This window comes from Globicephala melas, chromosome 2 (assembly GCF_963455315.2).
Source record: "Globicephala melas chromosome 2, mGloMel1.2, whole genome shotgun sequence".
NCBI classification, from domain to species: Eukaryota; Metazoa; Chordata; class Mammalia; order Artiodactyla; family Delphinidae; genus Globicephala; species Globicephala melas.
The window spans coordinates 92,625,881-92,874,892 of record NC_083315.2 but is presented as its reverse complement, the minus strand read 5'-3'; the positions used below and the strand labels follow the sequence as shown (position 1 = coordinate 92,874,892).

Genomic DNA, 249,012 nt, shown 5'->3' with positions numbered 1-249,012 from the left:
GGTTAAGAATCCACCTGCCGATGCAGGGGACACGGGTTCGAGCCCTGGTCCGGGAGGATGCCACATGCCGTGGAGCAACTAAGCCTGTGTGCCACAACTACTGAGGCTGAGCTCTAGAGCCCGTGCTCCACAACAAGAGAAGCCACTGCAATGAGAAGACCACGCACCGCAACCAAGTGTAGCTCCCTATCGCCGCAACTAGAGGGAGCCCCTACATAGCAACGAAGACCCAACGCAACCAGAAATAAATTTTTAAGAAAACAAAAACAAAAGAACTACTTTGCAGCAACATGGATGGACCTAGAGATTATCATACTAAGTTGACGTAAATCAGAGAAAGACAAGTATCACATGATACCAGTTATATGTGGAATCTAAAAAAATGATACAAATGAACTTACTTACAAAACAGAAACAGACTCACAGGCATAGAAAACAAATATATGGTTACCAAAGGGGAAATGTAGGGGGGAGGGAAAAATTAGGAATTTGGGATTAACATATACACACTACTATGTACTAAATAGATAAACAACAAGGACCTACTATATAGCACAGGGAACTCTACTCAATACATGGGAAAAGAATCTGAGAAAAAAATATGTATAACTGAATCACTTTGTTGTACAACCTGAAACTAACACAACATTGTAAACTGACTATACTTCAATAATAATAATAAAAAAAAACAGATCTACTATCAGCCTAAGGCTTCCTAGTCAGAAACAGTCTCAGATACTCTGAAGTAGAATAAAGAATGTAGACTATTTTTGGGGAATTCCCTGGTGGTCCAGTGATTAGGACTCCGGGGGCACAGGTTCAATCCCTGGTCAGGGAACTAAGATCCCACATGCCGCACAGCCAAAAAAAAAAAAAAAAAAAAAAAAGAATGTAGACTTTTTCAATGAAAAGAAAAAACAAACTAATTACTCTCTTAAGTCAATTAAATCATTTCTTTCGGTCCAAGTCTTCATTTAGTCAACAATTACTACTATAGTTAACTTGTATTGAGCATTATCTAGCTTTAGGCAGGCACAGAGTGACTTACATAGTATCCTATAATACAATGCTACAAGGTAGATTTTTCTCCTTTTACAGATTAGAAACTGAAGCATGAGAAAGCTCATTCATGCAGTTGTTTAATAAACAGTTAGTGAATGCCTTACAGGTGCTGGGTCTCTTGGAGTAAATACCTGCAGGGGCCTCAAGTGCAACCATCCAGACTGAGCTCAAGCATATGACCTCTGCCCCCCCCCAACCCCACCCCCAGCTCCTCCTCCTCCCAAAGTTGTTACTGTACCATCTGCCAGGTGTCTCAAGAGCAGTCCTGCACTGGCCTCCTCCCTGGCCTCCCTCCCCGCAGTGTTTAACTTGACACTGAGCTCAGTGACCCTTCCTCAGAAATGTCTCCTCAGAGCTCATCCTCTCTGATGTGGACTCCACCCAAGCCTCCACCCATCTTTCCAGAACCCACATCAGATGGTTTCATCCCCAGCCAAAACCTTCTGATGGCCATTCAATAGCTTTCACAATGTAGCTCAACCAGTCCCATTTCTCCCACTGCCCTACTCCCAGTGCTCCAGCTCCCCCCACACCCACCTGCAACATCACACTATCTGCAGGTCTCTGCTCTTGGTTTTCTTGAGGCTTGCTTAATGCTTTCCCTTTTTTACCCTTGGACATCATACACGCACTTCAAGTCTTAACTCAAATTCATCAGCTTTCATACACCAGTGTTCTCCCTCCCTGGCCCAGCAGTCAGCCCTTACCTGTCTCATAGCAACTACCACATGGGTTTTGAGGGGTCAGAGCTGGTGGATCTGTATCTCCAGCTGTGAGTTCCCTAAGGCATCTCTGTATTCTGGTGCTCAGGAATGTCTGAGTTATTCCCCTCAGTCAGCTTCTGTTATGTAAAAGCAAAATGCCCATGTTTCATAATTAGGTGCCAGTAGAGATCGATGCAAGGAAAGCCATAGCAGTTATGAGGGAGAAGTTGTGGTCCAGAGAGGCTTCATGGAGATGGTGGACTTGAGAGTCCACTGTCAGATTAAAGCCACATTTAGAGTTTATCGAGCGCATGCTCTACGTTGGATTGTGCTATCGCAAGGAACTTTCACCTAGATCACCTCATTTACTCTTCAACACAGACCTACTAGGTATCATTATATCTATTTCTGTAGATGAGGAGACCAAAGCTAAGAGCATCAAATGCACACAGTGTCACAGCTACTGAGTGACTGGGCAGGAACAAGAAGGCTGGTCTCTGACTCTTACTCCAAAGTCCAGCCTAACATTAAATAATGAGTATGTGGGGGGAAACTGCTGTAATCAACTCAACAGAGAGTATGTACTGAATCTGTAGCAAGCAAGGCCCACTTAGGCACCACCCCATACATTCCAGAGAGCAGTGGAACCAAGAGGGAGACTCTGGGGACAGTGAGGAGGTGGCTGGAAGGATTCTGTGTCCCTGAGACACCCCTCCTATGCTAACCACTCCATGCAGGGGGGACATTCTCTCTGCACAGTCCAGACCTGAGGATCCCGTTGTATACCCCTTCCCTCAGCTTGTACTGGCATCATGGAGAGTGTGGTGGTGAACCCTTCAGCATCTGCTTGGATTTGAATATTGCCTCCTGGCTTCCCCACTTCCTGGCCACATGACCTTGGACAAATTGCTCCACCATGTTGAATTTCAGTTGCCGGTTTCATAATGTGTGGAAAAGGGCAGTGCCTATTTCACAGCATTAGTGTGAAGATGAAATAACAATGAATATTAGGAACTTAGTGTGGTGCTTGGCACATCGTGGGTTACTCAGAAAAGGTATTTCTGGTTATTTGACCTCTGTCTGGACCTATCTGTATTTCCCTAAATGCAGCCGGCAGGTGATCTGGGGTGGAGCCTTACAAACTAGCAGCCCCCAACCTGGGATCACTATTCCCAAGGCGGAAAACTCCCTACCTCCCAGCTCGGGCATCCTCCCTCTTGGGACCTAGCCTGCCGCGCAGCGCCCCTGGCGGTACAGCCGCGTCGTGGCCGCAGGTTTCGGGCAGGAGAAGCCGACCCGGGAGCAGCGAGAAGTTATTTTGGCCCACGAACCAGGCCGGGGCCACTGCAGGCCCAGAGAGCCTTCTCTGAGGGCTGGTGAGGGTCCAGTCCTCTGCGCCTACCAGGAAAGTTCGGCAAGAAAAGCATAACCACACAATGTACGGTGCACACCTGGACGCTTTTGAGAATACAGGAGGCGCGCTTAGTCATTACTCTCAGGCTACCAGTTAAAGCCAGGACACCGGTGACCCGGGCCTAGAGCCTTCACTTTAGCAAGGTAGCAAGGCCCATGGGCCCCAGAAAGGAACAGACGCTGTCTGGGTCGCCTAGGCCGGTGGAAGAGAGAAACCCAACAGCAGTTGCACCCAAACTCTCGCAGTTCCGCCTCTCTGGATTCCCCACCCGCCTCCAACATCTCTTGTCTCTCGTTCCTGCCAGGCTTTTCAGGCATTTCTTACCCGCTCCTGCGTGCTCCCACAGCGCTGTGGCCATGTTCCTGGGTACACGTCACGAGCATGGCTTCCTGCTGGCCAAGCCACCAGCTCTGCCACTTTTTGGACCTGGTGGGCCCCTGGATGTGGGAGAAGAGAGGCCAGTGCCTTGTGAAGGTAGGATTATGATGGCGATTAGATTGAAGAACGGGAGGTTCTCTTGGGGACCTAGGGCAACGGGCTGTTTATTTATTTATTTTAAAAAGTTATTTATTTTATTTTTAAAAAATTTTGGCAGCACTGGGTCTTTGTTGCTGTGCACAGGCTTTCTCTAGTTGCCGCAATTGGGGGCTACTCTTCCTGCAGTGCGCAGGCTTCTTATTGTGGTGGCTTCCCTTGTTGCAGAGCACGGGCTCTAGAGCGCAGGCTCAGTAGTTGTGGCGCATGAGCTTAGTTGCTCTGTGGCATGTGGGATCTTGCCGGACCAGGGCTCGAACCTGTGTCCCCTGCGTTGGCAGGCAGATTCTTAACCACTGCGCAACCAGGGATGTCCCCAACGGGCTGTTTTAAAAGGTGGGAGCGGGAGCTGGACAGAGGCTGAGCAGTCTTCTGAGGGAGGGAAGCCTGGGCCTGAAAGGTGCTGGGGACCCGCTCCTTGTCTGGGGGTAGATTGCGCTGGGCGGGTGGGGGAAGGGGGTTTGAGAAAGCTGGGATTGCCTCCTGGTGTCAAAGCCTGGAACTGCAGCAGGGTCCAGAGGGGCCTGTGTTCAGCGGGGCCCGCCCACCACCCAGCTGGTCTACAGCTCGGACATGTGCAACGCTCCCCCACCCGACTCCCCTCGAGAGCGGGATAGGCCTTGCCCAGCCCCCCCACACCACCACCACCCCAGCCCCGCCCTCCCGCCGCAGTCCTCACCTCATCTCCCAGGGGCCGGGCTCGCGACTTCTCTGCGGGAGCAAACGCGGGCTTCTGAGAACCCGGAAGTGACGTTAAAGGCGCGCGTCCCGGGGGCGGGAGTCAGCTGAGCTGCTCGGGGGAGGTTGGGATCACCTGAGATCGGCTAGGGGGAGCCGGTGGTCTCCTGGGGGCGGGAGTTGGGTGCAGTACTGCGCCAGATTCAAGGGGGAGAGCTCCCCGGTCTTCTCGCTCTATAAGGCGAGAGTGAGAAGATCCTCAGGATTTTAAAGAGGAGGAGTCGGCGGCGGCGGCGGATTGCCAGGATCTGTCAGATCCCTGTCGAGGCTGGGGAGTCGCAGCTTCCAATCCGGGGAGACGGGGATCCCTGGGGGGAGCCCTGTTGTAATCCCTGGGCCCAAGACGGAGGACCCACAGGCCGGGCACCATGGCGTCTATCCTGGATGAATACGAGGACTCCCTCTCCCGCTCGGCCGTCTTGCAGCCCGGCTGCCCCAGCGTCGGCATCCCCCACTCGGGTAAGGGAAGTGAGGGCGCCGCTGCACCTCTTAGCTCTCCTGGCATCTGCAAGAGAGGAGCGGAGGGGTTGGCTCCAGGAGCTCGGGTTCACCTCCTGGACGTGCAGTCTGGGTCTAGGCCCTTGATTCTCCTCAGGCACTTATGGCCCCCAGCTGGTGGATGGTCGAAGATTGAAAGAGCAGCAAGAGCAGCCGCGTGATCTAGGCCCTGCCACTAGGGTCCTTCTAAGAGGGAACTGGAACTCAGATAAGGAAGTGTCTTGCTTACAGGGCCGCAGTTGGGAAAACTGAGAATAGGCTCAGATGAGAATAGGCTCAGATGAGAATAGGCTTCATCTGATTCAGTGTTTTTCCCACCAGGCCCCTTCTGGAGGTGGGAGGAAAAGAGTGGGCAAAGAACTGGTGAAATGGGAATGTTGTAGGGGAAGGAAGAATGGTCCTAGAGGGAACTTTGTCACTGAACAGGGGAAAATGAAGTACTTTAGGCTTTTGCTAGAGCTGTGTGCATCTGGGCGTTGAGGGGAAGTTTTTGCAGCAGTTTGTTAACCAACTGATTGGAAGGATTCCCCAAGGATCCCTCCGCCCTCATTCTTCTGGAGACTCACTGAGAGTATTACTGCATGGGCAAGGAGGAGGGGAGAGAGCGGAACTAGACTACTTTAGTTGAGCTGGGATTGCTTGGCCAAAGATTGATAAGGGAGAACACCCAACCCTTCCCCGCCCACCACATTACCACTGGGAGCAGGTATATCATGGTGTAACAGCATCCCAAGGGTTCAAAGAATCAACCCCTCACTGCTTTCAGAGATGTGGGAAGAGCCCAGAACCCCTAATGTAGCCTAGGACTAATGTAGAGGTGATTAGCAAACTGCTTGATATATTGGTATTCAAGTGCTGGCTAACCAAGGTCCCGGGGTAGCAATATGTTGGGAAGGTGGAGAGGAATATGTTGCCCTTCCTCCCTCTGTTCCATAGCTAACCTTTCCTTGGCTCCTCACCTAGGATATGTGAATGCCCAGCTAGAGAAGGAAGTGCCCATTTTCACGAGGCAGCGCATTGACTTTACCCCTTCTGAGCGTATCACCAGTCTTGTCGTCTCCTGCAATCAGCTCTGCATGAGCCTGGGCAAGGATACACTACTCCGGTAAGTGAGGACCCAAAAGGTTTAGGAGTAGGGAGTGGATTGTTGGTATTTTGGAACTACTGACTGACCGGGCCTTTTTTCCACTCTGGGCAGGTTAAACAGTGGATTTGGAATGTTCAGGAAATATCCTATCCCTTCCTGAAGAGAACCAGTAGCATAGTAGACCCGGACTCTGAGCTCAGCTCTCCCACTTAACAGGGATGGAAAGTCACCCAGTCTTTCTGAACACGTCCCTTCATCTATTAAAGATAGTACCAACCCACAAGTTAGTCATGTAGATAAGCGATACAGTCTAGAGTCCTGAAATAAATCCACTATAAATGGAAATAAAATATCTCAATAAAACTGGAAATAAATAGTATAAGTAAATGGAACTAATATATGACAAAGGTGTCAGCAAAATTGTTTATCTATCCAGAATAACCATCTGGGATGAAACAGAGCTAAACCTCTGTATCATAAAAATGAATTCTAAGTGGAATAATTATTTGAATATAAAAAATAGTGTGAATGTTAAAAGAATATTTAATAAATTTCAATGTTCTTGGGCTGAAGAGAGACCTTCTTACTCAAGCTAGAAAATCCAGAATCCACAAGGGAAAAGGTAGATAGATTTGACCACATAGTGATTGCGTTATGACAGAATAAAAATAAAACATATGAAGCAGGTCAGGACAAAAGATGGTGGGAAAATAATGTTTTTCCACATATGACTGAAGATTTACATTCCTGTTCCTTAAAAAGCCCTTAGAAATTAATAAGAAAAAGACAGTCCAGGGAATTCCCTTGTGGTCCACTGGTTAGGACTTGGCGCTTTCACTGCTGGGGCCCAGGTTCAGTCCCTGGTTGGGGAACTAAGATCCCGCAAGCTGTGAGGTGCAGCCAAAAAAAAAAAAAAAAATGAAAAAAGACGGTTCAGTAGAAAAGGGAGGGTAAACAAGATAAACAAGCAGCTCACAGAAGAGGAACTACAAATTTTCCAGTAAACATCTGAAAATAATTTTCAGCCTGTGGGAAATGCAAATCAAAATCACAGTAAGAGACCATTTTTTTCAACCTATCAGATAAGCAAAAATTTTAAACAGTAATATATGATGCTGGTGAAGATACACAGAGATGGACTCTCATACATTACTGGGAAGAGTATAAATTGCCACCATCTTTTGGAAAAATAATCTGGCAATGTCTGTTAAACACTGAAATATCTATAACTTTGACCTGGCAGTCCCACTTTGGGGAATACATACCACAGAAAGAAAAGTACCAGTTTACAAAGGTATAGATACAAGGATGTTGATTCCAGCAGTATTTGTGGTAGGAAAAACTGGACCCAAGCTGCATATCCATCAATAGGAAAACGATTAAGTTATAGTTCACCCATAAAAGGGAATATTATGCAGTTATTAAAACAATGAGTTAGCTGTATCTGTTGACCCAGTGGGATGTTCATGAAATATCATTAAGTGAGAAAAGCAAATTATAAATTAATATGCATACACACACATATATACAATGTGAAAACATTTTTGTAAAAACTGATAAAATAAGCTTGTTTATATTATGAACATGGAGAAAGATGTTAACATCAGTTTTTTCCATTGGGAGTAATAGGAGTTTGGGAAGAAAATCATTAACTTTTTCTTCATACACTGTTGTATTGATTCTTTAGTTAGAATGAGCATATAATTTGAAAAGAATTTCATAAGGAAATACCTTAAATAGGAAATAATCTTAAGGGAGCACTCCTCAAGGTTATTGTGAAGGTTAATTGAGGTCATACTAGCTCAAGCTCTTGGCATGGTGCTTGGTATATAGAAAGTGCTCAGTAACCATTAGCTACTATTTGTTGTTCCCTTTTTACCCCGGCATTCTGGGATACCCCTGCCTATCTTCCTAGATGCACTGGAGGTATGTTGAGCAGAAGGAAAAGACTTCTGCTTAGTGACTTCTCAGAATGAAGTGGGGGTGTTCTCAGAGCTGAGCGTTCTTAAGGAGGACCCCACATGTGTTTCAGAGTTCCCTTGGGATTGTAGTCAGAATTTTGTGTGTCTATGTAGATTTCAGGGAAGAAAGGCTGTGCCTTTCATCAGATTATAAAGAGGTCTGTGATTCAACAGAAGGATCTGCCCTTCTCTGGAGTGAGGCTGTGACTCTTGTCCCAACAGCATTGACTTAGGCAAAGCAAATGAACCCAACCACATGGAGCTGGGGCGCAAGGATGATGCCAAAGTTCACAAGATGTTCCTGGACCCTACTGGTAAGTGGTGGTAGAGTTCTGAGATGGGGAGTAGGGGGTGGGGGATGTTGAGGGTAGGTCACTGCCTGGGTGGGTGGGATCTGAGGGTGGGAATAGCATCCTCTAGGGTGCCATGCTCTCCCCCACTCCAGGCTCTCACCTGCTGATTGCTCTGAGCAGCACTGAGGTCCTCTACGTGAACCGTAATGGACAGAAAGTTCGGCCCCTGGCACGCTGGAAGGGGCAGCTGGTGGAGAGTGTGGGCTGGAACAAGGCCCTGGGTACTGAGAGCAGCACAGGCCCCATCCTGGTCGGCACTGCCCAAGGTCAGATCTTTGAAGCAGAGCTCTCGGCCAGCGAGGGTGGGCTTTTCGGCCCTGCCCCGGATCTCTACTTCCGTCCGTTGTATGTGCTAAACGAAGAAGGGGGCCCAGCACCTGTGTGCTCCCTCGAGGCGGAGCGGGGCCCTGAAGGGCGTGGGTTTGTCATCGCCACCACTCGGCAGCGCCTCTTCCAGTTCATAGGCCGAGCAGCCGAGGGAGCTGAGGCCCAGGGCTTCTCAGGGCTCTTTGCTGCCTACACTGACCACCCACCCCCATTCCGTGAGTTCCCCAGCAGTCTGGGCTACAGTGAGTTGGCCTTCTACACCCCCAAGTTGCGCTCTGCGCCCCGGGCCTTCGCTTGGATGATGGGGGATGGCGTGTTGTATGGCTCGTTGGACTGCGGGCGTCCCGACTCCCTGCTGAGCGAGGAGCGGGTCTGGGAGTACCCAGAGGGGGTGGGTCCTGGGGCCAGCCCACCCCTGGCCATCGTCCTGACCCAGTTCCACTTCCTGCTGCTGCTGGCGGACCGGGTGGAGGCGGTGTGCACGCTGACGGGGCAGGTGGTGCTGCGGGACCACTTCCTGGAGAAGTTTGGGCCGCTGAAGCACATGGTGAAGGACTCCTCCACAGGCCACCTGTGGGCCCACACCGAGCGGGCCGTCTTCCGCTACCAGGTACAGCGGGAGGCCCGGGATGTCTGGCGCACCTACCTGGACATGAACCGCTTCGACCTGGCCAAAGAGTATTGTCGAGAGCGGCCTGACTGCCTGGACACGGTCCTGGCCCGGGAGGCCGACTTCTGCTTCCGCCAGCATCGTTACCTGGAGAGTGCCCGCTGCTACGCCCTGACTCAGAGCTACTTTGAGGAGATTGCCCTCAAGTTCTTGGAGGCCCACCAGGAGGAGGCGCTGGCCGAGTTCCTGCAGCGAAAACTGGCCAGTTTGAAGCCTGCTGAGCGCACCCAGGCCACGCTGCTTACCGCCTGGCTGACGGAGCTCTACCTGAGCCGACTCGGGGCCCTGCAGGGTGACCCTGAGGCCCTGAACCTCTACCGGGAAACCCGGGAGCGTTTCCGCGCCTTCCTAAGCAGCCCCCGCCACAAGGAGTGGCTCTTCGCCAGCCGGGCCTCCATCCACGAGCTGCTTGCCAGCCACGGGGACACAGAGCACATGGTATACTTCGCTGTGATCATGCAGGACTACGAGCGCGTGGTGGCATACCACTGCCAGCATGAGGCCTACGAGGAGGCCCTGGCTGTGCTGGCCCGCCACCGTGACCCCCAGCTCTTCTACAAGTTCTCACCCATCCTCATCCGTCACATCCCTCGCCAGCTGGTGGACGCCTGGATTGAGCTGGGCAGCCGGCTGGATGCCCGGCAGCTCATCCCTGCCCTGGTGAACTATAGCCAGGGTGGCGAGGCCCAGCAGGTGAGCCAGGCCATCCGCTACATGGAGTTCTGCGTGAATGTACTGGGCGAGACTGAGCAGGCCATTCACAATTACCTGCTGTCGCTCTATGCCCGAGGCCAGCCAGCCTCGCTGCTGGCCTACCTCGAGCAGGCCGGGGCCAGCCCACACCGGGTACATTATGACCTCAAGTACGCGCTGCGGCTCTGTGCTGAGCATGGCCACCACCATGCTTGCGTCCATGTCTACAAGGTCCTGGAGCTGTATGAGGAGGCTGTGGACCTGGCCCTGCAGGTGAGCCAATGAGCCTTGACCCTGTCCAGGAGAGGGGCCTGGAGAGCAGTAGCTTCAGGTGCTGCAGGGTCAGAGGGACACTGTGGCTAGGGGGTGCTGGCTTCTCTCCCAGATAGCAACTGTAGTATAGAGGTTAAGAACACAGACTCAAGTCAGGGTTTGAATTCTGGTTCTGCCTCTTACTAAGCTGTGTGACCTCAGGCTGGTTTCTGAACCTCTCTTTGCGTCAGATTATTCAGACACAAAATGGGGATGATGTTATAGTACTTCCCTCACAGGTAAATTCTGCATACCTGCTAGCCACAATTGCAGAAGGGGAAAGTGCTGAGTTGCATTGCTCAAATCATGAATTGTCACCTGCGTAGGATCGTGTGAAGTGCTATTTAAAATTCGAGGGGGGGCTTCCCTGGTGGCGCAGTGGTTGAGAGTCTGCCTGCCGATGCAGGGGACATGGGTTCATGCCCCGGTCTGGGAAGATCCCACATGCCGCGGAGCGGCTGGGCCCGTGAGCCATGGCCGCTGAGCCTGCGCGTCCGGAGCCTGTGCTCCACAGTGGGAGAGGCCACAACAGTGAGAGGCCCGCGTACCGCAAAAAATAAATAAATAAAATTCGAGGGAATTCCCTGGTGGTCCAGTGGTTAGAACTCTGCACTTTCACTACGAAGGGCGTGGGTTTGATCCCTGGTTGGGGAACTAAGATCCCGCAAGCCACGCAACGAGGCCAAAAAAAAAATAGGAATTCCTGGGTCTGAACCCAGGACTTACTGAATCAAAATGTCTGTGGGGGGGGCCCAGAAATCTGTATTTTGGATGTGCTCCCCAGGTGATTTGTAAATTCACTAAAATTGCAGGCCCACCATCATAAGTAGCGTTTGTGTAGCTCTGACAGAGGCAGGCCCATTACTGAGACAGGTTCCTTCCCAGCCCCGAGGAGCCCCGTCTCACTTGTTGCCTGGAGTGCTGGGCCTCTGTCTTTCCCACAGACCCTGTCCTGAGTGGGACCTGACCCTAACGCTCTCAGCCTCCCCACAGGTGGACGTGGACCTGGCCAAGCAGTGTGCTGACCTGCCCGAGGAAGATGAGGAGCTACGCAAGAAGCTGTGGCTGAAGATTGCTCGGCATGTGGTGCAGGAGGAGGAGGATGTGCAGACGGCCATGGCCTGCCTGGCCAGCTGCCCCCTGCTCAAGATCGAGGACGTGCTGCCTTTCTTCCCTGACTTCGTCACCATCGACCACTTCAAGGAGGCGATCTGCAGCTCGCTGAAGGCTTACAACCACCACATCCAAGAGCTGCAGCGGGAGATGGAAGAGGCCACAGCCAGCGCCCAGCGCATCCGGCGAGACCTGCAGGAGCTGCGGGGCCGCTATGGCACCGTGGAGCCCCAGGACAAATGTGCCACCTGCGACTTCCCCCTGCTCAACCGCCCTTTTTACCTCTTCCTCTGTGGCCACATGTTCCACGCTGACTGCCTGCTGCAGGCCGTGCGGCCTGGCCTGCCGGCCTACAAGCAGGCTCGGCTCGAGGAGCTACAGCGAAAGCTGGGCGCTGCTCCACCCCCTGCCAAGGGCTCTGCCCGGGCTAAGGAGGCCGAGGGGGGCGCTGCCACCGGGGGGCCCAGCCGGGAACAGCTCAAGGCTGACCTGGATGAACTGGTGGCCGCTGAGTGCGTGTACTGTGGGGAGCTGATGATCCGCTCTATTGACCGGCCCTTCATCGACCCTCAGCGCTACGAGGAGGAGCACCTCAGTTGGTTGTAGGAATGTGTCAACCCCGATAGGCGGGCAGGCGGTTGGGGGCTGTCCCTTCTTGGGAAGGCCACAGCATCATCTGTCCTTGGTCTCCTGGAGGCTGCTGGGCTGGGACTGTGGTGGGGGGAGCAGAATCATAGCTGTTGTCCTCGAGGGGTGAGCTACGAGTGCATTCTGCCAGCTGCCCGTGCTGTTCTTCAGGACTGCCTTAGAGCTGCTGTTTTGCTAGGCCGTCAGCCTGCTTCCCAACGGAGGGCCTTAGCCTGGAGAAGTCAGAATTCTGACCCCATTACCATTCCCCCTGCGCCTAACAGCTCTTTCTTCCTTTTCCCTCCTCACACACATCATGTTCTCTTTCTGGAGCACTACCTACCATTATTCCTTTTCACTCTGTGGCTCTTCTCCCTCAGAAGCCCTCTCTTCTGTCGGCTTCTAGGTCCCACAGGTGAAAAGACAACCCCTCCAAGTCCTGGGCATGGGGTGGGGGGAAAGGTGGTGCTGATGGTGGGCATGCTCTTGTGCACACTGTCTGGGGCTCCAGTGTGAGGGGTACCCTGGGGCAGAGGGCCTCACGGAGGACAGTGGGAGTTGGTGATGGGGTGGAGAGCATTAAACTGTCTGCACTGGTGACTGTGGAGTTGATGGCTTTGTGTTGATGCTGGGCAGAGTGGTGTGTGAGTGATCTCCAAGAGGGGCTAGGGTGTCACGGGGAAGCTGCCAGGGCCCTGCATGTTCAAGCCTTGGCCCTTGCTCCTTTTCCTGGAGATGTGACAGGATGATTTTGCCATTTTCTGCTCACTTCTTTGCCTTCCACTGTATCCGTTCTGACTCCAGGCTTCTGTTGGTAATTAGGGCCCACCTAGGAGCAGGGACTGTTCTTCCCTTTGGCCAGCAGGTGGTGTTGCTCCCCACAGAACCCTCCACACTCAGGCAGCAGGGGGCGCTGATTTCTCAAGTCACTTTCTCCACTGGTGCTTCCTAGGTCTATTCCCTCCGTAGTTGTTCCCAAGAGTTTTCTGGTAATCTCCACTGCCTAACCATAAATCTAAGCCCCTCGTTCTTCCTCCCTCCACTGGCCCTTACGCATGCTAGATTTTGCTTGCCCCTCCCTTTGCCAGCCTGCATCCCTGCCTTCTCAACTTCTGCCCAGTTTTGATACTGCCCTACGACTGTCTGGCATTAAACCATGATTTTTTTTTGGCCAAGCTGCGTGGCATGCGGGATCTTAGTTCCTCCACCAGGAATCAAACCTGTGCCCCCTGCATTGGAAGCACATAGTCTTAATCACTGGACCGCCAGGGAAGTCCCTTAACCATAATGTTGAGGTCCAACATGGAGGCGAGACTACCACTGCCACCATCCATGGCATTTGGCAGATATGTTTTCTCCCCATCTATCTCCTTTGACCTGCCCATCCCCCCAGCTTACAGTTCTTTAGTTGTGGCTCGAGGCTAAGCCCTAGGGAGTCCTGAAGCAGGGCCTTCCCGTGATATCAGCTGAGCACCCTTTGCTCCATGGACTGGTGTTCACAGTCCACTGCCCAGGTTTATGGGTGTGGTCTATCAGCCGCCCAGACTGAAACAAAATAAAAAGTGAGTGTTCCTGGAATCAGGCTGGGGTCAGGTCACCTAGCTAGTGACTGCAGGCGTCTCTCTTGCCCCTGCAGCCTAATCCTCTTCCAAGACTTTTATCTCCTGCAGCCCTGGGAGAATCTTGCCCTGCTTATTCTTTTCCAGCCACTAGAACAACGGGGTCTCTTCATGGCCCCTGCCAAGGGATAGGGCCAGAAGCTGCCCATCTTTGATGAGCCTCAGACTCCCCATCTTGCCCCAGAAGCCAGAGTGGAAGCAAATGGGGGGTAGGGTCCCGCTGGGTGAGTAGAGGGCATCCTAATCCTGTTCCATTTCCCCCGTTCCAGGAAGATTTGGAGGGCTCCTGCTCCCCATGTGGCCTAAGGCTCCCCTCACACCTAGACATGCCCAGTAGTGGGCTCAGGGTCGTATTCCTCACTGTCAGTGAGAACTAGGTATAAACCTTGGCCCACCACTGGCATGGTCACTTGCTTACTTGAAACAGCTTGGGGCTTCTGTCTTTGCACATAATGGGTGCCTAATACATGTTAGTTAAACAGACACTGCCCTATTGCTCCCTCCTCCCAGAGGACTTGGCTAAGACAGCTTGGGACACCCCTGCCCCTTCTGTCCTCTCTTAAGCCTGCCCATCTGGTCCTAGGCTGCTTCCTCTTTCCTGGAAAAAGGCCCCAGTCTTCTCTGGCACTGACAGAATGGGGTTCCGTTGAGTCAGGGCAACGGGAAGCCACAGCTCTTAGATCCCTGGAAACCAAGCAAGGCCTGGAGTGGAGGGGAGAGAGACGGCCCTCTGGGCCTTGGCCCTAAGCCTGGGGGAGGGCCAGGAGGGGGTGGGATGGGGGAGCAGCTACGCGGGTAGGGGCCAAGATGAATGAGCTGCTCCTGGAGCGGTCACTGGAAATAGGAGGAGTGGCCACAGGCAGTGACGCTGGGATCAGGGCAGGAGGCCTGTAAACAAGGAAGCCACCTGGGGGAGATGCAGGGCGGCCACTGGTCCTGGAGAGCAGGTGCTTCCTGAGGCCCGCCCTTGAGAGGGCCCTGGGGGGCCGCCTGGCCGCGTCAGCGGTGGGCACTAGGGGGCGCTGTCTACTGGTTTCCTGAACTCACCGTCTCCTTTCCTCCGCTCCAGGGGGGAGTGGCCCCCGGAGGGTGTGCCCGCCCTACGTCTGAGGCCCGAGTGACCCGCTCGCCGCCCTTCTCCTGTCCCCAAGGCAGACTGGCCAAAGGCACCAACCCTGGCAGGGAGGGCGCGGGGCTCAGAGCCTGGCCAGCCCGGGTGTGAGCTCATTCCCCCAGGACCACCAACTCCCGCAGCTCCTGCGCAGCGTCCCCCTGCCCCGAGCTCGGGTCACAGGCCGGGCACCCCAACCCCATTGGTTGGGAGGGGGCCTCCAGGCTCCAGGCTGCCCTTGGCGCTGGCCCCCCTGGCGCCAGGGAAACAAAAGGTTAGGGGGCCGAGAGGGAGTTATCAGGCCCGCCACTACCACCGGGGGAGGGAGAAGGGGAGGGGGCCACGAGGGGCGCACCTCCTCCCCACTGCCCCAGCTCTGCAGATTCTTCGAGACACTTTCACAGGCGGAAATTCCCAGAGGTCAGAGGAGGGAAACGGTTAATTCCTTTTATTCAATGGGTCCCCCCTACACGCCTCCCCCCAACTTCCTCCCTCCACTTCCCGCCCCCCCCTGTGTGAACAGGAAGTGGAGAGGAAAAGGCTCTGAGCAGAGCAGCTGGGAGCAGGAGGCAGGGAGTGGGCGGCAGGCTTGGTGCCAGCCCTGCCCCTCACGGTTACTTGCTGGAGGGCCAGACCCACTGTGGCCTGGGAAAGAACCTGCAGTCCCGCTGGCGGGTGGCAGCAGAGCCGGGAAACAGCCTTGTGTCGGAGCCCCCTTCCCTCAGCCTGCTTCCAGGTCAGAGGCTGCTGCACTGAGGGCGCAAAGCATCCTCTGCCCAAAACCCAGCTGCCCTTGCCACTGCAGCCCCACCCCCACTGAAGGCTGGGCATCCCGAGGCTGGCAGGCATCTCTTCAGGCAGCCGCCAGTCCTGGCAGTGGCTCCAGCCACTCAGCCCCTTGGCCCTGCCAGTTCTTTGAAGCTCATGCAGCACTTCCTGTTTGGGGCAGGCGATGCCAGGGCCCCTCCCCCACCATTGTTCTGTAGAGACCATAGGTCCATCTGTTGCCCCATGGTGGGGCCCCTAGGGAGTGCCACAGGGGAGCAGCCCCACAAAGGACCCTGCTGGCAGCTTTGCTTACGTGGAGCAAGGCTGGGCCCTGCAGCAGGTTGAGGGTGAATGGTGGTCAGAGGCAGGCCCGGGATGGGCAGTAGGACAGAAGGAGGATGCTAGATGGTTCTAGTCCTTGGGCCACCTTCAGCTTTCTCCTCCACCTGGACCATGGAGATGACGATATTCAGGGAGCTATACATGCTGAAGCCACCAGGAGAGGGACACCATTCTTATGCCCAGCTTCCAAAAGGGCAAAGTGAGGCAGAGGGACAAACTTTGGCTAGGGATGGGCCATAAAAGGGGCACAGAGTAGGGTTCTTCTTTCAAGGGGATTAGCCCCTGCTCGCTGAATGCCCCCTATTGGGTGCTTTCCTCTCCCTGAGCAGCTTTGCCTTTTCTCAGCTTTCAACTTGAAGTAGCCCTTGAGCTGAGCAGTAGGAGCCATGAGGTCACGGGAGGTTAGGGTGGCCCTAGGTCGGTGACCAGCAACCGATGTCCACTGAGAACAAGCCCGGGCAGGCCTGGCAGAAAAGGAGAAAGGGGCATTGGTTTGGCCCCCAGGAAGGTGGGTGCTACTTCTGGTTTCCAGGCTGCCGTGGCCAAAGGTCTATTTGTGTTTCCCAGGTGGAGAGGCAGGTGCTGTGTATCTCCAGCTCACCTCCTCTGCCGAGGCGTGGTCTCATGGCTCTGACCTTGACCTGCTTCCTTCCGCAGGGTTAGGACCCCAGACCTGGTCTGCTCCATTTCTCTCACCAGATCCTCTGGCTTCTCTCCCCAGCCCAGGACCTGAAACTGCCTAGATCACAGCTCCCAGAAGGTCAGAGCTGCAGAGACCTCAGATCGAGGCCATAGAGTGCTGTGGGACCTTTATTCAAATAAAAACATCCCTTGTGGATGTCTGATACCTGAAATTGATATGCTGAGCATCCCTGGTGGGAGCTGGGCTGGCAGGGGGCGGGGATCACCTTATTCACTGTCATTTCCTCCTCCATCCCAATTTCTATGAGATGCCAGGATGCCCACGAACCAAGTTTGAAAACCACTGAGCTGCTGATCCTACCTCCTGATTTTACAGATGCTGAAGAGAAATTTGTGGCTGACGTGAGGCTCCATCCAGGATCCGGTCCCTTCTCCATGAGATTCAGCATCGGTCAGCAATGATCCCACGTCCCCTGGGAGCCAGACACGGTCCTAGACCCTTCGTTGTGCTTGCTTTCCATCTCCAGTCAAGTGGGTTGAGCTGAGGGACAGGGAGGTGATCTGGAAAGAGCAGTCTCTGCTCTGTCATTTACCAGCTGTCAGTTTAATCACACCCTCAGAACCTCCATTTCTTCATCTGTAAAATGTGAATAAACACAGCAGACCTTGAGAGGCTCGCATGAAGTCTAGGGAGAGCAGTGCAGCACATCTGTGGTTAGCCCGGGGCCTGGCACCCACACATCCCTGATGGCTTGCTTCTCCTCCACTTTACTCTGTGACTGTTCCTTTAGGGCTGGGACCCTGTGAGCCCTATCATGGTTCTCTCCTCACAAACCCCTCTGATCTCCTCGTGGGAAATCAGAGTGGAATTGAAAGAAAGAGGCTTACTTGAGAAGGTTTTTCTGGTTTCTCAAAAGATGGTCGTTCTGGGGAAGAGAGGTTCAGGATGAGTATGAGAGAGGAAGCACTCAGGCATATAGAATGAGGCCACTGAGGTGGGACAGGGGTGCTACCTTGGGGGACAGGGTCCTGGTTTCCTGGAGGAGAGAGGGCACTACTCCAGCTCCAGGGGACAGTTAGGAGAGGCTGAGGGGACTGGGCCAGGCGTGGCTCCTCTGCCAGCCTGCCCTTATGGTCCAGCCCAGAGCTTGCACAACAGCCTGGCTGGCTGGCACTCCCCTGAGAGCCTCAGGAAGTCCCCCTTGTCCCCCCCTTGACCTTTGACCCTTTGGGCCTGCTGCAGGCCAGAATTCCAGGCAGCTGTCCTCCCTTTTACCTTCTGTTCCTGGCCATTTCCCTTTAAGGCTGGAACTCAGAGACACCCCAGTCCCCCACCTTACAGCTCATCTTTTCACATGCTCTCAGTACAGACCAGCTGGAGCCTCCCCTAGGGCAGCTCCCTCTGTGAGCCCGTGGGGACCCTTGGCCACAAGCCAGCAGGATCCTTGGAGTCCAAAGGGCCCAAGCCTTATAGGAGAGCCCCCCAACAGGTGCTCCTGAACTCCAGACATCCACCCAGGTGCCGTGCCCAACTTTATCCCTGTCCCAAAGTCCAGGGGGTGAAGCCAGCAACAGCAGACAGAGCCCCTCCTCTGCCGCCATCCTCTGAGCAAAGTCAGAAGAGCCCTTGATACTGTTCCCCATTAAACCATGCTGCGCCTCACGGCTCTCGGCTGCGCAATCAAATAATTCCCTTTAGTTTTTCTAGTGGACTTTTTGCTTTTATTTTTTAGTGTTTCTCGGCCTTTTTTTTTTTTTTTTTAAGCAATCAGTCTAAATTTGTCATCGCACATCCCCCATTTCCGCCCCCAATGGCCTCCTTTTCATCCCCTGGAATCTGGAAACCATATGTGTGGGCAGAAAGCCCCCAGCATCCCCCGCAGCACCCTGGCTCGTCCTGACCTCCTCAGGGGCAGCCTGTTAGCTGCGGGAGAGTCTAGGATCCAGGCTGGGGCTGGAAAGGGAGTTTCTCTTTGGACCTTCCCAGCTCAAGCCGTGGAGAAGCCGTGTGGTCTAGTGGTTATGGCTGGAACACACGGGTTCTGTCCCCAGCAATCTCTTTGACTAACGCTAGAAGCCTGGGAAAGTCCCCTTGGTACCCAGGGGACTCAGTTTCCCCACGAGCTGAGCGGCTCAGACCTTCACCTGCTAGCTCATCTCCTATCTGCCTTGGTAAAAGAGTTTTTGATCCAAAAATTTTGCTCTGTCACTTACAAGCTGTGTGACCTTGACAAATGGCTTAATCTTTCTGAACCTCAATTTCCTCATCTATAAATTAGAGATGATTATTCTGCCTATCTCCCGGTTTTAGAGTTAAATAAGAAAACATACTCTCAAGGGCCTAGTGTCAGGCATGCTGTAAACAAAAAGCTCAATAAACAGTAGTTGTTATTGTTAACAATAAGTAGACATACATAATGAGATGGGAATGTGTTCTCAGCAGGCACTGCTCTGAGGCCCAATCTGCCCCTGCCTCTCCTGCTTAGGCTGCCTGTCTGGACCTTCCTCGGGCCTCCTCCAGCTCTAGAAGGGGCAGGGATGTGTTACCAGTAGCTGTGGATCAGGGCCGAGGCCCTGCTGCTCTTCCCTGTCTCCATGGCAACCCCAGCCCCTCCCCTCCTTCCTTCCTCGGGAGCTTTCTGTTTACTGTAAACAGCTGTCCCAGCTCTGCCCTAGCTGATCCCGCCCAGGGCCAGCCGGACCCTCTCTGAACTGGGCACTGGTTTGATGTGTGAAGGTCTGGGCACAGCGTCTGGGCTCCATACAGCCTTCAACAGGCTCCGCTTTGCCACCTTGACTGGAGGGGAGGGAGGGAGGGGAAGAGCCTGTCGCCTCAGACTAGGGCAGCCAGAGCCTCAGAGACGAGGAGCAGATAAAGCGTAATTGAGGAGGACCATGCTGAGAGAGCCTGGTAGAGAGACCTCTGGCTTGGCCTTGGACTGACCTGGGTTCAAATCCTTGCCTGGATTTGCTCACTGTGTGACTTCAGGCTGGTCATTTAACGTCTCTAAATTTCACTCCGTTTATCGATTTGTAAACTGGAGATTATAACACCTTCCTCAGAGGATTGGCTGCTGTGTAGATTGGCGATAATGCATGTACCTTATCATGGCATGTTGCTGCCCTGCACTGATGGTGGCTGGATTTATTATTTCACCTCTCAGATGCTCTCATGCTCAGGGACCTTGCGTGAGTCCGCCGCCTCACACGCCTCAATCACGCTAGCCTGCAAGCATGTGAATGTATGCACACAGCAAACACATACAAACCAGGTAATGAAATGAAACTCACAAGTGTCTGAGGCACAGGAGAATCTTCATGAAAGTGGAGGAAGAGTCTAGCTGTTTCCTAAGCCATTACTTGGGCCTAAGTGAGCCAACACTGGAGTTGGGGCATCTGTGTGTACCACCATCACCAGGTCGCCACAACTGTCTTAATTCTCTCTCCAAACAGCCCCCAGGATCACACCCACCCTCCTTGCCCAGCTGACCACAGTGCAGGAAGACAGGGAATGCTGTTAGGGTATGGCTCCCCTTTCCTGGGGATCAAGCTTTCAGGGCAAGCTGTCCGGGACATGAGGCTCCTGGCTCCCAGCTCCCGAGGGGCTCACATTGGGTCCTTCGACTCTCTAGCACCTCTGGAAGTACCGGCCAGTTAGCGGAGCCTTAGAGGGTGAGATTCAGACCTGCCACTCCCCTTACCACCAGAACCAGGAAAGGCTAGGGTTAGGCAGGGGCATTCATTGATTTGAGTCATTCCCCACAGGCCCATGAGTAAGAGTGGCTCTGGATTTCCAGGCCCTACTCCCCACCAAGATGCCTGTCGGGGTCTTCCAAGACTGGGTCTCTGTTGGTCCCAGGTGCTGTCCTGGGGTTCCGCCTTGGGCTTGGCTCCTTCCGGATCAGGGAGTAGCAGCTGGGGAGGCTTGTGGGCTTAGCTGACTCTGCTACCCTCACACCCCTTTCGCTACAACTGGGCCTAACTCTGGAGTTTCTGTCCTCACCCGGGCATGGGCTGCATGAGAAAGGAGAGGAGCCCCCAGCACTAAGTCAGCCCCGTGGACAGGGCTGGAAATCCCCCACTTCTTACCTTGGCCGGTTGAGGAAACAGCCTCCCGGCAGAGGGCCGCCTCCCGCCAGGGACTTTTCTCCTGGGGGTGACACAGCATACAGGGCAGCTGCAGGGACCCCAGCCGCACTTCAGCCAGCCTGGGGTGAGGGGAGCAGCACACAGGACCACCCTCTCCCTTGTGGGAAGCATGGCAGCCAAAGGTCCTAGAACCCAACTGGGACATAGGCAGGCCCGAGAGGGTGGGCAGGGAGAAGGGAGGCCACAGGGGTAGTGATGGCCCAGAAAGTCCACGCTGCTGGTGACATCTGGGAGTCTGACCGGGCCCAAGTGGTTCTGCATCCAGAGCTCACCAGCCCCTCCTCCATAGCTCCCTTCCCTCGCCCAGCACCCAATCTGAAACAGGCTTCTGATAGGTTATAAAGCCCTCACTGATCTCCCGGGGTGGTGGTCTCCAAACTTTTTTGAATATGAATATTTATGTATAGATTAGACACTATAGTCAAAACACATATCAAATATTATTAAAGTTCAGTTTACCTTTTAGATAAACAATGAATCTAAATTGAAATTCTCCTATTTCCTCCAGCCCCCAGACAGATGGCCTTGCTCACTCCTGCAGGCAGCCCACTGAAGAGCCCACCACACTGAGAGGTGAAGGTAGGAGAGTCCCTCTCAGAGCTCACCATCCACTTTGCAGGAGGGTACAGGGCAGGGGGGCTAGTTTTCTTAATACATTTGCAAACCACAGACAATAGAGTAACTCACAGCCGAAGCCCTTCTATTTGCTGCTGTTGTGAACTTTAAAAGAAACTTGGGGACTTCCCTGGTGGTCCAGTGGCTAAGACCCTGCGCTCCCAGTGCAGGGGGTCTGGGTTCGATCCCTGTTCAGGGAACTAGATCGATCCCACATGCCATAACTAAGAGTTTGCATGCTGCAAGTAGAGATCCTGCCTGCTGCAACTGAAGATCCTTCACGGGGTGACGAAGACCCCGTATGTTGCAACGAAGACCCGGTACAGCCAAATAATAAATAAATAAATAAAAGAAGCAATTGACTGGCTTCAAAAAAATTTAAAAAAAAAAAAAGAAAGAAAGAAAGGAAAGAAAGAAAGAAAGAAAGAAAAGAAACTTGGTCATCTTAGGTAAGACCCTATTGCTGCAGCCGTGGTTATGCTGCAGCTCCCCACCCCAAAGGCCCAGGCAGCCTGTCCCTAGAACCACAGCACCTGATGTAGAAAGTGAGTGTTTATCAAGGAAGAATGCAGAGACCCAGGATGTGTGTGTGTGTGTGTGTTGTGTGTGCATACACGTGCATGTGCGCCTGGGCTGTGCCATTCAGACAGAACCTGCCCCCTTGCAGTTGAGGGGTGGCCTGCCCTTTCTACCCCACTAGAGGGAAGGCAAGCCCAGGACCCTCTCCCTGCCCTTGGATATGTGGCCCAGCCACATATGTGGATCAGCCCTCTTAGCAGGGAGCAGGGGCCCCTCAGGCAGAGGATAGGGGCCTGACTTTTCTGCCAAGGCCAGAGTTGTCACTGGCTCCAACTGGCCTGGGTGGCTCTGGGGCCAGCGCTTCCTCCTTCATTCAAAAGCCCAGCCCTGTAAGGGTGGCAGAGAGGGAGGGTGAAGGGAGGGCTCAACCTCCAGCCCCCTCCCCCCTCACTGACAGCTGTAATCTGCTTGGGAAAATCTCTTTTTTTTCCGCACAGGAAAAAATATTAGTTGTCCCGATAACAAGGAAAACAAAATCCAGCGCAGGGCATCAGAGACTTCCTGAGGCGGGAAACAATGTCCAGGGAGCTCAGTGGAGAAGCCCGAGCTGGGAGGCTGAGGGGGAGCTGAGAGAGGACACTGGTCCAGGCCTATCCGGCCGGCGGGGGAGGGGGATGACAGATCGAGGAACTTGGAAAAAAGATTTCCCCCCCAAAACCTTGAAGTCTGGGCTGTTGAGCTATATCCGGGAAATGATTCAGGACCGCTGCACGTCCCTAAATGGGATCAGGCCCCATCAGCTCAGGTGATCTGAGTCTACCCCTCTTCCCTCCCAGTCCCCAGCCTGTTCTCCTGGGTGCTGTCCCTCCCATCTGGGGGGCTTGGGATGAGGCAGGAGGGTCCCTTCCTGGGCGCCTGGAGAGGCCACGGGCACCCCATGGGTGTGCCTCTCCCAGTATTCTTGCCTTGTCTGCCCATAGCTGCTTCCCTGGGTAACTTTCCATTGGGGGTGGGGGGTTTCAAGAAGGGGAGGACTTCTCCGAAGGCCCCATCCCCAGGCCTAGGGGACTCTGTTGCCCATTTCCCTCTCGGCCCAGGGCACCTGCACCACTTGATCCAGTGGGTGTGGCCTCTGAGCACTATGGGCTCTCGGGAGGGGCGTGCTCCCAGCGAGCAGTAGTTCTGACTCTGACTGCACACTGGGTCACTTAGAGGCTTTTGGAAAATACCAGTGCCTCCTAGGCCTGATCCCAGACCAATTATATCAGAATCTCTAGGGAGCTGCTCAGGTGATTCTCTGTTTTTTTTTTTTTTTTTTAATATTTATTTATTTATTTATTTTGGCTGCGCCGGGTCTTAGTTGCGGCACGTGGGATCTTCGTTGTGGCATGTGGGATCATTTTTTAGTTGCGGCATACGAACCCTTAGTTGTGGCCTGTGGGATCTAGTTCCCTGACCAGGGATCGAACCCGGGCCCCCTGCATTGGGAGCGCGGAGTCTTACCCACTGGATCACCAGGGAAGTCCCTGCTCAAGTGATTCTTGTGTGCTTCATGGAGCGGGGGATTCTTGAGAACCCCCCGCTCCATGAACCTGTGACCCTTTGGTCACTTGCTGGCTGGTCCCCTTCGCCTCTAGCAACAGCACTGGCCTCTCAGTTTCAGATTGGAGCCCCTCAGAATTTACCACCTAGCCAGTGGCGTCCAGAGGTGCCTGCAGAGTTCCCTGACCAGCTGGAGGCCAGCTGCCCAGCCCAATAGCAGGTTCTGGGTTAGCCCACCCCCTCCCTCTGCTCCTTCTTCTTCCCCCTGGGCAATGACGCTTGGGGCCTTTGTTCTCAGCCAATAAGTGTGTGACCAGAAACCTACCCACAGCTTAATTACAGCTCCATTCACTGGCCATAGGCTGGCCACGGTCCACACTCAACCTGCCCAGCTCTCCCGCTCAGCATCCCCCACTCCGCACAGCCTGTAGCCCAGGCAAGCCCAGTGCAGCTCCTCCCCACATCCCAGGGTCATCTCCAGCTTTGTTCTCAGCAGGACCCGAGATTCCTTCCCCCACAATGCCCTTAGCCCTTGCTCTGTACAAAACTTAGGGTCCTCAGGGAGATCTAGGCTCTGAGCCTTTGTGGCTTTCCCCAAAGGCTGGGGGCGCCCCGCCAGAGTGCTGCTGCTGTGCCATGCCACATACTGAGCTTACACAGGCTTACTCTGAAGTCAGACTATTCCTGGTTCTTTTTTTTTTTAATTTTCCTGGTTCATTTTTGATTGTTCATAAGCATGTTCCAGTCTCCTACGTGCTGTGTCTATAGGGGGATACGTACACGCAGGAGCCACAGTCCCTCCCCTCAAAGGCCTTCTCAATACAGAGGGAAGGACTGTAATGAGCTATCACAAGGTAGTGCCATTTGAATTCCTTGAAACTTTCTCAGGAATTCCCCACCAGCACAGTGCACGGAGTATTTTGGACACTCCAGAAATGTCTGTTGAATGAATATTTGTTTCTTAAGTGGAGCACAGTATGTCCCTCCCCTGGCAGTACACATAAAAGGAGATATCTCAGGGGTCAGGGATAAGATGGCATTCCAGTTGCATAAAATGGGGGACAGTGGAGGGTAGAATGAGCTGGGGCCTGTGGCCTGGCTGAAGAGAACTCACTAGGGTTCTTGTTTGTTCCTGGCCAGGTTTTTACCAACTGAGGGGCTCACAGGTCCCCAAGGTCTGTCCAGAGGGCCAGTGGGTTACCAGTCCCTCTGCCCAAGTTGTCTTGCCCACCTGGAGAATCACCAGAGATCCTGAGAGGTAGGACCACAGAGCAGGCTTCTCCCTTCTCCTAAGGGGGCCTTCTTGGCCTGGGATTCCCAGGGGTCTCCCCTTTCCCTCTGGAAGAGACCATCCCAGCTCCCAGCCTTCATCACAGCATTTTCCAAACAGGTGGAGGATGCTGTGGACAAGTGGCCACCTGGCTACGCGAGAGGGGAAGCCCCATTGCTTGTCCCTGGGGCTTCATTCTCCCCAGGGGGAAACGGTTGGCCGAGAAGCCACTGCCTGCTCCCCAGAAGCTAAGGATCTGACCCCTGGCCTGGGCAGTGGGCAGCAGGCTTCAGGAGCTTGGGGTGAGGGGACTTAGAAGGGAGGGGCTCCAGTCCCAGCTGCCTGGCTTTGGGTACTAACAGGCCACGCTGGGGGCAGCCGAGATTGGGGGGGAGCACCACCACCTGCTTTTCCTTGTTTTGTTTTCAGGGCACTAATTACTGTGCTGAGCTCGGAGCTGCCTAATGAGGCCGTTTGGATTTCCTGTTGTTCTGGCTTCCCAAGACCCTTAAAGGGCCAGCATCGCTCTAGGAGCGTGCCGGGTGGGACACCAAGCGCTCTGGTGAGGGCGAGCACAGAGGGGCTATCCCTAGGCTTGGCCTGAATGCCAAGGGCAGTGAGAGGGGCTGGTCCAGTACTTCCCGGCCGCACTCATGCCCTCCAAGAGGACCTGCTCAGAAGTGCCCGCAGCGGAAGCAGGAGCTTCAGAACTGTGTAGCCCCGCCAGAGCATGTGATTGGGGGGAGGGGGAGGCAAGGAGGCCAGGGCTGAGGAAGAAAGGCTGGTGATGTCACCAGTGCCCAGACTGTGAGAACCACTGCAGCACCAGGCAGGAGGGAAACGCCGTGACGTCCTGTTCCCCCCTCACCCTGGAAAATAAACACTTGTTGTCTGAGTGGCCAGCGCCACTTCCGAAGGGGCAGGCTGGCCGGGCTAGAGGCTCAGAAACGGGCCTGAGCCCAGCTTTGAGCAAAGGCCTTTGCCCAAGATGCATGCAGAAAGGCCTGTGGGTCAGGCTGCCCCGAACTCAGCCCCTCTACAGCACACCACCCAAACGGGGCTTACCGGGTGCATTCACCCCCTCTGCACCTTAGGGCTCATCTTTGCACGTGAAGGAGCTGAGAACAGCTAGGGATGCCAGGGAACCCCCTTCCACACTTGCCGGGGGCTGCAGACGGACCAGTGGGGCCGGTGTGGGTGGGGGGCGTCTGCCTCCTGAGTCTCCCTTAGATGTGAGTCACAGCCTAGGCTCTAGGACCTGTCCTAGGTGCCTCTCAGGCTGCCCCGAACTGTGGGTCCCCTGGGCCCCAGGAGGCCGGGCCTGCAGCGCCCTCCCCCACAGACGGGGTGACAACATTGTTGTTCTTATACGGGGCCTTCCGCCTGGAGTTCCGGCTCCGCTAAATGGTGGGAATGAGGGTCCCAGGGACAAAGCCAGCCTGGTTCCCGCAGCCACCTCAGAATGGACGGAATCCCCATTGTGTGCGGGCGCCCTGTGCCCGCCCTCCCCTTGCCCGCGCCGGACATGCCAACAAACAGCTCATTGAGCCCGGGGGAGGGGCGCAGGAGACAACAATGTCCCCCAGCGGGCCAGGGCAGTGAGCTCAGCTGGGGGTGGGGGCTGCCATGGAGGCCGGAGGGCGATGATCTCAGCCTGGGGAGGGCCGGCCTGTGAGACAGGCTGACCCTGGCCTGGCCGCCCCGGTGAGGCTGAGAAGGGATGACGGGGCTGGCCTCGCCCTTGCTGCCCCACCCCCTGGGCTGAGCTGGGAACTGACCGGCGCTTCTCACGCTTAAACTGCCCCCGCCGAGGGCACCCAACAGGCGTAGCAGGGGGGCCCGCAGGACCCAGCAAGCCACCCCAGACTCGAGAGGCTGGTGGACCCTCCCTCTAGCGGTGCCAATTCAGAAGCCCCTCGGCAAGGCCCAAACAGAGCTCTCCCACACCACCAGCCCACACTGGCCACAGCAGGACTTTTGGATCAAGAAGTGAATGCACTTTTCACACCCAGAACCATCTAAAGAGCAGGCAACAGCCAGAAGAGGGAGGGAGGGTCCTATCTCCGGAGGTATTCAAGCCCTTGGCTATAGAATATGGGGTTGGTCTAGGTGCCCTTGAGCGCTCACCTCACCCTGAGTTTCTAGGTGTTAAGACCCCAGCTCATTCCCTTGAGACACCTCTGGATTCCCTTTGTGGGCTTCAGGCCCGAGGTTGGATGAACCTAGGCCTGATGCAATCCTTTATCCTCTTCCAGCCAGGCTGCTAGGCAGGGCCCCAAGACTCTGAGGGAAAGAGTAGGAACGTGGCGGGGCGGGGGGGAGGGGTGTGGAGAGAGGTATGGCCAAAGCAGCCCCCACTCTCAGTATAGGAGCCAGGGAAGCCCTGAGGCTGGTCGTGTTTGCAGGGCTCTATCTGGAAAGCCAGGGGTGGAAGAAGAGAGTGGCTGCTGGCAAGGAAAATGTGGGGCCTGTCCCAGCAGGTCCTCAGGGGTCTGGCATTCTCAGGTGCCCAGCCATCTCAAGGACAGGACCCAGGCTTCGGTGTATACCTGGCCACCAGCCACAGATGCAGAAGGCTCCTAGTTGCCTCTGGCCCTCCCTCTGTACCTCCCTGCTCCAGACCACCCTGCACCCCACTGCCAGATGGCGGCTGAACACCCTCCTCGGCTCAAGAACCCACAGGTTCCCTAAAGCCCATCGATCAAGTCCGAATTCATCTGTGTGATGGGTCTCCATACCCTACCTGTCTAACCTCACGTCCAGCCCTGCACATGCAAAGTCTGCTCCAGCTATACCTACTTCATTTCCACTCTGATCCTTTTCCTCTCTCCATTCTGCCTGGCAGGAATGCCGTCTCTTCTCTTTTTCTAAGTTCTGCTCTTTCCTCCAGGTCCAGTGCCTTCCCCTCGCTCCCCACAAAGCCTCCCGCATCCCTCTCTGAACCCGGGCTCTGCAGATCATCACATTCCTTTTCATGACCCTCGATTTTACCTCCATGTCCCATTAGGAGCTGAATCGGATGTTCCTTTTGGCCTCACTGACCTTAGCCCAGTGCTAGGCACATGGTTGACCTCATTCACAACTGGTTGACTAAGGGACCAAACTCTGGATATGCATGTGGCCACACACACAGGCCCTGACCCAGGAAAACTAACCATGGGGGTGCACAGAGCCATGCCCCAAATGGAATGCATCTTTTGACTGTATTCTCTTCTTCTGATGGCAGTTTGATAGACTCACCCCAGGTCTCCCCAGCTTCCTTCTTACCTGGAGAAGGGTTCTGGTAATGGGGGTAAGGGATCAAACCTCTTAGGAGAGGAGGGGAAGCAAGAGACGGGGGAGTTGGCCACGGCCACAGGGCAACACAGGGATCTCAGTGGCAGAATGACACCAGCAATGGGAATGTTCATGATGCCCGAACAGCACTCATGAGAGTGGGGTGAATGGGCACAAAACCGGGTTGAAGCCTGTCTGTTTCTAAACTTACAGAGACAGCTGGGGCTGTTGCTGAAGCCCCTGGTGTTGGAAACCCTGAGTATTCATTTTTGCTCTGGAAATTCTCTGTGAGCTCCCAGACCTTAAATTAAGCCTGTCCCTTTGCTGCAAAGTTAGCGTTGGCTGGACAGCTCCGCAGGGCTTGTTCTGAGAGCAGTAACCAGAGGGCTGGGGGCAGGAGAGGCAAAGTGATCAGGACTCACAGTGGCCTAACACTGCCCAAAAACCCCTCGGGGCTGAGAGGAGGCCCAGGTCCTGGTGCCTCTCAGGCCTCTCTGGATTTCTTCCTTGGGGACGGTCTAGACCTAAGGAGAATCCTCTGGGTGGGAGGTTCTTTGCTAATCACAGGCAAGGCAAGTTACTCATTAGCAAGCATCAACATGCAATTCTAATCAACTCCAGGGGAGAGTTCAACTTGGATTAACAAATGGAATACATAGTGTAGACACTGTCACAGGAAGTTCTCCCATATGTCTAACCTAAATCCTTCCTGCCACAACTGAAGCCCATTTCCTCTCATTCTGACTGTGGTGGGAGAAGGAGACAGCTGGTCACCATTCTCTGCTTAAGACCCATCACCTACTTGACCATGGCAGTCAGATTCCTCCTCAGCCTTCCTCAGGGAACAGTAACCTGCCTGCTCAGGCAGCTAGCTATTCACAGAACTGGCACGTGTCCCCGGTTTCTTTCTCTGTGCATGAGAGTACTGAAGCACAGCACTTCCTGGTTCTGCCCTGACCCTTCCTCCCAGGGAGGCTGCAGGGGACCATGGCCCATCTGAGTAATCCCCACTCCCAGGTTCTGGGGCCGCAGAGAGGGAGAAGTGTGACCCCATCCGCTATCTCTTACTTGCTTCAAGTCCTGGGTGGCAGCTGGGATCAGAGATCAGAGGTTGTGTGGAGAAATGAGGACAGGTCAGAGTTTCTTCCAGGAGATGGGTTGTTCAGCGGAGGAAGGTGAAGTGCACGCAAGGACCCAGAGACATGGAGGGGCCAGGTGCAGTGCTGGGCCTGGATGCTAAAGGGAGGCCAGAGCCAGAAGAGGGGAGTGAAGGCTGAGCAGGCAGGTGGGGCTGGAGAGAGCTTCCCACCTGTCAGAGTTTACAGAGAAGAGAGGTTTCAGGGACAGGTGAGCTGTATGCTGGGGAGGGGACAAGAACAGAGGACAGTGGAGGCTAGCACAGTCAGGGCAGAGGATGAGTGGATGAGAAGGAAGAAAATCCTTGGGGTAGAGAAACTAGTCCAAGATGGAGGACTGAGGGGGTGCCTGAACCTTTACTTTCAACTCAGGCTCCGCTCCCCCATCCCACCCTGTCCTTCAGTATGGCTGGCAGAAGGTTCTCTTTTGGCCCCATCGCTCTCAGCAATGCCTTTGCCCTGTGCCCTCTGTTCTCTAGCCCTGTAAGCCCTCTCAGAGTCCCCTCTGTCCTGAGAGACCGGGGCAGGAGGCAAGGGCAGGCTGGGCAAGGCCTGCAGCCTGAGGGTCTCCGCACAGAGGCCTCCCTGAGCCTTCTCTCCCTTCCCCTGGGCCTCCCTCCTCACTTGCTAGGGTGGGGACAGGAAGGAGCTAGGGAAGGGGAAGCCAGGGGCTCTGGGAAAGTTGCCGTGGAGGCTGCCCTAAACCCCGGACTCCTCTGTGGCTGGAAATACCCGCTGCGTGGCTCCTGGCCCTAGCTTTCCAGGTTTCCCCTGGGTTTGGCAAATGAAGCTGGGGAGGCTGCCGGGTCGCCACCAATGAAGGCCCTTGCTTCCAGCCAGCAGGTCTCTACCCTGCCCCTCCACTCTCGCCTTCTTTCCTTCTAACCAGCACACAGGAGGCCTATGGAGCACTTCCTTCCTACACAGTTCAAAGAGGCTTCTCAGGTCAGGGGCCCTCAGCTGCTTCTCTCTTGGGCCCATGGTCTCTTCAGGCCAAAGCTGTTCTCATTGAGAAGGAGAGAGCTCAGTCCACAGCAGCTGCCTCAGCCTCAGGCACCATCTGCCCCGGCCTTCTGAGAAGGTAAAGGAGACAGAGTATGGGGCTAGCCCAGGCCCTCAGGCTCCTGGGAGCCTGGCAGAGAGAAGGTGGGAAGCTCTCCTGATCTCATGAGAAGGCAGAGCAGGCACTCTGACTCATGTTTGATGGTCTCATCCACTTGGACATCCTTTCCTTGGGACATTTGGGTCATCAATCATGAGCCATAAGCCAGTGGACAGCCCTGCCCAGTCTGTGTGCCCTCTTGGTGACGTGGGGAAGGCTGAGACCCCTGAGCTGCCAGGAGCCTCAATGACCAGGGCAGTTCAGAAGTTGACTTCTCCTCCTACATGCCTCTGCTCTGAAACATCACCGTGAAGGAGGAAGGGTGCCAGCTTGAGACCTACATTTGGCCCTGGCTGGAGGGTCATCTGGCCATGGGCAACTGGTTCTTCCAAACCATCTCTTATCCAAACCCATTGTCAAAGCTCCAGTCTTCTCCTTCCAGTTGAGAACCGTGTCACAGCCTCTTCCCACAAAAGGCCCTTCACAGGGCCTTTAACAGTGGAGGTTTTCCAGTGTCCATCTCCTTTCCATGCCCCACCTAGCTTTCCTCTCTTTGTTTCCACCCTCTGCTCCTTTGCCTCATTCTTTGTAACTGTTTGCCTTCAGCTCTCCTCTTTCCTTTCTTTCCTCCTGGAACTCATTTGCAAATGCATAATCAGTCACCCTCCCAGGTGGCTATCATTATTATCCCCATTGCACATATGAGAAAACTGAGGTGTAGAGCTATAGTTAAATTACAAGTCCAAGACCCTAGGGTTGGGAAGTGCCAAGAGCCAGGTTTATGTCATGCTTATTCACTCGACTCAAGCAGAGGGTGGGGAGAGGCCCCATTCCATCTCAACCCTCCTGGGCTGCCTCGCGGAGATTCTTCACAACTCAGTGGCTATCAGCGCCAATGCCCCAGGTGCTACCCCTTCCTCCTTCTCACAGGGGCTCTCACATCTTATCATCAGCCACTGCATTCTGTTCCCCCCGTGAAGCCCCCAAATGAGTCTTCAAGGCCACCACCAAGTCATCATCTTCCTCTCTCCTCCACCAGCCTCAGGCCTGTCCTATGGGGAACCCACTCTGTCCCGCGGGAAAGACCCAGAGCAGGCAGTTCCTTGTAAGGCCTCCAGAGAGAGGTGAACGCGGCCCGGCGGGGCGCCGCCTGCCGACCGGGAATCCCGGCCCTAACCGCTGGCGCCCCTCGAGGGGAGGGGCGAGGGCGGAGGTGGTTCTGCGGCGGCATCTGTCCCAGGCGGGCGGGAAGCTGCTGCATTAAATTGTAAAATCGATTTATTGACCGGCAGGTGCGAGCAGCGGCAGATGGAGAGTAGCGCTGCTGGGGCGCATCTGCGGGGAGCGACGGCATCGATCCTGGCCCCCCCTCCGAAACCTGTCGGTCCCTGGTCCTTTCACGTCGGCTCGCTCCCAACTGCAGGGCCAAGGTCCGCGAAGCTGTGGAGCCCGAGCGGCTAGGGTAGCTCGCTGCGCGCCGCCCCCCTCCCCCGCCCGCCCTCGCCTGGCCTCAGGGCCCGGGCTGCGCCCCCACGGCTGCCAGGCCCTGCCAGCCCCACTGCCCCAGTTGGCATGCGGCGGGCCGGGCTGACGCGTGGCAGCGCCCTGCGGCAGATGAGGCACGCGCCGTCCTCATTTCAATGTGAATGGATCGAATGGAGCAGCCATGTGGCAGCAACAGTTTGCAAATCTCCCCGCCTTCTGTGCAGCTCCCCGGCCGCCGCTCCCTGCACGTGGCCCCTTCCCCGCAGCGACCGCAGCGGCGCCCCTCAAGGCTTAAGCGCCCCGCCCTAGCCAGGCTAGCTCCCCCTCCCTTGGCCTGCCCGGCGGGCGCTGTAGCCCGGCCCCTATCGCGCTCCTACCTGGGTGCAGTTCGTCCCGCGGAGAACGCTGTCCCGGGGGTCGGGGTGCAAAATAGCGCTGGAGGCCGGGAAGATGCGACGGCAGCCCTGGGGAGGGCGCGTAGGCTACCAAGTGGGGGAGGGGCCCCGAGGCTCTGCTCGGCCCGAGTCGCACCCTAATCACCAGGGGTCAGCTCGGGTGCCAGGCTGCGAGACCACCTTTGCGCCTCCGGGCCCCAGGTGCGGGTTCTGCCTGCTGGGGGGCTGTATGCAGCGGCCAAACGGAGAGGGCGGTCGGAGCCGAAGGCCCCTGGGGCGGAGGCTGTGGGCCTGCCTGAAGCCAGGCCTCGACCCTGTGGCTCCAGACGCTGGGCAGTGTTGCGGGTGCTCGTGGGGATGAGGATCTGTGGACCATCAGAGGGCCCACAGTCAGTCCGGGGAAGCCCAGGTTGGTGGGACCTTGCAATCATGCCCCCTCTCCAGGGCGTGGCCGAGCGTCTGCGGAGGCGTAGGTTCGTCAGACGTCCACGTGGGTCCAATCCCACCGTGATTTGCGGCCTCTGATAGCCTCACAGCCTCATGTTCCTGGGGGCCCCCAGGACACGTGTTGGGTCTTTCCTTCCACAAGTCACGAGTGGGAGAAAAGTGGAGGAGCCCCAGTTGTGGAGCCTCCGCATTTCTATTCCCTGCCTGCAAAGCGACCCTCTCCTGCTCAGCAAATGTGGGCAAAGCTGGACCCCAGCGGGTTGGAGCGCTAGTGGGTATTCAGGGCCAAGGGCGGTGTCCTAGAGTCCTAGGGGAGTAAATGAACTTCTGGGACAGCACTGCATAGCAAATAGGTGCTTCAGGAATGCCTTTTGATGGTGAAGAGAATTTAACCTTTCCCCCTACAGGTCAGAGGATTTCTATCTCTGGGATCCCTTTCAAGAATTCTTGACTCTGAGGGTAATGATGATACTTTTGTTTGGTCCTTGACTGTTTGCAAAGTGCTTTTGGGCACATCAGTCCGGATGTGTGTGAGGGATAGAGTGTTCCAGATCTACCAATACTGAACGAAATGTCTCCTGTGGGACTGGATGTCTCCCTTGAGGGTCAGGCAAGAGCCAGATCCAGAAAAGGAGCGAGTTTTTTATGAACTCCCAGGCCAGGATTTGGGGGTGGAAGCGGACATAACTAGGTAGGGCTGGATGCCAGCTCAGAGGAAAGCGAGGGGCACTCTTTGGCACCCTACGCAGGACTAAGGGATCCGTAGAGAATGGGCAGAGAACCCACTGGTCAGGATCGCTGGGAGGCAAGTCCTGGGCTCCTCCTCCCTCGGGCCTGGGGACTCCGCCTGTCCATAACCTACATTAACTCTGGAGCGCAGCCTGGGCCCATCTGCCGGCCCCCGCCCCACCTCGGTTCCCCACGCCAACCCGTTCGCGCCAGATGGTGGCTGGGAGGGGTGGCCGTGCGTGGGGGACCCCGGAGCCCGTCTCCTCACCTCACCCCTCCCCCAACCCACGCTCCCAACCTCTTGTTTCTCATGCTTCTCCCTCAATCCTTCACCACCACCAAGTTAAAAAAAAAAAAAAAATCAGACCATGCTCGGCCTAGGCAGCTGTTGGGCTCCGAGCCGTGCCCCCCGCCCCCCGCAAGACTCCCCCGGGCCCGCGCCGCGTCCCTGCTCCCCCCAGCGCCGATCTTATCGCCCGACGACAGCCATCGCTGTGCGGGTGGGCTGACAGCTGAAGCCACAAGGCCCCCGCCGCCCTCAGCGTCGCGGAGAGAGACCGCTCCTCTGCACCCCCCGACACTGAGAGAAGCCGGCCCTCCCCGGTCGAAAGCCTCCGGGGATCACGCCGGTTCCGGGAAAGCAGCTGCACTGCCGCCGCTCGGAGAAGTGGGGCCACCCGGGGGAGCCGAGAAGGCGAGACGGGTGAAGCCGCCTGAAACCCATACGAGTCCGCGCGCTTCCAGTTCCACCCTACATTTTGCCCTATGAGGAGAGGACCCGGGTCTGCCCGGCCTCAGCCCCTGGACTCTCTGGTGGCTCGAGCCAACTCTGCAGTCAGGAGAGTTCCTCCCTGCTCCAACGGAGCGACAGGACGCGGGCCGAGGCTTGAGGCTGTTGGGGGTTAAGGTGGGCTCTGGAGCTGTGGCTAAACCCAGGTGAGGAGAGGCGCTGAAGGCGGGGCCAGACCCTTATTACCATACAGCTGAGGACGCGCCCCCCTTCTTCTACCTCGGGGACCACGCCCTCCTACCCCCAGCACGGGTACCACGCGTCTGGGGACTGGCACGCGCGGAGCCCAGGCGGGAGGCAGAAGGGAGGAGGCACGCGCTGGACACGCCCCCCATAACTGGGGAGGGAGATGCCCACCAGGTGGAGGGGCCGAGCCCCCGAGTCTTAGATGCTTGGTCCCTCGCCTAGCACGGAGTGGCCACAGAGAGGTTAATGCGTCCTCTGGCTTCCCTGCTGCGCGCGGGGGAGGGGGCCGGGGGGGTGGACGCTCACAGGTTGGGGGCCGACGACGCCAGGGCTCCCGAAGTTCCGGGAAGGTGAAGGAGACTGGAGTCCTTTAGCACTGGTTTCGCTTTCTGAGCTTAAGTTCTTTTTACCTTCTCCAGGGCTGCAGGTAACTAACGCCGGCCGTGGTCACACCGCCGACGGGGACTCCCCCGTGTCTCCGCCCCCACGACCATCCGGGAACCACTCGCTCACCTCCCGCCCCATTCCCCCTGGCCCTCCCCCTGTCCTCCCACTGCCGGGGTCTCGGCCTGTATCCACGCGATTGCGGAGAACTGGTCACCTCGGCACGCGCTGAGCTGGGGGACCCAGGGGTTGAGAGCGGCACAGAGGGGCGGGGACCTGTGCCTGACTGGCTGGCTGGGAGGGGGGAAGGCGGGGGCGGAGGCCCCCTCCGGGCGGTGCTGGGGCTGTAGCAGCTAGAGGCCCGAGGGGAGGGGAGAGTGACCACGAGTCTGAGTGACAGGCGGGTGAAGAGAGGAGCCAATATATATAAGGAAAGCTCCCGAGAGCGCAGGTTTCAGTAGCGGCGCTGAGCGCAGGCTGGGAACGCGAGGCCAAGAGCTGCAGCTCAAGCCGCCTCAGTGCAGTGTACCCGGACACTAGCCTGCTTACAGCCCCAGGATTAGTCCGAGGACACGTCCTCAGCGCGGCCGCCACCCAGCCGCCCTCACCTGGATTACCTACCGTGGCAGTTGGAGCGGAGCTAGCGAGAAGGAGAGGCGGGAGGAAAACCCCGAGCGGAGCCTGGCTTTTCAGGGACCTCTCTGGCGGTTGGACGCGCGGGAACGGTTCACAACCGGCGGGTGCAGAGAGCGACGCCCCAGGGAATGGCAGCCGCAACCCGTAGCGCCTCTGGCTGGGCGCTACTGCTGCTGGTGGCACTTTGGCAGGAGGTAACATCCCGCGCCCCCTCCGCCCCCTCCCACCGTGCCCTGGGCCTGAGCCCCTGGCGTCCACCGAGCTGACCGCTCTCCTTCTTCCTTCCCTCGGTCCCTGTGCAATAGCGCGCGGCCGGCTCTGGAGTCTTCCAGCTGCAGCTGCAGGAGTTTGCCAACGAGCGCGGCGTACTCGCCAGCGGGCGGCCGTGCGAACCCGGCTGCCGGACCTTCTTCCGCGTCTGCCTTAAGCACTTCCAGGCGGTCTTCTCACCCGGGCCCTGCACCTTCGGCAGCGTCTCCACGCCTGTGCTGGGCACCAACTCCTTCGCCGTCGGCGACGACAGTAGCGGCGGGGGACGCAACCCTCTCCAACTGCCCTTCAATTTCACCTGGCCGGTGAGCGCAGCCTGGGCGCCCGGGGAGGTCACGAAAGCCGAGAGAAGGGGTTTCCCTGGGACCAAAGCCTTCTCCCTAGATTGCCTCGCTCCCCTCCAATAAAAGGGGGGGGCACTCTCTTCTGATCCTTCTTTCCGACTCTCTCCTGGGACCTCACCCTCCTGTACGCTCTCACCAGTCTCTCTCTTCCCCGTTCTACGCTCCATCTTCTCCCAGCGCTAGGGATACGATTTTCATCACCTACAACCCCGGGGCGTGCTCCATCTCAGAAAGACTCCCGCGTACATTCCCTCATCCCTCAACTCTCCTCCTACCCGGGGTTGTCTCGCCTTCCTAGCTCGCGCTCGATGCTGAGTGCAGACCCGTTACATAGACCCGGGCGCAGTAACTGTATCCTGCAATTAGATTAATTAAACCGGCTGCCGAAAGGCACCCCCACCATCCCCTGTTCATCTCGCTCTCTCTGTCTTTCCCCGCCCCCTCCTTTCCGTTCCCAGGGTACCTTCTCACTCATCATTGAAGCTTGGCACGCGCCAGGAGACGACCTGCGGCCAGGTGAGTAGCTCGCTCTGCGGCCACAGGGGGGCGACACGGCGCAGCGCCGAAAGAGTTAATCTGTAATAGGCGGGGGAAGTGCGGGGTGGGGGCGTGGGGGGCAGGACGCTTAGCTAGGCCGGGAGCTGCGCCCCGCGCTGGACGCTCGGATTCCGCCCGCTGCCTGGACTCTGAGCACAATTGCGTTTCCTGCGGGTTATTTTTGGCGTGGGAACGCGGGGAGCACGGCGGTGAGAAAGGCCGAAGCTGCCAGCGCCGCTGACGGGCCCCTTCCTGTATTTTACACCTTTCTCGAATTCCGCTCCTTTGGAAAGGGAATAATGGCTTTGGGATGTTGTTCTGACACAGAGGAAAAGGATATTTCAGCAGCACAACAATTCTCACTTTGCAAAGGAAAAAGAAAAGCATTACCCATCTCTGAGGGCAGAACCCCTGAATGGGCACCAGAGGACCCCTTGCTCCCAGGGTCCTCAAAGGCCTGGAGAGCTTTTCTTTTTCTTTTTTCTCTCCCCCCCCCCCCCATTTTGACCTCTTTTCCTCTTTCCCCTGCCTATCTGCCTCCAGAACATTGGGATATCTTAACATCCTTCTATTGTCCCCTTTTTGAATGGTATCAGGCCCTCTGCACATGCACACACAGAGCAGCTAAGCAGTGGGACACTTGGGTTCCTCTGGCCTGCATTTGCTGGCAGGTGGGGTCATCTGGACAACTGGTTTGATCCAGCAGTTGCTGGCACTCTTGGGGACTGGCTGCCCTTCCTTGACCTGGCCCTCTGCCCCTTCAGAGGCCTTGCCACCAGACGCGCTCATCAGCAAGATCACCATCCAGGGCTCCCTAGCTGTGGGCCAGAACTGGTTACCGGATGAGCAGACCAGCCCTCTCACAAGGCTGCGCTACTCTTACCGGGTCATCTGCAGTGACAACTACTATGGGGACAGCTGCTCACGGCTATGCAAGAAGCGCAATGACCACTTCGGCCACTACGTGTGCCAGCCAGATGGCAGCCTGTCCTGCCTGCCCGGCTGGACTGGGGAGTACTGCGAACAGCGTAAGCAGCCAAGCTCCCACCTGCCTGGAGGGGGGTCCCCGGAACAAACACAGTGGCATCTTTTCGGCTGCAGCCTGCCTCCCTTGGAGAGCGGGTCTGGGCTGTCCACTAACTGGGCCTCAGTAACAGCTGGGGATGCTTAGGATGGGCTTGGACTCTGCCCTCCCTCTTCTCAGTGCTCCTCCCCATGGTGCTAAAGCCCACAAAGACCCCATAATTGCATTCCATCCAGCCTGGATTCTCCTTCCCTGTGCCATCATTTCTCTTTAAGACATCCATGGCTCCTCTGGGAAGCCAGGAGTGGGAAGTGAGCCCAGGAGAGCTGGGGGGCACCCCCAGGGCCAGGAGAGGGAGAGTGGGACTTCAGAGTCATTGTCATCCCACCCTCACCCAGTGCCGCCTTCTCTCCTCAGCTGTCTGTCTCTCGGGCTGTCATGAACAGAATGGCTACTGCAGCAAGCCAGCAGAGTGCATGTGAGTAGTGGACAGGAAGCGGTGACGGGGGGAGCCGTCCCCTGTCCAGGCCCTCACCTCACCCTCAGCTTCTCTTTTGTTCTACAGCTGCCGCCCAGGCTGGCAGGGCCGCCTGTGCAACGAATGCATCCCCCACAACGGCTGTCGCCATGGCACCTGCAGCACCCCCTGGCAATGCACTTGTGATGAGGGGTGGGGAGGCCTATTCTGTGACCAAGGTGAGTCAGGGCAAAGAGAGGGGACGGAGAGCTGGGCAGGGCATGGGAACAGAGTTGTCACCTGGACCCTTCCTACTCGATGACTGCTGAGTCGGCTTTCCCATTATCCTTCAAGGAGCTTGGGACTGTAAGGATCTTAACAACTGGCTTAGAACGAGATGGTGGGTCCTTCTTCCTTAGGTGCTGGGGAGGAAGGGTGGCTGGAGAAGCCAGGAGGGTGACAAGTTGGCAGCCTGAAGGTTGCACTCATAAATTCCAGCAAGGCCAGAGAGAGGGATGCCGGGCTCAGTTCCTCTTTCTACCTTGTAGTTACCTATTAACCCCCTAAGTGTTTGCTTACCTACCAGAGCTGTTTGAGCAGCTCTCCCCTAAACAGCTGTCTGGTGGGGTGTGCCCACTGGCTGCCCTGAGGCTGTGGGTGAGCTGGGCCTCTGGGCGGAGTGACATCTAACCGCCTTCTCGGTGGGGCAGAACCGGCCTCCCTTGTTTCCCCCAGTAGCACTTGCCAGGCAGCTGCCCAAGCCCACACTGTCTTCCTGGTGTTCAGGGGGCTGGTCACTCTTCTGGCTGCACTGGGGTCTGCCAGCCCCAATGATGGGGGAGGGGGCCTTTTTTCCTTCATCCTCATAGCCAGCTGCAGCACGTGCCTCCCATTTTCAGGGTCAAATGGGGTGGCTGCTGCCATGGAGACACCAGCACAGGCCTGGGTAGGGTGGGCAGGACGCTTGCCAGGATAGAAAGGACTTGCCTGGGCCCTGACTTGCTGGCAACAAGGGGCTTGGAATTCAGCCCCTGTATTCTTCGTATGTGTGTGTGTGTGTCACTTTCTACCCCACTGCAATCCCCCCAAACACACACACACACACCTGGTTCCTGCCCTCTCTCTTTCCTCTCCCCACATTTGCTCCCAGGTGACACAGTCATATACTCATCTTATTCAAACAGAGCCCTTACAGTCCCTGTATTTGCTCTGTCTGGTTTTCCCTCCCTGTCCTTCCCAAATAAGAAAACAAATACTTATATTTCAAAATACCCTCGTAACGCATTTCGCTTTAAAAAACGCCTGGCAACCACTTATCGTGGCTCTCGCCTCCCCTCTACTCTTTCCACCTGTTAAAATTGTAGCCCGTTTCCAGGCTTACCTCAGCTGCCCCTCCTCCATGAGGCCTTTTCTGACTTCCTCCTCAACATGTGGTCTTGCTGTGCCTCCTCTTTTTACCTTTATTCTCCCCTGGCTGCAGTGCTTGTGAGCTTACCTTTGGGCAGTTAACTGTGTCCAACTGTGTTTTTTCAACTTTGATTGATGGTACGCCTCAGATGTGGTTCTAGGTGCTTCAATATACCCGATTTCACTGGGGGAAGAGGAAGGGTATTTGGGCCCAGAAGACTTTGAGTTGAACCCTCTGGGCCAAACATGGACAGTGAACTTGCACCACCAGGAGCCTGGAGGTTGGGACCACTCTTTGGCTCTGCTCAGCCGGTCGGTTCCTGTCTCCGCAGATCTCAACTACTGCACCCATCATTCCCCGTGCAAGAATGGGGCGACGTGCTCCAACAGTGGGCAGCGGAGCTATACCTGCACCTGTCGCCCAGGCTACACTGGCGTGGACTGTGAGCTGGAGCTCAGCGAGTGTGACAGCAACCCCTGTCGCAATGGAGGCAGCTGTAAGGTGAGGTCTAGGCCAATGCAGGAAGGCAGAGTTCTGGCCAGGCGATGCCCAGGCATCCCCTCCCCAGGCGGCCAGTGGATGTGCACCCATGGGCAGGCATTGTGGGCAGGTGGGGCCTAGCCCCCTGCCAGGAATCCCTGCCCCCAAGGGTCTGACTTTGGCCCCTTTCTGCTCTCTTTCCAGGACCAGGAGGACAGCTACCGCTGCCTGTGTCCCCCGGGCTACTATGGCCTGCACTGCGAACACAGCACCTTGAGTTGTGCCGACTCTCCCTGCTTCAATGGGGGCTCCTGTCGGGAGCGCAACCAGGGGACCAGCTATGCCTGTGAATGTCCCCCCAACTTCACTGGCTCCAACTGCGAGAAGAAAGTGGACAGGTGTACCAGCAATCCGTGTGCCAATGGTGCGTCCTGTTGCCTTGCTAACCTGGTGGACTGGCCCTGGGGCCAAGAGAACTTTCTGGTGAGGGAGGGTCAAGAGAGGGGAGAGGCCTTGTCTGTCACTCTGGGCAGGCTGAGACGGATCCCCATCTGCTCCGGATGGTGAAGAGCTTGCTTGATCATCTGGGTGGCTTTGGAAGAGGAGCAGGTTAGCAGTGGGTGCAGGCCTTTGGAGATGGAGCAGCATGCACCCTGCCTGGCTTCCATTCCTATTCCCATGTCCTGACCTGACTGGGGCAGCCTCTGACCCTCCCCAGGAAGTCCTGGGCTAGAGAGAGGGACCTTGGAGGCCTCATGTCCCTCCTTGAAAGAGGCTAGCACGGTGAGGGCCCTGCTCCTGGAGGCCTCACCTCTCCCCACGGCTACAGTGAGCCTGGCACAGCATAAGGCGTCTGGAATGTTCAGCATTTTGGGGGGCACCAAGCATGTTGGTTATCTTTGTCTCCTTGGCCTTCTGGTGACCCTCTGTGAGGCAGGCAGACAGCACCGTGCAGGAGAGAAGCCTTAGGAGCTGCGGAGGGATTGGAAGGGCTGAGATGGAATCTGCTCTCTGGCTAATCACTTAGTTAACTCCCCGGAGCCAGTTTCTTCATCACTGAATGGGAAAATATAGAACCCGTCCTCTGTCTTTCATGTTGTGAAGGTTAAATGAAACAATAATAGATCTATCTGAGCATTTACTGTACACCAGGCATGTGCTCCTGCCTTCACGCATCACCTTACCTAACCTTCAGAGATCTCCTATAGAGGAGACAGCATTCTACTCCAATGTAACAAATGAGGAAATTAGGCTTAGAAATAAAATAAAGCAACGGGTGCCAAATCCCCAGCTAGAGAGAGACAGCTGAGATTCAAACCCAAGCATACCTGTTCGATTCTACTGTAAAGCTCTGTAAGATGCTGGCAGTTCTTATACACGAGCCCACTGAGGCGTAGAGGACCAGGCTCACCCTCAACTGCAGGTCTCCTGACTCTTTGTGCAGAGCTCTTTGTAGTGGGATCTGTGAATGCTGGCCGAGTTCCTGGATGACCTTGGTTCCTGGGATGGGGCACCCTCTGCACCGGGGGGTGGGAGTGGGGTGGGGTCCAAGGAGGTTGCTGACTTGTGGCCCATGTGTACCCACAGGGGGCCAGTGCCTGAACCGAGGTCCAAACCGCATGTGCCGCTGCCGTCCTGGATTCACAGGCGCCCACTGTGAAATCCACATCAGCGACTGTGCTCGCAGCCCTTGTATCCACGGCGGCACTTGCCGCAACCTGGAGAACGGGTTCGCATGCACCTGCCCTGCTGGCTTCTCTGGCCGGCGCTGCGAGGTGCGGATGCCCACTGACGCCTGTGCCTCGGGACCCTGCTTCAACGGGGCCACCTGCTACACCAGCCTCCCCCCCGACAACTTCGTCTGCAACTGCCCCTACGGCTTTGTGGGCAGCCGCTGCGAGTTCCCCATGAGCATGCCCCCCAGCTTCCCCTGGGTGGCCGTCTCCCTGGGCGTGGGACTGGTGGTGCTGCTGGTGCTACTGTGCATGGTGGCAGTGGCGGTGCGGCAGCTGCGGCTCAGGCGGCCTGACGACGGCAGCAGGGAGGCCATGAACAACCTGTCGGACTTCCAGAAGGACAACCTGATCCCCGCCGCCCAGCTCAAGAACACAAACCAGAAGAAGGAGCTGGAAGTGGACTGTGGCCTGGACAAGTCCAACTGTGGCAAACAACAGAACCACACATTGGACTATAATCTGGCCCCAGGACCCCTGGGGCGGGGGATCCTGCCCGGGAAGTATCCCCACAGTGACAAGAGCTTAGGGGAGAAGGCGCCACTGCGGATACACAGGTGAGCGGCACCCAGAGGCCCAGGGCTCACCAGGGACCCCCTCACAGTACTGCCTGGGCTCCCCCAGGACAGGTGGGAGCTTTTAAGCAAACAGGGGCTCTTGCTGCTGACAGGAGGATGCTCCGACAAGATTTCTGCCAGGCTCCCTTTGTCCCTCCTTCCCATTCCCTCATTCATTCATTCACAAATGTCAAGTGTCCACACTGTGTCACTTGTGACCCCCATCTTCCCACGGCATGGCTTGCCTCTGGTGGCAAACTGGCCTTTTCCAGGCCTGAGACCCTCTGGGAAGGTTGGGGTCCTGTGGCTCTCTTAAGGCCTGTAGCTAACTGCCCACCAGGCTAGCACTGGGCATCCCTAGTCCCCGTGTCTTCTCCCAGAGTCACCTCTGCCAGTTCCCTTTGGCTCTCCGGGGTCCAGGTTAGCGCCCCACCTCCCTCCAGCCCTCTCTTCATCTCTCCCTCACCGGCCTGTCTTGTGTTCCCTCAGTGAAAGGCCAGAGTGTCGGATATCAGCGATATGCTCCCCCAGGGACTCCATGTACCAGTCTGTGTGTTTGATATCAGAAGAGAGGAACGAATGTGTCATTGCCACAGAGGTGAGTGCTAGGCTGTCCTTCCCTTCTAGCATGTTCCCTCCTGCCTTTAGGGGGTGAGAAAGTGGTCCAGTTACTCTTGACCTTAGGGGCCGCTCCTGAAGGGTGGGTCGGAACCCCTCCTTGGCAGGCTGGGTTCAGTGGCTCTCGGATCCCTGCTGGCCTCGTTGCCACAGAGGGTGTGAAACAGGAGCCATGGTGGTGAGCCAGCCCCGTCTCTTCCTGCTGTGTTAGTGCTGGGCTGGGCGGCCATGGCACCCGGCCAGCTCCCAGGCGCTGCTTCCCAGCTGCTGGTGGGTGAGGGTGGTTGCCTTGTGCCCCTCCTGCCCCTTGCTCACTGGCTTCCTTCACTGGCCCACCTCATGAGCACTGTCTTCCAGGCATGTGTATGTGTTGGGGCAGAAGACTGGGAGGGCTTTCCCACCTCCTCTTCACCCCACCTGCCTCACTGGCTTCTCTCAGGGAGTCCCAGGGCAGCCATGGAGGGAGTGCTTGTACCCCAGGGTAACCCACTTTCGTGCTCTCCACATGCTCCCCAGGTATAAGGCAGGAGCCTCCCCAGGACATCCCAGCTTCGCCCCAGCAGCTGGACCTTCCTTCTGCATTGTTTACATTGCATCCTGGATGGGACATTTTTTAATATGCAACGTGCTGCTCTCAGGAGGAAGAGGGAATGGCATGAACTGGACAGACTGTGAACTTGCCAAGAGATGCAGTACCCTTCCACATCTTTGGGTGTCTGCCTGGCATCAGATTGGCAGCCACGCCAGCCAGGGGAACAGAGGAGAGGAGAGGTGCCACTTGGACCCGCCCTGCCAGCAGTGGCCTTCAGAGGGCTCCTTTGGGGCTCTGGCCTATTTTCCAGAGAGAGTGGCAGTGGCCCCGTGGGGCCCGGAGCTGCTGTGGCCTCCACTGGTATCTGTGTTTCCAAAAGTGCCTTGGACCAGGCTCCATGGTGACAGCTGGGTCCAAATCAGAGAGGAGAGAGGAGGCCAGTAAGGGCAGGGCCGTCTGTGGGCCAGGAAACCATCTGGTTCAGCTCTTGGCAGGAGTGTCCCTGCAGGTGAGGTGAGCGCCCCGAGAGGAGCGGAAGAAGCATTTTCTGCCCGTGCCTCCAGCCGCTGCACGTGGGCCTCGCTCCTAACACCATCCCTGCCTCTCCCTGGCCCAGGCTCTCTGGGGAAGGATACTGGTAAGCCTTACCTGGCTTCCACAGCCTCTGGCCCTGGGTGCCTTGGGCTCCTGTGAGCAGATAGGTGGAGGGCCTGCCCCTCTTCCCAGCCAGAGGCAACAGGCCTAACTGGGGAGCTCAGGGCAGTGATGATGGAAATTCCAGTGAGGGAGAAATTGGGTGCTGTCGCCACCTAGGACCTTTCCTCCCTCAAGCCCATTCCCAAGGCCTCGAGCCTGGGCTCTGCCCACACCCACTACTGCCCCCAGACTACCCTTGAAGCCGATCTTCAGAAATCAATAATATGAGTTTTTATTTTGTTTTTTTTTTTTTTTTGTAGTTTATTTTGGAGTCTAGTATTTCGATAATTTAAGAATCAGAAGCACTGACCTTTCTACATTTTATAACATTATTTTGTATATAATGTGTATTTATAATATGGAACAGATGTGTACAGGAGTTTAGTATTTCTTGGGTCCTGTCTTTGTGATGGCAGAGTGGGAATCCTTCTGACTCCCCTTCTCATATTGCTGCCGGCTGCCCCCCACACCCCTGGCACCTGGGAGCACTTGGACTTGGCCTACTGTGCTCTAGGCCCTTGTCCTCTTCTAGTTCTTGGGGAATTTGGCCTCACCCATTTAGTCCCCAGCCTGGACCAGCCTCCTCTGTCTTATGGCTTGAGGTTGGCTGCAGCCCCCCTTCCCCCTCATGCTCCCACCATTCCTTGGGGGTTATGCCCCCTTAACCTGAATCTATCCCGCTTTTCTCCCTTCAAGTCTGAAAAAGCTTACGGACACCCTAGTCAGCCTGGGGGATACAGAAATTTGGGGGAAGGAGACAAACCTGCCTGTTTTCCTCTTTTCAAAAGGATTCTCTTGTCAGAGAGCGGGGTCTCTGACCATGATGACATCTGGGCTCTTCCTCCTGCTATTGCAGGGTTTTAGATGGACTGGCACCCTGCTCATTTTTAAGCCCCGGCAGGGCACTGGTCTTTGTGCCAGGGGGATCTGCCTCGGGTCTGTCCTCCTTGCAGCTGGGCAAGAGAGCTGGCTCTGGGCGCCTGGTCTGCCTGGAGCTGCTAGAGTTGATTGAAGACTGTAGAGAGGGGAGGAGGAAGAAGAGGGAGGCTTCCCTGAGCCCGGGTTTCTCTGGCTGAGGCATTACTGAGAGAGTTTCCAGTCTCTACTTCATGGCTAGCTTCCTCTAAGGCGTAAGATGGTCCCTAGGGTGCCACAGTCTTCTCTCTACAGTCACAAAAATACTCCATGGAGAGCAAGTGATGAAAAAATGAGCCATCGACAGAAAGCTGAGCAGATGCTCCCAGCTCTCAGCCCATCCAGTAAAGCAAAACAGACCCAGCAGATGCCCCCAGTGGAGTCCAAGTATATGCAGCGCTACCTGCCTCCCTTTTCCTTTCTCGCTGACACATAGAGCATGCCCGCCCCTAATCTGGGTGCTTATGCCAGAGACAAGGGAGCAAGAGACCTAGGCTCATCCACACTCACCCAAGTGCACACGTTCCACGCCTCACCCATTGCTCCCTGTTCCCCTCACTGCACACACAGGGTATCAAACAGGAAAGCATTCAGGGAACCGTTCCCACAGCCTGAGCCGGCAGCAGGGGGAAGAACAACACGACCTCACTCTTCCTGCCCAAAATGAAACAGGAAAGCAGCTCCCGGGCCCTGGGGGGCGGGGGAAACTGGGCTGGGACACGAAGGCGAGATGACGAGGCTCCCATGTGGGGGACAGGTAGGACACCCGCGGGCCTGCACGTCCACACCACCAGGCTGTGCTGGGCTACACAGGCTGCCAGCTCCTCAGAGAAGAGAGCTCTGGAGGGGAGCTGGCTGGCTAAACCCACTCACCAGCTCTGATACCATGCCAGCTTTCTGGGAAAAGAGGGGATCCCTTCATGGACTTGGTCTGGGCAGCTCCAACCCGTAGCTTGTGCCAGGTTCCACCTCTAGTGACATGCAAAAGCTGCGCCAGGCACTTGGGGTGTGAACAGGCCACAGTGGAAGCCCTTCTCTCTCCAGGATTTCCAGGTCACTCCCTGAGGGTCCAGCCCCTTCTCATAGGTAAGGTACCCAAGACTTTCCTGATGGAGTGTGCAGGTGTACAGGAGAGGTCCTAGGCTTGGCAGAAACAAGGCCAGATGATAGCTCTAGACTCACTGTGAAGTGCTGTCCCTGGCTTAGCAAATACCCATGTTTAATCTGCACTGGTATTTCGTAAGACAATTCAGAGCATAGCAGTTCCTTAGCCTGGAAGCAGTGTCCTGTCTAAAGGACAAGTCTGACCCCACGGTGACCGCCAGGTCTGAGGACAGCTGCATTTCCAGAGCCCACTGGCTGGTAACCACCTGGATATCACTGTGGGGCGTCAGGCAGGGAGAGGCTGTGAAGAATGCCTTTATGCTGCTGGCTCAGCTAGCGGTCCCTCTCCGGCCTCGGGGCCAGACTGGTCAGGGGATAGAAGAAAAAGGACAGTGGTTCCTACCTCCCCCCATCCCGGGCTAGTTAAGGCCACTAGGTCACTAAACTCAGGTCGCGCGGACGCTCCACCTCTCACGGGGACCCACAGGGCTCTCCCCTCCTTGACGCTTTCCCCGCCTCTCCCGCGGGTCCGCAGTTTGGCAACCCAGCCCTCCACCCCACGTGGCCCGCCGCATTCCGGTAAGGGATGGAAGTGATTCACTCAGGGAACTGTGAGTGTCCCTTCCCGGGGAGAGGATGCGCCTGGGAGGTCCCAGCGGCCTCCCTCAGGCGGCCGCGCCCTCCCTCGCGCCCAGGGCGCACGGCACGGCCGGATCCCGGCGGGCCTGGAACCCCCAGCGGCGGCGGAAGAGGCAAGTGCGACGCGCTGGCCCGGGTCAGCCCTCCACCTGCCGTCGCCCCGGAGGTCCCGCGGCTCCCCGCCCCCCCCCCCCCCCCCCCCCCGCCGAGCTCTTTGTTACAGCCCGACTTCCTGTTTGCGGCCTCCCGACCCCGGCTCACTTCCCGGGCCGGGAAGCCGCCGAAGGCCGCGAGTTTCTCGGAGGCTCCGCGCCCGCTCGGCTCCTCCTCCTGCAGCCCCGAATCCCACCCTCGGCCTGGGAGCCCGCGCCGGGCCGCTGTCGCGGGAAGCCGGCGTAGCTGGCGGGACAGCGGGCGGGACCGCCCGGGCCCCGCTGCCCAGCACCAGGGGGCGCTGCGCGGCCGCGGGGCTGCTCCCGGACCGGGACCGCCGTCACCCCGCAAGGCACGGGGTCAGCCCTTCTTGGCCCTGGGGGCCACCGGGACGATTCGGAGAGGGAGCAGCCGGATGCGAGTTCAGTGACAGACTTTGTCGCGCAGAGCTCTCTCCGGCCCCCGGGCCCCTAAGCTGAGGGAGTATACTGGAGAAAGCTCAGAGCGATGCTTTCCCCTAAATATGTTAGAGGGTATCCAGAGAAGCGGCCCATTACCAAATTCTGAGCTGTCGGTGCAGCCAGCGCCCTCCCCACCTCGCGGTCCTCTGCGCCCTCTCATCCCAGCCCTCACCTTGAATGGAAGGGAACCGGGTTTGAGTTGGGAGGCTGAAGCTCCCTTCCAGCACCACCTCTCATTGCTAGGTGACCTGGGACAAGTCCATCCATTTCTTCATTCTTTTCGCACTGATTGAGCACCTTTTATTATGTCAGGCATTGGCGATGAAACATGGTCTCTGCCCAAGGAAGCTGGCCGTCTAGTTAATTATCTTTAACCTCTCAGAGGATCATAATACTTCTTGCATATTACTATGAGGTTGAAATGAGTTAGTGTATGAAAAACAGTTTGTGAGCAACGAGTCCCCCCCCACAGGTTGTTTAATCCTTATATTTATGCCAGCAAACCACTTTCGGGAGCTTTCACAGTCCAGCTCACAAGATAGGGGTGGGCTAGAGAGGAGCTTGGAGTCTGGCCGGATAGTCCCAGCAGTAGCCCTAGGACCAAGAAGGCAGCTGAGATGCCGGCTTGCCTCCACCCTTTCTTCTCTTTGTGTCCCTGTCTTTAAGGAGCACCACTTGTCTAGGTCAACCTCCTCTGATGTGGGGAGTAGTGGAAGGGAGACCCAGGCTGTGGGAAGTGACAGCAGGACCCCAAGTCCTCAAGAGTCCCCATCCCCTTGGAGATCCGCCACAAGTGGCTTTTGGCCCTAGTGGGCTCAGCACGTTCCCTTTATCCCCAAAGACCCTCTCAGGCCATGATGCAGGGTCCAAGAAAAGCCAGCTGCGGCTACAGTCAGACACAGGGTAACTAGCATCTCAGGAGTCTGGATTTAGCAACAGGTCGGCTCTGGGCCCAAGGCTGTCCTGTGTCATGGCACCCCCTGCAGGGCAGAGCCAGAGCCCTGCCAGGCATGGCCAGCTGTCTATCTCCAGTGATCCCTCCTCCTGACTCAGGTTGGAGGCAAAGAAGGCCCTGGGGGTAGGCAGACAGGTGCGTGCCACTGCACCTGTCGGAGGATTGTTTTCCCTTTCCCACAGGGGCAGATGTCTGGGCCAGGCCCGTCCTACTATGCCTGGACTGTTCAGTTTCACCTCCACCAGTGACTCCCTTCACTCAGGGCGTCCTCTTCTAACTCTCTGATAAAAGAGATCCAAAAGGTTCTGGGATCTGCTCATTTGCAGTAGGCCCCCGGGGGTGGTGTCCTAGCTGCTGTCATTTAAGGGGCTTTACCTCTTTGGCTCTCAGAGTCTGCCTCCACAGTCAGGCCCATTTTGTGCAGTCATACTTCTCCACATGGGCTGTTTTTCTAGGTTCTCTTCTAAAGCCAGGTCCTACCACACTCCAGCATTTCTGTGGGGTCTGATGTTCGACTTTGACTTCATGGGTCTCCCCTCTGTGCAGCCCTGTCACTCCACTGAAGCGCCCCCCACTGCAGTTCTCAGCCCGGAGCCAGCCACTTCCTGCCCCCACCGACTACGCCTTTCTTTCTCTCTGGAATTGGGAGAGGGGCCCCACCATCACAATGCTCTGTTGGAGCCCTGGCCCCTCGCCTTCCAGGACCAGGCCTGAGGTCAGGGCGCCCTATCAGCTGTGTCTTCCTCCCTCCTCGGCAACTAGAAATGGGCAAGGAGCCAGATTTTCCCACTATCCCATGCACCCCTCTGCCAGGACGTGAGTGAACCCTTACGGCCCCTGCTTTTGTGGGCAGGGGACCAAGTAGTCTTCCCCCGCTTGGCTCTGGATTCAGTTGGTATAACCAGCAGAGCAGCTGTCTTCTCTTCTCTCCCTCTTCTGAGGTGGACTGTATCAAGGCATTCAGCTACTCCTTCCCATACTTTTGCCAGAGCATTGGTGAGACCTATGTCCCTTTTGCACATGGGCCAAGGACCTGAGGATACATTTATTTCTCAGTGGTTTGTAGGAGATATAGCTCCTCATAGATGGGGATTGTTTTATTTATTTGTTTGTTTATTTTACCAATCCCCCCAAGCATACAAAGAAAATCCCTCTCTTTGCTCAAGCAACTCTTCTATTAATAGTGTGCTCGGATTTCTTTACACTAACAATGAAATATCAGAAAGGGAAAGTTAAAAAAAAGTCCTCTTTAAAATTGTGTCAAAAAAATACCTAGGAATTGAACTTCCCTGGTGGTGCAGTGGTTAAGAATCCACCTGCCAACGCAGGGGATACAGGTTCGAGCCCTGGTCTGGGAAGATCCCACATGCCACAGAACAACTAAGCCCATGCGCCACAACTAGCTGAGCCTGTGATCTATAGCCCGTGTGCCACTACTACTGAAGCCCATGCACCTAGAGCCCGTGCTCCGCAACAAGAGAAGCCATCGCAGTGAGAAGTCCACGCACTGCAACGAAGAGTAGCCCCTGCTCGCCGCAACTAGAGAAAGCCTGCGCGCAACAACGAAGACCCAACACAGCCATAAATAAATAAATATAAGGTACTTAAAAAAAATACCTAGGAATAAACTTAACTAAGGAGGTGAAAGACCTATATGCTGAAAACTATAAAACATTGATAAAGGAAATTGAAGATGATTCAAAGAAATGGAAAGATATCCTGTGCTCTTGGATTGGAAGAATTAATATTATTAAAATGGCCGTACTACCCAAAGCAATCTACAGATTTAATGCGATCCCTATCAAAGTAACATTTTTCACAGAACTAGAACAAGTAATCCTAAAATTTATATGGAATCACAAAAGACCCAGAATTGCCAAAGCAATCCTGAGGAAAAAAGAACAAAGCTGGAGGCATAACCCTCCCAGACTTCAAACAATACTACAAAGCTACAGTAATCAAAACAGCATGGTTTTGGCACAAAAACAGACATGTAGATCAGTGGAACAGAAAAGAGGGCCCAGAAATAAACCCACACACCTACGGTCAATTAATGTATGACAAAGGAGGCAAGCATATACACCGGAGAAAAGACAGTCTCTTCAGTGAGTGGTGTTGGGAAGGCTGGACAACCACATATAAATCAATGAAATTAGGGACTTCCCTGGTGGTCCACTGGTTAAGTATCTGTCTTCCAATGCAGGGGATGCAGGTTCAATCTCTGGTTGGGGAACTAAGATCCCACATGCCATGGAGCAACCAAGCCTGCATGCTCTAGAGCCCATGTGCCACGACTAGAGAGCCCGCATGCCACAACTACCGAGCCCATGTGCTCTGGAGTCTGCATGCCACGACTAGAGAGAAGCCCGTGTGCCGCAATGAAGATCCCACAATTAAGACCTGATGCAGCCAAATAAATAAATTTTTAAAAAATCAATGAAATTAGAATACTGCTTCACACCATATACAAAAATAAACTCAAAATGGTTTAAAGACCTAAACATAAAACATGACATCATAAAACTAGAAGAGAACATAGGCAAAACATTCTCAGACATAAATGATAGCAATATTTTCTTAGATCACGTCTCCAAAGGCAAAAGAAATAAAAGCAAACATAAACAAATGGAACCTAATCAAACTTAAAAGCTTTTGCAGGGACTTCCCTGGTGGCGTAGTGGTTAAGAATCTGCCTGCCAGTGCAGGGGACACGGGTTCGATTCCTGGTCTGGGAATATCCCACATGCCATGGAGCAACTCAGCCCGTGCTCCACAACTACTGAGCCTGCGTTCTAGAGTCCATGAACCACAACTACTGAAGCCTGCATGCCACAACTACTGAAGCCCATGAGCCTAGAGCCCGTGCTCCACAACAAGAGAAGCCACCACAATGAGAAGCCCACGCACTGCAACGAAGAGTAGCCCCTGCTGACCGCAACTAGGGAAAGCCTGCGCACAGCAACGAAGACCCAACACAGCCAAAAAAAAAAAAAAAAAAAAAAAATTTATAAAAAGCTGCTGCACAGCAAGGGAAACCATCAACAAAACAAAAAGACAACCTATGGAAGGGGAGAAAATATTTGCAAATAGTGCAAGTGCCAAAGGGTTAATATCCAAAATATACAAACAGCTCATATAACACAATATCAAGAAACCAAATGACCCAAATAAATGGGCAGAAGACCTAAATAGACATTTTTCCAAAGAAGATATACAGATGGCCAACAAGCACATGAAAAGATGCTCAACGTCACTAATTATTAGAGAAATGCAAATCAAAACCTCAATGAGGTATCACCTCACACTGGTCAGAATGGCCATCATCAAAAAGTCTACAAATAAATGCTGGAGAGGGTGTGGAGCAAAGGAAACCCTCCTACACTGTGGGTGGCAATGTAGATTGGTGCAGCCACTATGGAAAACAGTGTGGAAGTTCCTTAAAAAACTAAAAATAGAGCTACCATATAATCCAGCAATCCCACTCCTGGGCATATATCCGGAAAAAACTAAAACTGTAATTCGAAAGGATACATGCACTCCAATGTACATAGCAGCTCTATTTATAATAGCTAAGACATGGAAACAACCCAAGTGCCCATCAACAGACAACTGGTTTAAGAAGATGTGAGATATATACATATATATAACACAATGGCATAATAGCCATAAAGAGAATGCAATATTGCCATTTGCAGCAACATGGATGGACCTAGACATTATCATACTAAGTAAGTCAGATAGAGAAAGACATATTATATGATATCACTTATATGTGGAATATAAAAAATAATATAAATGAATCTATATACAAAACAGAAACAGACTCACAGACATAGAAAACAAACTTATGGTTACCTAAGGGGAAAGAAGAGAAATTAGGAGTATGGGATTAAAAGATACAAACTACTATACATAAAATAGGTAACCAACAAGGATTTACTGTATAGCACAAGGAACTATATTCAGTATCTTGTAATAACCTATAATGGAAAATAATCTGAGATATATATATATATATATATACACATAAATAAAACTGAATTACTTTGTTGTACGCCTGAAACTAAAACAATATTGCAAATTAACTATACTTCAATTAAAAAAATAGTGTGCTCGGGGCACACTATCACCTATTCTGCCTTTTAAAAACTCTCATTTAACATCCTATTTGCTGGTACAATCTGTGAATTGTATGGTAAGAATGGAGGGTGAGAGAGCTGTAGGTTTCCACCACCGAATCAAAAATACTTACCCTGGGGGACTTCCCTGGTGGTCTAGTGGTTAAGAATCTGCCTGCCAATGCAGGGGACGCGAGTTCGATCCCTGGTCCGGGAACTCAGATTCCACGTGCTGCCGGGCAACTGAGCCCACATGCAGCAACTACTGAGCCAACTACTCAAGCCACAACTAGAGAGAAGCCCGCGTGCTGCAACGAAAGACCCCGCGTGCTGCGACTAAGACCCAATGCAGCCAAAAATAAATAAATAAATATTAAAAAAGAAATTGAATAAAATGTTTAATACTCAAAAAAAAAAATACCCTGGTCACTTTCCTGACCCACTCGGTTCTTCTGAGCTGTGTCAGACTGAGAGGTCAGGCAAAGGAAAACATGCTCTTCTGTGCATCTCCTCTACTCTCAATCCCCTACCAGCACTACGTCATTTCTGATACCAGACCTGGGGGTTTTCCACACAGCAAACAATTCAGCAACATCAGCTCCGTGTCCTACAATTTAACTCAAGCCTGGCACTATCTGCCTGGAGATAGCATCAGATTCCACAGATCAATCCCACAAGACTGCCCCCACTTCAGATGCCGATTGCAAGTCCAGGTGTTTCCTGTCCTTCTAACTGAATGGCTGTAGATCACAGGTTCCTATGACCCTCTCTTTGGGTTAGATTAATTTGCTAGAATGGATCATAGAACTCAGGAACACAATTTACTACTAGATTACTTGCTTATTAAAAATGATATAACAAAACCCAAATATATACTTACTATAAATCACCATATCACCTTAGACCATGGTAATACCCTGGATAAAAAGGAAAGTGAAACATTTGGAGTAAAAATAATATGGAGCAACATGTATTGAGTGCTCACACATGCCAGGTGCTGGCTAAGGTTTTATTTCCTTCAATCCTCATCAGAACCTACAAAGTAGGTACTGTTATTCCCAATTTGACAGTTAAGAAAACTGAGGACCAGAGACAGGGTGCCTGGGGTCACCCAGATGGTATGAGGTGGAACTAGGCTCAAATCTGGACAAGCTGGGCTTAGAGCCCATGTCTGAGAAGGTTTTCATCCCTCTGGAATCAGCAGCTTCATGAAGCAACTTCATCGTTTAGCTTAACAAATTCGCATGATCCCCTGGCTCCTAAAATGCACCCTTCCCTTGTTTCAGACAGTGGTTCCCACTAACACCAGGAGTTGATTACAGTGACTGGAATGAGGAGGAGGAACAGATCATAAGGAAATTAGAAGTGACCACCTGAAGGGACAATAGGAAAGATTAATTTGGGAAAGTTTCACAGAAGGAAGACGCCATGTGTACATCATGTGCAACTCTGCAAGGTGGAAATGATACTCTCATCACCTCTTGTGAGCTGGCACCTCTGTGGGCATGACACCTGCAGCCCCTCCCTGAGGGGATTTTAGGAGGAAAGATGGGATGGTTGCTGCTGATGTTGGAGAGGAACTGGCTGAGGTGGGTGGTTTACTACCTGGGAGTGTCCCACGGGGAGGGAAGGAGATAGATGTTGGCAAAGATAAGCAAGGAATGGGAACAGGTGAGACAAGTTCCTGGGAAGGTGGCCAAGACCTCAGGGCCAACTTTTGTGCAGATTCCTATTTTGAGAGGGTCAAGGTTGAGCCCTTGTCTCGCAGGATTCCTCCTCCTCTGAACCCCAGGGTGCCCTGGCCTTTTCCAAGAGCTTTACTTCTTCTACCTACCTTTGCAGAGAACCTTCCATGAGCCAGGACTGTGTTGGTTCCCCGGGGCCTTCAAAGATGAAGTCTGCTCTCTGGGAGCTCTCAAGTTCGTGGGAGGTAGGACGTCAAATGCTCATCAACAAGGAGGCTCTGGGGTTGGACTGCCTGCCTTGGGCCCCAGGCTATACAACTTGCTGCTGTGTCACTGTGGCAGGTTACCTAAATTTCCTTTGTTCCAGTCTGCTCATCTGTGAAATGATATTTACCTCACAAAGCAGCGGAGAAGTTTATAATTAGAATGGATGTAAAAGCACTTAGCGAACTGCCTAGCTCATGGTAAGCACTCGATAAATGTTTCTGTTATAAGCATGAAGTGGAAGGGACAGAAGTGAGGTAAGGGGTCTGGGAGCACAGAGGAAGGAGTGCCTAACTCTGCCTGGAGCAAGAGCTGGTTACTGATGACCTCACTAAAGGAGTTATTTAAACCAGGGGCTTTGGTCTAGTTGGGAGGAAGTCAGAGAATGGGCATCTTGAAGATGTTGCCCAGGTGATTCTGATATGCTATCTGCCCCTGAGCCACCAAGAACCATTAACTACTCTTTAAAAGTAACTCTTCATTGTTAAAAATTACAATTCATAAGCCTTGCAAAATAGAGAAAAGAATCACCATCCCCCAATCCATCTCTCATTAGTATATGATGCCCCATCTTTTTCCTCATGAATTTTGTTTTTTTAATCTTTTTTTTAAAAAATTATTTATTTATTTTTGGCTGCATTGGGTCTTCATTGCTGCACGAGGGCTTTTCTCTAGTTGTGGCGAGTGGGGGCTACTCTTCGTTGTGGTGTGCGTGCTTCTCATTGCGGTGGTTTCTCTCGTCGCAGAGTACAGGCTCTAGGCGCTTGGGCTTCAGTAGTTGCGGCACGCAGGCTCAGCAGTTGTGGCTCGCGAGGCTCCAGAATGCAGGCTCAGTAGTTGTGGTGCATGGGCTCAGCTACTCCACAGCATGTGGGATCTTCCCGGACCAGGGCTCGAACTCGTGTCCCCTGCATTGGCAGGCGGATTCTTAACTACTGTGCTACCAGGGAAATCCCAATCGTTTTAATTATAGTGCATGTGATAGCTCCTGTTTTGCATTTTTGTCTTACTATGCAATCATAAGCCTGTTCACTACATTGTTTTCCTAATGGATTTTTACTTTAAACTGTTTTTCCTAAATATAAGTGGTTTATGTTCTCTTAAAAAATTCCCAGTCTGAATTGGTATAAAAAAGAAAGTGCAAGTCTCAGTAGTCCTACTACCCAGAGATAATCACTGAGCATTTTTATGTGTTCTTCTAGATTTTTTTTTTTTTGGAAATAAACACATATATACTTTTTAAGTTTAAAAAGTTATTTTAGGTTATTTTATAATTTGTTTTTCACTTAATTATATATGCATCACAGATAGGTTTCCAAGTCAATAAGTAGTCATACATAATTGTTTCTAATGACTGCACAGATTTATGTCTATATCAAATTTATGTAACTACTCATTTATTGCAGGACTTTAAAGTCGTGTATACATGTGTGTGTGTACTTCTCCACCATGTGGATAATTTACTTAAACATTTAGCTATTTTTTGATATTTAAGTAGCATTTCTTCTTTTGTTTTAGCTATAATAAGTAACAATGCATTGAAAAATCTGGAGGAATATGGCTTTTCCCATATTTTGAATAATTTCATGGAGTGGAAGTATTGGGTCAAAGGGCAGGGACATTTTATGATTCTTGATTTGTATCACCAAGCTGCTTTTTCAAAGGGTTGTTTGTGCCAATTCAGATACTTTCAGCAATGTGTTACTACCAGTTTCTCACCTCCCACGCCACTATCAAAGGTGGTAGATGGAGGGGGGATATTTTCCCTAAGCAGCAAAGGAGGTGGACTAAAGGAGACAGGATAGAGAGAGGAGAAGAGGGGAGAGTGAATATGGGGAATGGAGGGAAGGAGAAAGGAATAACCAGAAACAACCATTTGCCTGTAATTTTTTCCAGTGGGAAAAGTAATTCATGCTCCTTGTAAGAAACCCACTTTTCCATAAATATTTACATTTAATATGGAAAGTCCTCCTCTGGTGACAGGCTCTGCTAACAGTTTATGTATATTATTCCATATTATTTCTTTTACTAATATTAATGTATAACTTGTTTTTAAAGATCTAGCTTCATACTATACACAACATAGTGAAACATTCCTGCTGGAGATTATATCTTAGGCACCTTTGGAATGATTACTTTAAGTGTGCAGATAATTTTTAGTTTAAATATCTAATTAGAATCGAATGAGAAGCAATACTGCCCCTTTTCCCTGCCAGAGGGCTCTCCCTATTCCTCATCAACAGTCCCCTGACCTAAGCAGCAGTCCCTCGGAGCCAGTTCTGCGAGGCCTTCTGCTGCCTCTGTTTCCCTTTCCCCTGGCTGCTGCTTAGGGGGTCAACCCCAGGCGACCTGCGGACCCTCTGTGGGTTGGGAAGCCAGTAGCCAAGGGCGAAGGCCGGTAGCTGCTCACAGCCCTCTGGGGGGCCTTAATTGGGCCCTCCTTGCTCTCCACTTCCAGAGCCTCAGTGCCTAAGATTAACCCAACCATTGTTGCAAAACTCTCCTGTCCAGGCAGAACGAAACCCATCGCCTTGGGGCAGGACTGACCTGACTTTCCTGTCTTTATGGCTTCTCTCCGCAGGTCGGGACACCACTGCCAAAGTGACAACGGCAGTTCCAAGCACTCTGACCGGCTTTTCGCGGAGCCTATTTGGGCTCAGGAAGTCCCACACCTGGCCTGGGGCGTAGCCCTCACGTGACCCGCAAGCTCTGACCGATCGGTCTGACTCAGTCTCTCAAATTCCGCAGAACACCTTGTGAGCCCCGTGACTCAGTTTCTCCATTTGCTCACGCGCGCCAACAGCGTGAGGCACCTGTGCGGAAGGCGGAGGTGCCTCGGACGCTTCTCCAGAGTTCGTGCTCCCGGACGAAACCCCAGAGACGGTCATTTACGCCGCCCAGAGCCCTCCTTCTGGACGTGTCCTGCACTGGACCTGGTAAAGAGTCCGTGCTGCCTGGGGTGGCAGTGACTCGGCCAGGTGCACTGGCAGGACTGCCTGAGAGACACCCTCCTGGGGCCGGCCCGCCATGGTTCTTGAAGGGCCCAGGCCGTAAAGGGGCTGATGGGGAGACGACCGGTACCCTCCTCCGTGCCCACTGCCGGCCGCCTGACGCAATCTGGCGCGTCCTTGCTGCACGGCTGAGCTGGGGAAACCTCCCCAGCCGTTGCATCACTCTTGCCAGGTTTGCTACGGAGGTGGAGCCGAACCAATCAGCAGGCGCGCTGGGCCCAGCGCAGGACGCGCAGTTACCCATTCAGGGGGCGGCGCGGTCAACCTGGCAGCAAAATCCTAAGGTGATTGGCCAAAATGGAATTTGCCCCGCCCCAATAACCGCGGCAGCTGGCCGCGGTGGGTGGGGCTTTCCGGCCGGAGGGTTTAAAGGGGACCTCGGACCGGACAGCGCAGCTGGAGCAGCCAAGCGGTGCCAGGCTAGGTGGGTACGTCCGTGGTCCTTCCGTGCCCGCGTCGGAGACCAGCCCCGGAGGCCGCCCAGGCCAGTCCCTGTGTCCGGCACCATGAAGCAGGAGTCTGCAGCTCAGAACACCCCGCCCGCCTCACCGCCCCCCTCGCAGCACCCCCAGGACGACTGCGACCCCCAAGCGTTGTGGATTTTCGGGTACGGCTCCCTGGTGTGGAGGCCCGACTTCGCCTACAGCGACAGCCGTGTGGGCTTCGTGCGCGGCTACAGCCGCCGCTTCTGGCAGGGAGACACCTTCCATCGGGGCAGCGACAAGATGGTGAGCATCTGCCCATGCCCGGGTGAATGACGGGGGTGGGGACAGGATAGTGGGCACCGCGCTGGTGCCCTGGAATGTCAGGGTCTATCTGGGCAGACGGTGACTCCGTCCCGATGGGGGAAATATGTAAACCTTGCTTACATATTTTGGCTTAAATTTGTGTGCCCAGTGGGTCACTGTGTGATGGCTATAGGCTGATCCTGTGGATCACCGTGTTGATGAATATTTCTGAATATCAATCTGGGCCACTGCCCTGTGTCTACTCCTGTTACATCTATGCATCATCCCCCTGGATGAGTGGGGCTCTCTGAGGCCTGGGACAGAAGGGATACTAAGAGTTTTCTCTACCAATGATGGCAGAGCTCATTTCTAATTTGTTGTTTTTCAAAATCTCTCTTCCCTCCTCAGCCTGGTCGTGTGGTGACCCTCCTTGAAGATCGCGAGGTAAGTGCCAGAGTCAAGAAAGAGACACAGCGTGGAGGGGTGCAGACAGACAGAGCTGTGGCTCCTTGGCTGCAGGCTAGATTAGATGCCCCGCTGGCTGAGGGGAAGGGTGGGTCTAGCTAAGTGCTTCTCATAAGAATCACCTGAGGATCTTGTTAAAATACAGATTTTAATAAGATCTAGAGTGGCCTGAAACTCATTCCTAACAAGCTTACAGGCGATGCCATTGTTTCTCAGACCATACTCTGAGTAGGATTTCTGTTCTTTCTGGGGCTAGACCACCTTACCAACTCATGTTAAGGGAGGATGAGGGCTTGATATATTGCTACTAGAGGGCTCACCAGCGCTCTGCCCGCCTCCCTTACAAGCACAGTACTGGGGTGGGACCAGAAGGAGCTGTGTGACTGACCCCAGTGCCCATGTTTTCTCCTAGGGCTGCACTTGGGGTGTGGCGTACCAGGTGCAAGGTGAGCAGGTGAATGAGGCCCTGAAGTACCTGAATGTGCGGGAGGCAGTGCTTGGCAGCTATGATACCAAGGAGGTCACCTTCTACCCTCAAGATACCCCTGACCAACCACTCAAGGCATTGGCCTACGTGGCCACCCCGCAGAACCCTGGTTACCTGGGCCCTGCGCCTGAGGAGGCCATCGCTACGCAGATCCTGGCCTGCCGAGGCTTCTCTGGCCACAACCTTGAGTACTTGCTGCGCCTGGCAGACTTCATGCAGCTCTGTGGGCCCCAGGCACAGGACGAGCACCTAGCAGCCATCGTGGATGCTGTAGGCACCATGCTGCCCTGCTTCTGCCCCACTGAGCAGGCTTTGGCACTGGTCTGAGGGGCTGAGCCCCTACATGGACACAGGGGCCAGGTCCCCACTCCAGTGCACACAGACAGACTTGATATAGCTGGAGCCCACTGAGAAGACTTGGTGGGCCGACAGGGGCCTCTCTTAAGCTCCTGCCTGTCCGCCAGCCCCCAGATCTCCTACCTGACACTGACTTACTACTTGAAACTTTATTTATTGCACCATGTTGGTGTGGTGGGCAGGGTGGGGGACCTGCCCTAGATATAGGGGCCCTGCTGAGCGGTGCCCCACCCCAGGCGCCTGGTGCCTGACCAGATTCCCCCCAGTGCTGCTGCTATCCCCATACTACCCAGGCCTCCACCTCCCCAGGGAGCCTCCAAGAGCCTTGACCCTCTGCCCCTCACTCCAGACCTACCATTCCCTAGCCCCAGAAACAACACCCGCCAAAGGTCCCAGCTTGCTGGTGAGGGTAGGAGGGAGTGAGGAGAGGGGGCCCTACAAGAACTGAGGCCCCTGCCAGCCCTGCTCATCCCCCAGGTCCCCAGGGCAGAGCTGGATCTGGAGGCCAGACACAGCTGCTGAGGCTGGGCCTAGGCCTCTTACCCATTTGGCTTTGTTTCCCTGTCCTTCTGTCTGTCTGTCTGGGCCACTCCTGTCTGTCTGTTGGTCTATTTCTGGGAAGCTCATCGGTATAGGCCGTGGCACCTTCCCAGTCTGTCCCATACTATAATCCATAAACTGATCTCATTATCGGTGCTGTGCTGGAATGTGATTCTTTCTTCAGATGGGGGGTTGGGGTGAGTGAGGTGCTGAAGCCCTGGAAGGCTCATAAGAGGGGAAAGGGCTCCCTCTTCATCCCGATGCCTCTGTCCCAGAGAGGGGGCAGCTGAGCAGGCAGGACTACCAGGTTACATCGCTCCTGTGATCGCGATTCACGTCTTAGTGCACACAAAGAATGCCCCCGCTGAGGCATGCAAATTCAGCCTGGGCAGCTCTACTTGGCAGCCCTGTGAGGAGTCCTTGCCACCGACTTGGTACCCGGTGTCTCCTCCCAGCTGCCTTGAAGGGGCTGCCGGGCTTGCAGTTCAGACCAGGTCTTCCTCCAGTTGCAGGGTCAGCAGCTGCCTCTTCCTGACAGTGAGGCTGGACCTCTGGCTTCCTGCTAAAGGAGCCATGTGGGTTAAAGGAGCTTAAAGGGTAAGGTGATGACAACTTGTAAGACCATGCTGACAGTGCAGGCCTGGAGGACCTGGTGGCCCTTTGAATTCCGAGGTCTAGGTGCTCATTCTTGCCTCCTGTGCCTGTGGTGTGGGCTGTGCCTTCTCCGTTACCCTGACCCACCAGGACTCAAGCCCACGATGGGATGAGTTGCCGGGCACCCTGTGGATTGCTGCTTGTTCCCCATCTGCCTGCCCCTGGCTACTCTTCTGTCACCCTGGCCCTCCAGGTGCAAATCCCAGCCCTCAAGGTCTCAGTCTGGCCCTGGGCTCCTCAACTGGGAGTGGCCCCTCAGTGGATTGAGCCTTTACTCCTGGACCTGCAGAATGGGTGCAGGGCTTTTGCAGCAGTAGAGCCTGACTCCAATCCAGTCCACCCCTCACTTGCCCAGTGACGTCCAGAAAAGTATTCAGCCTCTGAGACTCAGTTTACACTGGGACGCTGTTTGGTATGTGTTGCTGCCCCTCTTGTTGTGGCTGGTGTCCTGGTTTGGTCTGGGTGTCCCCAGCAGGGTCAGCTCCGACCAAGCTGAGTGGCCCTTGTGCCTGGGGAGGGTGCCCATTTGTTGGCAGCCTCATGTCTTGGCCATTGATGGGAAAAGTGTGGAGTCCAGCCAGGTTCTTCTGGGAGCTCGGTCAGGACAACACATCCGGAGGAGGCAGCGGGTGGCAGGGAGCCCTGGACAGCCGCCTCCTATGCCACGGCAGGGCCAGACAACCAGTCTGGGTGCTCAGAGCAGAGCCATGCTCTATATGAATGGCGCTGGGGGTTCGGAAGTTTGCTTGCCAGCTGCACATGGGCTCGCATACTTCAAGCCATTCATTCAGCAGGTATTTACTAAGCTGCTGCTACGTGCCAAGCACTGATCTAGGACCTGGGGATAGAGCAGAGAAGAAATCCTCCTCCTCAAGGAACTTTGAATCGTGACCATTCAGCAGGAAAAGTGTCATGGTGGGAATAGGGCACTCAGCTTAGAAAGGGCTCTTGACCCTGAGAGGTTGAGGGAGGTCAGGGTAGGCTTTCCAGGGGAGAGAATGATGGGGCTGAGAGGGGGTCTCTAGTGATCAGAGGCACGGAACAACTTGTACCAGAGGCGGGTGCAAGGTCAGACCAGCTGGGACAGAGTGGCATGGGGAAGGGGACATGGGGCGGGACAGGTGGCAGGACCTCATCCTGCTGGCTGCTCTGGTGAGCTGTGCTGTGGAGGAGGCATTCCTCCTGCGTCGCTGGGGGCCCCTGTGGATTCTGAGTGGGGAAAAGACTGCTTAAAAAGGAATACTGGCTGCTGTGTCAGATTTGAGGAGGAAGGTCAAAGGCCAGGGAGAGGGGAGGTGGCCTGAGCTGAGGGGTGCAGTGGGAATGGACAGGAGGATGGATCTGAGAGCGATTTAGGGAGTGAGGTCGGCAGGATTGGTTGTGGCTGGTTGATGAGGAGAGTGAGGACGAGGGTAGAGGGCCAGGGTTCCTGGTGCAGAGGCGGAGCTGGAAAGGGTGCAGGTGGAGATCTGTCCTGTGTGAGAGTGTCTGCCCTGCGGGGGCCTGTGGGGCAGTGGCATCCACTGGATGTTCAGGAGCAGCTGGATACGGGGGTCTGGGACTCAGGAGAGTACTATGGGCTGGAGTTAGAGGTGTGGGAGCCACACCCATCAAGACGGTCCTTGAAGACCTGGGAGTGGAGAGAAAAGAGAACGAGGCCCAGTCCAACCCTGAGGCCCCCCAGCCCTGGTGGGGTGAGCGAAGCAAGAAGAGTTGGGAAGGGCTTCCCTGGTGGCGCAGTGGTTGAGAATCTGCCTGCTAATGCAGGGGACATGGGTTCGAGCCCTGGTCTGGGAGGATCCCACATGCCGCGGAGCAACTAGGCCCGTGCGCCACAACTACTGAGCCTGCGCATCTGGAGCCTGTGCTCCACAATAAGAAAGGCCGCGATAGTGAGAGGCCCGTGCACCGCGATGAAGAGTGGCCCCCGCTTGCCACAACTAGAGAAAGCCCTCGCACAGAAACGAAGACCCAACACAGCAAAAATAAATAAATAACTAAACTCCTACCCCCAACATCTTCTTTAAAAAAAAAAAAAAGAGCTGGGAACAAGCAGCTGGAGAGGCAGGAGGAGAAACAGGAAAGCGTGGTTTTCCGCGAGCCAGGGTCACGCTGCTGAGATGCTAAGGAAAACAAGGACACAGGAGTGTCCACTGGATGAAATGCCAGGCAGTCCTCAGTGGTCTCAGTGAGTGCAGTTTCAGGATCAGTGATGGGAAACCACAAGGTAGGGCTGAGAAGCTAGTGGGAGGAAAGTAGATCTCAAGAAAGTTGGCTGCTAAGAGGAGAGAGAAGCAAAGGGGTAACTGAAGGTGTGGGGAGGGAGTAGGAGTCTCAGGACCCCAAGAGCTTTTGTTGATGTGTGATATAGCGATTGACAACATTTAGTGTATTAGGAATTGAGAAGTTTAAAACATTTATCAATTAAATTTAAAACATAAATCCATTATATATTAACATATTTTAAAGAAAAATGATTCTATTTTCCAGAACAAATTTAGTGAAAGGAGTGGCATTGTTTTATTTTTTATTTATTTATTTTTTTGCGGTACGCGGGCCTCTCACTGCTGTGGCCTCTCCCGTTGCGGAGCACAGGCTCCGGATGCGCAGGCTCAGTGGCCATGGCTCTCGGGCCCAGCCACTCCGCAGCATGTGAGATCTTCCCGGACCGGGGCACGAACCCATGTCCCCTGCATCGGCAGGTGGACTCTCAACCACTGCGCCACCAGGGAAGCCCCTGTTTTATATTTTTAATGTCTGACTTTAATAGAAGCAGTTGGATTCTCAGCTGTTTCTGCATTCCTTCTGTGGCAAATTCATATATAGTTCTGGAAAACTCCATTGTACACTTGGAGTCAGTTCTTGGAGGAAGTGTTAGACTTTACCTTGTAGGGAAGTTGAGTTCTGTGGTGATGTTTTAAATTTTTCATGTGTTTTTCCTCCCACAAAAGGGTCTTTGTTTGTTTTTGTTCTTTTTGTTTTGTCTGCTTGTCAAGCAGACAAGTGTTGTGTTCAGGTCTGGGCTTAAGGAGGCTTGTGCTGGTGGCAGGGGAAGGCCGCAAGACGGGCAGGTGCTGGGGAGGCATGAACTAAAAGCAGGAGCAGGGAACGTGGGGGCGTTGCCTGGCAGCCAGTTGAAAACGGGGGACAGGCAGGAGGGAGGAGACTGGGGAACCCCAGGGTTTTGCCGAGAGGGGGCATAAACAGTTCAGGGGCGTGTGGGCAAACACTACTCCGGCCTCTGAGCACCTTTCTAGGGCTGACAGACTCGTAGGGGTTCTCCAGGTTGCCCCCCACTGGGTTCCAGGAAGGACCACGTTCCTCTGAGGGCTGTCGTTCCCCTGAAGACAGTGGTGGCAGAGAACCAAAGGGTGTGGGGAGATGGACCTCAAAAGGGGGAGACCCTGTCTTTCCCCAGGCCTGGCTCTGAGGAGGGTCAGGGTGCTCCAGGGCCAGGTTGGGGGGGCCCTGTCACAAGGAGAGTGTCCCTGAGGGGCAGGCTCAAAGCAGGAGGGTCAGCCTCCTGCCCCACAGCTCGGGTGACCATATATCCCAGTGTGCCCAGGAGGGGCCTAGTTTACTCCTGTTGTCCTGAGGTAATTATTACTTTCACTCTCAAAAGCCTCGAGGTTTGGAGTGTTTAAATGGCATGGTGTCTGTGGAAACTGGAACCGAGCAGGATTGTTTTTTTTTTTTGGCTGCGCCATGCGTCATGCAGGGTCTCAGTTCCCCGACCAGGGATCGAACCCCTGACCCCTGAGGTAGAAGCGTGGAGTCTTTACCACTGGACCACCAGGGAAGAGGGCCAGGGAAGTCCCCAAGCAGGATTGCTTTATCTGGCGCCTGTCAGAAGAGGCTGACTAAAGCCTCTGACCACACCTGCCCTCTGCCCTCCTTGCCCTGTTCCTGGGCCCTCAACCCCTTCCCAGGGGCCCGTGGAGGCCGCTCCCTTCTTCCCTTCCCGGGTGCCTTTGGAGAGTCCCGCCAGGCCTGCCCTTCCCGGTTCAGGCCCGTCCGGGGCATTTCCCTGGGCTGTGAGGGAGAGCGGACACACCCTGAAGGCTCCACCACCACGCCGCTCTCCTGTCACCGGCCCAACCCCTCCAAGAAGGAGAGGGCACCACGCGCGTCCGCGCCCTCCCCCTGCTGTGCCCGCCCCTCCCGCTTCATCTGGGGACCCTGGCCCGCAGGCGCCCCTCCGGCTCGGCGGCTCCCCGGTCCTTCCCGCCCCCCAGGAAGGTAGAGCCCGGGGTGAGCGCTCCCCTCACCAAACCTTAAACGTGGGCCCAGTCTGCTTCCTCAAACCTTCAGGCGTTCCGCTGCCTTACCGGACCTTGGGGCTCCCTGTCCCGTCCTACCTCCCACGCCCTAATGCTCACCCTCTTTCCCTGGACGACAGTCATGCCCTCCAAAGGGATCCGCCTTCCCCAGTTTGGTGCCCTCCCGGATATTTATTTCCTACAAAATGTAAAATGCAACTCGGCCCCCGGCGCCTGCTCTCCCCTCCCGCCTCGGCCTCGCGCTCCCCCCGCCACGCCCCTCCATCCCGCCGCCTGCCTGCTGTCTCCTCCCACCTCGGGCTATTTTTGGTCACCAAGGCTTTGCTCCTACTCTTTTCCCCCTGCTAACCACTTTGCCCAGCCCTCTCACATCTTTCCGAACTCAGCGTCGGCCTTGTGCCTGCATAAGCTGCTGTGGACCTGGGCTGGGGCTGGCTGGTGCCCCCCCCGCCCCCCTCCCGTTTTGAGCCCAGCCCGTCGTATTGACGTGATCTGCTTGCAGATCTGTCCCCACTAGGCTCAGCACGCCCCCCCCCCTTCCCCAGGGCAGGAACTGAATGTCGCCCAGCTCGTTGCCCAGCTCTGGGGCCCCACGGGAACTCAGAGGACCTATGGGGAACCGGGTTTAATGAGACACCCCTTATGAACGCAATGTCACGTTTCCCCTTGGAGGGAAAGGACCCATGGAAACCTGTCACCACCAAGGGAGAGTGCCAAGCCGCGTCCTCGGGCTAATATTCAAAGTGAATGTTTCTGTGCACAGCCCAGGAATGTGGGACTGGGAGCCACCGGGGTGAGGGCAGACCCAGCACGTGCCTGACTGGGGCAGTACTGACCCACCCTGGGCTGCCCCCTCTCAGCCCCTCCGTTGGTCTGAGAGAGGTCAGGCCCTAAACACACACCAGAGGAAGGGCCACCCTTTGGCAGGCATGTCAGGGGCAGGGTCGGTGCCCTTGCTAGTCATCCCTGCTCCGGGTGCTAAGTTGCAGGGCTGTTTGTGCCTGTCTCATGGGGTGGTGCTCCCTATCCCCACGGGAGGGGAGCTGGACCCTCCTGGGAACAACCTGAGGGTGCTGGTGACTGGGGGAAGAAGGGGACAGTAATGTACCCACCTGCGGCTTCCCCCCTGCTGCAGTCAAAGACTCCTGCCAGGCACAGCCCCTCCTGGGGCTGTCATGTCCACGCCAGGTCAGGAGGGTGGCTCTGGCTGGGAGGACGCTGAGTCCATGGCAGTGAAAGCTGCTCACGTGGGGTAACCAAGTCATCCATCCACAGGAGTAGGTCCTCACCCGTGGAGGTTTCCATAGGAAGGGAGACCAAGTTCCTGCTCACAGGCTACTTGTACGGACCTGACAGAAGCCTGCAAAATGCCTGCAACATGCAGGGTGACTTCTTGCTTTGTCTTGCACCCTCCATTCCCCCACCCTGAAAGCCTCTTCCCTGCCAGCTCTGGCCTGGCTAACTCATCACTCAGACTTCAGCACTCAGTTGAGATGTCCCTCCTCCGGGAAGCCTTCTCTGAACCTTCTCTACCCGACCACCAAGGCCTGGCTTTGGGGCCCTGCTACGCATCTCTGACATCTCTGCTTTTTATCTTGCAGATCTGATGGCACTGTGTTCGTTGTTGGCCTCCCAGTGGACTGTGGGCCCTTGAGATGCTTCCCAGAGCCTTCACACAGTAGGTGCTCACATTGTGTTTGTTGAACGAAAGCCCACACACTCAGCAAGAAGCAGGCACTGGCGAGGGGAGGATGGGGACTGCGGAGGGCATTCTGTGCTCTCTCCTCACAAAAGGGACTATGCAGCAGAGGTGGGGGCCTGGGGGGGCGCAGGGGAGGGGAGGAGGCGGACCTACCATGACTACCGCCACCCCAAATCTGCCAGGGCTTCATACCCTGGTCAGGACATTGAACTGCTGTTCAGATGCAAAGAACGAGCACTGGGCTGGGATCCAGAGGTTCCAGTCCTGTTTTAAGTCTGTGTCTCAGACAAGGCACTTTTCTTCTCTCTGGGCCTCCGTCTCCTCAAATGTAAAATGAAGAGCTGCACCAGAAACCTGCTCCCATCCAGTTCCAGTGGCTCCTCTTTTTCAGGAGGGACATGAGCTTGGGGTCGGAGGGACTGAGCTCAAGAAGCAGGGCTCCATGTATCCTGTGAGTCCTTGGCCAGGTTATTTAATATCTGTGAGCTGCAATTTCTTCATCTTTAAAGCAGGAATGATAATCATAACTATCTCTTAGATTCTTGGGATTAGATGTGCTATCAGGTGAAAGACTCATATACTTTATTTATTTTAAAATATTTATTTAGTTAGTTTGGTTGTGCCAGGTCTTAGTTGCAGCATGTGGACTTCTTAGTTGTGGCATGTGGACTCTTAGTTGCGGCATGCATGTGGGATCTAGTTCCCCAACCAGGGATCGAATCCAGGCCCCCTGCATTGGGAGTGCGGAGTATTACCCACTGGACCACCAGGGAAGTCCCTATGTACTTTAAAGCACTATGTGAATGTTGGTTATTGTTTAACACTATTATTTTTCACCAGCACCTAATTAGTTACTGGATTATCTCTAACCTCACTAGAGTGTAATCTCCACAAGGGTCAGAGCCAGCACCTCCCTGTTCATTGCTGTGTCTTTGGTGCCCAGCACTGAGCCTGGCTTATCTCAGGCCCTCAAAAAATATTTGCTGGCCAAATAAATGGATAAATGAAGTTGGCTGAATGACTGTATGAATGAACTCTTTTCACTTAGCAGAGCACTGAGGGCAAATCAGGTTGATGGGTAGAGGGAGAAAGGGAAAAGGGGGTGGAGGCAGAGGAGGAAGGGGGTGCTCCCTGGGCTGCCCCACTCTGCTGTGTTGGGGAGGGTGGAGGAGAAATGACAAAAAAAAACAAACAAACGTGGGGCCATGAGAACAAGGCCACAGAATTCTGCTGGGTGCCTTGCAGGTGGCCTCTCCAGATGAGCCCTCTCCCTGGTCAGTGCCCACCTCCACCTCTCACAGCTCCTGCCCTGCCAGCAAGTGGGGAAAGGGACGAGAAAGGAGGACTGAATGAAAGCCAGGCCATTGTGGTTTGTTTACCAATAGCACAGTCCTCCTGGGTCATGATACAGCCAGCAGCATCTGACCCAGCTAAATATATCTCCTCTGCTGGCCTGGACCACACAGCCAGCTCCTGAAGGCCAGGGACCACCCGCTCTTCCCTCTGGCTTGGGCCCTGGGCTTCCTCCTGACCTTTGAGCTCTGTGTCCCCAGGGAACCAATGGCTAATCAGGTCCCAAACCAAATGCAATTGCTGGCTGAACCCAGGAGGACAGTTTCATTTGGACAGACTCAGGGGACTTAGGGGGGGAAAGTCCAAAATTTCCAGCAATAGGAAACCAAATGACCCATCTCCCTTCCATGGCATATTTGAGTAATTAAGAATGTTTAGGAAGAATATTTATTAATGTTCAGAAAACTTTTTACAGTATTCCTTAACATTAGTGTGTAAGTGAAAAAAAAAAGCATACAAAGTTAGACACATAGTATGAATACAATCATGTATTTAAAAGGCATAGAAATATGTCTGGAAGGAATTACCAGAAACTGTCAACACAGTTTGCCTCCCAGGAGGGGAATTGGGGGCCAGGGGAGGGGATGGAAGAGAGACTTTTTATTCTTATGCCCTTTTGTATGTTTTTGATTTTGAACTGTGCAAATTTATTACTTATTCATAAGTCAGTCAAATATGTAATAAAATGCAGATCTGAAAAAGAAAAGGCCTGGGCACAAAGAGGCTCTGGACATCCCCTCAGAGGTTAAGAGCACTGATTTGGGTGGTGGGCCATGCAGGGTGCTCCCTTTTCTACCCAGAGTTAAAGCTGGCCCCAGGCCCAGGTAAACCGGAACACCAGGCTTGCAAACTGGAGCAGATATTGATGCTCAGAAAAGACATACCTGCCTTAAAATATCTCTCCATAGTGTCTGAAATTCCAGTCCATGCCCTTCCCTGAAGTACAGCTTCTCTAAAGTCCCCTTGAAATTATTAAGGTGTATTGGGGGGATGCTACCATTTTATCATGAGAACTGAATTGAAATCCGAAGACACATTGTAAGAAAGCTTTCGTTGTGGGAAATATCTTACTTTCTTCTTGCTTCTGAGTGTTTTCTAAATTTCCCTTAAAAGCATACTTCTTGGACTTCCCTGGTGGCGCAGTGGTTAAGAATCCGCCTGCCAGTGCAGCGGACACAGGTTCGATCCCTGGTCCAGGAAGATCCCACATGCCACGGAGCAACTAAGCCCGTGAGCCACAGCTACTTAGCCTGCCCTCTACAGCACGCGAGCCACAACTACTGAGCCTGCGTTCTGCAACTACTGAAGCCCACGCGCCTAGAGCCTGTGCTATGCAACAAGAGAAGCCACCTCAGTGGGAAGCCTGCGCACTGCAACGAAGAGTAGCCCCCTCTTGCCCCAACTAGAGAAAGCCCGCGTGAAGCAAGAAGACCCAACTCAGCCAAAAAAAACCCCACGCTTCTGTTCTTTTTTTTTTTTTTTTGTGGTACGCGGGCCTCTCACTGCTGTGGCCTCTCCCGTTGCGGAGCACAGACTCTGGACGCGCAGGCTCAGCGGCCATGGCTCACGGACCTAGCCGCTCCGCGGCATGTGGGATCTTCCCAGACCGGGGCACGAACCCATGTCCCCTGCATCGGCAGGCGGACTCTCAACCACTGCACCACCAGGGAAGCCCCACACTTCTGTTCTTAAAGTGCTTGTTATAATTATATATCAAATAACACATGATCATGGTAGAAAGTTTGGAAAATACAGAATGGTATAAAGAATTAAAATTCATTCATAATTCCTCCATCCAGGAAAGTTTGCATCCTTCTATTCCTCTTTCTTACTACTCTATTAAAAAACCTACATATATACATATGTAGGTAAAAAATAAACTTCAGTTATTTTGTGTCCTACTTTTTCACCTAAGATTAAATTGTGAGCATTTTTTCCTATGTCATCAGATATTCTTAAAGATATGATTTTTAATGGCCACCTAATAGTTCAACATAGTGATGTACAAAATTTATTCAACCCATCCTATATTGTTTCCATTTGGGTTGTTTCCAATATTTTGCTAGGTTGTTATGCTGCCATGAAACCTTTGTTTTAGTTGCGTTTAACAGAAAATCCAGTTCCAGTGGGCTCAAGCCATGGACTTATTGGTGAAACTCAAAAGTTATGAGGGGGCTTCCCTGGTGGCGCAGTGGTTGAGAGTCCGCCTGCCGATGCAGGGAACACGGGTTCGTGCCCCGGTCTGGGAGGATCCCACGTGCCGTGGAGTGGCTGGGCCCGTGAGCCATGGCCGCTGAGCCTGCGCGTCCGGAGCCTGTGCTCCACAACGGGAGAGGCCACAACAGTGAGAGGCCCGCGTACCACAAAAAAAAAAAAGTTATGAGGAACGGAACTTCTGACAAGGCTCAGTCTGGGCTCCTGCTCCATTATCCAAGGTTCAAAGTTGAGAAGCCTTGCCCTACAGCAAACTTGATTATTCCCTGAAAATAGATCCCTGAAACTAGAGTGTCTGGGTCAAAGGCATGGATATTTCTAAAATTCCTGACACAGATTGTCAGATTGTCCCACACAAGGCCCTAATACTTTACATTCCCACCCTGGATCTGGGTGTGTGAGGCCTAAAGCTTATACAATTTGGGAAAGCCCTCTTTAAGAAAAAGAATACAAAATTAAGCACAAAAGTGAATATTTAGAATAGAAAAAGAAAAAGCTTACAAATACCTCAAAAATCATAAAATATCATTATTATTTATCAATAGATTGAAACATATGAAACTGCCATATTTGTAGATTAAAAAGCAATTTTATGTTGTTCAACCTAAAACTTTTCCTGTATATTTTTGGCTGCATCTCCTTTGTTTTCTTAACAACTTCACTGAAATATAATTCATGTACCATACGATTCACCTTTTAAAGTGTACAATTCAATGGCTTTTACTACATATTCACAGAGGTATGCAGCTATCACCACAATCAATTTTATAACATTTTTATTAGTCCACAAAGAAACCTCACACCCTTTACTTCTTATTACCCAATCCCCCAACCCTATGCAACCACTAATTTACTTTCTGTCTCTATAGATTTGCCCATTCTGGACATTTCATAATCATATAATACCTGGTCTTTTGGTGTTTGGGTTCTTTCACTTAACATAATGTTTGCAAGCTTCATCCTATTTGTAGCACAAATCAGTACTTCATTCCTTTTTATTGCTGAATAATATTCCATTGTATGGATATACCACCTTTTATCTGTCCATTCATCAGTTGACGGACATTTGCATTGTTTCCGCCTTTTGACTCTTGTGAATACTGCTATGAAGATTCATGTCTAAGTTTTCTTGTAGACATGTTTTCATTTCTCTTGGGTACACCTGGAAGTGGAATTGCTGGGTCATATTGTTAGGGTTCTCCAGAGATACAAAACCAATAGGAGAGATAGACAGATAGATAGATAGACAGATAGATAGATAGATGATAGATAGGTAGATGATAGCTAGATAGATAGAAATAAATTGGTTCATGTAACTATGGAGGCTGACAGGTCCCAAGGTCTGCAGACCTGCAGGATGAGTCTGCAAGCTGGAGAACTAGGAGAGCCAGTGGTGTAGTTTGGTCCAAAGGCTAGCAGGAAGAGCCGCTGTTTCAATTCCAGCTTGAAGGCAGGAGAAAGGCAATGTTCCAGTTTGAAGGCAGTCAGGCAGGAGGACTTCTCTTACTGGAGGGAGTGTCAGCCATTTTATTCTATTCAGGTCTTCAGTTGATTGGAGGAGGTCCACTAGCATTAGGGAGAGCCATCTGCTTTACTCAGTCTACTGACTTAAGTGTTAATCTGATCCAAAAAACTCACAGAAACACCCAGAATAATGTTTGACCAAATGTCTGGATACTCTGTGGCCCACTTAAGTTGATACATAAAATTGCAGTAATAGTGTATGTTTAACTTTTTCAGGGACTGCCAAACTGTTTTCCCAGGCACCTGCAGCATTTTACGTTACCACCAGCAATGAATGATTGCAATTTCTCCGTATCTTCGTTAACACTTACTATTACCTTTTTAAAAAAAATAAATTTATTTATTTAATTTTTGGCTGCATTGGGTCTTTGCTGCTGCATGCAGGCTTTCTCTAGATGCTGAGAGCAGGGGCTACTTTTTGTTGCGGTGCGCAGGCTTCTCACTGTGGTGGCTTCTCTTGTTGCAGAGCACGGGCTATAGGTGCGTGGGCTTCAGTAGTTGCGGCACACGGTCTTCAGTAGTTGTGGCTCATGGGCTCTAGAGTGCAGGCTCAGTAGTTGTGGCACACGGGCTTCGTTGCTCCATGGCATGTGGGATCTTCCCGGACCAGGGCTCGAACCCATGTCCCCTGCATTGGCAGGCGGATTCTTAACCACTGTGCCACCAGGGAAGCCCTATTACCATTTTTATTGTAGCCATCCTAGTGGGTGTGAAGGGCTTCAAGAAATAATATTGCAATTTCACTTTCTATAGAAAGAATATAAAGAAAATGTAGTATAGTCTTTTTTTTTTTTTTTTTTTTTGCGGTACGCGGGCCTCTCACTGTTGTGGCCTCTCCCATTGCGGAGCACAGGCTCCAGACGCGCAGGCCCAGCGGCCATGGCTCATGGGCCCAGCTGTTCCGTGGCATGTGGGATCTTCCCGGACCGGGGCACGAACCTGCGTCCCTTGCATTGGCAGGTGGACTCTCAACCACTGCACCACCAGGGAAACCCTAGTATAGTCTTTTTAAAATAGCATATTTGATACAGATTTTTCATTACTGATAGTTTTAGAAAGTGCCCTATTGCCATCTCTGTAACTTCCTCAGAGATGCCTGTTCAGGCTAGGCCTTGCTCACTGATCTCAGGAGGCATGGTCTCCCATGTCAGCTGGTCCAGCCAGCCAGATCCTCACTGATCTGGTGATCCCACCATGCCAGTCTTTGGGGGCTTACTAGTGATGAAGCCTGGGCCATAGTGGGACAGTGTCTTGTTTAGATCATTCTCCTTAGGGTCAACAATGGGGTCTGGATGCTGGATGAGGGCCACCAAGGGCAAATTGTCACTGGAGGTAGAGGAACAGCCCCAGGACCACCTCTTCCAAGGCACAGAGGGGGTCCCCCAGACTGGAACAGTGTTCCATGCCATCCGTGCAAAGGAGGCCTACAAAGTGAGGAGTCCGGAAGCTTAAACTACAGTGTTTCATAGTAAATCAGCCTTTGATTCCACCAGGAGTTGGTGCTAAAGCCTGTTTTTGTGTTTCTTCCCCAACTTCGGCAATTGTTTTTTTTTTAATTAATTAATTATTTGGCTGTGACGGGTCTTAGTTGCGGTATGCGGGATCTTTCGTTGTGGCGCATGGGCCTCTCTCTAGTTGTGGTGTGCAGGCTCCAGAGCACACGGGCTCAGTAGTTGCAGCACGCGGGTTGCCCCATGGCATGTGGGATCTTAGTTCCCCCACCAGGGATCGAACTTGCATCCCCTGCATTGGAAGGTGGATTCTTAACAACTGGACCACCAGGGAAGTCCCTGGCAATTGTTATTTAAAAGCAAACCTCAGCCAATCTGATAGGTAAAGCTTGGAATCTCATTGTTTTAGCTCTCATTTCTTTGATTATTAATGAGGGTAAACATTTCCCCATATGATTATTACCCATTTGCGTATTTGTGTGCATTTTCTATGCATGTACAGTGCCCAGCATACAGAAAGTGTTTACAAATAGACCTCAAATAAGTGGTTTTGCCCATTTTCCTTTGGGGCATTGTGTTCAAGACTAAGAGCTGTCCATTCAAAATCCGTTCTCTTCTTCCTTAATTGTATGGCAGCCTCCTTTGCAGTTGGATGGGTCTTTGCATCTAGAGCTCTCTCTGATACAATGTGAGCCAAAGTACTGTGAGCCATTTAAGGGTCTAACTTTTAAGACAGCAGGGGCACCTCCTCTCCAGACTTTCCCCTTCCTATCAGATGTTTCTGCAAACCAGCACTAACCATGCAGATGAGAACAAAGCATGGAGAGGGCAGAGAAACAGGATGAAAATAAACTGGGACCTTAAATGATTGTGTAGAACAAATTCAAATTCTTAAGGGAGACATGTGGATTTACATCTGATTTGAGCAGTTGCATTTTGGAGTCTCTCTTACAGAGTGTATGCTGCCCTAACCAATGTAAGCAGTGACATTATTTGATCAGAGGATTTATCGCTCAACCCATGGAGATCTGTAATTGGACAGTCCCTAGGGATGACCAGCCCGTCCCCATAAAGGGGAAGCACGGGGGAGTGGAGATCAGGAGATCAGGTTCAGTGACACTGGCCTTTGAGATCACACAGTTCGTTTTCCTTGCTCTCACTGAACCCTGATGATGGACTACATTTGCTTACATTGCCTTCAGATTGCCTCCAGCTCTTCCTTGGCAGAACTGTTCCTAGGTATTTAAGTTAATCAACATGTTTTTTGGTTTTTTAAAAAAGAGAGAGTAAAATAAAATCCATAAGCTTTAGTGAACTGGTTCAAACCAGAACACGCCTATCTAGAACACTGGGCTTATCCAGGACTCAGGTACTGGAGCCCAGCAGAGGCCAGAGGCACGCACTGAAGGTCAATCACTTTATTCCTAGGAGACCCCGCAGTTCCTCCTTCGGAGTACTTTTCTCTGGCTCAGAAGTTCTGAATCAGGATAAATGGTTTTCAAGCCCCCAAGAATTTGGAAAAGGTAAGTTAGAAGAGGGAGGTAAGTTAGATATCAGCACAAAAACACTAAGGGGACACAGGTCGTATTCAAAGCAGACTTGAGACGCATACCAGTGCAGCTGCCCGTGTGGTTTAGCATCGGGCACTCGGTAGTCACAGCGCAGGGGCCTGAGCACCAGATGCTCGTGTGACCCAGGTTCTCAGGAAAGGTTAAGATATGTTCAGTAGGGTCTGTTTAAGCTGTGATACTCATAAAATCTCTTAAAAAGAGTCCTAACCAAGATAAATTCTGGTGTTTCAAAGGGTTAAATATCAGCTCTCCGAAAGACTTAAGCTATTCAGAAAGATTCTGCATGATAGAGCTCATGCTGCCCTTTCCAAATCCACGGGGCTGAGGACAAACTGAGAACACTGAAGCCGCATGGCCCTCACAACCCACTGGATTCAACCCCTAACCCCCGACACACCCCACTGCCCTCCTCAGACATTCCCAGGCAAGTGGTTTCAAGGGTGCAAGGCATGAAGCTGCCTGGGGTCTTCCAGGACACCTCACCTGGGAAATGTGAAGGGAGCCCCTTCCCTCTTCCCTGGTGGCAGGAACAGCTGCATTTAGGCCTGATTCAGGGTGGGGCTTGGGGCTGTGTGGTGGTAATGGAGGGCATGAGACGTTCTGAGTGGCCCGGGTGATCTCCCAGAGAGTGGCTCTCAGGACCATCAGCCGGGCTGGGGGAGCTTAGAAAACTCCCCACCGTCTCCTGCAACTGTGACCCTCTGTGCCCCTGCTTCCTTTTCCCTTCAGAGGCTGTGCAGCCTAATCCACAGTCCAGGTCAGACCCAGAGAGGTCACCCCAGCCCTTGGTCCAGGCATTCATTCTTGGGCTTTGGGTCCCAGGACCTCAAAATCCCAAAGGGCAGGAGAGGAGAGAGGCATGGGCCCTGCAGGGGTGCCCACTAGAGCCCATTCCCTGGCCTTTGGGAAGAAACTCTTACCTCTCTAAGAGAGAGCCTCTCTCTCAGGAATCCTTGTTTCTCTTAACCAAGGTGCCAGGAACTGTAGACCAGGGACTCTGAGAACTGTGGAAAAGATCTTGAGCTTTGTAACTCCCTATGTCCAGTTCTGCCTTTACCTGGTGTCTTTGTTTTGATGAGCAAGAAAACCCTTAATATAAAAAAAAAAAGCAAGATGCTCATTTTTGGCAGCAGTTAGGAGAGGACCAGGAGTACATCCCCCAGCAGCTTGCCGTAAACAGGGGAAACTGGAATGAGAGTGGATGGGGGCTGTTTTAAAGAGGAAGGGGAAGCCAGCTGAGTCTCAGGACCTGAAGCAAGGAAGAAGTAGGAGCACAGGAAGAGTTCAGGGGCCTGGTGACAAGGGAAGCGCCCAGCTTCCTCAGGGACCCAGGAAGTGGGCCTCAGGCTTGTCCTCCCTCCTCTTTCCCTTTCCTTCTACCTCCCCCTAGACCCAGCCTGGGGACTGTCACCAGGGATTGGCATCTCTGTAGTCCAGCCATGACACTATTTGCCCCAGACACTTCCAGGATGACAAAAGGGGTTGTTTCCATGAGGCCTGACATAGCTCAAGCTCCTGCCACCCCAGAGTCCTTAGAAGCCTCCATGCAGGGGCCTCCCCTCCAGGCAGATACCTTTCTTAGCAGCACTATTTGCTACCATAGAGCGAGTACCTGGGCACACACAGTTTTAAGACAGCCAGAGGCCCTGCTTTGTCTAGAACAGAGCCTGCCCTCCCTATGCCCTCCACATCCAAGTGGTTTGAAGGCACCATGAAGATGGCTGATTTGGGCAGCCAGCAGTGGCCATGGCTGCCTCCCAAACTGCACGGCTTCCCACACTCTGGCAGTCTCGGAGAAGCATGGGAGACCTGCCAAACTTCACCATGCCCCTGAAAAGGGCTTAGGAGTTAGTTCAGAAAGCTGACTGGCCCTGAGGAGTCTGGTGGTCACAAGAAGGAGACACATGCAGCAGAGAAAATAGTGAGTCCGGGGATCGTAGACCCTCCAGCAATTAAAGAGGCTACAACTTGGTGGAGGCTACACAGGACAGAGGGGCAGCAGCAGATCAGAGATCTTCTCTCATACCTAACATTGCTAACAGAGGTCTACCCAGGGGAAAAAGGCGATGGAGAAAATCATGAATTGATAGGTTTAAAATGAAAGAAGTGAGAAAACATGTATGGGACCTACTTTTCCTGGAAAGGTTAGTTTTTCATTTTCTTTCATCAGGTGGATTGAGTAACCTAAAAAATCAAGTTGTATTTCCTGCACAGAGCTTCCTGGCTGGAGTGGGGGCATACAAGCAGAGATCAGAGTTTATTCTGACTGACATGGCTGGAGGGTGCCCAAAGCGTTGTTATGCCGGGTGTGGTCCAAGGCGAAGCAGCCATCACCTGAGGTGTGTTAGAGATTCAGTTTCAGGTCTCACCCTAGACCGTCTGAAATTCAACCTGCATTTTAAGAAGATCCGAGGTGATTCATATCTATACTAAAGTTTGATAAGCATTACTTAAAGGGATGATTCAGAAGTTTCAAAAAAAATTTAACTTAAACTTAGTTTAACTCCACACAAAATCTTTAGCTAGCAGTAGAAGCAGAGCTGCTCTGTTTAATTTGGGTGGCCCATATCCCTTTTTGTTTATCACTAACAACAGCCCTTGAGGCACATCTGGGGATCTCTAAAACTCTAGGTCCAGGGAATCTCCAGAGACTCCTGAGTGCTTCAACAAAGCCCTAGGCATGGAAACTGTGATAGTAAGCCCAGTGCAGACTCCACATTTCCAGGGCTGCTCATGGGGCAGCCCACAATCTTAAAATCTGCTTACCTAGGGCCCCAGAGCTGGCTCATGTGGCAAGGGAAACCTGTTCGAAAAGATGGCCTCACTGTGATCCAGTGAGATCTGCACTGGAGGACTGGACCTCCAGGCTCCCTGAGGGATGCTCCTTTTAGCAGGCAGGAGCCCTCCCCAGTCTTTTTCTATGTTAAGGGACTGGCTCTTTGGGTTCACAGGTGAGAGCTGTCCATCTCTCACAGTCTGAGAGCCGCAGTCTTCAGAGAGTGGACAGGCTAGCATAAGTCATAACTTGGAGACAGGACTCAAGCTGTTAACGAGTTTGAAGCCTTTGCTTTTAAGATTCAAGCCCCATCTGTGAACCCTCAGGTAAGGGAGGGACAGGTGAGGAGGAACAACATTAAGGCTGCGAGCACCCCTCAAGATGAAATGTTAGCTGTGTTTCTTCAGGGACTGGATTGAAAATGGGTAAAAGGCGGGTATGGCACCATGTCTGGGGACACAGAAGACTGGAGAGCTCTGATCCAAGACTTACATGCTTTTCAAGAGAGGATACTAGCCCATCTGCATCTGGGTGAAGCTACGCGAGGATCTGAGTTGTCAGGTCCCTAGAGAGACGACCACTGCTGACCTTGACAAGGTTCTAGAGTCTTGTCACTGGGTAATGAGAACTGGAAAGGATCCATCCTAGTGGGCTTGTGGACCAGGAGCCACAGTGGTGACGACAATAGGGCATGGCTAATTGGGAAACTGACACTGGCTTGCTCTGTGTGAGGCCTTGGTCAAGTTTACCAGCAAGAAAAGAAAGAGCCAGCATATATGACAGTGCTACTTAAGATCAACAAAATGAACACAAGGCTCATCACCCTTGTGACGGGGTGAGCAGCAGCTTCTCAGGAGCCAGCCACCCCAATCAAGGGTGTGCAGGGTTAGCCAAGGCTTGGGAGGCCACACAGCCAGCACATTCGGAACAGCACGAGCCCTGCTCAAAGGTGACGCAAGAGCATATGTGAGTGTTTTATTTAACTCAATCAGAGAAACACTGCCAGTGCAGGCTGGGAACTCATTCTTTTCCAGCTGATCAGAGAGCTAAGTTTTCAAAGCCTGGATGTCTTTGGAATCCCTAGTAACATATTTCACTGTTTTCCTTCATGATTCTTACAAGTACAGCTAACTCTGATAACACTGAGTTCGTTTCACAGTTCCTTAGTATTTCTGCTGGCTTAACTGATTGACAGTGGGTACTGGAACTGCAAATGGGGTAGGTTTCTGGGGTTTATATGCACACATTTGTACACACATCACAGTTTTAGAAACTGGGACAATAAAGTTTCTATTAGTTGGGGATTTTATATATTATACACTGCCAGGAAAATCTCTCACTTGTGGGTTTTGGGGAAAGAATCCGTCAGTGTTAAGATTACCACTATGTAACTGCCTAATGGTGGACCAGGTCAAGCTGCCTACGCCTAAGTCCTGGAGGCAAGGTCTGGAGTCATAAGGAGCCCACACCCTGAGGGCCCTGGCCCGACAGGCACTTGGTCAAGCCTCCTCTCTGATGGCTGGAGGCGAATTCCTATGCCCAATTAACGCCCACAGGGCACTCCTCGTCACACTGACCACGTGTCCTGACCACAAGAACCATGACGATGTTGGGGCTCTGCTTCCCCTTCATCCTGCCACACTCCCCCAAGAGCCCTACAATGCCCACAAGGAGAGGCGGCTGCAAAGACCACAGACACCTCAATTTACATAAAATTATCTCACTCCATTTTATTTAAGATTTTTTTTCTCCAGTTAGTAAAAGAAAGATGTGTCTCTCTTTATACATATGTACAAGTTCAGTTATAAAAATAGACAGCACATTCAAAGAGAAAAAAGGCTTGGCATTTTTCTGATTCCCTCTAAATAGCATCTGTACACAGGAGTCTGGATTTGGGCAGGGGAATCTTATGATTTAAATTAAATGATTCCCCTACCACTCCTACTCCCAAAAAAAAAGTTTTAAAAATCAATCTATCTAAACTCAATTCCGCGATTTTCAGGTGTGCAAATTAGAGGCTGGCCCGCCCAGAAGCACCTGCTCCACCAGGGACATCAGGCTGGGGGCAAGCAGAAACACCACCCATGCCAACACCATCCCTTTGCCTCTCCTGGAGGGAAGCAAGCTCAGGCTGGTGGGGCCGGGCTGGGAGGGTGGGTGCTGAGCCTGCCCTCTCTCCATCCTCTCCAGCTCACTCCGCCATCCCTTCCTTTCTCAGTGCAATACAGACAGTGCATACAGCCAAGCAGGGGGCTGAAGGGCAAGGGTGGGGAGACTGTGCATTCAGGAAGGGCAAGGGGAGCCTGCAAGAGGGGCAGTGAGGATGTCCTGCTGATTGAGGTGGCTCCTGGTCTGTTTACTGGCTTCTGGGAGTCCCGGAGTGGGAGCTGCTGCTACTGTTGCTGGTGGGACCTGAAGGTTCTCTGATGCGAACCATGCAGGACAGGGGAGGAAATGCTGGGAAAACAACTGCCTCCAGGCATGCTTCCTCTAGCCTTCTGTCATCCTCACAGACCACTACCTTCTTCTGCATTCGCTGCTCTCCTCAACCGTGACACTCTGGCAAATGGGGTTTGGAGACTTGGGGAGTTGCCCACGACTGAGGACGTCACATAAATGATTTCCTCCCTTCCTAGCCCCACAGGAAATCACAGCCCTAAGAGAAGTCTCCACTGTGGAAGGCTCTTCACAGCACTTGCTGAGCCTTTGCAAGGAACATGGCCAGAGCCGAAGAGTGGAATGGGGATGGAGACTGTGTGCCTGAGCATCTAAACAGGGTCTCTGTCAGGCCCTTCCCCAGTATGAGGTTTAAGACTTGCCTATAAATTCCTTTGAGATGCTGTGGGCCTGATCCCTGTCCTTGGGCCTTCTTCCTACAGGCAACCCCAGAGCATTCCTCTTGAGACACAGGTGATCAAAGTGCTCACGCCAACCACCTGCCTGTCTTTCCCTTGCTGCAGCTGGTCATCGCTGCCCTCTGGCTTGGGATGAAAGATGCTGCACTGGGCAAGCCATCCAAAGACCATCTGCAGGCCAGGACTCTAGCCCCCGGTTTGGTTGAAGGAAGCTGGAGGGCCAGGTGGTTACCGTCCTCCAGAGGGGTTGGTGCCTTTGCCCTGTTTCCGGACCAGGGAGTCTGGGGCTAGGCTGCTGGTCAAGTGGAGGCTCTTGGGAGTCCCAGGAACACTATTTCCTTTGCTCAAAGGGGAGCTCAAGGGAGAAGAGGCGCTTGAAGGTCCAAAGTCAGCAAGGCCAGCAGGCCGAACAAGGGACGTCTGCAGAGGACTGCTGGCGGAGATTCCTGTGGGGAGGAAAAGAGAGGCAAGACGAGCATAAGCACCAGTCCTGTCTGAGTGCCTCAGTGCCTGACCTCGGTTGCTGGAGTCTGGTCTGGAGATGAGGTCGTGGGGAAGCCCCTCCCTGCCACTCTTCTTAGCATATTTGCTTGCTCTTCCTGTCAACTGTTTTTTCAGTAAGAGAAAAATGATACCTACCCAGCTCTCTCCACATTACCGCATCAACAGGGAGTAAAGATGTCACCTTGGCACTGAAGGGCAGAGCACACATTATATAACATGGGAAAGCCAAGGCTGCAGGATGAGCCGTAACTTACAGGCACTAATGTATTTTCTTACACATTCGTTCTTCCTTTTCAGGACACCACTTGTGATTAGTTGCTTCCCTCTTTATTTTTTAAAAAAATTATGTATTTATTTTTAAATTTTTGGCTGCATTGGGTCTTCGTTGCTATGTGCCAGCTTTCTCTAGTTGCGGTGAGCGGGGGCTACTCTTCCTTGTGGTGCACGGGCTTCTCACTGCGGTGGCTTCTCTTGTTGCGGAGCACAGGCTCTAGCCGCGAGGGCTTCAGTAGTTGTGGCACGTGGGCTAGGTAGTTGTGGTTCGCAGGCTCTAGAGCACAGGCTCAGTAGCTGTGGCTCACGGGCTTAGTTGCCCCGCGGCATGTGGGATCTTCCTGGACCAGGGCTCGAACCCACGTCCCCTGCATTGGCAGGCGGATTCTTAACCACTGCGCCACCAAGGAAGTCCCAGCTGCTTCCTCCTTAATTTCAGAAGATGCCCACTACTCCCCAGTCTGGCCAGAGGACACAAGGCTGCCCATTCTATCCTGTGTCTACATTCATGCATTCTCCTTGTGTTGGAGGCAGCTACCCCTGCTCTCCAAGCCCTGCCACTTTAAGGACCTGGTTCAAATCTCCCATCTCCAGCGATGGCTTCCTGGGCAACAACTCTTTTGAACATTCCTAAGAATGAATTCTCAGCAGGCAGACTCATGTCTCCTCTCATCCACAGTGGAGCTGTGGGTAATGTCCAGATCAGTCCTTTCCCTTGTTTTCCGTTCCCAGTCACCAAGCACTGTCAATTTTTCTTGTGACACTCTACCCCCTGTTGCCTCCGGGAGAAAGCATGATGAGTGTCATGCTTTGCCCCATCCGTGGGTGAAATCCTGCCATGGCAGCCTTGACCACTGCCATGATTGTTATTTTCCAAGGGTGTGATGAGCTGGCAAGAGGTTAAGAAACACTGGGGTAGGCTATCATACTTCATATTTGTTGAATGAACAGATAAATGAAGGCTGCTATCCCTGGAGGAGAAAGGGGAGGTAGCCTAACACTTACTGAGAACTTTCTATCCAAAAATTCCCCTTACTTGCTGCAGCAGCCCTAAATCCTAAGCCCGCGTTTCCAATGGGAGAGAGGTCTGTGCATGGTGAGGGTGCCCTTCTCACCGCTCTCAGATGCCCTACATTCCACCGCTACCCTTATCCTCCACAGCTCATGGTCACAATAGCTAGCTACTTCCCTTCTCAAACTTCCCAGAGCCCCTGGTCACACACCGGGTAAGCTCTCGCCCAGCAGGTCCTTCCAACCCTGACTCCCGCAGCTCCTCTTCAGCACAGCCTGACTGACCTGCTCAGTGACCCCCAACGTGCCTTGGTCACTGTTAACTCTCTGTCGCCAGTTTAAATCCTTCACCATCCTTCTCTTTCCTTCTGAATTAGCCTGGCAACTTTGTCATCAAATCCACGGTTCCTCCTTCTTCTGATCTACAACCAGAATTAAGGCCTTCCCTCTTCCTTCATTCAGGACACGCATACTGCCTTGTACTGCTGCTAAACAAATTCTATGCCCAGCTTCCCCTTCTAATTTTCATTATACACTCAGGTGCGGGGTCCACGTGTTATACTCCTATGCACACAGCAGGTATTGTTTTTTTGGTTTTGTTTTGGTTTTGGTTTTTTTTTGGCGCCACGTGGTTTGTGGGATCTTAGTTCCCCGACTAGGGATTGAACCTGGGCCCTCGGCAGTGAGAGCACTGAGTCCTAACCACTGGACCACCAGGGAATTCCCTACAGCAGGTGTTTAACCCTAAGGTGATGGAGCACAAGGCTGGGTAAAAGTTAACTTGACTACTGAAATGTAATTATTAAAATGTGGGTCCGGGGGAAAAAAATCAGTTCTCAAAGCAGGAGAAATTCTGTTTAAAATTCAGCTTTCTCTGTTTTCACAGTTACTTACGCTTTGAAGGCAGTACTGTGCCAAGTCACAAGGGCAAGGAGAGAGTCAGGACCACTCAATGCTGAGGCAGAATCCAACATGGGCTTGGGAAGGAGCTTTGGGCCTGGAGGTGTCCTACTTGCTCTACCTGGCAGAATGCTCAGTAGACCCTTCCGACTGTCCCCGACCAGAATGGAGCCCGTAGTCCCCTGGGGCTTCCGCACCTTTAGACACGTTGTACCCGTATGCAGCATAGGCAGCTGCAGAGGCCGCGGCAGCCCCTGCTTTGGCTCCTGCCATTGCAGCAGCACTGCCTGCGGTGGACTTCCGGCTCCGGCCCTTCCCTGCTCCTTTGGCTGTGCTTCCTGAACCTTTGGGGCGGCCTCGGCTTCGGGCTGAATGACCACGTCCTGCAGCCGGCATTTCCTGAATGGAAATTCCTATGGGAACAAATGGGCCAAGAGGGAAAAAAGTTTATTTCTTCATTTGTTAACAGACTCTTCTCCTGGACAGGGAAGATGGCTTTCAGGGTGTTTGTTTCAGGACTCCCAGGGAGGTCTACGCCTCAATTTAATGGCTGGGACACAGCATCACACAGCGTTAGTAAGAACTGTAAATAGCTACAACAGCCTGACACCTCAAGCTGCTTTTCATTCTCTAAGAGTGGTGCCATTACTCCTGAATTTCTTCTTTGAACTAGATCATTACTAAATGAACTCCAGAGACGTGCACCTGTGATTCACCTGCACACTCCAATGTTTTCCTGCCTTGGAGAATCAACTTTTACTCCCAAGGTTTTTTGTTTTTTGTTTTTTTAAATTAATTAATTAATTTATGTTTTGTTTTTGTCTGTGTTGGGTCTTCGTTGCTGCATGCAGGCTTTCTCTAGTTGCAGCGAGCGGGGACTACTCTTCATTGCGGTGCGCGGGCTACTCAGTACGGTGGCTTCTCTCGTTGCGGAGCACAGGCTCTAGGCCATGCAGGCTTCAGTAGTTGCTGCACACCGGCTCAGTAGTTGTGGCTCGCGGGCTCCAGAACGCAGGCTCAGTAGTTGTGCCGCATGGGCTTAGTTGCTCCGTGGCATACAGGATCTTCCCGGACCAGGGCTTGAACCCGTGTCCCTGCACTGGCAGGCGGATTCTTAACTGCTGCACCACCAGGGAAGTCCCTACTTCCAGGTTTTAAACTTAGAAGTCCTCAAGAAATAGCAGCAACACTGGGCCCCACAGAACAAAGTGAGGAAAGGCCTGGAAAAGCTAACTATAATTAAAAACTGGCAAAAATAAGGGTGAAACATGAAAGACAGGAATGGCTAGAAAACAAAGAAGTTTGAAATCTTTATGAAGTTCTTATTTTACATTCCCTAAACCTTCTCATTCTCCCTTTCACTTGAATCGACTAATGAAAGAATGAGGCTACCAATTCTTTTTGCTCTACTCCACTCTTCTTTAAAGAAAGTAGAAAACGGCATTATCCAAGAAGGAATCAGGACCTCACCCAAGCTGTATGGGACAGCAGCATCACTTACCGTTCACAGTGTCTGACACGGAGCCCGTTATGGAAGCAGGAGAGTTGGTGGCTCGAGACTGAGGGGCTGAGGAGGCTGGGTCATCCACAATGACCAGCATGTCACTGCTGCTCTCGTCGGGGGGAATAGAGCCGGTGTGCAGCTCACTGCTGATGGAGATCTAGAGGCAAAAGGGTCATGATCACCCCCCCTCCTAGCACCCGCAGCCCATGGCCCTCGTGCCTACATCAGTATGTGCTTCTCAGGTCTCACCACCATTTGCCTCTCCTGCCTGGCTTCACTCCTGAGAGTTAGACCCCCTGCTTTGGCTCCAAAGAAGGCAGCCTGTCCTCACTTGCTTTTCTTCCCATGGATTCCACATGTAACCCCTTCTACAAGGCAGGAGAACTCCTGGAAAAGCAAAGGCTACCAGGTCAGGACACAGTCCCCACTGCTGTGATGAAGGCATCTAAAAGGAGCCTCACCTCACTGAAAGGGCTGGGCATGGCTGAGTCCACACTAATGAAGGAGTCATCCCCGTCTGCAGAGAGGTTGGAGTTATCAGCCGAAGGAACAAATGGGATCACTAGGTTCACACCCTCCTTTCTCCTTTTCCCATCCAATTCATCTTCCTTTTTCTTCTGGGAACACACAAATCAAGAAATATGGAAAAAGGATGAGGATAGGCACCAAGAGAAAAGTGGGGTTGGAGAAGAAAGTGATGACAGAAATTTGACTCTTTGTAAAGTTCTAGGTTTCATTTTATTCAATTAGCATATTATTAAAGGAAGAAAAAATCCTAAGGAAGGAGGAAAGGGATGGCTTAGTAAGAGTTTATGCATATTCTGGCACAATAATACAGAGTTGAAAGGCCAGTCACACTGAACTGAAGCTGTGCCAAACCTAATCCTCACAGGGCGCGGTGCATGGTCAGCTTCCAGCATGGCCAAGCTGCAGCACTTCTCAGGGGCTGAAGTGATGCAGCCCCACAAGAGGGAGGGCCCGTGCTCTTAGTATATTTTCCGCACATCTGTTTTCACTCTGCCTTCTTTTTAAATATGTATAAGGGGAATGAAGGTTCTTATTACACATAAGGAATACTGAAGTGGCTTTTCATTATTTCCTCAATTTACGCTTAAAGACTGAGCGACTAAGCTACACTAAACAGTTCTAGAGCCAAGTTCAGGAGGGCTTTGTCACAGATGAGAGATGTGGAAGAACAGAAAGTGCTTAGAAAATTCTGGGGATCACACCCATCCACTGCACCTAACGGCATTTGTATCTAGACCTATATTAGGGTTAATACGGTATGTCTTTGTGTAGTTTATATTATCACTGGGTATTTATCTGAAACTTCTTATTCAGAGTAGGGATGGCACCTGATGCAAACTCAGTAAATCCTACAATGTCCTGTTGAAGAAAATCACCCTTTCTTCTTTGCTATTGTTTCTGAATAGTAGTAAGCAATGGGTTAGAAATTTGAAAGTGGAGTCATAAAAGAGAACCTGAGAACATGGGTAGAAATAGCAGCCCAGACTAGGAAGAACGTGAGCCTTCATTCCTAAGATTTTTTTTCAACTCTGTAAATATAGTGAGTACCAAGGGCATCCTTCAGGCTAGAAATAGTTCTGCTTAGCAGAAGGTACAATCGAGGGTGTGGATTGAGCTGGTGTGTCTATCAGAAGATGAACATATAATATAGACAGGCTCCTAGGCTGCTGACCATCAGGGCCATACAGCCAAAGGGACACGAGGCCCTATACAAGCTTGCATAAGAGGAAGAAGTGGACCTCCACTTAAAGCACAACCAGCTTTAACATGTGACTAGACAACATGCTTCAGACAAACCAAACAGTCCAGGGAAATGATACATGGACAAATGTCTGACTTGAGGGCCCAGAGCTATGGCAATGCCTGAATTTCAGCACAACCCAAAGGTAAGCCAAACCCACCAGAAGAAATTAGGAGCCACTTTCTGGAAGGTAATAAAATGGTTTCAAACCAACAGCCTTTATTTATTTATTTTTAAATTAATTAACTAATTATTTATTTGTTCAAACCAACAGTCTTTAGGCATGGTAAGTCTGGGAACCTAGTCAGAACTAATGGGCTGACTCCTGAAACAAGAGTAAGTCCTGGAGACCTCATTTCTGATTTATGTATCAGTAAAGATCAGGGGTAAGGATTACTGATATACTTTGGTAGAAACAGCAAGACAGGGAGAAATGTAGGGGAACTACATCCCACTTTGCAGCTAGCCTGGTGGGCTCAAGTAGGAAATGTCAGAAGGGAGACAAAAACAACTCAAATCCTTGGCATGAATTGGAGAAAAAGATGAACAGACTGGCCAACGATTTATTTTTCCAGTAGTAGATGACAATGAATGGTGCACTAGCAGAACTATGGCAGAAAGACTGGATCTAATGACCTCTTAGGTCCCTTCTAAGATTCTACGGAATCTAATAATATAACATCCATCTTACATTTATTAGACTTATGCTTTTTAACAGTCCCAACAAATGGTGTCCATAATTACATGTAACCACAGACACATGTAATTATGTCTGTGTGGGGAGTACAGTTCTACCAAGGCTGCATTTCTCCTGCTTGATTCTCTATCAGGACAGAACTGCTGTATAGCACACGTAGATGGAGCTGGACACCAACCAGTAACCAAGACGACAAGCCTGTACCCTGAAGACTCTTCTGTAAGGACCACTCTGCACCCCCATCAGTCCCTGTCCACCACCCCAAACTTGACATACCTTCTCTGCGTATTTTTCCCGCTTGCGCTTGCGCTCTTTAACTCGGTTGGTTTCCTCCTGCTGCCGTTTCTCTTCTTGTCGGAGTCTCACTGTCAAGAAAATTTTATAAAGATCTGATGAAGTATCTGTGGCAATCCTAATCCTCATTCTCTGAAATTAAGGTGGCCATATTCTTTTATATTTATGATTGAAGGTATGACTTCTATCCATCTAAGGCAGATAACTGGTGGTTTTCTAACTTGGAGAATGAACAGAGTTCCTTGGATTCTTAACAGTTTTGGGGTTCAAATCACGATTCAGTGACACTGTCATGGGCCTTTCCTTGCCTTTTATTCTTTTTCCTTTTCTTTTCAGTCTTTTAATATCTCTGCATTGCACAGAGTCCTGAAAGGTTTTTAGAAGGTGGTGGCAAATGTGAGCCCCATAAGAAAGGTGCTTCATCACATTTTCTGATGTGATGCTGTCGAAGTCCTCAGAGGTTTACAAGGTAAGTCTGAAACTGAAACCCATTGTTCTCAAAAGCCAGAAGTACTGGGAGAAGCGTTTGTATGTTACATACAGCAGTGTGCTTTTCCAACTTTTCCATAAAAACATTTCTCTGGATAGAACAGAGTAAATTCATTACTGCTGAGGTGTCAAGGGATATAGCCTTCCTGGTACCCATTTATTTGAAGTCATATTACTCTAACAATACACACGAATTTTTCCTTCTACTCCATAATACATCCTTCTTTGGGTTTTAATATAAAATATTAACCAAAAAAATGTTTCTCCCCAGACAGTCTTTGGCTTTGCCTCCCCTTGGCACAGTCAAAGGCGCCTTTCATTTCCAGAAGAGTGGGGCTAAAGAAACATCTCTGTAAGGAGGAGAGAGCGTTAATAAGAGGTCTAGAGTACATACATTTCTTCTCCAATTCTTCATCGTCTAGAAGAAGGCTAACCACCTCTTTGGGTTTCAAGGTATCCGGTTTGAAGTTTCCACCAGAAATCACCATCCGCTGAATCTGAATATCAAAGCAGATCAAAAACCACCACCATCAGGCATCCATTCCCTTATGACAAATATTCAGAAAGAAAGAAACATCTTTCTTAATCTGTTCTCTGGTGAGGCCCCTGGATTTCCTACTTCTTTTTCATTCGTGTGACTGGCTCATCCAGGTCATTTGTCCAATAGAAAGGAGAACTTCTTTGCTTGCAACTGTTAATTGATAGCTATAAGGTCCAATAATACTGAATCAAGAAGGAAAAGAACCCCAAATAATCATTTCTTTAGAAACCAGCAAATTTGTCACACAACTCAGAGGCCGGTCACACTGAGAGTACTAGGGTGAGAGCAAACGCCATTCCTTCTTCCCCTGAATGTGAAACCATGTCAAATAGGAAAAGGCCATGACTTGGGGTCCTCTTCACATGAATAACAGCTGAATGTAGGTTGTAGACACCATTCTGGTAGAAAAGGAGTAAGGAATGGCCAGGGCAGTACACTGCTTTTGTATGGGACCTCATTTTATTTTCTATTCACATGAAATTTTAGTGCTTTCATGACCAACGAAAGCCAAGTCAGTCTTAGTCTTAGTCCAGTCAATGTGGCTGGACTATTTTCTCTACCAGCACAATACTTCCTTTGCCTTCTGCTTACCTCACTCTTCTCCTTGGCTCGCTGCAGAATGCGTTCTTCAATGGTGCCCTTACAGATGAGTCGGTACACGGTAACCTGCTTTGTCTGCCCCAAGCGGTGGGCCCTGTCCATGGCCTGCTGGTCCACAGTGGGGTTCCAATCGCTATCATAAAATATCACCTGCATAGGCAGGACAAGAATACAGCAAAAATGAGGCACTCTCAGGGCAATACTAGGAATTCTGACAGCAACCCAGCCACTCATCTATTTCAATAGTCTGATGCCAGATTTTTTTCTACGATATAAAGATGAACAGGTATCTATCTACTCATAAAACCAAGCCATTCCCTCATCTGCCCTGGGCAAAAGAGACATACTCTGAGCGTTTTTCAGGGTTTTCATTTAAAAAGAGGGAGTGGCAACAATATTAATAGTTAACACTCAGGGCTTACTATTTGCCAGTCATTGTACTACGTGCTTTATGTGTATTAACTCACTTAAATCCCACTACCACTATGATTTAGGTACTATTTAAAACCCCCTTTTTATAGATGAGGAAACTGAGACACAGAGGAATAAGAGATTTTATCCAAGATCACACCGCCTAAATAAGCAGTGGGCCTGGGATGTGAGGGATGTGAAAGCCTTCTCTTTAACCCTAGGCCTACCTTGTAAGAGGCAGACATGGCTTTCCTGGCATTCTCAGGTTCTCATTAACAGGGTCATTTCCTGTCTCTTGAATTCCAGGCAAGAAATGTTTAAAGGGTTCTCTGGAAGTTACTTCTAGTTTGCTAAACAGCAAACACAAACAACAACAAAATGTACTCCCCCCTCCCCTGCCCCACCAGTGATCCTAAAACCAACAGACTCCTGGGTCCTCAGCCCTGAGGCTACTATCAATACAGTAGACCTCCTAAAAGAAAGCCAGTTCAAAATGACCCCTATCTCTCATGCGTCCTCCTCTACATTCAACCAAGTCACCAAATCCAGCCAGTGCTTCTTCAGAAACAAACCTATCCTTTCTACAGTCCACTGTCCTCCTTGACCAGGCCCTCACCACCTACATCTGGCTCACTAATGTTTCTAGACCAGCAGGCTTCTGAGATCTGTCTCTTTCTTCTTCAGTCTACTTGGGGTACCACTGGAGACCATTCCATCTCTCTGTCGATTATGCTGTTACACACCAAGTCCAAGCTCCCCTCAATAATCAGGTCCTGCTATACTAAGACAACTTCATTTTTATTCTTTCCTAATATAAAAGCACCCCTTCCCTTTTGTCAGATAGGTCTCTTTGGTATCCCTCACTTATATTACGTTTGTTTGTACTACTTCTTGCTTAAGCTGATTTTCTGACTAACAATCAATCCTTCAACTCTTCTCTGTTGATTAAGGTTCAGTTTAAGCTTCACCACTTTCAGGAAGACCTCCCTGATTTCTCTTGCCTGTAACAACGTCTCCTTTTCCTATTCCTCATGAATTCCTATTAGAAGTAACACTGGCTGAAACCTTTTGAGCACTTAAAACAGATGTGCATACATATCTCACTAAATTTTCAAAAAAACCTTATATATTTCCTTCATCTTACAAATTAGGAAGAGACTGGCCTGAGTTCACAATCCTAATAGTCTCCTTCCGCAACGTGCACTATTAGCAAAATGTTGCATCACCTATCCTGGTCCAAGTTCCCACTTAACTGCTACCTTCTAAAGGTGACCAATTGTTTTGTGTGTATTACATATTTTAAAAATCTTCCTGTCTAGTCTTATTTGAGGACAGACACCATCCACCAGTACAAAGTAGAATTCTACAAATATTAGTCAATTGATACTAGAAACTCTAAGGTGTGATCAAAACTAGATAGAGCCTTAAAATGTAGGCTGGGGCTTCTCTGGTGGCGCAGTGGTTGAGAGTCCGCCTGCTGATGCAGGGTACATGGGTTTGTGCCCCGGTCTGGGAAGATCCCACATGCCACGGAGCGGCTGGGCCTGTGAGCCATGGCCACTGAGCCTGCGCGTCCGGAGCCTGTGCTCTGCAACGGGAGAGGCCACAACAGTGAGAGGCCCGCGTACCGCAAAAAAAAAAAAAAAAAAAAATGTAGGCTGAAGAGTGATTGATTTCTCTTGACACTCTTCCTCTAGATGCTTTTTCCCTTGCTTAACACCATTCCTAAGTAATTTATTTTCTCATTTAAAAATGGAAGCAATTCTTCTGCCATTTTCTTCAGAATTCACTTGAGGTAAAGATGGATAAAAGGCATCAGTATTTTCAATGCTCTTGCCTCTACTAATAAGGACCCCCACTGGCTCTTTCTTCTGGCGCTCCTTTTGTCTTGCTTTCATATGAGGTATAATCCCTCAGTTTTTATAGTGTAGGTTAGAATCCTTGAGGAAAAAATTACAAACTGCCTGCCAAAGAAAGAAAATCATTATGAAAGCTTATTGTTAATCCACAGTGTCCACAGATCTAGGATTTGGAAGTACACAATGTTTGTCACTTGTAGAGGAGTTTAGCCACAGGATATTCTGAGCTTCAACAGGATATGAAAAATTTTAGAAAATTCAGTTTAAACTTTCAGGGAGAACAAAGGAAGAGAAGACAGAGTTAATGAAAATGAGACCTCTGGACTTCCCTGGTGGCGCAGTGGATTCCGGGAAGATCCCACATGTCATGGAGCAACTAAGTCCATACGCCACAACTACTGATCCTGCACTCTAGAGCCCACAAGCCACAACTACTGAGCCCACATGCCACAACTACTGAAGCCCGTGCACCTAGAGCCTGTGCTCCACAACAAGAGAAGCCCCCCTTGCCACAACTAGAGAAAGCCTTTGCGCAGCAACGAAGACCCAACGCAGCCAAAAATAAAATTGATCTTTAAAAAAAAAAAAGAAAAGGAGACCTCCAATTGGACTGGGGGGGAGGGTCATTATTTGCCCAACATACCTAACATGACCTACATATGTGGAAAATGAGAGTTGATGTCACATCCCAAAGATAGTACCTTAGTAGTCCAAGCCTAAGGCAATGGTTCAGCATGAATTCATAATGGGGAATCCTATATTATGAATCATTTCATAGGTGTTTCCTCCATATTTACATTTTCTTCCTGGAAGTCTCAGTGGCAACCAAACCTGATTCAACTTGGGTTCTTTTGAGATCATAAACAATAAGATTAAAGCCTAAGAGATAGGCTTGCAATTTAAAGTCCCCCCTTCCCCCAGTTTAGTGGCTATCTATCATTCAAATGGATTAAAAGAGGTGAGGAACTGGGGAGAAAGAGAGAATAAAATAAGATTCTACTTAACCCTATCCAATAAGCTATTGACGTTTAAAAAGAAAAAAAAAGAAAGATTCTACTTAGAAAAAGACCCAGGGAAAAAGAATATGAAATATGTGTAAGCTAGTGGGTTAAGATAAGAACAGAGAGAACTAAAAACCAAGTTCGATGTATGGTTATTATCTAACTTGACAATAAAATGAACACTGAATCAACCATGACATGAACTCAGGGAGAGGGAGTCAGGGGAGACCATGCCCATTAGAATAGGACAGAGATGACATCTTTGTTTATGGAGCTCAGTGAGACATTCTAGAGAAAATAACAATTAAAGAACTACAACAGCTGACTTAACTAGGAAACATTAAAGCTAGTCAGTCCACAATGTGTGGCCCAACAATGACTAAGGGGAAATAAATTACTTGTCAGCACCTTTATGAAGTTGTAAACACCAAGCTGGGCGGGCACTGGGAGGGGAAGCAAGGGAAGAAGGTGGGAGCTGAGATGGGGTGGAGGCGCCTGGCTATACAGGTCAATATAACAGGGAGTTTCAGGGGATGAGGGAGTGAAATGGAAAACAGGAAAATTTAGAGGAACAACTGGAAAAAGCTGACCAACACTTGGAGGGTGGAACTCACTCTTTTTTTCCCCAAGAGAACAGGTGGAAGTTCAGTCCCTTGGGAGGGCTGAAAGCTGCCCCATGTTGTCTCACAGGACATAAGACTTCTCACACTGTTACTAAGGGACAAAAGCTCTTCAATCTCTCTCTACACATAAACATTTAAAACAGATCTCACACAAACAAAACCAACAGTGCAGTTTATAACAATTTCTCACTAAACAATGTCAAATGCAAAGAGATCCCTACTCCAAGAAGAATACACAAAGAACAACACAGGCAGTGAGGGGCAGTTGCCATTAATTTCATGCTAAAATCATGTTTTTACTAACAGAGTGAGCCAGACATAATCCCAATGTTTACAAATACACGTTTATAAATGTACTCTCAATCATAAAACATTAAGTTTTTCCTGACATTTTAGGCAGACTAACCTCTTCCTTGTCCATTAATGGTTCTGGGGATCTTCCAAAGCTGAACAAATCTCAGAACAAAGGAAAAATGCCAGGCAAGCAATTAAGCTTATTGTTTCTCTAATAATACACACACAGCAAGTATAACTTAACTCCACACAAAGCTTTATCTAGCAACTCATTTAAATCTTTTATTTTATTTACTTATTTTTGGCTACATAGGGTCTTCGTTGCTGTGCGCGGGCTTTCTCTAGTTGCAGTGAGCGGGGGCTACTCTTTGTTGTGGTGCGCAGGCTTCTCATTGCGGTACCTTCTCTTGTTGCGGTGCGCGGGCTTCAGTAGTTGTGGCACACAGGTTCTAAAGCACAAGCTCAGTAGTTGTGGCGCACGGACTTAGTTGCTCCGCGGCATGTGGGATCTTCCCGGACCAGGGCTCGAGCCTGTGTCTCTTGCATTGGCAGCTGGATTCTTAACCACTGTGCCAGCAGGGAAGCCCACTCATTTCAATCCTGTGGTCTCATTTCTTCTGAGTATTCCAGGAGGTTCTAATTTATGAGTCCCTCAGCCCTCCCCTCAAAATTAAATGTAAATTATTTTGGAATTGGGGACTCAGAATATTCAGAGCCTCTCTCTACGCCCCAGGATATAAAGAGAATTCCTACTTCTACTCCTCTAGCTATGGGGTTAGGGGCCTACTTTGGTTCTTTCTGACTGGCAGGACCAGCTTACCTGCATAAGGCAAACTGTGAAAACCAGAAGCATGATGCAGATCTGCCCCACTCAAACCTGCTTATTTTTTGGCCATTTAAATGAATGACTAGGTGAACTATTCCTTAAGAAACCATAGGCCAAACCTGACATAGGCAGGCTGAGAAGAAGGGAAAGATATTTTAATCAAATGAACCAATGCTAGGCCTCCCCAGGTGACCTCATCCAGCTCCATGGCCTTAAATGTTATCTATGACCTGATGATTCCAAAATACATCTTGAGCCTCAAACTTTCTCCTAAATTCCATGCTCTACCACCTGGGTGACAATGCCACTTAATGTCTGGTTAAGAGTCTTGAACTTAAAAAACCCCAAACCAAACTCTTGATTTCCCCTCTCAAACCTGTTCCTCCCCACACCTTCCCCTTAACCAGTCGTTGGTATCTCCATCATTCCAGTTGCTCAGGTTGAACACCTTGGAGTTCTCCTTGATCCACATGATCCACATCCAATCTAGTAGTAAACGCCATTGGCTGTACCTTAAAACTACATGCAGATTCCAATTACTTCTCATCACCTCCACTGCTTCAATCCTTGTCCAAGTCACCATCGTCTTGTGTCTAATTCCTAACTGAACTTCCTGCTTCTACTTCCTTCCCTATAGTCTTCTCCACCCCACCCCCCTGAAGCCAGAAGGACACATTTAAGCTCAAGCTAAAGTTCTTCCTCTGTTCAAGTTCTTCCAGTAGCCTCCCACCTCAAAATCCTAACCATGGCCTATTAAGCCCCACACAATCTGCTTCTGCCACTCATTTTATACCACTCTGCCCTCATTCATTCTGTCACACCTACAAAGGGCTTGCTTCATTGTTTGATTATGCCAAGGATGTTCTCACCTCAGGGCTTTGTTCTGTACTTATCTCCTTTCCCTGGAATGCTATTCTTTTCTGCCAGATGCATAACTGGCTTGCTTTTCTCACTTTCTTCAGATCTTGGTTCAAATGTCACCTTATCAGAGAGGCTTTACCAGCCCATATAAAACAGCAACCCCTGACCTTGAATTGGGTTTTGAAAAACAATCAGAAAGGGCTTCCCTGGTGGCGCAGTGGTTGAGAGTCCGCCTGCCGATGCAGGGGACAGGGGTTCGTGCCCGGGTCTGGGAAGATCCCACATGCCGCGGAGCGGCTAGGCCCGTGAGCCATGGCCACTGAGCCTGCGCGCCTGGAGCCTGTGCTCCGCAACGGGAGAGGCCACAGGAGTGAGAGGCCCGCGTACCGCAAAAAAAACAATCAGAAGTTTACCAGGTGGAAGAAGACAAAGTGCCCAGGACGAAGATCTATGATGAGGGAGCTGTTAATGTAATATTATGATACAGTATGGTGGGTTCAGGAAACAGGTCAATTGTTATTACCAGAACATAATTTTTTTTGTTTTTTTCTTTGAAAAATGACGTCTTTGTTTCTGGACAATGCACGCTTTTCTTTAACGATTAAAGCACATGTATAATATATGTTTGAGGCCACAAAACAGGCTGTTGTAGTTAGCACAGAAATCAGGTCAGAGCCAGAATGATTTCCCTGTACCCCAATATGGGAACACTTCTTTCATCCCATCCATCCGTCCGTGCATCCATCCATCCATCCACTGGACCACTGGAAGTCACAGGCCACAGGCCCTTCAGAGAGCACCGGACACAGCTTTCACCTGTACCTGCCAAGCGCCAAAGGGCACTCCAGATCCCTAGAGCCTAACAGACCCAACCCTTAGCAAACCTGCTAGTCACTGTGAAGTCAGCCCCCCACCCCACCCCCACCCCACCCCCAGCCCATGCCCCACGCTCACACAGTTGGAGGGCTGGCTTCAACTCTGGTGAGCTGGTTTGGGACTGGAAAGGAGGGAGAGAGCAGAGGGAGGTGGTGGGAAGTAGGGAGGGTGCACCAGCCTTCCCCTCCTCAGGTTACTGACGTCCCGGATCTCAGAGTCCGTGTCGCCGTCTTTGACCCACTGCCCCCACACTGATGGCTGGACCTGGTGGCAAGACGCCAAGTGGACCCAAATCCGGATCTAGGTGGGAGGTGATGGACTTCATCGTATGGAGAAAGGGGGGTGGGTTGGAATCTGGTGCCTGGTGAGGTGGCGAGTGGCAATGAAGATCTCCGAGTCCCCCCTCAAAATGATGGTTGCGTCGCCAGGAAATCCACCAACCCCGAGAGAGAGCAGTACCTCCCCCTAGACATAGGCAGAGGCGGCCCATGCCCTGGCGCCACACTGGGCAGATTCTCACTCTCCCAGTGCCTTGCAGGCAACTGTTGAAAGCCCCTTCTTTTCACCATTCTTCCATGCTAGGCCCCCAACCTCTCCCCGCCTCTGGAACATAAATTTTGGAAGGAGTAACAGTCTGGCAATTAGGCTGGAAAGGGAGATAAAGGCCACAAAAATGAAGGGCCTTGTATGTGTAAAAGAGCTTATACTTTATCTTGTAGATGACAGAGACTCCCTGAAGAGTTTTAAGCCAGGGAGTAGCATGGTTAATAAAGGGTATAAAAACTAACAGAGGAGGTATGGGGCTAGGGACTGAGACTGGAGTCCAAAAGATCAGCTAGCAGAAAGTGATGAATCTTGTACTCACATTAAGAGTAAGACTAATTGGGCCCACTGCTGCCAACTCCTAGGCAGCTGTCAGAGAGTCCTCTTTAACCTGGGACTTTCACTTTGCTGAATTGAATCTGTGTCTGGGTCAGTTCCTACGTGCTCCTCCCTCTGTTTCAAATATGCACTGGCGGGACTTCCCTGCTGGCGCACTGGTTAAGAATCTGCCTGCCAATGCAGGGGACACGGGTTCGATCCTTGGTCCAGGAAGATTCCACATGCCGCGGAGCAACTAAGCCCGTGTGCCACAACTACTGAGCCTGAGCTCTAGAACCCGCGAGCCACAATTAATGAGCCCGCGCACTGCAACTACTGAAGCCTGCACACCTAGAGCCCGTCTCTGCAACAAGAGAAGCCACCGCAATAAGAAGCCCGCGCACCACAATGAACAGTAACCCTTGCTTGCCGCAACTAGGGAAAGCCCACACACATCAACGAAGACCCAACACAGCCAAAAAACCAAAACAAAACAAAAAATATGCATTGGCTTCACTCAGCTGGAGTAAAGCTTGGGATGTGAAGGGGGGTGCCGTGGGGCCTTCCAGACTACATAAATGTAATGACTGAGACCACCCACATGCTAAACAGTGTCTCAAGACCCCTAAAGGAACTAAATAACTCATCCTCCAATCTGTGCCCAACTTCCCCCATTGGTCACCTCTTGGTATGAGGGAAGCACCCTGGTGCGGCAGGACTACCAGTCTTCACTCCTGGGTTCACGTCCTAGCTTGATCACCACCTGCCTGGCGTTCTCACACAGGTACCTGGGCCTCTCTAAGGATAACTGTGCTTGGGATGTTGAGACAAAGGCTTCCCGGGGTCGGGGGTGGAGAGGAGGGGAAGCAGGAGACCCAGAGATAAACTCAGGCCCAGCTCCTGGGGGCTGTGCAGAGACACAGGAGAGGAATATCAACCAACCCTGGAGGGGAACAAAGGTGCCGGAGAAGAAGCTACTGCCCCCTGGGAAGCCCCTAAGAGTTTCCACCTCTCTTCCAGCCATGCCTCCAGGACACAGCAGGGCTGAACCAGTGCAAGGCTCTGGAGTATTTCCTCCCCAATCGGCTCTCTTCCTCCTCTGAGGCTCCCAATCCCCAACTCTGGCCCTTCAATTCACATCATGTGTGAATTTGTTTTCACCCGCCCTGGGAATCCAGAGCCTTCCCTGGACTCCCATCCCCAGCCTTCCCACAGCAGCAGAGCTGAGCACAGAGCCAGGCAGACAAGGCCTAGGGGAAAGGAGGGGTATTTGGGGCCCAGTATAAATAATGAAGTCCTGGACCTGGCTCTCTCATTTGGGGCTACAAGGGTCACAGGATCCCTGAGGGCTATTAATGTGCAGGCACTGGGGTCACATGTTTCTAGGTGACATTTCACAACCATGAGAGAAGGAAGGATTATTATATTTATTTTATTGAGGAGGAAACTATGGTTTAGGGCAGTCAAGCAACTGTTTCACTTTCACATAGTGAACAGCAGAGCTGGGATTCAAACCCAGGTCTCATTTCTCTAATTTGAAGAAACCCCAAAACTATGGAATCTGCCCTCTATCACCCACAAACTGACAACCAAAATAATTCATCAAAAAAAAAAGAGTATGACTAACTGGGACAGTATGCTTGAAAACTAGAGTAGAGAACCAAGGGGCAAAGAGAAAGGTTACTGATATGACACCAAGTGAGCTACCTCATCAGAGAACCCACAAGAACAACACTACCACCAATGACTGCCTTCTCTTAAGATGACTGAGGCTGATGATGTGCACATAAGATACAGAATCTACCCAGTTATGCCTCCAGCAGTCCCCAGGCCCTGGAACCGTGTCCCAGCATGGTTAATTGGCTGAAGTGGTTTAGATGCCGAGGAAGGTACAGCTGAATCCTATGGTTGATATTCTACTTGGTGATGTTACAGAATCTGTTTTTCATTCTTGAAGGCGGGCAGTTCTACAGTGTAGCAGTTAACAAGGAGAAAGAATGAACACAGCCTAGAAGTGGAACCTGAGAAACATGGGATCTAGTTCCAGCTCTACTGTTGTGAATTTATTCAAGCTTCTTCACCTTTGTACTTCATTCATTTCTCCATGACCCTCCAGAGTTTGCATCCTCCTCATATTTGTGGGGATTCTGATGCTCTGTATTTCACAGAGAGGTACCGCAACGATCACATTAAATGACATTTGCAGAATCATGCCTTCTACAAAACAATTGCCCATTTATGCATTTTTATGTGTCAGGGTTACTGATATTGTTTTTAAATATATTTGTAACCTGGGAATAAATCTGAGATACAAAAGGAATGCTCTTTTCTTCTCCCTTTCAGATGCTGAAGTATTCCTCCAAGGAGATTGGGCATAAAAGGATAGATAATTTGATGGGATGTCTTTTTATTTTATTTTTTAAATCACCAATTTCATTGCTCTCCAACCATGTTTATACGTTCGGGATACAAAAATATGAGTTTTTCCTATGATGGAATAATGCATAAGAGTAATAAAACAACTTTTTGATTTGTTCACTTATAGCTCCTAAAACAAACACATCTGGTTAGTTGAGTTGACTGGGTTTTTTTTTCCAGTTTGTTTATTCACTGACATATTCCAAGTGTTTAAAACACTATCAGACACATAGGAGGCATTTACTAAATATGTGTTGAATAAATGTGTAAGAAACTTAGAATAAGAGAAGGGAGAGAAAAGCCCAAAAGGAAAGCTGAAATGTTCCAGTTCCAGGCAAAGTGCCACTATTGTCTTTTAACACAACAAGAGACAAAGAAATAAAAAGTCTGTGACATATAATAAAGGATAAGGCCAACCGAACAACATATTTATAGTAGGAAAACCACATATCCAGTGTATTTTTGTGCTCTTGTTACTTACTGTATCTGCCGCAGTCAGATTGATACCCAGTCCTCCAGCTCGTGTACTTAGCAGGAACACAAAAATGTCATTCCTGCAGAAGAGGGAGGGATATTTTAAGAGGAAAAAATGAAAAAGAAAAATGGCATGTGGCAAAAGAGAGGGATCTCCGGACGAAGAACAGTGTCTAGGCCTAGAAAGAGTTTTGGTGGTTACCCAGACCTGATCCAGGTTTCTCTGACACACTGTACAAAGGTGCTCTGTTGCTAAAATCAAACCATGGCAGTCACCTTCCAATTTGCAGATAAACTTTTGCTGCCCACTAATATTGACTGATAGGCAATATAATTATAAACATTTGGCAAATGTAACAGAAAAATATGCTATGGAAGTAGAGACCTCTCTTTCTGTAACAGTCATATTTTTAGCAAGTCAAACTATTCCCAGTTCATACAGAGGGGACAAATAAGTCAGTATCTCCTGGTGTTTCCCCAAAGAATCATGACTTCCAACAATCTGGGAACTAATGATTTTAACTCCAAAGCACTAAAATTCATATGAAGAAAGTTAGTCCCAGAAAAATGACCCGAGGTCAGGATTAAGACTCAGATTATGACTTCTAAGTATTACGTTGAAGTTAGGATCAATCCATGAAGACAGGCTGAAATTAAAGTACTTTTTGACAAATGCCAACATAATCCTTAACAGAAACAAGACAGTTTTCTCATTTTCCCTCTACATCCTACATCCTATTAAAGAAACCCAGAATTACAAATAAATCAGTAGGTGCCACTGTCATTCATTCAGGCAGCAAATATTCACTGAATATCTTCTAGGAACAAGGGCCATGCCAGATCACAAAGAGCAGTCTTCGACTGTAAGATTTATCTATGTATACACATACAACTAGGGGCTCGGTTTGAGCCCAGTTCCTGCAGATAACATAAATATATTTCAAGACTATCTTGCATTTTCATGTTCCTGCCACCTGAGGTTATTTTCCAGAACACTTCTAAGGGAAAGGGACTACCTTATACTGGTAAACAAACTTTACAGCCCTCTAAATCAAGCTGCTCACCCCCTTTCTCTATGACTATAATGAGGAATAAAAGTAGAAATTCATTTATATCAGTGTTATTCAAATTGCAGGTCACACCTATCATTGGTCAGGTCACCCCTATCATTGGTCATGAAATCAGTTTGGTGAGCCTGGACCACATAAATTAAAGAAAGAAATAGAACAGATTAGAAAATATTATAATACAACAAAGGTCATAAGGATAAGTACTGTTTTGTGATTTCAGATATGGTAGATATGTATTAAATCCCAACGTAAGATGAATTTTATTCTGTGGGTTCCAGTTTAAAAAAAAATAAAGAAAAAAGAAACACACTGGCATCAGGATGCTCTCATCCCTTGATGCTGTTCTTCCTTGGTAAAGTCACTTGGCTGCTAAAGGTCTGTTTCCTGTGCTATAAAATGAGGATGCTCTGAATATAGTTGAAGTGACTAAATGATGACATATCAATGTCAAACATGAATACCAGTGAAGGAACTATTCTGAAATAAGTATCCTGGTTAATCCCTAAGCTGGGTAGGTCCTAGTAGAAATCTGTCCATTAATTTGCTTTCAATTAAACACAGCTTTCCTAGAGGCAGACATGGATAACAGATCATGTTTGGAGGCTTCTTGTAGGGCATAATTCCAAAAGTATTGTACTCTCATGAAAGTTCTGCTCGTTTATCCTTGAATTTTATCATAAAGTTTAATATTTCAGAATTTTATCTATAAGATGTCATCTTTCACGGTTAAATCATAAAGGGCAAACCAAAAAGTTAAAAGGCATCTGCCAGTTTACAAACACATTTTCCCATAGATATGGGATGATATAAATGGAAGCTTGATACCTCACAGCCCATGGGAGAATATTTAACCACAATAAGGTTTCAAATAAAAATTGATGTAGCCTTCCAGGGCCATACTAATCTCTATAGAATAATCCTTCCCACTCTGGCCTTAGGAAGATTGCTCAGTCCCATACATCTCTCTTTCCTGCTCTGTGGACACAGAGGCAGGGGTCAGAGGCTTTTCTCCGATATCTGTGTAAGAGCTGATGGAGTCACCCGATGCCTAGGACGTCTTGTTGGTGTGGGGATGGGGGAACAGGGATGGCACAGGGAGGGAGACAGAAGGCAGCTGGGATCTATAGTAAAACAGTAGAGGCAAAAAGATGGGTCATTTCCATAGTCTGGACAGTCAGAGAGGTAAGTCCCCAGATGTGGTAATCATTCACAAACAAGGACTATATACAGAAAAAAACACTAGAGAAAGGAATATAGATAAAAATAAATTAGAAGCAAAACTTAGAAACATTAACAGTGGAAAATGTTTTTTTGGGGATATTAACGATTTATTGAGAAGATGCTTTTAATGATGAGGTAGATGGTAAGTAGCAACGTTTGGCTGCATTCAGTGTAATTTCATCATACTGTAATGGAAAAATAAGGATTTTGGGAACCCTGGGTGATTAAAAATCAAGGAAATTAGTGTCCATCCTGGATCACACTGTTGGATCATATGTAAACAAAAACACATCTAAACTGAACTGTTGAGAAGTTCCTTTCTACTTAATAAATCTAGTATTGATAATGTGAATTAATGTTTTGGGAGCTGACTAAAAGGAAGAAAACAGAATCCCAGAAGGCAACATGATGGTCTGGGTGCCCTCTAGGGGCTATAAAGGAATCTCAATTCAGGGTCTCTATTGGAAGGGGCCATAGAGACCAGGTTTCAGGGGGGTCTGTGAAGGAGCCTATGAAATCATGTAGCAAAGACATGCCTAAGTCTCACTCTTACTCTTCTTTAGTTAATGGCCCCTGAGGCTACTATGCAACAAAATACTCAAATAGTGCTAGGTACCTAGCTGACTGCAGTGAAGACTTGCTGGATGACTGAAAAAGAGCCAGAATTAAAGATACTGGAGCTTTATACTCTCACCAAGAAGGAAAAATCCACACTACACTCATTTTTTCTCATGTTTTCCAAATGGTCACCCGAGTAATCAGATAATCAGGGAGATCCATTTGGCAAACGTCATGGGGTAGGAGGAAGGGAAGCAAAGGCCAAGGCAACCCAGAGCAAAGACCTTGTGAATGGCTTCTAGGATCACGCACTGGTCACGTGTCCTGAATGTTGCCCAGTCAGGACATCCTGGCCAAACAGTCTTTAGTCTCAGTCAGACTCTTTCCTGGAAGGATCCCTCATAAATAAATCTTGTATAAAGGGAATGTAAATGGCTTTTTATAGGAGTTCTTGTTTACTCTGGCTGACCTTTGAGCCACAGGGCTTTCCAGTTGAAACTACAATTTTTTCTTTTGATGTCTTTTCATTAATAATAATGAAAATATTTGGCAAGTCATGCTTTTTTGTTTTCAAAAATACCTGTCTTTTTCTCTATATTGGGCTACTGTTGCCATTCAAATTTGTAAATTTAGATACCATTTGGAGGGACCTGCCTGACAAGCTCCTAATCAGCATAGGCACAGTTCAGATTCTACACGTGAGAGGTAGGAGATTATTTCCTAGCCACAATCCTAACTCTACCATCTAGCTCATGTGTAGGAAGGGAAGAAGACTTTAGTCTGTTTTTTCATTTTACCTAATATTAGATGCAGATGCAGGTGTTAAAATGATTGTTACTCAGTATCTAAATAAAACTCATTGCTCCCTAAGTAATTCTTAGAAGTTATAGAATTTGGATGCTCAAGTAAGGTTTTCCAGGAAAGCAAAGAAACAAGATATTTACTAAGCAGATCTAGTATAATTTAATGGTGAAAATACCCTTCTTTTAAAGCTAAGCTTTTCAAGACTAATGTGTACTACTGTGATTGCCCAAGTAATCACAAGTTAAATAAGAGATTTTAGAAGTAGTAGATTAGATACATCTACTGATTTTTTCCACTAAAAGGTCACTGTAAAATGTGGTGAGCCCTGGATCTCACAGTCCAGTTTTCTGGGAATTGCTTCACCTAGAAGAAAAATTGTAGCTCTACAACTCAGAAGCCAAAACTGTTAGAAGTCAACATAATACAGCTCTGACTGGACTCTAAACCAGTAGAATTTTCTACAAAGCAATATGACAATATACAGTCTTAAACATTCATATTCCTTTACTCAATAATCTCTCTTGTTTGGATCTATATTAAGAAAATAATCTAAAATGATGACAAAGCTTTGTAAAAAAGATACTCAAGATTTTAACAACAGAAAGGTGGTATATCCAATGTAATGGAATATTGATCATTAAAAATAATGATTACAATGACTTTTTTAATGATATGTGAAGACCTTTATGATATACTGTTAAGTTGAAGAAATGAGGATACAGTCATCTCTACAATATGGTATCAACATATAAATCTAACTACATACACACATCAAAGACAAGAGGAATAAACCAAAATGTTAACAGTGATGGGATTGTGGGTGATTTTTACTTTCTTCATCAAATATTTCTCTAATTTTCCTCAACAGGCATTTTATATAATATACAATGGCCCCAACTGTTACTGGAAAAAAAAATTAGCTTTGCTATAAATGAGATTCTCAAATGTACAATATCAAACATATTAGTGGAAAAAAACACAAACAGTAATAGGCAAAAGATCTATTACTTAATGGCTTTTCTTCTAACACATAACTCATGCTGCCTCATACCAATGTGCCCAAATCACTTAAGTGCTGGCATTCCTGGAGAAAACATAGGCACCCTGGGGGAAACATACAGTCTATAGATCCTGTATGTAAGATTCTTGTCATTTGGAGCTCTGAAGGTTGGACTAGATAAGGACATAGTGAAATGTAATTCATTTGATTTCAAAATCAAGGAAAGATAAAGATCAGCTGGTAAACTTTTTTGGGGGTGGGGAGAGGTGCACACAGTATGGAGTGCTAGGAGGCACTACTATGATTATACATGTCTCACTCAAATAATTTAAGAATCGGTCGAAAGCTTCTGCTAGGTAAGAAGCTAAGTTAGGTCATCTACCACCTGCTTCAGGTAACAAACTAAAATAGGTCTAAAGTAGCTCTTCCCCTCCATTGTTGGTCAAACAGGCACCTGAATGCAGAAGTAGTTTCAACCTAGGAGTTATTGGTCTGAGTATATACTGCAAACCAAAACATCAGGATGTATCTCCTTACCCATGCAGTGTTATAAAGGACCGTGCAATAGCAAAAATTCTCAATCAGAGGATATTCTATGTTGAACTACGGATTTGTTTTATGCTGAAGTAAAACATGCTTTAAAACTGAAATGAAAGAAACTAAAAATTGCAACCTAAATACAAATGGCTATGTGCTTAATTTTCTACCCAAGAATTCCAAAGTTAAATATTAACAGACTACACAATTAAAGACCAAAAATTCAGAATTGTTCTGACTTACAGAACATTAAGATCTTACTCTATTCCTTAGTTCTCCAGGTCTAAGGAAAATTAAGGGTGGAGTTCAGGAGACCTGTCACTAGCAGACGCCAGCTTTCTCCTTGGAGAGAGCAGTAAGCAGACCCTGCTTATTACAATGAGAACCTGCACTTGGGATAATTATGGCTCTGTAGGCCATCAGCATCCAGCAGGCAGTATTTGAAATTTCATAGGCTCATTATCAGGTGGGAGAAGTACTATAACTGAGAGCTGCCAGAGGAAGAGATTGCACACTACTGCAATCTGTCATACTGCACTGTACTACTACAATATTAGAGGGAAAGCAGGAAAAAGGAGGTATTTTTCTTTAAACTTATACAAAATGAAATGGGTAAGCAAAAACAAAGAGAAAATCAACTGTAAGTCAATACCCAGAGACAGCCATTGTTAACATTTAGGAATATAGCCTTGTGGACTTTTTTCTATGTACATATTATTCACATAAGGATCCTGGTTCATACTCAGAAATCATTTCTTTTATTGCCCAAAGAACCAGGCACTGATTTGGCACTAAAATTACCAACTATTCATTTCCTCTCTCTTTCACAGACACACAAATCTAAACCACTATAAGCAGATATAGCTACCTCATAAAATAGCAGAAATTATATCATGATTGCTTAACAATCTGAGATGTGTTGGTCTTTCTTTTAACTCACCATCTCAACTAGAGGAAAATCAAATGACCATTTTTGTAATTCCTATTAACATTACCTGGTCTGAAAATCAGCAACCATGTCCCGCCTCTCTGAGATCTTGGATGAGCCATCAAGCCTCATGTAGGTATGCTTCCTGTAAACCACATATTCCTGCCAATCAGAGTAAAAAGATATAATAAGTTTGATACAAATTACTGCATTCTAATTTCCACAAGCATCTACCCACCTCATCCATATTGGGGGCAAGTCATTCTATCCAGAATGAGGAGAAAGCAACCTCAGAAGTACAGGAATTTGACTCGTAAATGAGTTTATTGTCAGCGTGCGAAAATAGAGGGTACCCTGAAGATTACAACAACTCTCAATTTCATCTTAGAAACTAATCTTATTCCTACAGATTTCTGTAGGTTTTGTAAAAAAACAAACTGAACAAAATGAAATCTGTAAACCAAAATGGCTTTTCAGTCACTAACCAGATGTCTCTCATGGCTATGGAATAGCCAGTTTTCTTTCAGCAACACCCACCCCAGTGGGTTTCTCTCTAGCAAATTCTTGCTGACCAAAGTCCTTGAATTTACAACCTAAGCTCCCTTCTCCCAGCACAGCATACATCACTGTTAAGGGAGGCCTAAGCATCAGAATGAACAGAAGACAAGGTAACTTTCCATGGCAGAGAATGTTCTTGGCATTATCTGTAAGAGGAATTAAAACTTTTAAGAATGGAGAAGAGATTTCAAGAGATAAAATAGAGGGGATGCATCTCTATTCTTGGAAGCTGCAATTCCTCTTACAGATATGTCCAAATGAGCACTGATTTCCTTTCTTTACCCCAATTATATGGATTATGTTTCAAAAAGTCCACTTGCAGAGGGACTGTTACCAAAACCTAATACAGGGACTTCCCTGGTGGCGCAGTGGTTAAGAATCCGTCTGCCAACGCAGGGGACACGGGTTCTAGCCCCAGTCCAGGAAGATCCCACATGCCGCGGAGCAACTAAGCCCGTGTGCCACAACTACTGAGCCCACATGCCTAGTGCCTGTGCTCCACAAGAGAAGCCACGGCAATGAGAAGCCTGTGCACTGCAATGAAGAGTAGCCCCCGCTTGCTGCAACTAGAGAAAGCCCACGCGCAGCAACGAAGACCCAAGGCAACCAAAAAATAAAAAGCTAATACAGCTGCCTATTTATAAGAAACACCATGAAGCAGTTTTTTCAGTTCAAAGAAACCTTTTTCCTATTGAAAAAGACAAATCATTTCTACATTTGAGAGATGTTTCTATTAATTAATTTTCTGTGGTCGAATGTTCTTCCACTGTAGTATTCTCATTATGGACCTCTTATACCTGGCTGGGTACTTCAGCACAGAAGGTTGTTACAGTTTGGTATGACTGGTATAGTGTATGTGGCAGCACTCTTAGAGCAAGTTGATATGTGTGTGTGTGTGTGTGTGTGTGTATAGGTATGTATGTATGTGTGTGTGTGTGTGTGTGTATATATATATATATATATATTTCTTTTTCTTCCTTTTTTCACTATTTCCTTCTGTCTCCAGGTGGTTCTTTAAGGGCTTTGGTAATCACAGGGGGGGCAGAAAGTATTCAGTTAAAGCAAGCTTCACATTTAGTGGTAGAGCCCTATAATGGGAATGGGTTAATGGCAGAAGAGTAGGGGGTGTTTGGATGAGGAATTCAGGAAAGAAGATGAAAAATGACAGCATGATGATGGTCTTTAGAGGCTCACTATACCTGGGCAGCTAATCCAATCAGGAGATGTTGCCATCCAGAACAACAAAATACCTAGATTATAGAGAGACAGTCCACAGATTTGAACTTTAACCAAAAGGTGGGTTTCCTGCATAGGCACTGCACTCTTTTGCCTTTTGAACCAGAACTTCCAACTTTAGTGACAGGACTGATGAATGAACCTTCTTGTAGATCTTGCTGTTCATATCATTTATATATCAAGGTCAGAAAAACATTAGAGATATTAATCCTAGGCCATAATCAAACCAACACTGATCATAGACAACCTGTTACTGAGGCAACGGAAGTGAATCTTTCCCATTTGCTGCTTTAAGCCTTTGCTCTCTCACCCAGGGGAATAGTGGGATTTCAGAAGGCTTAGTTGAGTTTAGATCCTATTTCAGTAAATAGCTTCAAAACAACAAGTAAATGGACATGGAAACAGCAGTGAAAAGCAGAACAGAGGAATAGCTATATCCTGACAATACAGAAAAACATCTATAAGATAAAAGACTGAGCTAAAAAGGCAATTCAGTATTTCTTTCATTCAGAAATTTTGGCTACACCAAAGCTATCCTAGACATCTCTCTAGAACTCTAGGCTATTTGGGAAAGATAGTTAATTTAATCAAATGCTCATCCGGAAAGAAAAGCCTTATTTTTTCCAGTTGTTAATTTCAAGAACTGTTCCATTCTTAGTTCAGTTCTCCTATGATCCTAAAAACACCTAATGATTTAACATAAAATGTAATTCTATTTTTTAAAATAAAAAGACAAATTCTAACAACAAATGATTTGATAGTAGTCGTAGCACTTTTGAAAAGTTAGTTTAAAAATCTATTTAAAAAAATCTATCCCCACTTAACAATCTCTATATCAAAAGGTTTTCTAATGGTTTTCTAATATCCATCTTAAGAGTCTTGCTTAATATATTCTATTCAAAGCCAGCAGCTGAGACTGGTTAATTAGTAACTATTTGCTGAGTTTTGCAGTTAAATGTCTTTTATTTTTAAACAAACTTTATTTATTTATTTATTTATGACTGCGTTGAGTCTTCTTTGCTGCGCATAGGGTTTCTCTAGTTGCGGTCAGCGGAGGCTACTCTGTTGCGGTGCGCAGGCAGGCCTCTCATTGCAGTGGCTTCTCTTGCTGTGGATCACAGGCTCTAGGCTTGCGGACTCTAGAGCACAGGCTCAGTAGTTGTGCTGCATGTGCTTAATTGCTCCACAGCATGTGGGATCTTCATGGACCAGGGCTTGAACCCGTGTCCCCTGCATTGGCAGGCGGATTCTTAACCATTGCACCACCACTGAAGTCCCTTAAATGTCTTTCAAGGATGGCACAGCATTCTCATTCATCCCCCAATAGTCTGTAAGTAATTCACTCCCATGCCTGAGGACCACTGCTGGATGACTACTGCTTGCTGGATGACTTTACTGTGTTTTGTAGGAACCGTGTGATGTTAGCACTCCTGTGCATTAAGAAGGGCTTATGGTACAGAAAGGCCAACCGTTACCCAGTTCTTCCTGACACTTGGCACTCTGTAGAAACCAAGGGCATTTCTAACCCAAGTCTACTTGGGTTATTTAGGAAAAGCTCAGAAAATGATCCATCAGTATGATTAAATTTCTTGGAACCTTGTAAACCAAGAATTCCTTTCCACTTAAAGCAGCAAAGAAAAAAGAGAAACCAAATGTAGACCTTCCCCTCCCAGAAGTCTCATAATTTAGTATCCTCCCTTAATTAAATAAATATGAACACCAGTATTCTCAAGTGGATCAATAACCACTAACCAAAGCAAGCTCTAATTCTGCTTGAACTAATAAAATAAAAATTATGGCTTTTAACATTTAGGAAGTCTTTAGACCTATACAGTTCTAGTAGATACTATTTTTAAAAATTATTGAAGAAGCCAAAGGGGTTATGGACAAGATGTACTCTTGGCATCTGAGTAGTGATTTTCAGCCGGGATTAAAATTGCTGGGTCCCACCCCAGGAATTCTGACTCTGTAGGTCTGGGTTAGGGCCTAGACTGGTTTATTTTTAAAAAGCTCCAAAGATGACTGCAATAGACACCCTATTTCTAGAGCTAAGAACAACCACTCCAGAGGGAAGGCAGGGCAGGGTCCCTTAGAATCATGCTATCTCAGCATGGCTCTCAGATGAGCAACACATGAAGTTTGTTAGAAATGCAGAACTGAGGGGCACACCCCGTATCTAGTAAATCGAAATCTGCATTTAAGAGGTGTGACTTGTAAGTACATTTACACTGTTATAGAACATACCCTTATGCTATTTCTAAAGCACTGGAATACTTTTTTCAAGAAAACGCTTATATGGAATCCCTCTAATATAAAATAGATTTTTTTAAAAATTACTATTCTAGCTAACAAAGAAGGGTAGGGAGTCCAGGCCCCACCTGTTTAATGTCTACACCTAGGTCTCCTGTCCTATACCCAACCCCGTCAGTTGAAAAACCACTGTCTTAGAATACAAATTGAGAAGACAGGTCAGTTCTGGAACACGTCCCTAAGTCCTACTTTTTAAGCAGTAGCATGTGAACAGAGCTATTAGCATAACTCAAAATAGTTTCAGCAAGTGCCTCTCAATCCTTTAAAGTATACTAAATAAAATCAAACATTCACACACCCAGGGGTGTAAAACAAAGGGTCTAGGTTCACCTTGCAGTAGTGATAATGATGATGACTAGCATTTACTGAACATTTACTAAGTGACAATCACTATTCTGTGTATTTTACCTGGTTTTGCTTATCTAATCCTCACTATAGCCTTTCAGGTAGGTGTTATTATTGTCACTCCCATATCTTACAGATGTTAAGCAAGGTCTCTAAAGTGACACAGGCAGTAGGCATGGAGCTAGGATGGGAACTCAAGTAGACTAGATCCAGAGTCTTTAGCTTAACCCCTCCACCTACTGCTTCCCAGACAGAACAGAAGCTCACTACCACTAGCGGAAAAAAAGGGGAGGGAGAAGCCCCACAAGGTTCTTAATATATTATGACTATAATGATGAAAGGGTAACTGGGCACTTGAAAAAATAAAGGCAAATGTTTATATATCCCTAATGCAAACCTTCCATTCTGAGACTTCTTCACTATTTCAAAGTTGTCTCTGATGTTCATTTTAACCCAATTTCACTGTCACAAAAAAATTTGAGGGGAAGACTCAGTATGATCCACAAACCTGCAGACCTAGTGTAACTTTATTTTCTTGGACACACCCTTTTCCATCTTTGGTGTATATCACCAGCAAAAAGTGAGGCTCCCCTCAAGGTCTATTACAACTTTTGTTTTGTCCAAGCAAATTGCACCAAGCAAGTGAAATATGATAGTTATCCTTCCTTTATCTAATATAGAGCCCTCTGGAGCAATCACAAAGCATTCATGGGCCCACCATAATCTGCCTTCACCCTACTTGTTATTCCCCTTTCTTCTATACCACATGCTCCAGTTACGCTAAACTACTCCCCACTGCCCAATGTCTTGTACCTTCCCACGTCTGTGCCTTTTTACATCTGGCTTCCTTAGTCTGGAAATGCCCTTTTTCCTCATGGTTGAAATTCTATTTAAGTTCAGTTCATATGTCACCGTATGTGAAGCCTTCCCGAAGTGACCCAGTTGGAAATAAATGTATCATCCCTCCTGCTATCTTCAGCTCTCTTTATGCTTTATTTTTGGCATTAGTATCAGGGTACACTTGACAGTTATTTGTGTGAGACATATATATACATACATACATAAATCCTTCACTAGATTCATCTCTTAAAGTCAAAGACCACATTTAACTGGTATTTACCTCTGCCTAGCACAGTGCCTCGCTCACAGTTGACATGAAAAAGAAATGGACTAAACAGAATAAATATAGTGTGGTTGTAAGCAAACACATTTCTTTCTATTACTTCTAAGACCTAATGAAAATGCTAGTTAACAGTGACCCCAATTTGCTTTTCATTCCACGGAGCAGTTTTAAAATACTCAGTTTCCCTGTATGTTCAGAATCACAGCTCCCAAAGGTTACTTAGAGTTCTAAGAAAAGCCAGCCCATAAATGATAGAATGTCTGTTTGGGATGAATCCTTCCCCAGTGAGGTACTTGCTGACTAGGCAAGTTACACAACCCAGTGTCTCAAATATCATCATTAGCTATGGATTATCTGTATTTAATTCTGTGTTGCATTATTTTCATATATTGGTGTAGTGCAAGATTTGTCTGGGTTTCAGTACTTAACAATCACACATACAGCACCAGTTGGCTGACCCTTTCCAAGTATTTCTGTATCGCATAGAAAGTACTGAGGCTTATTTCCTTGAACTACAGACTCAGTTGCTTGATGCAATAGGAATGAATCTCAAAAGAGATGACTCAGAGATAATGTAAGTCATCTGTAGTGAGTTAAAAGCTCTCTGCAACTACTAAACTATGGGGAGGGATGGGGAGTATCCCAAACTATAGGGTAAAATGGTGGTGGTGGGAAAAATTTTGTCTGACATCCAGCTGGATGCCACCATCCCAAAGGCATAGGGGCTATGTCTGTGTCCATAGTACCCCCATCAGGCAAGACCCTGTATGTGACTCAGGAAATAAAAATAAACTGATAACATAACTTAGTGACCTGTGATATCCTCCCTTATGTCCTTGACTTCTACCCATGGCACACGAAAAATTCCTGGCCCTGGAAATTAAGTAGTCCCCTTTTTAAATCCCCTATCTGGAAATACTATTTGGATACCATGGGACAAGATGAAATATTTCTGAATATAGAATTCTATTTGGAAGAAGATCTGATATATTCACTTGAAATTTAAATTAAAGTCAGATTTTTGCCCAAGAGAAGGAGGCTATCAATCACTTTAGAAAATACTGAGCAAATACAAAGTGCTTAGAACTAGTATTTTCACAAAATGGAATCCTGGCCATACAAAAGTGTGCGAATTTTTACTATCTTTTAGTTCTTCTGAGTCACAGAAACAGAAAAACACATAGCCAAGGCTAAGGCACAGAACAAAAAAACCCCAAAAAGCTGTTAGATAAAAGAGATGCTGACACGCTCCACAGCTACACAGCACAGCTTCAACAGCCCCATGTGAGCTCAAATTCCTGCTCTATTGGAAGTTTTTCTTCCATCTTTGATATACAGGGTACAAGATGTCAAGGGAAAAAGAGAATCCTGAAAACATTTTTTTTAATCTAAAAAAACAAACAAGCAAACAAAACCCACAATACTCTGAGAATGAAGAAGCAAGGCCAAGGGTCAAGGTATTTTTTTAAATTAATACTAGGTCATGTTTTAAAGTGGAACATGGCTCTAATGAATGTTTACAATGAAAGCTTCCATCATGAAAGTGACTGAAAAACCCATAATACTCTTTGAAAAGATAATGAAAAGTAGACCTAATCCTGCACTGTCCTAAAATCCACAATACATTTACATTTCTATAAATGATTAGACAAATATTAAACATTGTGGGCACTGTAATTCTATGCCCACAAAATATATTTGGAGGGGCTTCCCTGGTGGTGCAGTGGTTGGGAGTCTGCCTGCTGATGCAGGGGACGCGGGTTCGTGCCCCGGTCCGGGAGGATCCCACATGCTGCGGAGCAGCTGGGCCCGTGAACCATGGCCGCTGAGCCTGCGCATCCGGAGCCTGTGGTCCGCAATGGGAGAGGCCACGGCAGTGAGAGGCCCGCATACCTCAAAAAAAAAAAAAAAAAAATATATATATATATATATATATTTGGAGGACTAAACTCTTGGAATACAAAATGTGGTTCGTTTGAGTAAATAATATTAAAACAAATAAATAGACTGAAAAAAAGAAACTTTAAAATTTAATGTTGAAGGAAAAAGAATAGTATAGTAGTAAGGAAACTAGACAACAGTTTCATTTTAATTTTTCAGTACAAACAGTTGCAACATTTTCTGGCTTCAACATCCTAGAAGCATGTTACACACATGGCTAAGGAATGTTAGCAGTTGTGAAATTCAGGCTTTGAATCTGCTTTTCCCTAATTTAGAATAGAGCAATGCAACTACATTTAGAGAAGATTCTCAAGCTGCCTTCATTGCTAAGCCTACCCACAAAGTCCACATCCCCTCTAAAAATCCTGTTGGATTACAGACAGACAGGAAGTGACCCTGGTGGGTAGTGTTCACAGCACTCATCGTGAACAAAATCATTATCATACTTTGAATTACTTATCTTAGTGAGTCTTATGAGTACCTAGAAGTGTGCAATATACAGAATAAGGGACTAAAATGCAGGACTGTGTCACTTAACCTACCCACACTTGCCTTCATCTACCAGAGCTAGCTTATTTTTTGGTGGCTCACCCCCTTTTCCTTGGAACTTCCCTTATAATGTGAATCAGCTTTTAAGACTCTATAATATACTGATATATAGCCTTGGGAAAAAAGAAGATTATTAACTCTCTTACAAAATCCTTAGCATATATTACCTTTTCTATAATTCTTATCAGTGAAAGATTACTATTTCATCTATACTTTCCTGACTCTTCAGGAAAAGGCAAGTGCACTTTATCTAAAAAGAGTCCTACTGAAAGAAAGTTACTCATATTGTTTTGGCTGTCGACATCATTTAGTTTGAACAAAATTTTTTTTTTTTGCTGCATTGCGTCTTTGTTGCTGCTCAGGCTTTCTCTAGTTGTGGCGAGCGGGGGCCACTCTTCGTTGTGGTGCGTGGGCTTCTCATTGAGGTGGCTTCTTGTTGTGGAGCACGGACTCTAGGTGCACAGGCTTCAGTTGTTGCAGCGCACAGGCTCAGTAGTTGTGGCTCACGGGCTTTAGAGCACAGGCTCAGTAGTTGTGGTGCACGGACTTAGCTGCTCTGCAGTACGTGGGATCTTCCTGGACCAGGGCTCGAACCCAAGCCCCTTGCATTGGCAGGCAGATTCTTAACCACTCTGCTACCAGGGAAGTCCCTGAACAGAATATTAAGGATGCAGGCAGTCCTCTTATTTTGGATTATTGTTGTTAGGACCTTTAACATAGTCAAGATTTACATCAAACACAACGGCTTAATCACCTCTTAAGGTGACTCACAGTCACTTATAAGCATTTTTTCCATCATTTAGAAATAGATGACCTACTCACAATACAAAAAGGCAGAAACTTCTGCCTGTTGACAGCATTCCAGAGGCTAAACACTTTTTATTAAACATGAAACAGTGATTAAATTGACCTCAAATATTATTTGTTATGTCTCTTGCTAAAAGAAGTTGCCTGATTATTTAAGAGCCTGCCACTGAATTTAGATAAACTCACTGCAAAATTCAGTGAGCCAGCCTTGGCTTCTGAAGAACCTAAAATTCTCCCCTACTGCTACCCTTCATTCCTTCTGCACTGATAGAATCTCTACTCCCTTATTCCTAGAAAGGGATAATAATGTCCAATTTCCACTTATTTATTACCAACTAGTCCCTGGAGTAGCAGGGTTAAAATTTAAAGGCTTATTAAATATGTAAAACACACCAAAAAACATGAGAATATTTATACACTACTGACATCCAGATGCTTTAGCCTCTCAACAGATGGCTTTCCAACTTTCTTGCACGAAAAACTTACTCTAGTCGTCTGTGATTATTTGTCCTCACTTTCACTCCTCTGTTTATATGTCCATGACTTTCTCTCCCTCAAATAATAAGCCACTACTTCAACAACAAGAAAGCAGAGAGAATGTCAACTCAGAAGTAATAAAAGAAACAAAATCTGCCCTGCACAGTAAGACAGAGCTGTATCTTTTACCATAACCCAATGGCTGTCAACTTTGGTTATATATTAGAATCACCTTGGGAACTTTTATCCTAATGCCTAGGCCTCATTCCATACTTCTTACGTAAGTATCTCTGAGGATGGGACATCAGTATTTTTCAAAGCTCCCCCAAAAGACTGCAAAATGTAGTCAGGTTGAGAACCACTACACCAACTCAGGATGAATAGCTGCTCTCTAATAAGAATTAATCCCAAATCTTGTTTTCCATACAGAATTTCAGAGGACTTTTCAAGAAATTCCTAGGATCTGATCTGCTTTAAAATTTGGGAATTTCTTCACTAGTAAAGGAAGGAAGGAGGGGGATTCTATTTCACTGATACAAGGAAGGAGGAAGAAGTCCTTTGCACACTTTCATATCCGCCAGGAGTTGCTTCTCCTCCCCATATAGATGGTCAAATCACGAAGACAAGTTTTGGGTTCCCATTAAGCAGGACTGACATTAGTCATACAGCTATGATTCCTGCAATTTAAATGTCAAAGCGTCCTAGTCCCCAAAGGTTCTTTCTCCTACCTCCAGCAGGTCTATCATCCTGGTCATCTGGGAGTAGATAAGGACCCTATGTCCTTGAGACTTGAGCCGAGTCAACAGGACATCAAGGGCATACAGCTTTCCACTGTCAGTGATGAGGCTCTCCTTGCCTAGGGAGAAGAAAAGGGGGGAAGCGGGAAATTATATTTAATTGAAGCAGCAAAATCACTCACTGCAAAGCTGTATGCAGCCAAAATTACTGCAACCAGGACGCTTGTCATCATGAGAGCAGGAAAGTACTCTAGAGAAGAATGCAAACCACTGTTAAATCATATCGAGTAGTGCTCTGGGAAGAAATATCCTGAAGTAGGGAAGTGTAGGTCCCCTCCCAACTGACAGTTCCCAATCAGACATCTGCTGCTAAGGCATCTGAAAGTTTCCCTGCTCCACATTTTTTCCCCCCGCTCCACATTTTTATTCAAGAGACAGCAGGTATATGTGGACATCTAAGAGTAATATCCATGCCAAACCTGCTGTAAGTGACCTGAGAAATCTGTTTTTCCTTTGTTCACCTTATCTCTAGGTATCTGTTTCTACTAGTTCTGTGGCTACATGGTTTACCTCCCAAAGGCATGAGAATGTAGAGAAACAAGGGCTGCTCTTGCCTGCCCCTAAAGACACTTGAACACCAAGAAATGCACTAAAAACCAAAACCAAAAACAAAATTTAAAAAACCCCTTCCTCTCTTGGATGATTTCAAATAGGTTGGCTGGTAAATGTCATTATCCTAAGCTGTAATTTAATAAAGACACTAGGGCTTATTCAGCTTTTCAGAAAGACTGACTTTGGGTTTCTGTGAAATGGAAGCTGCTTTCACTCACTAATTTGTGCTTCCTCCTTCCTCTTCCCATTAAAAAAAAAAAAAAAAAAAAAAGGCATTTCAGCCAAAGATCTTTAGAGAACACTTAACTCACAAATTTTCATCTTATCCATTCAGTATCATTCAACTCCCATCACATTTCAGGAAGTAGAGTTTCCTGTTTGCAGACTGGTCCATAAACATACCCTAAACAATTGCTGCTACTAGGAAGGGAAGAGATGAAACTTAAGGGGCTGGGAGATGTAAGAGTATGTTTGCAAGTGGCTGTGGGATGCAAAAAGAGAGACAGAAAGGCTAGAGAGCTCACATACACAGCTAACTACTAAAAGTAAAAAAAGAAAACTGTTATGAAAAACATACTGTCTACCTTTAGTTTCAGGTTTGAACCTGTGGTTTTTCCTCTGAACTACAGAAGCTGACTGTTCAGAGCAATCCAAAAGTTTTCAACGGTCATTTCTCTGTTCTCGCCACTATCTGCCAAGTGCACAATTAATTGTATAAACCGAATGAGAACAGATGTGCTGACAGCACCACAACAAATCATCAGCCACTCTGTTTCTGCTACAAAGCTACAGGTCCTGGATGTTTACTCCTCTGCACTGCAGCCTGCCTTTTCCCACCTTCGGAACATTGCCAGGCCACATTTCTTCCTCCACCACCCCCTCCCTGACACTGTGGCACACACCTTTGTTCAGCCTCTTTGTTTGGTCCTGTTTAGATTATTGAAATGCTCTCCTTGTTGGCTGCCTTACCAACGCAATCAAATGACTGCAGCTGGGACAGAACCGATTGCTAAGCCCTCTTGCTGGCACCGGACAAGGAGGCCTATATAAATTCCCAGTCTGATCAGGCAGCAATGCTTTCGTAACAACTTCAAGGGTTTCTTCTTGCCAATTACCCTTCTCCTTTAATTGGGTTCCCAAGGGTCCCTCAATTTTGATAGCTCCTAAACATTCCCTAAAGAGGTACCAATCAGCTTCAGACAGTAAGTTTCTTTTTTTCTCATTAAAAGCACAGAAAAGTGAAAAAAAGAAACCCATATGTTTTTCAGTCACTGAGTGAGAGTGGGCAAGCTAAGCACATCAGATTTCTGCAGCCTGCTTATCTCCTCTTTCCATTCATATATAGTCCCTCAACACAAATATTTAAGTATATACAAATCTGTCTTGTGTCTGAATATTCAAAAGCTTCAATTCATCTCAAAATCATGATTTAATGGTTTTCATACCTTCCTGCTTCCCACATCTGCTTTACTTTGCAAGCAGAACGAACTGATGCTAGGATTAGGAAAACTCAGAGATGAAGATGCACACTTAGAAGAGAACTCTGATGCACCTAAAAGAAGCAAGAAGTCGCACCTGCTGTTAGCTTGTTATTGTTTAGGTGGGGGAGGTGGAAGTGGATGGACTGAATTTCTTTGGACTTGCCTGAAGGAAAAAGTCCAAGAAGAAAGTGACATCAGCAACAGCCTTAAAACACTTAAGCAGAAAAAAACAGTTTTCTTTCACTGCACACTGTTGCCTTCTGGGCCTGGCATCCATTACCCAATTTTCAGGAGCTACCAAAGTTGCACTGGACAAGAGCACCACCTGTTGCTAAGCAGGGCACAGAGCCAAGAAGAGCACAATTCCCTAGAAATTAGGCTGACTCTGCCAAGTCAAACCTGTGCCCAGCCCCTTCTTTTAAACAGAAGCTCGAAAAATGTTGAAATGAAAAGACCTATGCTACTTTCTTGCAATCTTTCCTACAATCCTACAGTACACAATCTTACAGTATTTTCACTTAGATACAAGCTCTCACTGACCACAGTATAAGATCCTGGTCACTGACAAAATGAATGTATCCAATGGCAGTAAAATTAGGGTAACAGATAAAATAATATCTCCTTTTTCCAAGGAGAGGAGACTTTTGAAGGGATTGTACACACTTCTCTTGGTGAAACAGAGAGAGACATTCAAGGTGTGAAATCCAGAAGATTTTGGTCAGTCTCTCAAGGAATATAATAAAACCAACCCTTCCCAGGGAAACAGAAAATGTAAAAGTATAGAGGAAAAAGAGATAAAATACAGGTTCCAATGACCCCTCCACCCCCCACTGCCCTGCCCAGCCAGTCTACCGAGCACAATGGGGTCAGTGAGGAGCTGGTTGGTTCTCACAGTAAACAGCCAGTGAGGCTGGTGCTTTTTATCGATGCAAAAAGAACTCAGACACTTCCTGCTATTTAAACAAGGTCCATTTTTCTTTCAAAGAACAGGAAAAGCCACAAGAGATTCCCACAGCGCCAGCAATAAGCCTTCTCCTTCTGTACTGGGAACTTAGGAGTCAAAATGAAAAAGGGAGAAAGAAGAAATAAGGTGTTATCTTGCTTCTTTTAACACCTGTGCTCATCTTCTGCCGGGGACTCTGTGGTTTCCAAACCTGCTGGCTTCTATTCCTCTATTCCAACTACTATTCAGGCCTGCTTTACACCTGGGCTTTCCCCTTATTTTCTAACAATATACCTTCACCCACTGCTTTCACCTGTTTTAAGTCAGATATGAGGCCATATACATATTGCTCTTGTACACAAAACGGTATCTTCCAGTTCAAAGTACCCCCAAAGCAACTAATAGGTTGACCCAAAGTCCCTCGACACTTGACAAAGTTAACATTAAATGGAAAAGCCAGGCCTTAAAGCCTTTAACCCAGTTATCTCTTAGAAATAGCAGACTCTCTCTTTTGAACCCTTAACTCTAGTTTACTTCCTTTACGTGCCAGTAAGATGAATACAATCAAAGCATCAGAGAATTTGGACAACTGAAACGAACATGGTAGCTTTAAGCTACCACTCCAGTGTGCCTGCAGGTGTAAGCAAGGAACATAAGCCTATGAACCCTGTGTTTGGTTTCCTTAAAAGTAGTGTCACTAAAGCAAAAATGAAAACCTAGTTTCCTTTCAACCCTCGACCTTGACTCTAGTAGGTCTGGGAATCCGCTAGCATTTTGGCACAAAACACTGTTTTTCTTCTGGTTATCATTCAGATCTCTAGTGCTTCGTGCAGGACACTGTTTATGCTACTTAAACTAGGCTTTCTGTGAGTGACGACATTCTCATTCATTCCACTGGCAATGGCACAAGACGACTGTACTCACTCGACCTGAAGCCTTTCCTACGAAGTTTATTTCCCTACACCCCCCGCCCCCATCCCTAAGAGTCATATTCCTCTCTCAGCTGTAAGCTTGTCACAGGAGAGCATTTAGGCAGAAATCTAAAAAAAATTTCTATTTCCACTCAAGTCACAAATTACTTAAGCATTCTTACCTATAATCACTAAGGGTAAAAGAGGAAATAGAAACCTCAAGAACTTTGAATTCTGAATATCTGAAACCACCACATGGAGTATCTTCCTGGTTCTTCCCTTGCCAAAGCCGGGAACATATGCCAAGAGAAAGGAGGACTCACCTGGAATCCTGATGAAAGACCAGCCATTCTGAGGCCTAATGCTCCACAGTCCTCCAGCTGGTTCTGGAAAGAACTGAGACCGTCGATTTAGCCAGTCTGCCGCCAGTTCAGGGGCCCCATTCAACAAACACTGCTTGGCTGCCAGACTCCCTCCTTCCTTCAGCACTCGCCGCTCATATTCTGCACTTCGGTCATTGCAGTAAGAATCCAATGGCACTGCGGTGACCTGCAGTGAAAGATTCACGTGAGATGGCTCTTTCACATTTTCCACACCCACTAAGCCTTTTGGGAACTTTGACTCTGAAATCAGACTAATGTGGATAATTCTTAGACTAGCGGTTTTAACTTCCCTGCTCTGACAAACTAACCTGTCCTTAATAACTGACTTAGTGAGCTTCTCCAGGTAAAAAGCCAACCTCCATAAAAAGAATTTTCAACAAACTAAAGATCCAAAGAGTGCTGGAGTTTGCAGATAAACTGGGATACCAGGTCAGGAATAATTCTATCACAAATATATATATATATATAAAATCACTTTGTCATCTCCCTTCATTGCCAGACAGTGCTTTTGGCAAAGTTCTATTAGCCATACACAGGATGGTGAGGCCATAAAGGGAGCTGGAGATAGTTATCATTAAAGAACTAAAGAGCATCCTCCTGGTGCATCTGAAGCTATCTTTAAGGCTTCTGTGGCAAAGCTCCCAAGTTTGTCAACATTTCTTTTTCCTCTTCCCTGACCAGGTTACTGACTGACAAACCGTAATGGAAGATAGGAGAATCTTTCTTTCAGGCCATAAGCTGCCGGGGAGCGTTATGGGGTAGGGATTAGAGAAAGCAATTGCCAGAGAGTAGTGAATTCATTTCCTGGCTAGGGCAGAGGCTTTGCACAAATTCTTATCTCACATTCAAATGCTGCCCCCCAAAGGAACAGAAGGCTCCTGCCAACTTAGAAACACAGGTTTTATCCCTCTTTAATGACCTGGGTCTATTCCCACTATAATAAGCAGCTATGCATTCAGATGTCTGTGAAATCATCTGATAAGGAGTCTGAGGTTACCTTTTGTTAAAATTTGGAGGTTGTGATTACCTGTAAGCCCAGGTTGATAAAAATGCTAAGGTCCCATTATTAGCAGCGAATTGCTCAGAAGAACCATGGAGCTAGACCAAGAGATGGGAAGAATGTGGATATAAGGAGCAAGGGCAGAGGTATGGGAAAGATCAGAACATAAAGTACTGGCTGTACGTAGTTAGGTAGTTCTATTCTTTCTATTATTTATTGGAAGTTAAACATTTAGGAAAATCTACTTGCTACTAACTTTTCTATTTTCATGCCCATCAATATTTAGGGCAATGGTTTGTCAAGTTTTGGTGGGCATAAGAACCTTCTTAGGAGCCTATCTAATGTGCAGATTTTGATCCAGGCCTAAGGTAGGAATCACTACTTCTAGGGTTTTGTTTGTTTGTTTGTTTGTTTTGCGGTACGCGGGCCTCCCACTGCCGTGGCCTCTCCCGTTGCAGAGCACAGGCTCCGGAGGCGCAGGCTCAGCAGCCACGGTTCACGGGCCTAGCCGCTCCGCGGCATGTGGGTCCTCGTGGCACGAACCCGTGTCCCCTGTATCAGCAGTTGGACTCTCAACCACCGCGCCACCAGGGAAGCCCGCGAATGCAATCTTTTTTTTTTTCTCGGTACACAGGCCTCTCACTGTTGTGGCCTCTCCCGTTGCGGAGCACAGGCTCCGGACATGCAGGCTCAGCGGCCATGGCTCACGGACCCAGCCGCTCCATGGCATGTGGGATCTTCCCGGACCGGGGCAGGAATCCGTGTCCCCTGCATCGGTAGGCGGACTCTCAACCACTGCGCCACTAGGGAAGCCCTAGTTCTAGGTTTTTAACATGCACCCCAGCATCTCAGGCCAAGCCTTGAGAAATACTGCCTTGGGGTACATAAACAATCAGCTAGCTGACTGTGGGGCTGCAGGTACCTCTGCTAGAAACTGGAGGATACCAAAACTGGAGAAAGAGCATCATTTACCAATAACCAAAGACTACACTACTCTGGCTTACAGATGAAGCTAAATTCATTTTGCTAGGGAGCAGTGCCATCTATGGTCCACATGCAAAACTACAGTGGGTCACAGCAAGCTGGGCCCCTGGTGCTCCAAAACCCAGAAAAGCTCACGCATTAAATCAGCTTACTTAGTACTAGGAATAGGTTTTGGTAGTCTCATACCACATTTACCCACTCCAAAAGGAGTTTGTTCTCTTGCTTCCAAGTTATTCATCTTTCCCACCGAAAGTTGAGCACAGGCAAATAAAGACCGAAACACAAAGTAGGTGATTAAAAATTGGGTCACGACTTCTCTGGTGGTGCAGTGGTTAAGAATCGCCCTCCAATGCAGGGGACTCGGGCTCGATCCCTGGTCAGGGAACTAGATCCCACATGCATGCTACAACTAAGGAGCACACATGCCCCAAGTAAGACCTGGTGCAACCAGGATAAATTAAATAAATAAAAATAAAAATAGGGCTTCCCTGGTGGCACAGTGGTTGAGAGTCCGCCTGCCGATGCGGGGGACACGGGTTTGTGCCCTGGTCTGGGAAGATCTCACATGCCGCGGAGCAGCTGGGCCCGTGAGCCATGGCCACTGGGCCTGCGCATCCGGAGCCTGTGCTCTGCAACGGGAGACACCACAACAGTGAGAGGCCCACGTACCGCAAAAATAAATAAATAAATAAATAAATAAGTTGTGTCTTTCACTCAGGCCCGTGGCGCTGGCAGGATGGGCAAGTGTTGCAGTCTTCGCACTACCAGGAAGCTCCATAGCCACCGACGAGACTAGAAGTGGCATTATAAACAGTACAAGAAAGCCCATTTGGCACAGCCCTGAAGGCCAACCCTTTTGGAGGTGCTTCTCATGCCAAGGGAATTGTGCTTGAAAAAGCAGGGGTTGAAGCCAAACAGCCAAATTCTGCCATCAGGAAGTGTGTCAGGGTTCAGCTCATCAAGAATGGCAAAAAAATCAGAGCCTTTGTACCCAATGATGGTTGTTTGAATTTTATTCATCATTTAGGAAAATGATGAAGTTCTGGTTGCAAAGGTCACGCTCTTGGTGACATTCCTGGAGTCTGCTCTTAAGGTCGTCAAAGTAGCCAATGTCTCCCTTTTGGCCTTATACAAAGGGAAGAAGGAAAGACCAAGATCGTAAGTTTTGATGTTAAAAGCAGGATAGCAATAAATTTCCATATGCCAAAAAAAAAAAAAAAAAAAAATTAGGTCTCTCCTGCCATGGCTTGTCCTGGCAGTAGACCAGCAGATACTAAACCAGAGCAGACATCTGCCACCTAGGATATGAGTTTCAGAACGTGACAATCAATAGTGGCTATACTTCCACAAAAATGGTTTGAGAAGCAGTGGTCTGAACCACAGAAGCATGACCAGTTCTATATAGCTCAAACAGCAAGCACTCTTGGATGAGTAAGCATACTTAATCTTTTCTAATTAGAGACTCATATGGACGAATTTTACACTCAAAGATAACTGCTTTTTTTTAAAAATCTTATTGGAGTATAGTTGATCTACTATTGTCGTGTTAATTTCTGCTGCATAGCAAAGTAACTCAGTTATACATATATATATTCTTTTTCATTACCGTTTATCACAGGATATTGAATATAGTTCCCTATGCTATACAGTAGGACCTTGTTGTTTATCCATCCTATATATAAAATAGTTTGCATCTGCTAATCCCAAACTCTCAATCCTTCCCTCCCTCCCCCCCCACCTCTTACTTTGATTTTTCTTTTTTTGAAGAAAAGCAGAACATATACTGGAATTATATATAAAAACTTTGGGCCCATATTCTCGAGATGAAAAATCAAAAGCTAGCAAATCATGAAGGAATGGGGGAGAACAGTGACACAGGAAAGAGTGTCATTTCTAGACACTCTAATAGTTTAAAAACAAAACAACTTCTCAAAAGAGCTGAGAAAAAATAAAAATTGCTTTAATCAAAAAAAAAAAACAAAAAAAACCCACAACTTTTTCCAGTTATAAACTTTCACCTATTTTCCAATTTCATTTTACTGATAGCCTTCAAAGTCCAGGATTACAAACTAGGAGGTTTGCAAGGCACAACTCTTAGTAAAAATTAAAAATATATATATATATTTTTTTTTTTTAAAAAATTATTATTATTATTATTTTTTTCCGGTACACGGGCCTCTCACTGTTGTGGCCTCTCCTGTTGTGGAGCACAGGCTCCGGGCGCGCAGGCTCAGCGGCCATGGCTCATGGGCCCAGCCGCTCTGCGGCATGTGGGATCTTCCCGGACCAGGGCATGAACCCGTGTCCCCTGCGTCGGCAGGCGGACTCTCGACCACTGCGCCACCAGGGAAGCCCAGTGAAATATTTTTTAATGTTTTGATAAGCTTATTTGGCAGGAGCCCTGGATCAAGATATATACAGAATCATACAGTGTCATGTTGTAAGTACGTAAGCAGTGAACTCATGAGGTCCAAAAGGAGGCAAACAAGTCCATTTCTACTTAAATTGTGCTTTCTAAGTCAGCTCTATCCTAAACAGCCTCCACCCATTCTGCTAACCCCAAGTGGCCTTCCTGATTGCTCAGAAGCAGATGAAGCATGACATACCCATTCTTGCCTCCCCACAAATGGAAATGCATACACCCTTTAGTCCCACATGAGCAAACCCCTGTTTCTTGCTTCATTAACTTCCTAAACTATAGTATCTTCAGGGGCTGCCTCCTCAAGCATTCAGCGCGTCCTTCCTGAGGACACGTATATTCCTGCTCTAGCTCTAGGAAGCGTGACCGCTCCAAGCGCTTCAGTTTCTTTGTGTGATGAATTTCCAGGGTCTTAGTTTATTAACCCTGCAGAATGATTTCTTAAGCTAATGATAATTCCTTCCTTAGTGACACAGTTCTTCCTGAATTGACCCTAAAGTTTTCACAGCACGTGCCATGGAAATTAATTTGTGTTAACTCAATGCCAGGGTTGAGGCGTCAAAGGAAATCAGTTTCTCTCCACTGCAGATGGGTTAGAAATCAATATAAGATCATTAAAATACCTCATAAAATGTTGCCTTATTCACACCCCCGGCCTGATCTACAGATCTTGTGTGTGTATAAAACATTCAGACATGTTTAAAACTCTTCTTCCTGTCCTCCTAACTATGGGGTGATTACTCCCATTTCAGATTTAGCACATGCTACGTGAAGAAACTCTACAAATGTGGGGAGAAGGGCTGAACAGGAAAGGGTGCTGGGGAGGAGCCCCTCAGCCAGATGAGAAAAGCTTCCTCCTGCTTCCTGCCTGCCACCACACCTTTAGGCTAACAGTCTTCTTCAAGTTACTATTGTTTTTTTAGGGAAACATCAGTACCAGGCATGATAGTTTAGACTTCAGGCTCCTCAGAAACAATACGTAAGTAGTACAGTGGGGGTCTGTATATGTAAGTATGTCAGAAGAGTGGGGTTATTCTTCAGAGTGGTTGGCTACAGAGCTTTTATTTTTTTTATTTTTATTTTTTTTTTGTGGTACGTGGGCCTCTCACTGCTGTGGCCTCTCCCATTGTGGGGCACAGGCTCCAGATGCACAGGCTCAGAGGCCATGGTTCACAGGCCCAGCTGCTCTGCGGCATGTGGGATCTTCCCGGACCGGGGCACGAACCCATGTCCCCTGCATTGGCAGGCAGACTCTCAACCACTGCGCCACCAGGGAAGCCCCGGCTATAGAGCTTTGAGTGGTATAAATGAAGAATTTTTATGTCCATAAATGCAGTTACAGTCCAGGGCAGTTCACTTTTTTTTTTTTTTTTTTTGCGGTACGTGGGCCTCTCACTGTTGTGGCCTCTCCCGCTGCGGAGCACAGGCTCCGGACGCGCAGGCCCAGCAGCCATGGCTCACAGGCTCAGCCGCTCCGCGGCATGTGGGATCTTCCCAGACCAGGGCACGAACCTGTGTCCCCTGCATCAGCAGGCGGACTCTCAACCACTGTGCCACCAGGGAAGCCTGGGCAATTCACTTTTTACTGGCTCTATAAAACACGGGGAATATGAGAAGTAAAAAATGTCTTGACATCCCTCTCTCAAAAATCTAGGCTTCCTCTTATCGGCCTCTCCATGTACATAACAGATTAGGAGAGTAAAAAGGAAACAACCATGCAACTATGAAGCCTGAAGGCTGCTTTCTATGCAAGCCCTTGGCTTTAGATGTTTTCTGGAAAAAGTGCTTTTCCCTAGATCAACTTAAGCTTCAAAGACCAAGAATGCTTTGGAAGAACTGGGTACCTACAAAACCCAAATACTTTCTGGAGAATCAATATAAATCAAACAAAGTTGATAATGGTAAGAGAATCAAGTTTGTGTAGCACAGGACAAGCAGAGAAATCTAGGCAGGCAGGAAATCAATGGGACTCTACTGTCATCTCATTTCCATTCATCATCTTTCTTTGGATCCTCTGCCAGATTCTGACCTTTGATAACTTAATAAAGTTAAGGATGTAAGCTGATATAAATAATGGTAGAGAAATATCATCACAAAGAAGAATTAAAAGTCTCCACCTTCTTTGAATGGAACTGTGAAAACAGTAGACTTGCTAGGATGAGCGAAGAAAACAAGATAAAAACACAGAAGGGTAAGAAAAGTCAACCTCTTAGAGTCTCCTGGCTAAATGAAAGTTGCCCTTAGAGCAAATGGAAACAAGCTGGAAAGACAAACTTGTTTTTGCTCTAATTGCAGTCTGGCCACATCTCTACTCTGCCTCTCCCCCTTCATGTACTGCTTCATGGTTGTAAGAGAGTTTCTGTCTGGCTCTGATCAGAAAGACATGAAGAGTGGAAGATGTAAGCGAAGTAAACAGCCACAGTGTGCCAAGGGGAGCCTTTGCAGCAACACTGTCGGCAATCACCAGAGTGCCCTGTTTTGATAAACAGGGTATCAGGAAGGATCTAACAGCTGTTCAAAGTTGAAACCACAATAGAAACTACTCCCAATCTGCGAACAAGACTATTACCACTGACTGGTGGATATGGCCCAATAGTCACTTTTCAGAGGGAACACACTTGTGAACCACAGTCCAGGCAGAGCTGCTGAAGAAAGCTAGAGAATACCATCTAAGAAGTTTCTTGATGCTAGAGTGTTATGTTTCCCTTTGTTATTTGGAGACTGTACTGAGGCGATAAGGCCAGATCAAATCTCCTTCCTAATCGGGCCCCCTCCTCTGAAAAACCCTCAAAAACCTCAACACAGGTGACAAATGGCTCCCTCTTCTATTCAAATATTCCACTGTTCCTGTCCGTGCTATTGGGTGATAACCTACCTAGTAACAGATGGCTTGCTCCCATGGTAGTTTAGAGCCCCAGGCTAAATGAGAGGAACTACACGGAAGCAACATCAGGGAAAGAAGTCACTTCTATTACCATACAACTGTTCTCAAACCAACACTATTCAAAGTGAGGAGTGCTGTCTTGGGAAAGCCAGGACCACGGATCTCCTTTCTAAATACCGAGCATTTATATGTTTCTCAAGGTCCAAATAGCTTAAAACAGTTCTGGTTAAGAAATGGATCCCTTGAAAACTGGTTTATTTCTTCCAACACCATCTATTTTATCTCTTCCCTCCTGCGGCACTTACTCGTGGACTGGCCACACACAAAAAAGATGGCAGCTCAGTGAGCAGGCAGCAACGAAGCGAGGAGGTAGCTGATCTCCGCTGATGGATGACCTGGTCTGAGTAGCCACTCACTGCTTTACAGTGGCTGCTGAAAACCAGAGACTACAAAACAAAAATGCAAATTAGTGCTACTGACAATTATTTAATGTAAGCAAAACAGAAAAAATATCACATATAATCAAGGTTCATTCTAATTTCAAACTGTGCTTTTATTAATGTACCTTAGGTAAATGTCATCTCTAATTCTGCCTTTTTCTGGAAGAGATTCTGTTTATTATAAATAGTTACAGCAAAATTTTCATTAGACAAAACAACATTTTGTGTATGTCGGGGAAGTTTGGTTCATTTGTTAAACTGTGGATACAAACCCATTTGTCTTGAGTTAAAAAAGATGACCAATAATATTTCCTCCTAAATTTTTCTTTTAGGCAGATCTGTTTAGTATTTCATGTGTGTACAACAGTGCAGTATAGCTCTAGCAAGGTTAGAAGTTCTATTTATTTGGTGATATCAATAAAAGTGGTCAGGAACAGGAAACAATATCTCTTTAGTTCCTCTAACCTAACTACCATTTAAAAAATTTAAAACTTACATTACTGTATCAATTCATTTTAACAGACTTAAAGCTCATGTTAAAGCTTCAGTTTGCAGCCATTCATATGAAAGATTTTCAAGTATGGAATGTTCACATACAAAGAATTTGTCACTGGGATTACAATGTTGTATCAATATATTGCAGGTGCAGTTCTTTATTCAGTTCAATATTAGACATTTTATCTTTGGATCTCCATTCTCGATTATTTCATTTATTTGTCTTACTGGTTTCTCAAGGCAGGCTGGTAACCTAAATAATCATATGAATGAAGATAATACAAAAACTGCAAGAGGAACAGTAACCAGGACCCTCTGCAGGAGAATAACACTTATAATTCCAATACCGAAAGTGTCCAGTACCAAATCTCTTCAAAGCTTCTTTGTTTAGTATATATTTCCTCCTGAAGTACATGGGTTCTTCAGGATCACAGTTTGAAAGAAGCCATCTCAAGTTGTCTAGTAGGACAGGTGTATCATAATCTGCTTTCATGAAGCAATCAGCACCTTCTAAATAATGGGCATGAAAAAACTGAAAGGCTTTAAATGTTTCCCGCAGAGTTGGGACGTCTTCAGTGATTTCTAATCACACTGTATGGAAGTCTTTACAACACTTCAGTACAATGCTGGACTCATGTAGCTTTGACATGTTTGACATTTTTCTCCAGATGTTTAGGTCCCATCATTAACCAGAAAAGAACATTAATCTTCTGATATCGTTTTTCAACAATATCTGTGTTCTCATCTTTATGTTGGATAGCATCTGCACTGAGATTTATCCACCTCTCTACATGTTTATCTCCATTATCACCTGAATGCCTAGTGTGAGGATCATTATGAAGATTAATAGACCAGGTGTCACCCTGTTCTTCCAATACTGAATACTGACGAGCTAGGATCATTACTAAAAAAATCCTATTGCTGATACATAGATGAAAGTAAAAAAAAAAAAAAAAATGTATCCAATTTTCTTGTTTTCTGAAAGTTCACTTCTGATTATTAGTAATAGCTCTTCTTTCCCCTCCTGAGGGTGAAGAGATGACACAAGCCTAGCAACCGCTGCTCGTATCTGTCGTAGTTCAGGGCTGCTAGCTGGGGTGTCCACTGCCACCCGGGTGGCTGAGATAGCAGCAGTGGCTGGCCCAGAGACTTCTGAATTCTTTACTAACTTCTAAAGCGCAGTATCCATTATCACTTTATCTTTGTAAAAGGAGCTTCTTATATTCCTATTTCTTATACTCCTAAAGAGCAATATCTAAACAATGTCTCAGGGAGGGATCTCTTAAAGTCAACCTCATTTTCAGTATTCTTAAATGGCAAAATCCAACAGATAAGAGATGAAAGAATGCCCATTTCCTTCAATTATTTTCTCTCCAACATTGTAGTTATTAATAAGGGATACAACAATCACGATAGGGAGTCATTTTAACACAATATTTTGCTTGTGGTACCTTTCTGGAAAAAGTCTAATGATAATTTTATTTCCGGGGTGGTCATTCTTAAATTAGAACATGTTCACTTGTCTTATATCAGTTAGGTTAAGACAGGCTTCTCATTGGCAGTCACTAAATCAAGGTGATTTGTAGCTGATTCCAGATTTAAAAAGTGATTCACTAGCTCAACATACACAAGCCTTAGCTTTAGAGAAACCCTGACTACCCCCAGTACACTTCACTCAATCTATACTTTTCTAGATCATTTTCTCTTAGCACTGGTTCCATCAAATCTTCCTTAGCACAGGTGGTCCTTGGTACCATACTATCCACATTCCCTTCACATAAGGACATGAACTGCTAGGTACTGCTAGATACAGAAAATTTTAATGCTTAATAGAGAAGAACACAAAGGACACCTTCGGCACCACTGTGTAGGATGCAGGGGGCGGGGAGGAGGGTGCAGAAAAGAAGATTCATTACTTCTTTAGTCTACTTTGGCCTAAAACAAATTAGAAAAAAAGAAACAATGTCACACAATGAGAGATGCGACTTGGTAATAATGTGGTCACAGTTTTTGCTCTTCTGTTGTCCCCTCCTCGTGTTCTTGAGTATCTTACTACCCTGTAGGCACTGGCAACTGTGTGTCTTGCTGCCAGTACTGCAATATACACACAGCAGTGAAGGAAGGCTTTTGTAGAGTCTTTTGGCACCATGCAAGTCTCAAGTGAAAAATAACAGGGCAGTATGATAGGCCCATCAGCTGTACACTACTTGCCACAGTGGAGCACAGAGAACACACAGATGTTTTCCCCTCAGATACATACTTGTCCACTTAACAAGGGGCCGTTCTTTGCTTTCCATGCCTTATTTAAAATTAAAAAGAATACTTATGCTAACGTTAGGTCTTCATTACTTAGAAATTAATTTTCTGTTTTTGCTCTTAAAGAACACGTCAAACTCAGATATAGAGAAAAGGTCTCACTTAAAATGAAAGGGTGTAATGTTTATAGATCAATTGCTAAGATTGCATGGATTCTATTTTCACAGATATTCTAAGTAACCAAACAAAAAGGGGGAAATAAAATACAGAAAAACTCTGAAAACAATGGCTTCCCAGAGCTTTCCACAAGGGGTACTGGCAGCTCTCATGATCTCAGGAAATGATGATACAGATACTGCAGTTGCAAATTAACCTCCAGTGGAAGAGTTTTTGGAAACTTCCTGTTTGGGGGATTCTTCATCAATAGCCATTCTAAGCTCTCTAAGCATTTAATAGAGTATAGTGTTTAAAACTTAAAACACACACCACTCTTTTCAAAATAACTCTTTATGCTTAGATTCTTTTGTATATATATTTTTAAATCTTTTTTTTTTTTTTTTTTTTTGACTGTGCTGTGTCTTAGTTACGGCCTGCGGGATTCTTTTTAGTTGAGGCATGCAGGATCTAGTTCCCTGACCAGGGATCGAAACTGGGCCCCCTGCACTGGGAGCGCAGAGTCCTAACCACTGGACCACCTGGAAAGTCCTGTATATTTTAAATTGCAAAATCTGAAATTCCCTCAATTTCTATAAGTTAGTTGGCTCACTAGAGTTGTAGAGTATATAAAGCTTTCAACACGTATAATGCCTAAGCAGACCATAACCATGACAACAGTTTCACTGGGACAGGAAATGAAGTTAATGCTGGTACTGTTTCTGCCAATTATCATTTTTAACATAGTATTTAACTGGATACAGTATAAAATCTGTTCTGCCTCCCCAAAAGATGGCTAAATGGTGTATTTCCTACAGATTCTGGTTTTTGTCTTTATTCTTCTGAGCAAAATAAGATTAAAAAGAAAAAAATTCATATGTGTGAGACTTGCACTCTAACCCTTGTAAAACTGTACAAGAAAGGAGCTCTGGTCAGAGCCTACAGTGGGGAGGGAGATTTGTGAGAATGAATTCATAAAATTTTTTAACTAAATGCTATTCCTTCTTGAACTCATCACCAGTAAAGCAGGGTAGAGAACAATGAGGTTAAGAGGACAACACAGAATCATGCTGGCTTTTGTTCTACAAGCATCACAAGAAATCAGAAAAGCATTCACGTCAAGTAAGAGACTTTAAAAGGCCCTAAACTTCGTTCAAAGTACCCTAAGTGTCATCTGATCCATGTCCTTAGCCTAGTTCCTAGTTCCTTGATGTTTTTGTACCATCCCAAAGCCAGCATTATGAGAATGGTACTTCCTTGAACTCTGTAACACAGAATTCAAATTTAATATTCACTGCAGAGTAATATTCACTGCAGGGTAAGAAGAAGAGTTTTATAGGCACACTCAGTGAGGGGAAGATCTCACTGTTCACATTCATTCACGTCCATGGGTGGCAAGGAAGATGAGAGGATTGGATTAGACTGCTGGATATAACTCAGGTAGTATGTGATTTAAGATAGCTTACCACGAACAAGATGACAACATGCAGGTAAGTCAACATTCATTAACTATCTCCTCAGAGGAATAAGAACAAAGCCTTCACCTTGATCTGATGATAGGAAGCTGTATTTAGGAGACAGGCTGCTGGAACAATACCTACTACTTTTCATAAAACAAATGAAGGCACAGCTACTTTTCATAAAACAAATGAAGGCACAGAAGAGAACAGGATGAAGGGTTTTCTGCAATAAGAGGATAAAGGTGAATATGGAAAAATTAATTCAAAGTTAATCTGGTAGCTCCAAAGAAATTTTACTCAAAATTATTTTTGAATAGTACAAGAGACCTGGCACTCGCTTCCAATTTTAGCATTTCCCCTTGTCTCTTCTCTCAGGTTTGTCTGCTTGAGAATAATCCCCAACTTTACTTTTAAGACTGATCTTGAACATGGAAGCCAGATTCATGTTCTCCCATCAAAACACTGAAACATAAATTTGTGTTTACTTTACGTATTAAACAAGGCTACTCTACTTCACAGTATCACAAAAGAAAGCAAAACAAGGATTTGGAGAAACAGCATCTCTTCACCATTATGTTTACAAATAATCAAAGTTACATAATCAGAACTAAGTTGGCAACTCAAATGAAAATGCAAGATACAGAAAAAAACAGAGCTTGCAATGAAAAAAAATTTGCTCACAAGGAGTTAGGGCTTCTGAGCAATGAATTTCGGTTGAAGATGAACGGCACATATTATACTGCATTTGCAGTAGCTAATAAAACTGTGAACAGACAGGTAACATGGAGAACAAGGAGAGGTGATACCAGCATCCCTTCCAATTTATGAACTTTCATAGCGTCACAGTCAGAACCCATCTGTTGCCTAAGCCAAAATCTCAGAACAGGGAATACCAAAACAAACGTGGTAATGAAGTAACTAATACAAAAGGCATTGAAGCTCCTCCTTGCTCTCTGTCTTGAATCACTCACTCTGGGGGAAGCCAGCTGCCATGCCATGAGGACACTGAAGCAGCCCCATGGAAAAGTCCACACATCGAGGAACAGAGTCCTCCAGACAACAGCCAGCACCAACTTAACCAGGCATATAAGTGAGCTAACCTGGAAGCAAAAACTACGGCTCCAGTCAATCTTTCAGGTAACTGCAACCCTAGCTGATATCCTGACTGCAACTTCATAAGATTTTCTGAGTCGGAATCACCTACCTAAGCTGCTCCCGAGTTATTAACCAACATAAACGATGAGATATTAAAAATGTTCATTGTTTTAAGCTGCTAGATTTGCGGGTAATTTGTTATATAGGTATAGGTAACTACTACAGGGGCTAATATCCACAATTGATACCCTTTTGAAGATGTCTAAAAAGTAGCTTCTTTCTGCTGGTATATTTCTCACTCCCAAGAAATGCCTCTAGCTCTCAGCTCAAATGCAGGGCAAAAATAACTAATGTGCAATAAACTCAATGCATGATCAAACAAATTAGCAATGCCACCCATATTTCCCAACCTCCAAGGAAAAGTTAGAACTCTTCACAAAATTCTATTTTAAATACAGAGGAAGACTATACTTCTAATTTTAGGGTGGAGGACATTCCCTCAGATAACAAAACACAAAGTTCCAAAGGGAAAAACAACACTAATACAATGCACCAAGACTTACTAAGTCATTCAGTAAACATTTATTTAACCTTGTAAGTGCAAGGTGCCTAAAATAACCCGACCACAAAGACAAGAGGGACTATGTCCAAACATCTAAATTCTGTTCTCACACTTGAGGGGGAAAAAAGAAATGAAGAAAAAAAAGAAAGAAAAAAAGTAACAGAATTGTGGGGGGTTTTTGGCCCTGACACGCAGCACGTGGGATCTTAGTTCCCTGACCAGGGACTGAACCTGTGCCCCCTGCACTGGAAGTGTGGAGCCTTAACCACTGGACCACCAGGGAAGTCCAAAAATGACAGAACTGTTTAACAGCACTTTTTTTTTTCATGTTAAGCTTGGTTTCAGTCTTTCTGCACATTGTAAAATATTCTTTGTATTAGAGAAGTATCTTTCTATTAATTATAGAGCTCCTACCTGTATTCACTGGTTTTCTACCATACAAAAAGGATAGTTAACCACTTTTGCATCCCCTATCAATCATCTTTCGTGCATGTTTGATTTCCCTCTTAGCTGCCTTCTCTTTTTTCGTCTTCAAATCTGAGTCTCCTCTCTCTTACAAACTCAGCTTTTAGTTAAAACCAACTGTCCCTCCTGAAATGTCTTCCTATTCTTTTTAACTGTTACACTTCATTACCTATTTCCTAACCAGAATCCTTCTCCTTGTAAATCCCTGCACCTGGGCCCCCTCTGTTATATCTGCACTCGTAACATCAAAGAGCTCCTAATTCATTCCTAAGTGTTCACTTTAAACTTGATATAGAATTCAGCACTCCCTCTGAATCCTCTCTTGAACTCTGGGTTTTGGAAGTTATTCCTTCACTGCCAATGCTCATCCATATCCAAATCAGAGTCCATTCACCCTTTCTTCACCATCTTTTGGTTACAACTATTTCTGTTGGGTCCTTTGTACCTGATACTTGGAACTTTGGTTTAATACCCTCCTTAACATGGATTCCCACATCCAATCTTTCTTGTTATCACACTCTTGAGATTAGTCATCAAGTACCAATGGCAGAGATCCCCACTGATGTGCTGTAATGACTTGAATGATTTAACAGCCTTCCTAAAACCAACTACCTGATTATTCCTTCCCATGGCTTGACAGTAGCCACCAAAACTTTATTCCCCCAGGATTACAACAGTATCATCTATTGAAGAAGGTGAGCCAAAAAAGGGCTGAAACGCCTGGTTTAGTATCTAAACCCCAATAGACTGGCATTCAAAGATTCCTTGGGAGAAAAGGTGACTTACCTTTCTGGCCTTTTTTCTCACTACTGCTCTGTATTTTGGCTCAAATCTTCAACTTGGAAAATCCTTCCTTCTACCCAGGGTCCCTACCACTCAAGATCCAACTTAAACAATACCATTTCTATAAAAGAGTTTTTTGTCCATTTTAACCTAAAGTGATCTCCTATCCTGAACTTTACCACTAATCATCTATCATTATTTTGGCAGTTAATTATGTTTTCTTTCATCTCTGATCTTGAATCATTTCTATTTTTAAAGTCCTTTTAACTTTGTGCATGTCTTTTTACTATATACATGAATGAGTTTTCAAACCAGAAAATAAGAGACCATGACTGTTAACACACCTTGCTCACAATAGGCACTGATGCGTGACACGTTTGTAAACAACATTAATTACAAGTGCTTTTTCTCTGTGGGAGTAGACTGACACTGGGAGGAGGCTATTATGAAAGAACATTAGAAAAACCCCAACCCTTAAGCCAAGATCACAGTCAATCACTGCAGATTCAGTCAATCAATAAGCTCTTCTGATATACATACAAATTAATGGACCCATTCACTCAATCCTATTGGCCCTTGGGATCAAACAAGTGAAAACAGCAGGAGAGAAAGAGTGAAGAGTGTATGGAAAAAAATAGTACTTTCTCCAGTAAATAGTGTGTCCTCCACTCTATTAACATTCCTTACTCAATTAGCCTTCTTTTAACTGCCTGGATCAGTGGTCTCCAGAGAAATTACATGCAGGCTTCACAATGTAAATAATATTAATATGCTATTATTTATGTATAATTTTAAAAGAAATAATGCACAGGTATTGGCAAAATGGATAAAGAATGTTTTAGTAATGGGGACATAATCAAAAAACATGGGGCTACTGGCATTGCTGAAAAGAGTTTAAACTAAGATAGATAAGCTGATTCAAAATTTACATGAAAATGCAAAAGGCCAAGAACAGTGAAGGCAATATTGAAGAAAAACAAAGCTAGAGGACTGGTGCTACCAGTTATCAAGCCTTATTATGAAGCTATAGTTATTAAGATAAAGTGGTACTGGTCAAGGATAGACAAATGGACTAATGGAATAGAACAGGGTCTAGAAACAGACCCACACATATACAGCCACCTGTTTGACAAAAGTGATGCTGCAGTGCAACAAGGATGGTCTTTTCAACAAATGAACTTGGGTCAAAAGGATATGGATATCTGTAAGTCAAAAAATGACAACCCATAACACAGACTGAAAACCCAGTTTCTTGTAGATCCGAATGGTAAATCAAAACAACCTTTGGAGAAAAACAGAATTATCTTTATGACCTTGGTAAAGGCAAAGATTTCTTCAACAGGACACAAAAAATGCTAACGATTCAACAGAAGACAATATTTAGAGTGATAAAGTAAGCTACAGAGTAGAAGACATCTGTAATACATAAAGAACTACAAAACACCATGAAAAATACAGACAGACTAACAGAAAAATAAGCAAGGGTCTCAAATAAGCACTTCATAAAGGAGGTTATCCAAATGGCCAATGAGCATTAGAAAAGGTACTCAATATCATTATTCATAAGGGAAATATAATTTAAAGCCACAGTGAGATACTACCACATAGAAGGACTAAAATGAACAGACAAAACAATGTCACATTCTGGCAAGGACATGGAGCAACTAGAACCTCTTATACACTGTTAATGGGAATGAAAATGGGCACAACTGCTTTGGAAAACTGTCTGGCATAACCTATTATAGATGACCATATGCATACCCTATGACCCAGCAATTTGACTACTAGATATATATACCTCACAAAATACATATGAATTTTCATTAAAAGGTGTGTACAGTAACGTTCACAGCAGCACTATCTGTAATAATAAAAACTATAAGCCACCCAAACATTTTGCCTATAGTAACTCTTACAGGGAGGACACTGGGAGGAACAATGAATGGAAGTGGGCACAAAGGGGCCTCTGAGGTAAAGTTCTGACAGTGTTTTGTGAAGTTATCAAGCTGTATGTACACTTATGATTTGTGCACTTTCCTATATGTATGTTAGTATCTCTAGAAGAATAGCCAAGGCAATAAGAAAAAGGTTTATATTTTTTTAATATAGTATACCTATTACTTCTCTCTGTCTCTCTAATCTCCTTGGCCTGTTGTTTACTAAAGGAAAGCAAATAGTCATATTTTCAGAATCAACTTAGCTGCTTCTTAGACTCATGAATTCAAACGGTTATTAATTAATTTCATTAGAAAAAAATTTTAACTCTCTAATAATTGATTAGCGTTACTGGTTATCATTTCCAAGTTTTCTTCCTACCTCCTTAAGCTTTTAAAGATGGACCCACATTTATATGTCAGTCCTTTTCTAATCTTTCAAGACTTTTGTCTTCCTGAGGTTCTAATTCACCATATGAATGATAGCAAATACCTCTCAAGTCATATTTTCAGGACATTTGCTAAGACTAGTAAGCACAATTTTAAGTTTGTTTTCTGTGAAAATAAAAAATTTTCTCTCTGATTCCACAGTAGTAGCGTCCCTGTATAAGTAAAGGAATCTTCCAGATGATCTGTAAATTGTATTAATAATGCCAGAAGTATTTTTGTAGATTTCAATGACAACAAACAAGTCATGTCAGGAAAAGGCACAAAGCACATACATGGTGAATTTATCCCACACAAAGCAACAAACAAAAAGAATCCAAGACCCTGTATCTAAATCCAACTGACAAATCCAAACATCAGCAAGACAGATAATTATTACATTTAAGTCTCACCACTGCTGTCCATACTTGAAGAGTTACCTTTGAAAAAAGGCTCATTTTTGTCAATCATATTTTTGTGAAAAACTGTAAACTGGCAGGATTACAACAGACTATGAAATCTGGATGTGTGTTTCTGATGTGTGTATGTACGCTAAAATACCATGCATCTTAAGTTTTAGCTTTTATACTCTTAACAAAGGAATTTTGGGAATCTGTTGTAAAGGATTAGGTGTTCAAAATTTCCTTCTCTATCCTTCTTTGCAAAACAGACAATGTAATATTCTCTAAAATACTTCTTGAATAAGAGAAAAACTCAGTTCGGGACTTCCCTGGTAGCGCAGTGGTTAAGAATGAGCCTACCAGGGCTTCCCTGGTGGCGCAGTGGTTGAGAGTCCGCCTGCCGATGCAGGGGACACGGGTTCGTGCCCTGGTCCAGGAAGATCCCACATGCTGCAGAGCGGCTGGGCCCGTGAGCCATGACCGCTGAGCCTGCGAGTCTGGAGCCTGTGCTCCGCAACGGGAGAGGCCACAACAGTGAGAGGCCCGCGCACCGCAAAAAAAATAAAATAAAATAAAAAAGAATAAGCCTGCCAGTGCAGGGTACATGGGTTTGAGCCCTGGTCCAGGAAGATCTCACATGCTGCGGAGCAGCTAAGCCCGTGTGCCACAACTACTGAGCCTGTGTTCTACAGCTCACGAGCCACAACTACTGAGCCCGCATGCCACAACTACTGAAGCCCACAAGCCTAGAGCCCGTGCTCCGCAACAAGAGAAGCCACCGCAAAGAGAAACCCATGCACCGCAATGAAGAGTAGCCCCCGCTCACTGCAACTAGAGAAAGACCATGAGCAGCAAGAAGACCCAACGCAGCCATAAATGGAAGGGAGGGAGGGAGGAAGAGAGAAAGAAAGACTGTTTGGAGAAATCAGTGTGAGAAACAGTACAATAGTGGTAAAAGGCATATTCTAACAAAGCCATTCTTGGGGGACAGTTCTCATAATAAACTACTTTGCTCAAGTCTGAATTGGGTTTTTTCAAAATTACTTAACTTTATTTATATTATCTCTGAATAGGAGGGATATAACAGGTACATGCCAAAATATACTAAGACAGAGATGGACCTTGATCACTAACTACATGTCAGGGTAACTCTGCAATGAAATGTGCATATTGATCTCAGAGTGACTTCTGGTGGTCTCTTTCATATTCAGAAAGTGAGACCTTCCTTAAGTCCCAAAATGTCAGTTTCCTTCCTTTCTTACTATTAAAAAGAATGATCCAGAATCTTTCTATATGGTGACTTTCTTTACCTAGTTCCCTTGCTATTCTAATATCATGCAGTCACTGAATGCTGTATTTTTCAAACTGTGAGTAGTAGGGTCATGAAATCATTTTTTAGTAGCTTCCAAACTAACATTAAGAAAAACAAAAGGAAAAAACTCTGTGCACTGAAGGAGGGTAAATACTGTTTTGTGAATATTTTGTCTTAAAAATTTATGGATGTGTAATATTTATATATGTATGTAATATCTGATATATCTACATAACTACAGGTGGTGTAAAATATTCTTGTGAGTCATGGTCAGACTTCAAAAGCCACAGATATAATGGGCTTTATTATATTTTTATTGTTACACATGGAGCTTCAACAAAATGATTCTTCATTCAGAACCCAGTCTAACCTTTAAGGCTAGATATCATGTAAAGATTATTCTGCTTAGTTGAAAGCAAATATTTCTTAGAACAGATATACCAACCAACTCTGGCAAGATACACTGGTATTTCAATATATGTATTTTGGAGATAAGGATGGTGAGACCAAAAGCAGAACAGTATCTCTACACATACATGATTAGCTTTCAGCTACCTGTGGCTCAGTAACTCAGTGTACATTCTAAGCCACTACAAGAGCAAAGGTCTATCTATAACACAAAATAAAAGTAAAGAAGAGGACATGGAAGTGAATCTAACTTTGGAAAAACCAGTTTCACATAAAGCATATTGCCCACATCTAAATTTCTCAGGAAATTAACTGATATAAGGACCTCACTGAACAGGTGATCTGAACATACTACTGTATTTTCATAAAGCAGAAGACTACAAATAAGTGATGCATATCTTTCAGTGTTAAGTAAGATGCAGGTATCTACATAATAGAGCATAAAAAACCCCTGGGAGAATGGTGCGCTCTGTACCAAAAATAAAACTAGTAAAAAAATTTTAACTGTAGTAATATAGAGTACCAAATGTAAGGAAATTGGTCTACAGAGGTTAAGCAACTCTTCATTAGACATATCAGTATTCACTAGTAGGAAGTCACCTTGCCACAACTGACTATATTATTCCAAACAGGCTGGAACCCAATTCTATTCTCCTTCTGCATTAACGATCTTATCTTCAGAGTCCAAAAAAGTATATGGAGCAATGCTTGAGAAACCAACTGGGAAAACAGAAGAAAAGGAAATCATACGGGTTCTCCAGTATACAGGGGGCAAATAACCAGATGCAGCCAAAGAACATCCTACATTCGATAGCTGTATGACTGATGACACATTAAATTTTCTAGAGGATACAAAGAAAAAGTTCTACCTTCTAAACTTTTAATCTAGTTGAAGAACTACAACATATAAACATACAAGTCTCTTACTAAAACTCTCCAGTGTTACACCCATTTCATTCAGAATAAAACCCAAATCCTTAGCATTAACTTATGAGGCCTCACATGATCTGAATCTGCACCTATCACCTATCACTTATTTCCTATCCCTTTTCCCCTTACCTACTATACAACGGCAAACAGTTATATGAAAAAGTGCTCAGCATCATTACTTTCCATGGAAATGCAACTGAAAACCACAAATTCAAAATAAATGGGCCAACAATACCAGGGGTAGGCAAGATTTACAAGAATAAATCTCTCACATTGCTGGTGGGAGTTTAACTTTGAAAAACCATTTTGGAAAAATGTTTGGCAGTGGGAACTAAATCTAAACATACGTATACGTGATGATACAGCAATCCCATTTAGTTGCAGGCCGCAACTAACACCTGATGCAGCCAAATAAATAAATAAATAAAAACAGTACAATAATAAATTGTGATTAGAAACAGACAATGGAACACTTCATAGCATTAAAAAAGAATGCTACAGTGCAACATGGATGAATCTTACAGGCATAATAATTGAGGGAAAGGAGCCAGACACAAAAGAGTACACACTGGATCATTCCATTTACATTAAGTTCAAAAACAGGGTAAAATAATCTGGGATGATAGCAGTAGAATAGTGATTACCTTTATTTGTTGATTTGTTCTGAACTAGAGGTTTCAAATGGGAAGAAGTATGAGGGAGACTTCTGGGTGCTGGAAGTATTCTATACCTTCATCTAGGCAGTTGTTACACAAGTGTATACACATGTATAAATTCAAAGAGTTGTACACTTAAGATCTGTGTACTTCACAGTAAAGTTATATACAAAACATATATTAAATATATATATATATATATACACACACACACACACACAAAATGTCTATTAAGTGATATGTAATAAGCTATAACACTACACTGCTCCCACTTCTCTGGGAACTTTCTGACTCCCTCAGGTCTTCATTTACTTTATTACTTTTATTGATTCAAAGAAAAGGGAAGGGAGTACTAAACAGATAACTGATGCTGAAACAATTGCTTACCTTTAACAAAGGGCAGCTGGAAAGGTTGGGAAAGGAGAGTGGAAAATTAACCCCAAGAAGGAAATCCTTGTTTCTCAGATATTTCTGCTGGCTCTCCCCTTCTGGCTCTCCCCAGGAGCGCAGCTGATGGAGCCTGTAGGAGGCTTTCAGAGACAGGAAAAGAGCTAACCATCTGAAACAAACCACAGCAGACATGCTTATTCAGTGCTCCATGGAGGGCTGAGGGTAGTTCATAGCAGTGAGGAACCTTGTCTCTCATTAACATGTCTCTTTTGTAAATCTTGAACATTTTAGACACAGCTCTTTCCTACTTTCAGATAAAGCCATTTCATACTTTTGTTCTATAAATTCTATCTTTGGCATGAATTGGTGTGCTACTATGAAAATGAAAATCCTCTGTAAAGCTCCTCTCAGAATTAAGGAATATTCAACTCTATCACAAAAACTGTAATAAAAACATCCTTATACTAAGGAGATAGCCTCTCCTAATGAGGTCACTATTTTTTACACAAATACAAAGTAATAAATTAAGTAACAGCCATTATTCCAAAGAATAAGAAAAGAGAACTAAGCTTCCCTGAATACGTAAGGCAGGCTATGCTGCAATCACTACTAACTAAAGGAATCATCAGTCATCATTTGCCCTGTAGAAACAAATAAACAAAGTAGTCTACCTAGAAATTAAGAAGAATTGAAGACCTTCTGGTAGCATTTGGGAGAAGAGCCTAAATAGTTTTTATTTAAGGTATATCACGAAGCATCATGCAATTATTAAAGGATCAAAAGTATGATTTCCTTATAAAAATTTTAATTCTTTTTTTTTTTTTTAAATTTTAATTCTTAACAATACAAAAAGAATGAGAGGCTCTGTAAGATGACATAATAGTAAATATTTAATTTCACAGTATTCGACCTTCGCCCCTGATTATTCCCAACTGCTCTCTCAAACAATGAGCAAACTTCTCACCTGGCCAAAAGTCCCTGAAGCATGAGGTTTGCCATTTCAGCTGGAGATACATCAATAAAGCGAAGGAAAGAGAAACAGCTTTCTTCATTAACACCTGGAATATCAAAGGACAAAGTTAAACCCAACAGAAAACCAAGAGGCAATACTCAACTAAAGCCTGCTGAACTGCTGAATTTTGACTTAAGAATCAAAAACTATTTTAAAGGTTCCAATACAGCCACTTTGATATTAGACAGTATGTCATATTTTTGTACTACAATCATAAGTAGAAGAGGCAGACCTATGAGATATGGCATATATGGGCCAGAGTGGAGTTGGCTCATCAGTTACCTCTGGGGTTTTGGATTCTTGGCTAACTGCCTTCCTCTTTTTATCGTGCCAGGAAAAAAAAAAAGAAAAGGAAAACACAGAGGTGTTTCTGAACCTCTGCCTTAATACTTTGGACAATGCTCAAAGTCGAGCAGCTTCCTTTCCTTAAACTAAGGAGGAGGGACCTAAGAGTCCCACACTAACAAGAGTCCTGCATTGTCTCTATCACACCTCTATTCAGAGGGTGTAAAAAATTCTTAAGAGGCAGGTATAAAATAAAGATGGAAGGTCAATCAAAATGGAAAACAATTAATCCAAAAAAAATTTTTATTGCTTCCTGTTATAGCCAAAAAGCCTAGCATCTATAGATGAAGACAACTAATTTACTTAAATCTTATCAAGACTTTATAAATAAAGGCCTAGAATTCACGCAAAGCCACTACTAGTTCCAACTTAGCAAAACAAAGAGCATCCTGATAAATCCTTGGCATTCTTCCCTTCTCAAATATCAAAACACCTACCTTTTCTGTGAAACAGAGACTGCTGGACATAGTCCGGTGCAAATGGAGAAAGAAGAACCCTTAACCACCTGTAAAGTAAGTAAATAAAATAAATCCAAACCCAAATATAAATATCAGGAACTTAACTAAACTGGAGGTTCCAAACTAAAAGAATCATTTAAGGTTTGAAACTGTTTCTACTTCTGAGAAGTTTGTTGCCAGACAAAATCATAACATATACGTCAGAAAGTACTAAGTACTTAATAAAGGTAGTAGATTATAATACAAGTTCAAAGTGGTCTCATTTTATTTCAGAGAAGCACAATTCTAGCACTGCAAGTTGCTATATACTATATTAAACAAAAAGCACTACAACTCTGGTTGTTTCCCCCTGCCCATCTAGTTAAGTACTCGCCTGAAGCTATCACAGACAAAGAATTCCTAAAATGAAACCCAAGAAATGTGTCTCAATTTCAATAATATCAGGCTAGATGTTGTTGATGATTATTTTGAAAGTACTGTTTATATTGTCTCTCTACAGAAGGAGCGTTCTAAATCTATGGTTCTCAAGTGCAGGTGTGCACAAGAATCCTTTGGGAGCTTGTTTAAAAATCCAGAAGCCAGGGCCACCCTCACTCGGAGGTGCAGAATGTACATACACAGCCATTTTCTGAATGGAAATGGTTTCTAGCATATTACCATTAACAATCACTTCATTTTTACCAAATCTGTGACTGCTGATTCTGGGAAGAAGATAAATTTGATTAATTTGAAATCCAATCAGTTCTTCCACAAGTGCTATTCCAAGTGTATAAACCATCACAAAGCCATTTCAGTACTGAGGCAGAGACATTTGCTGATCTCTCTTGGTACAAGTACATATTTGTACACAGGTGCACATTCCTCACTCAGAAAGGCAACTGGAAGTGCCAGTTAAATTCCTGATAGTGCACAGATCCTATCACAAGATCCCTCAACAAATAGTGGTCCACCCATTGCTTAAATACCTCGTTGTGAAACTCACTCTCAATTAAATTTATCTAAGCCACAAAACCCCAAATTATACAAAAACACTCTTAGAGCAAACAGATATTAATATTTGCTCACCTGTCTCGTGAATGGTTGAAGACCCTGATCTGTCCATGACGGTAGATAAACTTTGAAATCTGGTATGGCTTTAGGGAAATATGAAATGGAGACCAAGTTTCTTGTCGTTCAAATAACTCTGGGTGATTACACACCTAACAGGAAAGGAAATGATAAGACAGTATTGTCATGTGCAGACATCACTCTATGAAACGATGGAGGAATCCCAAACCCTACATGTTTACCTTTATGAATATATACTTTCCCATTTTCATCCTTTTTTAACTGCCTTTGTTTATTTGGCATCAAGGCAAGATAGAGCCTTTTTTCTTGAAGTGGGTTAATAATAAAGACAACTCCAAGGCAGCTGACATAAGCTCTTACCTTCCTAAACTGCATGACCAGATTCATGAGGCTGCTGGTGGTTGTCTGTGCTTGCTGGGTAGAGCCCATAGAAGACTGCAATAAATCCTCAATGGAAATTTTGTTCTTTAGTGCCTGATATAGCAGCTTCTGTCGGCTGGTCAGTTGGCAATACATTAGAATCTCAATCTAAAAATCAATAAGGACATTTATATTTTGAAAAGAGTTTGTAAGAAAACGCAGTATCAGCATAAAGTTGGAAACTCATGCAAGGCAGATTATGATTGGAAAAAACAATATACATATTTCTAGAAACTCAGTATCTCTATAAACCTGTGATATGGCTAATTATCCAGAAAAATGTGCCTTCTTTGACCCTCTTCCCTTGTCACTCACTCTACACTCTGTCCCTGGGCGACCTCTTCCATTTCTAATAACCCCAACTACCGTCCATCACAGTGACTTGCAAAAATATATTTCCCAACATCCCCCGCCCAATATTTCCAACTACCTACCATAATAGTATCACTCAGAGTCTGCAGCAATTGCATGTGACATATCAGAAAAAAATTCTCTTTCACAATTTACTTAATTTATTAACAGCATTATCACTCAGTTGCCCAAACAGAAACTTCAGTCACCTCTGATTTTTTCTCTCTCATACCCCATGTTCTATCATTTCCTAAGTTCCTCAACTCAACCTGGAAATCTACCTCTAACCACCTTTTCTGACCATTCCCATTGCTTTAATACAGGATCTCATCATATCTAATCTATACTATTACTGTGGGAGCTTCCTGCCTCTAGTCTCTCCTGGTTCCAAGAAACTTTCCATACAAATCTTATAAGGTACTCAACTGCTGAAAAACCTTCAATGTAAGTTACTGCCTATAGTAAAATATTAAAAATTCTCCTGTAGGCAGAGGCCTCCCATAATCTAACTCACCATATTATCCCAATCTCATCAAGTCCTCCTATATATATTAGCTACAACAGTCTGAATAATGTTTGCCAAACATGCTGCCTATTTGAATATTGTTCTACCTTTGTTCACTCTTGTTGCTTAGCACCCCTTCCTACCATATTTTCCTAGTAAATGCCAACTCATTATTCCAGATCTAGCTCACATGTCATCTCTGCTTTGATACCTTCTCTAACCTTCCCTAATAGAACTACTCCCTTATCTATGTTCCCATTATATTTCACATAGATAATCATTGCATATCTTACGATACAGTACTAGCTATTTATGTATTCATTCCCCTTGGAAATCTGAATAGAACCTGGAAGCTGCATCTCTACGGACCAGTTGCTGGCAGACAGTAAGAGTTCAATAATACTACTGAACTATACTACTGAACTATACTATAAATACTATTGAACTATACTATGAATACTATTATTTATTGTATTATAAATAATATACTATTTAATAACAGATTAGAAACATTACTGATGTTTAAGAAATTTATACTCTGCACAGTGGTTAAGAACCATACGTCTTTTGATCACCTCCCTAATGACCACTAAATAACAGACATTATGATACTGCTATTGTTTTTAAGCTGTTTCTGATATAAAGGCCTCAAGGATCCATTTTTTTATAAAGTGCTTTCTATCAGGTACACATCTGTGTGAACTACTATTCAGTTAAAATCAGCCAGTTTCACAAAGCAGCCATAAAGATTTTTTTAAAAGGAATAAAACAAAGGTACACTTCTATTCCTTTTTTTTTTTTTTTTTTTTAATATATTTTTTTTATTCCTCTCTTTGAAGGTGTACATCTCCACCACAATCTTGTAAGAGAGTTACTAATTTCAAAATGATCCAGCCTTCTGGCAGTGACAGAGAGAATCACCTGATATTATCAAGAACTTGGAAAGATGCTTTTTATATAGACAGCAGAACTGTGAGGAACAGGTGCAATCTATGGGAGATGGGAAAATACCCCAAAGGACTGGGAACTGGGTGAAAAAAGAAGGAAGGAAAATATGGGGAGGATTCACAAGAGATAATAGAAAACTACAGAAGTCTGGTAAGATCCAAAAAAACATTATTTATAAACCAAAATTACTGACTTTTTATGAGAAAAAATATTACAACCCAAAACACATTAAACTTCTAAATCTATCTCTCAGTCTGCAGAAATACAGGAGACAGAGGAACATGTTAGACAACACCACAATGATGCAACCAGCAAAATCCAGTATGTGGGAAAACTCTACAGGACAAACAACTCGGTTTCTTCAACAAAGAATTGCAAGGGGAGAAAAAGTAGGGTGGGACTAAAAGATGCTTAAAAGACATAGCACCCAAATACTATGTGTGGACCTTGCTTGGATTCTGGTTTCAAAAGCTGAATACTTTTTCAAAGAGACAGAAAGAAAAAAGCATACACAAAGACAACTGGGAATATCTGAGCACTGACTGGGTATGTGATACTACAATGAAATAACTGCCTTTTTTAGTAGAGGTGATAATGATATGTGAATATGTATTTTAAAAAACACCAAATCTTTTAGAGACACCCATGAAAATATTTATAAATGAAACAAAAGACAACTGGGATCTGCTTCAGAATAATGCAGAGGGGTGAAAAATTGTCATGAGTTGATCATTTAAACTATATGGAGTTCATTATACTCTTTTTTCTACTTTTGTAATGTTTCAAACTCTCTGTAATAAAAAGTATAAAACAAGAAGAAGAAAAAAACTATTACTTGCCTTCATTATTTGACTCATTTTAAGTCTTCTTTGACCCTCTCAAGTTTAAAGGTCTTCTATCAATCAAACTAATTACCCTTCAACTAAACATTTACCAAGGAATTTCTTTTCACCCTGGAACCCTAGGTTGGTGCCTATTAAGGCATAAACTCACAAGGTCTTCTTTCCTTACCTTGTCAGACAATTCATTTTCCACATCTTTCTTGATTCTCCTCAGCATAAATGGCTTCAAGATCATGTGTAAGCGAGAGAGTTGATCTGAAATGCCAGGAGCCCCACCGACAAATAATACATTATATCAATTTAACACAAACAAAAGAAATATCATGACCACCCTTCACTAAACCATTCTAACACCTTTTGGCTCAATGATTTTCTACAAGAAGACAAACAATCGCAAGGAGGAAGCCAAGGGATCTGAACTTTCCACAATGTCTTCCTGGAGTCAATTGTGCAAATGCATTTTGCTCTCATTTACTCAAACCAGTAAGGATGGCTTTGTTTTTATTAGAATTCACCTTTACAGTGTTTTAGGAACATTCTATCAATAATAGGGTTCTCAGACAGGTCTAATGCAAGCTATCTGGGACTCCCAGTGTTCCCCAAAAGTCATTTTTTCAATGTATATCAGCAAATGAACAACATGTAGTATAAGAAATTACTTAAAGACTTTTCTAATAGTTAGTAGGTGGCACTTCATGTTATGTAATAATACCTCATAACTCTCTTAAAATATTAGTCAAGAGGTAAAAAGAAATTGATAAACAAGGTTAAAAAATGTTTACAGAAGAAACAAATCCTAATATACAGAGAAAATAACAAAAATTATCCTTCTAATATTTTCTGGTTTTATCACAGGCAAAAAGTCTTACCCCATTCCACAAAGAATATAAAATTTTTCAGGATCTACGTGGAAAATGAGGATTTCGTAATCCAAAATGTGAATTTTGCCTGTTCTGCCTTGATCAGTCAACACTACAGGAGCATCACTTGAGTTAGTCCTTTTTGGACTCTTTTAAATATGTACAAAGCACATAATTATTTTAAAAGAGAAAAAACTTTTCTCTCAGATCCTTCTATGCATACCAGAAGAAAAATTCTTCATATACAAGAAAATACAGAATTATGTAGTTGCCTACACTAATAGGTAGAAAGAATGAATGTTCATAAAAGTACTCACTCTCATCTATGGCAGATTTGTTTTCAGCGTGGCTCTCAATGTCCTTGGAAAACCATTCATTAAATTCCTCATGTGAATCAAATAATGTTGGCATAATGAAATGCAGCAGAGCCCAGAGCTGGAAACAAACAAAAAGCAAAATAACTATAGAGCAACAAAACGACAGTATGTGAAGACATGATGAGAGTTTGGAGAGAGAAAGAGTGAAGTTGCAGGTCTGTGTATCTGTGTCTAGGAGCATGTGTATGTGTGAGTAAGTGAGAGAGAATGAGTGTGTAAGCACACTGCCTCATCAACCAACTCTAATTCTATAAGGTACTATAGCAAAAAACTATTTTTCAATTAATTTCCCACTGAAAGTCTGAAAGCGCAAGTCCTGCTCAGCTTGTGCAGTGAGATAGTTTAAAAGATCTTATATAAAGATCCATTCCACAACTGAACACAGTCTGAGGCAGCATAACTTGCTAATAATAACTCTAGATCAGGGGTCAGCAAATTACGCCTTGTGGTGCCAAGTCTGGTCTGCCATCTATTTTTGTAAATCAAGCTTTATTGGAACACAGTCACACCTATTCATTTATATCTATCTATATATATATAGCTGCTTTCACATTACAATAGAAGGTTGAGTAGCTGTGCAGTGACTATATGGCCTATAAAGTCTAAATATTTATTATCTGGCTCTTTACAGAAAGTTTTCTGACCCCTATTCTAGAAGATAAAATTATCTTCCCCAAAGAAAGAATTTTAGCTCCTCTCAGTGTCAAAGAATATTACCTTTTTATTCTAGTATAAAAATATCTCTGCATTAGATGAGTAGCATTCTTAATGTGATTATGATTTATTATATAAGAAACAAAGGAATAAAGAAATTTATTTGCCTTTTGCCAGAGAATAAGAAAATAGTAATGATGCCCCCCCCAAAAAAACCACTTAGGGCAAGCCATGGTCAAATTCTTCCTTTTATGTGGGGATTGTAATTTATACAAAGCCGTAACACTCCAGGTAGGCATGGGTAAAGAATTTTATTCTGTGTTGGAGCCACTCTGTTTAATGCAGACATAAAACTGAGGTCTTTACTAGTGCCTACCTCTGCCATGGTGTTCTGAATGGGGGTCCCAGTTAGCAAAAGCCGATTCCGACACTGAAACTGCAAGAGTATCTTCCAACGAACACTGTCCAGTAAGATGAATTACAAATTCCAAGTTAGCAGTAAATATTCACCCTATTGAGACCCCTTATTTCTAAAAATGCTTTTCAAAAAAATAACAAACACTCAAAATCAAGGATCAATACTCTACCATGAACACAATTGAAAAATATTACTCAACAAAGCTGACGACAGGAAATTTCAAAGGAACTGACTCTATACTGAAAACGTGGTATTAGGGTATACATTAAAAAAAGCCCTCGAATAGCAGAGTAGGATCCTTTCTGGCTTGATAAAAGTCCTCTACTACCTTTGGTCAGTTTTGTTGATACAGACCATATAATTATAAAGTATTATCTACAGTAGTAGGTTTTAAAATTATTACTCTATGCGCTTCCAGTGTGAGTTTGGAGGGAGCAATGGAGAAAGAGAAAGGGTGTGAGAAGAAAATGCAATGTGAGTCTACTGCTCCTGGCCACAAGCATGCCCTACTTCAAAAGAGTAAAATATGAAATAATGCTCTTTAGAGGATGGAAAGTTCCATGGAAAATACCATCCTGCCAGTTAACGTGGACTTCTAAGAAAGCCCTATGGGCTCACCAAGAGTTAATAAAAATCCATCAAACCCAAGGTCTAATACCACTGAGTAACACTTTCTAGTCAACCACTCATTTACTATTCATTTTGGGAACTTAAAGGTATTAGAACATTTTAAACATGTAACTTCCAATAAAAGGATTCTTGGGCGTCTAATAACCATTCAGGGACTAGGATAACCTTCATAAAACAGTAGAAGCTACAATCCACATAATGTAACATTCTACTTCCTACTAAGACCTCCTGTCTAAAATAAGCCCTGCAGCAATGAGCGGACACCCCTTCCTCCACAGAAAATTTCCTTGAAGAACAAAAATCGGTTAAAATGCCATAATTATTGAATAGGGAGAAAAAAAGCTGAGGAAAATCTTTATACTCTAAACATTAATATGTATATTCCATGAAAATGCAAAAGAGAATTTATGCCTCTGGTCAGATATATGGCTTATGCAGAGACCATAAGACCATATATAAGCCATATACCATGTTTTCAAATCTCTCTGATCTTCATTCACATGTGTGTGTATATGAGACACACATATCTATATATCCTCAGTCCACAGGCTTTATTTCTACTACTCATGTTACCTGGAACTACTCTTGAGCGCCTGAGCCTCATCCAATACCATGTACTGCCACTTGACTCGCTGGAAATACTTTACATCCTGCACCACCAGCTGGTAACTGGTGATAACCACATGGAAGGGGGCATCCTGAGTGTAGAGGGTCTTCTGCAAACATAAGAGGGCAAGGGTGAAAAGAGATACCTAACAAGTCATAATAAGACAATGAGGAATGGAATTCATTTTCTAAGGCCAAGAAGTTTAAGATAGCTCTAAAGATATACTTCTCCAATGTAGGAGATGTGCAGTGAATTAAAAGCATAACTGTTTTTAAGGTAGTTACCTTAACCACAAACCTTGTTAAAAACTAGTCTTCAGCTTATTAAAGAAAAAAGTTCTTACTTAATCCTGGACTTCAAGTCCAGCTGATTGTCTATAACAGGAAAAGCATTGTAAAAGAAAAAAAGTACACTTGCCTAGTGTCCAGAAACATATAAGAAGATTTTATGTAAGTGAAATTACTCAAATCAACTGGAGAAATAATGACTGCACATATGTGTGAACATGTATATGTGTGTGTGCATGCGTGTACAGTAAGCTGAAAGTTACCTGACTCCAGAACCTCCTGATAACTTTTCTATCATGAGGATTTCCCCAATATGGTAGCACCTGGAAAAAGGACCAATATACAGATTATTTCCTAGTGATAATCTTAAAAGTATCATCACAAATACGTTATTCAGAATGATTTTTTAAAAACCTAATAGAATGAATATAAGAGTTCCTCTTCTGTCACTGCCGCACTAGGTGCTGGACTAGCACTCCTCCTACTGACCAAGTTAAAACACAGATACAAAACATTTGTTTGAAGGCTTCAGAGAGCTACTGAGTCAGTGGAGAATTATACAGCCCAGATCTAGAAAAGAGAGGAAAGCCTGGCATCTGGAACATGTTCCCCCTGTGGGTGCTGATCCTTCCCAAAAGTTCTAGTTGAGGCTGAGAAACTGAAAAGTTGTTTTTTGTTTTTGTTTTTTTTTGTTTTTTTTTAAAGAGACACAGGACCACAAAACAAAAACTGTAGTTCAAGGAGGAGGGATTCTGATAATCACCCACCTCCCTGGCCTTAAGTTGGGAATCAAAAGATAGATACACAGGGTTCCCTGGTGGCACAGTGGTTGAGAGTCCGCCTGCCAATGCAGGGGACGCAGGTTCGTGCCCCGGTCTGGGAAGATCCCACATGCCACTAAGCGGCTGGGCCCGTGAGCCATGGCCGCTGAGCCTGCGCGTCCGGAGCCTGTGCTCCACAACGGGAGAGGCCACAACAGTGAGAGGCTCATGTACCACAAAAAAAAAAAAAAAAAAAAGATAGATACACACCTGTAGTAAAGGTAAACTATACATACACTTGCGTTATCAGGTACTGAATCCTGGTTTCAAATCATCTCAATTCCTGACTAGATTAAGGGGGCTTTGGATTATTATTGCCCCAGAAAAAAAATTACTATAGGCAAAAAAATCCACAACAAAACCCCAAACACACATTAATCCTCTCTCAGGAAGAAGAAAACAGTATCCAGAGCCCACAATTATCTCTACAATTTTTCCTATACAATGTCTGGCATTAAAACAAAAACAAAACAAAACAAAAAAATCAGATATGGAAAGACTAGACCACATAACTGAAAACCAACATGAAATATAGATAAAAGAAACAAACTCACAGGAGATCTAGATAACAAAAATTTTAGAAACAAACTTTTAAAAAAATGCTAGTTTTGGGCTTCCCTGGTGGCGCGGTGGTTAAGAATCTGCCTGCCAGTGCAGGGGACACGGGTTTGAGCCCTGATCTGGGAAGATCCCACATGCCGCAGAGCAACTAAACCCGTGCGCCACAACTACTGAGCCTGCGCTCTAGAGCCCGCGAGCCACAATTGCTGAGCCTGCGTGCCTAGAGCCTGTGCTCCACAGCAAAAGAAGCCACCCAATGAGAAGCTCATGCACCGCAATGAAGAGTAGCCCCCACTTGCCACAACTAGAGAGAGCCTGCGTGCAGCAATGAAGACCCAATGCTGCCAAAAAAAAAAAAAGCAAGTTTGTTCATTGAATTAAAAGATTGAGAATTTCAGTGGTATACTAGAAAGTATAAAAGAATCAAAGAGAATTTTTAGAACTGAAAAAATATAATTAAAATTAAGAATTCAATGATGAGGGCTTCCCTGGTGGTGCAGTGGCTAAGAATCCACCTGCCAATGCAGGGGACACGGGTTCGAGCTCTGGTCTGGGAGGATCTCACATGCTGCAGAGCAACTAAGCCCATGCACCACAACTGCCAAGCCTGCGCTCTAGAGCCCCCGTGCCACAACTACTGAGGCCCACGTGCCTAGAGCCTGTGCTCGGCAACAGGAGAATCCACTGCAATGAGAAGCCCACGCACCGCAACAAAGAATAGCCCCTGTTCGCCACAACTAGAGAGAGCCTGCATGCAGCAATGAAGACCCAACGCAGCCAAAAATAAATAAATAAAACAAATTAAAAAAAAAAAAAAAAAGTAGCCGGGGGTGGGGCGGGGAAGACACATAACATACAGAAAAACAACCATAAGAAGTAGAACTGGAAAACACAGAACATCTTTAAAGTACAAAAATTTATTTTAAAATTAAAAACAAAAAAAAGAATTCAGTGATGAGTTTAACAGCAGATAGAATCAGCTGAAGAGCTGATTAGTGAACTTGAAGAGAGGTCAGAAGGAAATATCCAGACTAAAGCATGGAGAAACAAAAGAATGCAAAATTCAGCACTTTTCTGTGATGTTTCTAAGTGTGACTTTCATTTTTTTTATTGTTATGGGGCTCAAAGTGCTTCTAGAATCCGTAGCTTGATGTCCTTTGTTCTTTTGAAAAATGTCAGCCAAATGAAAGCACAAATATGCAAGGAGGAATGAAGATCAATGAGCAATGAATATGTAAGTAATATGAATAAATCTAAGTAAGTTTTAAATGTATAAATAATAATGTCTTCTGGGGTTTAAAATATAAAATATATACAAAAACAACAGCATGTAAGTCTAGAGAAGGCGGATGTAGTTACAGTACTCTACTAAGGTCTTTGTACTGTCTGGAAAGTATTAACAGTACTAATTTATATTACTTTTGAAAAAGTTAAGGGTGCATGTGGTATTCTCCTGGGTATCTACTGAATAACAGAATGAATATATAATTAGCAAGTTTAAAAGGGAGAGGAAAAAAAAAGGAATGATAAAATCTAATCAATCCAAAAGGATTCAAAAGGAAAAAAAAGTAAAGCTGAACAGGTGAAAGAAGCAGAAAGCAGGGACTTCCCTGGTGGCACAGTGGTTAAGACTCTGCACTCCCAATGCAGGGGGCCCGGGTTTGATCTCTGGTTGGGGAAAGAGATCCCAAATGCATGCCGCAACTAAGGAGCTGGTGAGCCGCAACTAAAGACCTGGCACTATCAAATAAATAAATAAATATTTTAAAACTAAAAACTAAAAACCATAAACACAATAACAACCCTATTTAAAAAAAGAAGTAGAAAGCAAAGAGCAAGGCAGCAGTTTTAAACACAATATATCAATAATTACATTAAAAGTAAGCACAGATATTCCAAATAAAAGGCACGAAATACACCTTAAATGTAAGGCTATAGAATGGTTAAAAGTAAAAAGACGAAAAAGATACCATGCAAATACTAGCCAAAAGAAAGCTATTTAATATCAGAGAAAATAGACTTTAACGCAAAAGTCTTAAAGGAGGAATTTCATAGTAATAAAAGGTTCATTCACCAGGAAGATAAAATTATAAATTTGTATACATCTCACAGCCTCAAAGCAAAAACAAAAGAAAACAGAATGGATAAATCCATAATTGTTGCAAATATTAACACACCTCTTTCAGTCAGTAATAGGAGAGGCAGACAAAAAAATCAGTAAAGATAAAAAAGACCTGAACAAGTTAACAAACTTGACCTAATCAACATATATACAACACTGTATTCAACAAGTACAGAATAACTATTATTTTCAAACACACACAGGACATTTATAAAAACTGACCATATGCTGAGCTATGAAAGCAAAGCAACAAATTTCAAAGGATTAAAATAATAAAAAGCATGTTTTCTTATCAGTGGATTTAAGCTATAAATAACAAAAAGATACCTAGAAAACCATCCTTTGTGTAGAGAGTAAAAACAACACTTTTAAATAACCCATGAATCAAATAAGAACTTACAGTAGAAGCTGACAGTATTTTGCATTGTAAGATAATGAAAATGTGACACATCAAACCTTTGGATGGCTACAGTCATGCTTAGAAAGCAATACCCTAAATATACATTAGAAAAAGCTGAAAATCAACAATCTAAGCTCCATCTCAAGATGACAGAAAAAGAAAAAAGTTTACAAAAAAAGTAGACAAGAATAATAGAAGAGCAGAAATAAATGAAATACAAAACATACAGAATAGCCAATTTCAGGAATGAAAAGTGGTACATTAACTAGAGAAAAAATGTAAATCTTATTTCATGAGGAAAAGGAGGTCAGAGGCAGTAATCATACTAGAACCATAAAATGAGTGTTACTCAGACACCTGCCAAATAAAATGAACTTTCTGATGTTATCATCATAGATCTAAGTATCTTTTGAATGTAACCAGATTATAAATCTGAGCAGAGTCTACTTCTAACTATGTTCTACAGGGAAGCAAACACATTTCTGACAATTCAAAGGAGTAATGGTAATAGAAACAATGAATCAATAGAGCAGAGGTCATTAAACTTTTCCTATAAATGGCCAGATAGTAAGAATTTTAGTTTTGTAGGCCACACAGTCTCTGCCACAACTACTCAACTGTGCCTGTTGTACTGTGAATGCAGCCATAAATAATAAATAATCAAAGGTGTGGCTGTATTCCAATATACATGTATTTAAATTTCATATATCATTTGCTACGAAATATTTTTTAATCAACAATTTTAAAAAGTAAAAACTATTCTTAGCTCATAAGCTGCACAAAAGAACACGTGGTGGATTCCTCAATAAGTTAAATATAAAGTGACTTAGCAATTCCACTCCTAGGTCTATACCCAAAAGAACTGAAAACAGGACAGGTGTTCAAACAAAAACCTGTACATGAATGTTTATAGCAGCACTATTAACAATAGCCAAAAGGAACAACCAAAATACCCATCAACAGATGAATGGATAAACAAAATACAGTATACCCAGATAATGAAATATTATTCACTATAATATTATATGTTATAATATTATGACTGAAATATTATTCAGTCATAAAAGGAATGAAGTGCTGATACATGTTACAACATGATGAACCTTGAAAAACCTACTAAGTGAAAAGCAGCAGCCAGACATAAAAGGCCACATTCCAGGTATACAAAATATTCACAATAACCAAACCACAGAGACATAAAGCAGATTTGTGGTAGCCAGGGACAAGAGGGAAAGTGAAATAGGGAGTGACTGCTTAATGGGAAGGAGATTTCTGTTTGGTATAATGATAAAATTCTGCAATACGATAGCAGTGATTATTGTACCACACTGTAAGTGTACTTAATACTACAGAATTGTACACTTTCAATTGGCCCACAGGCCATATTTTACTGACCCCTAGACTAGAGCTTCAAAAGGAAACTCCACGTGCAAATGAAAACTCAGTGTCAGGCATGGGTATAAAGTCAAAGGAGAGGTACCAATGACGTAAGTAGTACTACATTGCCATCTATCGGCCAGTGAAGGAAATGTTGAAAACTTTAGTGGTTTGGAAGAAAATTTTAAGACAATTTTTCAAGCTCCTAATTGTTTGACATGTACTAAACGACAATAACAACAACAAGAAAGCAGAAAAAAGATGAGGGGCTCCTTATTCAATGTGAAAAAACCCTAGAGAAAATATTCAATAAATTGCCTTAGAACGATCTCACCTCCTTAGAAAGTTAAGAATGAGTCAGCCAAGCTAAAAGCCATATACCTAATGTGCCTTGTAAACAGTTCCTAAGTCTATTAATTCAGCCGCAAAGGTGGGGCCACAGACACAAAGGTGCCCCAAAGTGGAATATCCCAGACATGTCCCTATTCCTTATAAAGTATAAGCCAGAAAAACACCTCCCCCATGACCTCTTAAATTGCATAGAACCCATGATTATTATGGAGACCCAAGATCAGAGATCATGTCAATATCTCTTGATACATATCTCCAAAAAATCCTCCTTACCATGCAACTTCATTATCATTATATTCCTTTAGGGACAAAACAAATATTTAACTCATTTCCTTCTTTTTACTTGCAAATAATATAAAAAATCCTACCCATTCTTTCTTACATCCCAACAACTTTGCATAATTAAATCCCTATTTAAATCTTGTCCATACTTGATGCAGCATATTTCCCTGCTGATCACATCCTACCTAAATCTCAATTCTTTTCCTCTGAATTAGTTAAATGCAACTCTCACATTATCTACCTTAGACATTATAATCTGGACCAAGACTGAAGAGCTGGCTTTGGAGTGTCAAGAAAATAGATAATCTATGAATAAATTTGAAGGGGGAGGAGTGTGGACAACAATGCCATAAATTACAGTATATGTACCTTGATTTATCAAAACCTATATTAAGCCAGCAACGCAGACATTTTCTATTATGGCAGTACAACTAGGAGCTACAATTCATGTCGTCAATGCAGCAAATCACTCAAACTGGACTTTGTCTTTCTCATAAAACATAAGGATGTAATATGCTCTTTTATTGCTCCCATCAGTAACTTTGATAGGAAATGTATGCAAGGTTATTTTGAAAAAAAATGCAAGAAATTAAAAGCTATTATGAGCAATTAAGTAAGTAAGGCAGCAAAAAAGGAGTCAGAAAGTTTATTTTAAAAAGCAAGAGAATTTTGTTGATTTTTACCTTAAATTTAGGAACAAATCTAGTAAACTCCTGGTGCCAATTGTTAAGTGTAGAAGCAGGTGAAATTATTAAGAAAGGTCCCCAAATGTTCTCTCTCTGAAACAGAAAAACTGGGTCAGCCAACTGCAGGAAAACTGAAGAAATTTAATTCAAAATTATAATTAACGACAAGAGGAGTTTAAGAATAGGAGATGCATTACAACAAGAGAAATGGTTCGTATCTCCCATACCTGCACACTCAATGATAATATCCTATGTTAAGAAAAATAATATTCTATGTTAATAATAACACAGGCAAGGAAGTTGCTCGCACACACCTTGAGGAAAAAAAAACCAAGCAATTACTCCCCACCCGCCCTTACGGGTCTTAGTTTATATCATTCACAAAGCACTTATGACATACTGACTTGTATGTGTTGCTTTTCCTTATACTAGATGATCACAACTATTTTACTATTATTTAATTGGTATAGAGTTTTCTGCATTTTTCAAAATGCTTTCACGCATTTCTTCTCATTTAATTCTCACAAATTTCCTGTAAGGCAGATAGTATCCCCACTTTGCAGAAGTGGAAACTAAACCTCACAGAGTTAAAGTGAAGTCAGGTCAAAAGAGGCTAAGTGAATTGTCCAAGTTTACACTGCTAGTAAGCACAGAGCTGAGATGTGAAACCAGGTCTTCTGATCTAACTAACTACAGTGTTTTTGCCACTACAATGGTGGTTCTCTACAGAAGTGGAGATGGGGAATGAAAACACACATGCTTAGAAACTGTCCTAGTCTTCTTGAAAACCAGAATGTTTCACCACACTGTATCACCCACCCTGTAAAGGCCTTGAAGGCAAGGAGCAAGTCCTACTGTCTTGGTGTGCTACAGAGTCTAGCGTACTGCTTGATAATGGCTGATTCTCAATAGAAAATGACCCTAGGATGGACAGAGAGGGAAGAAGAAAAGACTGCATGCATCTACCCACCTCAGCCAGATGGGCAAGGAGGGCAATGCTCTGTACTGTCTTACCAAGTCCCATTTCATCGGCAAGAATGCCATTAATACCCTGGAAAAAAAATACACATAGTCAACACCTCTCACATTGCATTACACAGGGTTCAACTTACTGCCAAAAAGAACTACCCAAAATGTCAGATTTGTTCAAATGAAAGTGACTAGAGATACCCAGCTTCAGCACTATTACTACTGTAATAATTCCTTTTGCCAGTTCCACAGCTACAACTCTGAATCATGAGACAAACACGCCAAAGCCAGTTTTTCAGCTAATCTAATCCAGGTACAAGTAATCAGGTTTATTACTAAGACTACTTAAGACAAACTTTATACATGATGCAAATAATCCCCAATAAAATCTCCAGGTTAGAAATATACAGACATCTTTCTGATTCTTGTCAAACGATAAAGCTTTTTAAAAAGGATGAAATCTAAAACATTATCTTGTGCTCATTTCACAATACACTGAACCAACGACTTTAGGAAAACAGATAACAAAACAGAGTGGGTATGAATAGTTCTAAAATTTACCTGTTCATAGAGATTTGCCAACCAATTCATGCCTTTCAGCTGATAACCTTTTAATTTGCCATTAAAAATTGTAGGCTGTGGAATATCCTCACCAGCCCGGATAGATGGGTTTGCCAGGCTATAACTCTCCCCAAACCCAGTGCCAGACTTGTTTGCTGCCCGTAGGGCAGCTGCTCGACTTTCTTTTGCATCTTCATCAAATGACCTTGTCTGGAAAATAAAAATATATTAGAAGAAATATATAAGAGGAAAATAATTAAATTCAAATAAAATTCATAATGCCAATATATCTAACTTGTGCTAGTTCGAACAAACTTTCTGATAATATAATGTAATATATTACATGTAAGCATAATACACTTGACTCTTGAACAACATGGGTTTGAACTGTGTGGGTCAACTGATACGTGAAGTTTTTTCACTAAGTATGTGCAGGAGTACTACTTGATCCTGTGGTTGGTTGGATATGTGGATGTGGATCCATAGGTATGGAGGGCTGACTGTAAAGTTATACAAAGATTTTTGACTGCAGGGTGGGTCGGCACCCCTAACTCCCAGAGTTACTCAAGGGTCAAGTGTAAAGTATATTACTAATATTTTAAAATTATTTTAACAATTATATTGAGAATACATTTCTGATAGACAGGCAGTAAGCCATATTACACAATTACTTGCTTCATCAATGAATTTACTAAGATTTGATATAAAACCTGTTTGATTGGTTGGGGTTGGTGAGGAATAGGTTGAGTTTGTCTCTATCCTTGATTTGGACCCTGTCAAAGTTACACAGGGGCTCCTATGCAGTATATTAAACTGTATTTTCCTTACTTAATTTGATCTAACTGCAGTTTCTTTCTGATTTCATTAAATGTCACTATATCATGAACAAGCAAGTTATTACTAAAGTAAAAGAAGGTGCTAACTTAGCAGTTTTAATACATGATATAACTTTCTTAACATGCAACAGTGTGGACTTTTTCACTAAACAACCATGATCCACTTCATTCTATATTACCCATGATCACCAGGAAGGACAGAAGAAAAAAAATAGACAAACTGTCTTAGCGTCAATCAACACATTCTTAAAGCTCAGACAAGTGAATGCTCGTTTCCCATCTTTCCTCAGGTATTCCTCTATTACTCTAAAGTAAATAGAGACACACACCCCCCCAATGCAGTCACATACACATGTACACATCCATTAATGTTTTTAACTGAAAATATGATTAAGATTAAAGGAAGACCACCTAAGTAAAAAGTTGTATTTCCAGGGCCCAACATTTCATTTTTAAGACTCACCCGTGCCTGATGAATATGGTAAGCATTTTCAGCATTCTTCAGGGCCTGGGCTTTGAAATGGTTACTATCTGAAAAGGGAAACGTGTACATCATAACACCTCATTAACTGATCTCCTTTAAGGATGCAATTTATACTAGCATATGTGGATCCCTGACGCCCACATTCTATTTATCCCTAAGTTCACAGAGGGTGAGGGAGAAGAAAGGCTCAAATTACTTGACAGAGGTAAGGACTTGGAAGTGGCAATGGAGGCAGAGGGCTGCCATGGTCTCTAGGAGCCAAAGCCAGCTCACAAAAGCCACCTCACAAAAGCCACCAGGAGACTGAGCCCCAGTCTCCCAATCCTGCGTTTCTTGCACGAAGCAATGCCGATGCCGGGAAAAGCAAGACAATGAGGATTCAAAATTGTAATATATTTACACCAGGTGATTCCAAAAGAAGAAACAGAGACTGTGTAAATCCCAACATAATCTGAAGCACTCTCATTTTCTCTTATTCTTACTCAACATGATCTTGACCACTATTCTCTGCGAACTTCCTCTCAAACTTTACCCCAATTCCTCCCTCTCTGTGTGGTCACAAAAATACCAAAACAGTCTCTTCTCATGCTTTACTCACATCACCAAGAATCCTGTTATGTGAGAGATGATTTTCTCTAATTAGATATGTTCACTGAATTCTTCTGATACAATATCTTTTATTTCTACGAACAAATCAACACACAAAATATTCCCAAATTTGCAAGATCATATAACCACACCCTTTCTTTTTCAAATTCTTTAATAAAAGTTTTTTATATGCTTATTTTATACAAACATTCACACTTCCCCTACTCCAATAAAATAAATCCCCCTTTTGATCAATATTACCTATTGATCAAGACAAAACGTGCAAGAATTAATGAGTATAACCTGAGATATGAAAAAATTTTGGGTATCTCCTTCCTCCCATTCCTGATTCAGGACTCACCATAATCCTCCTGTGTGATGTTAACTACCACCCCTCCACCAATGTCAATTTGTCTCTGTGTAGAACTATCTTCCAGTTTCCTTAAGATTTCTTCCTGGATCCCATCGTGACCCATGTCTCGTTTGCGACTCATGAAATGGGCATACAACTCTGTCTGGGTGATGAGGAAGTTCAGTTTTCGCTGCTGCCTCTTGGCCTAAAGGGGAAAAAAGATGAAAGTGAAAAGAGTCAAATCACCAATCACATACAAGGGTAGTCAACAGAATTCACTATACATAGTTTGCAAACAATTCCTTTACAAAGTATTTACCTTTAGAAAGGTAAAAATTGTTAATGAACAAATTTTATTATAACTAAGTCAGTGGTACTAAACGCAAGGAATAATCTTCATTTATAGCCTAATAATAACCTATGTTTTGCTCTCCTTTACAAAATAAAATCTTTTTTCCACTAGGCTTCTGTCTAAAATGCTTACTTCTTTACTGTATTACTTTTCTTTAATGGCACTGAGATACCAACTAAATTCAAACAACATGCTTTACTTAATAACTTGGGTGATAAATACACGTGTACAGCTTTATTATTTTTAAAAACATAAATGTGTCCAAAAATCTTCTCTAACACCGAAAGGCAAAATAAATGACGAAGAGCTATAAATTATTCTGAAAGTCAATGAAGGAGATATATGAGAATAAGAAGCCCATGAAAAAAGAAAATGCTCCCCAAAACAGCCTACTGTTCATCTGTGATAATGATAGCTATAAAACATGAATATAGACCAAATACAAAATCACAAGCACATATACCTTTTTTTAAAATATGAGAAAGCTAAATTCAAAGTGCCTCTGAAATAACCTAGTAAGAAAAATAATCATTGTCAGTAAAAATAATTCTTCAAGATAAACAATAAAATGAGTAAGCAAATGATTCAAAAGACTGAATTATATGAAATACAGCATACACAATAAATACCAAATCAAAGAATCATTATTCTGCATGAACTATTTTATAATAAAATTCATATGAAGTATACTTGATTTATCCTTGATCCACCTCCACAAGAGAAAAACAACAATAAAATAAGGAACATGGCCAGGAAGGACATAAGTCCCAAAGTATGCTACGCAAAACTAGACTTTCTCCTTAAGGTTTTATAACACTTTAGCCAAATTCAGATTAGAAAAAAAAATCTGAGAGTTTGGGAGAAAACTGATTTATTTTCATAAAGGATACAGATGTTCATGTTCTAAAGCTAAAGTACTGTCAAGAAAACCTTTCTAGGAACTTCTCTGGTGGTCCAGTGGTTGAGATTCCGTGCTTCCACTGCAGGGGGCACGGGTTCATTCCCTGGTGGGGAAACTAAGACCCCGCAAGAGGCACAGTGCAGCCAAAAATTAAAAGAAAACCTTTCTAAATTAAACCATAAAAAGTAACATTTTCTTTAACTTTAAGGAAGTCAACTACTATGTGCCTAAATGAAGAAGGCAAATTAAGGGAACAAGGATACATCAAAAATGTCTTAATTCAAAAATTCAGAGAAAAAGACACATAAGTCAACATAATCACAGATGAAAGCCTCATCAGTTAGCTATCAACATAACTGAGAGAATGTCTCACAAACCTAGATCATAAGCCAAGTCAGTTTCAAAACTTCAAGATCTGTGACTAACTCAAATGCCTCTAAACTCAGTGAGCAAATATTTCCATTAGCATCAAAAGTTTACTAACTCAATAGTATGTTTATCTTCCAGGCAAAGAAACAAGTCACCCAGGGACTTAAGAGAACTGGGCAAAATCCATATTCCCCCTCAAAGGCATGAGACAGGAGGGAAGAGAACTCCAAAGAGTCTCCACGGCTCTGCTTTGACAGGAGTACTACCTATACCCGAAAGAAAACATTCAATCCTGATTCCCTTCCTCCTCCAGACCTCAACTGTCCTTCCACTCATCCCAATGGGCTTACCAATGGCAACATAATAACTCTGTCCTCTTAATCTCTCCTCTTGCTTCCCTGAATAATACTCTCAGCTGATACCAAGCTTAGCAAGAGAACTGACTGCAAGTTAAAACAGAAAAGTAGGTGGCAGCAGGTGGGGAGGGGGGAGGTGTCTCAGAAAACTGAGCTAGTTGTCCATTGTCCCTATCTGGCCCTAAATTTGGCAACCAGCCCTCATCTTCCAACAAATCGAAATTACAGCCAGCATCTGGAACCAAGCCCAGATAAGCTCTAAGCTGTTTTCTTTTTCTTTCATTCCTTTTCTTTTTTTGTGGGGGAAGGCTGGGGAAGGGTGTCCTCCAGAAATATTCAAAAGAATAAGGCTACAAAGAATAGAGGAAACGGGGACTTCCCTGGTGGCGCAGTGGTTACGAATCCGCCTGCCAACGCAGGGGACACACGTTCAAGTCCTGGTCTGGGAAGATCCCACATGCCGCGGAGCAACAAAGCCCGTGTGTCACAACTACTGAAGCTTGCACGCCTAGAGCCCGTGCTCTGCAACAAGAGAAGCCACTGCAATGAGAAGCCCACGCACCGCAACGAAGAGTGGCCCCCACCTGCCGCAACTAGAGAAAGGCCACGTTCAGCAACGAAGACCCAACACAGCCAAAAATAAATAAAATTAAAAAAAAAAAAAAAAAAAAAAAGAAGGGAGGAAGTGAGCACAGAAGAGGGGTGAAGGCCAGGGAGAGGGCCTTACTAAAAGAATAAAAACAGAACTGATTTACTGGACTAAAATCAAGTTATGTCTTAAAATATGTTTTCAAACATTTCATTAGTTAGATTTATAACTTATGAAATGCTAACCAATCTCTTAATATGGCTGCAGCAATTATGGTTTTCAAAATTTCATGCTATTGCCCTACCTCCCGCATTTCTTCATCCAACTTCCGCTGCTCCAAGGCTTCCTTCTCTGCACGTTTGCGGTGTTCCTTCTCCACCTTCTCATACTTCTTCCAGTACAGAAGCATTTCCTTGGTGAGGCGGCGAGCACGAGGTAAGGTCTCCTTACAGTTTTTCTGGGCCTGCAAGGCAGCTCGTCGCACCTCCTTCATGCATTGGTGGGCGAGCTGCAAGTGACAACAATGTTATCACATTGGAGGAGGACCAACACCAGGGCCAGTTCTCCCTGGACTCTAAACCACAACATCCCTCAACCTGTTCAGGGCATATAGTCCTCCTATGGCCACATCTCTTTCTCCCTAATCTGATTAACGTCTCTATACAGTCCTATGAGCCAGTCCCAGACCACAAAGTAATATCAGGGATGAGAAATCTACAGATACATTGCCTTAGAAGATGAAAAAAAAGTATAATAACCTAAGATGTTCTGGGAAGTTTTGAAATATTATCATACACATTAATAATAAAAGCTTTCGGGAATTCCCTGGCAGTCTAGTGGTTAGGGCTCTGCACACTCACTGCTAAGGGCCCGGGGGTTCAATCCTTGGTTGGGGAACTAAAATCCCACAAGCCGTGTGGCATGGCCAAAAAAATTTTTTTAATAATAATAATAATAATAATAATAGCTGTCAGTGTTTATTATATGCTAGGCACCATTCTAAGCTTAACATATATTAAACTAATTCATTCTCCACAAAAACACTGTGAAGTTGATATTTTATATATAGATGAGGAAATGAGGATGAGTGACTAGCCCAGGGAAACACAACTAGTAAGGTTACCTCATCTAATTCTCACAATACCCAAAGAAAGTTGCATTAATTCCCTCTAAGGGAAAGTATTAATACCATCATTTCTTAGATGAAGAGACTGAGCACAGGATGACGGCATGATTTGCCCAAGGAATTAGCAGTTGGCTATGGTCTTACCCCCCAAAATTTGAAAACCAGAAATGCGAGGAAGAGCAATTTTATTTTTAAAATAGATTGAAAAAGAAATGGAACTGAGTTATTTGTAGTGAGGTGGATGGACCTAGAGCCTGTCATACAGAGTGAAGTAAGTCAGAAAGAGAGAAACAAATACCGTATGCTAACACATATATATGGAATCTAAAAAAAAAGGTTCTAACGAACCTAGGGGCAGGACAGGGATAAAGACGCAGACGTCACCACCTAGAGAGGTGGGATAGCGAGGGTGTGAGGGAGGGAGATGCAAGAGGGAAGAGATATGGGGACATGTGTATATGTATACCTGATTCACTTTGTTATAAAGCAGAAGCTGACACACCATTGTAAAGCAATTATACTCTAATAAAGATTTTTTTAAAAAAAAGAAAAAGACACAGACGTAGAGAATGGACTTGAGGACACGGGGTGGGGGAAGGGTAAGCCAGGACGAAGTGAGAGAGTAGCACTGACATATATACACTACCAAACATAAAACAGATAGCTAGTGGGAAGCAGCCGCATCACACAGGGAGATCAGTTCGGTGCTTTGTGACCACCTAGGGGGTGGGCTAAGGAGGGTGGGAGGAGACGCAAGAGGGAGGAGATATGGGGATATATGTATACATAGAGCTGATTCACTTTGTTATACTGCAGAAGCTGAAACAACATTGTAAAGCAATTATACTCCAATAAAGATGTTAAAAGAAAATAGATTGAGAACATTTAGAAATTCTCTTAAGTACTATTAGATTAAGTATCAACAGGTCACAAGAGACAAGAGCAGCAACCATAGATCTAAATAATAAGAACACATTCCAGCAAAACATAAAATGGGAAATATAATCGTACCTTGCGGCTATTGGTGAGAAACAGGTTACGAGCTGAAGCTTTCTGCTTGTTGGCCTAAAATAGTTAAAAACAATAATTCATTTAGGATTCTTTTTTGAAATACAATTGTGTAGACTGGCACCGTACTTTACTGATCTCCTCAAAGATTAAAAAATAAAATGCCAAACCAAGCGTAGTCAAAATACATTACTTCTTTCAATTAAAATAAAATACATTACTTCTAAGAGTCACCCAAATGTACCAACTCAGAACCACACATAAAGCTCCTAAAGCCTCATTAAAAAAAATAAACTGGTGTTGTATCTGCCTTAAATTGAGTCTTCTGTATCCTTCTGGAAAGAATTTAAGCTATATTTAAGGCTTGAAGTGAACTAGGAAAATGTAACAACATACCCTAATCCTAGCACCACCCTGATTTAGAACACTGCTTTCTAGGGCCAATATGCAAAGAAGCTGAGACAGCAGGGCACTCAGATACAAAAATCATTAGGAGAAAGGTAAACTAGCTTCTTAGTTTGTGATTCTAGCCCTACCTCCAGCCAAGGCAAACCCACTGCCACTATTATTCAATTTTTACCACCACTTGACCTCATCTTCTTCAACAAAAATTCCAAGGCAGACCTAACACAATATGACTCAGCAGCCCACAACCAAGTCCCAAGCTGCTTATTATGTCTACCACTTCAGTTAAAAAAAAACTAGCTTCAATAAAGAAACCTGATTTTAACCATGATGGTCCATTTATTTGATGTGGGAAAGAAGAGGCAGAGCTGAGTGGCTCTCTGACTATTAAAGAGATCTCCCCCAGACTGTAAAGAAACAATGGGTGCGAAGTTATACAAAGGGCCTGAAAGCCATTTCGATAATAATCCCACCTCAGACTGTCTGACTAAGGGAATTTTTAGGGCTTTTAATAAAAACTTTCTCTAATTCTAAAGCAACTATTGCCACTTTAAAGATAAAAATCTCAAATATTCCCACTGAATTCCTTATCATCAGAGGGCATCATCTGAAGCCTCTTCAAGTATGAAACAAGTTTTTCTGTAACTTTTCCCATCACGAATGTTCATACAAAGTCAACAGGCACATGAAAAGGTGCTCAACATCACTAATTATCATAGAAATTCAGTCAAAATAAAAATGAGATATCACCTCATACCTGTCAGAATGGCTACCATCAAGAGGACCACAAATAAATGTTGGAGAGGATATGGAAAAAGGGAACCCTAGCACACTGCTGGTGGGAATGTAAATTGGTACAGCCACTATGGAAAACAGTATGGAGGGCCCTCAAAAAACTAAAAACAGAACTACCATATCGCCCAGCAATTCCACCCCTGGGTATACATCCAAAGAAAACGAAAACACTAAGTCAAAAAGATACACGCACCCCAATGTTCATAGTAGCACTATTTACAATAGCCAAGATATGGAAGCAACCTAAGGGTCCAAAAACAGATGAATGAATAAAGAAGATGTGATACACACACACACACACACACACACACACACACACACACACACACACACACACACACACACACACACACACACACACCGTAATATTACTCAGCCATAAAAAAGAATGAAATTCTGCCATTTGCAACAACATGGATGGACCTAGAGGGTATTATGCTTAGTGAAATAAGTCAGAGAAAGACAAATACTGTATGTTATCACTTACATGTAGAATCTAAGAAATAAAACAAACGAATATAACAAACCAGAAACTGTCTCATAGATATAGAGAATAAACGAGTGGTTACTAGCGGGAAGAGGGAAGAGAGGGGACAAGATAGAGGTATGGGATTAACAGGTACAAACTACTATGTATAAAATATAAAATAAAAAATAAATAAATAAATAAGCAACAAGGATATATTGTATAGCACAGAGAACTTAGCCAATATTTTATAATAACTTTAAATGTAGTATAATGTATAAAAATTTTGAATCACTATGCTGCACACCTGAAACTAATATTATAAATCAACTATATCTCAATTAAAAAAAAAGAATGCTCAAACATATACTCTCTCTCCAGAAATATAATTGCAATGGAGGGAGGGGAAGTAATTGCACAATGCAGAGGCACCATCATACTAAGGGATCAAAGCTAGTATCACAATATAGGGACAGATGAGTCAAGTGCCTCCTGATGAGGTATGTCAAGAACATATCACTCTCTAGTAATATTGCCAAAAATGCATAATTCAAATCTAATCCCAAGGAAACATCACACAAACCCAAATTCAAAAATATTCTACAAAATTATATACTCTTCAAAATAACAATGTCAGGAAAGATGAAGGCTAAGGAATTGTTTCAGAATAAAGGAGATTAATGAGACATGACAATTAAATGCAACATATAGTCCTAGATTGATTCAGGGATGGGGAAAGTGCTATAAAGGACATTATTGAAACAAGTGATGAAATATGAAAACCTATGGGTCAGATAATAATTTTTAATACTGCACTGTGGTTATGCACTAGATGATTTCCTTTTTCTTCGGAAACACACAATTATTAGGAGTAAATTTAGCACAAAATCTCAAACTAACCCTTAAAGTGAGTGAGGAAAAAAGTATGCATTTATATGGCAAAAGAAAATGAGGCAAACAGGTGCTAAATACAAGTAAAAGACACATGGCAGTTCCTTGCATTATTCTTGCCATATTTTTTCTTTTTTTTAATTTTTAGTTAATTTATTTATTTATCTATTTTTTGGCTGTGCTGGGTCTTTGTTGCTGTGCACGGGCTTTCTCTAGTTGGAACTACCGTTCTATTTTCAGTTTTCTAAGGGACCTCCATACCAATTTACATTCCCACCAACAGTGTGCTAGGGTTCCTTCTTCCCCACATCCTCTCCAACATTTGTTATTTGTGGTCCTTTTGATTAACAGCCATTCTGACAGATGTGAGGTGATATCTCATTTTTGTTTTGATTTGCATTTCTCTGATGATTAGCAATGTTGAGTATCTTTTCATGTACCTGTTAACCATCTACATGACTTCTTTGGAAAAGTGTCTATTCAAGTCTTCTGGCCATTTTCTGATTAGGTTGCTTTTTTGATACTGAGTTGTATGAGCTGTTTATATATTTCGGATATTAATCCTTTGCCAGTCATACCGTTTGCAAATATTTTCTCTCATTCTATACATTATCTTTTTGTTCTGTCAATGGTTTTCCTTGCTGGCCAAAACCTTTTACATTTAACTAGGTCCCATTTGTTTACTTTTGCTTTTATTTCTTCTTTTGCCTCAAGAAACAGATCCAAAGAAATACTGCTACAACTTATGTCAAAGGTTGTTCTGCCTATGTTTTCTTCCAGGAGTTTCATGGTTTCAGATCTTATCAGATCTTCTCAGGTCTTGAATCCAGTTTGAGTTTATTTTTGTATACGGTGTGAGGAAACTGAACTAACTTTAGAGTTATGGAAAACATGCAAAAAATAGTAGAGTTCCCTTACTACTTCCCACCCACGCTTTCCCTAATTTTAGCAACTTATATAACCATAGTGCAATTATTAAGAAAGGAAATTAACTGCCCTTTAGAGCCCATGAGCCACAACTACTGAAGCCCGTGAGCCACATCTACTGAAGCTCGCACGCCATAACTACTGAAGCCCATGTGCCTAGAGTCCATGCTCTGCCACAAGAGAATCTACCGCAATGAGAAGCCCACGCACTTCAACAGAGTAGCCCCCACTCACCACAACTAAAGAAAGCCCATGCAGCAACAAAGAGCCAATGCAGTCAAAAATAAATTAATTAAAGTTCCCTTTAAAAAATAATAAATAAAAAGTGATGCCTCTTGACACTTACGAATTTAAAAAAAAAAAAAAAGCAAGGAAATTAACACCAGTAAAGTATTAACCAAATTATATATAGATCTTATTTGAATGTCAACAACTTTTCCACTAATATCCTTTCACTGTTCCAGGATCCTACACAGGATCTCACAATGCGTTCATTTAGTTGTTCTTCTCCTTAATCTCTTCCTGTATGTAACATTTCCTCAATCCTTCTCTTTCATGTCCTTGACACTTTTGAAAAGCACCAATCAGTTATTCTGTAAAGTGTCCCAAAATGTGTGGTTTTCCGCTGTCTCCTCATGATGGGAATGACATCATTTACTATGGCAAGAATACCAGAGAAATGATGTTTTGATGATGTGCTCCTCTCAGTGCATCACATCAAGGAGTTCATGATATCAAAATTTATATTACTAGTGATGTTTACTTTGATCATTTGGTTAAGGTCCACTCTGCCAGTTTTGAAGCTATGCAACTTCTGTTTCTCCTCTACCTTTTGCCCTCTAATTTTAGCATTCATAAATGGATGTAGTCTGCAACAATTATTACTGTGGTATTTGCATAAAGATAATTTTATTTCCTTCTACACTTTCTAATTGGAATTCCTACTGAAAGGAAGAGTTGTTCCTTCTACACTTTGTCTATTCAAGTATTTACTTATAACAGTATGGACTGACAAATATTTCTTTTATTCTATGGGTCAAAATCCAGTATTATTCTTATTTATTTTGTTGCTCAAATTATTCTAAATTTCGCCATGAGGCGCTCCTTCAGGTTGCCTCCTGTGTTCTTTTGACAAGCCCCACCTCCCCCCAATCTTTCTTCAGAACTTCTTTACTTTCTGGCACCACTTAAAAATGTTTCTCATTTTGTCTTTGGCTGTCCTGCACGGCTTGCGGGATCTTAGTTCCCTGACCAGGGGTTGAACCCGGGCCCCGGCAGTGAAAGCACAAAGTCCTAACCACTGGACCGCCAGAAAATTCCCCAAGGTTCATTTTGTATTTTCCCTGCTGAGTTCTGGAATAAGGTACTTCTTCAAGGAGCCTTGGTTCCTCTTATTAGAGAATAAAAGTTGTTTAGAAATCAAGACCCAGGGACTTCCCTGGTGGTGCAGTGGTTAAAAATCCGCCTGCCAATGCAGGTGACATGGGTTCGATCCCTGGTCTGGGAAGATCCCACATGCCACAGAGCAACTAAACCCGTGTGCCACAACTACTGAAGCCCGCGCACCTAGAGGTGTGCTCCGTGACAAGAGAAGCCACTACAATGAGAAGCCCACGCACCGCGACGAGGAGTAGCCCCCGCTCTCCGCAACTAGAGAAAGCCCGCTCGCAGCAACGAAGATGCAACACAACCAAAAACAAATAAATAAGTAAGTAAGAAATCACGACCTGGTTGCCAGGTATCTTCATTGTTACTGGGGTGTCACTGCTTCTAGGCCCTCTCAGCAAACAGAACCAGAAAAAATATACATATGCATGCTAATCCATGCATACACACCCAAGTATATTTCAGTTATCTATCTGTATGTGTGTATATATATATGAAACCATGAATTTATACTGATACCTCTGATCCCAGTCAAACTTCATGGGCTTCATTTTAGCTTTCCCCTTCTCCTTACTTATAACTTCTTTCTCCAGCAGTGAGAAACTGGCTCATCTACAATATATTTACTTATTTGTTCAATCCTAGTATACACATAAAGTAGTTTCAAAATTGCTAACCTATTCATTACCCTATGAGAAACACTTTTACTATGTCAATCATGGCATTTACGCATAGTTCCATCAGTCTTTAGCCTTACATATCCAATCAAAATAATGTTCTCCTCAGTTACTTAGATGAGTTCTTTCTTCCCCACTCCCTGCAACTTGATCATGTTACTCATTTCTAATACAGTTAAGTTCATTTGTTCCTACTTTTATTCCATTTTGACCACACATCCCCCCAACCTCACTCTCCACCCACATCCTGGTTGGTTTAATACTGGAGGTATATCAGAAATCTGTGAAACATTACTATGGTTCTAAAAGTCAGCCTCATACAAAATATACTCAAAGACTCCTTCCTCCTCATCCTTGCTACCCTGTTCCCATTCCTTCCCTCCTTTCCACCCTTTTCCCACTTGCCCTCTATAAGGAATCAATCACTTTAATTTCTGCTTCATCCTTCTTGAATTTCTTTTGAATGAATTAGCAGATATTTGTGTACTTTCTTGTATTCCCTTTATTCTTACATGAAGGGTATACTTACTTTTTTGTGTTTTGCCTCTTTCACTTAACTGTATGTCCTCGAAATTACTTCAAATCAGTTCAGGGAGGTCTTCTTCATTCTTTATTTTTAACAGCAGTATAATAATCCACTGGATAGATCTACCATCGTTTAATTCAAGGCCCATGTATGAACATTTAGATTGTTTCTGTTATTTTGCAATTACACATAATGCTACAATGAATAACTTTGTTTACATGTATTCGTGTATGGTTGCTTTAGCTTTAAGGTAGATTCCTAGAACTGGTAGTGCTGATTTTAAAGGTAAGTGCATCTGTAGATTGCTAGGTGTTGCCAACTTACCCCACAACACAGTCCTAATTTGTATTCCTATCAGTAATTTATGAGAGCACCTGCTTCCCCACAGGCTCCTTAACAGAATGTGTTGTCATATTTTTAAATTTTTGCCAGTGTGATAGGTGACAAATAGTGTCTAAGTGTTATTTTAATTTGTATTACCCCAATTATGAGAGACTTTGAACCTTTTTAATATGTTTTAGAGCCATTTTTATATCTTTCTTTGCTAACTGTCTATTCTTGACATTTTCCCATTTGTCTACTGAATCTGTGGTCATTTGTCCCTCCATTTTTTTTTTTTAATATTTATTTATTTTGGCTGCACTGGGTCTTAGTTGAGGCATGCAGGATCTTCGTTGTGGCATGTTTAGTTGTGGCATGTGGGATCTTTAGTTGCAGCATGTGGGCTTCTTAGTTGTGGCATGTGAACTCTTAAGTGTGGCATATCTAGTTCCCCAACCAGGGATCGAACCCAAGTCCCCTGCATTGGGAGCACAGAGTCTTACCCACTGGACCACCAGGGAAGTCCCTGTCCCTCAATTTTTAATAGTTCTTTCCATATTATTAGAGGTAACAGCCCTTTGACTGTAGTATTCAATGTAAATAATGCAGACTTCCCTGGTGGCGCAGTGGTTAAGAATACGCCTGCCAATGCCGGGGACATGGGTTCAAGCCCTGGTACGGGAAAATCCCACATGCAGCGGAGCAATTAAGCCTGTGTGCCACAACTACTGAAGCCCGCACACCTAGAGCTTGTGCTCTGCAAAACGAGAAGCCCATACACCGCAACAAAGAGTAGCCCCCGCTCGCCGCAACTAGAGAAAGCCCGCATGCAGCAGCAAAGACCCAACACAGCCAAAAATAAATTTTAAAAATTAAAAATTAAAAAAAATAATATCTGCCGGTTTGTCAGTTGTCTTTTTTTTTTTTTTTTTGCGGTATGCAGGCCTCTCACTGTTGTGGCCTCTCCCGTTGCGGAGCACAGGCTCCGGACGCACAGGCTCAGCAGCCATGGTGCACAGGCCCAGCCGCTCCGCGGCATGTGGGATCTTCCCAGACCGGGGCACGAACCCGTGTCCCCTGCATCGGCAGGCAGACTCTCAACCACTGCGCCACCAGGGAAGCCCCTGTCAGTTGTCTTTTGTCATGCAAAAATTTATTTTTATGTGGCCAAATTTAAGAGTATTTTTTTTATTACCTCTGGATATTGAATCATAGTTAGAAACTCTTTTCCTACACAAACGTTAGATAGAAATGCAGTCGTTTTATTCTAATATTTGTATGATTTCTTTTTTTTACACTGAGATGCCAAATCCATTTGGAGTATATGTGTGAGATACAGACCTAATTTTATCTTTTACAAAATGGCTACCTCGTTGTCCCAACACCATTTATTAAAGGTACTACTGATCTATCTGCCCATTCATGTGTCAGTACCATACTGTTCTAATTGTAGAGATTTTATAGTATGTTTTAATGTTTGGGAAGGCTTTTTTTACTGTTTCCCTAGCAATTCTCGCATACTGACTTTTTCCACATTGAGTTTAGAATCATCTTCTCTAAATTCATAAAATATCCTGTTCATATGTCTATTAAGATTGCACTCAATTTATAATGAAGCAATTAACTGGGTAAAATGCAAACCACTGGTGAATCTAAGTAAACAGTATAAGGGGACTTGGTGGTCCAGTGGTTAAGAACTGGTCTTGCAAAGCAGGGACGCTGGTACGATCCCTGGTCAGGGAACTAAGATACCACATGCCTCGGGGCAACTAAGCCCACACACCACGACTAGAGAGCCCGCGTGCAGCAACTACAGAGCCCACGCACTCTGGAGCCTGCACGCCACAACTAGAGAGGAGCCTGCGCACCACAACAAAGATTCCGCATGCTGCAACTAAGACCCGACACAGCCATAAATAAATAAATAAACAAATAAATAAATAAATAGGGTATACAGACATTATTCCTGCAACTTTTAAGTTTGAAATTAGTATATCAAAACATTCAAGCAAATTAAAAGAGCAAAATGAATGCTTATACATGTTTTTCCTAAATCATTCACATTTTCTTCTAATACCTGTGATTATTCAGTAACATCCAAATGTTTATAAAGTCTAAGAAACACACGTCCATCATTTTATTTTAATTTCCTGCATTATGACCTATCAATTTGCTGTCAAATCTCTATTTCTTTATGTAAGAAAACTGCATTCCTCAAAGAGGTTTCCCTCCATTTGTTTGGCCAAGGAGCATAACACAACAATTATCTCATGTATTTTGATAAAATTCTAGAAAATCAGTTAACTGAAGAGAGTACTATTCAGGATTTTCCTAATTCCAAAAGATTAGTTTTCTTTCTGAACCGTGTGAAGGTATCTACCTCTCACAGCTTCTCTTTGGAGGGCAGGCAGAGAAACCATTCTATCTGGAGGCACTCACTTACCTTTGGTAGTTCCTTTTTCACAATGCTGAGCCATACTTTCCTGCGACGGGCATTGAGCTGCTCAATGGATAAGTGCTTCTTCTTGGTGCCAGGAGGAGGTGCATCATGAGAGAACTTGGCAAAGACTTTGGTCTGGTGGTGGTGGCGACGAGGGGATTCTTCAGAGGAAAGTTCTTCATCCCTTCGCCTTTTTTTCTTCACTTTTTTCAACTTAGCTGCAAAGGAAACAGACTCTCAGAAGGTTGCATTTCTTCCCTTCCACAGGAGAAAGTCACAAAACAACCTCATCACTTTAAGAAAAATCAAGGTTCTTTTCTCATTCCACTGAGACTGGCAATGTTTCTCCTTTTATCTATTCAGGTCCATGAATATTCCAAGAAGAAGCTAACACTACCTCAAAAAAGAACACTGGATACTCCCTCTGTTTACATGAAAGAGAAATAGAAGAGAACCTAAGAACTGTATTTCTTTTGAACCCAACAATAGGAAAGGAGGCTTATGAAGTATCATGAGCTCAAGTCATGATCAGAGGAAGGAAACTTTTCTACTTGGTAGCAATGTAAGGTGACTAAAGAAAAATAACAGAGAAAGAAAAAAAATGCATTAACTGATATGACACTGAGACCTGTGAAAAGAAAACTGCACATGAAACAAAAATCTAGTTTGAGAGGGAGGGTGGAAGGATGAGAAAATACTGAGATAAACAAGGAGGATGTGGAAGAAATAAGGGAAGAAGGCTGAAAAGAGTGTTTCTGTACAGAGTTCATGCCTTTAGGGGAATAAAATCTGCCTAGTACAGATAGTCTAAAACTTTCCTTTCCTATTTCCTTCCTGACTTCCAGCTGCTTGGAACTCAGAGAGGAAAACACATTTCCTGGCAAACGTGCAAACAAGCACTACAGAAGATCATCAGGAGGTGTCTATTTTAAATCACTACATACAGCAACAATGATAACTTATTCCAAATACTTCAGGTGACTCTACATACTTCCCTGTGTATAACTAACTTCTTTCTGTCCCAGAACATTTTCAATATTTGGAGAGTATGTAGAAGAAAAAAAGGAATAACCTAATTGGCTTAAATCTCTGGCAAAGAATCTATAGTTCTCATGTCTTCATAATTCTAGAATAGATCATAAACCAAATACAAAATAAATTTAATACTATTTACAACTAGTAATCGAATAAGGGAGACTAGGGTTTTTCAGATAAAGCAAATTTCTACTACATGGATTATGTTCAAAGCCCAAACGTACCTGGAACTAAGAATGAGTAAAGGTAGAAGGCAGGTCAATATCCTCACCTTTAAGTTTCTTTTCTTCCTTGAATTTCTTTTTTTTGGGTCCAAGAAGGTGCCGTTGCTGCTCATAGAAAGGGTCATATGTGGAGAGCAGTCCTGCACTGTAGTATTGGTATTGCTGCAACTGAAGTAGGCAAAGACAGTGATGTTTAGAAGGGCCTGTCTTTCCTACAGCACAGCCTTCAAATTATCTTTATTAAAGAAAGCTGATCCAGAGAAAAAACATAATTCCTACATACAGTATCCTTCCCACAAAGAGACCAATAAACGTTTAATACATCAAAGTGAATTATTTCCTTAACTTCAGAACAAAATGGGTTCATTAGCTATGCACATGGAAAGTTGTTGAAAATAACTTAAAAAAACAAATAAACAAAAAAAAAAAACCTTCATGATTCTGATTCTCCACCAGAATATTTACTTTGTCCTGACACATATTTATCATTGCAGAAAGGTCTCCTCTTCAATTCATCAACAAGAAATAAACAATACTTCTACTACCGATAGGTCCCCAGATTTACTAAGGTTTCTAATGCCTGCTTTCCCAGCTCTTAGCCTTATATTTAGTTTGAATAGTCCCCAGCCATGACAATTCTTCAATCTCTGAAGTCTTCTCTCTTCATTTCCCACTAAGAGTCTGACAATATTATACATAGTGTCTTTGTTACCAGAATTCTAACATATGAATAATCTATTTTTTTTCTGTCTAGAGAGTACTTAATCTTTTCAAACATTTCATTCAAATTGACCTCCAAAGCTCAAATTTTGTCTGACCTATTACTAACGGGTAAATACGAAGATAAATAAAATTAGATAGTCCACTGCAGAATCTCTTTCCTGAATTACAGGCAAATGAGTTGTTCAAAGACTGAAACTAGGATAGAAGAGTGACATGGAGAACTATTACAAGGTCCTCTGTTAAAGCATTCACACAGCTGTAAACTTAAAATCTGTGGACTTTCCCACATGTGGCTTTTACTTCAATTTTAAGAAGACCAAGTATTTTGAGCACCAACTGCCTTAGCACTGTACTTTAAAAAGGAACTCCTTGTCTAAGTCAAAAGTCATACATCTTCATACATCTTACTATTTATTACTTCTACAGGTTTATAACTTTTAGCATATTATTCAAAGCTTTCTGAACTGACTTTGGACCTTAACTAATTGCTGGAATGTTTTAGGTCTTCAAATATTCTATTGCTCATTATGTACAAAGTGCTACACTCCTGACAAAAATCAGAAGGCGTTTGTAACACCATTCAAATAGTTGCCACATAAAACTATCATCAATCTAATGTTAGTATGTGAAGAAAGGGAGTTTTTCCAAGATAGGAACACTTCCAAAGAACAACTGCATTAAAAAGCAACCACAAGAATTTTAAATGGTGCAGCTGCTTTGGAAAACAGCCTGACAGTTCCCCCAAAGGGTAAGCATAGTTTTATCATATGACCCAGCAATTCTTTTCCTTGGTATATACCCAAGAGAAATAAAAATACCTGTCCACACCGAAAATCTGCACACAAATCTTCAGGGCAGCATTATTCATACGAGCCAAAAAGTGAAACAAGTCACTATTCATAGCTACAATCCATAAAACCCAAAAAGTAGAAGCAATTCAATTAGTTCATCAAATGATGCATGGATAAGTAAAACGCACTACGTCCATACAATGGAATATTATTTGGTAATAAAATGGAATGAGGTACTAATACATGCTACAACATGAATGAACCCTGAAAACCTTATGCTAAGCGAGAGAAGCTGGACATATGTTGTTCCATTTGTATGAAGGGTCTAGAATAGGCACATTTATAGAGACAAATGGTGGACTGATGACTGTCTGGGGCTGAGGGGAATGAAGAGAATGAGGGGGGGGAGTTCCCTGCTGGCCTAGTGGTTAGGATTCCAGACGTTCACTGCTGTGGCCCAGGTTCAATCCCTGGTAGGGGAACTGAGATCCTGCAAGCCACATGGCAAAAAATTTAAAAATGTAAAAAATTCAAAAAAAAAAAGAAAGAAAGAACGAAAGAGAATGAGGGGCAAGAGCTAAGAGAAATGAGATTTCTTTTTGGGGTGAGAAAATGTTCCAAAATTAGAAAGTGATGATAGTTACAAACTCTATGAATATACTAAGACCAACTGAACTGTGTACATTAAAAGGCTGAATTTTTTTGGTATGTGAAGTATATTTCAATTATCAGAACAACCACAACCACCACCTAAATATAAAGTTAAAATGATGTATTTTCAATTAATATAAACCAGAGGGTAAATACCCAGCATGAAAATCTGAGATTTCTCCTGAAACCCTTACCTCCTTGTCTTTACTATACTTATTCTGGTGAAGTTTCTTATATTTGTGCAGTCGCAACATATTATGAAGTTCTTCTCTGCTGAGATTGAGTTCTTCTTCTTCTTCTTCTTCTTCTTCATCATTGTCTTCACTCTGAGAATCTGCCTCACTGGATTCATCACTTAGCAGAATGCTCTGAAAAAGGGAGGAAATGGAAATGGAACCTCTGATATGAAGCAATTCCTTTTATAATCCAAGGGTTTTTTCCAGATCCCAAAACAATGACAAAAACAGCTGGAGGATAGTCATTCCAGTTTCCCTTATACTATTCTTTACCAATTCATCTAAAAAACAAAAAGATACCAATTAAACCTAGTAGTCACGAATGAAAGAGCGCCAAAACATGAGAAATGCTATCAACAGCAACAAGGCTAAATTTCACTTAGTACATACGCTACACATAAGGTAATTTAAATAAATGTCAAATACCAAGGCAAAAAACTAAACAAAACCTAAAAAGCTACTATAGGGCATAAAGATATAATACAGAAAACAAGCTGTGATGCCTAATAAAGGGGAAACAACCCCAAAATCCATTAACTGATGAATGGATAAACAAAATGTGGTATTATCCAGATAACGAAGAATTATTCAGCCATTAAAATGAAGGAAGTAGTACCGACATGTGCCACAACACGAATGAACCTTGAAAATATTATGCTAAGTAAAAGAAGCCAGACATAAAAGGCCATATTTTATGTTTTCATTTATATGAAATGTCCAGGATAGGCAAATCCACAGAGACAGAAAACAGGTTAGTGGCTCCCAAGGGCTGGGGAAAGTAGAGAAAGGGTGACTGTTAATGAACAGAGTTTCTTCCTGGAGTGTTGAAAATGTTCTGGAATTAGATAGTGGTAATGGCTGTATTAACTTTATGAAAGTACTAAAAATTATTAAATTATACACTTTAAAAGGGTAGATTTTATGGCATGTGAATTACATCTCAATTTTTTAAAATGTGATGGCCAAGCATAAGGTTACTGCATTCCCAACAGTTTAAAACCTCATTGATGTGAAGCTAATCAGGCCTTTTCCACATGAGCGTTTTAAAGGGGCTGGTGATAAAAATAATAGACTACCTTTAAATTACTTTGAGCTCTTCATAAGAAAAGTATAAAATAGAGAAATAATTAGTTTCAATAAAAGAAATGCTAACCTTAATTCAGTCTAGCTAATGACAGTAATCTTGTAAGAGTATAAATGAGATTGTCACTGCCTTGCTTACAAACACTCCAACTGCTTAGCACTGTAACAAGAGTTAAAATACAAATTCCGTAACATAGTGTACAAGGCCCAACGTGATCAGCTAATAACCTCAGTTTCAACTATCCTCTCATTTACTGTGCTCCAGCTATACCAACCTCCTTTCTTCCCCAAACATACCAAGTTGCTTCCTTTCTCAGGACTTCTGCCATTGTTCCTTCTGATTGAAATGCTCTTATCTTAAACCTTCACATAGTTCCTTCTGATCATTCAGCAATCAGTTGAAATGTTACCTCTTTAAAGAAACTGTATTTATTTCTTATTTACAGGCTTACTCACTGCCTCCCTACATTAGAATGTAAGCTCCTCAGGGCAGGAACTCTATCTATCTACAATAGTATCTCCCAAGGCAGTACGTGCCAATCAACACCTGTTGAATGAATGAACTACTCAGTGACTAATAAAAAAAAAACAGATTAATAATCCTGATTACAAGCCAGTGAGAGCAAGGATCTTATCTGATATATTTCTGTACTCCCTTGCTCAGTATAGGGCTTCATTCCCAAAAATGTTTGCTAAAATGAACTTCGTTGAGTCCTCTAGATTTTTCTCTATAATCTCTTAAAAAACCACACCCAGGGCTTCCCTGGTGGCGCAGTGGTTGAGAGTCCGCCTGCCGATGCAGGGGACACGGGTTCGTGCCCCGGTCCGGGAAGATCCCACATGCTGCGGAGCGGCTGGGCCCGTGAGCCATGGCCGCTGAGCCTGCGCGTCCGGAGCCTGTGCTCCGCAACGGGAGAGGCCACAACAGTTAGAGGCCCACGTACCACAAAAAACAAACAAACAAAAAAAAAAACCAACCACACCCAGAATAAAAGACTCATGTCTAGGAAAATCTCTGCCAATGTGCCATAATTAGTCAGTAACCTCTCCTTCTATTTGTAATTTTAGTAGGTTATTTGAATTATAAACATTCTGCCTTATCTCTTACCTTTAGCCACTTTCTGCTTTTCTTCAACTTAGAGAAGTTATATAAATTCCCTTTGTCAGATTTTGTTTCTGTGTAAAGAAACATAAAGAATAAAAAAATGAAAGGACACTTGCCCCAAAAGAACTGATAGTCCAAAGAGGGATCTCACACCACACTGACCTGACTGTAGAACTCCATTCAATGAATATGTGTTTAACATTCCAGAACTACTTGCTCCAGAAGTCTCACCAAGCAATGAATTTGGAGGTTCTTCCTTAACTTGTATCAAGGGATCCCCAGATTGGGGTAATAAAGGATTATTGTCATCCAGTCCATCTTCACTTTCATCACTATAAATTGAAGAATGGTGAATCCACAATAACAGCCGACCCAGCAAAATATTATAATTTATGGTTAGCAGACTGAACACTTTACAGAAGAAATTGATCCTCTGATTAAGCTGACTGTATTTTATTTGAAAGAAAGAAGGAAAAAAAAAAATCAAACATCCCAAAACCCATAAAAGATACTTTAACCATAAAATCTACAGGAATGATGGGAATCAGAAATGTGGTGAAACGTTATATTGGGAATATGGGATACCATACCTAGAAATATTCCTGTTGAAGATGGCTGATGTTTGTCGCAGGAAATGGTCCAACCGGAGGGCCCTCTCCAGGTACTGAAGATAGAGGGGCTTTGCCAGCTCAGTGAAGCCGCCATCGTCCCCGGCACCCAACTCCGAGGCCATAGAACAAATCTGTCTTCATGCACAAGGGTTTCCGACTGCACGGCTGCAGAATGGAGATAAGTAGTGAAAGATGAAATGCTATTCATTCTCCCTTTATTTTGCCTGCTTGCTATCAATATGAAGAGAAATCAGACCTTCTAGACACAAGAAGAGAATACAGCAGTCTACAGAAAGACCATGATGAAGTTCTTGTTAGGCATTGCCTCCTAATGCAAATGCAGACGTTAAAAGGATGAGAAAAACACCAAACTAGAAATACTGTCACCTGTCACAATGAAAATTCTTGATACTTTTTTGAAGCAGTGCCTTAAAATATATACTCAATTCTCTTTCATCTTACAATTAATAATTACTCACAACTATCCAAATCTGTACCACAAGTTCACTGTTGTACACCTCACAGAGGAGCACATGTTCTCAGCATCACCCTTCAAAACAGCTGCTCCCTTTTTCACTTCGTATTTACATTCATACATATGTGTGAGGTAGTCCACTTACAAGGGAATAGATATACTGGCAGAGTATTTTACAATCCCTTATAAACATGTCATATAGTATAAAGATTTAGAGATGATTTAGAAAACTGGAACAAAGAGAATAAAAGTGAGGGTGAGAAACCTGAGCATTCTCTTTGCTACCTTATGTTGTTAAGGACAATGTTAGACTAAGAACATCTTCACTAGAGAATCAATCAGTGTTAACAACCTTCCCCCCAACTGTCTTTCATGTAGCATCTTCTTCCTTATAACTGGTTATCTTTAAAGAGTTAAGGGGCCGAGCCAAGATTAAATAATGGGATAACACAGAGCAATCAGCCCATCATCTGACATACAGTGAGTACTCAATAAATAGTAAATTACTTGTAAAAGTTCATAATCTAATAAATTAAGGTATAATCTTTAAAGGAAACCAGAACATCTTTATCTTGAGTTGTCTTCTCTTTTTATTACAGATTTTAAAAATTTCCTAATACAATCTTTCTCCTTAAGAGAATGTTAAAAATTCTCTCCCAATTCAGCCACAGATTCAACATAATCCCTATTAAACTCCTAGTAGGCTTTTTTTTCCCCAAAAATTGACAAGCTGATTATTAAATTTATATGGACACACAAAGGAATTAGAATAGTCAAAATAATTTTGAAAAAGTACAGGGCTTACTCACTTATACTTTCTGATTTTAAATATATCATAAAGCTACAGTCACCAGGACAGTGTGGTACTGGCATAAGGATAACCACACAGACCAATGAAATAGACCTGAAATATCCAGAAATAAACCCTTACATTTATGATCAATTAATTTTCAATGAAGGTGCCAAGGCAATTTCAATGGGGGAAAGGACAGTCTTCAACAAACTGTGCTGGACAACTGAATATATAACACATATAAAAGTTGAATTTAGGGGTTTCCCTGGTGGCACAGTGGTTAAGAATCCTCCTGCCAACGCAGGAGACACAGGTTCAATCCCTGGTCTGGGAAGATCCCACATGCCGCGGAGCAACTAGGCCCGTGAGCCACAACTACTGAGCCTGCACATCTGGAGCCTGTGCTCCGCAACAAGAGAGGCCACGATAGTGAGAGGCCCACACAATGCGATGAAGAGCGGCCCCCGATTGCTGCAACTAGAGAAAGCCCTCGCACAGAAACGAAGACCCAACACAGCCAAAAATAAATAAATAAATTAATTAATTAAAAAAAAAATCTGCACAGTGACCAATGAAATAGGTCCTTTTCTCACTTTAAAAAAAAAAAAAAGTTGAATTTAAACCATTACCTCATACCATGCACAAAAATTAACTCAAAATGGATCAGAGACCCAGGTGTAAAACCCCAAAATATAAAACTTCTACAAGACAAAAAAAAATCCTCATGACTTTAGATATGTATTTATAAAGAACTCTTACAACTCAGTAAGAAGATAACTAAAAAATGGGCAAAAGACTTTGAACAGACATTTTACCAAAGAGGATATACAAATGGCTTAACAGGCACATGGAGATGCTCAACATCAAAAATTGCAAATTAAAATTACAGAGGGATACCACTTTATACTCACTAGAACAGCTACAGTAAAAAGACAAAAACAATTGTTGGGGGAAGATGTGGAACTGAAACCCTCATACATTGCTGGTGAAAATGTAAAATATTATAGCCACTATAGACAAGTTTGGTAGTTGCTTGAAAATTTGAATATAGTTACCATATGATCTAGCACTTCCTCTCCCAGTTATCTATTCAAGAGAAATAAAAACACATGTCCACCACTCAAAGCCTTTTATGTGAATGTTCACAGCAGTATTATTCATAATAGTCAAAAAGTGAAATAATCTAAATGTCCATCAAATGGTGAATGGATAAATAAAATATGGCATGTCTGGACAATGGAATACTATTCAGCAATAAAAAGGAATAAACAATTGATACATGCAATAACATGAACGAACCTCAAAATTTTATGTTAAGTAAAAGAAGTCAGACATAAAAGACCACATACTGTAGAATTCCATTTATATGAAATATCCAGAAAAGGAAATCTATAGAGACAAAAGGTAGATCAGTGGTTCACTGGGGGTACAAAGGGGGAGTGACTACCAATGGATACTAGAGATCTTTTTTAGGGGAGGTAGAAATGTAAATCCACATTGTGGTGATGTTTGCACAATTTTGTAATTTTGCTAAAAATCACTGAATTGTACATTTAAATGAGGTGAATTTCATGGTATATAAAATATCAATCTTGGGAACAGTTAAAGAAAAAAGAGGTTAAAAAATACTTTAGGGCTTCCCTGGTGGTGCAGTGGTTGAGAATCCGCCTGCCAATGCAGGGGATATGGATTCGAGCCCTGGTCCGGGAAGAAACCACATGCAGCTCCATGCGCCACAACTACTGAGCCTGCATGCACTCTAGAGCCCATGAGCCACAGCTACTGAAGCCCGCGCACCTAGAGCTCATGCTCTACAACAAGAGAGGCCACCGCAATGAGAAGCCCACACAATGCAAGGAAGAGTAGCCCCTGCTTGCCGCAACTAAAAATAAAGCCCACGCGCAGCCTTTCAGACCCAACACAGCCAAAACTAACTAAAAAAAAAAAATACTTTAAATACTTTTTATAAAAGTCTTTATAAAAGACTTTTTAATAAAAGTCTTTTATAAAGGACTTCAATAAATTCTACTTTTCAAAATGAGACCTAACAGGTACCCATTCCAGAAGATTTCAAAGAAACTTGGTTTTAAAAATAAAGCAAAACTACCTTAGAGAATACATATAATTCATCTTGATACACATACATACAAATTAAAGCATATAAAATTGCTGCTTGGAAGACCTAAACAGACATTCCTCCAAAGAAGGCATACAGGTGGCCAACAGGAACACAAAAAGATGCTCAACAATGCTAATTATCAGAGAAATGCAAATCAAAACTACAATGAGGTATCACCTCATACCCATCAGAATGGCCATCATCAAAAAGTCTACAAATAATAAATGCTGGAGAGGGTGTGGAGAAAAGGGAACCCTCCTACACTGTTGGATGGAGGTTCCTTAAAAAACTAAAAATAAAGTTACCATATGATCCAGCAATCCCACACTTGGGCATATATCCGGAAAAGACAAAAATTCTAATTCAAAAAGATACATGCACCCCAATGTTCATAGTAGCACTATTTATAATAGCCAAGACATGGAAGCAACAGATCAATGGATAAAGAAGATTCGGGGCTTCGCTGGTGGCGCAGTGGTTGAGAGTCCACCTGCCGATGCAGGGGACGTGGGTTCGTGCCCCAGTCCGGGAAGATCCCACATGCCGCGGAGCGGCTGGGCCCGTGAGCCATGGCCGCTGAGCCTGCGCATCTGGAGCCTGTGCTACACAACGGGAGAGGTCACAGCAGTGCGAGGCCCGCGTACTGCAAAAAAAAAAAAAAAAAAAAAAAAAAAGAAGATGTAGTATACATAAACAATGGAATATTATTCAGCCAGAAAGAGTGAAATATTGCTATTTGCAGCAACATGGATGGACCTAGAGATTATCATACTAGTGAAGTCAAATAGAGAAAGACAAATATTACATGCCATCACTTACACATGGAATCTAAAAAATAATACAAATGAACTTATTTACAAAACAGAAACAGACTCACAGACACAGAAAACAAACTTATGGTTACCAAAGGGGCAAGGGACATAGAAATCAAATTTATGGTTACCAAAGGGGAAAGGGGGGAGGTGGATAAGTTTGGAGTATGGGATTAACAGATACACACCACTAAATTAAAATAGATAAACAACCAGGATTTATTGTGTGTGTGTGTGTGTGTGTGTGTGTGTGTATGTGAAACTGAACCACTATGCTGTACACCTGAAACTAACACAATATTGTAAATCATCTGTAGTTGAATGAAAAAATGAAAAAAAATTGTTGCTTGGCACCCTCCTAAGATTTTATTACAAAATAACTCATATTATGCTCAGGCTTCCCTGGCGGCGTAGTGGTTAAGAATCCACCTGACAATTCAGGGGACACAGGTTTGAGCCCTGGTGCGGGAAGATCCCACATGCCATGGAGTAACTAAGCCCGTGTGCCTCTACTGACCCTGTGCTCTAGAGCCCGCGAGCCGCAACTACTGATCCTGCGTGCCACAACTACTGAAGGCCGCGCGCCTAGAGCCCGTGCTCCGCAACAAGAGAAGCCACCACAATGAGAAGCTCACGCACTGCAACGAAGAGCAGCCCCCGCTTGCCACAACTAGAGGAAGCCCGCGTGACAAAAACAAAGACCCAGTGCAGCCAAAAATAAAAATAATAATAAAATAAATTTATTTTTAAAAATTGATATTATGCTCTACTTAATTTAGCTGATAATAAAATGGTCCTAATTAAGGTGGTATGAAGGTATGACTACAAAGAAATACTGGGTGATTCAAAAGGAACTACTTTTTTTCTTTTTTTTTTTTTTTTTTTTGCGGTACGCGGGCCTCTCACTGTTGTGGCCTCTCCGGTTGCGGAGCACAGGCTCCGGACACGCAGGCTCAGCGGCCACGGTTCACGGGCCCAGCCGCTCCGCGGCATGTGGGATCTTCCCGGACTGGGGCACGAACCCGTGTCCCCTGCATCGGCAGGCGGACTCTCAACCACTGAGCCACCAGGGAAGCCCAAAAGGAACTACTTTTTAAAATAATTCCTCAGTATCTGGGCTGCATAATAACATGAAGTCAAAACCAATTTGTCCAGGAAAGATCAGAGTTACTTGTATGGTCTTACAATGCTCAATGTGCCCCCTGTGACACCAAGTACACATCAATCCTATAGTCTGATTCTCCCAGAATCACCTCTGTAGCATATCACCATTGATAGTTGAAATAGCAATCATGAAATAGCACTTTCTTATTTCCACAAGGCTAAAGGAGGAGGTGCATGAAGTTTATGACATATCTCCACAAGAATAAGTCTTATGATGATATCTGGAGAGTCAAGGAATATTTTTAAAGTGCTTGATTAGATTTTTACTGTTGTAAAATATACATAACATAAAATTTACCACTTTAATCATTTGTAAGTAGAAAATTCAGTGCCATTAAGTACATTCACATGTACTCACACACCCAGACTACTGCTGCCTAATTTGGCTTCCCACCTCCAGGTACTTCTCCCTCTGATCCATCTTTGCAGCTACTTCCAGATCAGTATTTCCAAAACATCACTCTGATTATGTTGTTATCCCACAATAGCTTTCCAAAATCCAATGAAGTCTAAATTCCTCAACCAGAGATTCAAAGACCTTTATCATCTGGCTTCAAGCTACTTTTCCAATTTTACTATTTCCCTATACTTGACACAAATTAAGAATACCCTGAAAATGTCTCGTAACTTCCTCTCAGATCCATCCCAATATTCACGTGAAGAGCTCTTTAAAACTCCTCCAACCACAGGCTCTTACTGCCATTTCAAAGGATTAATACATGATGTTAGAGCAATTCACCATTGATTGGCCTGGTCCATACCCTGAACTCTGGCTCTTTAATCCTGATTATCCTGCAACTGGACTATGATCACCCTTTAGGTCCCCTGACTAAGCTTGATATCCATGGTAAAGTATCTGCCTTCAAATCATACTCAAACTTACCTACCTGTATCCATATATGGTCCTGGACTGAACTGCTTTGCACTCTCTAATTACTGCTATGCCTTTATGGATGCTGTCTTGCCCTTATCCTATGAATAACATCTCTGAAAGAGAAGTCTCACCAAGCTGAAATGAAATCCTTCAAAGACAAAATGAGTGAAATACACTGTTCCAGGAAACACTTTTAGATTATTCTTAGCTAAGACTATTCTCTTCTTTGAACATCTGCATGGTTATTTATGGAAAGCATGACACTTGTATGATCTTACAGTCAATTAACTGTATACATGCACACCTTAGCTCCCTTACTAAACAAACTTACTAAACTATTTGGGCAAAGAGTCCCTATCTCATGAATCTATTTGGTTCTGATATTTACAAATGACCATATTAATTTGCTTTTCAAAGCACAGTCTTAAATGTCAAGGCTACAAAACTCTAGTTCTAATGTTACTTTCTGTATAAAGACAATCTGTAGTCAATGACCATAGGTCTCTACTCATATCCTGGACACATGATTTGGGGACAAAAGTTTAAATAAGACAAATCAAAAGATAACAAAAGTCGGGTAACTTAAGCAGAATGTGTTCAATCATTCATTATCCATCCTTGTTGAACAAGAATAGGAGACTGCATGAACTGAGTATCTTTCAGGGAATCCTCCTTAAAATTTGTCTCTCAGGCAAGCCTAGATAAATATAGGGAGGTGAGAGATCAAGGTGTTACTTCTAGACAAGAACCTGAAGGACACCTGCGTCAACTGCCAATTCTTAGCTGAGGACAGAATTTCCATCTTCCTCCAAATGAAAAGTCTAACAAAGATACCCACTTGGAGGGAAATCCACCCTATCTCTGAATAGAGATGAGCTAAGAGGCACCGTTCAAACGGTAGCCTAGTCTAAGAAACTGTTTTTAGCTTGGATTTTAATTTTTTTTAATCTTTTTTTCCTAACAGCAATGGTTAAGAACATGATATATCATGACCACCTAATAAAATAGTCAGTCACAATTATGACCATTAAGTATCTGTCTTAAGACCTACACATTTAGACTTTCCATACTTAACTCTATTTTCACTTCTGATTTCTCTTTATAAATGCTACCCCAAATTGGTTTCATACCAATCATTTAGAGAAGCATTTCCCAAAGTTTGCTTCTCTGAGTACGACCTCAAGATATTAACAAATGACCATGAATATTAAAAATATTAATGCATTGAAGTCAGACTTAAGACTCTTTAGTCTTCAATATGCTAATGTGCTCTTAGTCTCTCTCCAAGAGAAATTCCCAACTTATTTGACCATTCTACAGCAAAATATTCATGGAAATATCTCAGAGAACAGCAGATTGAGAATCACTGAATTAGTCAGATATCTAAAGAGAGTTCAATCATAACTGCCTTTAAGAAGTAATTCCTGGCTTCCCTGGTGGGGTAGTGGTTAAGAATCCGCCTGCCAATGCAGGGGACATGGGTTCAAGCCCTGGTCCAGGAAGATCCCACATGCCACGGAGCAACTAAACCCGAGCGCCACAACTACTGAGCCTGCACTCTAGAGCCCGCGAGCCACAACTACTGAGCCCATGTGCCACAACTACTGAGCCTGCACTCTAGAGCCCGTGCTCCGCAACAGGACAAGCAACCGCAATAAGAAGCCCGCGCACCGCAAGGAAGAGTAGCCCCTGCTCTCCGCAACTAGAGAAAGCCGGCGCACAGCAACGAAGACCCAGTGCAGCCAAAAATAAAATAAATTAAATAAAAATAAATAAATTTTAAAAAAAAAGAAGTAATTCCTAAATTTATCAATACTAGCACAGAAAAGGCTGAGTAAAGGTACAGCTCTTATGGGAACAACTATAGCTTTAAAGCATTTAAAGGACTAAAGACAGTCTGTAGCAGGTTATAGGCTGTAGCTCACATAAAAGGCCAAGTATTAAGGTAACAAAATAACTGGCATTCCCACCTGCACTCCCCCATAACTCAGGCAATCTGTAACCCAAACCTATTACGACTGAATGTGATTTACTGAATCAGAGCTACAGGCTACACTGATAATTTGCAGAGCTATGGCACAAATAGTAGGATCAGGCCAAATAAATAAACTCCATAAGATTTTAAAAGACAGAAATAAGACCAAAAAAAGAATGGAGATGCTATTTTCACATGAATATTAAAGCAACATTTCACTCATTCAGCTATTCAATTGCTCAACTCTAAGTGTAGTGTAGAAAAACATATTTCCTTCAGAGAATTTAGTCTAATAGGGAATTTAAGGCTCAAACATAAATAACCACAATAAAAAGCACACATGGGAAGTCACTTAAGAGACATACAGATAAAGTGCCATGGGAGTTCAGGAAAAAAGTATTACTCATTGGGCTTCCCTGGTGGCGCAGTGGTTCAGAGTCCGCCTGCCGGTACAGCGGACACAGGTTTGTGCCCTGGTCCGGGAAGATACCACATGCTGCGGAGCGGCTGGGCCCGTGAGCCATGGCTGCTGGGCCTGCGCGTCCGGAGCCTGTGCTCTGCAACGGGAGAGGCCACAACAGTGAGAGGCCCACGTACTGGTTAAAAAAAAAAAAAAAAGTATTACTCATGAGTGTCAGACTATGTTTAATGTTAAGTGAGGAATCTGCATTATTTACAAACACCTACAACTCTGAATGAGGAAACAACAGGTCAGGATATGGATCCTTCTGTATGATCAAATGAACAGAAAATGAGAAGTGTGATGCATACAATCATCTAAAATTTAATGCTTCCAACTCCCCACAAAGAAAAGCCCATGCCTAATGGCTCTACCAGTGAATTTTACTGAACATTTAACGTAGAATTAATACCAATCCTTCACAAACTCTTCCAAATAACAGAAAAAAAAATTCTATGACACCAGCATTACCCTGATTTCAAAACCAGGCAAAGACATCAAGAGAAAACTACAGTCAGCCCTCCATATCCACAGATGTAGAGCCCACAGATATGAAGAGTTGACTCCACCATTTTATATAAAGGACTTGAGCTTCCACAGACTTTGGTATCTACAGGAGGTCCTGGAACCAATTCCCCATGGATACCGAGGTATGACTATACAGACTAATATCCCTTTTAATATAGACACAAAAATCCTCAACAAAATACAGGTGACCCTTGAACAACATGGGGGTTTGGGGCACTGACCCTCCTTGCAGTTGAAAATCCACATATAACTTTACAGTCAGCCCTCCATATGTGCAGTTCCATAACTAAGGTTCCATATCCACAGTTCTGCATTCATGGATTCAACCAACCATAGATGGTGCAGTAAGCAGTTATTGAAAAACAATCCACATATAAGTAGACCCATGCAATTCAAACCCACATTGTTCAAGGGTCAACTGTATCATATGCTGAAAGCAACAGCATATAAAAGGAATAATACACCATTACTAAGGTAGAATTTATCCTAGGAATGCAAGGTTGGTGTAATATCTGCAAATCAGTCAATGTGCTATACTGCATTAAAGCATAAAACCCACTTGATCATCTCAACAGAAACAGAAAAATGCTTTGACAAAATCCAACACCATTCCAAAATAAAAACACTCAACAAACTAGGAACAGAAAGGAACTCCCTCGGGACTTCCCTGGTGGTCTAGTGGTTAAGACTCTGCCCTTCCACTGCAGGGGGCACGGGTCTGATCCCTGGTTGGGGAACTAAGATCCCACATGCACACGGTGCGGCCAAAAAATAAAATTAAAAAAAAAAAAAAGGAAGAGAACTCCCTCAACCTGATAAAGGACATTTATGAAAAACTCATGGCTAACATCAGACCTAATAGTGAAAGACAGAATGCTATCCTCCTTAAGATCAGAAACAAGACATGGTTGTCTGCTTTCACAACCTCTATTCAAAACTGACTAAGGGGCTTCCCTGGTGGCGCAGTGGTTGAGAGTCCGCCTGCCGATGCAGGGGACACGGGTTCGTGCCCCGGTCCGGGAAGATCCCACATGCCGTGGAGCGGCTGGGCCCGTGGGCCATGGCCGCTGAGGCTGCGCGTCCGGAAGGGGCCACAACAGTGAGAGGTCCGTGTAAAACAAAAAACAAAAAACAAAACAAAAAAACCCCACAAAACTGACTAAAAATTCTAGCCAGGGCAATTAGGAAAAGGAAGGAAGGGAGGGAGGGAAGGAGTGCAGGCACCCAGCTTGGAAAGAAAGAAGTAAAATTATCTCTATTTACAGATGACATGATCTTGTATACAAATAGATAATCCTAAGGAATGCACTAAAAAAAATGATTAGAACTAATAAATAAGCTCAGTAATCTTGTAGGATACAATATCAATATACAAAAATCAATTATATTTCTATATACTAGTAATGAACAATCTGAAAATGAAATTAAGAAAATAATTCCATTTACAATATCATCAAAAAGAACAAAATACTTAACCAAAGAACTACAAGACATTGTTGAAAGAAATTAAAGAACTAAATAAATGAAGACATCCCATGGGTCATGGATCAAATGATTTAACATTTTTAACATGTCAAAAATATACAGATCAAATGTAATTCTTATCAAAATATCAAAATCCAAGCTGCGGGCTTCCCTGGTGAGCAGTTGAGAGTCCACCTGCCGATGCAGGGGACGCGGGTTCGTGCCCCGGTCCGGGAAGATCCCACATGCCGCAGAGCGGCTGGGTCCGTGAGCCATGGCTGCTGAGCCTGCGCGCCCGGAGCCTGTGCTCCGCAACGGGAGAGGCCACAACAGTGAGATGCCCGCGTACCGCAAAAAACAAAACAAAACAAAACAAAATCCAAGCTGCCTTTTTTGCAGAAATAGACAAGCTGATTCTAAAATTCAGGGAGAGACTTCCCTGGTGGCGCAGTGGTTGGGAATCCGTCTGCCAGTGCAGGGGACACAGGTTCGAGCCCTGGTCTGGGAAGACCCCACATGCTGTGGAGTAGCTAAGCCTGTGCGCCACGACTGCTAAGCTTGTGCTCTGGAGCCCACAAGGCACAACTACTGAGCCTGAGAACCACAACTACTGAAGCCTGCGCGCCTGGAGCCCGTGCTCCGCAACAGGAGAAGCCACCACAATGAGAAGCCCGTGCACCAAAGCGAGGAGTGGCCCCTGCTCACTGCAACTAAAGGAGGCCCACACGCAGCAACAAGGACCCAATGCAGCCAAAAATAAATAAATAAATTTTTATAAAATTCAGGGAATTGCCTGGTGGTCCAATGGTTAAGACTCAGCACTTTCACTGCTGTGACCTGGTTTCTATCCCTGGTCAGGGAGCTAAGATCCTGCAAGCCATGGCATTGCCAAAAGAATAAATAAAAATAAAATAACATTCATATGTAAAAGCAAGGGACCCAGGACAGCCAAAACAATCTTGAAAATAACAAAGTTGGAGGATTCATACTTCTGATTTCAAAACTTACTACACGGGGCTTCCCTGGTGGCGCAGTGGTTAAGAATCTGCCTGCCAATGCAGGGGACACGGGTTCGAGACCTGGTCCAGTAAGATCCCACATGCCGTGGAGCAGCTAAGCCCGTGCACCACAACTACGGAGCCTGCACTCTAGAGCCCCCATGCCACAACTACTGAAGCCCAAGCACCTAGAGCCCGAGCTCCGCAACAAGAGAAGCCGCCGCAATGAGAAGCCCGCGCACCGCAATGAAGACTAGCCAGCCCCCGCTCACCGCAACTAGAGAAAGCCCGCGCGCAGCAACGAAGACCCGACGTAGCCAAAAATAAATAAATTTTTTTAAAAAAGAGAGAAAAAAACAGGTGGAGACAGAAGTCACTTAAAAAACAAAAAACTTACTACACAGCTGTAGTAGGTATTAAGATGTGTGTGCTGATGTAAGGCTAGAAATATAAATCAGTGGAACAATTGAGAGTCCAGAAATAAACCCTTACATTTATAGTCAACTGATGTCCCACAAGGGTGTCAAGATAATCCAATGGGGAAAGAACAGCCTTTTCAACAAATGGTGCCATGACAACTGTACAGTAACGTGCAAAAGAATGAAGTTGGAACTCTTACACTACACACAAAAATTAACTCAAAAGAGAACACAGACCTAAATTTAAGAGGAAAAACTATAAAACTCTTAGAAGAAAACATAAGGGCAAATCTTCATGACCTTGGATGAGGTAATGGCTTCTTAGATACATACCAATAGCAAAATCAAAATGGCAAAACAGATAAACTGGACTTAATATCTTTAGTGCTGTAAATGATACTATCAAGAAATTGAAAACTCACAAATAGGAGGAAATATTTGCAAATCACATATCTGATAAGGGACTGATACCCAGAATATATATATATATATTTTAACATCTTTATTGGGGTATAATTGCTTTACAATGGTGTGTTAGTTTCTGCTTTATAACAAAGTGAATCAGTTATACATATACATATGTTCCCATATCTCTTCTCTCTTGCGTCTCCCAGAATATATTTTTAAAAGCTCTTAAAACACAGTAACAAAAAGACAAGTAACCCAATTTAAAAATGGGCAAAGGGGACTTCCCTAGTGGTCCAGTGGTTAAGACTCTGCACTTCTACCGCAGGGGACGCGGGTTCAATCCCTGGTCAGGAAACTAAGATCCCATGTGCCACACGGCACAGCCAAAAATGTTTTTTTAAGAAATTAATTAATTAAGAATGGGCAAAGGATGTGAATAGATCTTTCTCCCAAGGGGCTATTTCAATGGCTAATAAGCACATAAAAAGATGATTTAACATCATTAGCCATCAGGGAAATACAAATCAAAACCACAATAAAGGGCTTCCCTGGTGGCGCAGTGGTTAAGAATCCACGTGCCAATGCAGGGGACACGGGTTCAAGCCCTGGTCCAGGAAGATCCCACATGCCACGGAGCAATTAAGCTCGTGTGCCACAACTGCTGAGCCTGCGCTCTAGAGCCTGCAAGCCACAACTACTGAGCCCATGTGCCACAACTACTGAAGCCTGCGTGCCTACAGCCCATGCTCCACAACAAGAGAAGCCACGACAATGAGAAGCCTGCGCACCACAACGAAGACTAGCCCCTGCTCACCGCAACTACAGAAAGCCCGCGCACAGCAACGAAGACCCAACACAGCCATAAATAAATAAATAAATAAATTTATATTAAAAAAACACAATAAAACCCACTAGAATGATTATAATAGAAAAGATAGATAGTAACAAGGGTTGACAAGGATGTAGAGAAATTGGAACACTCATACATTGCTAGTGGGAATGTAAAATGGTGCAGCCATGTGGGAAAAGTCTGACAGTTTTTCAAAAGGTTAAACATACGTTAACCTTTGACAGAGCAAATCCACTTCCTAGGCATACCCAAGAGAAATGAAAACACAGGTCCACAAAAAAACTTAGACATGAATCTTCATAGTAATATTCACAATAGCCAAAAGGTGGACACAACACAAATGTCCACGAACTGATGAATGGATAAGTAACATGTGGTATATCCATATAATGGAATATTATTTGTCAATAGAAAGAGATGGAATACTAACAGATGCTATAACATAGATGAACCTTGAAAATATTATGCTAAATAAACAAGCCAGTAAACAAAGGCCTCATACTGTATGGTTACATTTATGAGCTATCCAGAAAGGCAGCTCTATAGAAACAAAAAAATGATCAGTGGTTGTGTGGGACAGGGGTAAGTGGGGAACGGGGTGTGACTGCTAATAAGCAGGAGTTTCTCTGGGGGCTGATGAAAATGTTCTAAACTGACACTGAGATTAATTGTTGCAACTCTGTGAACATATTAAAACCAATGAATATACTAAAACCATATACATTTTAAATAGTGAATTTTATCAACTGGGAATTATATCTCAATAAACATGTTAAACTGTGTCATTTCTGCACAGAAAAAAAAAAAATACAGTTAAAAAGTAAATGATGGGGCTTCCCTGGTGGCGCAGTGGTCGAGAATCCGCCTGCCAACGCAGGGGTCACGGGTTCAAGTCCTGGTCTGGGAAGATCCCACATGCCGCGGAGCAACTAGGCCCGTGAGCCACAACTACTGAGCCTGCGCGTCTGGAGCCTGTGCTCTGCAACAAGAGATGCCGCGATAGTGAGAGGCCCACACACCGTGATGAAGAGCGGCCCCCGCTCGCCGCAACTACAGAAAGCCCTCGCACAGAAACGAAGACCCAACACAGCCAAAGATAAATAAATTAAAAAAAAAAAAAAAGTAAATGATAGGGCTTCCCTGATGGCACAGTGGTTGAGAGTCCGCCTGCCGACGCAGGGGACACGGGTTCGTGCCCCGGTCTGGGAAGATCCCACATGCCGCGGTGCGCGTCTGGAGCCTGTGCTCCATAACAGGAGAGGCCACAACAGTGAGAGGCCCACGTACCGCAAAAAAAAAAAAAAAAAAAAAAAAAGTAAATGATAAATTGTGAAAAATATTTGCAACACTTTACAAATTTAAATCTCATATAGAGGGTTCTTACAAAATTCTAACAGTAGCATAATACCTCCAACACATAGAACCCACCCAACAATTTTCTGTTTAAAAGGACTGTTACTATTATTATCCCACTTACAGATAAGGAACCAAAGGTTTACACGTTAAGTAACTTACTCAAGGTCATACCACTTAATACGGAATGTGGATTTGAATCTAGACAATCTGACTCCTGAGTCCTCACCTGTAACCGCTGTAAGACTAGAAATTTATTATATAAAGGGAATCATACTGCATGTATACTTTTGTGTCTGGATTCTTTTTCTTTTAGTATGCTTTTGAGATTCATCCATGTTTCTACATATAGTTCACTCCTTTTTGTTTCTGAATCAGATTCCATTACAAGAATGAATACAACCACAATTTGTTTATCTATTCTCCTGTTGATGGATATTTGGGTTTTCGTTTCTCTTTGGGTAAATTCCTAGCAATGGAACTTCTAGGTCATAGGTAGGTATATGTTTACCCTTATAAGAAACCACCAAGCAATTTTCCAAAGTGGTTCTCCTATTTTACACTCCCACCAACAAGCAAGAATTCTAGTTGCTTCCCATCTTTGTCAACACTTGGTATTATAATATCTCACTGTGGCTTTCATTTGTACATCCCTGATGACTGATGAAGTTGAGCACCGTTTCACACGCTTAATGGCCATTTGTATAAATTCCCTTGTGAAATGTCTGTTAAAGTTTTTTGACCACATTTGAGAAAATTTTAGTCTTCTTATTACTGAGTTATAGAAGTCCTTGATGTATCATAGATGTAATTCTTTTGCCAGATATATGTATTACTATTACGTCCTTCATGTACATTCTCCCCTAATTCACGTATAGATTTTTCAATCAACTCCCAGAAGGGTTTTTGAAGAAACGAACAAGCTCTGTCTAAAATTTATATGGGGACTTCCCTGGTGGCACAGTGGTTGGGACTCCATGCTCCCAATGCAGGGGGCCCGGGTTAAATCCCTGGTCAGGGAACTAGATCCCACATGCATGCCACAACTAAGAGGTCTCATGCCACAACTAAGGAGCCCATGAGCCACAACTAAGGAGCCTGCATGCTGCAACTAAGACCCAGTGGAACCAAATAAATAAATAAATATTTTTAAACGTAAAATAAAACAGGGCTTCCCTGGTGGCGCAGTGGTTGAGAATCCACCTGCCAACGCAGGGGACACGGGTTCGAGCCCTGGTCCGGGAAGATCCAACATGCCGCGCAGCAACTAAGCCTGTGCACCACAACTACTGAGCCTGCGCTCTAGAGTCCGCAAGCCACAACTACTGAGCCCAAGCCCGTGCTCCGCAACAAGAGAAACCACCGCAATGAGAAGCCCACGCACTGCAACGAAGAGTAGCCCCCACTCACCGCAACTAGAGAAAGCCTGTGCACAGCAACGAAGACCCAACGCAGCCAAAAATAAAATAAAATTAAAATAAAATAAAATTTTTATGGAAATACAAAGGATCTAGAATAGTCCAAACAAGTTTGGAAAAGATGACCAAAGTTGGAGTTTACACTGATTTCAAGACTAACTAAAAGTTTCAGTAATCAAGATGGTACCGCATTAGTGTAAGGATAGACAAATCAATGGTACAGAATAGAGTCCAGAAAGAGACCCACACTTACACAGTGACACTGTTCTTGACAAAGGCACTAAAACAATTCAACAGAGAAAGGAAAGTTTTTCTGACAAATGGTGCTGGAACACTTGACATCTATATGGAGGAGGGGGAGGGGGAGAGATTGAACCTCAGACCCCTACACCTCATACCATACACAAAAGTGAAGTGAGAGATGAATCAGACTTAAATAAAAAGTTAAAATGATAAAGCTTCTAAAAGAAAACGTAAGAACATATCTTTGTGACCTTGATGTAGGTAAAAATTAGATAGGACGCAGGAAGCTCTAACCATAAAAGAAAATATTGATAAACTGACTTCATCAAAATTAAAAACTTCTACATTAAAAAAATTGTTAATCATTCTTTGCTTGTTTTCTTTATCAGTTTGCAAGGGTATTAAAAAAATCAGTCTGTAGAGAGAGTATTATGGCAAATTATATGTAATCAGGGGTAGTGGTGCTCTCTGCTATATCCATGCCAAATAAAGGTGCAAATTCCCTTTAACACAAACGTTGTAACCTTACCAGGATTCTCATGAAGTCTGATGGGTTCCAAGGCCACCCAGAATTACTCCAGCAGATCCTGATTACACTTTCCCTTTTGCAGCTTAGATTAGGATTCAATTTCTAGCCATGGCACTTAAAAGTAGTTTTTGTATTTCTCCAGTACCAGGATACTAAAAGCTACTACGTACTAAAAGTAAGTAGACACTAAAAAGCTCCCATAACATATGCTGTGCTTAAACCAGCATCCCTTGCTGTTAAAATTAGCAAGAGTATCTTCCCTAACTCTCCAGTATTTTACAGGCAGCAACAATTTATTGTATACTTAAATGGACATACTAAATAATCCCCATTTCTCTTAGTTTTCTTAGTTGTATCTATTACCGTTGTGATTGTTCTTTACCCTAGGTCTTTCTGCATTACCTTATTATCTGTTGTTTACTAAGTAAGGAATCACATGCAATACCAGAAGTAGTTGGAAGTTTTAGTACCACAATACTTCCCTTTGGTTCACAATGTAGATCTTCGTATTAAGGCACAAAGTACAACAAAAACTGCTTTAGTTTCCTTTTTTAAAAACCACAAGTAATTAGGGTTTCCCTGGTGGCAAAGTAGTTAAGAATCCACCTGCCAATGCAGGGGACACGGGTTCGATCCCTCGTCTGGGAAGATCCCACATGCCGCAGAGCAACAAAGCTCATGCACCACAACTACCAAGCCTGTGCTCTAGAGCCTGCGTGCCACCAACTACTGAGCCCACGTGCCACAACTACTGAAGTCCGCGTGCCTAGAGCCCACGCTCCGTGACAAGAGAAGCCACTGCAATGAGAAGCTCGTGCACTGCAGTGAAGAGTAGCCCCTGCTCACCACACTAGAGAAAGCCGCGCAGAGCAACGAAGACCCAACGCAGCAAAAATAAATAAATAAATAAAATTTTAAAATCAAAAGTAATTAAAATGGATTAAACTAGAAATCTATAAAAAATACAGGGGGAAAAATAATTCAAATTCCAAAAGAAAATACGTAATTCTGTATGGTATAAATATTGACCAGAAACTTAATAAAATTCTCATTTAAATCATTTTTTTCTAACCAAAAAAACTTACTTGTATCATTCCATTTAGCTGAAATAAAGGTTACCAGTGACTTCTTTCTATTGCTATTAAATATTATATAAGACAGTTTATATTTTATAAACTATTAAAATATCTTTTAGCAATTCTACAAAAAATAATCAGGGAAAAAGTTTTTCATGAATGTTTTGAGAAAGAGTAACTAGGATCTATTATTTCCTGCCCACCATAATTATACAACTTTAACAAAAAATAAGCTCAATGGCTCAGCCAAAAAACAGTTCTGCATTCACTGAAATGTTTCACATAATCTTAACCATAAAAAAAGCTTTCAAAGCCAGTCTCAGCTGAAAGTAAAAAGTCTCGTTATGGCATGATGAGAGGAGAGGACAAGGGATTTAACACTGAATAAGAGCACACTAGTGTGAGTTTTCTGTCCTAGGTGCTTTAATACTACTAGATTGGGTTCTCCCCTGGTGGCGCAGTGGTTGAGAGTCCGCCTGCCGATGCAGGGGACACGGGTTCATGCCCCGGTCCAGGAAGATCTCACATGCCGCGGAGCGGCTGGGCCCACGAGCCATGGCCGCTGAGTCTGCGCGTCTGGAGCCTGTGCTCTGCAACGGGAGAGGCCAAAACAGTGAGAGGCCCGCGTACCTCAAAAAATAATAATAATACTACTAGATCGTTTAATCCTCACAGTAATTTAAACCGTGTTCTCATTTTAGGTTAATTAACTTGCCCAAGCTAGAATTAGAACTCGGATGTATTATCAGTGACTCAAAAGCCCCAATTCTTCACCACCCAATTCTTTACCACAGACTCTGCTATGATAAAACAACAAAAAGACTAGGGTGACCCTACCTCCTAGTTGGTTTGCCCAAGACAGTTCAAGTTTATGCCTGTTGTCTGAAACATAATTACTAATAGTCTCTCTCTTCTCACTTCCAAAAGTATCCACGTTTTGTTTGAGCACATTCCTGTTAGAACAATAAATTTTTGGTCACCCTACATGTGGAAAGAGGTAAATAAATCATTAAGCACTCTTTAAATATTCTAGCTGAACCTAAACTTTCCATTCAAACCATCCATATTCACTAAGAAGCTAAAGAAGCTACTATGTACAAGAACTGAACTAAACAGCAGGAGGGAAAACCTTGCCTTCAAAGAGCATAGGCTGATAGAGCCCTCAACTTGGAGGCCAGAAACCACCTCCTCAACCAAAGGAACGGTTCCTTACTGTAAGAGCATAGGAACAATTTAATAAGCCCAGAGTTCCCCAAAGCACAAAGTTTTTTTCTTTTAAAATTTATTTATTTTATTTATTTATATTTGGCCATGTTGGGTCTTCACTGCTGTGTGAGTAGTTTCTCTAGTTGCAGTGAGTGGGGGCTACTCTTTGTTGAGGTACGCGGGCTTCTCATTGCGGTGGCTTCTCTTGTTGCGGAGCACGGGCTCTAGGCACGCAGGCTTCACTAGTTGTGGCACGCGGGCTCTAGAGCGCAGGCTCAGTAGTTGTGGGGCACGGGGCTTAGTTGCTCCGCAGCATGTGAGATCTTCCTGGACCAGGGCTCAAACCCGCGTCCCCTGCATTGGCAGGCGGATTCTTAACCACTGTGCCACCAAGGAAGCCCAAGCACAAAGTTTTCAGAGACAAAAATTACATCTGCATTTTTTTTTTTTTTTTTTTGGCCACGCTGCACGGCTTGCAGGATCTGAGTTTCCCAACCAGGGACTGAACTCGGCCATGGCAGTGAAACAGAGTCCTAACCACTGGACTGCCAGGGAAGTCCCTACACCTGCATTTTAAATGGAATGAAGAACTCCTGGCTAAAAAAGGATGGCCCTTTCAGTGAGTTCTAAAATGGCAAAGAGAAGATATTTTGGCTTACCTCATAGGTACATTGTGAGAAAGAAAAAAGTGCTTATCCACATTTTCCCTTCCCTACTTTTCTTTCCTCACTGAAATCAGAATACATACCAAATGAAATATGTTTCCAAGGATGACAACAACAAAAAATCAATTACAATGCATTTGCTTTCTTCTAGGTAAGAACAATTTCAACTTCCTAGAAGAGTATTTTCACCAAGATGGAGAACAAATTACTTTTTATCAGAATAATAAAAGAAATAGCTTACTAGCACAACTGCCTCCAGGGAGTTCTGTAGTATACACCACAGACACAACATCAAGTTTAATCTCCATTAATTAAGCATCTAGGGTGTAAATATTATTAAATCAAAAAATATAAAAGAGGGCTTCCCTGGTGGCGCAGTGGTTGAGAGTCCACCTGCCGATGCAGGGGACACGGGTTACCGCCCTGGTCTGGGAAGATCCCACATGCTGTGGAGCAGCTGGGCCCATGAGCCATAGCCGCTGAGCCTGCACGTCTGGAGCCTGTGCTCCGCAATGGGAGAGGCCACAACTGAGAGGCCCGCGTACCGCCAAAAAATATATATATATATATATAGATAGATATATATAGATATATATATATAAAAGGGAGGAAATGTTTCCTGAGGTAGCCAGTGGACCTTTCACATGATAATTTTTTTTTTAAAACTTGTTTTAAGTTAGGCTATGTTAGAGGTCCCTAGTATATTTCATAACTCTTCTGGTGAATAGCACCCAATCTGAATTAATAACAATTTATCAAATTAAAAATTTGAAAACACTGCTAAAGATCCCTCTTACTGAAGAATCAGTGACTTCAACAACTTGTACAGCTAAACGCATGAAAACACTTACCTTTTTCAGGGAATGAGATAGCTGAGAAAAATGCTCCTGTAAAAGAGAAACTAAAGGACTGAATCCACAGCCCAAAAATCTTGAGCAAATCAGTTCATTCCTCAGTGAAGTTAACATTAGCTTATTTGACAGATATTTGTGAAAATACAGATTCACACAAAGAGCTGCGCTCATTTAGTTATCAGTTCCATATAGTTAACTGTCCACTATTACAAAAGTGATGGTCAGAGTTTATTATTGAGAATAAAAACTAAGAGACATTCATAAACAGCCAATATTACAAAATTCACTTTTCTATTTAGTTTTCCTATACTAAAAGTCAGTTTTCATTTTTGCAGTGAAGACACTAACTAGTGTGGGTGGTAACAGAGAAGTTGTCTAAAACTGTGTTCTCCATAGGAAGTCTGAGAAATCAAGGTTCAGGTAATTCATCCTGGGGATGAAGCATCTGTAAATAAGCATGAGTTGAATTGTACACTAAACAGATCTTGCTTTTCAATTGTCAGATATTTCGGTCACTTAGACATGTGATGATTTTATTAACACCATATATAATTACTCTCATTGTCTTCACTATATAATATACACAGTTAATTTGAACAAGGCAGGTATGTTTACATCAAACTAGGCATTCAATAAACACTTTTTCCACTATTCAAGAAGCCTGGGGGTGGGGGGACTTTATCACAAAGTATTCCAACTGGGAATCCAAATTTTTGATTTTGTTGTATCAAATGCAACTGTAATAAGGAGACTATGTACACACTTTCTATGGCGAGCCACATGCCAGAATATTTTATTTGCATATACACTTCATATATACGTTCACATATTTTACCCTTTTATGACATAGATACTATTATAACCCCTATTTTACAGACAAAAAAGTTAAGCTTAAGGTCCCCCCAAAGGTCACACAGCCAAAAGTGACAGAGCCAGGATCGGAATCCAAAAAGTCTGACTCCAAAGTCCCACATACTTAACTACTCCAATATTTAATCTGAAGTACCTCCCACAAGCCAGAGGCTCCCAGGGCATAAAAAGCCATGCTAATGAAGTATATTCCAAGCAGTATATTCATTTATTCAATCATTTATTTAGACCAACACAGATTCATAAATATCAATTTTATTTTATGGGTTATAATTCAATGATGCTTTGTTCATTTTGCTGCTCAAATCGTTCCAGTTTGGGCCACTGGGAGCTCTTTCAGTTGGCCCCTGTGCTCCTCTGACATATCCTCTTCAATGTGGAGTTGTGGTGGTAGTGGTAGTAGCTGGAGCACTTCCTTACCTTCTGGCACAAGATGCTCCGGGCTCATCTTGTATATTTCCTGTCCCAAACCTACAATTAGCTATTTCTCCAAGGAGCTCTAGCTCCTTCTATTGGATAATGGTATTAGAAAACAAGATTTGGGTATAGGTATGCTCCTGGATTTCTTTTAACCTTCTCAGCTGACAGAGTACAGAAATACACCTGTGTGTATATAAACCCATGTATGTACATGTCTATAAATGTTTCAATACACAACCATCTGTGTCGGTTTCATACTGATGTCTCCAACTCTAATCCATCACCACAAGGAACAATGTAGCCTCCTCCCCTTGCTTATCTGTAAATTCTCACTCTAACAGTGAGAAGCCTGTCTCCAGCCATCCATTTACTTAATTGTTCAATTGTGGTATATATGTATTTCAGTATCAGAATTAAGTGGCAATCCCATAGAACACAATTTTATGAATTAGACTGCAGTGCTCATGTGCAGTCCCTTGTCTTAGATTCCACTCATTTCCAATGTTACTCAGGTCAGGACTCCCTTCCTCCCCATTTTAGTAAGGTTGTTTCATACATTTGTAATACCATTAGATTCTCTTGTCACAATCTGCATTCCTTCCTGGAATCCTTCAACCTCCTAAATGATTTTCACTTAATTTGGACACATTAAACTTGACTCTTTGTGCTATAAAGCCCTATGAGTTTGGCAAATGCATAATGTCATCCATCCACCACTACTATATCCAATAGAATAGTTTATCAAGCAGCATTTTAATTTAATTAAATGGTATTACAATCCTCTATGGAAGCAGCATGGTTGGGTAGAAAGAGAAGCTCAAGAGCTATAAGTTTAATGCTATTAACAAGCCACAAACAGACTTTAGGACTAACAGTTATCCTTTCAGAGTCCCAAGAGCCTCACTGTAAAATGAGGGAGATTCAACTAGATAGTAATAATTTATAGCATTTATTAAACACTTACTTTGTGTCAGGGATGGTGCTAAGCACTTCACATGGATTATCTCATTTATTCCAACAACTCTATATATAAAGTAAACACTATTATGTATTATCCCTATTTAAAAGATGGAATTAAAGGCTTAATAATATTAACTAGCACAAGATCACCGAGTCAGGGAGTTGCAGAGCCAAGACTGTAGAGCAAGAGTTGGCAGAGTGGGCTTCCCTGGTGGCGCAGTAGTTGAGAGTTCGCCTGCCGATGCAGGGGACACGGGTTCGTGCCCCGGCCTGGGAAGATCCCACATACCACGGAGCGGCTGGGCCCCTGAGCCATGGCCCCTGAGCCTGCGCGTCCGGAGCCTGTGCTCCGCAATGAGAGAGGCGACAACAGTGAGAGGCCCTCGTACCACAAAAAAAAAAAAAAAAAAAAAAAAAAAGAGTTGGCAGAGTATGGCCGGCATGTCAAATTCAGCCTGCTGCCCATTTTTATAAATCCTGACAGCTAAGAAATAATTGGAAAGAAAACATGTTTCAGGACATATGAAAATTATATGAAATTAAAATTTCAGTACCCATAGAGTTTTATTGGAACACAGCCACACTCATTCATTTACATATTGACTATGGCTGCTTTTGCAATACAATGGCAGAGTTGAGTAGCTGCAACAGAGAAGGCATGACCAGCAAAGCCTAAGATTTATTATTTGACCCTTTATAGAAAACTTTTCGCAAGCCCTGCTGCAGAGTCTGGTTTACTAGTATATTCTAAGAATGATTCTAAAAAAGGCAAACTATTACTAACATTAGAATGACAACCTGGACAGAAATATTTAAACCCTGAACTAAAAAGTTTAATGTTGTAAACCATCACCTCTTTCAGTTATAATCTTAAATAGAGAGACATTTCTATCTATTACATAAACACAAAGGTTAATGCATTATAATAAGTTTATTGATGTATTTTTACCTGCATTATCTAAAAAAAGATTTATTTTCTACTCATAATAATAAAAAGGTTCTGATTTCAATACTTTACAAACTAAAACTCTAGATCAAACTGTCAAAACAAAATAGTACTTATAATTATAGCTAACACTTGTTGAGAGCACTATGTGCCAGGTACCATTCTAACCATTTTCAGGCCTCTATGAAGTAGGTATTACTATTACCTTAAATTAACAGATGAATAAACTGAGGCTTAAACAGCTCTCCAGAGGCCACACAATTAATAAGAGGAAGAGCTAAAATTCAAACCCGGGTCATCTGGCTCTAGAACCTAGAAGGGGTCTGGCTACACTAAAAGGCCACTGGATTACAATGCTTCTGTTAACAAGGCAGATTAGGGCCTTTAAACAAATGAAAAGAATATCTCAATATATTTAAAAAAAACAAACAAAACTAAGTACTAGTGTAATTTATATCAGCACTTCAAGAGAAACATTTAGGTTTATATTTCTCTATGGCACTTAGAGTTTGCATAATTCTGTTTCTCTTTGCAGAGTAACTCTGTACTCTCCATACATATACATACAACTGGTTTAACTCATTTGTACACCCCTCACAGAGTCTACCACAGTCCCTTGAGTGTGGTAGATGCTCAACAAATCACTGTTGGGAGATCAAAGAGCATTCACTATGTGTTCAATAAATATTTATTGAGTGAATGAAGAGAATAAGGAGTTTCATAAACCATTAGGTTCAAGTATCATTAAATGGTTTGTTGACCTGAAATGAACTAGGGCTGGAAAAAAGTCTCTGGCTTTGCAACCTTTAAATTGCGTCTGGTCTGCTCTTGAGCTCTAACCACTCTCTGTGCTATTAAGTTTCATAAACAAACCACTCATTACACACCTGTCAAACAATATTCATCTTTCAAGCTAATTTTCAGATTATTCTTCATGTTTTTCCTAATTTAATACAATTTAATCATAGTCCATCTCAGTCTTCATCACTCCACTGCGGAGTCAAATTTCTTTATCTTCATATGAAAGCATCACCGTTGCCTTCATCATTTATACTGGAAACCTCCCCCCCTGCTTAATTTGTTCTTCATTGAGGTGCAATAATTTAATAGTCTAAGAGTGGATGTACCGTGGTTTCCTACCAAGATAACACAGTCCATTTCTAAATGTTATTTTTCATACCTCTCTCAGGAGTGACTAACATTTTGATGGACTTTCTGGTAATATTCAGGCAACAATCTCAGCGATAAACTGACCACTTGGCCTAGTATGCTTTTTACCACATTGATGTTCACTAGCCATTTTTCTGTTTATGCACAAGGAATGAAAGATTTACCCACAGTTTATCCTACCCAGCTACTAACTTCTTGCCCAGAAAAGGTAGCTGTCACATGCAAAACCAGAGGCAGCTTACTTGTTCATATTTACAAGAAATATGAATAATTTTAGTATCATTACAAAAACTTGAACACTATACATGAATACTCTGAGAAAACCCTATATGACATACATGTTGTTCTTTCCTACTGTAAGTCTCCCCTCTTCCAAATCAAAACTAAACGTATGTCAAAGTTTTTGATATGTTCTTCAAAGATGAAAATAAACTAACATTCCTCAATATGCTGTCTTATAGTTGATGTCATTTAATCTCAGAAGTGAAAATTATCGTACCCATTTTACACATAAGGAGAAGTGAAACTCAAAAAAGTTCACTGAGGGCTTCCCTGGTGGCGCAGTGGTTAAGAATCCGCCTGCCAATGCAGGGGACACGGGTTCAATCCCTGGTCCGGGAAGATCCCACATGCCACGGAGCAACTAAGCCCGCGCGCCACAACTACTGAGCCTGCACTCTAGAGCCCATGTGCTGCAACTACTGAAGCCCACGTGCCTAGAGCCCATGCTCTGCAACAAAAGAAGCCCCTGTTCACCACAACTAGAGAAAGCTGGCGTGCAGCAACAAAGACCCAACGCAGCCAAAAATAAATAAATAAAATAAATAAATTTGTTTAAAAAAAAAAGTTCATTGACTTACCCAGTGCTAAGCGGGACTCTAACTCAAGTCTTTAAGCCAATAATCCTACTACTTCTTACGGAAACCCCTGGTTTGCTGCATATGAAATGACTTAGCTATGTGTCCGGGACTCGCCAGGGCAAAGGCTCTTTAAACTGGGGTCCAAGAATTTGGATGGAAAAAAACTTACATCCTTATTTTCACTAACCTATAATTGAAACTAACATTCCTTCAATTCTGAATGTAGTATTAGCAGGACTATCACTAGTTGTTATTTAGTAATAAAAAGCAAATTTCTTACATCATAAATTTTTTTTAAGGTGAACTACATTTCACACAGTTAAAAAGTCATATTCTTTTTATGAAAAGGGGTTCACAGGTTTCTTTAGACTACAAAGGAGTTTAGGGCACATAAATAATGTAAGAATGCTACTCCAGAGACCATCACACAATCTGTCAATCCTTGGTAACGAAGGTTTACAAAGGCATGTCACACAGTTTACTCATTGTCCTCTAGTTTGTTAAAAATATGGGGAATTCCTGGGCTTCCCTGGTGGTGCAGTGGTTGAGAGTCCGCCTGCCAATGCAGCGGACACGGGTTTGTGCCCCGGTCTGGGAAGATCCCACATGCCGCGGAGCGGCTGGGCCCGTGAGCCATGGCCGCTGAGCCTGCGCGTCTGGAGCCTGTGCTCCGCGCAACGGGAGAGGCCACAACAGCGAGAGGCCCGCGTACCGCAAAATAAACAAATAAATAAATAAAATATGGGGAATTCCCTGGTGCTCCAGTGGTTAGGACTCTGCGCTTTGCCTGCCAAGGGTGCAGGTTCAATCCCTGGTTAGAGAAGTAAAATCCCACAAGCTGCACGGCGCAGCAAAAAGGATAGCATTTAGACCCAGTGATTTTTTCGTATCTAATTTGTCAATTACATTTGCTATTACTGATCTCCTACTTCTAACCTAACACACATGGAAATCTCTCTTATGTACTTATTAAACCGAGACATTAAACTTCTTTGTGACCAACTTTTCAACCCTAAGCAAACCTACTGTATTACGATTAGCAAGTGAATCCAGTGCTTGTACAAATGAATTTGACTTAATATACAGCTATGGTCCAAATGTTTGTGTCCCCCCCACCTCCCCAACTGATGTATTGAAATCCTAACCTCCAAGGTGATGGTATTAGGTAGAACAAAGGCCCTCATGATTAGGATCAGTGCCCATTTAAGGTGTTTAGTAAGTATTAACAAATAAGCTCTTATCTTCTGCAAGCTACAGCCTATCGTATCAAAATCCTTATGCTTAAGATGCAACTTTAAAACTTGTCATCGGGCTTCCCTGGTGGCACAGTGGTTGAGAGTCCGCCTGCCGATGCAGGGGACACGGGTTCGTGCCCCAGTCCGGGAAGATCCCACATGCCGCGGAGCGGCTGCGCCCGTGAGCCATGGCCGCTGAGCCTGCGCGTCCGGAGCCTGTTGCTCCGCAACGGGAGAGGCCACAACAGTGAGAGGCCCGCGTATCGCAAACAAACAAAAAAAACTTGTCATCAACTTCACTTATTTTCCTTCACAAAGGTTCCTATTAACCTTATCCCATTCTGTCCACTCTAAAATTCACTGCATCCCAGCATCTGTATTTTTTGTGAACTTTTATGTTGACATGTTAAATCTCCAAGCCAGTTTTAACATTGTGGGCAGAAAAGACGTCTATTAGTACTTCCCTAGTCCTATGTCTACACAAGTTAACAGCAGTCAAAGGCTGTTATGATACCTTCCCTTGGTAGTACTATGACAAACTTTCACTAAGTGAAGCTGTAACACCATAGTTTATGCTCTGTTGCTGAGACTTTATCACATTTCCACCTTGATGTACTCAAAACGTTTTTATTAGTCATAAACTTTCTAATATTTGTGCTCTTTACAGTTAGTTATTTCCTATTAAAAAACACAGACCTTTAAAAATTGATTCTGATTCTTCTGAAACAAAATGTAGAGGAAAAGAACAAAGTAAACTAAAATAATGGAATTTAATCCTTAAAAGTACAAATTCATTTTAGAATCTGGTAAGTATGCAACGTTTACCATATATAATAATCTCAACTTAATGTTTTATAGGAAGAGCTTGAGAATTTCAAGCATAAAACACAACCAGAGTTGGAATACTATTTGGCAATAAAAAGGAACGAAGTGCTGATACATGCTACAGCATGGATGAGCCTTGAACACATGGTTAAGTGAAAGAAGACAGCCACAAAGGGACACATATTGTATGATTCTGTTTATACGAAAGATCCAGAATAGGCAAATCTACAAAGACAGAAAAGAGACTAGTGGTTGCTAGGGGCTGGGGGAAGGGAAGTGGGGAGTAACTGCTAAGGGGGCCTTCTTTTTGGAGTGATGTTACAGAGCAGTGACAGCCGTACAAATCTATCAGTATACTAAAAATCATGGAACTGTACACTTTAAAAGGCTGAGCTTTCCGGTATGTGAATTATACTTCAATAAAGGTGTTACTTTAAAGATAAATAACAAAAAGCCACCACTTGTAAACCACAGTGAAAATTTCCTTGGGAAAGGAAATTATGAAAGTCATCGACTAGAAAAGTAAGTTGGTTACCTGTGATGTTAGCAAAGTCAACCTCCTATTTTTTCTCCCATTCTACCAACAAGTACACGAACATAAAACTAGACAGTGTTCGAATCAAAGAATTCGGCACAGTTGGCCGTTAAACTAAAACAGTGAGTGCCTTCTTAGAATCTCCCACTCCTAAACTGTAGGGGGCTTCCACTTACGGAAGTAGTTTTCAACAGCAAGCTCAAGAAGGAACGTCAAACTGGATGACATTTGCCTAGACGCCCTACAAAAGCCAAAAACACTAGAAGGGGTGACACCTACACACTCCTAAGTCTGTGCACGTGTTAGGCTGCCCCCACCCAACACCAACGAGCAGCATGCACCATTCACCCAGATCCCAACTTGCTCACCATAAACTGACACACTATCAAGCCCTCTGGCTCATTTGTTTAAAAGGACAGACACAGCAACCCTCACCAGGTTCCCACTCGAGCCCAACCAGCCCCCGCCCTGCCCCTCCCCACCCCAAACCCACACACGTGTTAGCCCGACACCGCCCCACCGGGTCCCACGTGCACCTGGTCTAACACACTCCCCACGTGTGGGCGCCCCACGGGCTTCCTCAGCTGTCTGAGGTCACCGCGTGACCCTGGGTCTCCAGAGGTAGGAGAGGGGAAGGACGAGGCCCAGGTCCCTGAGGTCCCAAGCCTTCGGGGAGTGTCCACACCCATCCTCCCTACTAACCCCAACAAATCCAAGGGCCGGGGGCGACGGCCCCTTTAAGACGCGGCCCAGTCGTCGCCCACAGAGAGGGGCGCAACGGGGCCTACACAACCCCCCCCTCCGTTTGCCCGCCCACGTCTAGTCGCCTCACCTCGGGCCGCCGGGCCCCGCCGCCGCGGCGGCGGCGGAGGGGGGGCGGGGTGCGGGCGGGGTCCGGAGGGGGGGGTCGCCCCGCCGACGATGGAGCTGCGGTTCGCTCTCTGAGGCCGTGGGACGGTGACTGCGTTGGGCGTGGACGCTCCTAGCTCGCTCCCTCGGCGGCTCCTGGGACCCCAAGATGGCGGCGGCGCTGAGGCGGCTGCGGGCGCTGGGCCGGCGGCGGCGGCGGCCACTTTCACTCACTGAGAGGAGCGGAGCAGGGACACGGGGAGCCATGGCGGGGGGGAGGAGAGGCGCCATAGCCAGGCCAGAACAATCGAGCCGCTACTCAGCGGGCTTACCGCTGCCCCGCCCACGCTCACTGCTCGTCGCCAGCCCGTGGCCGTCCGCAGTGCAGCTGCGGTCGGCCTCGTGCAGCTCGCACCCCGCCGCTACAACCTGACGCCCCGCGCGGACCGGGGTTCGGGGGGAGATCCTGATCCATGCCATCTGAGTGCAGATTGGTCGGGGCTGGGACTGCCGAAGATTGCCGAAAGGCGGCGGGGAGGAGGAGGAGGATGTCATCGCTAGAGTGAGCAAGCAGATCTCGCGGGAGCAAATGTCGCGAGACCTCTCCAGGTCTGCAACCGCCAAAGAAAGGTTACTTTTCCCGGAAGTAACGTCAGTCGAAACGGCCCGGGATCCTGGGAATATTCGTTCCCTCAGGCAGGAGCTTGGGGGGGTGCTTGTGATTAGTTTGTTAGGGGCTACCAAACACTGCTGAGTTCATCTGAGGGAAAGTATAGGCTCGGGTGTGATATTTTATCCTGTTTTTGGCCCCTTTGGGTGGGGTTGTATACTGTGGGGAAGTGCATGCTCCGTGGAACCTCTCGTAACAGTAGTTTGGGGCTCCACTTTAGGCTCAGCGACCAAGACTGCGATGCTGTGGCATATTTGTGCAAGGCGCCAAGGTGAAGGCTTTAGGATTCAAGTACTTGGGAACACACAGACCTGTCATCAGAAATGCCTCCCTATTCTAACACTCACCCAGTGAGCCTCTGAAAAGGGAATAATTTGACTTGTCTGTGCCAACTCCATAGTTTGCGACCCCTACTACCCACATTTACTAAAGTTAATGCAATTCAATTACCAGCATCTGTGATGAGAAGTACCTAGTGTAGAGCCTAACTGCAGATAAGGATTAGAAGAACTTACTGAAAGTTAACTATTCTATTTCTGTTCCCTCATGTCTCATGTTTTAATTCATTTCAGCCTGGCCCTTAGCACGTAAGCAGAACAGCATTTGCTTAAGGTCACTAAGTAGCCTTCTTGTGCCAAATTCGCTGGACTTTGAGAAGTTAATTTTGCTTAAAGGCAAAAGTATAATATACACCCTTTGTGAAAGAAAGAAGGGGACATAAAACACACAAATACCTGCTCATTTGTCAGGGGAGGGATAAACCAGAAGTTAAGGTGAATGATGTCCTATGTGAGAAGGGTGGCAAGAAGGGGAGGATTGGAACAAGGTAGCAGGATCGACAAAGGAGTGGCAGATATTTTTATATAGGACTGTCTCTTAGAACCATATGTTTCACATACCCAAAAACATAAACACCTAAAACCAACTACGATAATATTTGAGTAACAACCAGCTGATTGGAGCATAAATCAAAAAGAAAAGAATAAAGGGGGAAAAGTCAGTGAGCTGCGGAGGGACCAAGTTGTATGGTCCTTTAAAGTTCAGACGTATAGGTTGTCTGTTGTATTTGTTTTCTGTTGCTGTGCTAACAAATTACCACAAATATAGTGGCTTAACACAGACTTACTATCCTACAATTCTGTAAGTCAGAAGTCTGACTCGGGTCTCAAACTGGGCTAAAATCAAGGTGTTGGCAGGGCTGCCTTACTTTCTGGGGGCTCAAGGGAAGAATTTGTTTCCTTTTCCAGCTTCCAGAGGCTACTTGCATTCCTCGGCTCCTGGCTCCCTTCTTCCATCTAAAAGCCAGCAATGGTAGGTTGGGTCCTTCTCATGTCATATCTGACCAACTCTTACCCTTTTAAGGATCCTTGTGACTACAACAGGCCCACCCAGATAATCTAGGATAAGCTCCCTATTTTAAAATCAACTGATTAGCAACTTTTAGCTCACCTGCAACCTTAATCCCCCTTTGTCTGTAACCTAATATATTCACAGGTTTTGTGGACATCCTTGGGGGAAGGCTATTATTCTGCCTGCCCCCCCCAGTTCTGTTCTAGAACTTTTGATGTACAACTCTCATCTTTCATCTATGACTTTCACATTAAAGTCCAGTTTTTTCTAATCTCTAATACAGTCTTGCATTCTTTTTTTTATTTTTTTTTTTGGCCTTGCTGCGTGGCTTGTGGGATCCTAATTCCCGGACCAGGGATCAAACCCGGGCGCTTCTGCAATGGAAGCTCGGAGTCCTAACCACTGGAGTGCCAGGGAATTCCCTAATCTTGCATTATTGATTGAAGGTCTTTGTACATTCTTTGCCTCAGAGATTTAGTACCTCACATAAAGTTTAATCCACAATTTCTTTGTAATTTGGATTTAAATTGAGATTTAATGTTTTCTAGAAATATCTTGATTTTATTTTACAGTTCATTGTAACATTTTCTGTTTTCTATCCAAATAAAGGAATCTCTTTGGCTTTCTTTAAAAACTGTTCATAATATTAAGAAAAATCATTCAATATGCAATATTTAATTTTATTAGGGTAATGTTTAAAATACATTAGAAAATAAAGGAAACAGATCATTTAATGATAATTTTGAGGGAACTGTGCAATTTAGGATATGTATTTTATTTCCAATAATAAAGCAATAAACAAAAAGAAAACCCACTATGTGTCAGGGTAGAGGAAAGACCCAAAACTGAATATAAACACTAAGGAATGAACTTGACTGTTTTACAGATGAGTAACACAGCGACTCTACAAGGGGTGGGGAGGAAAAGAACTCACCTAAGTACTGAGGGAAACAGTATCTTGACTGGATACCTAAGAATAAACCAACTGAACTGTACATAAATTCTGTGATCCACATCGTAAGTATTTCTCTCCAGTATGCATGTTAGAATTAAGCAAATATATTGTAGATCATAAGCTGTGTTTCTCACTGTTGGAGAAAAAAGTTATTAAGTAAGGAAGAGGGGAAAGCTAAAATGAAGGCTGTGGTGTTGGATTGGATTCTGAGGTATCTGTATAAACTCATGGTTTTTAATATATGTAAAATAGGTACAGAAATATAGATTGGTGTGTATGTGTGAATTAATAAACATATTTCCTAGTTCTGTCTGCTGAGAGTATTTAGAAGCAATGAGGATACCTAGCATCCAGATCTTGATTTCTAAACACCATTTTCCAATAAAAAGAACAAGGAGAACCTTGGAGAAATAACTGATTCCTAGGCTGAGGCAGGGAAACTACCAGATGAGCCTGGAATATATTGTGGTGCCAGGAAATAATGCTTAAAAAAGGATGTCACAAGAACACAGCAGCCAATCTGAAAGAGCTCCTAATGGCCAAAGCAACAAAATAAAAATGACAATATTGCATTATGACCCATGGACCCATGGTATTTATTTTTAATATTCATGCATCCATACTGATACAAACAAATAATTGGTTATTTAAATGGATGGGAGAAAAGGGACAACCCTTTCTTAGAGTAGAATTCCAATTAATAAATGGAGAAGGAAAGAGGGATAACAAAAATCACCACTAGGCAAACATTGCAGTAATAACTTGCAGACACGATCCACAGATGGATGCTAAATTAGTAGGTGAAAATTTGAGGAGAAACAGGATTTACATAGATTCAAAGTGTTTCACCCAAGATACATTTTAGCACAAAGGGAAAGATAGTAACTTAATAATGGTGAGGGACTTCCCTGGTGGCACAGTGGTTAAGAATCTGCCTGCCAACGAAGGGGAAATGCGTTTGATCCTTGGTCTGGGAAGATCCCATATGCCACGGAGCAGTTAAGCCCATGTGCCACAACTACCGAGCCTGCACTCTAGAGCCCATGAGCCACAACTACTGAGGCAGCATGCCCCAACTACTGAAGCCCGCGCACGTAGAGCCTGTGCTTCTCAAGAAGAGAAGCCACCATTGGGCTTCCCTGGTGGCGCAGTGGTTGAGAGTCCGCCTGCCGATGCAGGGGACACGGGTTTGTGCCGCGGTCTGCGAAGATCCCACATGCCGCGGAGCGGCTGGGCCCGTGAGCCATGGCCGCTGAGCCTGCGCGTCTGGAGCCTGTGCTCCGCAACGGGAGAGGCAACAGCAGTGAGAGGCCCGCGGACCACAAAAAAAAAAAAAAAAAAAAAAGAGACGCCACCACAATGAGAAGCCCGCACACCGCAGCAAAGAGTAGACCCCACTCACCGCAACTAGAGAAAGCCCACGCACAGCAACGAAGACCCGGAGCAGCAAAAAAATTAATTAATTAATTTTAAAAAATAATGATGGAACTCAGCAAACCACCTTAACCAAGTGATCAAGATAAACATCATCAGTAACAAGACATATTTACATCATGAACCCCTTGATATTTTGCATTGAGAAGGACAGTATCATTTCTGTGGTATTCTTGCTGAAAATGTATAATCTCATTCCAATCATGAAAAAAGCATTAGACAATCTGAAATTGGGGGACTTTCCAAAAGAGAATTGATCAATACTCTTCCAAACTGTCAAGATAATGAAAGACAAGGAAAGACCTGAAGACAACTGCAGACTGCTAGAGACTGGGAAGAAATAACAAGTAAATCTAATGTAGAGTCCTGGAAAGGATCCTGTAAAGGAAAAGGGACATTGGTGGGAAAACTGGTGACATTTGTATAAGGTCTCTAATTTAGTTTATAATATTGTACTAATGTTAATTCCCTTGTTTCCATAACTATACTAAGGTTATGTAAGATGTTAACGCTGGGGAAGCTGGGTGAAAATAATACAGGAAATCTTTTTTGCACCTTCTCTGTAAGCCTAACATTAGTTCAAAATAAAAAGTTAAATTTTTTTTTAATTCCACTTAACTTTTCAACTGTATTCATCTCCATTCTTGAAATACCATCTTCCCTTAACTTTGGAATCACAATGTTCTCCTGGTTTTCTTCACTTTGGACAGTTTTTTATAACCACAGCAACTAGTCCACTGGTTCATGGATTCTGGTCTTGATAAAATTAGGGATATGCAGGAACTTACATGAGAGTACAAAACTATTTTAAGACACACTCTTCTCAAATTCCTTAGCTAAGTTGAAATCACAGGAGACATAGGGGGACTTCACTTGAGAGGAGCCAGAAGTATCAACATAACCTTTTCTCAGATGTAGCGGAGATGGCCACTATATGAGCAGTAATAACCGTGAAACTGCCCCCACCAACCATCAGCTCCATCCGGAAAAGGGAGAGTTCCCACCGTCCTAACTGCTCTCTGGAATTCCAGGGAAAACAGGGAGGTGAAGAGCAAGTGCATTCTGCCTGGTATCTGCAGCATACACACTTTAAACATTAAAGCAAGGGCCAGAAACTGGTGGTCTTTGGCCATAACCAGCCTCCAGGTGTGTGTTTTGTTTTGTTTGAGGTTTTTTTTTTTGAAAACTAAGAATAACAACACTGGTCCAATAGCTGAATGGAAGTGAACTGTAGCTTCTCCCTTTAAGCATGGTATATGCTTTCCTGTTCACCAGAGTCCCTATTACTACTGGTGACACTACTTAAACCCAATCCACTGACACTTTCCACAACTGCCCAACTTCTGCAGATATTTGAGCTTGCAGTTCCTACAATAAAAGATTTTTATTTGTTTGAATTTGTCACTCTTGCTGAGATGGTTTTTGTTCTAATTAGCATGGGTGAGTAAATGCTGTTTTGAAAGCACAAAAACATAATAATAGCTAACATTTTGTCAGCACCTATAGGCAGTGCTCTAGGAGCAATACACATTTAGCCTTCATGAAAGCCCTTTATTTCCATTTTGTGAAAAGGGAACTGAGGCTTAACTTGATTAGGTAATAATTAAGTAACTTGTTCAAGCTCACACAGATAGTAAGTGATAAAGCAGGGACTCAAACCCAGGTCTTCAGAGGCCAAGTTCTGTATTCTTACACTATACCAAACGTCTGCTCTTATCAATTTAATTTGCTTTACTGACTTGGTTGTCTATCTGTAATCTTTGATGCTATCACTCATTTATTTTAAAATTATGAAATATATACCAGCACAAAGAAAAATATAGGGAAAAATATAACAAACATTTGTGTACCCACCACCAGATTTGTCAAATCTTAATATTTTGTCATATTTGTTTTTATTAATAAAACATTACAAATATAGCTGATGCCATATGTAGCCCTTTTTATTCCCTTTCTCCTCTCTCACCACTCCCAGAGATAACCACTATCCTGAATTTGTTATTAACAATACCCATCCATGTTTTATATGTATATATATCTTCATAAAAATTATATATATCTTCACTTGCTCTTTTCAGTCAACATTATGTTTTTGAGGCTTATCCATGTTAATATGTGTAGCTTTAATTTATTTTATTTTTTTATTTTTTTTTAATTTGGGGGGACTTCAGATTCACAAAAACAGATTGATCATAATCTTTGGTTCATGACACATCAGAAGTCTGTCACTGGCTTCTTTCTATTTAGTTTACTTTTTTTTTTAATTTTTAAAAATTTTTTATTATTTTGGCTGCATTAGGTCTTCGTTGCTGTGCACGGGCTTTCTCTAGTTGCCGTGAGCGGGGGCTACTCTTCGTTGCAGTGCATGGGCTTCTCACTGCGGTGGTTTCTCTTGTTGCAAAGCACAGGCTCTGGGCACACGGGCTCAGTAGTTGTGGCGCACGGGCTTAGTTGGTCCACGGCATGTGGGATATTCCCGGACCAGGGCTCGAACGTGTGTCCGCTGCATCGGCAGGCGGATTCGTAACCACTGCGCCACCAGGGAAGTCTGGGTATCCTGTTATACGTAGTCTTTTGGGACTTACCTTTTCCACTTAATGTTGATAAAACTGTTAGGTGTCACTGGAGCTGATAGTTTTTAAAACAGCTTTATTGGGATTTCATTCACATACCCAAAACCGCATCCACTGAAATGTGTGTAATTCAATGTTTTTTAGTATCTTCACAGAGTTGTGCAACCGTCATCATAATCTAATTTTAGAACATTTTCCTTTCCTGGAAAAGAAATGCCCATCCCCATGAGCTATGAGCTTCACTCCCCATCCCGAAGCCCCACCTCCACCCATGTAACCACTTAACCTTTCTGTCTCTATAGATTATTTAATTATTTATTTATTTATTTATTTTTTTTTTTTGCTGTACGCGGGCCTCTCACTGTTGTGGCCTCTCCCGTTGCGGAGCACAGGCTCCAGACGCGCAGGCTCAGTGGCTGTGGCTCACGGCCCCAGCCGCTCCGCGGCATGTGGGATCTTCCCGGACCGGGGCACAAACCCGCGTCCCCTGCATCGGCAGGCGGACTCTCAACTACTGCGCCACCAGGGAAGCCCTATTTAATTAATTTTTACTGTTGTATAATATTACCTTGTTTATACCATAGTTTATTTACCCACTCTCCCACTGATGGGCATTTGGGTTGTTTTCCAGGTTTTCACTGTTATGAATAGTGTTGGTCTGAACAGTCTTGTATCTGTCCTGTCTTGCGCATGCATGTCCAAGATGTTTTCTTTGGCATATACATAATAGTAGACTTACAGGATCATAAATATGCAAGTGCTCAAGTAAAGAAAATAATTAAAACTATTTGGAAACTATATTCCCAAGTAGTTGTGCAATTATACACTCTCACCAGCAATAAAAAAGAGAGATTGTGGATTACTATCTCTCCAAAATTTTATAAGGTTGAACAGCTCCTCAAACGTTTATTGGCCATTTGTGTTGCTCTTCTGTGAAATCCCTGTTCATGTCTTTTGCCTCTGTTTCTATTAGGTGTGTGTGTGCGCACGCTTTTCTTATTGATTTGAAAGAGTTCTTAATTTATTCTTGATACAAATCCTTTGCTATTTCTGCCTATTGTGAATATCTTTCTCCAGTTTGCTACTTATCTTTTGGCTTTCTTCAATGTCCCTTAAAGAAAAGTTCTCAATTCTAATAGCCAAATTTATCAATATTCTCTTCTAAATCAAATGTTTTTAATGTTTTGCTTAAGATATCTTTCCCTATTCCACAATCAAAAAAAAAAATCCACCAGTATATTCTACTGAGGTGTTTTTTTTCAACACTTAGATCTTTAATCCTGGAATTTTTTAATATGTTGAAAAGTAAATATCCAATTCATCTTTTTGCATAGAGAGATCCATTTTTTCCAAATCCATTTATTGAAATGTTGATCGTTCCTTTCTCACTGCTTTGACATGCTGTCTCTGTTTTTTACTAAAGTTCTACATTATGATGGTCTGTTTCTGGACTTATTCTATTCCATTGGTCAACTTGTCTGTCCCTGTGCCAATGTCACATTGTCTTAATTAGTACAATTTCAAAATAAGTTCTGATACTTGGTAGGCAAGTCATTCTCCCTTCATCTTCAGAAATGTTCAGCTATTTTTTGGTCCTTTATTCTTCCATTTAAATTTAATATCATTTTATCAATTTTAATGAAAAATGTGGTTGGCAGTTTTATTGTATCTCATTGAATCCATAGATCAATTCAGAGAGCTTTGACATTTCATGATATTAAATCTTCCTATCTGTGAACATAGTAGCTCTACATTTATTAGTTTTGTTTAGACCCTCTTTACTACCTCTTAATAACATTTTATAGTTTTTCCTGTAGGAGCCTCAGACCACTTTCGTTAGATTTATTCTTAATTACTTGACATTCTCAAATATTATTTAACCTTACATAGTAATAAACAAACTGTTAAGAGTTGTCTTCTCTTTTATATTGCACATCTTTCTTGTGCACCTACGGGAGTCTTTCTAGGGTATACACTTACTGAAATTGTTGAGTCATAGGGTATATGCATCTTCAACTAAAAGTGCTCTGTGAATAATAACAGCCAAAAAAAACTCCACACAAATGTAAGTTGGTAGTGAACACTTAAGAAATATTTGATGAAGGAGCTATCCCAATTGAAATAGTGAAATGAATTTTACCACATGGTAATCATGGTACAGCCAAAGTTATACTGGAAGAGAGGCATATTCAGAGTGGAGGATGGAATGTCCTGACAGTTTTAGAATGAGTGTCATCAGGAAAGTCCTTCCTCTGAAAAGGAAAACAAAGCAGCTGTGGGAGAATCTTTGAGAAATATAAAGAATTAATTAGAGAAGCTCATTACTAAAAATATTTGTTTTCTTTCTAGAAAAGCAATCTGGCCAAGTTGAGGGAAATAGCAAATAACTACTAACCCTAAATAGTATCTTCCACATTAAGTTTCTCAGCATTTAACATCTACAGATAAGACAGGCAGAGCTAAACTGATTGCAAGGAGAGATTTAAAAAAAACTTCACATGTATCTGGTATTAATGTTATATATTTGCGTTTATATTCATCATCTCATATGATATTATAAAGGTGATAGTATGAACATCTCTGCTTTATAGATGACAAAAAAGAACCTCAAGGAGATTAAGTCTAAAATCACAAAACTAGTCCATTAGTAAATCCAGGACTTGACTCAAGATATGTGAAAGAAATTCAGAGCATTCTGGTGAAAAGCTCTGAGGCACAATACAAAGATTTTTAACTCCTTAGGGCATGCCAGAATTTTAAGACAGTAGGTAAAACAAAGTATAAAAAAAATTCAATATATTTAGTGGTAATGACAACAGACCCCTTTTAAGTTGGTGCTAGAGTCAGAAGCCTGGCAAGAAGGATGATGTAAAAAGGATAAATAAATTTAGCCATGAGTGTATAAAACATGACTGACAGAAAGTTTTACAAATAGTTTTACATATTTAGCTTCTTTTCTCCTTTGTGGTTATTTCGTAATAGGAAAGATATAACCAGGAGAGTTAGATTGTTATGAGGATGTGTTCAAATATCTATAGAAGGATAATATTTAATATTGCCTTAGAGGTAGGTGCAGCGGATAGTTCTGATGCCGATAATGTCTTCCATGTAGTTTGAGCTTTCATATATCTTATCTGAAGTGGTAGCCTCAGTTTCTACCTTGAAGTCCGAAGAATATGAAAACTTACCATGTGGGTAAGTGGGACACAAGAAATAAAGGACAATAACAGTGTGAAATGGTGGGGCCACTCTGGAAACATTCTGGCAGTTCTTCAAAATGTTAAGTACATTGCTACCATTTGATCCAGCACTCCACTCCTAGGTCTAGACACAAGAGAAATGAAAACATATGTCCACACAAAAACTTGTACACAAATTTTCATAGCAACATTATTCATAATAGCCAAAGGTATACCTAAATGTCCATCAACCAATGAATGGGTAAACAAATGTGGGATATCCATACAATGGAATATTATTCATTAATAAAAAGGAATGAAGTACTGGCACATGCTGCAACATGAATGAACCTTGAAAGCATTACACTAACTGAAAGAAGTCAGTCACAAAAGACTACATATTACATGATTCTATGCGTGTGAAATGTCCAGAATAGGAAAAGCTATAGAGATAGAAAGTAGATCAGTGATAGCTTAGGGCAGGGAAGGGTGTGGGAAGAGGCGGTAATAGCTAAAGGGTACAGAGTTTCTTTTTTGAGGTGATGAAAATATTCTAAAATTGATTGTGGGGATTTCCCTGGTGGTCCAGTGGTTAAGACTATGCGCTTCCACTGCAAGGGGCACGGGTTCGATCCTTAGTTGGGGAACTAAGTTCTTGCATGCGGCGCTGAGCGGCCATAAATAAATAAATAAATAAAATTGATTGTGGTGATAGTTGCATGTAACTGTGAATATACTAAAACTGCTGAATTGTACACTTTAAATTGATGTATTGTGCGGTATGTGAATGTATCTCAATAAAGCTGTAAAATAGAAAAGAAAAGGAACAGACCAGATCTCCCCAGCAGCATCCTCCAGGGCCCCCTTCTTTTTCCTAGACAATGCTAAAAACAAAACAAAATGAAAAAAAAACAAAAACAAAAACTAGAGGTGTTCTTAAATTTATCTGTTAGTGGATGTGTCCACATTTTAGCTGTTCAGAATAATCCCAGCAAGGTTATCACTGAACTCAAATAGAAAGTGATAATAGGACAGCCCAGAGACCAGTCTGGTTCTAGCCCAAATCTAAAGGTCCTGTGAGGCTGAGAGAGTATTCCTCAGTTGGTCCCTAGCAACCTTAAGTACCTGTACATGTCCCAGGCCTATCCTTATCTGAATTCATACCCCATAAATCTGGACCATATCTGGACAGATGTCAGGGACAGGATGAATAACTACTCATCATCTCTTCTCTTTGCCAGTGCAGGCAATGTATGCCTGGGGAATGTTGTGTGTCAGATCTAACAAAGGGGAGAAACCAGTTTGACTTCATGCCAGTGCTAGAAGTGACATGACAAAGAAGGCTGGAACTGAACCATGCATGGCACAATGGACTCTGAAGGAGAAGACAGGTTCCCCTCAAGTTTTAAAGCAAGAGACAAACTCAATCAAGGGTTCTAGGTTGTTTCTACCACCAGCCTGTTTTCTTTCCCCATGTCGGGAGCATACTGGGCAGGGTCTAGAAGAGCTTCCATGTGCTTGTCTCCCATTGATATGTGCTCAAGCCAAGTCCCAGGGAGAGCAAACCCCTTGCTCCAAGAGGACCAAATCCAGCTAGCTCTTAACAGGTCCACTTATTCTATGAAAAGCATAATAAACAACAAGGTCCTACTGTATAGCACAGAGAACTGAATCACTTTGCTGTACAGCAGTAATTAACTATACTTCAATGCTGTACAGCATTGTAAATCAAGTATACTTCAATTAAAAAAAAAAAGTGAAAAGCATGAAACATTCAGGCAGTTTTCCAGCATCCTCTCCACCACAGTCAACTCTTAGAAGTCCTCTCTGTTTTTCAGGCTCTTCCTTCACCAGAGAGATGGCAGTGCTAGGCCTCGCCACTCAAGGAGACACTTCGTTCCATTTCAGTCAACAACACACTTTCCACAGTACCCTTTGCCCTACCAAACTCCATTTTTGGGATTGTAAAAACATATTAGAGCAGAGTTCCCAGAGGACGGGGACATTAACCAGAAGGAAGCATCTGTGTGTTCCATCTTTTTCCTTAGGAACTGTGGTTCTGTGGTTCTCTGTTTTCTTGCCTCTGGACTCAACTTGTAAATTTGAGGGAAAGTTAGTGAAAAGGAGTCAGTCAATGAGAACCAGGTCTGGAGTGAGAGGCACAGGGAGACACTGAATTCATGCTGGTAATGGGCTATCCAGCAGACTGAAAGGTCAGTGCAGCCTTGGTTTAGACCTTTACTCTAATTTTTCAAGACTTCTGACACAGAACAAAGCTATACCATTAAAAAATAGTTAAAGTATACATTAATGCATTCAGGGAGAAACCCAGAAGCTGACTGGAAACTACTGGGTATCTATAGTTATGCTGGGGTACTTTTCCTATATATGTACAGGATCTTCTGGTCCCCAGCTGGCTGAACTGGAACAATGGATTCTTTTTTTTTTTTTTTAATGTTTATTTATTTAGGCTGCGCTGGGTATTAGTTGCTGCATGCGGGATCTTTTAGTTGCGGCCTTCGAACTCTTAGTTGCAGCATGCATGTGGGATCTATTTCCCTGACCAGGGATCAAACCTGGGCCCCCTGCATTGGGAGTGCAGAGTCTTAGCCACTGGACCACCAGGGAAGTCACTGGAACAATGGATTCTGATAGACATCCACTACCAGCACATGGGCTTGTAGAGGGGGAAGGAGATTTTCAAAAAGATGGGGTGTTCCTCTGGGTAGCCAAAGCAGCAAAACTGTGTCAAATGGAAAAATAAAATCATAAAGGTACTAGAAGAAACATAGATTATTTTTTAACCTTGGAGTGAAAGATCCCTTTTGAGCCTGCCATAGAATCCAGAAGTCATAAAGGAAAAGACTAATTGTAAATCAACTATACTTCAATTTAAAAAATAAATAATAATAACATAAAATAAATAAAATTATTCCAGAATTAAAAATTCACTGAAAATAAACAGATAAGTATGAATTTTCAAAAAATAAAATAAAGGAAAAGGCTGATAAATATAACAGAAACAGTTAATGTAACAACCTAAAAATCACCACAAGTCACATAAAAAAGCCAATTTCTTTAATATACAGAGAGCACTTATACACCAAAATTTAAAAATTAACAGCCCAATAGGAAAAGAGGCGAAAAAGAAAATCAATTCGGTTGTTCAATAGGTATTTACTGAATGCTTAGTGTATTCAAGGCATGGTTCTAGGCACTGGAGATGTGGCTTTGAGAAAAACAACATAGAAAAATAAATATCAAAGGTTAGTAAACATATTAAAAGATTCTCAACTTCACTTAGAATAAATACAATTTTTTTTTAAATTGAAATAGTGTTTTTCACTTACCAAATTGGCAAAGATTAAGCTTAGTACAGGCAGTGTCCAAGGGACATACACACCACTATACACTAATGAAGAAGTCTAAACTGGCAGCATCCTTTTAGAGAACTCTTACCTCTCACTTTAACACGTCTGATTTGTTTGAGTCTTTTTTTTTTAACAAGGATCTACTTAACCTTTATAATTTAAAAGGATTATATTAAAAATGAAATCATAAAATATACCTATCCTTTTGTAAGGGCCTTTGAAGCTTTCTAATTTCTATGTGTGTTGAAGTTAGAAGACATTTTACTTATAGAGGCACACTCTTCTGGGCTTAAGTAATCTACACTAACTCTAGCTCTGCATTTTTATTATTCACTTTTTCATTCAGCAGACATCTACTAAGCTAACTGCTTTATGCCAAGCAATGTGTTAATCACTGGCTATTTAGTCTGATGAGGGAGACATCAGATTAATCACAGCATAACAAGTGCAACAAAAGAAGTATGTACAAAGTACTTAGGAAGCAGACAGGAGGCATCGATAACTGTCAACAGACTTTAGAGAAAACTTTCCAGAGGAGAGATATTTAAGCCAGTTCATGAGAGGGGTCTTTCTTCTCATGGGTTTGCCACCCAATAAACAAATGGGAAACGAAAAGAATACATTAACATCAAAGTCAGAAGAAAGGTAGATTCAGATAGGGCCACCATACTTGAATTACAATGTGGTGAAATCAAGAAGGGAACCACTGAGCGTTGGAGGAGGCTGCTGAGATGGAAGACACCTGAGTCCTGAAACTGAAGGCTGAACGTAAACATGATATCATCATAAATATCTCCCTTATGAAATTTGAGGGACCACAGGCTCCTCACAGAAAACATGATTACAGGAACATTTCGGGTGGACACTGTTGTTCTGATTATTGCTGTTGATAATGGTGAATACTAAATATTTCAAGGAATGGGCAAACTGGTGAGCTTGGAATATTGGTCTGTATTTTTCTTTTCTTGAAATGTCCTTTTCAGATTTTTACATCAGGGTAATGTTGCCCTCACAAAATGATTTAGAAGTGTCTTCTTTGTCCTATGAAAGAGTCTGTGTGATTATTTTCTTAAGGCCTTATTTGTTAGAGATATACACTGAAATATTTACAGGGAAATTATATGATGTCTAGAATTTGTTTTAAAATATTTCAGAAAAAAAAGAATAGATGAAACAAGAATGATAGAATGTTGATGTAATGTCTGGGGGTTTATTATACTATTTTCTGCACTTTTAAGTATGTTAGAAATTTTCCGTAAGAAAAGGTTTTTTAATTTTTTTTAACTTTTAATTTTATATTGGAGTATAGCCGATTAACAATGTTATGATAATTTCAGGTACACAGCAAAGGGACTCAGCCATACATTATATGTATCCATTCTCCCCCAGACTCCCCTCCCATCCAGGCTGCCACGTAACATTGAACAGAGTTTCCTGTGCTATATGGTAGGTCCTTGTTGGTTATGCATTTTATTTATTTATATTATTTTTTAATTTCAAACATATAATTTGTTGTGTTTTTATTTTTTTAACATCTTTATTGGAGTATAATTGCTTTACAATGGTGTGTTAGTTTCTGCTTTATAACAAAGTGAATCAGTTATACATATACATATGTCCCCATATCTCTTCCCTCTTGCATCTCCCTCCCTTCCACCCTCCCTATCCCACCCCTCTAGGTGGTCACAAAGCACTGAGCTGATCTCCCTGTGCTATGCGGCTACTTCCCACTAGCTATCTACGTTTGGTAGTGTATATATGTCCATGCCACTCTCTCACTTCGTCCCAGCTTACCCTTCCCCCTCCCCGTATCCTCAAGTCCATTCTCTAGTAGGTCTGCATCTTTATTCCCGTCTTGCCCCTAGGTTCTTCATGACCTTTTTTTTTTTTTTAGATTCCATATATATGTGTTAGCATACGGTATTTGTTTTTCTCTTTCTGACTTACTTCACTCTGTATGACAGTCTCTAGGTCCATCCACCTCACTACAAATAACCCAGTTTCGTTCCTTTTTATGGCTGTGTAATATTCCATTGTATATGTGTGCCACATCTTCTTTATCCATTCATCTGTTGATGGACACCTAGGTTGCTTCCATGTCCTGGCTATTGTAAATAGAGCTGCAGTGAACATTTTGGTACATGACTCCTTTTGAATTATGGTTTTCTCAGGGTATATGCCCAGTAGTGGGATTGCTGGGTCGTATGGTAGTTCTATTTTTAGTTTTTTAAGGAACCTCCATACTGTTCTCCATAGTGGCTGTATCAATTTACATTCCCACCAACAGTGCAAGAGGGTTCCCTTTTCTCTACACCCTCTCCAGCATTTGTTGTTTGTAGATATTTTGATCATGGCCATTCTGACCGGTGTGAGATGATATCTCATTGTAGTTTTGATTTTCATTTCTCTAATGATTAATGATGTTGAGCATTCTTTCATGTGTTTGTTGGCAATCTGTATATCTTCTTTGGAGAAATGTCTACTTAGGTCTTCTGCCCATTTTTGGATTGGGTTGTTTGTTTTTTGATATTGAGCTGCATGAGCTGCATGAGCTGCTTGTAACTTTTGGAGATTAATCCTCTGTCAGTTGCTTCATTTGCAAATATTTTCTCCCATTCTGAGGGTTGTCTTTTCGTCTTGTTTATGGTTTCCTTCGCTCTGCAAAAGCTTTTAAGTTTCATTAGGTCCCATTTGTTTATTTTTGTAGAAAAGGTTTTTTTAAAATGGAAAAAAATACTGTCTAGTATGTTTCAGCACACTCTACTTGTGTGTGACTGCTCTTGGAAACTCAGTCTTCACTCAACCTACAGTGATGGGACCAATCCACCCTTCCCCTGGAGGATAAGACATAGGGATTGTCAACGTGACTAGTCGGCTGTAGAGGCAACGCAAGGCTTCAAACAGTGTTGTTTCAGTGGAGAGCCCTTATGGGTGACTTTCTATGCCTTGATCCAGGGCGTGTTAGAGTTTGACTAGGGCAACTTGTCCGCACTTCAACCAGAAATGCTACTGGATCTGGGTTTTAGCCAGTTTTCTTACTATGCATAGGTACTGGCTTCAACAATTTCCTATTTTATCTTCTGGCTGTGGGGTGGCTCAGTGGGATCAATTTTGTTAATACCATCAGGCAGTTGTTTCATACCTGGTATTATTACCGATGCTTTCAAGTCGGGCCCCAAAAAGTGTCCTCCTGCCCGGTGTCATTTGGGACAGTTGAAAAAGACAGAGTTTGGTTCATAAGCAAAAGAAAGCTTTATTCTTTGATCAGAGAATGGAGAGGTGCAAGCTTCTGCTCTAGAGCACAGGCTCTCCCCGCAGGCCATGGGCGGGGCTGCTTTATAGGGTTCTGGCCAGCAGGGAAGCTGCGGAGCTCTCTCCTGTTGGTCGCAGCTGTGCCTCCAGACTTGTAAGGTGCAGCGTCTCTGCACACAGCCCGCTGTCGCTGCCACCATCTTGAATTGCCGTGTCATGCAGGCAAGGGCTTCTGCTCACAGCCCGCCCATCGAAGCCATCTGGCACCAGGAACTCTGGTCTGAAATGCCAGGTGCAATGCCTCTGCATGCGGCAGCCTATGAACAAGTGAAACTAGAGTAATGACAAATGGGAAAAAAAGTTAGATTTTATTTTATTACCCAGACTCTATTTTTATTTCCTGAGCACTGTTAATGGTCTTTGCCAGTGACAAATCCCTCCTCTGATTTTTGTCTTGCTTCTCATTCTTGAGGGGTGCTAAGGAGAGAAGGTCCGACTTATGTAGCTTCTTTCTGCTGATCAGGGGAGTCGTCATAACCCTGGGTAGAGGAGCAGAACTTCTCCCTAGCTACCTTTACATATGTTTGTCACCAAGCCTTTGCCCTGACTGTGCATATCCCTGAGTGACCACCATTTGTCTAACCTTGGGTTTGCTTGTTTTGTTTTGGCTGTGCCACGCGGCTTTCGGGATCTTAGTTCTCCGACCAGGGATTGAACCTGGGCCCCAGGAGTGAAAACACTGAGTCCTAACCACTGGACTGCCAGGGAATTCCCTGTCTAACCTTTTGGAGACAAGGGACACCAGACAATTTAAGGTACATGGCCCAATTAAAATACATAAATAAATAAATAAAAAATTTAAAGATACATGGCTCAAGTATTAGCAAGAGCAAATTTTTCCTGAAAATGCAGGTATCTAGGTCTTTTGACTGTAGGCAAGTGTGCCCTGATGTTGAGGCACACTACTATGGCCTGCATATCCCTGATAACACTTCTGTTGTTTTTCAGAAGAGAAGCTTCAGGTCAGAGAGAAGTTCACATGAGTAGCCAAAGGGGTCCGTTGCCCCAGGTTGTCTCTCCAGAGTTTGGGGCTCGGGGTCCTCTTTACTTGAGGGTGATGTAACCACAGTGTGATAACCTGCAACTTCAGGAAAGAATGGGTGGTTAGCATTGTTGCAGAAGAGGAAAATGTCATGTCCTGGGACCCACAAGAGTCCTTAAGACAGACCACCAAGTGAGGGTCCTTGGCATCACACAGTAAAGAATTCAAGAGTGAGCCAAAGAAAAGTGAAAGCAAGTTTACTTAGATACACACTCCATAGGCTGAATGCAGTCTGTCTCAGAAAGTAAGAGTGGCCCCAGGGCATGTGGCTGTTGGTTTTATGGGCTGAGTAATTTCATATGCTAATGAGTGGGAGGAATATTCTTGCTATTTCAGGGAAGGGTAGGGATTTCCCAGAAATTGGGCCACTACCCACTTTTTGGCCTTTTATAGTCTGCCTTGGACTGTCAAGGCATAAAAAGGGGTATGATTTTTTAGTATTACAATGAAGATATAATGAGCTAAAGGTCAATGACTGGACTATTCTCGAAGTCACCTTGGTTCCAGCCAGTTTTTATTGCATCCTAATAGCTGCGCCCCTTCTTCATTTATCTAGCTGTTGTGTCCTGCCCCTTTCCCTCCTGTCTCAGAATCACCAAATGGGGTCCATTCCACTAAGGAGTGAGCTGATCTTGCAGGCTTCCAGTTTTCCAGGTTTTTAGATACACTTAGTCTCCTGGTGGGCAGGAACAGTACCTGGTTACCATATTCCAAGAGAGCTTTCATGATTTCTCCTACCTGGAGGGCATACTTGAGTTGTTCCATTTCAAGGGAGTTAAGGTGTCCTTTCAGGCTTGGCGAAGGGGTCTACCACACATGAGTTCAAATGCACTTCCATATAGTGATTGGATTGTTTAGAGAAATGCAACCCTGAGTAAGAGGTCCCAGTTTTTGAGCTAATACCCCAAGGGCCATTCCCATTCTCTCCTGAATGTAAGGGTCAAAGGGTTTAGTTAAATCTTGGAGGGCCAGGGCAGGGACTTGAAGTAACTGCTTTTTCAATTCCTGAAAGTCCCCTTTACATTCTGAATTCCATTCAAAAGGATCATCCTTTCCTTTCAACTCTTCATACAGAGGCCTCACTATTAGACCATATTTAGGGATCCAGATGCGGCAAAACCCAGCCATCCTCAGGAAACCCCTAAGCTGTCTTCCAGTTTTAGGATGGGTGAGGCTGCAAAGGGCTTCTTTTATTTTCTAGGGTAGGCTTCTCTGACTTGTGAGAATGAAGCCTAGGTAGGACACCCTAGTTTGTGATATTTGAGCTAAATCTGGGACGGCAGCGTATGTCCGGGTTTTAGATGGACTATCATGGGACTGGCTCCTACAGCTAGTCCCACCCGTCCCTGTGCCTAGACCTCAGGATTTACTCCAAGGAGGTTGCTTGCTCTGTCTAGGGAGGTTTTTCCTCAGCCATTACCATTATCACCTTGTGCCCCTGTCTAGGGGAACACCCATCTCGTTTGTCTCCCATTAGGTGGATAGTTAGCCCCCAACATACGTAGGACATCTCTTCCTAGCAGGGGTATAGGGCATTCAGGGACATACAGGAAGGAATGAGTGAGAATGTGTTCATCCACTTTACATTCGAATGGTTCTATGAATGCTCATTCTTGGGCCTTCCCTGATACCCCCATAATTTTACAACTCTTGTGACTGAGTTTGCCTGATCTGGTGCTCAGAATCAAGTAAGTGGCACAGGTGTTGATGGGCTTTCTCCCTATGTCCAATGTCAGCAGGGGTCCTTAGGGGTCAGTTGGAGTGCCAGCTTAGGAGTTCCCTGGCCCCATCATTCTTCACCTATTTGGATCATCTGCCTTCGAAGGTAATGGCTGGTACCTGGCATTTCTGTCGCTTTTTGGGGCGGCGAGGTTATTCTCCCTTCCAGTGTCCCTCTTGTTTACATATGGCACACTGATTGGGTCTGCTTTCCTTGCCTTGCTATCCCTCCGCGTGGGCCAGCAGTCACTCACTGGAGTTGAGAGTTTCTGAGGGCAGTTAGTCCAGACCAGTTGACATTGGAGGGCAACAGCCAGCAAGTGGACTTGCCTCCAGACCTTTTTATCCTCTGACTTTTCCTCCTCTGTATCTTGGTTATTAAACACCTGGTAGGCAACCCCGACCAGGCGAGAGGCAGGGCTATATGGTTCTATTTCCAGTTTCTGAAGCTTACGCCGCCTCATGTCCAGGTCACTTTGAGAAATTGAATAGAACCTCAGGATTGCATTCCCTTCCAGTGACTCAAGGTCAGTGGTGGTATACATTTGGAGGCATTGCCTGAGGCACTCTAGGAATGCTGAAAGGTCTTCTGTTGGCTCCTGATGATTTCCTTTATCTTATTCCAATTGACAGGTTTTTTTCCTACTGCCTGGTGCTAGTTCCTCTGAAGTAGGCAGGGGAGCCCTGTGAGCCCTTTGTAAGACCAGAACCCCCAATATCTGGAAGACCTGTGAGCTGCTGGCCAGAACAAGAAACACCCACTGCCCCCCCCCCGCACCGCAACTTGTGAGGTGAACCTTGGGTGATTATCGACCGAGGTTCCACGAGCTCTCCTCCTGGTATCAGCACAGAATACCAGCTGCCCCAGTGGTCTGGTGAGTACCCCATGGGAATCCCTCGTGCTTTTAGCTTTCACCTGGTAGGAAGTCTGAAACACCTTCTTTTTGGCTGAAAGGAGGAAAGAGAAGACCCCTGATTCAGAGAGCTGTGCCACTCCCTAACAGACCAAGTTGGTTAGGAACTAACGTGCCTACGCTGCTCTGGACCAGAGGCAGTCCAATCTTACCTCCTGTGGGATATTCTGACTGAGGAGGGACTGTCTTAAGCACAGGCTGTTACAAATTCAAGGCAGACCCCCAGCTATATCAGATCTGAACCATTTGGATGGCTCCTATTTTGGTCTTTTGAGCAATCCATTAACAGTTTGGGGCTGGTTCCAAATCTCCCGAACAGAAATCTTATTTGGGTCGAATCTGGTGGTATTTGTGTGACTAAATTCCCAGACAGGGTCCATCAACCTTCCAGGATTCCCCTTGAGGCAGGTCCCTGTTGGAGAAGGAGGGCTCATCCAGGTATACGTCCCCTTTACGGAGGCCTCTGCACATGGCACACAATGAGCAAGTGAAACTAGACTAAGCACAAGGGGAAAAAAAGTTAGTTTTATATTATTACCCAGATTCTATTTTTATTTCCTGGAAATTGTTAATGGGCTTTGCCAGTGACAGTATGTAAGCCAGAAGACCAAGCTGGAACACTGGAGGTATACCTCAAAACACACACACAGCCCTTTGGAAAGGTCTGGATTATAGGTTCAAGGCATTTAAAGTTTTCTCTGTCTACTCGTAAGCTGACTACTAAGCTAACTAAGAGGAAATATCAAACGGACACTTAGGTTGTTTCCATATCTTGGCTATTATGAATAATGCCACTGAACGTGGGAATGCAGGTATCCCTTCAAGATCCCATTTTCATTTCCCTTGGGAATATACCCAGAAGTGGGATTACTGATAATATAGTTCTATTTTTAATTTTTTGAAGCCCCTCCATAGTGGCAGTACCAATTTCTGATCCCACCAGCAGTGCACATATTCCCTTTCCTCCACACCCTTACCAGCACTTGTTAGCTCTTGTCTTTTTTATAATAATCATTCTAACGTGTAAGATGATATCTCACTGTGTTTTTTTTTTAATTTTTAAATTTTATTATTTATTTTTATTTTTGGCTGCGTTGGGTCTTCATTGCTGTGCACGGGCTTTCTCTGGTTTCAGTGAGCGGGGGCTACTCTTCGTTGCGGTGCGTGGGCTTCTCATTGCAGTGGCTTCTCTTGTTGTGGAGCATGGACTCTAGGTGCACGGGCTTCAGTAGTTGTGGCATGCGGGGTCAGCAGTTGTGGCTCGTGAGCTCTAGAGCGCAGGCTCGGTAGTTGTGGCGCACAGGCTTAGTTGCTCCGCGGCATGTGGGATCTTCCCAGACCAGGGATCGAACCTGTGTCCCCTGAGTTGGCAAGTAGATTCTTAACTACTGCGCCACCAGGGAAGCCTCTCACTGTGGTTTTGATTTGTATTTTCCTGCTAATTAGTGATGTTGAGCACCTTTTCATGAACCTATTGATAATTTGTATGTCTTCTTTGGAAAAATGTCTATTCAGCTCCTCTGCCCATTCTTAATATCAGATTGTTTGTTTGTTTTGATCTGTTGCAAGGCAAGGGTCAAGGTTTATTTTTCAGCATATGGATTTCCAATTGTTTCCACAATATTCCGGATCCTTTGTTTTTTCATATTAAATTTTAGAGTCAGCTTACCAATTTCTATCCCAAAAGGCTCCTGGGATTTTGATAGGGTTTATGTTGAATCCATAGATAAATTTGGGAAGAATTAACAGCTTAACAATATTGACTCTTCCAATACATAAACAAAGTATGTCTCTCCATTTATTTAAGTCTTCTTTAATTTCTGTCATTAATGTAGTTTCAAAATACCAATCTTGTATATATTTTCTTAGTTTTATCCCTAAGTATTCTGTGATTTTTTGCTATTATAAATGGTATTTTTAACATTTTAATTTCCAGTTGCTTATTGTTATTATATAGAAATATGATTGATTTTTATATATAAATCTTGTGTCCTACAACACTGTAATATTCACTTATAGTTCTAGTAGCTTTTTGGTAGATTCTTTGGGATTTTCTACATAGACAATCATGTTGTCTTTGAATAAAGATACGTCGCAGAGAGACAGGAGGTAACTAAAGGGGGGATCCCACTGGTCAAATATGGGACAATTTGAGCATCAAAATAAATAATAATAGTGAGAGATTATTATTTACAATATAAGAATAAATAAGCTGATATAAATGGATACATAGATAAATGAGGGAATGAGTGAATGAATGGTGGAGAAGGGAAAGCTCTTCTTTAGTTAAATGTAAATTAATAAGTGAAGAAAGAATGATAGAATTGGAAAATCATCATTTGAAACCTATCATTACACACTACTATATATAAAATAGATTACCAACAAGGACCTACTGTATAGCACAGGGAACTATACTCAATATCTATAATAACCTATAAAGGAAGAGAATGTAAAAAAGAATATATATGTATGTTTATATTTATATATATGTATAACTGAATCACTTTACTGTATACCTGAAACTAACACATTTTAAATCACCTATTTTTCAATAAACATTTTTAAAAAACCCATCATAATAATTGATTCAGGCAAGTGTCATCAATGTATGTTTTTCAGACTGGCTGGTGAAAGTTTGAAGAGTAAGAAGATATTTACACAGTCTCAAAATATCTCCCTACAAAATACTTATTAAGTATAAAAAGTAAAAAAGTAATGTCATAGTGGAGAAGCCTGGCAAACATCACCTTAACCAACCGATCAAAGCTAACAAAGTTAGTATCACTGGTAACAATGTTAATTGACAGCATGTGCCTTCTGCTGTGATGCACTTCTGTGGAACTGTGGCTAAATTAGTGTAACCCAAATGTAATCACGAGAGAATATCAGAGAAACTCAGATAGAGAAACATTAACTCACAAAATAACTGGATTCCCAGAAAGGTGGAATAGATAAATTTCCCTATTCCTTGTACTAATTACAACTAAAACCCCTAAACACTATATAGAAAACAAACGTAAGATTCTAAAACGTGGAGAGAACCTCAGGACCCAAGGAATGACATGTTGGCAAGTTCCCTGGATTTTCTTTTTGTCTCATGGATCAGACATGGATCTGAAGAAGCTGGCAACCGTGAAACCAATGGGTGCAGATAAGAAAGACCCAACAAAAGCCTGCTTCGTAGCTAAAGGACCAGGAAAGGGGCTACCTAGCAAGACTGAAAATGTTTAAGCAGTAACCATTTAACTCCAGCCAAATACCACAGAAGAAAACCGTGGCCCGGCCTATATTCTTGCCAGCAAAGCCTGTGGGGAGTCTAGACTTCCACCCTTGCAGCCTGTAACAAGGTGCCTCAACAACCCTGTAGGGTGACATCAGAGAAAGCCAAGTAGGGAGCCAAGACTTTCATCCCCATCTGGGAATAACAAGGATCACTACCCCAAGGCATCAGTGGAGACGGTGAGAAGATCTGGAACTCCAACCCCCCAATCAGCAGTAATGATGAGCCCCTTCATTTAATATCAATGGAAACCAAGTGAGGAACCTGGATTTCTGCCTCCACCTGGCGGTAACAAGATGGCACCCCCTATGTTCCCTTCCTGGAGTGGTGTCAGAGAAGGCCAACTAAAATAGATTTAGGGCTTCCCTGGTGGCACAGTGGTTAAGAATCCACCTGCCAGTGCAGGGAACACGGGTTCGAGCCCTGGTCCAGGAAGATCCCACATGCTGCAGAGCAACTAAGCCTGTGAGCCACAACTACTGAAGCCTGTGTGCCTAGAGCCTGTGTTCCACAACAAGAGAAGCCACCATAATGAGAAGCCCGTGTACCACAACGAAGAGTCTGCTCACCGCAGCCAGAGAAGAGCCTGAGCGCAGCAACGAAGACCCAACACAGCCAAAAATAAATAAATAAATAAAATAAATTTTAAAAAATAAAATAGGTTTACATAAGACCCAGAATCATATTTAAAGACATAATATGAAAATGTCCAGGTTTCAGTGGAGAATCACCAAGAACCAAGAAGATCTCAAACTGAATGAAAAAAAGACAATCAATAGAAGCCAACACTACGGTGACAGAGTTGACACATTACCTTTCAGAAAAAAATAATTCGAATGAGAGTGGATTTCTTATCAGAAACTGTGGAGGCCAGAAGAAAGTGGTACAATATTTTTCCAGCGATGAAAGATTGACAACTTGGGAATCCTATACCCAGTGAAAATGCCCTCCAGGAATGAAATGGAAATCAAGACATTGTCAGATGAAGAAAAACTAAGAGAATTTGTAGTTACCAGACCTATCCTAAAAGAATGAGTAAAGGAGTTCTCTAAACAAAGGAAATTATAAAAGAAGGAAACGTGGAAACTCAGAAAGAAAAAGAAAAAAACTATGATAATTAAAAATATAGGTAAATACAATAGGCTTTCTTTCTCCTCTTGATTTTGACTCAGCTTTTGTTGTATGTTTGTCATACATATTTCTCTTGATTATGTTTCACAGTTGAAGCAAAAATTATATCACTGCTATGGGCTGAATGTTTGTGTCTCCCCAAAGTTCTTAAGTTGAGGGACTTCCCTGGTGGTCCAGTGGTTAAGACTCCGAGCTCCCAGTGCAGGGGGCCCAGGTTCGATCCCTGGTCAGGGAACTAGATCCCGCATGCCTCAACTAAAGATCCTGAGTGCTCCAGCGAAGATCCCACATGCCACAACTAAGACCTGGAGCAGCCAAGTAAATAAATAAATAAATAAAACTATCAAAACTCTTATGTTGAAAACCTAATGCCCAAGTTGATGGTATTAGGAGGTAGAGTCTTTAGGCTCTAGCAGAAGAAGGTGATTAGGTCATGATGGGGAGCTCTTGTGAATAAAAGAGCTCTATAAAAACCTTTATAGGGACTTCCCTGGTGGTCCAGTGGGTAAGACTCCATGCTCCCAGTGCAGGGGGCCTGGGTCTGATCCCTGGTCGGGGAACTAGATCCCGCATGCCGCAACTAAGAAGTCTGCATGCCGCAACTTAAAAGATCCCACATGCCACAACTGAGACACAGTGCAGCCTAAATAAATAAATAAATACTTTAAAAAAAAAAAACTTTATAAAAGAGCTCTCTAGCCCCTTCCACCATGGGAGGACACAGTGAGAAACCAGCGTCTGCAACCCAGAAGAGGGTCTTCACCAGATCCCAGCCATGCTGGCACCCTGATCTTGGACTTTCAGCCTCCAGAACTGTAAGAAATAAATTTCTGTTGTTTATAAGCCACCCAGTCTATGGTATATTTTTACAGCAGCACAAATGGGCTAAGACAATCACTGTCTGATGTTCTAAATATATGTAGAGGAAATATATAAGACAACAGAGTGCTGGAAGTTCAAGAAATGCAATAAGGCAAGTAATGAAAATAAAAGGCATTCCAATTGGAAAGGAATACATAAAACTGTCCCACTGGGGCTTCATTGGTGGGGCAGTGGTTGAGAGTTCGCCTGCCAATGCAGGGGACACGGGTTCGTGCCCCAGTCCAGGAAGATTCCACATGCCGCGGAGCGGCTGGGCCTGTGAGCCATGGCCGCCGAGCCTGTGCTCTGCAAAGGGGGAGGCCACAACAGTGAGAGGTCCGTGTACCACAAAAAAAAAAAAAAAAAAAAAAAACTGTCCCACTGGAGATGACATGATTGTCTATATAGAAAAACCAAAGAATCTCCCCAAAAAAAAAAAATCTAAGAAGCAATATGTGAGGTCATCAAGGTTTCAGGATACAAGAAAACCATAAAAAACTCAACTGCATTTTTATATACTAGCAATAAACATATGGACACTGAAATTAAAATACAATACCATTTAAACCACTCAAAAAAAAAAAAGAAATATTTGGGTGTAAATCTAGCATTTTATCCTATGAAACACAAAAGATTTTAATTTTGATAAAGTCCAATTATTATATATTTTTTCTTTTGTTGCTTGTGCTTTTGGTGTGATATCTAGGCAAGCATTGCCTAATCCAAGATCACAAACACCAACTGAATTGCAAAAAGCAAATCAATGGAAGAAAGAGTCTTTTCAACAAATGATGTTGGCGTAACTAGACATCCATAGGTAGAAAAACGAGCCTTGACCTAAGTTTCACATCACATAAAGAATTAACATAAAGTATATCATGGACTCAAATGTAAATTGGTTTTTAAAAAAATATTTATTTATTATTTATTTATTTTGGCTTTGCTGGGTCTTAGTTGCGGCATGCGTGCAGGATCTAGTTCCCCCAACCAGGGATTGAACCTGGGCCCCCTACATTGGGAGTGCAGAGTCTTACCCACTGGACCACCAGGGAAGTCCCTCAAATGTAAATTGTAAAACTATACAATTTTTAGGAAAAAATATTGCTGACAATCTTTGGGATATAAAATAAAACAAAGAGTTTTTAGACTTTAAACCAAAATTGTTATCCATAAAATAAACTTAAATTTTACTTCATCAAAATGAAAAACTTTTGCTCTATGAAAGACCCTGTTAAGAGGATGAAAAGACAAGCTACAGACTGTAAGAAAATACTTACAAACCATATATCCGACAAATACAAGTACCTAGACGATAAAAAAAATTCTCAAAACCCACCAGTAGCCTTTTGTCTTGTTGCATCCATGAAAACAAGATGTGTCGGCAGCAGTTCTACTGGAGTTACATATGAAAATTCAGCCAAGGTTCTCACTGTTGCTGCTGGGCTCCCTAAACCTGCATAGTTTGATCTGGATACCATGTGTCCCACCAGTGTCTACGTCAGTACACAAAGGATATGGACTTCATCAACCTGGAATAAACAATCTTCCTTGAATGGATCATTCTAAACATCTACCAGTCAAAAGAAAAAATGCTAGCTCTTCCTACAACAACAACAAACTCCACAGTAAAAAGCAAACAATCCAAATAGCAAACAATGCATGGACAAAAGACATGAAGAGACATTTCAACCAAGAAGTCACACAGATGGCAAATGAACACATGAAACAATGTCCAACATCACTAGCCATTAAGGAAGTGCAAACTAAAATCACAATGAAGTACTACCTCACCCCACTCACACTGCTGAAATAAAAACTACAGACAGTATGTACCAAGTGTTATTGACAGTTTGGATTACTCATACATTGCTGCTGGGAAAGCAAAATGGTATAGCCACTTTCAACAACAATCTGGCAGTTTCTTCAAAAACTAAAATATGTGGGACTTCCCTGGTGGTCCAGTGGTTAAGACTCCGCACTTCCGATGCAAGGGGCGCGGGTTTGATCCCTGGTCAGGGAACTAAGATCCCACATGCCGTGCGGTCATAAAAAAAAAAAAACTAAATATGTAATTGCCATACGACCCAGCAGTTTCACTCCTGGGCATTTATCCCAGAGAAGTAAAGACTTAATGTTCACATAAAAACCTGAACACAAATGTTTATAGCAGCTTTATTCATAACATTAAAAAAATTGGAAACCACCCAGATGTCTGTCAACAGGTGAATGGTTGAACAAACTGTGGTAGATCCAAACCATGGAACACTACTCAGCAAGAGGGAACTACTGATGCATACAACAACCTGGATGAATCTCCAGAGAACTATGCTGTGTGAAAAAGACCAATCCAAAAGGCTGCATACGATGTACAGTAGTTATATTTATATAACCTCATTGAAATGATGAAATTATAGAAACGGAGAACAGATTACTGCTTATCAGGGTAGGGGTGGGAGAGAAATGGGGGTGGCTATAAAAGAGCAACATGAGGGATCTTTCCTCATGTTGGAAATGTTCTGTATCTTGACTGTATCAGTGTCAATATCTGGGTTTTGATATTGTGCTATAGTTTTGCAAGATGTTACCATTGGGCCAGATGGGTAAAGGACATATGGGATCTCTTTGTATTATGCCTTACAACTGATGCAACTCTACAATTATCTCAAAATAAAAGCCTAATTTAAAAATAACTTGCCTATATTCTTCAAAAGCTGTCAATGTCATGAAATACGAAGAAAGACTCAGGAATTGTTCCAGAATGAAGACTAAAAAGACATGATAACAAATGCTACACACATTTTTAGATTTTCTTTTGCTATTAAAGATATTACTAAGACAACTGGCAAAATTTGAACAAAGTCTTTAGCTTATAAAATAGTACTATACTACTCTCATCTCCTGATTTTGTTAAATGCACTCTGGTTATATGAGAGAATTTCTTGTTTGTTTTTAGGTAATATACACTGAAGTATTCAGGAGTAAAGGGATGTCATGTCTGCAACTTGACATGGTTCAGAAAAAAAGAGAGCGAAAGAGAAGGATAAAGCAAGTATAGGTAAATGTTAACATTTGGAAAATCTGGATGAAGGATATCTAGAATTCTTTGTACTACTCTTGCAACTTTTCTATAATCTGAAATTATGTCAAAATAAAAAAACATTCAAATCAAAAAATATAAGCTGTGGTATAAACATAGAATGAAATGTTGTTCTTCAACAAAAAGCAACAAATTACATAGGACAACGTGTATAAATCTCAAAAACGTTACACTGAATGGAAGAAGCCTTACACAAAAGAGCACGTGATAGGGCTTCCCTGGTGGTGCAGTGGTTAAGAATCTGCCTGCCAGTGCAGGGAACACGGGCTTGAGCCCTGGTCTGGGAAGATCCCACATGCCACGGAGCAACTAAGCCCGTGTGCCACAACTACTGAGCCTGCGCTCTAGAGCCCGTGAGCCACAACTACTGAGCCTGCATGCCACAACTACTGAAGCCCACATGCCTAGAGCCTGTACTCAGCAACAAGAGAAGCCACCAGAACGAGAAGCCTGTGTACCACAACAAAGAGTAGCCCCCACTCACCGCAACTAGAGAAAGCCTGTGTGCAGCAATGAAGACCCAATGCGGCCAAAATAAATAAATAAATAAAATAAATTCATTTAAAAAAAAAAAGAGCACATGTTGTATGATATGTTTCCATGAAGTTCTAGGATAGGCAAAACTAATCTCTGATGGAAAAAACAGAACAGAAGTTGCTTCTGCAAGGTGGAGGCAATGTTTCTGAGAAGGTGTATGAAGGAACTTTCTGGACTAATGCTCTGGATCTTCTGAATCTTGATAGAGGATTTTGGTTGCATAGTTGTGCATATTTGCTGTAACTCATCAAATGGTACATTTATGATTGTACATTTCATGGTATGTAAATTTTACCTAAACATAAATAAATAACCAAATGCTGAACACTGCTTAATATTATGTATGTTCAAGTGTTTGGGGTGAAGTGTTCTGTTGTCTTTAACTTACTCTGAAAACCATCAAAATATAAAGTGGCGGGCTTCCCTGGTGGCGCAGTGGTTAAGAATCCGCCTGCCAATGCAGGGGACACAGGTTTGAGCCCTGGTTTGTGAAGATCCCACATGCCGCGAAGCAACTAAGCCTGTGCGCCACAACTACTGAGCCTGTGCTCTAGAGCCTGTGAGCCACAACCACTGAGCCCGCATGCCACAACTACTGAAGCCCACACACCTAGAGCCCGTTCTCCGCAACAAGAGAAGCCACCGCAGTGAGAAGCTGGCACTCCACAACGAAGGGTAGCCCCCGCTGGCTGCAACTAGAGAAAGCCCATGTGCAGCAATGAAGACCCAATGCAGCCAAAAATAAATAAATAAATAATTTATTTATTTATTTTTTAAAAAAGAGAAGGATTCGCCTGCCAATGTAGGGGACACAGGTTTGAGCCCTGGTCCGGGCAGATCTCACATGCCATGGAGCAACTAAGTCCACACGCCACAATTACTGAGCCTGCACTCTAGAGCCGCGAGCCACAACTACTGAGCCCATGTGCCACAACTACTGAAGCCCATGTGCCTACAGCCCGTGCTCCGCAACAAAGACACAACGCAGACAAAAAAAAAATATATATATATATACATATATATATATATATATATATATAAGGTGGCAGTTGTAGAATCTAGGTGGTGGATGTAGTATTCATTGTAAAATAACTTTTGTGTATGTTTGATATTTTTATAGTAAGATACTATTACAGGAGAAGGGGGAGCGAAAGAATGGTCATTTCCCAGGTCTCAGGTGAGTTCCTGGGATGGGCCACCAAGTGAGGGTGTGCTTGACTTCACATAGGAAAGAATTAAAGAGCGAGCCAGAGTAAAGTGAAAGCAAGTTTATTTAGAGAGATACACATTCCATAGGCAGAATGTGGTCCCTCTCAGAAGGTGAGAGTGGGCCCTGGGATATGGGGTTGTTAGTTTTTATGAGCTGGGTAATTTCATACAGTAACGAGTGGGAGGATTATTTTAACTATTTTGGGGAGGGGGCAGGGATTTCCAGCAACTGGGCCACCGCCCACTTTTTGGCCTTTTATGGTCAGCCTTGGAACTGTCATGGCACCTGTGGGTGAGTCATTTACCATGCTAATATATTACAGTGAACTTATAATGAGTCTCAAGGTCTACTGGAAGTCAAATCTGCCATCTTGGACCTAGTTGGTTCTAACCAGTTTTTGTCATATTCTCAGCAGCTGTGTCATTCTTTTAACTGTTGTGTCCTGCCCCCTTCCTTCCTGTCTCTATACCAGGAAAAAAAAGTCACTAGAATAAAAGAGTACATATTCAGAAATTGTTACCAAACAGAAGTTTGTGTTACACAGTGAGGCCAAACAAACTGTCCAAACTGAGTTTGGAGCAGAGAAAAGTTTATTGCAGGGCCAAGCAAGGAGAATGGTTGGCTCAGGCCCCCAAAACCTAAACGCCTCCAGTGGTTTTCAGGGAGGAGTTTTTATAGGCAAAATTTGAGGTGAGGGCTGCAGGGTGTGTGTGACTTTCTTCTGATTGGTTAGTGGTGAGGTAACAAGGCGGTGTTCCAGGAATCTTGTGCTCAGCCTGAAGTTACCATCCTCCACCTGGGTGGGGGCCTTAGTTGCTGCAGAACTCAAAGATATTGTTAGGTATATTCGTTTGGGAGGAACCACGACCTTGCCCTATCATGTACTATTGTTTCTTGACTGCTCCTCCTTTGTTTCTGCATCCCTTCACTTCCATGATTAGCAATTGTTTGAATCTGCCCTTTGGAACTCAGGGAAAGTCTAGGGGGCTGAAGCCTATTTCCAACAAGAAATGGGGAACACAGAGAGGATTTATACCCAGGAGGGCCCCATGGGGTCCTGCTCAGTTTCAGGTTTTTGAAAAATTCTACGATTCAATTACATACAAATAATGAAAATAATTTAACTCTGTCACTAGGCCACAATTTTGATGAATTGCTACATAATTTTAATCATAAGAAGGGCTCCAGATGTGACCTTGTTAACTCAGACCGGTAAGTTTCATTTTTCAAACTTAGCATTGATTTCTCAAGCTCTTTTCAAATTTTCACTCCTCCGTGAAACTCTTTTTGATTCCCCCATCTCTCTTGTTAACTCCAGTCAAATTGGATCTATACCTCTCTTATGCAAAAGTCCCATTCTTACATGAACTTCTTCCTGCTTGTTCCAGCCCATCCTGGACATTTGTAGGCACTGAGAGCCTGCTACTTGCAGACTTTGCCCCACCAGCCCCAAACTAATGAGGACCTTGCCTGGCACAATTTCTGTTCCTTTTCCTCCAATAGGGATGTGTCTTCTGCCCTCGGCCTTGTGTGAACAGTCTTGGATGTCTGCAGGAACACTGAATTGAGTCTTCCTGTTTACTCCTCCAATGTGCAGTCTAGACAAAGACTTCTGGCCTAGGTCCCTGGTTCTCACTCCAGTTTCCTGCCAGGGTTGCAGCCTGCCCCTGGAGCATATTTCTCAGCCGAAGCTCTGACCCCTTACACAGTTTCAAACTATCATTTCTTGCAGTATTGCTTACACTGACTTATATGATTCTCTCTTTTCTACTTGTTGGCCAGTATCTCCACTGATAAGAAATCCTGCAACCATGTCCTGACCCCTCACTTTGGGATCTTCAGAGATCAACCCCAAAATTATGTTCTTTGGACTCAATGATGGGGCTTCATCCCAGCACCCCCTGCTTGATCCTGATCTCCCCCATTCTTAGATCCTTACTAGAAGGTCCCAGCATGTGAATCTGAGAGCTGTGTTATTACAACAATTATTTCCACACATCTTATTTTTCCAATTATAAGAGCCTTTAACGTAAAAGCTATGTCTAATTTCTCACAATACTTAGCACATTTTTTGCATAGAGTAAATAAATCACAGACTGGCCAAAATATATAAAAATTAGAGGGTTCCGAGAATATTTTCATCAATTGCTTGGGAAAAAAATTCTCACCCCGAGTCAAACTGGACACCTAGGTATGTCCAAATACATTCTGTGCTTGCTGGGCTTGCACCTACTTTATTTGTGTGTGTGTGCCGCTCTGTGCGGCATGTGGAATCCTAGCTCCCCAACCAGGGATCAAACCCGCAACCCCTGCAGTGGAAGCACAGAGTCTTAACCACTGGACTGCCAGGGAAGTCCTACACCTTTTTTAAAAAATTTTTTTAATTTTTTTCTTTTATTTTTGGTTGCGTTGGGTCTCCATTGCTGCGAGCTGGCTTTCTCTAGTTGTGTCAAGCAGGGGCTACTCTTCGTTGCAATGCACGGGCTTCTCATTGTGGTGGCTGCTCTTGTTTGTGGAGCACGGGCTCTAGAGTGCAGGCTCAGTAGTTGTAGCACATGGGCTTAGTTGCTCCGTGGTATGTAGGATCTTCCTGGACCAGGGATCAAACCTGTGTCCCCTGCACTGGCAGGTGGATTCTTAACCACTGCGCCACCAGGGGAGTCCCTACCCCTACTTTTTAACTACATGTATTCTCAGGATTCACCCTAAACTCACTGAGGAGCAATCTCTGAGGGGAAAATCACAGTGTTTGTTGTATGGGTAGGGGCTTCACACACAGTTTTACAGAGCAAATTATTACAGGGGCTCAGATGCTAGCACTAAATCACCTACTCCAGAGCCCCCTCATTTTAGGGTACCACCTGGGGAGCTTTTCAAAGGCAAATTCCTTAAGCCCAGTTCTGAAAACTGGAAGGGCTTGACAGGAGGCCCAGAAATCTGTATGATAAATCAGCACACAGTGGTTGTGATGCTGGCAGTGCTGGGACAGACTGTGAAAAACACAGACTTGAGAAATTATCTTTTCACCAGTAGAAATTCCTGTCATTCCCTCTTGGCTGGCGTCATCACAAGGAATGCTTTCCCTTGTGTCATTTGGTCCATCTGAGAGTCTCACCTCTAAAATCTGATACACATTCCCTTAACTCCCCAGTGTGACCACCTGCCAAATCCCCTCTCTGATATAGCATCAAATCCCATTCCACTGTACCAGCCTGCCATCTCCTACAACCTGTTCATCATTCATTCATTCGCTCCCTCTTTATTCATCAAACATATCAAATATTGACCATGTACCAGACAACTGGCCTACAAAGTTGAGCAAGACCTGGTTCTTGCTTAAAGATTGCAGCTTGAGGAAGACAGACCCCAAAACCAATCAGTATGACTCAATGCAGTGAGTGCAAAGATAGTGATAAGCATGGGGAGCTAAGTGACACTCCTAACTCAGTTTGGGGTGGTGGTGGGGGAGGACATCAGAGTTCTCCTGAAGGACAGAATACCTGAGTAGGAGTTGTCAGTTCTCCCTCTTCCTCAGGGAAATCACTTTAGAAAACCGACTATATCACCCTCACTCAAGAACTACCTCAGTTCTCTCAACCCAGATAAAGAGACTTACCAGCCTGAAAAACATTAGCAAATCAGCCATCATAAACATCCTAAGTGTAGAAGAGAACAGCTGCAATTCCAATCCTGAGGTCTCTCTGGAACATACTCTACAATGACTTAAGAATTCCTTCTCAGAATGTAATGAAATGGGGAACTAAGAATACATACTTGACATTATACACTTCCTTCCAGGTTTTAACACTACCTGCAAGAGACATGAATTTTTTTTTCAGTACACACTGCTCTTTTTCGAATTCAAAAAGTATTACTATGTGTTCATTACTGAAAATTGGATAAAGAGCTTAAAAAAAAAAAAATCAGCCATAATCCCACAACACAGAGATGACCACTGATAGTGTTCGGGTGCATTTTCTTCCCATCTTGTTTTACTATAGATTTTCAAAAACAAATTTAATTTGTAATGCTGATTATTGCTTTCTAAAACATAATGTAGTATGAGTATTTTTCCACATTATTAAAAATTCTTCATAAGCATTTTAACAGATGCATCATGTAGATTTACCATAATTAATTTAACTCTTCTTATAATGCCTAAGCTATTTCTAAATTTTTCATAATTAAAAATAATGCTGTGGTTAACACATGTGTCTACATTTCAGTTTTTTAAAAAAATTTATTTATTTTAATTTATTTATTTTTGGCTGTGGTGGGTCTTCATTGCTGCACGCGGGCTTTCTCTAGTAGCCAGCGGGGGCTACTCTTCGTTGCGGTGCGCGGGCTTCTCATTGGGGTAGCTTCTCTTATTGTGGAGCACGGGCTCTAGGCGCGCTGGCTTCAGTAGTTGTGGCACGTGGGCTCAGTAGTTGTGGCTCGCAGGCTCTAGAGCACAGGCTCACTAGTTGTGGCACACGGGCTTAGTTGCTCCGCGGCATGTGGGATTTTCCTGGACCAGGGCTTGATCCCGTGTCCCCTGCATTGGCAGGTGGATTCTTAACCACTGCGCCACCAGGGAAGCCCTACATTTCAGTTTAAATTCTTAGATTTGATTTTTTAAAGTAGAATTACAGAACCAAAGGGCTCAAACATCTTTATACCTCATATTATTCTTGACTTCTCAAATTAAAAATTTTAGATATAAATAAAATTCACCCTTTTACAATGTATAATTCAATGGGTTTTAGTATAGTCACAAGGTTGTGCAATCATCACCAGTATTTAAATCCTGAACATTTTCATCACCCCCAAAAGAAACCCTGTGTCTGTAAGCAGTCACTTCTGATTCTTCTTCCCCATGAGCCCCTGGCAAACACTAATCCACTTTTTGTCTCTGTGGATCTACCTATTCATTGATTCAACAAACATTCACAGAGTACCTCTTATAGGCCACACAATCTTCTAGATACAAAAGATGTGTAGGACTTCTATGGGATGAAGTATTAACCTTTTTAGAGAGGTGTTAAAGAAAACGTAAATAGAGAGGTATGCCAAATTCATGGTTTAGAATTTATTATTTAGTAACAATGTCAGTTCTCCCTAAAGCAATTTGTAGATTCAATGCAATCCCAATCAACACTCTTAAAAGTTTTGTGGCACTTACAATCTTAACATTTTTATGGATATACAAAAGGCCAAAAAGAGCAAAGATTCTTTTGAAGAAGAACAAGAATGAGTTGTTTTGGAATACCAAGATCTATTATAAAGCTATAATAATTAAGACAGTGTGTTATTGACATAAGACAGACAAATCCCCGATAAACTGAAGAGAGAACTCAGCAACAGACATTGACATTGGATGCACAGAGTATATCAACACTGGATATCTGATAGTGGGAATAATGCGCCTTACCAATAAATGGTGCCAAATAATCAGGAATCTGTATTAAAAAAACCAGTAAAATTGGATCCATACCTCATATTATATTTAAAAGTCAATCCCATGAGCTTCCCTGGTGGCACAGTGATTAAGAATCTGCCTGCCAATGCAGGGGACACGGGTTCAAGCCCTGGTCCGGGAAGATCCCACATGCCGCAGAGCAACTAAGCCCGTGCGCCACAACTACTGAGCCTGCCCTCTAGAGCCTGCAAGCCACAACTACTGAGCCTGCATGCTACAACTACTGAAGCCCACGCACCTAGAGCCCGTGCTCCGCAACAAGAGAAGCCACCACAGTGAGAAGCCAGAGCACTGCAAGGAAGAGTAGCCCCCCACTCACTGCAACTAGAGAAAGCCCATGCGCAGCAATGAAGACCCAAAGCAACCAAAAATAAATAAAATAAATAAAATTTTTTTAATTATGAAAAAAATAATAAAATTAAATTAAATAAAAAGTGAATCCGGGTGTATTATAGACCTAAATGTGAGTGGCAAAACCAAAAGGATATAACAATGGAAATATCTTCAGAAAGTTGGAGTAAAAACGTTCTTAAGACAAAAAAGCACTAACTGAAAGAAAACAGTGATATACTGGACATCATCAAAGTTAAAAACTTCTGTTCATCAAAGGATACCTTGATAAGCGAAAAAGGAAACAACAGAGTAGGAGAAAAATGGGCAAAAGATCTGAACAGGCATAAAAAAAATTCCTAGTCAATTAGTATGTATAGCAGTGTTCAATCTCATTAGTATTTAGGGAAATGCAAATTAAAGCCACAATGAGCTATAACCATTTACTTTCCATATTATGTTACCTAAAATTCAAAAACTTTTACCTAGAGTCAGTCAGGATGTGGCACATTTGGAACTCTTGTACACTGTTGGTAGGTATGTAAAACCATTTTGAAAAACAGTAGGCATGCCTAGTAAAGTTGAAAACACATAACTAGCAATTCCACTCCTGGAGAAATTCATGCACATTTGCACCAGGCTACATATACAAGGAAACTCACAGTAACACTGTTTGTGACAACCAAATATGGGAACATTGATAGTGGTGATGAATTGTACCACATTTCCTTTTCAAAGAACTATATGTCTTTCCCCACCATGTGACTTGTCATGCCTCCTGGGGGAGGCGTATACATACCACCTAATTAGCTTTTGATTTGGCCATAACATATGCTTTGGCCAATAGACTGTGGGCAGAGTAGACATAATATATATTATATCCATGAGTTTCTGTCAGAGCTATTGCTTCTACCTCTTCCACAAAAAGTCATGTCCCAGAGTTTGCTCCTTTACTCTGTGTCCTGGAATGAGAAAACACATGGAAAAGAACCAAAGCTGATACAATTTACAAGTATCAAGAGCAAGAAACAAATGTTTGTTACTGTAAGCCAGTGAGATTAAAGAGTTGTTTACTGCAGCAAAACTAATACACAAAAATGGGATAGATAAATTGTGGTATATACCAAAAATGGGATACCATATAGCAATGAAAATGAGACATACACACACACAATATATAACAACAAAATAATTTTGAATAAAAAGAAGCCAGATACATGGGAGTTTCCTGGTGGTCTAGTGGTTAGGATTCAGTGCTTTCAGTGCCGTGGCTGGAGTTCAATCCCTGAGATCCCACAAGCCGCATGGCACGGACAAAGAAAGCCATATACAAAAGAATATATCCAGTATGATTCCATGTATATAAAGTTCAAAAACAGGCAAAGCTACTCATCTGCTGGAGAATTCATAGGCAGATGGTGACACTGTAAAGAAAAGCAAGGACATGATTCCCATAAAAGTCAGAATAATGGTTATCTCTGGGGGTGGGGAAGTAGAAGGGGGTTGTGATGGAAAATGATACAAGGTAAGGTTCTATGTTACTGGCAATGCTTTAGTTCTCGAACTGGGTGTTCATTTTAGAGTTTTCTTTAAACAATGCATTTTCATTATATACATGTCTATGAATATTTCACAACAAAAAAAAAAGTTTTAAAAAATTCCCTGTCATTGCTCATTTGTTCCTCTAAGCCTTTGAAAGTTTCCAGTTACCACTCTCACCTGGAAATCACTATAAATTAATCTCGTAATTGAGATTTCACAAGATGCTAGCTCAAAATGCTTTACTGATAGTCCAATCTAGAATATCTAATACTTCTCTTCTTCTCTTGTTCCTGGAATTT

General features: G+C 44.5%; 4 protein-coding genes, 2 long non-coding RNA genes and 1 pseudogene across 8 annotated transcripts; 5 read left to right on the top strand and 2 right to left on the bottom strand.

The window, feature by feature from the left end:
• Positions 1–4,488: 4,488 nt before the first annotated feature.
• On the top strand, positions 4,489–13,315 carry VPS18 (VPS18 core subunit of CORVET and HOPS complexes). Its single transcript, XM_030843057.3, has 5 exons — positions 4,489–4,911; positions 5,914–6,055; positions 8,221–8,312; positions 8,444–10,314; positions 11,347–13,315. Exons 1-5 carry the CDS (start codon positions 4,821–4,823, stop codon positions 12,070–12,072), a joined length of 2,922 nt encoding a protein of 973 aa, XP_030698917.1. The 5' UTR covers positions 4,489–4,820; the 3' UTR covers positions 12,073–13,315.
• A 2,033-nt stretch (positions 13,316–15,348) lies between these two features.
• LOC138842583 (uncharacterized) lies at positions 15,349–57,356 on the bottom strand. Its single transcript, XR_011377290.1, has 3 exons — positions 56,734–57,356; positions 16,937–17,212; positions 15,349–16,397 (listed from the first exon to the last, which is right to left on the bottom strand). It is a non-coding gene; the product is annotated as an uncharacterized lncRNA (long non-coding RNA).
• On the top strand, positions 34,972–44,230 carry DLL4 (delta like canonical Notch ligand 4). 2 transcript variants are annotated; one of them, XM_060293577.2, is made up of 11 exons: positions 34,972–35,430; positions 35,542–35,811; positions 36,309–36,366; positions 37,152–37,415; positions 37,829–37,889; positions 37,977–38,107; positions 39,608–39,777; positions 39,961–40,180; positions 41,344–42,046; positions 42,536–42,644; positions 43,181–44,228. In XM_060293577.2, exons 1-11 carry the CDS (start codon positions 35,365–35,367, stop codon positions 43,184–43,186), a joined length of 2,058 nt encoding a protein of 685 aa, XP_060149560.1. In that variant the 5' UTR covers positions 34,972–35,364; the 3' UTR covers positions 43,187–44,228. The 2 variants fall into 2 exon arrangements, with proteins under 2 accessions (XP_060149560.1, XP_060149561.1); XM_060293578.2 differs by lacking the exon at positions 37,152–37,415 and having other exon boundaries at positions 43,181–44,230.
• Positions 57,357–57,545: 189 nt separating the features above from the next.
• Positions 57,546–59,926, top strand: CHAC1 (ChaC glutathione specific gamma-glutamylcyclotransferase 1). The gene is made up of 3 exons (XM_030843024.2): positions 57,546–57,925; positions 58,334–58,369; positions 58,803–59,926. Exons 1-3 carry the CDS (start codon positions 57,704–57,706, stop codon positions 59,202–59,204), a joined length of 660 nt encoding a protein of 219 aa, XP_030698884.1. The 5' UTR covers positions 57,546–57,703; the 3' UTR covers positions 59,205–59,926.
• Positions 59,927–79,009: 19,083 nt separating this feature from the next.
• INO80 (INO80 complex ATPase subunit) lies at positions 79,010–210,782 on the bottom strand. 2 transcript variants are annotated; one of them, XM_030842983.2, is made up of 36 exons: positions 210,726–210,782; positions 181,369–181,554; positions 180,941–181,110; positions 180,782–180,849; positions 178,549–178,722; positions 176,237–176,357; positions 174,934–175,148; positions 166,100–166,153; positions 164,267–164,470; positions 161,405–161,600; positions 160,435–160,502; positions 159,136–159,345; positions 158,576–158,656; positions 157,603–157,698; positions 151,269–151,328; positions 150,685–150,827; positions 149,440–149,524; positions 148,350–148,467; positions 147,342–147,427; positions 144,467–144,634; positions 144,104–144,237; positions 143,018–143,085; positions 142,188–142,281; positions 141,221–141,392; positions 127,363–127,503; positions 119,711–119,936; positions 115,432–115,559; positions 105,425–105,519; positions 99,247–99,319; positions 88,727–88,885; positions 87,989–88,091; positions 87,088–87,176; positions 84,808–84,963; positions 84,344–84,503; positions 83,040–83,255; positions 79,010–80,600 (listed from the first exon to the last, which is right to left on the bottom strand). In XM_030842983.2, exons 2-36 carry the CDS (start codon positions 181,509–181,511, stop codon positions 80,383–80,385), a joined length of 4,692 nt encoding a protein of 1,563 aa, XP_030698843.1. In that variant the 5' UTR covers positions 181,512–181,554; positions 210,726–210,782; the 3' UTR covers positions 79,010–80,382. The 2 variants fall into 2 exon arrangements, with proteins under 2 accessions (XP_030698843.1, XP_030698844.1); XM_030842984.2 differs by having other exon boundaries at positions 84,808–84,960.
• On the top strand, positions 122,491–122,916 carry LOC115845248 (small ribosomal subunit protein uS12-like; annotated as a pseudogene).
• A 42-nt stretch (positions 210,783–210,824) lies between the features above and the next one.
• LOC132596855 (uncharacterized) lies at positions 210,825–214,940 on the top strand. The gene is made up of 3 exons (XR_009563025.1): positions 210,825–211,351; positions 212,660–212,723; positions 213,649–214,940. It is a non-coding gene; the product is annotated as an uncharacterized lncRNA (long non-coding RNA).
• The last annotated feature ends 34,072 nt before the right edge of the window (positions 214,941–249,012 follow it).

What these genes read in the sequence shown, in the direction of transcription:
- VPS18 (XM_030843057.3), top strand. Translation starts at nt 4,821, where the DNA reads ATGGCGTCTATCCTGGATGAATACGAGGACTCCCTCTCCCGCTCGGCC. An exon ending in CGTCGGCATCCCCCACTCGG is followed by an intron (nt 4,912 to 5,913) that starts GTAAGGGAAGTG and finishes CTCCTCACCTAG; the next exon opens with GATATGTGAATGCCCAGCTA. An exon ending in GGCAAGGATACACTACTCCG is followed by an intron (nt 6,056 to 8,220) that starts GTAAGTGAGGAC and finishes TTGTCCCAACAG; the next exon opens with CATTGACTTAGGCAAAGCAA.
- DLL4 (XM_060293577.2), top strand. Translation starts at nt 35,365, where the DNA reads ATGGCAGCCGCAACCCGTAGCGCCTCTGGCTGGGCGCTACTGCTGCTG. An exon ending in CCTTCAATTTCACCTGGCCG is followed by an intron (nt 35,812 to 36,308) that starts GTGAGCGCAGCC and finishes TTCCGTTCCCAG; the next exon opens with GGTACCTTCTCACTCATCAT. An exon ending in AGCAAGCCAGCAGAGTGCAT is followed by an intron (nt 37,890 to 37,976) that starts GTGAGTAGTGGA and finishes TTTGTTCTACAG; the next exon opens with CTGCCGCCCAGGCTGGCAGG.
- CHAC1 (XM_030843024.2), top strand. Translation starts at nt 57,704, where the DNA reads ATGAAGCAGGAGTCTGCAGCTCAGAACACCCCGCCCGCCTCACCGCCC. An exon ending in ATCGGGGCAGCGACAAGATG is followed by an intron (nt 57,926 to 58,333) that starts GTGAGCATCTGC and finishes TTCCCTCCTCAG; the next exon opens with CCTGGTCGTGTGGTGACCCT. An exon ending in CCCTCCTTGAAGATCGCGAG is followed by an intron (nt 58,370 to 58,802) that starts GTAAGTGCCAGA and finishes GTTTTCTCCTAG; the next exon opens with GGCTGCACTTGGGGTGTGGC.
- INO80 (XM_030842983.2), bottom strand. Translation starts at nt 181,511, where the DNA reads ATGGCCTCGGAGTTGGGTGCCGGGGACGATGGCGGCTTCACTGAGCTG. An exon ending in GGAAGAAAAGAAACTTAAAG is followed by an intron (nt 175,149 to 176,236) that starts GTGAGGATATTG and finishes TTTCCTTTGCAG; the next exon opens with CTAAGTTGAAAAAAGTGAAG. An exon ending in AAAATGAATTGTCTGACAAG is followed by an intron (nt 144,635 to 147,341) that starts GTAAGGAAAGAA and finishes ATTGATTTTTAG; the next exon opens with ATTGAGATTCTAATGTATTG.